Source organism: Danio rerio, chromosome 23 (genome assembly GCF_049306965.1).
Source record: "Danio rerio strain Tuebingen ecotype United States chromosome 23, GRCz12tu, whole genome shotgun sequence".
Lineage (NCBI taxonomy): Eukaryota > Metazoa > Chordata > Actinopteri > Cypriniformes > Danionidae > Danio > Danio rerio.
In genome coordinates, this window is record NC_133198.1 from 35060792 (window position 1) to 35349149 (window position 288358).

Here is a 288358-nt window from a genome sequence, read left to right on the forward strand (position 1 = left end):
TAAGTGTCATTTTCTCTGTTACGACATTTTTAATGCAAAGATAATATTGTTTATGACAACTTGACATACATCACGACCTGTTTTTTTCTGTCTTGACAATACCAAAACAACAAAACTTGTCATAAATCTGTCATAAGCATGAATGTCAGGAAGCCATTATAAATATCCTGAATTTTAAAATCGCATCATTAAAAAAAATGTTTTAATCTCAATTACAGTGTACAAGCTAAATTTGTCTTAACATTTTTTTTAATCAAATTTGATCATATTTTGACTAATTTTATTGATACAGTTTGTTCTACTAAAAAGGTGATCTAAAAAATATTTATGACACAATTATAATGGGCCCCATGACTCATGTTTATGACAGATTGATGACAAGTTTTGTTGTCTCGATAATGTCAAGTTGTCATGACAGGTTGTGATGTATTTGATTGTGAAGTTGTCGTAACAATGTCATTAAAATGCATGCATAAAATAAAAGCATGCGTAAATTGTCATACACATTCATGTCATGATCATAAAGGTTTCATGACTTGTGGTCTTGGGAACAAACCTTTACATGAAGTGTAACCAAAATTAAAAAAAAACAATAAACCAATTCAAAGGCATAAATGGTAAATACGTGTAAAGCATGAGCTATGGGCAACTGTTAAATACCATGAGTTTTTACAGCGGCAAAACATTCAACAATTAGTTCCTTACATTCAAATTACAAATAAATTTAACCTGAATGAGTCATTAATGAATAATATTCATTATAATAATATAATATAATGTAATATAATATAATATAATATAATATAGTTATTTGTTTTTTAAAATACAAAATAGTCTAACAGTATTGTTAAAGTTAAAGTGACATGAATCATTCAATTTTAGAATATGTGAAATATCTTGTTTAATCTTAATCTAATAAGTTTTACTGGTTTATCTTGGTGTAAATGTCCCACAAAGCAATTTTTGTATTCAAATAAAAAGCCTAAGACCCAATCCCAATTCTACCCCTTAATTCATCTATCAGTTGTCAATGTTGTTTGCTCTGTCAGTCCATGTTTCTGTCTGTTTGTCTTCCTGTCCATCCATCTATCCATTGTCTCTGTTGCTTCATCCGTCCGTTTGTCCATCCATCAGTTGTCTCTATTGCTCCGTCCATCCCTCCATTGGTCTGTCTATTCGTCAATTGTCTCTGGTCCTCCATCAGTTCATTAATCCGTGCGTCTGTCCATTCATCCATCCATCTATCCATTGCCTCTGTTGCTTCGTCCGTCCGTTTGTCCATCCATCAGTCGTCTCTTGCTCCATCCGTCCATCCATCCGTCTGTCAATCCGTTGGTCCAATCATCCTTCCATCAATTGTCTCTGTTTCTCCATCCATTGTCTCTGTTGTTGTCCGTCTGTCCGTTCATCCATTAGTTGTCTCTGTTGCTCCATCCATCCATCCGTCTGTCCAATCATCCTTCCATCTGTTATCTCTGTTGCTCCATCTGTGCATCTATTCATCCATCCATTCATTGTTGCTTCATCCATCCATCCATCCGTATGTCCATCCATCAGTTTTTTGTTGCTCTATCCATTCGTCCATCTGTCTCCTTTTATCCATCCATCAGTTGTCTAAGCTCCATCCTACTGTCTGTCTTGTTTCCGTCCATCAGTTATCTCTGTTGCTCCGTCCATCCAGCAGTTGTTTGTTGCCCCACCTGTCCATCCATCCCTGCCTGCCTGCTGAATAAACTGCCAACTTATCCAGCATATGTTTTACACAGTGGATGCCTTTCCAGCTTTAACCAAGTACTGGGAAACACCCATACACTATAGCCAATTTAGCTTAATCGGTTCACCTATAGCGCATGTCTTTGGACTGTGCGGGAAACCAGAGTACCCGGAGGAAACCCACGCGAACATGGGGAGAACATGCAAAATGCCAACTGACCCAGCCGAGACTCAAACCAACGACCTTCTCGCTGTGAGACGACCACCATGACACCAGCCTAAAATTAATCTAAAGATAAAAACTTGCCTACCCCAGATGACTTTGCTATTGACACCCAACTTTGGCAAGCTTTTATCAGAAACTAAAACGTGTAATAAAACGCAGCCAGTGACTTGACATGTCAATTCTCATCGCAGTCTCGTTATGCAATATTTGATGTGCTGTTAAAAATGCTTGTGCTCTGCTTGTACTGTGGCTGCGCTTAAAATGCCTTTTGCTGTCAATCACGTTTAGACTCATTGGACTGAACAAAAAGGAAGGGATGGAGGGAAAAGCAGTCTGTCACTTCCTGTTCCTCACACGCCACTGGAGTGATGGGTCGCTCTGTCCTGACTGTGATGGAAAGGTATTGCCGCTGTTGCTCCCGAATGTGAGGCTAAAGTCCCGGGCTCGTGGGACGACATGGAGAGCATTTGCATTTGTGCATGAGAAACAGAGGCACTGAGAGCCACAGAGGACAATTGAATTAAGGATGAGAGAGAACAACCGGGTCCACTGTTTGGACATCATGGTGCCTCTTATTTGTTATTTGGTGTCTGTGGGTGTGTGAATAATACCATTACTGAACCATCATTGAGTTAAAGTCAGTTTAAAGATCTTTAAATGGCATTAGGCTGTATTTTGGTTTCCTCGAATGCTTTTAGTGTTAGGAGAGGGTTTTCAGTGTAACGGTTAATTATTTATTGTAGTGCATTATTCTTTTACTTATTCAACATTAGTGATGTAATAACCTTGAAAAATTAATACACATTTTGAGTCTTTATGTAAGTGTGTGGGTGGCAAGGTGGCTCGGTGGTTAGCACAGTCACTTCAAAGCAAGAAGGTCGATGTTTCGACGACTCCTGGCAGGGCCAGTTGGCATTTTTCTGTGTTTGCTTGTTCTCTTGGGTTTCCTCCGGGTGCTCCGTTTTCTCCCACAATCCAAAAACATGCCCTATAGCTGAATTGAATAAAAGTAAATTGGCCGTAGTGTGTGAATGTTAGTGTATGGAGGTTTCTCAGTACTGGGTTGCAGCTGGAAGGGCATCCCCTGTGTACAACATATGCTGGATTAGTTGGCAGTTCATTCTGCTGTGGTGACCCATATTAAATAAAGGGACTAAGCTCATTGAAAAATGTCATGTATTCATCCTCTTGTTCCAAACCTGTTTAAATTTCTGTCCTCTGTTGAACACGAGGAAGAGTGTTTTTTTTTTTCATACTATGGGTATCAATGACTAATTTCCCCCAACATTCTTCTAAATATCTAAATATTTGACAGAAGAAAGGAATTCATACAAGTTTTACAATAGAGTTAAAAGAGAAAAGAAACACTAAGAAATATAGAGTAAGAGTAAATGGTGAGGAAGTTTTCATTTTTGGCGAGAACTATTTTGTTAACTTAGCAAGGTTTAAAAATAGTTTCTGAACCAGCATTCTTCAGATTATCATCTTTTGTGTTCGACAGAAGTAAGAAGTTCATTAAAGTTTTTACAATAAAATATTTAAAGACAAATACAAAAGAAACACTATAAAAGAAATCCTAGATTTAGAGTAAATGTGAGTTAAATTTTTTAGAGAACTATTTCTTTAACTTTACTAGCAAGTTCTAAAAAATAGTTTCTAAATCAATGTTTTCCTAATCAATAAGCAATGTTCTTTATTTATTTATTTACTTATTTATTTAATTATTTATTATTATAATATATTTATTTATATTTTAAAATTGATTTACAAAAAATCAGTAAACCCCCACACATCCAGATAAACTGAAAATAGTTCAGCTAAATGTATATATGTTTCAGATTTATGTTTTGGTCATTTTTATCTAAGACTGCATGTGTGCGTGCATTCATGTGTATGAACTAAACGTTTTTTTAAATGAAGTATGTTACAAGAAAATACTGTTTTCATTTTTTTTTTTATTTAAATTTTTTTTTTTTTTTTTTACATTTTTATTTGTAGTTGTAGTTTTTTGTAATTTTTGCTTTGTAATTAAAGGCACAGTTCACCCAAAAATTGTCATCATTTACTTATCCACCTGTTTCAATTTCTTTCTTCTGTAGAACATGAAGATCTGCTGAAGAGTGTTGGAAGGGTGTATTTTTTTCATACTATTGATATCAATGGCTACATTTCCCCCAACATTTTTCAGATTCTCTCGTTTTGTTATAAAAGAAATGGTGAGGAAGTTAAACTTTTTTTGTAGAACTAATTCTTTTACTAGCAAATTCTGAATATAGTTTCCAAAATAACATTCTCCAGATTATCTTGTTCAACAGAAGAAAGAAATTCATAAAGGTTTTACAATAAAAAAGGCAAAAGAAACACTAAGAAATACTAGAGTAAGAGTAAATGGTGAAGTTTTCATTTTGGCTGAACTGTTTCGTTAACTTTACTAGCAAGTTGTGAAAATAGCTTCCAAACCAAAACTCTTTAGATTATCTGGTTTTGTCTTCGACAGAAGAAAGAAATTCCTAAATTTTTACAGTAAAAAAAAAGAAACTGAAACACTATCAAAGAAATACTAAAGTAAATAGTGAAGTTTACCTTTTTGGGAGGACTATTTCTTTAAATTGACTAGCAAGGTCTGAAAATTGTTTCTAACATTTTCCTAATCATGCAATATTTATTTATTTATTTATTTACAAAATATCTGTAAACCACAATAAATCCAGACAAACTGAAAATATTCCAGCTAAATATATATACATGTTTGGATTTATTTTTACACCAATGCGCTCTATATGCACAGTGTTTTTCAGCCAATGATAAACTGCCGGTGAAAGCTAAATGTGAGTATTTTCAATTCCATAAGGTTCCTTTTACAGCATCAATGTTGTAATGTAGTTACAATACATCCAGTTAAATAGACTTAAGCATTAATTTAGTTTTTAAATCATAAAATGAGATAAAAGACCATCATTATGATTAGTAGGTGAGCTTAGAAACTCTATTGAAAATACTGGGGTAAAATAAACTGCCATATTTTAAAGACATAGTGGTGGGAATTGGAATTTAACAGTGCTTATTTTCCGGTCAGAGACCCACTTCATATCGTATATTTATCAATAAGTGAATATTATTGTTTTTTTTAAAAAGAAATCAGATCTTAAACGTGGCAGTTTTATAATGGAAAGGCAGTTCACTGGAAGCGCTGAGGTTGGCTGATTGAAATTAAAGGTCTGTGTGTGTATATACCACATTACATTGCTTCATCAGTATTCAATACAAATATTTTTTCTGATCATCTTGTATAGGGGTAAAAAATCCTAAAAGGGGAATTATCAGTCTTGTACTCTTAGTGCCGACAATGAAAGCAAACAAAATGTATAAACACATCAATGATGATCATAACTTCCCTCTTCCAGAGCTTGCTTCTGAATGAGGTTTGCATGTTAGTGAGGAAAACTGATGTTATGAGATGCTGTAATGAAATGCAGCAAGTTTTCCTCCCAAGTCATGCAGTTTGTCTCCAGAGAAGCTTTTTTAGGCCTTGTCCCTCGTGGCTTTTTCGGCAGACCCTTGATTTTGTTTAACAGCTGTCAACGACGAATAAAAATACTGATTACTTGTGGGAGTAAAGCTGTCAGATGCTATCTAAAAAGACGAGATTTCATACATGTAGATGGCGTAATGGTTCTGGATTCACCTCAAAGTAGTTTAGGGCACAGTTATAATTACGCTTCGTCAGTGAAAGTCTCTGAGGATTGGTGGCAAGCAGTGACTTCAGAATATTTGTCTTCTGAAAAATCACTTTAAAGTCTGAGATTATTTCTGTGTCTTACACAATTGCTCATTGCGTAACCGATTAAGGTAGCTGTGTTCTGTCTTGTCCTTCTTTTACTGTTTTGCTAGCATGTATCGTAAGACCTCACGTTTTTTTTTTCTTCCACTCTTTTCGCTCTGACATTTCCCCTGTTCCATAGCCTTTCTCTAGCTCTGTCAGTTTGTAATGCCACGTCACTTCTCAGGACCGTACCGCTGTCTGACAGCCACTACCACCGGGAGTGACCTTTTCTTCCATTCCTTTCATCCATGCCAGCACTCGCTCTCCTTCTATCTTTAAAGAAGAGCCGAAGAAATATAAAGCAATCACGGCATCAATCATTCAGTGCCTCACTGGGGAAAATTCATGAGATCCCGTGGCTGGCTGGCATTTTTTTAAGCTCAGTCATCATGGTTTTTGTGATATTTGTAAGGAGAAAAATAAGATATGCATAGACGGCAGAATCCAACTGGACATATTGCGAAAATCAATGTGAATTCGTTATATCATAGCTGTGAAGTGTTTTAAATATTTAAACAAAGTGCATGAAGAATCTGGCACATAAGAAATGCTGGGTTGCATTAACCCAAAGTTGGGTCAAATATTGACAATTTATAAAATTACATTTAAATAACATACAGTGGAGAAATTAAGTTATGAATGCATCATGTTGTTTCCTGGGAATAATACCTCTAAAGAAGCTGATGTTGACATGGTATTGAACCAGATTTTGGTAAAAAGCCAAACAGAGTAATGAATTTGCATAAGGAGAAAGTACTGAAATACTGAAATGTATTTAACACTTTATCTAAAAGACTTTTTTGGTGATGGCAGCTTAAAGATGACTCTCATATGAAGAATGAAGTCACATGCATTGAGATTTTCTTTACAGACTCCAACAGTGTAAAACTCTTGATGTTTCTGTGGGTCTCGTCTATCAAATCTGATCTTTAATTTGTATTCTCTATTGGATTCAAGTCAGGTGATTGGCTGGGCCATTCTACAGCTTGCTTTTCTTCCTCTGAAAGCAGAGTTTCCTTGGCTGTGTTTTGGATCATTATCTTGCTGAAAAGTCCACTTTGGTTTCATCTAAATCATCCTAAAAATGTAGATGTTGGACTAAAGCAGCAAATATTAATTTACAATGATGAAGGGCAGAGGATTACTGAATAACTTCTAAAGGAATTCAGATTCTGCCTGAGCTTTCACTGCCTTTCTTTCTTCATGTGTTCAATACTTTTTCCCTGTCTCATTACATTTTAATACACATAACTTAATTTGTAATCTTATTAGGTATGTTTTTTTTTTTTGCATATATGTATTTCTTTGGTTTCTATCAACATCCACTGGCATGCAGGTCGGCAATTAGCTTTCTGCAACTCTTACATGGTCACCCACGGAAGCCAAGCAGGGCTGCGCCCGGTCAGTACCTGGATGGGAGACTACATGTGTGTGGGTGTGTGTGTGTGTTAGTTGTAAAAAAAAAAAAAAAACTTACCCAGCAGTTAGTTTTGTCCAAATTAAGTTGAAATAACCCAGCATATATATCAGTTATAGATTTATTAATCCGGCATGGGGTAATTTCTTTAATTATGACTATGGACTGGTATAAGTTTCTGATGATATGATAACCTTTGACAAAAAAATAGAACATAGAGCAGTAATCACAATACTGTGATATTTTAAATATCTCGGTTAAAAAACAACTTCTTTTCCCCCCATTGAACAAATATTTAATTTTAAGAAACATTTACAATATTTTGAAACTGTAAATTGCTTAAATCATTTTCTGCTAGAGATACTGTTGCCCTAAAAACTGAGAAACATAAAATAGTCATAAACGCAGTAAATATATATTGTAGGAACATTCATTTTCTTGCCGGCTTTGTCCCTTTATTAAACTGGGGTCGCCACAGCAGAATGAACCGCCAACTTAACCAGCAAGTTTTTACGCAGCGAATGCCCTTCCAGCCACAACCCATCTCTGGGAAAACCGTAGGAACCTTTTAGCCAAAATTTTAAAACCTCAACTTTTTTAAATATTAAAACTAAATGTGCCTGATTTGACAGATAATTGTCAGCAAAACTTTTCAGTATTCATGTATTTTGCAAGAGTGAGCCATTCTGATATGACTGAAACCCTCCATACGAAGCACCTTTAATATTGCATCTTTACATCCTCACTCGCTTATTCAAGTCCCCATAAATGCTTGACATCCACTAAAGACAAATGGACAAGAATCTCTGTGGTCAATCAGTTCGACACTGCAGCTGTCACGGGTTTGAGAGTTTTTGGACCAACAGCCCAGTGCTCGCAATGACCAATTTTTTATTTATTTATTTATTTATTGTCAAAAGAAAGAAATAAACTCTGCATTAATTTTAGCTGTGGAACAGGTGGTGTGGACTGTACCAGGCTGTAAACACCTTTTGTTTCTGCTGTAAATTTGCCCATTTTAACAGTGGGCTCAATAGAAATATGCTTTATTATGGAGCCAGAACTAGCGGAATTTTGATGAATTGCAATTTCAGTTCCGTATTAGCTTCACTAGGGCTTGATTTAAACATTTCTTATCATTGTACATAGTAAAAATAAATTTCTGCTTAAGGGGGAATGTCGTTTTTCACAAATCTTTGAACAAGAATATAATGATGAATAATAAAAATACATCAATTTTTTAAATGACTTCACTGTCACTTTTGATCAATTTAATAAACCCTTAATAAATAAAAATATAATTTTCTTTTAAAAATGTCTAATCTAGGCCTTGACAGCCTTTCCTACTTATCAAGCATTGAATATATTTGGCTCATGTTTTAAATGAAATCAGAAAGCAGCATATAGCCAAGCATTACAAGCTTTAGGAAAAGCGCTGTGATCAGTTACATGTGTCCGGCTGGGGTCTTATGTTGTAGGATTGGGGTCACTGATATACCATGCAGCCTTAATCTTTAATTTGGATTATGGCTCTTTGTCCTGCATTTCATGCATTTCTGCACCATCTGTTTTAAGGCAGTGATTGTAGTAACGTCTTTGGCACGTTTTCAGCTGTCACATGCACAGCGGTGAATAGTGTTTTTATGATGTCATGCTTATAGTCTGTGTACAAATACTGAGGATAATATGTAATCCAACAGATTTTAGGGAATTATGCAACATCTCCATTGTGTTACTCTCACGTTTGGGTTTAAGAACTGCGCTGGGATTCTGTTAAAGCAAGTTAAAATAAGACTGTTTTTCTTGCACATTATACATTTGTTAATATAATTAGAGTACAGAGGGCCTTGGGTTGCATTACGTAATATCACAGTTTGCCTAAAACGTCATACTTATCCTTTTCATCCAGTGTTTGCAGTTCACTTGGTGTTTGTGTGTAAAAATGTGGTCTTAAAATGTGCCAGTGGTTTTATGTGGAAAGGCAGTTGGTGAGTCAGCACAATGTCATAATAAACAGCTGACATCTTTTCTGACATTTTAAGTGCTTGTTGATGGAAAACCATGTTGCTGCAGTTTAAAATGTTAACATCAACCATCTGTTTTTAGACAGAACCAGCTACCAACCACAGTGTCTGCTAACAGAATTTGAAGGAAAGACGTTGGGTGTTTCCTAACAAAACAACGCAGGTTCTGTTGTGGGGTGTGTTTTACCCACTATAGAAGAGATTGCACATGATTGAATGATGGACGAATTTGTCAGTATGATGAACCACGTGCAGCATGTGCAAGTTCTTTTAGTGCAAGATTAATTTAACCCCGGTGTTACAGAGAAAGATACAGGAAGTCATTTTTGCCAACAGTGATCAGATTGTAACCAAAGTCATACCAGATGAATTATGCTGAATTGTAATAGTTATTACATATGGACAAGTGTCTACTCGTTGTTTGAAACTAAAGAGTGCAGTATGAATGAAATTTTATTATTATTTTTATATAAATGTAACTTATTTTATTTACCTTTATTATGGAGAGCTCTGCTGTGACATACATTTCCTTTTGGGATTAATAAAGTCAAACAAACAAACAAACTTTACTAACAAATTAAATATACCTATGCTGTATATGCCTTGTATGTATGTATGTATGTGAAAAGTATGCATTTTACACTGCTAAGAAGTTTTAGAGTTTATCACATCTCAAGAGCACGAAACTGAACCATATTTTACATAAAGTACAGATACTAATAGTTGTATTATATTTACAGATATTTCAGTAGTCCACCAATTCTTGTAAATTATGTGAGTGATCTACACCAAACTGTTTAATTTAAAACTATAGTTCGCTTGTTTATCATCTAAACTTTCTGCTAATCATTTGTTTTTTCATTATTTTCTCTTAGAGCTTTGCATTCTTACTCTGCTGACTTTATGATGGAACATTTTCTAACGACCTGCAATATAATTAGGCTAATTAATAATTACATTTTTAAAACACTGTACTTTAACCTGAAATGTGATGACCGCTTGGTTAACCTACTGATGTACAGAGGATATTTGGTCCTCATTACCTAAAATGTTTTTTTTTTTTTTGTGACTTTTACACAGCAGCTAATGAATTTATGGTTTTTCGTTGAAAAATAAGATGGTGGTTTCTTTTTAAACTGATTTTAGTAACCAACAAAAAAATGATGAATAGGCTTTATATTGTCTGAATTTGCATTTTAAAACAATAACTATAATTTGGACACTACTTTGTTTTCTTTTTAAAATTGGTTGTAAAGTTGAACATCGACAACAAATTCCGTCAAGATGGTAGCCTAATAGGTGAAAAAACTGAACATGTAGATGTTTTTTATTTAAAGATTCTGTAGGCACATTCATTTCGACTGCAGAATCTTTGCATTTGTTTTTAATCCATTTTGCATGCATGTTTACAATCATATTAAACACATAAAAATATCTCTTATTAATCAATGAAGCAAATGCACAAATCAAATTTCTCTTAATTGCAAATATATACTATATACATGCTGTGTTTATAAATTTGGAGTGTTTTCTGCTCTTGCTGTCAAACATTGAAAAAGTCCAGAAATGCTTAATCATAACATTTGAATCAGTTTTTAATATATATTTTGCATGCAAGTTAATACAATCATATTTCTTTAACCCATTGAAAATCCATTCATTTCGATACATGCCAAACATTAATCAATTCATCCAATGTGTATAAAACAAGTGACATTGTTCTCAATTCCAACTGATCCTTCCTGGAGTAATGGATCTGGATCTTTCTCTGCCCTCGGTGTTCCTCCATGAAGACAAACATGAAAGACAAACTTTTTACATTTTACATCTGCAACATGAATGTTTTTTAGATCCAAGATGAAATATAGGCTACCTTTTATAAAAATCCATTCAGCACTGGTGTGAAACTCAAACCAGCTGGTGACTTTCATGCATGAAGAGATGAGTTTGTGTAAGGAAAGTCACTGGTGATGATCACGCAGTCTGCTCCACTCATGCAGCGATCATAATAATTTCCGCGTCTTTAGAAGGTCTCCTGTCCTCCACCAGCAAGTTTATCATGCTCTCTGACTTTATCAGTAGATTGCATCCGAGGAAGAAGATGCCGAAAATGACAGTCAGCGAGAGCACGCAGAGCACCGCTATCTGCACCAGACGCGTGATGAACTGTTCGCGCTCGTCCTGGATCGGTGAACCGAACCCGTCGCTGGTGATCACCGAGAAGTTGCAGCATCCTCGACCGGCGTCCAGAGGATGCTTCACTGTGGAGATCGTCCGGTTCAGTAGTCCGTGAGAAACATTCATGTCGAGTTTTTCCGTGGCGTGTCTAACGCGTATTGATGTTCAAAACTTCCGAAAAGTCCTGCGATTCCCAAGGTCACTTGCGCGTTTCTGTGAATTTCATATTTAAAAAATTAATAAACACGTTACGCCTTTGGTATGTGGAAGGAAGGCTCGTTTATTTGTGTGATATGATCGAGTGCCTCATCCACGTAAATCTGTTGCGGTCTAAGTGATGTCTGGAAGAGCGCACTCTGGTATTTCATTGCGCCTCCGTGCGCGTGCTGAGAGAGCCGCGGCCACGCGCACACTTTCTCTTGAACTCACTGACCACTGGTTTCAAAGGAGGGGTGTCTTACAGTACGTTCACATGTTGCCGAACTTGAATCGTGTACCTGCTTTTATGTGTATTTACCATGTCATTGTTTGCCTAAGTTGAAAGTTGGAAGGAATTTACTCTCGTCATTCATTTTATTGTCGGCTTAGTCCCTTTATTAATCCGGGGTCGCCACAGCGGAATGAACCGCCAACTTATCCAGCAAGTTTTTACGCAGCGGATGCCCTTCCGCAACCCATCTCTGGGAAATACTCTCATCATCTTGCAGTTATTTTTTTTTTCATAGTATAGGCTAAATCACTGTTTGTATCGTAAAATCGTTTACTGCATCTTCTAGTTCTTGGCCTATATAGACCATTTCAGTGTGGTCATGATGGGCATGGGCCGGTAAAAGATTCTGACGGTATGATAAACCTTGGATAAAAATATCACGGTTTCGCGGTATTGTGATTACGGCTATACAATGTTTTTTATGTCTGGGGAAAAACAAAAGCTTTGTTCCCCTTTGAACACAATATAGCCTTTATTTTATATTGAGAAACGTTTTTAATATTTTGTAACCATAAACATGTCCGGCTAAATAATTTAAATAAATTATCAACTTTTGCTGTTTTCATTAGATCCAAAAACACAAACTTCTTTACACTTTAAAATGGCATCTTTGGATATATTTTCTGCTTGAGATAAGGTTGTCGTAAATAAAAAAATCAAATACATACCTTAGGACGATATAGCAGAAGATTTTGACTTTTAAAACCTTGACTTTTTCAAACCGAGGTATACCTTTGAAAACGCTTATCGCCCCATGGTCATGTCATTGACCCATGAACATTTCCTGTTTGTTATTAAACTATTTCAATCATAACTTCATGTTAAAATGGCTATCATAAAATTATTTATCAATCTGTGGCTCTTATTGGAATCTTTAGAAATAAAAAATGTAAAACAGCAAATATGTTGGGACCACTGTTTTTGTTTACATCCCTCAAAATGGTCTATAACAGTGGTTCTCAAACTGGTGTACCACTGGTACGCAGGCTTCCTTCCAGTAGTACATGGAGGAATTGCTGAATAATTAAAGTAAAAAAATTAACACACTTTTAACGCATACGATAACACAGATGTCAGTAAATTGATTTTAATAGGCTAAACCTTTTATTTCAAATTTTTTACTGTTTGTTATGTATTCTATCATTTAAAGCAATTTTTTTTCCCATAGCCTATTTGTAATGGTTGTTGGGGGCATATCCTGTATTATTATATCCTAATGTTGACAGCTATAGTTTAATAGCTTTTCTGACACACAAAGCCTACTCTAATGCGCAGTAAGCAGATCTAATTTCTAATTTAAATATATAAATATAAATCATATATTTAAAATGCAAGTTAATGTCTAGATTTCAAAGATATAAAATAAATTATATATAACATGTACCATATATTTCAAAATTTATCAAAGTTTATATATGAATATGATGATATTTCTGAGGTCCAAGGCACATTTACAGGTTTTGATGAATAGGCTACTATGTTAATACTTTGCATTTAAGCACAGCAGCTTTCTGTTTACTTTAGGAACAGTCCCATTTTTAATTAACTTTTAAAAGCACACATTGATGTTTTAATTATTTTTAATGTTTTAGTTAATGTATAAACTATTAATAATGTTAAAAGTGGCTGACAATAATAAATATTCACAATAGGAGTTAATCTGCCACGTTTTTGAACTGTGCGTAGCTGTAGCTGCTTAATTAAGCCGAATACGTACTCTGTATTTCAATACTGGTCATTATGGGGTACTTGGAGAGACAATTTTTTACTCAGGTGGTACTTGGTGAAGTAAGTATGAGAACTACTGGTCTATAACATAACATCTAATGTTTCACGATGCAAAATAAGGTGGCGTTTTCACATCGCTTGCAAACAAATTTTAGTAACACCCAAAGTCAAATAAAAAAAATCGGCTTGTAATTGGGAAAGTCATGTAATAGCAAATCTAATTTAAACAATTTATGTAATAGCCATTTGGTCAAGATAATGTGAAAACTGAAGACATTTATGACTGTTCCTGCAGTTACCATCAAAATACTGTGATTTTATTTATTTTTTTAAATAAAAACAAGTTATTTATTTATTGTTGATTCAGGAGCTTGGTTTATGGCAACATTGAACGCTAGATGGCAGCATTACCGCATGTTCCAGTATTCTGGTTCTTTATTATTGATCTGTAATATAGGAGAATACCGAGTTATACATAAATAAAATGAAATTAACAATAAAAATTAAACACATATACAGTACTCAGCATAACTGAGTACAGACCAATTTGAAAATGAATATTTGTAACCATTTCTCAGTGAATATAGGCAGTGTATTTTGGTGCATTTAAAACAGATTTATTAAACGGATGTATATTTTAAAATAATACTAGTCAACAAACATATTTAGAAATTGAAAGATAATGCAATTAAATTCAAGCAAAATATCTAAAAAAAAAATTGCAACCTACAAAGTTTCAACTTAATTTTTACATTTTATTTTGTAATGATTACAAAATAAAATTTTTCCTCTTTTTTTTTAAATTTGTATTTAACCCTTTGATGCTCTACATGGGTCTAAAATGACCCGTCTAAGTGTATTTTTTTTCTGTATCTATTTTACAGCTTGTGCATCAAGGGGTTAATGTTTTTCTATGACATATATATTTGGCTGTACTAGTTTTTGGACTGTTACTGTAAGTTATTTTCAGGGCCAGACGGAATCTGCGGACGTTTTTTGCTATTTCTGCAGAGAATTTTGGCAAAAATCTGCGGAATTATTTTGGGAGTATCCAGCAGAGTATCATAATTAAAACCTTAATATATGAAATAAAGTAATTAATTACTGAATAAAAACTGAATAAATTAAGATTTACACATTTACTCAAGAAGATAAAAAGAATTAATGATGGGCTAAAAATCCGCAGAAATCTGCGGAATTCTGCGTGCGCAGACTCCGTGTGGGCCTAGTTATTTTGTTAGATTAGATCCAGATTTGGCTTCAGTACTGACTAATCTAATGTATATGCACAAATATAATATTGGCTTCCTATTAAAAATATGAATTTAAAGAGCACTGTAACTCAAATAATTACTTTCCTGTGTTGTTGGTTGTACCTAGGCATTTTCTGTACCAAATGTACATATTTTAGTAAACGGTTCAGATATTTAATTGGTTGCAGACCATCAGAAATTATCAGCACATAATTACATAACTCCTTTTAGTTTTTGAAAAATATCTCCTAGTTGTCAGAAAGCAGCAGTCGGATTAAGGCTGTAGCTATCTTTAGTAGGTTAAAAAAACTGTCCCACTTTATTAGGTGGCTTTAAATACTATGTACTGGCATCAAAACAAATACAATGTACTTGATACTGTATTGCAGGGAACACTTGTGGTGCAGGTGGGATACATGTTTGGGGGTATGGGTGGGTTTAAGGGTGGAAACCTTAATATATGAAAGGTGTAAGGAATGGTCAGAAGAAATTACTGAAATTAATTATTAATGTACTCACATGCAGGTATTTAATCATGAGTGCAGTGTAAAAAGGTATATTTACACAAGTACATTGTAACAAGTGATTAAGTTCAGTTTAAGTACATATTAGTTAAGACCACCTAATAGTGGAACCAAACCAACAATAATGAAAATAACACGTTTATACACAAAGAAATGTTTATGTGACTTTTGACATTACCAGTTCAATGCAAGTGCAGTCTTTTGCCTTGATGTGTCAGCTTTATTAACTATTAAACAGTTTTTAAATGCATACAACTGTGCAACATTTTTTATAGAACTTTACAGAACTTGTTATGATAATAGCATCATATGCATCTTAAGTTTTTAATATTACATCAACATACCTAATAACAACACTTTTATACTTGGAGCACAAAGTAGCAGAAACACAAATGAAAGTGCACACATCTGCATCCTTGATTAAAAAAATCTCTTCATTGCAAGCTCTGTTTATATTTGTAATGCTTTTTTCAGAATAATATACCGTTGAAGTCAGAATTATTAGCCCCCCTTTGACAATTTTTAAATGAGTTATTAAAACTTATGTTTAGAAATGGTGAAAATTAATTCAGGGGGGCTTATAATTCTGACTTCACCTATATATATATATATATATATATATATATATATATATATATATATATATATATATATATATATATATATATACACACACACACATATATACACATACACACACACACACACACACAAATATAAAGAATTCAGATTCAAAAACCTCAAAGTGCCGTTTTAATTTTATTTTGCAGGCTCAGAAATTTTACTTTTATGGCAAAGAATAGGTTATTTTTATCGTTCTTAACATGAAATAATTGAACATTAGGCAGAGAAAAATGCTCATTGTAGAAGAAAATTCTAGATGGCACTTAGGTTTTGCATCTGAACTGTTTATAAAAATATACACACACACACACTCACACACACACTGTAAATATATCCTCATGCTAGCAGTGCTGCAATATGTATCTTCACCCTTTAGCTTTCTAGAGCACATATGTAATGACTGGTTTACAATTACTCTGTGGAAAGCAATCAGGGCCAAAAGTCATAAAACTTAACCCATGAAATTTGATTGTGACAACCTGCCAAGTTAAAGGTGTCAACAAGCATAACAGCCAATGAAATTACTGCGTCTGAGACTGTATTTGCATATTGAACAGAATGTTCCTCTGCCACATCAATGTAAAAAGTGAAACATTCGACTTTGCAACTTTGCTTTAAAACAATAATGGTTCACCATTATTCATCTCCTTTCATATTACTCTCCAAGCAAATGCAGATTATCTGTTTGCTGATGCACAACACCCTGGTGACATTATATAAATGTAATAACGCAACTGTTGGTTCCGATCCTCTAAATGTCTGACAGAGCGTCTTTCCAAGAAAGCTGATATACATGTCATGGCTTTTATTCAATTCTAGTTTAATTGTATAGCTCTTTTTACTGTAATTATTGTTTCAAAGCAGCTTTCCAAAAGGAGCACATTATTGCATTATAATCAAATTAAGTTAAAGTTACAATAAAATATAAGTTTTTTATAAACTCACATACACTCACTGGCCACTTTATTGGGTACACCTTGCATAGTTACAGGCTAAACCCCCTTTTACCTTCAGAACTGCCTTAATCCTTCGTGACATAGATTCAACAGGGTACTGGAAATATTCCTCAGAGATTTTGTTCCATATTGACATGATAGCATCACACAGTTGCTGCAGATTTGTCAGCTGCACATCCATGATGCAAATCTCCTGTTCCACCACATCCCTAAGGTGCTTTAGTGGATTGACATCTGGTGACTGGAGGCCATTTGAGTACAGTGAACTCATTGTCATGTTCAAGAAATCAGTCTGAGATAAGTCATGCTTTATGACCTAACGCATTATCCTGCTGGAAGTAGCCATCAGTAGATGGGTTCATTGTGGTCATAAAGGGATGGACATGGTCAGCAACAATACTCATGTAGGCTGTGAAATTAACATGATGCTCAATTGGTACTATGGGGCCCAAAGTGTGCCGAGAAAATATTCCCCACACCATTACACCACCACCATCTTGAATCATTGATACAAGGCAGGGTAGATCCATTTATGTTGTTGAATTCTCACCCTACCAACCGAATGTCGCAGCAGAAATCAAGAGTCATCAGACCAGGCAACGTTTGTCCAATCTTCTATTGTGCAATTTTGGTGAGTCTGTGTGAATTGTAGCCTCAGTTTTCTGTTTTTAGCTGACATGAGTGACACCCGATGTGGTCTTCTGCTGCTGTAGCCCCTCCGCCTCAAGGTTGAACGTGTTGTGCATTTAGAGATGCTCCTCTGCATACCTCGGTTGTAACGAGTGGTTATTTGAGTTACTGTTGCCTTTCTATTAGCTCGAACCAGTCTGGCCATTCTCCTCTGAACTCTGGCATCAACAAGGCATTTGTGCCCACAGAACTACCTCTCACTGAATATTTTCTCTATTTCGAACCATTCTCTGTAAACCCAAGAGATGGTTGTGCAGGAAAATCTCAGTAGATCAGCAGTTTCTGAAATACTCAGACCAGCCCGTCTCAGAAACAACCATGCCACATTCATAGTCACTTAAATCACCTTTCTTCCCCATTCTGATGCTCTGTTTGAACTGCAGCAGATCATCTTGACCATGTCTACATGCCTAAATGCATTGAGTTGCTGCCATGTGATTGGCTAATTAGAAATTTGCGTTAACGAGCAGTTGAATAGGTGTACCTAATAAAGTGGCCAGTAAGTGTATTTAACCTGCAATTTTATAGCATAAAGGTGATGTCTGTGTAAATGTACAGGTTTTTTTATCAGTCTGCCAGTACAGATGCTCTCTCACTCAGTGCATAAACTGTTTGTGCTTTCTTCTTTGTAAACCGATTCAAATTGCTGATAATAAATAGACCTTTATTATAAATATGATTTGTTAATTAAAAAAAAAATCATGGCCAAAATGTAGATGATCATACTTTTTGTTTTTTCACGCATAGTCAGAATAATGTCACCATAAGCATATCAAGGTGTTTTTATACCACACTAACTGCAACACAACAGGAGCAGAGAAACTGGAATATTGCTAGTTGACAAACTCATCGCCACCATGTTAGCGTTTCCGTTTTACCATGGTGCGGATTTTCCTGAGGTCCAGGTGAAAGTGACGGTGTCGCTTACACATGCCAAGTAGTGCGATAATCCTGGAGGGGCCTGACTTTGCGAACACGCAGCCCCGTCACATCTAAGTGCTGTTATTGATTTCATGTGATGAGAGGTTATTTTTAAACTCGAGGCTAATGTTAGGGACCGGCATTCCCCACCCACTACACCCATCTGAAGGCCCAAATATAATTTCTCTGGGGAACAACGTGTACCCTTCGAGGAATCTACGCCTGTAGTGAGAGAGGGAGATGAGAATGTTATACTTGTGTTCATATGTTTGTGTTTATGTCAGAGATAAAATTACAGGAATGGAAAAAGTTGATTTATTATTATAACTATTATCCCTAATTTTAAAAAGTATAGCCACTGCAGTTTATGTCTGATATACTATATCAAGACAGAGCAGTTGGCATAGATGTTCTTCTCATTCATTTGTGTTTTGAAAAAAAGATTAACCCTTGTGCACTGCTCAAATTTACTACTCTTTTGATATTTTCGGGATGTTTTTTTTTTACAATTTATTTTGCATACATTTGTTAATTAACCTCATTTCTGATTAAAACTACTAAATTGTTTAGAAAAATGACAGCATTTTAACTCTTTAATTGCCAAGTTGACAAATGATGTCAATGATTTGGTGAAAAACACACACACACACTATGACGTATTTTTAATAAGAAAAGTAATTGTGGGCTGGATTCATGCCTTTTATCACAGTCTTGGACATGTGAACGATTAGTAACAACATTGGCTTTGATGCATTGTTAGATTTTCATTTTTTTCTCCTTAATTTACTGTTGGCTGTTTTTGCCCCATTGACCTCCATTATAACCACATTCGATGGTGCATAGATACACAGTCTTTGTTTTTGTTTACTCCATTTAGTTCTGAGAGCTGAGATGTACATTTTTTTATTTTCTCAGACTCATCAAGGTAAGTGCGTAAAGGTCACGCTCAGACACCCATACACGCACTTTAATTTTTCACTTGTACTCCATATAAGATCCACAAACTAAGCTTTTTTTTTTTTTGCACAGGCCTATCTGAAGGGTTAATGGTGCCAACTGATGATCGACAGTAAAAAATTACTAATTTAATTAAAGAGTTTTCTAAACATTTTAGTAGTTTTGATCAACAGATGTTAAATCGAGGTCCTGACTCTCCAGCCTGATCTCATGAGGAAACGTAAGTATTTTACGTATTGTAAGTTAAGTGGCTAATTCATACGAATTTAGTAGTATGAAAATATATGATTTAAAAAAGGTGTGACACCCCACCCCTAACCCCAATCATCATTGGGTGATGAGCAATTTGTACTAAATTGTACGAATTAGACCATACGAAATCATACGAATTCGCCACTAAATCACTAAATCATCTGATGTATTTAAGTTAGTGTTTGTTTTCATCCCTAACTTAATAAAAGGGTAGTAAATTTGCTCAGTTTAAAAAAAAAAATCTAAGCATTTTCTCAAAATATGTGTCAAAATAAGATTGGTGACCAAAAATCATTCTGCTAGCTGAAATACAGAAAAGGTTATTGCCAAATTAAGACACAAAATCACACGAGAGTGAATGAAAACATCCCCAACAGTAAATAAGGGTTAAAGCAAAAGTTCTACTTATGATCGTTATTATCATTATAATGATTATTATTTTTAACTTTCCAATTATGCAGTTCATGTCTAATTATACTTTATGACAAAGCAGTTGACGTAGATGTTTCACTCATTCATTTGCATGTTGTAATGGAATGAAGAAAAACGTTATTTTTTATGATAATTATTTCTAATTTTAGAAAGCATAACCGTTGTAGATCAAGTCTAGCGCTATCTTACGTCAGAACATTTGGCATAGATGTTTCACTCATTCATTTGCATGTTGTAAGAGAATAAACCTGCTCAGCCAGTTTTCTTACACAAGATCCTGTCTATTATGGTTGACAAAACATGTGTATTGTGTGAAATGCCATGTTTATACAGTACAAACAGAGATGATTTACTATTTCTCTCAAAATGTGTAAGAGTCCTGCCTTCTTGCTCTCTCACATAGTGAAGCTGCTTTTCTGACAGCTGTTTTAACAATGCAGTTGCCGGACAGGCCTTGCTGCACGTACTGTAGCATCACCTGCAGCTCACTATGACTCACTGAACATCATTTCAGTTTATTCCAAACTTTAAAGGCACAAATGTTTTTCTTTGCTTATTGCATTGATCCAATGTTAAATTGTTCTCTGATATCTAAATAAAAGGCATGTGGCTTAGGTAAGTGCAAAAATTCTCCAGAATTGGTTTTACAGAACAATTTCCAACGCTAGGAGTTGCCCCTTATATAATATGGTTAGTTTGACCCTATTTGGAAGGGTCGTAAATATTAATTTGCTGAGTGATGTGACACACAGACATTGCATAAGTGTGCATTAAACACTTTTATTCAGCAGTTTACATGTTTGCTGCCTCATTGCATACATATGTCTGTTGGCTCATTACAGATACACATTATATGGTAAATTTCACAATATACACATTAACAAAAGGTACATAACAATATGCGCGTTTAACTAAAAAAGGTACATTTAAACAACCTCATGCTTATTCAGGTTGATGCTGATTAATGTTAATCATCACATAAATCATCACAGTCTGTTTTTTACTGTGATTTTACACACAAAGCATTTACTTGAGAAACAGGTAATGACTGTGTTTGAGGGTCACACATACCTTTTCCATATACTGATCCCGTATTACTCAGCTATATATGGGTATATTGCGATTTTCATCCTATGGCACCTTTTAAAAAAGGCGTCATAGACTGAAAAGGAGCTGTCCTCAGTTTCTAAAGCAAGAATTAAGATAATTGTTATATCCTAAGTAAGAAATTTATATTATAAATAAATAAATATGAGAAAAGTATAGAATTGAAAGTGCAGGTGTTAAAGGGTCTAGGTTGATTCAAAATGTTTTTAGTTTCTGTTTTTTATATTTATGTAGTGTATTTATTGTGTATGACTATACACCCAAAGCACTTAACAATCGTGAAGGGGGGGATGGGGGGTCTTAAAATCCACCATCAGTGTGGAGCATCCACTTGGATTATGCGAATGCAGCCTTAAGACAGTAACGCCAATATGCTCACTACATACCAGCTGCTGGTGGAGTGGAGAGACTGTGATAGAGCCAATTCTATGGATGGGGATAATTGGGAGGCCTTGATCAGTAAGGGCTGATGGATGAAATTTGGCCAGGGAATTAGTACTTGTTACACCTCTACTCTTTTATGAGAAATGCCATGGGATTTTTAATTACCACAGTGACTCAGGACCTTGGTTTAGCATCTCATTCCGCTCAATGGCAGTATAGAGTATGCTTCACTTTACTGGGGCATTAGGACTGACACAGAGATTGCAGGTTGAGCACCCTTTGCTGGCCACCCTAACACCACTTACAACAGCGTCCTAATTTTCCCATATGGTCTCCCATCCAGGTACTGAGCAGGCTCAGCCCTGTTTAGCTTCAGTGAGTAACCGGTGTTTGGCTGGAGGTTATAGGGCTGTGGGATAGTAGATTATTATTTATTGTTATTAAGTTCCTTTTTCGTAATAATTTTTTCTTCTTTGACCTTTATTTAACTAACAAACAATTTAGTTTGTTATATTACGATAGTAGTAGTTATGGTAAGGGTTAGTAATAATAAGAATACTTATAAAAGAGAAAATTTAACAAAAATAAAAATTAAAACGTAAGATGTCATCGAGATCAGTATTTTGGTGTTATATTTAATGATTTGTCTCCTATATCAGGCAGAGGAATGAATTGAGCCTAGTATTAGAGCTGAATTGTTGTGAAAGAAATCAAGAATACTTGAGATAATTCTCGAGGATAAGGCTTTCTCTGTTGAATGGGAAATCTCATGTCCGGGAGCTCTTCAGTAACTCCCTTTATCATCTGTCCAGGCATTCATTCACTCAAATGGAACGATTGAGTGTTTCATTGAAACAAGCGCTGGACGGAAATAACCAGGCTTTTTCATTTCTGAGCACTTGAGTCATACAACATTCATCTATCCTTTATCTATTACCCAGTGTTTATATTCTATCTCTCTCTCTCGCCCTCTCAACACCCCTGATTTACAACTACAAGGCCATATTATCACAGATGAAACATGACACATTTTCACACTGCATGATATACCGCATGATGCCCGATCTGGATTGGTTTAGCATGTTCAGACTCAGTCGAGTTCAGTGTGTACAGTAAATGTTCCCTCCGCTTTATGCCCTCGCTATTGATCATACGCCCACTGCACCTGTTTAGTGCCTGACAACTCGTCAACAACACTTTGTCAACTCTTTCAGTCAATCTACATGGGCTCACAGTTGATAAAAATAGCCTTGCAGTGTGTCCCCCGAGTGAGAGGGCTGCGGGCAGAATCGAGAATTAATTATATTACAAACAGTAGATGCTGATGCATGTTTTAGGTTAGATTCAGGACAGGGATTTGCACTTGAAAATGCATTTTGTTAATGTTGATTTGTCAGGTTTATCATTTCACCAAAGGGGTGTAGCTCATGACTAATTTAAGTGCACTTATATACAGTATACACACCTGTTATGCGGTCATTAGGGTCCTGCATGTGTTCATTCGGTGCCTCCTTGTTCTTGCACTGTGGAACAACTCAGAACAACCTTTGGGCTCTTTTCCAAACCGAGCTCTCCATCGAAACTTGAGCCCCCAGTGTCGGTCTTGTTTTATATCCCAGCATTCTCATGTTCTCAAGGCTGCCAGAGACCAGTACAGGAAACCGGTGGACGTTTATATAATAACTTTTGGAAAAGACCCACTCTTGTTTAATTGTGTGCTTTCCCTTAACTTCTTTTGATGGTGCATCAAAAAGCCTCCGTCTTGAACAGAGAAAACCGAACATGGAAACTGTGGATATTTTTGTAGGTTGTCCCTGGCCTTGCCCACATAACTGCTGTAATCGGAGTGATAGTGACTTTATCCAATTACTACTCGTGGATGAGCTCTGGTATTTTTTATTAGAGTGCTGCCATGTCCTTCAGATGTTCCTATTAAGTTGCCAGACAATTTCATAACCCTAAATAACTCTGTCTGTAACTGCAAATGCAGCCTAGCAACGCCCTAGCAACTGTCAAAGATATCTATCTATCTATCTATCTATCTATCTATCTATCTATCTATCTATCTATCTATCTATCTATCTATCTATCTATCTATCTATCTATCTATCTATCTATCTATCTATCTATCTATCTATCTATCTATCTATCTATCTATCTATCGTTCTGTCTGTCTCTGTTATACACTTTGCAGAGAAATGGTTAAACAGTACCAAATTAGGAGGATCTTCCGTAACAATAGCAGGATAAGGTTCCATTAATAACCATGCTTTGAAAGTAACATATGATACCTTAAGATATGTATTATTTTCTATGTTTAATAGTTTATTATTATTATATTTATTAGTATTAGTCTGGTCTTACATTTTGCATGTTCAGTTACAGTAAAGTTCAAAATGTTTTTTTTTCCTGATAATAATAAATACATTGCATGTACCAGTAAGGTATGTTTTATGTGGATTAAAGTTTAGCTGAACAACTTGTAGTTTTTTTTAGCTAATCATGTTAAGGACAGTTGACAATGAACATGGAAAAACTGCAAAAAGTAAATCCGAAACGGCAAATGCATGCAATGAAGACCAAATTTTCAGTCCTGTATGATGACTTTTTTCTGTTATTATTAGTGTCTTACAGGAAAATTGTATTTTCTCTCTGCAGAGGATAGAATCAGTGGTGGAAAGACTATTAAAAATTCATACTCTCTTAAATACCATTACTTACATAAAATTGTAGAGTAAAAATGTCTGTTGAAAATATTACTTAAAGTATGAGTAGACCTTTCAAAACTACTCAGGATTAGTGAGTATTGCGCTTTTAAAAGCTGATGCGTTTACATGTAATTTGTGCGTGTGTGTGTAAACGTAACATTCTGTAGTGCATTTAGTTATTGCCCAGCAGCCAGACAATGTTATTGGACGTTAACATTAGGTTAGATTTAGGTTGTGACGTCAAGTGACCAAAATTCAATGTCTATCCAGCATCTAAGGACAACATTATTTTGATATCCAATAACGACAACAAATGACGTTAATATTTGGTTGATTTTAGGTTGTTAGAAAGTGACCAAAATTCAATGTCGAGCAAACATCTTAAGCTAACGTCATATCGACGCCAAATACTGACTTTTATTCGTCAGATAGGGCAACCAAAATGCAATGTCTGCTAGATGTCATAGTGGCAACATCCACACAACTTCAAGCTGTCACATTATTAGTTGGTAATATTTGTTTGGTTTTAGATTGGATGTTAGACATTGACGTCTGCCAGACGTTTAGTTCTGACGTCAACCCAATTTTCATTACCAAACAAAATGCAACGTCCCCACTATGTTGGGGTACAAGTTCAATCTGACATCATGTTGAGGTCTTGTGCCTGCTAGGAGTTGAAAGCCATTTTGGTGATCATTCTGTAAACATCCGTCATTTTTTCAGCAGTGACATACATCTAAACAGTCTCCTGGTCAATGCATGTAAAGATTTTGGACATCTTCTTGGACACTTTTACTGCTTCCTAACAGTTTGCTGCAATTATAAAGCACTTATGTCTTGAGGTAGTTCATTATGATACGATTTACCTTCTATGTGTGATTTTGATTGGACAGGAATCACAGGACTGATTTTTCTTATTCCCATAGACAAGAGAAAATAAAGTCTCGACTGCAGTCTGAGGAAATTAGTGGAGTTAAAGTACCAATTCTGCACTAAAATTGTACTCAAGTTAAAATGAAATTACACATTTTTAAAACTACTTAGTAAATATCAATTCCTGAGAAAACAACACTCAATTACAGCAGTTTGAGTATTTGTAATTTGTTACTTTCACCACTGGTTATAAGATCTGAAATACACAAATGAGTTTGAAGTCAGAGTGTATATTTTCCATTTATTTTGGTGCAAACAATTGATTATGAAAGCCGAAAGTATAGGAAAAATGGGCCGTATTGGGTTATAAAGCGGACGGCATGGTGGCTCAGTGGTTACCATTGTGGTTTCCTCACTGTTAGAAGGTCACCGATTTGATTCTCGGCTGAGTTTGCATGTTCTGCTCATGTTCGAGTTGGTGCTGTGAATTGGTGTCCTAAAGACTCTGTATAGGTGAATTAAGTGAACAAAATTTGCTGTAATGAATGAATAAGAAAGTGTATGGCAGTTTTCCAGAACTGGCTTGCTGCTAGAAGGGCATTCAAGGTATACAACATATGCCAGAGCAGTTTGTCGAAGAATAGTGAGTCAGTGTTAAAAAGAAGTTCACTTACAAATTTTAAAACAAAAAGATAGAGAATAAATAACCCTTAACTCTTCTTTTTTTGGCAACCAAATTTTTTAGACATTTTTCTTTAATTTTTCCATCTGCATCCATCTCAACACTTGATTCTCTTGCTCAGGGGTGTCGCAGCCCTGCAGAGTTTAATTTCAACCCAGCTTCAACACACTTAACTGTAGGTGTCAAACAAACCTGAAGGACTCAATTAGTTTGGTCAGAGGTGTTTAATTATGATTAAAGCTAAACTGTGCAGAGCCATGGCCCTCACAGCCAATTAGCATTTAGCATTGTTCCTAAACAACCAATGCAGTCATCAAAATTTACATTCATACTGTGCTGTGCCTATGAGGTGTAGATGCAGACATGTGGGTAGTACTGTATAGCTTACACTCCTTCCTCTCTTATGCACCAGGCACTTTTTTAGAAACACTTCTATATTTCTGTTTGTACACATAGCTCTTTTATAATTTGTACTCTTTCTACAGCCACATAATCTATATCGAAAGTCTTTAAAAAATTCTATTTCCTTTTGTTTTCAGTTGCAAATAATCTAAAATATAAACCCTTTTGTTGTCTATTGCATTCACATTTTAGATACTTTGTCACCTTAGAATTATAAGGTTTTATCTGCGTTCTGAATGATTTTGAGATATTGAGCTTCAAAGTTTTTGCATTCCATAGCAAACAGCATTTGTTTTTTAAATAAAAGTCTTAAAATGTAAATAACTTATGAAAAAAAACATCCCATAATGTAAATTAGTTGTCATTTAATAAGCATATGTCACTAACTCAATTTTGATAAAAATGTCAGATAGAACCTTATAATTCTAAGTTGACGGCTTTTTGTTGTTTTTTGTTATTGTTGTTTAAGGTCACGAGTGGTTGTCTAAGTATTTCACTGCATATCATACTGTGCATGACTCTGTATGTGACAAACAAGGCTTGACTTTAACACCTGCCAAATGCGGGTAGATTTCAGCTGTGGCGGGTTGGACAGACACTCCCACTAGCCACTTTGTTTGGTTGACAATAATTAAAGTTGCCAGATCTGCCTCATCCTTAAGCATTAGAATTTTAGTTTAAGACAATTTCTAAATAAGCCTGCAAATGTGCTCTCAAAAATGAGAAGCAACACAATTGATAACTGTTCACGCGAGCATAAGAAAGCAGTGTTTAAAAGATCCTGTTTCCTTGTGCAAAGCAACCAATGCCTTAAAACCCAACTGGTGCGATAATTTCTCTTTGAAATAGATTGGAAAAAATTGGTGCTTTCAAGAGATCTCCAGATAATTCGTATGCAACAGCTGTTGCCACTTTCACTTTTACCATTATTTGAACAGATTATTACTCTGCCTAATGTTAACCGTCTGCACGTGGTCATCCTTTCACTATCACAGAATGTTTTTCACCTGCTTTCTATTACTTGCAGTTATTTTTGTTAATATGGCTTAATTATCATCCTTTACAATAGCATTGTTTTATAAGGAGATTGACTCTCCATGTGTCTACAGTTACCTAGTTATCTGGGACCTTTAGCCTGGACAAACTACTGTGTATAGTTTTAGATAAATCAGAATTTTTTTAAATGTTAGTATTTTTTTTTTTTAAGAACATTTTTGTTGAATTAAAAGTGTATGTATACAGATATATTTAGCTTGTTTGACACTTTTTTTTTTTTAAATTGTGGCAAGGAAATAATTTGTTTGGTGTGGCCAGAGAAAACAAAGATAAATCCTTAGTGCTGAGCCCTAAAAAGCCATGTGCATTATTTTAAATAAAAAGTTAAGGAGGCATGTGGACGCAACACATCATTTAAATTTTGTAATTTTACCATGCCAACATCAAAATAAAATTATGACGAGTGGCTATAACATTGGAAAATACTAGCCACAGTGGCTGGTGATAAAAAAAAAGTTAATGGTGACAAATAATATTAGAATTAGAAAAATTGAATTTGTGTTGAATGTCGAATCCCTAAGCTTCTTATACTCTGGATATCACAACAAAAATATTTCTGTATATTTGAAGTCAGCCAGTGCCCCACACACACATGCCAGGACCTTATGCACTCAGTCACCCTTCTCCCCCCACTCACAACACCCCTCTGTTTGTTGTCTATCTATAGGTCTTCAGTTTAAATGAACTGATTTCATAATTCTTCTAGCAAAATGTGGCTTTCCTGTCTCATTCATCATTGTCAGATTGACAATAGGGCAGATTGAGTTACAAGGCACAATGATACGCTAAATGTATTTACCACACAGTTTTTTCTTACTCTGAGCTTATCACAAGAGCTGCTCATATAGTCATATCATTCACTGTAGACAGATTTACTGCAATTAATTATACAAGCTGTGCAAATAAGTATGCAACAAACATAAAGTGCATTCCTCTGCAGCTCTCAGAAAGCTCTTTGTTTATTGGGATATCCCTTTTCTGTAATGACTCACTGCACCGTGGGCCAGTTTCATTGCCACCGCCCAGGTATTATTTGCTATAATGTTAAATTTAGAATGGCCTGGGATATTACATAACATTTCTGCCCCCGGCCACGTATATTGAGGATCCTTTTCAATTTTAGCCACAAAAATGCATGTGTTGGTCTGGAGGACGAGGTCTCTGGCACACGCTCCGTCTGCTCACTTGTACGTTCCTTGGTGGTACCATCGGACGCATACCTTCGCAGGCACAGAATGTGTCAGAGCAAATTACAGTGGCCCAAAATTAGGCCATAGAATCTGGTGTTCTCTGCAGGGGAGGAGGGGAAATGTGACACCCTGCAGGCCTTGTGGTGTGTGGCGTGACAGTCAGCCATCAGACGGGGCTCAGGGTTTTGAAGGTACCGCACACATTTTTTCCAGGATACCTCTTAAGGACAAAACAGTTCCCAGTGTTCCAGCGCAGTCTGGCGTGATATATCATGATAGTAGCAGGATGGGTCTGCACGGGCACCTGTGACCCATAAATCCCTGAATTTTAGTGCGGGACGTGCTCCGTTGATGCAGATTCTGTATCGTAAAGACAGCCTTACAATGTTGTGATGAAATTAGCTGAAGTTAAACCTGATGACACTTATTCCACACCCTCTAATTCAGGCGATGAGAAGTGTGAAGAGAGATGGAGAAGCTGCAGACTGCCTTAATAGTTTTCATCATTACATCAGTGATATACAAGTGAAGGATCAGCAGTAGTGGACTCTGAAAGTCTAAATGCAGCAATAATCGCTGTATTCATAGTGGTTCACACTGTAAAAAGAAATCATGAAATTGACAGTAAAAACTGGCAGATTCTGTTGCTAGAATTTTAGTTAAAAATACAGAAGAGACCATTAAAGTGATTTTCAAAATGTTATGGTAAACTACCCATGTTTTATGGTGTTATACTCTACATCACTGTTTGGAAGTACTAACATTGTACCTTTTATTAAACAGACAATTTTAATCAAAAGCATTTGTGATTGAGATGAGAGTAATAAATCAATCAATCCACATCACAAGCAACCTTTCCCACAAGCAGAGACTACTATATACACTCACCGGCCACTTTATTAGGTACACCTTACTAGTACTGGCTTGGACCCCATTTTGCCTTCAGAACTGCCTTAATCCTTCATGGCATAGGTTGATACGAAAAGGTGCTCTATTGGATTGAGATCTTGTGACTGTGGAGGCCATTTGAGTACAGTGAACTCAATGTCATGTTCAAGAAAATTCTCACCCTACCATCCGAATGTCGCAGCAGAAATGAAGACTCATTAGACCAGGAAACATTTTTCCAGTATTCTATTGTTCAATTTTGTTTCCCAGAGATGGGTTGCGGCTGGAAGGGCATTAATTAGAAATAAGTGTTAATGAGCAGTTGGACAGGTGTACCTAATAAAGTGGCCGGTGAGTGTATTTTATGTAATTTAGAAGTAGCACTTAACCAAAGCACAAAAATGCTAATTATTAATAATTCGCTTTTTAAATTTGCTACTATTTAACTTCCAATGTCAAATATTCTGACATGAAGTTTATTGAACAATAGAAATAATGAAGTCAATTTGAAGATTTACATTAAATAACATGTCTTCCAAACTTCCAAAAATTCCATCTCTTCCAAATAACATCTGTTCGATCTTTTCTACAAAATTGTCATTTTGTGCATTTAAAATTTTAATTAAAAATTAAAGCTATTCAGAATTGTTTTTTTTTCAATTGGAAAACATATATTATATTATTTTATATTATATTATATTATATTATATTTATTATATTATATGTTATATATTATATTATTTTATATTTATTATATTATATTTAATTTATTATATTACATAATATTTTATATATTATATTATATTTTATATTTATTTTATTATATTATTTTATATTTATCATATAACATTTTATATATTATATTATTTTATATTTATTATATTATATTTATTATATTATATAATATTTTATATATTATATTATATTATTTTATATTTATTTTATTATATTATTTTATATTTATCATATAACATTTTATATATTATATTATTTTATATTTATTATGTTATATTTTATATATTATATTATATTTATTATATTTTATACTATATTGTATTTATTAGATTTAATATTTATTATATTATATTATGTTATTTTATATTTGTTATATTATTTTTATATATTATATTATATTACTTTATATTTATTATATAATTTTATATATTATATTATGTTATATTTTATATAATATATTATTTATATTTATTATATTATATTTTATATATTATATTATTTTATATTTATTATATTATATTTTACATATTATATTATTTTATATTTATTATATTATATTTTATATATTATATTATTTTATATTTGTTATATTATTTTTATATATTATATTATATTACTTTATATTTATTATATAATTTTATATATTATATTATGTTATATTTTATATAATATATTATTTATATTTATTATAATATATTATTTATATTTATTATATTATATTTTATATATTATATTATTTTATATTTATTATATTATATTTTACATATTATATTATTTTATATTTATTATATTATATTTTATATATTATATTATTTTATATTTATTATTATATTGTTTTCTTGACTCCTCTGAAGGTATTGTGTAAACATTAATTTTTCTTGTTATCTTATGACATTCTATGTAATTAGTTTATTCTGTGTCGGGGTCAGCAGTAGATTACAATCCTTTACTCTAAATACGAGCAATAATCATTTCACTTCTATTCTTAGCCTCGTAAAGCAATATAATGACGTATGTGATGATCTGATTGAGAACTGCCTGATAGTAAAAATGAAAACCTGCTCTAAATATAGTTTTAGAAGCACGTCAAACTGATGTGACCTCAGGTCTGAATCATGGACATGACAGATGATCGACTGTCCATATGGAGAGTGTTCAAAACCACAACTTCCTCCTGGAAGTGGAAAGCTGAAAACTCATCGCAGTGAAATAATCAGATGACATCACGATTACTCAAGTTACAGCTGTTATGAAAGCGACAGCAAACCTTATATGGAGCAAAAAGACAAACATTTTATGCAGTTTTGAGATTTGCTCTTTATTTTCCTATATTGCTGTTTAAAAAAATGGATTGACATTTAGAAGAATCTGAATTTTGACTATGATATGATGATAAATGTTAACAAATGACCTAATATGACCTAATATATTTACTCTTTCTGATATCTTGCTCCATTCTGTTCTTGCATATTTTCCTTCTGTGGTACAAAAACAAAAGTTAATTTTTTCATAATGCAATGCATGAGGACCAGAGACATCAAGCTGCACAATGACCATTAAAGTCATCTACAATGCTCAGCATATTAAGTACACCCCTTACAAATCTCTCTTTTAAATTCATTTTTAATAGGAAGCTATACAATATTATATTAGAAGTAACTTACAATAATGGTCCAAAAACTTGTACACCCAAATTAATGTTATAGAAAAATATTAAATACAAATTTAAAAAAAAAAGAGGAAAAATCAAGAGAAAAAAAATTTGTTGAAATTTTGTAGGTTGTAATTATTCTTTTGCAATATTTTTATTTGAATTTAATTGCATTATCTTTCAATTTCTACATATTTTGGTGTCTACAATATTATTTTAATAAATATATTTGTTTAATAAATCTGTTTAGTTGAAATGCACCAAAATACACTGCCTATATTCACTGAGAAATGGATACAAATAATCATCTTCAAAATGGGCTGTTCTCATTTATGCTGAACACTGATTTTTAGTCTAAAAAAATGTACTAAAGCTTTCACTGGATAGCACCTTTTTAAAATTGAACACATTTGTCAACCCATTTTAAGAGTGCCTAATAATTTGTACCTACAAAGCCAAATTTGGTGCCTTTTGAAAAGTACAGCTCCAGTGAAAATGTCTGTTTTTGATGTTTTACTAGTTTTAGTGGAACAGACTGCAATGTACACTAGTTTCTTGCTCTATGTTTAGAATGCATTGTTGGGGTAACGCAATACAAGTAATGTAATATTACTTTTCTAAAGTAACAAATTACTTTAAAAAATTCTATAATACTGTTTGTTACTTTTTAGTTTAATTGGCTTTAAAAAATTATTTGCAGAATTAAAAGTAGTCACAATGAATCAGGCAGTTAATAAGAGAATGTGTTCATTCATTTGAACGCATCAAAGAAAAAGGGATTACAGTCTCAATGCACAGTGATTTTACTTCAGACAAATTGCACAAAATTAGTAAGCACAGCTTTAAACCGTCAATAATCTGTATATATATATATATACAGCAGATAACTATCCTAATTTAATGATTCAATATCCTAAAATATTTTTGGTCTGTTTTTTTTTTTTTAAAGGAAAATGAAGGTTATACAGTGTAGATTGTGGTCAAAGCTCTATTAATAACAAAACAAAAAAGATAATAAAAGTTTCATAACAGATTACTTACTGTAAAAAGTAACTACACTCTTAGAAATAAAGGTACACAAGCTGTAACTGGGATGGTACCTTTTCAAAAGGTATAAATTTGTTCCTAAAAGGTTATATTAATACCTCAAGGGTACATATTAGTACCTAAAAAGTACATAAGTGTTCCTCTTAAAAAAATGTCGCTACTTATACTTTTGAGGTACTAATATGGACCCCTTTGAGTAAAAATGTGTACCTTTTGAAAAGTTACCACCCCAGTGACAGCTCTGTATTTCAAAGAGTGTAGATACAATTTTAGGGTGTAACTCAATATTGTAATGGATCACTTTCTAAAGTAACTCTCCCCAACACTCAGTATGTATGACCAATCTTTCATTTTCACTGGCTCCAATTCACAAAATGGGTCTGAATGAATAAATTGTTCTCAAATCAGACTTCCTGATTGGATACTATCACAGACGTCTTATGTATGGACTCCTAAACTAGTATCACAGAAAAAATATTGAACATGATCATAGAAGAAATGTAAATCTTGATGATTAAAAAAAAGAAATACTAACGTGAAGAAAATGTGGAGCAAACAAGATGATTAGTTTCAAATTTATTCCATATAGAGCTGCACAAAATGAATGAAAGATAAGCAATACCTCTCATTTTATATATATAAAAAACTGAGAATGCCCGATCTTGATTTTCAATATGCGGAAAAAAAATAGTCTGCAGAAGCTCTAAACAAACATTTACATCCTCAAAATACATACATACAAATATGATTCTTCTATAGTCTGACTGGTACCGCACACTAAGCCAGGCATCTGTAATACTCCAAGTATTTGCATGTGTACGAGGCTGTACATGTACAGTAGCTGCACTGGATCTCACACCACCTTTTATATGAACTAATCACTGTTAAAATACACGCTTATGTTTCTAGAAACATTAGCAAAGTCAACCCGAATGCATTCACATCAATCCTGTTCTCAAGTGTTTGAGTGTTTTTCTGTTTGAGCACATTTTTGAGCGTTTTTAAAGGGACTGGATGTATTAATCTTGTAATAAAACTTGAAAATGAGACCTAGGTTGTCTATTTTGTGTTGTGAATAAGACGATGACTGGTTAATTAAAAAGCCAGTGGCCTTAGATTCTGGATTCTACATATAGCCCCTTTAAGATAGATAATGCTTCGGCACTTGAATGTATTTAAGGCTTTGTCTGATCATTTAAGCATCCAAATAAATGCTGTTTCTACTCCTTGTTTTGGTCCATGGCCTTTCTTTCTTGAAGATGGATCTTTGGATGCTGTTCATCTGGAATATGCTCTCTGAACATTGGTGTAATACTGATGGGAATATCATTTCTTTCAGAAGTCACACATGTAGAGCATTTGATTTGCACCATTGACCTGAAATGTTACCGACTAAAGCCACCATTTCAGCTTGAAACACACTAAGATTTGAAAGTCCATGTCTGATAATGACATGTCTATTGAATGCATACAGTCACTTAGTAGGTTCAGTGTTGAAGACGATGCGATGAAGGTCTTCAAACACAGGCGTTAAGTAGAATGTCATCCTTCTCTGACTCCCTTTCCAAGAAAGCAGAGAAACCGTAAGCGATAAAGTCCTTTGACTAGTCAGACCCTTAAGAGCTCCCCAAACATCCCATATCCTCAGTTCATCACCCTGGTTGTCCATTTATAAAGTCACATTCAGAATGGCAACGTGTCCATGAAGATTTTATCCACAATGGGTGGAGGTGGGACCAAGTCTTCCAGTTTGAGATAGAAGATTCGCTGGAGGCCTTGGGTGCACAGTGTTCTCAGCTCTGGGAGCTTGCTCAGCAGTCGGGACAGAGAGTTGGGCCGGCCGACCTCAAGGGCACTTGTGGAGACGTGGTCTCTGAGACATGTGATCAAACGGTTTTGGAAGTCTTCGATCCGTTTGGGCTCTTTCAGGCCATGTCGATCTGTTGGTCACAGTTAAAATTAGGGATGATATTTGTTTGGGATGAAACATAATGTGGGACCCTGGACCATAAAACCATGTGCATTCTTGGAAAGTGAAACTTTCATTTATTAAGATGAGACAATATTTGGTTAAGATAGAACTATTTGAATAGCTGGAATCTGCAAGCTCAATTTTTTTTAAAAATTTGATTAAAGTTGTCCAATTTAAGTGCTTTGCATATTCATTGCGAATAGATCCCCTAGTTTTCGTGATTCCGCAATTGTTGAATCCAACGCAAAAACTACAAAAAGTCACACATTTTTGCGATCCTGGGAAATTTATAATTAAACGCAAAAAACGTTAATCTCATTAAAAAAAAACATCCAATTCCAAACCAAATAATCAAATTATATTTATTTCAGTTTGCAATTTATTGTAAACAACCTTTCTTTGACTTAATCCCTACAATTTTATATTTTGTCTTGACAATACACTAAAATCAAGAAGCTTTATTTTTATTAGTGTCATTGTGTCAGATTTCACACCTAACATAGTAGGCTTCCTAATTCGGTAAATAAAATTTATTTATGTGCATTTTTTCCCCTGAAAAATTATCTGCAAAGTCATTTTTATCTCAAAATATCACAAAATAAATCGTGAAAAACTAGGGGGTCTGATTACTAATCAAACGTTGAGGTTTTTATATATTTATGGTAAACAAATTACAAAATATCTTTATGGAAAATGACCTTTACTTAATATTTTCATGATTTTGGCATAAAGGGAAAATCAATATTGTTCTTACAATGCATCTTGCTATTGCCAAATATATACCTGTGCACCATTAGACTGAGTTTGTGGTCCAGGGTCAGATATTGTTTACAGTCTGTGATGAAGCAGTTGGTATTGCAGTAATTTACCTGTGATTATGACCAGTGTGGCAAGACAGGAAAAAGCAGATATGTCCAAATTCAAGCGATGTAAACTCTGAGAGAACTCCATAATTGAGTCAATCCAATCACCAAAGCTTCGTACGCACTGCGTCCGGTGCAAAACCACACCATTGCAGAAAATAAGTTTGTCTGTCTCAGGGTTTGACCTAAATGCATAAATAAATCTTTAGTCATCTCATAAAATACCATTATAAGGCTTAACTGAACATCATCTGAACTGACGCACCTGTAAGCTAGACGAAGTATGAAGAGCTCAACAAAAGCTGACTCCAGAAGAAGCTCTTGGTCCTCCTTACAAAAGGCACTGAATCCAGGGATGCTTCCAGCCCACTTCCTGATCACATCCATTGACCCTGTTAGCAGGTCATAAAACTGCTGTATGTCGTTGGCATCTTCCTTCTCAGGCAATCCAGATGTTGATTCCTGATACTAGACAATTACCGAAAATAAAGTACATTGATTAGCAATGTTGATATTTAGGGCAGGGGTGTCCAAACTGTTTCTTGGAAGGCCACTGTTCTGCAGATGTTTCCTCAGAAAAAAAAAGACTTGGGCTGTTATGTACTAATTGTTTAGTTTATTAAATCTGCAGGGACGTGGCCTTTCGGGAGCAGTACTGGATACCCCTGATTTAAAGTAATTAAAATGAAATCTATATATTTATTAAAGGTAAAACACTAATCAAGCTTAATTTTTCTGTTATGTTGTAGTAAAGCGTGTTTTTTCCTTACCTTTGAATAGTCCAGATTTGCACTGGCAGGGTTTGAGTCGATATGGGCAGTAACGAGAGAGGCGATGATGTTCACAGGTGAAGAGACAGACACTGAGTCCTGAACAGCTTTGGGTTTGGATGGCAGACGCCCCCTTCTTCCTTTCAGGCTGTCTGTTCTTACAACTACACAGAGGGACAATATACACACTTATTAAAAATGTCTGAGGTGTGTTATTCAATGAGTGAAGTTTATTTATAAACTAATTTCAAAAGGATTACATGCTCATGATTGATCACAGCTGGTCCCACATTAGCTTACGATTGATTGAGTTTCTTATCTCAGTATCTTTTTCTTAAAGAATCCCCCCACCCACACCTACTCCCCCTTCTTTTCTAGAGAGGCGACACGGTGGCCCAGTGATTAGCACTGTTGCCTTGCAGCAAGAATGTCTCTGGTTAAAGTCTCTACTAAACCAGTCGACATTTCTGTACGGAGTTTGTTCATTCACCCCGTGCTTGCGTGGGTTTTCCCCGGCTTCCTCCGACAGTCCAAAAAACACGCAACCTAAGTAAACTGAACATACCAAATTGACAACGTAGTCAAGCTCTTAGCAAGCCGTATATCTCTCCTTAGCCATCCCTATATCTGTCATTAGCTAGAAATAGGTTGGGGGAGTTCATCAAGATATACCTGAGCTCAAACTCCCTGTTAACGGGAGGGAGCCCAAAGCTTGAGGATCTCATAAAAAAACTCAGGGCTTTCTCCCAGGACAGCATGCCAAACAAGCTTTATCATCAATCATCAGCTAAGTGTGAACTCTTGAAAACACACATGTATTCCCACTTGTTGATTTAAACAATTTTGTCCTCACCTTCCTTCACCATCCCCACAGCTAGGCACTTTTGGAAGCGGCAGAACTGGCATCTGTTTCTCCGCCTTTTATCCACTGGACAGTCTTTGTTGGCGAGACAAACATATTTGGCGTTCTTCTGTACTGTGCGCTACAGAATTATTGAGGAAACATTGAATGTTATAAATCAAGCCTAATGGCCAAAACCAACAGCATGATCACAGCATTTCTCTTTCTTACCTTGAAAAAGCCTTTGCATCCTTCACAAGTGCGCACCCCGTAATGCTGACAAGAAGCATTGTCTCCGCACACGGCGCAGCGTCCCTCATTTCCTGTGGGGCTCCTCACTTTAGGAGACAAGTGTCCGTCCATCAGTCCCGATCCATCCCGGCTGCCCTGCTCTAAGCTGAGTGGACTGAAGGGAAGTGGAGAACCATGTTGCGGAGTATGAGAAAAGGGATCCTGATCTGGGATCTGTGACTGCATCTGTCCCAGTGGGGAAAGCTCATCAGCCGTGACGTGCCCAAATGTGAAGAAAGATGCTGCCTGGTTCAGAGGCTTCTCAGAACCCCAGCAACCCTCGTCAGGAGAGCAGGGACCAAAGGTGCTGTCCCATGCAGACATGTGCTGGTATCCCGGGGTGGAGGGAGACGGTGCAGATGCCGGACTTCCAAAGCAGTTTGACCCACCCGAAGAGGACAGCGTCTCGTCCAGGTAGCTCAAAGCAAACGTGCCCGGGTAGCAGCCATACACCTGGAGGTCATCCAGCTTGAAGGAGTCCAGCTGCCCGGAGGTGCTGCCCACACAGGTAGAAGCAGCTCCTGTGGCGATCTGGCATGAGTAGGTGTCAAACTCGCCAACGTATCCCCCAACCAGAGAAGTGATGCTGGGTAGGGAGGGCGCAGAGAGCTGTTCCCGCTGCTCGGTCACATCCATGGCCAACCTGGAGGTGAAGTCAGGATTCAGAAACTCTGAGCTGAAGAGGGAGCTCTCGTAGGACTGGACTCCATGTTGACTTTGAACACAGGTCATTTCTGTAGAACAGAACCACAACATATCTACTTTTCAATACCGTAGGAACATCTAATGCCTCGAGAGCTTAAGAGAGCTTCCTAAACTATATTACTCGATGGCCAGAAAGTCTGTATACACACAGTTCTCTGAAGTGCTTTAAGATTCCTGAGAAAACTTGGAGGGGCGTCTGGCTGGAAAGGGCAGCCATGCTTATTGTGTTACCACATTAAGAACATCAGACACGACACATGTTGCCTCACCGAGAGGGCGTGTTATGTTTGTAAGGGGACATGGGAGTGGGCGGTTTATGTATATGGAACTTTTTAAGATAGACACAAATTTCCCCAGCAAACTAAAACCAGGTGTGCCATTAGGTAAGTGATAGTAAACATAATCAGTAACGTTCTGCATTTCTATTATTACCCATCTAAATCTGTAAACTATTGCAATGAGAAAATGCACTGGCAATGAAAATATTTAGAAAATTGTACATCAGATTTAAACTCATCACTCCACAGAAAGTTCTTTAACACGATGCAATGTGAAACACAATTATGGCTCAGCAGCCTGACAGACATTCATAACCTTGTACCCAGGGCAAGGTGAGAACATGACACTCGATGACCATTTGACCCCTGAACATTTCATTGCCTACATGTTGACAAATATTTTGACAGCAAATGTATTTGCTATATAAATTTTATTGTGGTGTGTCTAAGTGGTGTAAAATATATAACAGTTTGCAAAATTACACTATTTTATATGTACGAAATCGTTGGCCAGATATTAGTTTAGCATATTGTTATTACATATAAATAAAATAGGCAGTAAAGAAGTTCTGTTTACTTATTATTATTATTATTATTATTATTATAATTAATTGAATGAAAATGTAAACAGATACTGTCTCACAAATAAGTCAACCTCATAATTATATAATTATTTCCATAAATACACAACGAAGTACCCAGTTCTCTAGTTTGTACAATGATTACATTTAAAAAAAAACTTTACATGATTAAATGTTTTTCTTCCTTTCTTATCGAATGAATTGCTACTAATATACATGAATCGTTTAACAGACTGTCCAAATATCCTGAGTACAGTCAGTACTTTAAAGCAGTATGCAGATAAGTTGTCCGGTGTTGCTCGAGCACCTGTTGCAGCTACACTCAGCGCGTGCACTGCGCACTGTAACACACACCCCCTCTGTCATTTCATACTGTTTAACACTGCTTATACACACACTTTTAAAGACTAGTTTACATTTTAAATAGCCAACTAGTTTTTACGCATCTATTGTCTTGAATAACACAAATAAAGCGCTATTCTCCTAATAACTCGCGCGCTTCATAAGAGTACACAATACTATAATAATAAAATTACACCTCGCTAGCATAAACACTTTGATTCCTAAATACGTACTCTATTTTGGATAACTACAAACTACATTTGCTGTTCGTACAGTGTTAAAAAGAAGCACAAACAAACATAAAGAGAACAGTATTAGCTTATTAACTGTCTGGCGAATTTTAAAAGCAGCTTACCTGAGAAACGTAATGTGATGGGGGACCTATAAGTGTCCGTATTCCAAGATTTGGATAACCATGTATAACGTCCCCTGCCACGACAAGACGCTTTTCTCAAATTTGTGAGAGCGAGCAGATATATAGCGACTACTTTATTGTGCCGTTACGTCAGAGGTGCATCCTCTCGAGGCGTTCCACTGGCAAATATGGCCATGCTGGGGCGGAGATCTTGGGGCGGAGGGAGCAAATCTTTCCGGCTGCCGACCAATCAGAGCACTCGCAGTCACAAAGACATGACGCACACGGGATTCCATTGACGCAAACAATCTGCACGTTTATTGTTCTAATTATAGCAGCGCTCTGCTGTGCAACTGGCCGAATTTAGATAAAAATAGTGAGGAGAAGACACAAATAACTAACAGATATGCAAACAGGAACAAGAGAAAGTGTAAAAACAGAATCATAGTCACAGTTATACATGTTTTCTGGATTCATTAAGAGGAATGAGAAAAATTAAATATTTTTTAACAACTATTGAATAAGACTGTAGATTATACATTACTAAATTCTGTACAATATCTTAAATTTTTTTTTTGTTATTTTCTTTAAAGTTCCAAGTTACAACTACACTACTAAATCAGACATTTTCCTCCCCTAGAAACCCACAAAGAGCCCACAAGGAGAGAAGGCAGGGCTACACCTGCACAATCTGAACGTGTCAAAACATGAAAGTGTTAAGCGAGAAAAAAAAAATGAAAACGGAAGTCTGCGCCATCACAGGACTACAATGCAGGGTGTGTGAAGGATCGACAGTGCCAGTAAGTGCTATGTCTCGTGCCACGCTTAGAGGTTTTCCTTTTAACTTAGAATGAAAATCGAAGATTACCCACATTTCTTTGTATTGTGTCCTCCACCATTACTGTGAAACTGCTTTAATCAAGACACAAATGATTCAAAAAGAAACTAGAAATAAATATAAAACGTTTTTTCAATAGAAAAACAAAATGCTGGGTTGTTTTAACTAACATCTGCACTTATATATTAAATGTTAGTAAGTTTACTTACACTTACACATTGGTAGCATAAACACTTTGATTCCTAAACACCTCCTTTGAACAGCAAATGTAATTTGTAGTAATCCAGTGTTAAAAGAAGCACAACCAAACATCAAGAGAACAGTATTAGCTTATTAACTCTCTAGAGAATTTTAAAAAGCAGCTTATCTGAGAAACAAAGTGTAATTATAAGTGTGACTTATAAGTGTCCGTTTTCCAAGATTTGGATGAACATGTATAACGTCCCCTGCCTTGATAAGACGCTTTTCTTAAATTCCTGATTTCACATCTGCTCTCATAAAAAAATGATGTTCACTGTTCAAACTACTCTTTTAAAATGAGCTGAAAAAACACAATTCTTGAAGTTTTTTGGGGTCAACTTTTTATGTTCAATTCACGCACATTTGAAAATATTATTAAGTCAACTTAATTCCTTCAATGTTTCCCTAACACAAATTAATTGTGTGTAACAGCATTTTTACAGTGTGTGTAAAAAATGGATAACATTCAGGGCTGGACTTAACCAATAAGCGAGGTAAGCAGCCGCTTAGGGCCCAGGGAATTAGGGGGCTCTGACCAATGCCAAGAAGCCTATTTTAATCATACAGCTCTTTTATAAATTTTCTAATTATATGTTGTAAAATCTGTCTATAACCATTAAGATTTTACTATTTACACTTCTTTTTCAAAATTGGGCACCCCCATGAATAGTGGAACATTACTTCCGTACTGCACATGCAAATAATAAAGTTTAATCACAAATATGGCTATTTAACTGTACATAGTTTGAGGACTTGTTTTTTTATTTGTTAATTTATTGTATTTAATTTTACATTAAGAAGATAAAGCTTCCAGATAAAATATATTTTAACATGCAGTTTATTTACATTAAAAAATCTACAGAGAATAATTATCTGTAGAGAAAGAAAGTGTTTTGAGTTTTAATGCTAGGGCTCCAAACCTGCAATAGCTTATAGGGCCCCCAAATCACAAAGTCCACCTCTGGTAACATTATTCTTTATTTGTTACATTAACCCAGTGGTTGGTTTGTCCATGTTTTACTGAGTTTTTGACTGGAATCAGCCCAGCACTTTTAGAGTGCATGCAAACACAATGCTCACCCATGACGTAAACCGCTCGATCTCCACTTCACCTTAACTTGTATTGGAAGAGACATATATCACTCTAAAGATGCTGGATTTGTTTCAAACTAAAATAAGAACAAACCCAAGGGTTAATTGGGTCATTTTTTTTGTTACAATTTTGAGCCCATGATTTGGTTTGGATAAACAACCCCGTAAAAACCTCATATTTTTTAGAGTGTGTGTGAATAGAGCTTTATAGATGTAAATTCTTGACATTTTGAGCATTAGTAACTCCAGAGAAATGTAAAAACATCCTGCCTCTGCTTGAAGTAGGTGTAAACAATTATACTCCTGCTGGCTATCACAGTAAACCAACATTCAAGCTTGAATTTCTGAAAGTGAGGCACTTGTGCTGCTATTTTAAAGAGCATGTCCTGATCCAGATATGTCTTGCTGTGTGCTTGCTTAGTGGGTTCTACTAGGTGATGATAGCAGTGTCCGTATCAGTTGTTTCTCACATAGTGATTTCACGTCTAAGACAGTCAGACGGACAGTTTCTGTGTCATAATCCATTTTTCTTGTGCCACATGCTGTGTTTGGCTGAAAGGTTATACTTCAAGAGATTGACCTACACTTGCAGAATAGTGCAGGTGGCCAAGTAACATGAAATGCAGGCCACTGACATGGTATCTACAGTAGCTTTGGTATTTAAAAACAAGCACAACAGGTCTTCAGAGGAATTCAGATCATGCCAACATGGCAGCAGGAACTGGATGGCAAGTGTACTTGCATACATTTTCTGTGTTTGAAGCATAGATTTTGTTGAAAATATGTGTTTGACCTTGAAACATCTTGCAAAATCTTACAAAAAGATTTCAGCCTCAATTTAAACAACTAGTTCTCAGTTCTAGGGTTTTTAGAGCATTTAAAAATGCATGCGTGTTATATTATTCATATAATTATAATATTATAATGTGATAATGTTATGTGTGTGCTATTATTCATTTAATATAACTATTTAATAATATTATAATATAATATTATGTGTGATATTATTTATATCATTTTCCAAGGACCATCGGAGAAAAAATAAGTAATTTCAACATTCATGTGAGGAGCACCAGATGGTTCATTCACGTATTTCAAAATTTGAAGTAAAATTCGTAATAATAACAATAAAATGATAAACAAAGCTTTAGAAAAAATGAAGACGTCACTGGAACATCTCCATACATTTAAAGGATGAATCAGTACTCCAAGACACTGTTCAACCCGAAACAAAATGAACCAAACATCATTACATGATGACGCCAAAATACATTCTAAAACAATTGTGCTTAATAGCAGTAAAAGGGGTTCTTTGGCTGGTAAACATATGAGGAACCACTTTAAATGCACAGCACTAATATCTTTAAAAATACTCTAAACCACTCTGCTATACTGGTGCTATAGCACTTTAAGTGGTTCTCGTGTGATCATGAGCCAAGTTAGTATTCTAAATAGTCCCTCAACTACAAATGGAGAATTGTGTGTGTATGTATTAATATTTCTTTATCAATAGCCTAAATCTTTAGTTTAGTTAGTAAATGCTATGATGCAATAATAAATAATAATATCAATCGCCTTACAGCAAGAAGGCCGCTGGTTTGCATGCCTGCAGACCCAGATGGCATTTCTGTGTGGAGTTTGCATGTTCTCCCCGTGTTGGCTTGGGTTTCCTCCAGGTGCTCCGGTTCCTCACAAAGTTAAAAGACATGCAGTATAGGTGAACTGAATAAGCTAAATTGTCTGTAGTGTATGTGTGTATGGGTGTTTCCCAGTACTGGGTTGCAGCTGGAAGGGCATCCAATGCGTAAAACATATGCTGGATAAGTTAGTGGTTCATTCCGCTGTGGTGGCCCTTGATAAATAATGGAACTAAGCCAAAGAAGAATGAATGAATAATAATAATAACACAATTTAATTACCTCCCAAGAAAAAAACAACTGTATTATGTCGCTAGTTAACACACTCAATGTATTGTTTTTCAACACATCACTTAATTTCTAAAATATCAACCTCTACTAAATGGTAGAAATGTCTGTAATGGTAAAAGTACAGGAATTAATACATATGAAAATCTGAAAATATAAAGTGTTAGACACTTAATCAAAATAAAACATTTTTGAACACCAAATCATCTTTATTTTTTGAAGTAGGCTATGCCATAAAATATTTTTTTTTTTTTTTTTTTTTTAATGAAACTAAAATCAAGTGTAGTAGGGCAACACGATTATGTTTGTAAACCAACAATGCTGTGTGTGTAAACCATTATTAAAAACAGTCGTTATTTAAAATAAATAATAAATGAGGTCAACCGTAGAGCAGGCACACTATAAAAATACCAAGTTCCACAAAATGAATTCAAGTTGTCCCAACATAAATCGATTAAGTTAATGTAACACTTTTAACAAATTTATGTGAATCTGAAAAATTGTGTTGTTTCCGCTCATTTTAACTAAGTAGTTTAAACAAGTAAAAAAACATATATTTTTGAGTGCAGTTTAGGGGTTAACAAACAATGAGTAACTTTTATTTATTTGTTTTATTTACTGCTTTGAATATAGTTAAATATGTCCTGGACATGTTCTCGGCACATTTGACCCCAAGAGATCCTTTGGTGATGTATGTGGTTCTTGACATCCGCGTTGCTTTTTTGCCAATTTCCATGTCGCTGTCTGTCTACTCAGAACTGGCTTCACATCTGCTTTCCGCCGTTATCACGAGCTGGGATCTTTTTCCTGATCAAAGCCTTTTTTCTCGTTCACGAGCCTGTTATTTCTGAGGGTAGCCGCGGAATCTCCTTCATTCTTCCGCGTGTGATGCGTGGACCGCACCGGGAGCCGCACCATTGATCTGTTGTGTCAGATTCGCTCTTCCTTTCACCCGCGCGGTAGGAGAAAATAAAGGATGCGTCTGATCTGAGACCAAAAAGAGGAAGCTCTGCCAATGGCGTCATGAGGCGCTTAATCTGACGTAGCAGGAATCCCTCCCGCGCGCGCGCTGCCATATGGGGAAGCCCAGACGAATTACAGCAGAAGAGCCTGTCGCTGAATGACGCGACAGTTTCCATTTCCGCGTCCATTTACATCGCGCCTTAAAGCGGATCACGAGCTTAATAACTTTTAAAATAAACCTTTTAGGAGCTGGCGAGAAGGTAAACGAGCGCTGAGGGACAGTTTCAGATTAATTATCTTACAGCTGCTGAGTTGTTGGCATATCGGTTGAGCTGAACCTGTCACGAGGGGCGGGTTAGGAAAAAGACGACGAGGAAGCGGTCACAAGACCATGAGAAAAACATTGTGCTGACACGCAGTTAGCGAGCAGATCGGAACAGGTGTTACGAGAAGAAAAAGATCGAAAATACTCGTTTTAAATGTGAAGTAAATAACAGATAAAACCAAGAGGACAGGAAGTACTGTAAGTGTATTACCGTGGTTTTGCCTGCAACGCAGTTTCGGTAGTTAGTCCAACATGCAAGGCCATTTTGCCTTTAGTTTTATACACAAAGCTTATTAGTTAGATAACTTTATTTATCCCAGTAGGGAAATTTTATTTGCAGCATGGCATTTATATAAATAAATCATAAAAAAACATGGTATCCCTACTCTAAATAAATAGCCAGTTTGCTGGCCATCAATTGCTACTGAGAGAGGAATTAAAAAAGCTTAATTGCTTAAGGTATAAATGATAATTTTGTCTAATTTCTAACACAACTGGATAATATCAACGACCTGATGGTAACAATGGGGTATATGCACACAGACTTTAAAATTTCAGCCAGCAAGCTTGCAGTGAACTGTCTTTCTTTACAAAATCGCCCCCTTTAAGATCTGTTTTCTTTAAAAATCTGTGGTCTTTCCTGCCTGATACATATTTGATATAAAGTGGGTCTCAGACCAGACAAGAAGCACTGCATTAAATTCCATTCCCGCTGCCATGTCTTTAAAATATGACCTGCACTTGCCTGCTAATCCTGATGCCGGTTACATGGTCTATCATCTCGTTTTACACTTGAACAACAAAATGAATGCTTAAGTTTATTTAAATGATTGTATTTTAATCACATTAAGATATCAAGGCTGTAAAAGCAACCTTATAAAATTTAAAACCTTATAATTTATTAACCTTCCAGCGGAAGTTTACCATTGGCTAAAAGACACTAGCAGCGCGCATATAGCCTATTGGAAGGTGTATGATGAAGGATGTCTCTTATCATTGACAATCACATATCACATTTTTTAGTACTCTTTCTTTGTATATACTATAAATGCTCTTTAGCTTTATTTCCAACAACTTACTGGCTGTTGTTACCACCTTCCCCTGTGACTTCTTCTGGGCCTCAGAAGCATTTTCATACCAACAGATCACACAAAATGTTGCAATACTTTCGATAAAAGCACTATAAAACATGATCAACAATGTGTTGTCAACATTAAAAGACAACAGTATTTTTAAGAAGTACAAAAAATACACTACACAAAAACTGAAATGGTTCAATGGCTGGCAAGTGACTCCACAAGCAAGGCAAAAATATAATTAGCATACTTCTTCTGTAGTATGAACAGCAAATACTGTTATATATATATATATATATATATATATATATATATATATATATATGTATATATATATATATATATATATATATATATATATATATATATATATATATATATATATATATATATATATATATATATATCTACACTGCCAACTTTGGGTCACATATGAACAAGCCCAGCTAACTAAAATGTAACTTTTTTTTTTAACAAAAATGTTAACCCATTTGTTGGGTTTGTCTATCTGGTATGTCAACGTAGCTCAAAATACCCAGACTGTTGGGTAGACAAAATAAGCCAGCATTTTAGAGCAATTGCTGTACCTTCAAAAGTGTGAATTAGCACATCCATTTCTAGGCTTTTAAAAGATTGTCAATGCATCTAAAACACCACATCAGTTGTGTACTTGTTAAACTTTTCATTGAAAAGCATATTAATAAGAAACTGGTTTAAGGTTAAGCACTTCTACAGTTCTGGCAGGACTCTCCATTGGATTTTGGAATGTTGCATTGGGGATTTGTATGCGTTGAGACATGAGAAGATTGTGAAGTGAGCTGCTGATCTGCAATCTGCATTCCAGTTTATCCCAAAGTCCATTGCCTTTGTCAAAGACAGTCAGGCTTTTTTAAGAGTGGCATATTGCATTTCAAAGAATGTTGATTGTGAATATGAATGTCGAAGGTTCTTGGTTTGCAACATTCTTCAAAATCTAATTTGTGTTCAGAAACAGAAAAGTGCATCTGGTTTAGAACAAGAGTGAATAAACAATGACAGAATTGCCAACTATCCCTTTAAATCATAGGCGTCAAACTCAATTCCTGGAGGGCACAGGAATTTTTGTTTCAACACTAATCAAATACAGCTTATCCAACTAATTGAGGTTATCCAACTAGACACTAGTAGTCTCGAATACCTTGATTAATTTGATCAGATGAATTTGATTAGGGCTGGAGCAAAACTGCAAAGCTGTGGCCATCCAGAAATGAGTTTGAGACATGTTTTAAATCAAGCTGTCAATCAAGTTCGGTGTCAGGGGACCGGGTGTCCTGCAAAGTTTAGCTATAACTGTAATCAAACATACCTGAACAAGCTAATCAAGCTCTTAAGGTGCGGTCGTATGAAGCTGCGAAAAGGGGCTGGATTAAACAAGATGATTAGACATTCAAGAATGTGAACGATTGGTCCATATTTTAAATTTCTGTCCAGAGAGGTCAGATTTTGATCCTTGATTGGTCTCACACAGTCAAGTGATGCGTTTTCGCAGAGTTCAACAAACTTGAACTTTGCAATGCAGCGAACTGCGAAACTTGTCGCACAAGCTTGCATTTGGAAATGGAATGGAAATCTATGGCAAGAAAAGTCCAGTGTGACCTTGGCTTTCCTAGGTGCACTTCAAACTTCCATGCAGTTGTGTTGAGGGTGTCGTTGGAGCTGAACTCTGCAGGACACCGGCCCTTCCAGGACTAAGTTTAACTATTTAATTTGGGAAAAGCAGCGCAGTTAATTTTAACTTTAATTAAAAGTCATTCTTGTGCAGTAAACCAGCATATGATAAAGAATTCTAGAGGATAATGAATCAATGAAGATTGGAGTAATGATGCTGAAATCACGGACATTGCAGTATTACAATTGTATTGTATAAATATTTTTAAATAATAAACTATAAGTCTTGGCACACCAAGTTTGAGTACCGGCTCGCAGACTTTTCCCAATCCCATCCCACCTCCCTCACACACTTCCTTTCTATCATAATAAAGACAGAAAATCTTTACAAACAAAAGTGTTACTTGAAATTGGAAAAAAAAGTTAAATATAACCTTTTCACTGTTTTGGATCAAAACAAATGCAGCCTTGGTGAGAGCACCAGAAGCTCATGTTATTTAACTACTCCTTATAACACATTCTGCTGTATGGAAAAAGACAACACTCACTTTTAAAAATATCTAAACATTCTAACCTCTTTGGTTTTGTCAGGTTATCCTTCTCAGATATTTTCAGTCATGTGCTTGCTCTGAATTTTTTTTGGATGTGTACATACCACTTCATTTCATGTAACATGCACTGTGGAACATCACACACTGGACTTTTAACCATATATCACATATGTGGAGCCGGTTTCAGGGTTCAGAGTCAGGCACCTGTTGTTCAATCAAAGTGATTTATGTCCAGCCGTTAACCTGCGAGACAGCGTTAGCTCCCCCTATCTGTAGCTCGCTGTACTGTATGTCAATTTGTGGCTCTCCAGACTACAACATGCCTTGACCGCAGCCTGGCTTTTGAATCAGATTGAATTCATATCATCTTCCCCTGAATAGCCAGTTTGTTGTCTCGACTGGACCGTAGCTTAGCACACTGATTATGTAATGATATGCAAATGTGCTAAGATAAGGTCTCATGACTTTGGCAGGATCTTGATCTTGACCTTGAGAGGATATCGACTGAGAGCGTGAGTCCCAAAAGGCTCTGCTGAAGCCAGACAGCTGCCTTGTACCTCCAAGCTCAAGCTATCAAGTGTAAACCACCAACTTGATCACTGTAGTTTTATTTCAGCCTTTTAATGAGGACATGTGTTGCTCTTGAAGGACTATTCATCCAAAAATAAGCTAAATAACTGACCTCTCTTCTCAGTGGCAAGTCTTGCTGGGAAGACGACATGCTTTTCAGGGCAACCTGCAAGTTAGCATCAGCCATGTTTACAGATTTCAAATCCTATTATCCACACAAGTAAAAAGCTAAGCATTGGCTATAAAAACATGGATGCAAGTCATCTCCACAAATAAGCCAAGATCTTTCCTCAATGTTTGAGGTTTTTTTAAAAGCAGGCAACAACAAAACTAAGGGTCACCAAACTTGGTCCTGGAGAGCCGGTGTCCTGTAGACTTCAGCTCCAACTCGCCTCAAAACATTAGCCTGGAGGTTTCAAGTATTTCTTGTAATGATGCGTTCAAGTCATGTGGGATAAATCTCAGTGGGCAAAACACATCTGATGCAAATTCTTTGCTCTTCATGTTTCATAAGCAGGGTTAAACCCTGCTGTGTTTTCTTGTAATTTAACAAACGTAGGTACAACGCCATCTTGTGCCACTGAATGTGACTTGTACGCACCAGTAGTCCTTGTTATGATCTGTCAACTCGTAATGCCTAGTTCACACTAAAGGATTTTAAGCCTGATTTGAGTCTGAGTTTGCCGACAGAATGGGCTGTGATTGGGGAAAATCTGTGCATACTACTGAATAATGCATCAAAGAGGCTCACTGACGCATTGGCGACACCTCGAAGATGAAAATCCAATATTCAGCATGCTAAATATTCCAGACCAGTTGGCCAACTCAATTACACGTATGGTCAGATGTAGTGACGAGTTGCAGCCAATGAGAGCAAGTTGTGAACTTTGTTCAGGAGCTCAACAGAAATGTCTGTGATTGGCCAGAATGATCATCGATGCACTCACTCCACCCTGCATTTACACAGATGCAAGAGTATGTTAAAGCCACAACTATCAGATGAACCGTAAAGATATATGAGCGATGATACCTCAGCTGATTGACGATTGTTTTAAACACTCCTTTGAACACTTTGTCAGTGATGTCATCATCACACAAGCAGCCAATTGTGTTCATCTTTCTGATGGCTGTATCCTAAACATTTTATTTACTGTGTGTTTGGGGATTGGACCATCTGCCAATATTTAAAGTCATGTAGTGTGAACTAGGAACATCGGGATGTACTGTACTCCTGATTACTACTGTAATTTTCCCCCAGATTTATCTCAGAAGAGTCTTGCTCATTTTCCTCCAAAAAAAATCCGCAATAGCAGGGGTGTCAAACTCAGTTCCCGGAGGGCTGCAACCCTGCTTCAACACACCTGCAGGTTTCAAACAAGCCTAAAGGACTCAATTAGTTTGATCAGGTGTGTTTAACTAGGATTAGAGTTAAACTGTGCAGAGCTGTGGCCCCCCAGGAATTGAGTTTGACACCTGTGCCCTATAGGATGTTATGTTGTTAATTGGGGCAATTTAGCTGTTAAACAATCCACTTTCTGTTCTTCACACTTTATTACACCTGACATGTTTGATTGAGAATCAAATCATTTTTATTATACTCTCTAACCTAATTATTCTGTGGTGTATCAGCCACGAAGGGGGGGATGCCAGAGGGGGTTCATGGTTTTGTATAAAGGGGTTAAGGCAGTGGTGGGCAAACTTTTTAGACCCGAGGGCCACATCAAGTTTTGCAAACCAAGTGAAGGGACACAATCCTTCAAAAATAACTTTTATTTATAGTGGCGATATGCATGGGACATGTAATATTGGACAGGAACATGTCACATTAACACAAAACAGATTTTTTTTAATAGTTATTATAGAGTCAATTTTACATGTCAAATTAATTTGCACTGCTGTTTATATTTACTTATCAATCATCATAAAACAATAAAATAATCCCTTATAAAATATAATAATAATAATAATAATAATACAATAATTTTTACAGTGGAGAATAGAAAAGATATTGTCTCATATTAACACTCATATTAAATCTCATATTAACACATTAAAAATAATTCTTAAAGTTTACTATTCAGTCAAATTTACAATAATCTATTTTGCGCCGCTTTTAGAATTTACAGATTAATCATCATAAAACTTGATAAAACCACAAACCTTTGATAAAAGACCTTTTTAAAGTAGATGTAAGCATGGAAACTATATTTTATGACAAAAATCAACACATTTAACCAGCATTTATTATTTAATTTGAGTCAAATTCACAACAATCTCATTTGAGCTTTTATTAATATGCTCATATCAATCATTTTAAAACTATGAGATAAAATGGAAAAAGTCTTTGTTATTTAAAGTCATGTTATCAGAGTGTGTTAATGTGAACAATGAGCCTAAAATAAAGTTATATTAACATCAACAGCAACCCTCTGGCAAAATACCGAGCTGATTCAGTCGTTGCCAAGGGACATAAAAAAAAGCGCACCAAGCTTCTTTTTTTCTTGTCAACAAAAAGGCAGTGCGGTGCACCTCATGTTTTTGGAACGTAAATGCGCGGCGGTGTGATCGGCCCCTTAGGCTGTGGTCTTTAAAAACAGCAATACTTTCTTGGCATATTAGACATACCGCTTTCTGTCCGATATTGGTGAAGAAGTATATTGTTGTCCATTCTTCCTTAAACACATGACATTGAGTCAATTTTTCTTTTCTTTTTTTGCCTGACTTATTTTCAGTCATTGACGGTCGAGTGCATTTTAATATTCGAGAGTGTGTTCTAATTCTACTGGTTGCACAGTGTGCAATACTGCCATCAAATAGCGTTCACTTGTATTACATCAACTTACTAATTCTGAAACCGAACCGTTACTCAGATGCTGCATTATAAAAACTCCCTTGCGGGCCGGATGAAAGTGTTTAGCGGGCTGTAGTTTGCCCACCTCTGGGTTAAGGTTATTGTCTAAGAGATGGGTTTTTCATTGTCACCAGTTTTTCATTTTTTCATTGTCAATTGAAAGATGCTAGTGAATCAGCAGTCAGTGTGGGAATGGGAGGATCATTCAATCAGCGAGGAACATTGGATATAAAGGTTTTATAAAGTGAATTATAGCCTATTTGCGAAGGTACCACAAGCGGTACTCACTTATTGGAGGCTCCTGGAGGGAATCTAGACCTTGAGGAGCAGGTAAGGTAAGAGCGTGCAATACCAGTGGTCGTTTTGTAAGCAACGCAATCAATGATCTGAAGTTCGATCGATAACCAATGCAGAGAGATAAAGAGAGGTGTTGATTGGGCTCATTAGAGACCAGGCGAGCTGCAGCATTCTGGATCAACTGTAGAGATTTAAGGGTGCAAGATGAGAATCCAGCTAGACTAAAAGAGTTTGGACTAAAAGTTGTGCAGGATGATCTGAAGTGTCTGATTTATTTATTTATTTTTATGTTTTAAAGCGCAAACCTGCATGATTGAGCTGTGTTAGCAATGTGCTCCTTGAGGAACATCTGATCATCCAGAATTACCCCAAGATTCCTTAGTGAATAACATGGCGTGATAGATAATTCTAGTTGGATTGAGAAGTGGTGTTGAACGTTTGGAGTTGCAGGGAAGATGAGAAATTCTGTTCTGTTTTTGCCAGATTAAGCTATCAGTGATGGTCTTTCATCCAATTTGAGATATCCTCCAGGCAGTTTGAGATGCTTGATCTTGATCCTTCATCTGGATGAAATGAAAGATAAAGCTGTGTGTCATTGTCATAACAATGATAAGAGAAATCATGCAATTGGATGATGGTTTCCAGTGATGGAGGGTATGTAGAAAGTAGAAGGGGATCCAGAACAGATCCCTGAAGTACTTCTGTGACCAGCTGATGCACTCAGGATAGCTCTTCTCTTCAGACCCACAAAACACTGTTGTTTTGTGAATGTATAATTAAAATGCATTTAAAAAGTTTTCATTTTTAGTTAGTTACTACTCTTTTCAAAAAATAAATGACTTAAAGTGGACTAGTGAGTAAAGGAGTTAACCATGAAGACTTTTGGATACAACTAGTTGACTAATTGAGCCATGTGTTAGAAAATGCCTTTTTATTTTACACAGAGGGTGCTGCTGCCTAATGACTCAAAGAGCAGCAAAGTGGAGAGAATTATCAATAGTGATCTACTAAGTAGTTTCAAGGATCATTATCTGGGCCATTCAGACATTTTACTGACCTCTCTTTTCTGTTCTCATTTACTCGCATTGATTTTAGCCATATAAACAGCTCTTTATGCAGACTGAAGTTGCAAAGTGGCATTGTCTTTTTATATTATTTTATTTGTTGTCATGAACACACTTGGCAGCACGGTGGCTCAGTTTGTTCAGGTCCAGGATGGGGCAGATAGCATTTCTGTGTGGAGTTTGCATGTTTTCCCCATGTTGGCGTGCATATTCTCCGGTTGCCCCACAGTCCAAAGACATGCACTATAGGTGAACTGAATAAACTAAATTAGCTGTAGTGTATGAGTGTGAATGTGAGAGTGTGTGGTTGTTTCCCAGTACTGGGTTGCGGCTGGAAAGGCAACTACTGTGTAAAACATATGCTGGAATAGTTGGTGGTTCATTCCACTGAGGTGACAACTCCGACTAAGCCGCATGAAAATGAATGAATGAACACATTCATTGTTTCTAGAGCAAGTGCTTTGACCGTTAATTCCCATTTGCTATTCCTAGTCATTTCCCCAATAAGCATTCAAACCGGAAGTTCTAAAACAATCACAGAAAATGGCTTACTTCCGCATTGCAGAATAAACCTGATTGGTATTGTGTCTGTAAGCCTGGAATTTATTTCATGTCAGTGTTGTCCAGTAGGTGACAGAAAATGCACCTTCATCTGCCAATGAAAAATAGCTCAAATGCTTGCAGGGTGAACGAGAGCCAAAGACGTCTGTTTTAAAGTGTCATATCACACGTGCATGCTCCAGTTTCAGTGTTTTAATGCACTTATTGAAAAATCACAATAACAGGGTTGACAATTAATTATTCTACTATTATACACCAATCAATAATTTATAAATAAATAACAATTTTTAAATAACTAATAAATTAATCTAAAGTTAATTAAATAATGTGCTGCATCTTTCCCACTTGGATTGAGAGCACACTAAAAAACTTCACATTATTGTCTGCTCCTTACACAAAATCACAATATAGGTAAAGGAGTTTAATGTAGGTATAATATCATGCACTATATTATACTAAACCACGTACAGCGTTTGTTTCAGCCCTATAATCTTGATGCCCTTTTTTGTTTATATTATTATTGTGTCTACTCATGAAAAATGTGGACTGCCATTATTGTACAGGAATCACAGAGCCTCTAGAGCGGTGCTTTCTAAAGTTCAGGCATTCCTCCAGCGGGCTTAAGTCACCATTCACCTTATCCAGTTCCACTCCTGGCGCTCCAGTAAATAGATAGAAGGCCATATATAAATATAGACTACATAAATTACAGCAGAGAGTACGTCAAGGGACCGCAAGATCCTGAGGCTCGGATCCATCAATCCCCCCGTTTCGCCTGAAGACGCAGAATGACTGACAATGCGTTACTAAGATGACATAAGAGACACACAGATGCTAGGGTTGGGGGAAAGTGACAAGTAGACAATGTTAGAGATTAACTAGGATATCAAACACTTATTAAAAAAATTAATTAATGTTCCATCAAATTCAAAATATTGGAATTTGGAGGAAAAAAAAACTTCTGAAGGTTTTGAATTAGTCTGGTTCTTTAGCACATTTTGAGCATGACTTGATTTCACATCAAGCTACCTTCATACAAGTCTGTAGTTTTATTATAGGTCTCACACGCCCTCTGCTGGTGGTGTCCTTCATTATACATAATTTTGTGTCTGAGATAAACGGCAGTTTATTTTTCAAAAAGTAATACATCAGTTATAAATATTAAAAAATACATTTCAATTTATCTCTAAAAATGTTTGGATGTGTATTTAGAAATATTTGGACTTGAAAATATAAACTTAAAGATTTCTATTTTACATATATACAGTATATGTCTCTGCATCCTGAATCATATGTTCAACTTGAAAAGGCTTTCATATGTTTTGTGTTTATTGTTGTGGCAGTTTTAAAATTCCATCACTGAATAAGAAACAAACATGTCCAATTATATTTAAAGATAATGTTATGCTCTTGCAAGAGGGTCGACAGAAACACAGGTCGCTGCAAAGTTTGACAAGGAAGAAAGGGCTTTCTCCTGTCAGTTATTCAAATTACATTACAGACCTGCTGTACTTTTCCCCACAAGACAAAGAAATGAACAAAAAAAATGTCACACAGTATACAGTCTCTCATTCTACAGCCAAAACCACATCCTTAAACAGAACCACAATATTACATAAGCATCCAAGATTGGTAAATATTCTTTTTTCCTTCACATTATGCTACTGCGTAAAATAAACATTTGCACAAAACATCTATTTACTAAATACATTTTGTCTGTCCAAATATATGTCTGTCCCTATGTTCTGCTTAACTGTTACATCAGTGTTTAAAAGGTGTAACAATAAAGCACAGATTTCAAAATAAATAAATAAAAATGATATGACTATTCTCCTATTGATTTTACTTCCACTCATGAGAAACTCTGAAAGGCATTGAAGCAGGTCATTTATTCTACTCTCATTAATCTTTACAAACTGTTTACAATACACCAATAGTTGAATAATTATTTGGCAACCAATATGGTTACCATGTGGTATCTTGTAGAAAGCTTAGCATCTTGAGCTAAAATGGTAGGAAATGTTAACTCTGTCACTGTCAATTCTGTCTGTCGTGTAAACCAGTGGATTCTAAAGTGGGGTTGTGCGACAATGACGGGGGTGATTTTAAAAAGTCTAACTTTTTAAACTTACTTTTAATTTATTAAACTATTAGAATGATTATATTTCAACTATAAACCACAGAATATAACTAGAAGTTTTTAAAGGTAAAAAACAACAACATGCAAATAAAGAGCCTTCAGCCTTTAAATGATTATTTGTTTATAGCATTGGTTGGGTTTATGTTAGATTAACAACACAGCAATAGTGTCAGCTGCAGCAGATTGATTTTATGGCACCAGCCAGGTGAAACTTTGACACTTTAATGGCAATCAAATACATAAAATAAATACAGGCCACAGCTGAATATTGAGAATGATCTCTGATTGGCGGCCTCAAAAATTAAACCAAGAATAGACTTGTGCTCAAAACATTGTCCACCAGTCTCTTTAGCTGAAGTTAATATTAAATGAAACAAATTAATAAATGACTATAAAATGATAAGGTTGTTGGACTGTTGCACTTTTTTGTGTTGTCAATATGCTCATGTTTATATACTGTAGGCCTATTGTATGAGCAACGTTTGCATATTTATGACCACCTCAGAGGAATTAGGGGGTTGCGAGTCACTTTCATTGTTATTTTAGGGGTCACAGGCTAAAAAGTTTGTGAACCCCTAGTTTAAACCAACATAACTAGTAACAGAATCAAGTGTTCCACACCACATTTGAACACGTATATTACTTTACATTTACAATGCATTGTTTACTGTGAAATATGCATTTGTTGTATGTCTAGGAAATAAAAGGAAAATGCATTACCCACAATTGTTGCAATTTGATATTTTCTTAATATATTTTTCTACTTGGTCTGTATAGTCGTGCAATCATTTGTTTGTAGAGCAAGTAGTTTGACCGTTTTCTGCCGTTTATTATTCCTAGTCATTTCTCCCATAGGCGACTGAATCGGAAGTTCTAGGACAATCGCAAAAACAGGCGCACTTCCGCATTTTAGAATAAGGTCAATAGCAGTGCTGTGATTACTGGTCAGTCATCAAGTGAAGGCCGGCTAACACCTCATGAATCCCCAAACTTGATACTAGGTCACACTGCTCTGAAATGAGAAACATGTCTTTCCAAAGCCTTTGACACTTGATTCGTGTGGACATTTAACACATGGTTTAGCAGAGTTGGTGTGAATTCATAACCATATTAGACACCGGTGTGCCCTTGACGAAACACGATAGTTTTCAAGCTCCTGGACAACCTTGTGGCAGGAACCAATCTACACCCGGAAATAGAAATAATAACTGCGACAGCCAAGCATGGCACTCGACAAAACTGTCAATTAACCCTTATGTGCTGTTGAGGATGTTTTCATCCACTCTGGGGAGATTTTGAGTCTTAATTTGGCCACAACATTCTGTATGTTTCAGCAAATGGAATGATTTTTGGTGACAAATGTGGTTTTGATGGATATTTTGGGTAAATGCTTTGAGAATTTCAACAATACAATCTGGGCTGATGGATTACTCTTTTGTTATATTTGTGGCTGTTTTTGCCCTATTGGCTTCTATTATATTGTGATATTTTTTGTATTGCAAATCTATGACATCAAATACTGCATTCTTCAATGTTGCTGGTTTTCCCTATACAATTTTTTTTCTATTGATAGTAAAAAAAAATGTTGCAGTGCGAAAAAATACCTTAGTTTCTGGACAAAAATGATATGGTTATATGAAGTATGTGTGAGTGAGAGAGAGAGACATTTGCACACTTACCTTGATATGTTTGAGAAAATAAAAAATGTGCAGCTCAGCTCTCAGAACTTAGTAAACATAGTAAGTATGTTTAAGCACACACACACTAGAATCTGCTGTTTTACCCCATAGGACTCCATATAAAAGCCAGAAACATTTTTGCACATGCCTATTTAAAGGGATTTCCCAACAGGGAAAAACACCAACAATGAAGAATGCATGATTATTCGGTGTCATGGCTTTGCAATCAAAAAATGTCATTATGATGGATTTTTTGATTGTTTTAATGGATAATGAAAAATTGATTAAATTTAAGATTTTTTAAGAACTAAAATTGTGTTTTTGAAATTGAAGACATTTTAAAGACATTATTTAACCCCTTTTTTAAGATTTAAGATAAGTCCTGTCAAGTTGATTATTACAGAAACGTTAACGATGCTGTAACCATGTGTTAAAGGGGGGTCCTGTTCAAACAGATGATTTTCATCATAGGTGCCCTTTAAAACTTTAAGACCCTGTATGACCTAAAGAAAACATCTAAATAATTTGGAGAAATTCATTCATTCATTTTCTTTTTGGCTTAGACCCTTTATTAATCTGGGGTCACCACAGCAGAATGAACCACCAACTTATCCAGCATATGTTTTCTGCAGTGGATACCCTTCAAGCTGCAACCCAACACCAGGAAACACCCTTGCATACACACACATACCCTATGGCAAATTTAGCTTATTCAATTCACCCATAGAGCATGTCTAACATGTCTAAGGACTTGTGGGGGAAACCAGAGCACCCAGAGGAAACTTAAGGAAATTATGTTTAATGTTTAATGGAAATTATGTACAAATGATTACAACAAGAAAAGGTTTTGTTGCTATTTAAAGAAACAAATAATTGTATCAATTTTCTTAATATTAATCATGTCCAAATTAATCATGGTTTCATTAACAAAAAATAAAAATAATAAAAATGAAGACACTAAAATAATAATGCTGGAAATTCAGCTTTGTCATCAGGGATAACCATTAAAAATAAAAAATATTTTAACAGTTATAATATTTCATAATATTACTGGTATTTTTAATTAAATTGATGTAAGATTGGTGTACAAACAAGAGCCAAATTGAGGGCAAACAATATAATATATACTATATAATATATATCCACCAGTGTTTTCGAGCATTAGCAGACGTCTTTTCGTTTATTTCTCCTCATGTTAAATGCTTAAAGATGTATAGAGCAGGTGTATATTTATGCACTGCTCCAAAATGATCTCTCGAGTCGAGATAAAGAGATAACTCACCCAGAGCTCACACTTCAGACCATCATGAATGCGCTCAGGACAGTTAAGCTCTGAATAATATTTATAAGTCCTCAATGTATTGTTAGGAGCAATAAGTACTATGTTAAGCTTAAAACTGCACTAAAAGTTACTGTAGAAAAAGATCCCCATATTTTAGATTGCCTGAAAGTAAATAAATGATCTAATTTGAATTTTCTTCAATTTCCTTTCCATCTACATGTGCAAGATAGTCTTTGTACACCAAGTGTGAATAGTGCTAAGAGTTAAGAGCTTGGCTCTTAGTTGGCTTCTGTTCAAGTGGCTAAATTACCCATAAACACTGGTTTGTTTAGCTGGGCTGAATTTCTGCTCAGGCCAGCAGAGGGTCAGGTGTCCCGCTGTGTGAAGCTGCGCGAGAGGAACCGGTCCTCATGTTACCCTCCTACTGGTGCTAATACTCCCTAAGCATCGCTCCTGGATCTGTGTGAGTGGAAAGATAGCAGCTGGAAACTGGACAAACACTATAAAAAAAAACATATCGAGCATGCTGTAACATGACTTGCAATGGATGCGTTCACAAACAGAAAACTGCAGAGAGAATCTTTAGATGAACTTTCCAGATGTTTTCAGCGATTTCATACATGCGCCCTGAGATCACACAACACTTTCACCATATCTTTCTACGCGAAACACTCAATTAAATGTTAAGGAAAATGTTCAGTACTCTTTCTTAAAATCCAAATGAACTGGAGGCTGCAACCGTTTTTTTTTTTAATTGTCACGTAGTTTCTAGAGAAATGGAATATTATATGAGCAAACAATGGGCGTGGCTTGTTTTTTCTGCTGCGAGCTGAATGGATGTAATAAAGTAAGCATTTCATTCAGTAAGATCAAGAAAAGGGTTTCGGGAGAGTTATTACAACCTAACAGAGACCTCCTCCTCACCATTTCTGTTTGTTGTCAAAACTAAGAGTTGGAGTAAGGGTAAGCATGTTAACCATGCCTCAAAACCTCAAAAATACTACTCTGAAAATGTAACTGAAAACAAGGAGGAAGTGCATTTTCAGATTTGAGATTACGGGGCAAACAATTTTTTTAATTTGATTTCATTTTCCTTAATGACATGCACAGGTTAAATCTTCAACACGTGTAAGCTAACAAAATCATATGGTTAGTTTTGATTTCATTTGTACTTTAAATATATAGTTCACCTAAAAATGAAGATTCGTCATCATTTTCTCACCCTTCAGTGCTCAATACCAGTTTGAGTTTTGTGTGGTATTGAACATAAAAGAAAACTGGTAGCCACTACTAGCCACTGACCTCCAAAGTAAGGAAAAACATACTATGAAAATCAGTGGTTACAGGTTTCCAACATTCTTCAAAATATCTTCTTTTGTGGTCAAACTGGTTTGGAACAAGTCAAGGCTGAATAAACTATCTGTTTAAGTTTGCATTATAATAAAATTGATGGTATTAGCCAGACTTGCCAGTCTCGAGTTGTAACTGAATTTGATCCAGTAGAGGGCAGTCTCTAAACACTAAACCACTTCCCAAGTCACAAGTTAAAAATGCTGTCTGCCATCACTTCTATGCCATTTCATGTATGGGGGATTGCTTCACATTTCACAATGTTTTAAGTTAAACATTTAAATGTGGGGAAAAAGAAAATGAAATAAATACATTCTGGTAGATTCTTCCAACTGCTTTAAATGTGTTATATCCTGATAAATATTTTTAAAATAATGTGTATTTAATTATAATAATATGACACTCAGCATAAAAAACAGAATCCTTGGACTACAGAGGTGGAGTTAGAAATATTTACAGTGTTCAATGTAGATCTGGGGAAAAGCACTTATAATCGCATAAATTACTGTCATGAGCTGGTTTTACTCTCATCATATTGAACAGAGAAATATAAAATGCTGGAAGGCCAAACGGAAAGCACCACTAAGTAGAAAAACACAAAACAAAATTCACAAAAAAGGTTATTATTGTATGTATTAGAAGTATTTGGAAGGCATAAAAGTCTAACAGAGTTTTTTCTAACAGGCATAAAAGTTTAACAGAGCAGGGAAATTTTCACAGTATGTCTGATAATATTTTTTCTTCTGGAGAAAGTCTTATTTGTTTTATTTTGGCAAGAATAAAAGCAGTTTTTATTTTTTTAAACACCATTTTAAGGTCAAAATAATTAGCCCCTATAGGCAAATCTTTTTTTTCGATAGTCTACAGAACAAACCATCATTATACAATAACTTGCCTAATTACCCAAACCTGCCTTGTTAACCCAATTAACCTAGTTAAGCCTTTAAATGTCACTTTAAACTGTATCGAAATGTCTTGAAAAACGTCTAGTCAAATATTATGTGCTGTCATCATGACAAAGATAAAATAAAACATTAGAAATGAGTTATTAAAACTATTATGTTTAGAAATGTGTTGAAAAAATCTTCTCTCCATTAAACAGAAATTGGGGAAAAAATAAACAGGAGGGCTAATAATTCTGACTTCAACTATATATATATATATATATATATATATATATTTATATATATATATATATATATATATATATATATATATATATATATATATATATATATATATATATATATATATATATATATATATATATATTTATATATAAATATATATATATATATATATATATATATATATATATATATATATATATTTATATATATATATATATATATTTATATTTATATATATATATATATATATATATATATATATTTATATATATATATATATATATATATATATATATTTATATATATATATATATATATAAATATATATATATATGTATATATATATAAATATATATATATATATATATAAATATATATATATATATATATATATATATATATATATATATATATATATATATATATATATAAATATATATATATATATATATATATATATAAATATATATATATATATATAAATATATATATATATATATATATATATATATATATATATATATATATATATATATAWATATATATATATATATATATATATATATATATATATATATATAAATAAATATAAATATAAATATATATATATATATATATATATATATATATATATATATATATATATATATATATATATATATATATATATATATATATATATATGTATATATGTATATATGCAGCTGGAAGGAAAATGAATAAATATATATATATATATATATATATATATATATATATATATATATATATATATATATATATATATATATATATATATATATATAGTATATATAGTTTTTTTTTTACATATTTTAAATCTTTACTTCTGTTAAATAAGAAAAAAGTAGTAGTGGTAAGAATTATTATTTATTAAATTGATCATGAAAGTGATGTGCATGGACAGATCATTACTAATAAACAATGGAATCTTATAAAAATGCATAATGTCTGCTTAAAAAAAAGTGTCAATTTGAATTTAATTATAACTCAGAGATGCTTTACATGTTCTTAATCAAAGGACGTTTTTTTTTTATTATTGTCCTTAAGGAATCGTTAAAGTCATGTGGGAAAAGTCAGAAATGGGAATGAAATCTCACACTGCAGTCAGAGCTGCTTTAAACATGTTTGAGAGAGTGGGCAGTTCACCAACCCAGAGAATGTGAGAGTGGGCACAATCAAAAGAGCTCTTTCTGAGTTCATGCGCACACTGAAACAATCAGCTTTGTGTGAGAGACACAAAACAGACAAGAACTTTTAGACTCAAATCATACTGAGTATTATTCAAAGGTTAAACTTGAAGATTTCTTCAAAGTTGTGACGTATTTGGGAATCAGAATCATTTAGACCTTCCAACAAAAAGCAACATTGTTGACCGGCTTTGCTAATTTCCACATTTTAATAGGGCCAATGGTTGATATATAGGTCACACTTTACAATAAAGATTCAATACTATGACCAATACTTGTACAATATGTATTAATCATAGTTCAACATTTACTCCAATGACTCATTTAAATTTAAATTCATGCTTGTTTAAAGCACTGCAAGTTAACCTGAACTAACCATGAACTATTTTCATCAAGTAATGTTAATTAACATGAACAAATACTATAATGAATGTATTGTTCATTGTTTGTAACACATTGACTTACTAATACTACCTTATTGTAAAGTGTTACCCATATATGTTACATACTTCCAGCATGAATGCACATGAAATTGCTTTTGTGATCGAACATATGATTCCTTCTGAAAGACAAAGTAATAATAAAAAAACAGACTCACATTTATGAGAGAGCCATTTTGGTGGGCCAGAATATCACCTGTAAATGTTCTGAAGACGTTTATGACTGAAACAATTATTACAAACACCAGAAATGTACTAAAATTACTCTAAACACCAGAAATTACCCCATGAACAATGGCAACAATCATTTTCCCCTGAAAGAAGTTTTATATTTACATTTGCCCTATGCTAATCTTTCACACTTCGTTTAACTTTACATTCGGGACACTGGGTGTCACTATGAACTTGAGAATGTGGAGGGTGGAGGTGCACGTTGTTTGCATTCCCAGATCTGAACAGGAAAACAGTCAGGAAGCTGTGCTGAAGCTCAAGCTCAGGCCTCCGCCAGGAAAAGGAGAGGCAGCAAGTGCTAAGAGGAACACAGCTTCAGCCAACACCTCCAGTGCTGCGTCTGATTTCACTCCAAACCCAGGACCAACGCCATCTATGACTCATTCATGCAGATTCAAGCAGTCATTTTCATTTATCCTTGTGTTTTTTTGCATCGTCCAACACTCTTATGTTGCTGCTCCAAGGTACAGCTCACAGAAGAAGCACAAGAGAAATACTGTCTCACAGTTTCCTTGATTCACGCTGTCTTGCTGATGCCAACTGGGTTTTAATAGTAGAATGAAGACCTTATTCAACCTCTTGTGTGTTTCGTAAGCGAATTATTTTCATCTATAATTAAAGTGACAAGCTCTCTGAACTCAGAAATGTTCCCTCAGGCATCAAGATTAAAAAAGAAAGAAAATGAAACATCATGTCCTGTTCGTTCTGATGTAACTAACCTACTCTGAGGTGACAAACCGCGCGATGTCTAAATCAGGCTGCATGGCTGAAGAGATCATGGAGATCTTTAAGCAAACGGAAAACTTGTGGCAACCAATCAGAAACCACAGAACTTCCTCTTGCTCCAGACAGAGAACCTGACGCCTACGTGACAATAACGTGACAGCTGCCACTTGAATCTGTCTATCCTTTCATTGTCGTCATTGTTTTTTTTTTAAATTCACCATCATGTTTAACAGTATGATTTAATATCTCTTACTTTGATTAATACTGTTATGTGACTAACACAGCAGCAGTGACATGAACGGGGATTTTAGAGACGTTTCACTTGTGTCATTACAGGGGAATATTTCTGACTTTCTTATCATTTCATTTGAGATTTTTTCCTTATATGACTTTATGCTCTTGCTCTTTATAATTATCCCGATAACTCACACCAGAGTCTAATTGCAGCGTTTATTTACTCCAAGGCCACCCAAGTCTTTATTTCAATTAATAGAACATTCAATTCAAGAGTTCACACTTACAGTAGATATTGCTTGATAATAATAGCAGGTTTGGCATGCTGTCTTGCGAGAAAACTCAGGGTGGAGGTAATTAAGCCCAGGGCTCTTCCCTGGTCAGTGAGCATGATCAGGTAATTCTCGAGAGCTCCCCCTAGTAAAAGAGGAGAAGGGGGAGATGGGGTGGATGGGGGGATTCTTCAAAAAAAAAAAAAAAGATGAGGGAGCAATGCTAGACAGGCTATTTATAGTGAGTTTGGAATAATCTGATTGGCTTACTAATGTTTACAGATGAGAGACCAGCCGCGATCAATCAGATCACATGCTCCTCTTGAAATTAGTTTGTGAAACTTATTTTTAGCTGAAACCAATGGTTCTTGGCAATTCATTAAATGCAAGTCAATATACACTCACCGGCTACTTTATTAGGCACACCTGTGCAACTGCTCGTTAACACTAATTTCTAATCAGCCAATCACATGGCAGCAGTTCAATGGATTTAATTATGTAGACATGTGATGCGTACGAAACGGGATACTTCCATACTATAGAGTATGCTAAAATCAGTATGCGAGACGAGTTGTATGTCTGAATTCATAGAATTCAAAAATCAGTATGCAAAAAGAACCCAGATGACTTACTACTTCCAGCGAGATTCTGAAGTGCGCATCCCATGCATGCGGCGCTATCCCATGATGCTCTGCGAGAGAATTCATGAATGGGAATAAAGTGACACAACTGACAAAGGTAGGTCACATGACCATGGCAAAATGGCGAATGTAGTAGGTCCGAATTCCATTCATATTTTTCACATTCATACTGTACAGAACGTACTTTTCTAATGGCCGAGTAGTACGTTTAAATTCAAATGCAGTACCTACTGAGTAGTAGGCGGTTTTGGACCCAGCCATGGTCAATTCGATCTGCTGCAGTTCAAAGTGAGCATCAGAATGGGGAAGAAATGTGATTTAAGTGGCATGGTTGTTGGTGCCAGATGGGCTGTTCTGAGTATTTTAGAAACTACTGATTTAATAGGATTTTCACGCTAAACCATCTCTAGGGTTTACAGAGAATGGTCCAAAAAGAGAAAATATCCAGTGAGCTGCCGTTTTGTGGGCACAAATGCCTTGTTGATGCCAGAGATCAGAGGAGAGCGGCCAGACTGGTTCTAGCTGATAGAAAGGCAGCAGTAACTCAAATAACCATTCAGGTATGCAGAAGAGCATGTCGAACCTTGAGGCGGATGGGCTAAAGTAGCAGAAGTGCAGAAGTGCCAATCATAGCAGATAAGAACAGGAAACTGAGGCTAAAAGTCTCACAAGTTCACCAAAATTGGACAATAGAAGATTGTAAAAACGTTGCCTGGTGTGATGAATCTCGATTTCTGCTGCGACATTTGGATGATATGGTCCGAATTTGGCATCAACAACATGAAAGCATGAATCCATCCAGCCTTGTATCAACAGTTCAGGCTGCTGGTGGTGATGGTGGTGTAATGGTGTGGGGGATATTTTCTTGACACACTTTAGGCATATTAGTACTAATTGAGCATCGTGTCAACGCCACAGCCTGAGTATTGTTACTGACCATGTCCATCCCTTTATGACCACGGTGTACCCATCTTCTGATGGCTACATCCAGCAGGATAATGCACCATGTCATAAAGCATGAATTATCTCAGACTTGTTTCTTGATCATGACAATAAATTCATTGTACTCAAATGGCCTCCACGGTCACTACATTTCAATCCAATAGAGCACCTTTGGGATGTGGTGGTTGAATGGGAGATTTGCATATTGAATGTGATCACAAAGGAAAAATCACAAAGGATTAAATCAGTTCCTAAGGCAAAACCCAGTTCTAGTAAGATGTACCTAATAAAGTGGCCAGTGAGTGTATATTGCTTCTTTGAGAGTGGAAAAAAAACACATATAGGCTAGACAAAATTTATACCCCTGGTATTAACTAATTAATAATATAATAATAATCTTGCACAGAATGATGCCTTTTACTTCATTGTACCTCAATTTACACTCAGTAGTCACACACATTTATTCAGTTTAGTAAATGTGGCCACTGTGCTGAGAGAACAGAAATTTCCCCCTAAACACTGAAAAAACAATAGATTTTTTTTAAATGGAAAATTTAAAAGTACAGTGTTTCTGATTGGCTGATTGAGACGTTTGTTTGTTAAGATTGGAAGCGACACTGATGGTTCAGTAAGAGAGAGAGCAGTGTGATTAGAGGCAGCTGGTCAAGATGACCTATTTTATCTGGAATTTACACTGGGAAACACAAGGGAACGACATACAGGATCTCCAAGTTCCACGCTTTCAGCTCTTTTCCTCTTGCTCCTGGAGCGTCAGGATGGCAAGGCCCTCTTGGAAAACCTTGATGAATCAACATCCGACCTCCTGATAAACATGCTCAGAGTTACAGAATAGACTAGCAAAGCCAAGCTGTTAAAACACACACAAACAACATTCAGTAAGTGAGACCTGGCTGGACAATATGTTCCACTTCTACTGTTTTTTGACAACGGTAGTTGTTACAACAAAGCATAAAAAGTCATATTATGCATTTAAATTGAGCAGTTACTGCAAAGACATTTCCTGGAGAGCTGATATGGAAAGCTTTTATTAATGCATGCATTCACTTCTTTCAATTACCAAGTGGAGACACTACAACTCATAAGGCACAATCAGACGTGTGCATGTGCACTGTGTCTATTCTCTGATCTCCACCTGACCATGTTTGATCTATCAGAGACAATAAACAAAATGGACAATGCAGAGTGATCAAAATAAACCCTTGATTATGTGCGATATCAACTAGTGTGTCAATTAATATGGATTAAATATGGATTTTAAGGCATTTAAATTTTTTGATGAAAGTCAAAGTTTCTATAGGTGCAATGCAACTGCCCGAGCCTTTCAGCCTTTTCTGAATTGTCCAACTCACTTACATAGACAATGTGCAAAATTTTACTCAATTAGCAGATGCTTTAATGCAAAGTGATTTACAAGGGAGGACAAAAGAAGCCTTTTAAATAATCATAGAGTACAGCATATGCTATGACAAGCCAGAGTTAATTTCTTTATTTTCAATATTAGATTTTGTACTACAAACAACAATAAAAGACTTTCCTTGCATTTTTAGTTGTTTATAAGAGCCTGTAGACTTTTTCAATTCAAAATTAATTATTTATTTATTTATTAGTTTGTTTGTTGTCTAATGACATGTCAGCATCACAAGCTGTGTTTATGGCAAACAAATTAAATGTACAATTCATTATAATGCAAATATAATTTCAGATAATTTTACACAACTATTTAGCAAAACTATACACGTTTAAAAAAATAAACAAACAATATACAAATACACACTAATATTATTAGTTTTATAAAAATCTATCAATATGATTCAAGAAAAAATGTAATGTAAAATGTTATCTTAGTATGAGTGTTGCATAAATTATCATTTAAAGCAAAACATTCTAATAATCTACATCTAATAATCTAATATTCATCTAATACACATCTAATATTCTAATTCTATTTTTTTTAATCATATCATCCCCTTCCAATAATGAACATGATGAGTAAGTCTGAGTAAGTGCCTGATTTGACGACATCTCTGGTCATATACGGACTGGTCCTTTCTACATTTAGATTGAAACCGAAGCAATTCAAAAGTTTCATGCTAAACTTATCTACTCTAGAATCTCAGACATACATTACATTCATTATAAAATTATAAAAATCAGTTGACCTGATGCCAGTGACTTGCAGATTGTATGCAAACATCCACATCAATATAATTAGATGCTTTCTTAACTGCTGTTTTCTCACCGCTATATGCATTTATTTTGTCATAAAGTGAAAAGCATGCAGTGCACATATTTACATATTCATATGTGACATGCATTTATTTATTTGCCTTTGGCTTAGTCCCTTATTTATCAGGGGTTGCCCCAGCCGAATGAACTGCCAACTGATGTTTTACACAACCCTTCCAGCCACAACCCCCTGGGAAATCAAAGTACAACTCTCAACAGCATGGATGACACTTTTTACCTTTAACTAATTAACGAAAGACAGGTTTTATAGCACATGTTTAGGTAAATACACTGATGCAGTGAATACGAATACTTTCTGCATTTGACAGTGCTAATAAGGTACATTCAGAAATATTGAAATACTATTTAAAATAGCTTGCTTTTAGCTGGAGAAATCTAGTATTGAATGTTTTGGCATAGTGCTCAGCATAACTGTGTACACCCAATTTTGACAATGAATATTTTTTATTCATTCCACAGTGAATATAGGCAGTGTATTTTGGTGCATTTAAACAAAACAGATTTATCAAACAAATATATTAATTAAAGTAATATTTTAGCCACCAAGCTTCTCTAGAAATTGAAAGATAATACAATTAAATTTTCTACAACATATAAATTTGTGTTCTAGTTTTTGGACCGTTATCATAAGACATTTTGTAAGATAAGCTCTAGATTTAGCTTCAGTACTGACTAATCTAATGTGTATGCACAAATACAATATTGTATAGCTTCCTTTGATTTCATAACTATCACTTTAATTTAAGCAGATTGTATAAAATGTGTGCATGACAATTCACAGCAAACATTTTCATCACACCGTTCATCCCTCAAAAAATGGCAACCTGTGACACCGACATTATTCATGGAACAGCAGTATTCATCACTTCTCTTTTTTATTTTGTGAAGTGACCTCTAGCTCCAGAAAAAACCCTCAAACATTTTATGCATTTGAAGAAGTAATTTCTGTGTGTTTTCTGTGACCTTCAATTACCCACTTATCATAGCTGCTCATGGCGAATGTCCTCAGCAGCTTCCTGCAACAACTTGATTTTCCCTTCCTGCCTTGCTCTTGAGACTTACTATAAAAAGCTTTATGAATCGTAAAATTCCATTTTATTTTAATCTGCAAGCAATGACACATTTTTGTTTCCACAAAACAGACCAGCTTAATATTCTTATTATTACATACAGTAACTACTGTTCAGATTGCTTTCCCGTCTCAAAAGCTGTCATGCAAATAGACCTTGAAATTACGTTGGCAAATAACAAACTAAATATCCAGGTGCACACTGATTTAACAGCACCAGACAAACATTAGTCAGAAGATGAGAGGAAAAACGGTTGTAATAGTGGGCAGCTGGCAAGCGCACCAGAACGGACGTCTAGGCTGATAACCACTAGCAGAGAAGTTCTGTCATCATAAAACCACCGAAAATGAGGAACTAAGTCTGTGGCCCAAATACAGGATGGAGTGCAATTTAGAGCATATCAGTCTTCCCAACAACGGCCTCCATATCCTGGTTTCAAAAATCTACATGCGGGCACACACACACACCACCAAGGTTATTTTAGTAAGTAAAAACTAAAACTATAGGTCAATACATTTGTTTTTAGCTGAAATAAAACAAATCACCATAAATTTAAATCTAAAACTAAACAAAACTACTAAGAGCAACTGAAATAAAATAATTAGCAAAAATAAATAGCAGTTTTCAGAGTTCATTAGCACTCATTCTGTGGGGGAAAATCTGACCTATGACTATTTAGAGAAACAGCAGTAGATGCGTTTTTACAGCCAAACACATCAGTCAAGCAAGAGATTAGGTCTTTTCAAAAAATTTGCTCTAAATTTTCTTCATTTGCCAAAAAAAAAAAAAAAAAGTTAACTAGTCATGTTTAACTGTTTATATCGTCTGATCTTTAATATGAAGATGATTTTCTGAATTCAGCTGTTGCATTTGTATGGTTTTGGATTCAATGTTTGTTCGAATAATTATTCTAATTACTAAGAAATTTGCCATAGGGTTAAAATAAGCTGTTCAAATACTACAATTTGCTCTGGTCAACACTGGACAGGTTCTGTGAACTCTTCTAAACTAGAATTACTAAAACTAAAATTAAAACTAAAAATGAAATAAATAATTTAATAAAGATAAAAACAAAACCAAGCATTTAATTAAAGAAATTAAAAAAAAACAAGCATTTAATGAAAGAAACTAAAATGAACACTGAAATGTACAGCAAGTTTAAAAATAAAATCACTTAAAAAACTTATTAAAAATGTAAAACTATTTTATGGTAAGTAATGCATCACGTTACTTTTGCATAACTTTTTATTACCTGTCTGAGGCTTGATCTCTTTCAGAAGTTTTTTTTTTTCTTTCGTTGTTTTAATAGAGGAGCTCTGCAATTAACAACACAAGATATAACCTTTATTAACCTTTAAAAGATATAATAGAGGATAATGTTATTTGAAAAACAACCAACCCCAGAGCTCTACATGCCGTATATACAGATTATTAAAAGTTTAAAGAATGTGTTTGCTGCTTTTGTACTATTCGTCTAAACACATTCTCTCATTGACTGCCTGATTCATTGTGACTACTTTAGTTTTAATTCAGTTTTTTGCTTTTAAAAGCTAATAAATAAAACTAAACAGTAACTTGTGCTACATTTTTAAAAAAAGTTACTCAAATATTATTACTTTTTTTTTTAAAGTAATGCATTACTTTACTCGTTACTTAGAAAAGTAATATTATTATGTAACTCATATTACTTGTAATGCGTTACACCCAACACTGCACACAATCCTCCTAAGAGTATTGGCTTACAGCCAGAGGGTTTAATGTGTAGTTTAATGTCTTGTTTGAAGGATGCTTTTAACTCTCCTGCTAAAGTGATAACTCCAGATCTTTCTAGATTTCTGCACGCACGCACGCACACACACACACGTACACACACACAACGAGTTATAGTCAGGCTGAGCCTTCACTATCCTAAGAGGAAAAATTAAGGCGGATGAGGTATAAGGAAATAGCAACGTTCATCAACAAACATTAACAGACCTGTTACAGCCTGAGGCACTCAAATGCATGTACAGTACAACTGAATACATCTTGTAATGTGAATGGACCCTTTTCACATTTCCGGGTTTCTCAGCAGCAGAAGTCATCATAGTTGGGTGAACTTAGACAACAGTGAATGGGAGAGCACAACTAATTATTTTTTTACAATCCTATGTGCTGAAATAAAAACGGTAAAACTCCATGATGGTGTTATCAAGACTTTCAGAAAAAGGAAAAAAATGTGTGAGACTGATAACGGCAACTAGAAGAGAAAACAACATCTTTTTTTAAAAATCTAAATATTAAAAACTTTCAAGGATTTAAGATACAAATGATCAGAAACTACATTATTATCTAATAAATCAAAACAGAAATGCTCCATTCTCATTTGGCAAAGCACATATGCTTGTTTTGAAAGCGTTCACTTGATACGAGGCCATTATTTACTCACCTGCTTCTGCAGGCAAAGTCATATTAAATCCTGTAGACAGAGGGAATATTGTCTCAACCAGGCAATAAGCTAGACGTACACCGTCAGTGTGTGTGAATGGAAAGAGTGAGCCGGTGCAGAACTTGGATAGAAGTTAGAAAAGAGTCCTCAGGCATGACAGATGCCTTCAACAACACCTTTACAGGTCAATGTGTTTATGCAGTTGATTGTGACAAACATGATTCAGGCCGACAACTCACTGCAGGATATAACCTGCAAAATGCACTTTTGGGAATTTTAAAATTCAAGCTATAATATTGATTTGAGTTTATGAGTGGGATATGAGTTTTGTCTCACATTTATACAAGCAAAATAATACAAGTGATGAGTGTAAAATCACATGAATGATGTCTTTGCCTAGAAGTTGGAACAAATGTATGTGATTTTGATTTTCAAAATAGTCAAAATAAATTAACATTATACAAGCCTAAATCAGAAAAATTTGGGGCAGTAAGGAAAACGCAAATAAAAAAAGTAGTGATTTCTAAATTTTCGTTGCAGACAATACAACAAACATCATTTAACGTGTTCCTCAAGATTATTATCGTTTAGTTTTTTTTTTCTCCAAAATAAACATATTTCAATTTAGGTTCTTGCAACACACAGTGGAAACATGTACTGTGGTCAGATGAATCAGTATTTCCAATATATTTTGGAAATAAATGGACGTGGACTCCAGACCAAAAAACAAAAGGAACATCCAGACTGTTACCAGCAACAAGTTCAAAAGCCAGGCTGTCATGGTATTCTAACTTGGTAACTTGTACATAGTATAACTACAACTAACTGTTTTAAAACAAAAACTTCTGTCACACTTTATTTTGAATGTCCGTCTGTTGAATTTGAGTTGCATTGCATCTACATTCCAACTAATTCTCATTAGATCATAAGTAAATTGTTAGGTTGGGGTTAGGGTTAGTGTAAGTTGACATGTACTTGCAAAGCTTCTTATAGTCAGTTAAATGTCTGTTGAAGGGGCATATCAACAGATATTAGGCAGACAGTCTACTAATACTCAAATGGAGCATCAAACTAATGTTACACTGAAGGCTGGAGTAATGATGCTGAATATTCAGCTATAAAATCACAGGAATAATTACAAATTTAAACTACATATAATATGAACCTTCAAATTACAAATAATATTTCACATTTTTGCACTGTATTGTTGATCAAATAAACACAGCCTTGGCAACAAGAATAAGCTTCTTTTAAAAACACCTAAAAATCTTCCTGAAGCCAAACTTTTTGCCAGTAGTTCAGTTTCAGTGAAATAAACAGATGAAACAATGACACTGTTGGGAATTATTGGGGAAGAGAATTTATGTAACATCTTATAACCTGGGGAACTTTTCAGGTGGAAAAGAAGTTTTGCTCTGATTTTTATGTCGAAGCATTATGTAAACACTGTCCTGTGAATCCCCTTCAAATGGGACTAAAAGATAACACAAAAACTTTTCTTTCTCTGGAAAGACTTCAGTCTTTTTTTCATCAGCCAGCACTGCATTGTGATGCATTTCCTGCACAATCTCTCAGCCACATCCTGCCTGCACATGTGACTCGAATATCTCTCTTTCTCTCTATATATATATTATGCGCACACACACACGCACACACACACACACACACACACACACACACACACACACACACACACACACACACACACACACACACACACACACACACACACACACACACACACACACACACACTCGTGATCATGCCAAGACACCACATACTGTACATCAACATATTCAACTTCCTTAGCAACCCGCAACAAATACACACGCTGATAAAATATCATTTTGCACTTTTCCCAGCAAAGACATTTGACTGATAGCTGCTGCGTCTCTATCATATTGATAGTTAAACCAAAAATCCAAATATGCTATTCATTTACTCACCCTCAGGCCATCTGAGACGTAGGCGAGATCTTTTCTTCAGCAGGACAATAAAGAAGATTTTCATCTGAAACTGAAGTTCTCTGTGATCCATCGAATGCAAAATGCACTTTGAAAGCTGAAAAAAACATTTGCAGGCAAAACAAAATTAATATTTGTGGGTTTTAAAGACACACAGGTCTTATCAAGCAATATGATTAGTCTTTGCATGAAAATCTAAATTATTTACAGCATTATTACCTTTAAACTGCAGCCTCAGCAATCCAGCCTGAGTGTCTTTATGACAGTCTGGAGCCTCCTGCTGTAAAATGACATTATTTGTCATATTTGGCATCCTATAACTGCATTATAAATGGCATTAGAATTACTTAATCTAAATAACTGTTTATTAGATGTACAAATGTACACAAATCTACTTATTAATTCTTCAAATACTTTAAAATATATGATATATGAGCAATATCACACGAGTAGCAGTGTGATATGGCTGTATATCGCCGCTGTTGAGAGGTGTGCGTTGGCTCGAAGCCACAGGCCGATTGCCTTAGTGTCCCACCAGTGCCAATATACAGTCATATTGCACTTATACTAGTGTGATATTGCATTTGTACAACAGTTAGACAATATAATGATGTATATAAAAAAGAAAATCAAGCACAGAGTCTAAAAACCCTTTTGTATGAGGAACTCCTTTCTTCCGCCATTCATTCACATCGCCATCTGATGGTCAGAACCGCAGAAGCCGTTACAAGTTCACCAACGTCAATTTAGAGTTAGTGTTTGAAAGATTCACTAGTGTAATGTCTAAAGTGATCACAAAACGGGTGGTTTTGCTGACATTTTAAGATTATAGGACTGAATGGCATAACTTGCCATCCATCTAGAGACATTTCACAGTATTTCTTTGTTGCAATTGGGATATCACAATAACTAACCCCAAAAACCCAAAGCAGCGCAAACACTACCAGATGTCACTTACCAGTTTAAAAATGATTTGATCAGCAGTAATTAGAAAAAATTACGAGTGTTTCTCGTCTAAGGGCTTTTTATGCAGTATCTGTCGCCCTCTTGTGGCTGAACGTCAACAGTCTTTGCTCTGCTCAATGACAGGCTAACGTCTGATTCACATGGGGCTTCAGCATCAACCTTGACAGAGGCGTCAGCCAATTAGTCCGCAATCGACTACTGTCTGAGCTAGTGTATTTGCATAAAGCAATCTGATTGGCTAATGCGTCTGTTGGCACTTGAAAAGTGAAATTCCCAACTTCTGCAGCAAGCAACGGCACTGAAGCAGTGCCGATGGATTCACAATGCAGTTCGGCAACGCCTGACGTCACCCATTTAAAGTGAATGGAAGCATTGATGTTGATGCTCCGTGTGAAATGGCTGTAATTGATTGCCAATGCGCTGTCTCTAAAAAAATTTAAATATTTAAAATAGGCACATTCCTTATGAATAAACTGCATAGATGCAGTCTAAGGGTTCTTTCACACCTACACTTTTGTTTTGGAACGTGTCTCGTTTGCCCAGTTAGAGCTGTTCGTTTGGCATATGTGAAACCAGCAATCGCGCTAGGATCCGTGCCAAATCAATCGCTCCGAGAGTGCTTGATTGAGGTGGTCTCAGCTAGATTGAAACAAACTCTGGAGTGGAGCGATTGCAGTGAGAAAGCGATGCGATCCGAGCGCGGTTATAGTGTTTAATGGATATGTAATAGGCATACGGCTATATGAAGAGAGAATTATGAGTAGGGCAGGAAGTTTCGGGAGTCTCCCGGATGCCCGCAAACGAGTGATAATCTCCCGGTAATCTTGCGTCTGCCTCGTGGTCCTCAAATACGTCGCATACCCTTCTCACCCCTCCCCACCGCATCTCTCCTCTCTCTTCAGACACATCGTGTGCACCTTGTCAAACACCACCAAACCACCACCTCCCCTGACAGCTGAGCGGGACTCTGCAATAAAAAACCCTGACACTCTGACCAATGTGAGGAGAGTTTACTCACAAGTGACTTATTTTAGCTCTTTTGGTCCGTTTAGAAACTTTGCAGTGTGAAAGCAAACCACACCAAGAGTAAAGAGCAACAATGTAACAATTTTAATGCCTGTTTCGGAACAACTGAATCGATTCACAGGTGTGAAAGCACCCTAAGAATATCAAAGAACATAGCAGAATACGCACGGCTATCAGCCAATCAGATTCGAGAGATTGTATATATAAAGACAAATATAAGAATTTATACCATCCAAAGCTATTTTTTAAAGTGTCTTCTTTAATTTTACATGGCACTGGGCGCTTCTGATGTTAGCAGTGTGATCAGTGGTTTGTAGGGATGTTGCTGCACTATTTTGCCTACACCCTCAGGACAAATAAGCCAAATCAAGAAGACCTAAAAAGAAAAATATCAACCAGAAACCCACACCACATTCACTCCCTGTCATAACAGACATTAAACTGACATTTCACTGATCAAGGGTCAGTTTTACTTGTACAGACATAAGCTTGGCTCTTCCAAGCTCAATGTAAAAAAATGAAAGGAAGAAAAACTGAAAGCAACACCAAGATCTGTTGCAGACAGTGATGAAATGACACATTTAATTCAAACTCTCAAAGTGTGATTGATGTTGCCAAGACAACAAAATAATAAATGGCAAAACATGAGTGCATTTATTCACAGTGATGAAGACAGATTTGTTCCATTCTAAATATTTTATGTTGCTTTTTTCAAACATGTCTGCCATAAAACCTTTTAAATACTATATAACCTCGTTTAAGATAAATTAAATAGGGCCTACATCTCAAGTGACGTTTAAAAGTCAATTGACTTCACGAGGGTGATAAAATGCATAGGAAAAGTTCAATACATTGTGTCCTCAAGTTATTATAACAAACTCTAATGGAAAACATGTAAGTTAGACACTGGCTGTTTTGTGTGAGGGACGCAGTCTTGACGTCAGAGCTCACATAAAAACTGGACTGTCGTGTCACATTTGCATTTCAGTTGTAATGTCTGGGGAGAAAAGTGGCTGTGCATAAAGTTATGCTAATTAACTCAAATACAAGTTGTTTTTACTGTTGATGCTGAGCTAAATTTACCCGTCATGTCTGACTCTGCTTCACATGTTAGCAAAACACACTGCTAACAACAAACCGCTATATTGTGTGAAATACATACGAGTGGTTTTTAAATGACCACTTAAAAATTGTATTTATGTGCTCTGTGACTTACATTTTCAAGCAAGATTTCCAACAGAAATACAACAGGTGAGAACCACACACACGTCTGCTCCTAGTCAATAAACGTGAAGAGGGGGAGGGGCACGTGACTGCAGGTAGTATTGCATAAAGCACGGCCAAATATATTTATATATTATGGCACCCAAAGAGCATAATCGTGATTCCAATCTCTTGTCCGCACGATATCGGCATTCAGCATATTTCCTGTTTGTTTTGGTACAGGTATGTTTTTAATTCATTTAAAAGGACAGATCACGCTGTGTAACGTTGAGTTTACCTACAAAATGGTCGTCTTACCCACCTTTCACCTATGGACCCTTTTCACAAGACTGTTTTGACCTATTATGACGTGTTTAACCGTAATCATAGCCTTAAATCCTTTAAAGTTTTAAATATTTAGATTTTTTTAAACGAGTGAACATTTAAATTCATGTATGTATGTATTATATAATCTTTGCATCAAATTACATAAAAACCAATTACCACTTGTATGAGGCGTTTGGAATGCAGTGTCTATGGGGCAGGAGAGTAAATTTGATGTTGTTCTCTCTTCTGGCTGCCTGCTGTTATTAGTCTTACACTATTTTGTTTTTCTGAAACAACATCGCTGAGTTTTTCTGTTATTATTTCAGCAAATGGGATTGTACAAAAAAAATCATTTGTAGTTACGTTGTTTAAGTGTTCTCAATATTTTTATTTTCTTTTTCAAGCATTTGGATTTTTACAATAATTCAATTCCAAAATGAATTTCGAAGCAATCTATCAATTTCTGGCATGTGCTCAATAAATGGCAAAGCAAAACTGCAAAAATACCTGCAAAGCAACAAAAAACAAAGCTTTTTTTAAAATATATATACATACACACACACACAACACAAGTTACACTGCAAAAAAATGCTTCTCTTACTTAGATTTTTTGTCTAGTTTTGAGTCCAAATATCTCACAGTTCTTAAATCAAGAAGAATTTTCTAGACAAGCAAAACATGTTGCCTTGTTTTCAGCAATAATATGCCAAAATTAAGTGATTTTTTCTTAAAACAAGCTAAATAATCTGCCAATGGGGTAAGCAAAACAATCTTGTTTTTCCTTTTGACATAAGATTATTTTGCTTACCCCATTGGCAGATTATTTTGCTTGTTTTAGGTAAAAACTTACTTAATTTTGGCACATTATTGCTGAAAACAAGACAATATGTTTTGCTTGTCTAGAAAATTCTTCTTGATTTAAGAACTGTGAGATATTTGGACTAGAAACAAGACAAAAATCTAAGTAAGAGAAGCATTTTTTGCAGTGTAAATAGAAGTTATGGTCCCTATGATCATAATATATTACCTCTGCATTAAATGATGTCAAGTTTAAAAACTTCCTTCAATGCTTTCTTTAACAAATATCAGTAATAAGGATTGAACACAGGGCTGTTGCTAGACACAAAGCTCTGCTGGAACACGGCAACCATCAACTGTACAATACCCCCAAAATAAATAAGTAAAATGTATTATTATTATTATACAGCTATTATTCTAAATAAATAAAAGAAATCAATCCAATGTAAAGACACAACTGGAGTGATATGTTAAGATCTTCTAAGAAATCTTTTGCATGAATATAAATTTCTTATGACATTCTAGAGAACACAAAATAATATTTTTAGACCTGACTCTGAAGGCCAAGAATTAAGTCTTACCTCCCTGATCCATCATCTCTTTTCTGTCTGCTTAATCCAAAATCTATCTTATAGGAGCCATTTAGTCAAAGTAAGGTCATCAGCATTTTATCCTTTGATTGATTAAGCTACATATTTAGTTTTTTTTTTTTTTTTTACAATAAATCAGTTAAAAAATAAATCACAAAAACATTCTTACAAATACTTGATGTGCTCATTAAATGACAAAGCAAAACTGCAACAATTAACTAACTGCAACAAAAAACAAACCCGAAGCAGGTGAGCAAGCTTGTGTGATATTGATTTTATACAACAGTTTAACAGTTTTGGTCCCTAGAATCATAATATATTAGCTGCATTGTCATTTAATGATGACACATTTGAAAACAGCAATGCTTTCTTCAGCAAATATCAGTAATAAGGACAAGGCTAAGACTTAATCTGTATTTTGTCTTTCTGTGCAGAATTTTGCCATTATAAATATCCAAGTTTTTATAATGATTGTAGGAACTTAAAAACCTAACATATAAAATAAAAAGGGAACTTTTAAGGTTTACAGTCAAAGGCAAATTAGAATCACTTGTTTGCTGGTAGAACCCTCATCTTATAGGACTGGGCCTTTTATATACATTTAGCCGCGCCATATTAGTGTTTCTTAACATCTAATTTTTACGATGTGGGTAGTTAGCCCAACGCTCAGCCCCCAACCTAGAGTGCCAGGACATACACACATACACTACGAACAATTCAGCTTTCCCAATGCACCTACAGCACATGTCTTTGAAAGGTGTATGTAACTAGAGCACTCTGAGAAAACCCATGTGAACATGGCTAGAACATGCAAACAGAACTGCCAACTGACCCAGCTGAGGCTCGAACCAGTGATCTATTAGCGGTCTCATACAGTATTATAATACACCCACTGAAAGACACATTCACTATTATTGCTGAAATTACAGTTTTTTTTAGATTGCTTAAGCACGATTTTCAAAATAGGGCCCGTGTTTTCAAAACAATAAACACAATTAGCACAACCACACACCCAATTAGCAAAACACTACAGATCCTTTGTATAATTAAACACTCTTGTAAAAACTATACACTTATGTTTAAAAATCACACTTTTTTACCATAAAAAACACACATTTACTATACACTGTTTGCATGAGTTACACACTGCTGTGATAAACCTAAAACACTTTTAGCACTTCTGCTTCCCTATGATTAGAGTAGGCTACCATCAACAAAGTACAAATATAAAGTAAATTCACCAAACACTACTCAAGAACAATGCTGCACACTGAAGAAACTCATTTATTCCTCAACATGTCCAACATGTTTACATGAAGATTCAAAGTACTGTAACATGTCACTTTACATATTGAACTGTAAGTTAGACATTGTCTCTTCGCCTAGCTGGATCTGGCATGAGAATTATTAACATTGCAATGTTGTCCTTAGCAAGACACCTTGGAAAGAAGTGTCTTGAATGTAGAATCTTGTATTGCTGCTACCTCCATCTGGTCACAGGCCTCCTCCATGGCTTGGATGAGGGGTACCTCAGCTTGGAGATGAAGATCATATACTTTCCACCACTATGCAGAGAAAAACTCTTCTATAGGGTTGAGGAATGGAGAGTATAGTGGAAGATATAAGATGGCAAAATGTGGATGTTGCTAAAACCAGTTGTGAACCAGAGCAGAATGGTGGAAAGACACATTGTCCCAAACAACAATGTATTGTGTATGAACGATTTGATTTTCTGCTGTTATGTTGTGCAATTGGTCCAAGAATGTAAGTATACGTGCTGTGTTGTAAGGGCCCATATGGTCATGGCAGTGGAGGACCCCATTCTTTGTAATGGCTGCACAGTGTTACTGTATATTTCCCCCACGTTGCCCTGGGACATTGACTATAGCCCTGTGGCCAATGATGTTTCTTCTACTCTGTGTTCTCATCAGGTTGAACACACCATCATCTACGCAAGCGAACTCATGCTAGATCTCCTCTCCATCCATTCGTAAAACTACCTGAAGAACAGTGTCAGGCAAAATTGTGTATTACACAGTATTACAGTACAGTAAAAGATTATGAGACAGTATGCAAGATCACACTGCTAAAGTGAATACATACCTCTGCATAATCATGCCACAGTCTTTTCACCTTTTCGAAATTGTGCTCGAAAGGCACTCCATAAATTTGCTGCATTTGAATATGTTTTTTTTTTTTATGGTGTGTGCCAGTGTTGATATTGAGACCTGGTGGTTTTCATTGAAACTGGCATTTTATAGTGCTTAAACACCTGATTGGTGTATCTACAATAAATCAAACAAGTGTTTGCACACCTGACGACTGTGTTGAACCAATTGGTTGGACAGTGCAGTAATTTGACAGTCCATGCTTTGGTATTGCAATGAAGTGACTTTATGATAGATTTTAGTGTGTAATGTATGTTAAGTGTGTTTAGTGTTTTGAAAATCACTGTGTGTAGAGTTTTGCAACGTGTTAAGTTGACAATGTGCTTATAGCTGTGCAAATATGGGCTGATGTTTTGATACTTGTGTGTAAGGTTTTGCTAATAGTGTACTACTTTTAATTTTAGTGTGTAAGCAATCCTAAAAAACTGTAATATAAAAAGGGAATAAATATACACATTTTCACAAGTACATAAATAGATTGAGGTTTAAAATTCTGTAATTTCCTTGGACACAGATTTCACGTGGGCCTATTAATAACATAAATATGCATATTAATAACCCCTAGTGCCCATCTGTACCAAGCTCTCATCTCTCCTGCGGTTCTCATCACGCTCAGCCCATTGTTTTGCCAAACCATTAAAAGGCCCATTCATTGCTTGGGCTCTCCTAATTATGCGTTCAGACTTTCTTTTTAAGGTCGTCATGACTTGAAATGACTTCAAAATCTTCCCAATTACGTCTTGAGCTGACAAGGTACCCACACACCCCTCTGTGCAACTCAAAACAACAATAGCTAATCAAGACCGAGGAGAGCGGTGCAAAAATGACACCAGCCTGCATCCAAAGAGAATGACGTAACGGCCACCGACTGTGAAGCGGGACAAAAGGGAAACGACGAAAAGACGGATAATGAAAACAGAGAGGGTGACCTGGAGGGTCATCAGGGTGAAGATTGGGGTTTGTGTCTTCTCAAAGCACCATGGGTGAATGTGTTTGCGCAGGCAGAGGCCAAGGGTTCAGCTCTGACCCAAAGGAAGAGAGAATCAGGGCTTGTGGTCAGGAATCCTAGGGTCACTCTTTAGATGCACATTCCAATTCCTAACAGCGATCCACACATTCCCTACAATGACTTCATTTGACATTAGTGAAGGTCTCAGGACTGGAGGAATGCAACAGGCTACAATACACACAGTCTCTGCCCCATAGGAAGATGTTGTTTTTGAGGTTAGGAAAGCACATCAGGGGTGTAGGCTTTTGTGAGAGCTGCCGGTATCGCAAGTGCAAAGAAAAATATTTTGGGAAGAAATCAAAGCCGGCCCGCACAATGAGAGGGCTGTGTTCTAATGGCAGGGAATTTAGCGTGAAGTGGACTTCGGGGAAAATAACCGGAGTCGATGTGAATTCAATGAACACCAGGGGGAAATTATCAACCTTTTATTTTCAATCTGAATTTTTAAAAAATATAGAAAAAACAGAAGTTATTTACACATACATGCCAACAAGGCACTTATTAAATATCCTTCAGGACCGGAGTATTTTCAAATAGAAATGAACAAGTAGCAATTTAACAAAAACAACAAACAATCCTTCATTTTGTACATCTTCAAATAACAAAACTAATTCACAAAAGCTGAAAATAAACATTAAATAAATAACTTAAACATCAACAAAATATGTACAACACATCACCTCTTGGTTTAGATGCAAAAATCAAACCATGAAGGCAAGTTAGAGAATGTTAACAAGTAGCTGACAAAGTGATTAAGACACGCTGGCTATTGTTGTTAGAGTCTATTTTTTCCCGCCATATATAGTCTTGTTAGCTGTTATATTATGGATTACTGATTTATTTTAAACAATATTCCAGCAGAAACACATCCACATTTACTTTCAGCATTTTAGACAAACCTGAATATTTCAAGTCTAAAAATGAAAGTTTATGCCTGAACAGTGTTTGTCTGCATCTTGTAATCAGACTCAAAAGCAAAGGCGATGAAATGCCAAACTTAAAGGGATGGTTAAAGGGATGGTTATGTTAGTTTACTCCCCATCAGGACATCATTATAGTTTAATTCAGTGGAATATTAAAGCAAACGCTCGGCTGAAACTGCGCTCGTTTGATCATTCAGGAAATACTTGCACTTTTGGAGTCAAAAACAAACCAACAAACCAACAAAATTAACCCCCATGATTAATGATAGACAGATATTTTGCAGCAAAGTGATTGGTTTGTGCAAGAACAAAAGATATACGTTATTACCTTTATTCCACTAAGCAAACAGTCCTCAGTGCATTTAAGATGGTCTGAAGACTCTTAAAGTGCAGGTAGCCATTGTCTAAAAGATTAAAACTCTTCTTTAATATTCCACTGAAGCCTCCTAGAAGACCCTGAGGGTGAGTAAAGTAACAAAGCATTCGTTTTCAGAAGAGCTAAATGACTAGCATTCTCTGGCTCTCAATCAGTCAGTCAACTGTTCTTTGGTTTCTCCTCCAGTTTTGGTCTGTCTTTGGATGCATTTCTCGTGTCTCACAGTTTGCTTTCCTCCTCCTCCAGAGGTCTGTTGAGTCCGGGGATGTACTTGAGCAGCCTCCGCCTGAAGCTCTTCTGTTTTGGTTTGCGCTGCAGGCTGCTGAAGCCTCCGCACTGCTGTTTTTCTCCGTTTGGCACTGCTGATGATGATGCTGATGATGATGATGATGGAGGCCTCAAGTAGCTGCGTGTGCTGGCACTGCGGGTCAGGCTGGTTTTAGCAGTGGTGAAGAGCTCGCTGGCGGGTCGAATGAGACGTGGGCGAGTGTTCTCCTGTTTAGCATGGATCTGGTCATTGCTGGTGTTGTTGAAGATGCAGGTCTGGTAGAGCGGGTCGTCTTCAGCCGTGGCGGCGCTCAGATGGCTGACGCTGCTGCTGGTGCTGTCGGTGCCCCGTAACGCTCGCAACGCTGCAGGACTCGGAGCTCCCAGACTCCCATAAACACCAGCTGATTCCAGAGACTCGTACATCGCCACATCACTCATCACGATACCTGTGAGAGGGGAAACAGAGTTATATATATGCACACACATACACTATACAGTTGAAGTCTGAATTATTAGCCCCCTTAGAATTTCCCAAATGATGTTTAACAGATTTAGCACATTTTTACAGCGTGTCTGATAATATTTTTTCTTCTGGAGAAAGTCTGATTTGTTTAGTTTTGGCTAGAATAAAAGCAGTTTTAAATTTTTTAAAGAACATTTTAAGGTCAAAATGATTATCCCCTTTAAGCTATATTTTGTTTCAATAGTCAACAGAACAACCCATCGGTATACAATGACTTGCCTAATGACCCTAACCTGCCTAGTTAACCTAATTAACCTAGTTAAGCCTTTAAATGTCACTTTAAGCTGTAAAGAAGTGTCTAGAAAATATCTAGTCAAATATTATTTACTGTCATCATGGCAAAGATAAAAGAAATCATTTTAGAAATGAATTATTAAAACTAGTTTGTTTAGAAATGTGTTGTAATAATCTCTCTGTGTGCATCATTTGTTAGTTTTATTGTACAAGATTTAAGATTTTTAGTTTAAAAATGTAATTTTTGTCATTCAGTTTTGGACAATGAAGTACAACTATTGAAAGAATTATAAACAAATTTAATTTCAAATTTAATTTAAGCACTTTCAAGGAAAAAAACAAACATTGTTTTTGTTTATTTTTAAGTACTTTCCAGGTTTTGAATACAAATGTCTGAAATTCCAAGTTCATTTAAGTCCTTTCAAGAAGTGTGTGTGGTGTAAAATGATTAGCTCCTCTGTAAAATGTAAATTTTTTACTCATTTCTTTTGTCTTTGCCATGATGACGGTACATACTACTTTAGTTGTTACTTTGCAAGATACCAGTTCTCAACTCAAAGTGCAAATTAAAGGCTTAAAGACATTAATAAGACTGGGTGATTTGGCCTAAAATTAAAATCTGAATTAAATTTTGACTATTACAATAAATGAATGATTATTTTATTTATTTATTTTTTTTGCCCTCATAGTTCACAGACAAGTTTTATACAGTAAATGTGCTCACATGATTTTTGAATGAAGGTTGTATTACTTGATTTTAAAATAATTGAAGGAAACACACTATCTACTCATTTAATGATCATCAACAATGAACAACTGAAATTAAAACCTACATTATCTAAAACTAACAGTGGTTTTTACTTATAAAAGAGTGAAAATAAATAAGTTGCACTTGTGGAAACAAAATAAATTATTTTCAATGTTTTTATATTAAAAGAAGAAAATAAGCAGCACCTCTTCTAAATAAATTAACTCTTGTATATCATGTAAATAATATTTCAAACTGTGCATTTCTTGCATATTCTAAAACAAATATTTTTATGTAAATAATTATTTTAATGTAAGGGAAAATATGCCGTCTTTAGCTCAGCTTCCAATCATCATCAATGAATTGCAAAGTAAGGCTCAAGAAAGGGTCATTCATCCTACTTGACCAGAGATCAGATGTGGCTGCCGAAATATAAATCAGCCTTAACAAAGCGGGGTCACGTGACTTCACGTGAAGAAATTGAATATTAAAAAAAAAAGAAATTACCTGGCAAAATGAGATCGATTATTGGTTCTGAAAGTTACTTTTCGATTAATCGGCAAGTCATTTTACAACAGTTGACCTTTAAAACTATTACAAAATGATTAATTATTAAAAACTGCTTTTATTCCAGCCAAACAAAAAACAAATCTTCAGAAGAAAAAATATTATTAAAAATATTGTGGAAAAACTCAACTAGGGAAATATTATAAAAAGTGTAAATAATGTATAAATGTTTAAATGTAAGTCCAGAATCTCAAAGCCGATCAGTGGATGAAAAAACAATTGTTTGACCTTATAGTATTAAATGATCATTATCATTAAGTATCATTAAAATAAATATTATAACTCTTAGTCTATTATCAGTTGACATTACTCAAGCCACTTTGAGGCTATCGGTCCTCTCTTTAAAATCAAACCGAAAAGACTAGCAAGCGTTTCTAAAAATGTTCCTCCTCATTTACCGCACTGGCCCTCTCACAACTCTGTGCTTGCATTAACTGTTGTGTATACATGCAGAAGTGCTCAAATGTCACATGTCCAACCTTTATACACTAAATCAACCACAAACAGTCGAGGACATATCTAAAGGCCTGGGGTAAGCAAGATCACTATCATGTGTGAAAACTCACCATGCACGAGCCGCTGCTCTTGTACCATCAGAGACCTGTACTCATCCCATTTCTCATGCAGGGTTTGCTGGAGAGGAAATTAAAAAAAAAGATATTAGATGCGTTATTCGGCTGCTCATCATCATCATAGAGAACAGGGAAGTGTGTGGTCAGACTTCACTCTCAGTTCTCTATCGCTACTTCTCTTGTCAAACTCAGCTCACGCTTTTTGGTTGCCCTTACATTTATTTTTATAAAAAATAAAGACAACTAACTTTTCTATTTATTTTAATAATGTTAATTAATAATAATAAACAAATAAACCTATAATTAAGCAATTATTATAATATTATAAGGACTTTTCCAGATATACACCAATATTTACTTTTTTTATAACAGAATGTAGATGTTTTTTGCCTAATAATAAAACTTGATGCATAATATTGTACTGAATAACACGCGGACATAAATCAACAGTATTTCTAATGAAATTTAGTGAAAAAATAATAATTTTAGAGAAATTGCTATGGTATTTCACTTTTTAAAATGATATTTTTTACTTTGGTTTTTAAACCTTATTATAACATTTTTTCATATTTTGAATAAATGTACTTTTTTTACATTCTTTATTTCTACATTAACATTTGGTTGTCGTTTTTATTTCCTTCCTTTCCATATATTTTATTTCATTTTGAAATAAAAGAATTTTAGGCTTTTATTTTTAATCTTTGTATTTTCCATTAAATGTTTATAATTGTTTTACAGTTTAAATGTAATAATCAAAACTTCTTTGTAATACTTTAAACAACAACAAAAATGAATTTTAATTAAATATCATTAATTAAAAATGCAATTACCATTCAAGCTAAAAATGTCATATAAATGACATCTTATAGCTGATATGGCACCACTATATTTTCTAAAAACTTTATTAAATTGGTAGATTTTTAACATTCCTGTGTCCACTTGTTGTCAACAATTAATGTTTAGTTTTATTCAAATAACTTCTTGTTTATCCACAACAAAAGCAAAACATTGTGTCAAAACATGGCACTTTTAATGGGAGAGTATAGTTTCTAGACATATCGGCCTAGGAAATAGCGACTTTTCATCTGTATCAGTACATGATGTAACTACAGGAGAGTAAAGCTTAAATAGGAAAATAGAAAAACTCTTTGATATTCTTTGAACTCATTTTTTTTATAATTATTGTTTTGGGGTTTTCACCTTTAATGGGTGGGAAAGTGTAGAGTATTGACAGGAAAGCATGGGGAGCAGAGAGTGGGAAAGGATCAGCATAGAACTGCGAGGCAGGAATTGAACTCAGGTCGCCGTGATCACCGGAGTGCATGGGTCGACGCACTAACCACTACACCACTGGTGCCGAGATGCTAACGGTCTAATCTAATTCAATGATCTATGCTAAGCTAAGCTGAAAGTGTTCCTGCCAGACCCAGAAATCAGCATAACCAATAAAAAAATTATTTAACTTTTTATTCCTTTAAGTTAAGTGAATTTACCCATTCCAAGATACAGTTTTTTTTTTTTTAAAGTAAAGTCAACATTTCACATTTAAAGCAATGTATTTACTCACATTTTTTCAGTAAAATAACTAATCACTTTTTAAAGTCTACAACTTTGTAATTTTTTACCCAGATCTTTTAACTTTCAAAAATAAAAAATACATTTAAAATTTTAATTTGACAGCCCAGGCATCGTCGTTCACTTCGCAGATTATGGTGAGGAGTGTAAAAATGTGTTTTTCTCCTTGTGTCAGCTGTACTGTATGTGGTATGTAAGGATTAAGAGGGGACAGGTGTAGCGTGAGGGGAAACAGGTGTGATCGCCCCTAGTGTTTCTGTGCCAGAGCGGGGCAGCTGTGTTAACATGCTCGCCTTACGTTACAACACTTGTAAATGCTCGATATGTGCATGTCGCTTTACACATGGTTAAAGAGACTCACCTTTAGATACTGCAGACGAGCTTCCAGTTCTGCTTTTCTTATAGAGTCGCTGTAGACGGTTTCTAGCCTAAACACAGGAACAAAAGCAACACAGTGATGCATGTCAAAAGTCATTTACTTTGTTGTGAGAGTAAAAGATTAGATGTCTGATTATGATATGACTGCATCTAGATAAAGTTAAATAAGCGAGTTTATATATACCAAAAGTATATTAAATGCAAGAAATGTGTCTACTTACTGTTTTAAATAAAAAATAAAATAAATATGGGTAAAAATATAAGTAAAATATTTATGTAAAAATGTTTGTTGTTTTATTTATACATTTAAATACATTTACATTTGTAAATAAACCTATTAACTAATAAACCTATTGGTTTTAAGGAAAAACTTTTTAAAAATAAATGAAAATGTAACTATAATAATAATAATAATAAAATGTATAAATGTAAATAAACCTATAAACTAATAAACCTATTGGTTTTAAAGAAGGTTTTTTAACTATAAAAATATTATTCTTTAATTGATAAATTAATAAATAATTATTAATAAATGAATTAGTATTTTGCAGCTGCAACTATAATAATAATGTTAATTATTTATCCAATTATTTATTTTGTGCTGAATAAGCCTCTCACTAATGTTACTAATTATGCTATTATTTATTAAATTAATGACATTTTACTTTTTGTTTTCTGTAAATCAAGGTAAAAAAGCATCATATATATATTATGTTCATCATTATACTGTATATTATGCTACGAAAAGAGCTCACAAACCTTCAGAATTTTTTTTTTGGCTTTACAAAACTTTATCTTTAAGTATTTTCACACTACAATCTACTAAAAACAGCAATTAAAGGCCCTTCAAACCACAACAAATCTGAATCGGAGCTAGGCGGTAACCCAAAACTCCCCTTCCCCCAAATGTATATGATTTCATTGGTGACGTGAATATGAAGCGGGAGCCTCTTTTTAACGGGCTCCTGTAAACATTCTCATTTACAGCAGGACCCCTGTTTAAAAGTGGAAATAATTGGGTTAAAAGCCATGGAGGGCCTTCATGTGGTTCGCATCTTCGCTTTCCACACTTTATAAATGGAGGTTCATTTTCACGGGCCTTTTATCTTTTATTGAACAGGAAATAAAAAGGGGGAAGGAAAGTGTGCTTCCAATCAAGCAATAGCAGATCTTATTCTTTAAGCTAATCAGAAAAGAAACCACTGGTACACTGGAACTATTTAGATTTCATTTCAGCTCCTTTATTGGGGAAAGTGTGACGGTATTTGGCTTCTTTAGAAAATCAGAGATGGAAGAATGTTGGATATTTACAAACCTAATGTTGTTTCCTGATGATTTAATGAGCTGGACGATTTCTTTATGGCGAAATCCGTCAACTGAAGTGTCGTTCACGCTGGCAATCGTGTCACCTATAAAAAAATTAATTAAATCACAGAGAAAAGTGTTAAACTGAGAACACGTTTGGTTGGAAAATAAATAAAATAAAACCTAAAAAAGTTGTTAGTTCTCTGGATCTGCTTTTTATAGCCACATGTCTGTCGTAAAATGTTAAATTATGTTTACTTTGATAATATAAGTGTTTTACATAACTACTGAATAATACATATTTAAAACACTTCAGACAAGAATATTATCATTTTAGACCATTTATTTACTGAAAATGACATTAAGTCAATATAAAATATTCCATACGTGTAAACCTTTTAATATTAATTTAATTAAATTAATTTATTTATTACACACATTTTATTTACTCAATAGTTAAAATATCAAAACTATTTTTATTTCATTTTATTTATTTATTTATTTACACACATTTTATTTACTCAATATTTAAAACACACACACACACACACACACACACACACACACATATATATATATATATAAATATTTTAAACATACATTTGATTTACTTAATATTACATATCTCACTATTTTTAATAGATTTGATTATTTACACATACATGTTATTTACTCAATATTTAAAATATATATATATTTTTTATTAATTGTAATAATTTTCCATACATTTACTCAATATTTAAATAAAATAATAATAATAATAATAATAATAATAAATAGTTTTCATATTTTAAAATGAGCAAATAAAATGTGTTTAAATAAATATTTTTTTATTTAAACAAACATTTTATATACTGATAATTTAACATATGAAAGCTGATTTTTTACAATTCTTATATTGATGATATATAATTTTCTGCCAAATGCACTAAATGTTAATATTTCTATGTAAAATCTTGAAGACACGTTGTCATTAATGTTTATATAAACCAAAAGCTAACAAACTTTAAGTGGCCTTTTAATTTTTTCATCCTCTATTGCCATATTTTCCAGAATATAGGTCCATCTTTTAGCACGCAAAACATGCTGCCATTATAAATCTAATTAACTTGACGCCAGCAAAAACACGTCTGTGCATTTTTTTCCCCCTTCTGGCGTGACTTCGAGCTGAAAACACTTTGTTCATTGCAACTTTTTTCTTCATTACATCAAATGATTGTTTCCCTGAAGGGTTTTTGGGACGCATCTGTTGAGGGCCTGAACGGCACACATCAATCTGTAATAAAACAATTCCTTTTCTCCTCTGAGAGTTTTGGGTTGTCTGGTGATGAGGTCATGTTCTTTTGAGCGACAGGCCAGGCAGGACAATGGCGCAAAGCATGCAGGGAATGCAGGAAGCGAAACCAACACACGCACGGCAACACCGGGTAGGAGTTCCTCTTCACTGCTGAACTGACATCAGTTTATCTGACATGCAGAACTGTCAAATCGTGGACACAGAAAAGTTCAACTGATCTCAGGACAGAGTAAGCAAGTTTTCATATGAAGAACTCCTTGTTCTCTTCAGATAATAGAAAGGAATGCAGAATCTGCATTTTAAATTTCCTTAAAGCGCTAACAAATCATTAAAGCCTGAATATGGCTTTCCAGGATAATGACACAGATGTATTTTTGAGACATTTCTTGATCTTCTTCTCAACTGGTTTTGCATAAAGTTGCCATTAAGCTTCTATAAAGATTAATACACAAGTTCCAGGTTAACATCTGGCAACCGTTGTAGGGGTTTTCTGTACATAGCAGTAAATAATAATAGATATTACAAGGAGTTTAATAAAAAAATAGCTAAATTGTATAATGTATAATTTGTTTCATAGAACAAAACAGGCATTGAGTAATTTTGATAACAGGCCTCAGTTTGCTTGTACATTTACTCTACTTTTTCAAAAAAAAATGTTAACAAGTTTTGATTTTGAAAGAAATCATTAATTAAATTGATCAAAATTGAATAAAACTATTAAAATGTTACAATTAATCTGTATTTTTAAAAACTGTCCTTTTGAACTTCCCATTCATACAAGATTCTTGAAAATATTCCACAAAACTATTAAACAGCAGTGCTTTTAATCCTGATATAACAACAAATTATTTCTAAAAAATCATTTATCACTGAAAACAGGCTTATCAGGACAGCCCTTTTTAATTTATGACATGTAAAATATTAATGTCAAAACAGGAAGAGCAAAAACAAAAAGGAAATGACATGATGCTCAGAATAAAACCTCAGATTAATGAAAGGACTGTGCAGAAGCAAGCATCCCACACATGCACACAAATAAAATAATCTGACTTTACTCTATATGGTTGTACTTCTACCCACCCCAATTCTTTTCTGTAGCAGTAATTCATAAAAATAGATATTACTAGTTCAAACAAAATAGCAAAAATGTCATTCAGAATAAACAAAAATGAACAGCAATATTTAATTTAAGACTTATGTCAAGTACAGGAAGTTTGAAAACACAAATAAATGTTCAGAAATAAACCATGTGGCGGCGTCCAAAACCATCTACTACTCAGTAGGTACTACATTTGAATGTAAATGTACTACTCAGCTGTGTACGTTCTATACAGTATGAGTAGTGTGAATGGAACTCGGACGTACTACAACTGCCAATTAGTCATAATCACGTGACCTACGTCGATTCACTTCCATTTTATGAATTCTCTCGCGGGGCATCATGGGATAGTGTAGCGCGTATTTGATGCACACTTCAGAATCTCGCCAGAGGTAATAGGTAATTAAGGTACTTTTTGGATACTGTTTTTCGAATACTATGAATTCGGACATACTACTCAGCTTGCATACTGTTTTTAGCATACTACCTAGTACTACATTTGAACTGAAATGTACTACTCTGCTGTTAGAAAAGTACGTTCTATACAGTATGAGTAATATGAATTGAACTCGGATGTACTACATCCGCAATTTTGTCATGATCATGTGACCTACGTCGCTTCACTTTCATTCATGAATTCTCTCGTGGGGCATCATGGGATAGCGCAGCATGCATCCAATGCGCACTTCAGAATCTCACCGGATGTAGTACTGTAGGTCATTCGGTTACTTCTCGCATACTGTTTTTCAACTACTATAAACTCTGACATACTACTCAGTTAGCACACTGTTTTTAGCATACTCACTAGTAGGTACTACATCTGAATGTAAATGTACTACTCGGCTTTTAAAAAAGTACGTTCTATAAAGAATGAATGTCAGAAGTATAAATGGAACTGGGATGTACTACATCCACCATTTTGTCATGATCACGTGACCTACGTTGCTTCGCGTGATTTTTTTTCCCAAACCTGTTCAGCGCAAACCACGCCCCTACGCTAAAACCCCACCCCGCAGCTGAGACACGCGCGATTTCATTGGGCAACGTTGTTACTTGTCGTCTGAGAAAGAAGTTCAGAGTGCACATCAATCAAGTTCGTCTCTAATGGATCTATCGTTGACAAAGGGTAAACACTTCTTGCTTAATAATGTTTAATATTAATAATTTATTCATGGAGATGTGAGTTGTATGTTTTTTTATAGTGTTCATTTTATTTATTTTATCTTTATTTTATCATTTTCGATCGCCCTCAGGAGAGTAAGTTACGATTGTAGTCCCAAAGACCAAGCTGCGGATCTAAAGGTAAAAAATACATAGTTTTTTTTTTTATTTAACACACAAATTACAAATTTAGTACACACAGTCTTTCAAAAATTTGGGATCAGCAAGGATTGTAATTTTGTTTATAGAAGGATGCTTCAATTAATCCAAAATACAGAATTAAATAAATGCTGAAGTTAAAATAATGTGTTTCTTATTGACTGAAAACTAATTTAATTAAACTGTTTCCAACAATGATAATAAATTAGCATTTATAATGATTTCTGAACTATGGTGTGACACTTAAGACTAGAGTGATAATGTTGATAATTCAGCTTTCACATCGCATGAATAAATGATCGATTTACATCAAAATATAAATATTACTTTAAATTTCATTAACATTTCACAATAATGCAACTTTCTGTATTTTTATTAAAGTGAATGCAGCCTTGATGAGCAAAAAAAGCTAATATTGATCTCAAACGTTTGAACAACATTAAAAGATTTATAAATAATATAAATTATTATTATTACTTTTATTGTAATAAACTTGGCTTACTGTAAAATTTTGGGATTTCTCAGTTAAAATGTTTATGGGTGAACACTCTTTCAGGTAAATTATTTCTACTTTTACAGAACTGGTTGCCTCGAGAATAAATACCACTTCTGCACCTATCGCTTAGGCCGTACAAACAGTAAATCACATTTGGGCCACACATGTTTTGAAGCAATTCTAAAAAATGCATTGAGGGATTTGGGAAGTAAAGGAATGGGTGAAAAAACTTAGTAAGTCTTGAGTTAGTTGGAGAGTGGCAGTGACAAAACCTAAAAAGGGACAATGTCAAATCAGTTCATTCTTTGTTACACTATATAAATGTAACACACTGAAAATAACTTTACAGTAAATATTGTAAACATACATAGTTCTACTGTTCAAAACATTTTAGATTCTTCACACAAATTGAGATGTTTATTAATATATTTTGATTTAGTGTGCCAGTTAGAAATCTCAGTTAACATTGAATTGGTTAATGGTTTGTAATTGTCCAGTGAGATTTTTACCCTTGTGATGGCTCCAGTATTTGTATAAACTTAGGACAGGTCATATGGATAGATGACTGGATAGACAGATTTTCATATGCACAGCCACAGTGATTCTGAAATCATATAGTCTCAGCCTCAGACATCATGCCAAGCAACTTCTGATGCATATGGCACACTTTTCTGGAAACCTTTTTAAAGATCCTCAGTTGTCCTCTGATTAGTTTAAATATACATGATTTCTGTGAGTTGACAGACCACCTAGAAACAAGTCTGTGCAGATAAAATAGCTGCAATGGTTATATTGATGACAGTCCTTATTAATAAACATATAACTTTCTGAGACATTTAGTGATTTACTGCCTGCATGTCTGTGATGATGGGCATTTATTCATTTGATTTAAATGCTAAATAATTAAAAGTATCCAATATTCACTGCATAAAAGCTTTAACTCACGATATTGACAAACTTGCTGGTATGCTTGTATATGTGTGTGTGTGTGTGTGTGTGTGTGTGTGTGTGTGTGTGTGTGTGTGTGTGTGTGTGTGTGTGTGTGTGTGTGTGTGTGTGTGTGTGTGTGTGTGTGTGTGTATATGTATTTTTTTCTAATGGCAGTGTAAATCTTCAAATATTCTGTCATTTTGGTCATTAAGATAAGAGAATGACCATTCAAAGCAGCAACTGTTTTTTTTATTTGTGGATACTCACAAAAACAACAAAACCTTGCTTTTATAGAACAAAGTAAACTTTCACTCACTTATCTCATCTGAGGTGATCTTTAGGTAAAAATGCTTCATTAAAATAATGAATGAATCTGAGAACAAATGCTACATACATGTCCTACAGATTTCCTGTATGTTTTGTTGACAGATCATTTAGAATATTGCTGCATCATTGTTGTAAACGTTTGAAATTTCTAAATGTAAAATAAAAATATCTAACATTTCTGCACACTTAAACATTTAAACATTTATATTTTTTTCTGTGGGCTCACTAAAGGTGCCAGCACAATGTTCATGTTCGATCAGGCATGGCTTGTCAACAACGGCTGTCCAAAAATATGCTGTGGGGCAAAAAGGGTTTGCACTTTGGTAAAGACTGTAGACAAAAGGGGAGGATCAAGTAGGTGAGTTAGAAATGTCAAAATTGTACTAATATTTTTTTTTAAGTTTCTTTGTGTAATTTATTTTTATTTTTCAGGAACAATGATCCCCATATTCCCACTTACTCAACCTCTGTGCGCTTGTACAATGTGCATTGAGGCACAAGGTTGTAGGGGTCACTGTAGTTGCCACCACTGCAAGAGTTAACGCTGTTGAGATGCCACCATGTCAGAGCCTGAGCTGCCAGTTGCCACCAGAGCTATTGCTGCCACATGCACCAGAGTTACTGTCAACAGAAAAGCTCACAAAGCCTCAACCACATTCAGACCCATTCCAGCAAAACTGCCAGAGCCCGTGGTGCTAGAGCTGGCAGATCTGCTGCTGCCATAGCCAACGCTTCCAGAGCCACTGATGCCACCAACTAAGCTCCAGGATTGGCCACCTCTGCAAAAGCCAACTAGCCTATCAGAGCCACTCTACCTATTTCTAAAGTGAGGACAATTTATGCTTTATAAATGCCTAATAAATGACAATTAAAGGCTCAGTGTCAAATGAACAGTACATCTTTGTAATCCTATCTAAAAAATAAAATTACTGTAAAGTTTAAACATTGCAGAATAACAGGAGTGTCAAAATACGACATAAAATTGGATAAAAAAACAACAACAATATAATAATTTAACAATATATTATGATACAACATTATAATGTTATTTAGCGAAGTTTAAACTGTACGGTAACTTTATTTTAGTTAAGATTGCAAAAATGTATTTTTCATTTGATACAGATTCATTTATGTATCTTTAAATGATAAGAAATAAATCAAGTCGTGTTTTTTCCCCTGTTTAGAAGATAACTGAGCCTTTAATAGTTATTTATAAGGGATTTATAAAGCATAAATAGTCCTCACTTTAGATTAGGTCACAAAACTGGATGAAGTTAAAATACTAAAGCATTTATTAACATACAAATTAATTATTAGTATATGCCTGAATAATAAGATATATAAATGTTAATTTGAATGGTTTATTATTTACTTATGCGTTCTAAATGATCTTTAAAAGCCACAAAGTACTCTCAAATAATTGGTTTGTAAATGATACAATACTTAAGTATTGAAAAAATTATTATTAACAAAGTATGAAAATACAATCATTAAGCACATTATAGATGTGCTTATAAATCAAGAATAGAGCATTTGTATCTGTAGTTACAAACTGCTTACTAACTTCTGTTAATGTAGAGTTAATGCTTAACAAATTATGAATTAAATTTGCTAATGCTTAATACATTATTAGCGTGTAGTTATTATAAAGTGTTACCAAAATGGGTATTGTTTATTTATTTTTTATGGGAGGGCTCTAACAATGAATATTATTGCTGTCCAACTGATTATTCTCATTTTCTGGTCATTAAAGGTAAAACAATAGGTACTGTGAGAGGAATCATATGATCAATTTTAACTTGTTTTCAGCATTAAATGAAAGCCTTATTTGAAAGGCCTGCAGAACATATGTTGGTCTCATTTGCAGTTATTAAACATTCAAACTCTGTATAGAAACAGGTATAGTTCAATGTACTTGTGCTTCAGTTGATTTTCATCTGATATGCAGATTATGTGCAGTGTTGGGTAAGTTACTCTGAAAACGTAATTCATTATTGATTATTACTAGTTATAATTTAAAAATAAATACAATTGTATTTTAAATTACTTTTTTATTCAATTTAATTTAAACTTAATTACTCAGTAAATCATTTATTACTCAATATTATAAAAGAAATATCCACAAATCCCAAAGCATAGACAATATAAATAAATAATTTAATTCTTTAAATTTGAGTCTAACAGAACCTTTTAGTTTCATTAAACATTATATATTTCAAATATTTTCAAATTTGATATCACAAATGTAACATTCTTTAATAAAAAAAAATCGGTTATTTTGCAAAATATCTGAATTTTGACAACAAATTATACACATTCCTATCCCACTTCTCTGAATTAATACAAGATATTGTAAGAATAAATCTTTCAATTTAACTATTTTATACTAGACAGCGAAAGATAAAGAGGTTATGTTTGCATGCAGGGGCTGTGTTAAATTAATAATATTTAAAAATGTTTTTTAAATAAATATTATGTTTGTGTGTTTTTTGCTGGTTTTTGTACTTGAGTAAAGTTTTCTCATTGTTAAGATGCTGTTGTGTGTGTGTTTACTTCATGTATTTTTGGCACTATATTTTTTATATATTCATTAAACACAGCTTTTTATATAAGCTGTAGTTTGTTTGTACTACGTTTTATTTCATACACGCACTTTGTTAACCTTTCGTATTTTAGGTCTTTTATTAAAAAATAGTTTGTGTTCGCTGGCATTGTGATAAAGCTGGAGCTGCTGGACCAATGAAATCGAGCCACGGACGTGAGTCACAGCAGTGGGGTGGGGTTTTCGCGTAGGGGGCGTGGTTTGCGCTGAACTGGTTTGGGAAAAAAAATCACGCCGTTGCTTCACTCCCATTCGTGAAATCTCTTGCGGGGCATCATGGGATGGTGCAGCTTGCATCAGATGTGCACTTCGGGATCTCGCCAGAGGTAATAGGTCATTTAGGTACTTTTCCCATACTGTTTTTCGATTACTATGAATTCGGACGTACTACTCAGCGTGCATACAGTTTTTAGCATACTACTTATTAGGTACTACATTTGAATTTAAATGTACTACTCGTGCTATACAGACATTCATCAGTAGTAAGATGTACTACATCCGCCATTTTGTCATGATCACGTTTTTTTGAATACCATGAATTACCATACTACTCAGCTCGCATATTATTTTTAGCTTTCTATATAGTATGGAAGTATTCAATTTCAGATGCAGTGTCAGTTTGACAATAGACTGACTTGACGATCTCCGATTGTATAGTTTGAAACTCCACATACAGTTTATGCAGTAAACAATCCAGAGTTCTACACAAGTGATTTGTGCTGGGACAACATGAAGGAATTAAGTAAACCTGTTAGTTTAAACAAATTTAGGCTGATTGAACAAAAAATAAATAAAATCAGTTATCCCACCAAAAAACTCTCTTTTAGTCTTTTTAGCTAACTTTAAATAAGTAGTTTAAACAAACGTTATTAAAGGCTACATGAGCGCTGTGCTGTTATATTTGCTCTTGCTTAAACAGTAGATCCGCCACTCAACCGTCCTATTGTTGACAGACTGACGAGCTCTTACAGTGAGAAAACACTTACAATCCCTCTGACAAAAAAATTACTCCAATTCAACACGCTCTCATTTTACTACATAACAGGATGTTGGGAGAGCTAGATGAGGGAAAGTGATCCTTGTTATTGCTTTGAATTGCACTCCCTGTGACCTTAAGGAGCTCCCTGAATATTCAAGCCCATGTGTCAAATGGCAGTTTAAAGCAGAACTCAATGAGCAAACACAAAGGGCGCCATTAGTGTGAGCACACTTACCAACTTTAAGGCCTGCGAGTAGAGCGGGACTGTCTTCGTGGACTTTGCAAACAAAGGTGCACATCTCCACGGAGTTCTCACTTTGGTGATGAAGCCCGTATGTCTGTTGACACACAATAATAAAAAAAAAAGAAAGTTCATGTTAGGGTGTCTCATGTTGGGGAGTAATACAGATATGCATTCAGAAAGTACACAGTTTCAAAGATGATTCCTTGGATTTACTTTTTTAAGATAAGTGGTTGTAAACAACTTATTTGGGCTGAATTTAAACAAACAAATTAAAGTTGAACATTACTAAATATGATTAGTTTGTTTAAAATTCAACCCAGATAAATTGGAAAAAAAGATTTCTGCAAAATCAATCAATCAAAATGAAATCACAATTGCTATGTTACAAAATGTCATGCACATCTTGTAAAGGAAGTGCGGTTGTGTGATCAGCAGAGATCAAATCTCTTCCAAAAGGTCAGAGGGCGCTCTTGTGTGAAAACTCAAAACACTCATGAAATCCCTATAACAGTTAGTGATAAGACGTTCAGATCATTTTACTGACTCGAACCTTTGAGTCTCGTTAATGGAGTCATTTTGTTCAATTCGTTCAATTTGCCAAAATAACATTAAAATGTTAAGAGATACTTTTAAACACATCTACAACTAGCCCAAACGTAGATCGCACCACAAACAAGTCAAGACTAGAATGCTACAAAGAAAGAGAAACTAACCCTTCATCGTTTACCCGGTGTATTATCTACGATTAGCTCCACTCACCTCTTCTAGCATGTCTTCAAATCTGAGTCGTTCGTTCACCTGACACCTATCAAATCTTTTTCTGGATCTAAATGCATATGATTGTCTTCTGTCTTCATGTGATGAACGAATGACTCAAACCCGATAGAGGACTTGAAAAATGAACTAATCTTCTACTCTACCTGCACAAATGTGCGAATAAACGAATCATTCACGAGAGGACTCATCATTCTCGAGTCACATAAATGATTCACAATAGCATTTGTAAAATAAACTGAAGATTTAAAGCTACTGTATGTAGGTTTTTGACTCTAAAGCATAAAAACTTGCGTAATATGTTAGAGGTTATTGAGGAAATGTGCAAAAGTTCAAATACTAGTTTATACGATAAACAAGTTTATTTAATCCCCTTTGAAAATATTGGAATGCCTCTCTTTGTTTTGGTTTGTGAAAGTCCACAAAATACATTTACTGCAATCGGGGTTGTCTTGGCGGAAAACACAGCACATTTAATTTCAGTTCTGGTGGCTGCCTCAATGTATTTGGGCAACTGAAAATGTAACCTCCGAAAGACCGTAGATGCCTCCATAATGAGACAACATATAACAGTACAAATATTACAAACGTAAACATTAGCTGATCAGCTCAGTTTAATCGCCAGACATACTTGTTCCATTAATCTGACAACCTGTGTGTGCGTCAGGTCATCGGAGGTTAAATGAAAACAGAAAACCTATCTAATATTTTGAACTTGGACTGCAATACATGGCTCAACCACTAGGACAATCTTGTACTGCAGGTTCAATTGCTTTTATTGATTCAATCCGAATAATAAATTACACGACTACAGAATCCTCACATAGAAGAATTTATATAACACTTGACTGAAGGTTTGAAGCGAGTTAAACATTATGTAAAAACGTTATATTTGTTATTTTGACATACTTTTAGATGTACAACTGTCATTATACATGCAATATGATTATGAATGCAATTTCGTGTAGCATTTTGACAAAATGCGCACAGAATCGCCTTCAATTAACCAGCAAGTCAACATAATAAAATGACGTTTAATAAAGTATATTTCAAACTAAATATGTATCAAACCTACACCGAGTTCTGACTTTGGTGTTAATGCCGGTATGTCCATAAACACATATAAAAGAAAAAGGTGTGTAGTAGTATAGTAGTAACAAAGGTGTCTTGTGAAGAGAGTAATGCTATTTATAGATATGCATTCATAAAATAATCCCAAATCAACATACTAAAATGATTTCAGAAGGAAGACTGAAAACTGGAGTAATGTTTCGGCTTTGAGTCATATGAAAATAAAAAATTTATCAAAAAAAGAAGATGCTAAAAATAAAGCCAAACAAAGAAGACTCATGCTGAGAGTAATGTTTTTTTCTCTTCAAAATACACATTCAGAATGTAAACAAAATGAGTCACACACTTGCTAGCAAAGGTGTGGCTTTTCTTTTTTCTTATTGTTCGACATAGCATTGCTAAACCCGGTTTGAAAGCGTTTATACAGAGGCTTAACACCATAATAAGCTCAATGTGTTGCATGTTGACCTGCAGGGCTTCACAAAGACTGATTAACTCAATGACAGACTCAATGGCTGAAAGGAAGCTGAACGTGAGCGGCGGCTCCAGGTGGTTTACGCACATGCAAACATCTATGATAAACAAGCCACACCGAAACTGGGCCACCTGAAAAGCATGGCTTTTTGTTGTCGTTTCGATGTTTGAACTGTATTTGGAGTTCATCAGCCTTTTCCCTTTCAATCACTCAGTATGAGTCATTTTGATGTTAAAATATTTGTTAAACTAATTTAAATGAAAACAACGGTAAAAGCAGCATAATTTCTGTATTAGGAACTCATTGAAAAAAAAAAATCTAAAACAGTATATACATATTTTTCCTCAAAATGTTGTAACCATCATCTAAAACAAGAATAATTTAACGAATATATATATATATATACATATATATATATATATATATATATATATTTTTTTTTTTTTTTTTCATAGAATTACATTTAATATATCAAGTAACACTATGTACATGACAAGCAGTTTGCAAAGGGGATACTATGCTTTTACATTATGCTATTTTTATGAAACATATATTTTAATGTGTATTTCAATGTGTAAAATATAGTTTATTACATTGTTGTAATATAATATAATATAATATAATATAATATAATATAATATAACTCAAAGCCATGTGACTGAAGCAGACAAAAAAAATAGTGCTAATCAGTGTTTCATATTGTAGCATACCTTCAGAATGATAAAGGAGGATATAGACCGTTTTCTTGGTGTCAAAACAAATTTCCCTTTTGCAACGTGCACATTTATGAGAGAAAACTGATGGTATTCGGAAATGGGATGTTTTTTTCTTTTGCTAAGAGTTTTTTTTTTACTTAATGTGAAATAACAGAGATTTCTGATTTTGATGTAAAAATCGTTGCTAATTTTCTACAGGAACGTAGACAAGCAGCATCACACTGTGCAATATTGCAAAACAACACTGTCAGGATGATGATACACAGATTTTTGAGCACAAACTCACAGAATTTAGTATGTAGTTTTGCTGCTTTTAGATCAAGAACAACAACTGCCTTCAATGTCCATTCATATACTCTAAAAAAATCTAGGCTTATATCTTTACAAATAATAAACATCTTCATTTAATGCTTTATTTTGTCCAATCAAAATATCCCATGTTTCAGTGTTTATTTGTTTTTAAGAGGATTGTGGACATTGTCCTTTTATCAAAAACAAAAACAAAAAAAAAACATACACGTGCAATTACTGCCTCCAAAAATTCCTCAATGTTGTAGCCATCATCTAAAACAAGAATAATTTAACGAATATATATATATATATATATATATATATATATATATTTTTTTTTTTAATAGAATTAAATTTAATATATCAAGTAATACTACGTACATGACAAGCAGTTTGCAAAGGGGATATTATGCTTTTACATTCTGCTATTTTTATAGAACATATATTTTAATGTGTATTTCAATGTGTAGAATATAGTTTATTACATTGTTATAATATAAAAATATATACTATAATATAATATAATATATTATAATATAATATAATATAATATAATATAATATAATATAATATAATATAATATAATATAATATAATAGCATATCATTTATTAATATAATAATTTATGGCTTTAAAAATTAAAGCAATATTTAATAGCAGATATAAAAAGTAATTTGTGCCACTAAAGTCCTGTGCAGTTTGCTATAAACAACTTAACTCTGAACTCTGTAAACTAAGGGATGTTAAATGGTTAAAACCCTTTCATATTGGTGTGAGATATTTCAACTGCAAATTGGAGCAAAATGAATACACATCTCCTCTACACAGCAAGAGAAAGAGGAAGGAACTTTGTTTGACGCCAACATGCAAAACAGCTTCAGTTTCCAGCATAACTGTAATCAGTAATTCACAAGCTGATACGCACAATCCATTTGGGAGTCGTTTGCATGTTGGTGCCCTCGGTATCGCATGGGACTTTGGTTCATTGATGTGTGCAGATTCAAATGAGTGTGTATGTGTGCGTGTCACTTCACTGTTAGTTTCCTGACATGCACAGCTCAAAATGTTTGCTGTGGTCCACAAGAGCTTTCACCACAGACACCGGCTGCGGCTGCAAGACACTCTCACGAACTGCAGTTTCACAATGAATGACAATTTCTTAAGCGCCTTCAATGCGTAGGATTGACTGATGTTGCTGCTTATTTCCTATAATAAAATCTAAAACTGTTGTTGAGGTTAACAGCTTCGTTAGCAAAAGACACTGTTAAACCTCATTCTGTCAAAAAGAAAAGATAAACTGACTAAACTCTACGTGACTCTTGACGTAGACTCTTAAACGGAATAATCCCCCCCATATTTTTTCAATTACAGACATGCCTTGTGGCATGATAGACCAATATGACTTATCTTTACCCTTTAAGGGCACCTATTTTTACCCCTTTTTCAAGATTAAATGGAAATCTTTTGTGTCTCCAGAATGTGTCTGTAAAGTTTGAGCTCAAAACACCTATCAGATTATTTACTATGTCTATCAGAATATTGGTAATTTCAGCTCTGAACACAATTTAGTTGTTTTTGTGGCCTGTGCCTTTAATGCTAGTTCTCCCCACCCACCATTCCCACGTGCCTGTCAGAGTGTGCCTCAATCTCCCTCCCTGGGCTGCATAAGATAAACAGCACAGTGACAGACATGAAGGTAGCCGATCTCACATAACGTTTGTGAGAAATACTACAGTAAGAACTTTCCCAATGATTATTTGATGTATTTGTTGTAGAGTTAATTCAAGCCTTTCTGCCACAATGAGTCTCATACAATGTTGTTACAGAGTTTGCGCACACACATCGCACATTTAACTTTGCACTGTTTTTGAAGCAGAACTCGTACATCACGTTGCAGTAGGCCTCAAAACAGAAGGGATTTGGGTGCTATTTTAGGAAATCAAGAAATTAAAAAAAGAGACTTGTTGTGTTTCTATCATTCCAATATTACTGTGGACACACTATACCTACACACAGTTCTGCCCAAACAGCTTACAAAAGATGATTTTTATCATAGGTGCCCTTTAAGTTTTATTAAACTAAAAGTATGTTTCTTTTTAAGTGTTAAGTGGACATGAACAATAAAAGCATTTTAGCATTTAAACATTTAAAGGTACACTTGATTTTTGGGAAATAGGCTGTATTATTGCAAAAAGGGAAAATGAAGTGTGTTTTCATCAAGTTGTTATGGAGCGGCTGACTGTATTGTTAACTGGTTTATTCTACAATTAAATGCATTTCCACCAATTGTTATTCGTATAAAGCCAATTTAAAGAGACAGTCTATTCACCCTCAAGGTGTTCTAAACCTGTTTGAGCTTTTTTATTATGTTGATTAAAATAACTGACATCCATATTGACCTTATTCTAAAATGCGGAGGTGTGCTTGTTTTTGCCAATGTTTTAGAACTTCCAATTCAGTTGCCTATGGGAGAAATAGGAATAATAAACGGCAGAAAACGATCGAACTACTTGCTCTACAAACAAGCGTGTTCATGACTATACAGACAAAAGCAGAAAAAAAAATCAGTTTGAACATCAAGCAGCTTAACAAGCTTGTTTTAACGTCTAAAAATGAATGAAAGTAAATGAGACTGAAAGTCTCGAGCCAAAGAGATTCAAATGGCTGCGCCTCTTACTCGAAGAATAAGGTCAATAGTGGGAAAAATAACTACTAAGGAACTCAATGGCTGCCGGATTCCAACATTGTTCTAAATATCTTGTTTTGTATTTAACATGATAAAAAAGGTTTAGAATCACTTGATGGAGAGTAAATGATGAGTCCATTTCATTTTGGGGTATACTATCCCTTTTAATGTCTGTTGTTTGCCTATACATACAGTTGAAGTAAGAATTATTAGCCCTCCTGTAAAATTAATTATTTTATATATATTTTTTCAATTTCTGTTTTTTAAAAACTAATTTGTAACAACTGATTTCTTTTATTTTTGTCATAATGACAGTACATCATATTTTACTAGAGTTTTTAAGATACAAGTATAACGAAGGCCAGCTAGCGAAGTGCTATGCAGGTAAACCTCACTCCTCTGACCTCAAAAAGTGATCTAGCGACAGACGCTAGAGGCCATGGACTTTAGCTTCCTTGTTAGAGCAACTGACTCCCATGAACATAATCGCCGGTTCAATCACAGCTCAGCACGGGTTGGGTGCAGTAGGACTAGTGGGTTACATGTGGGGGCTCGTCCAGAATGGGAGTGAGGTTTAGAGAGGTGAGTGTAACAGAGGCCAGCTAGAGAAGTGCTACGCAGGTAAAACTCACTCCTCTGATCTCAAAAGGTGCTCTGTCATCTGTATATATGTAATACAATCTTACTTTTTTAAATAACAGTATTTAATAGTATTATTTAAATTATTGACAATTTAACTTCAGACATTACATTTAAAGACTGGCTCTGATTACCCTCCATATGTAAAATAGCCTCAGTAAACTGACGTATAAAAATTGAAGCGCACTTGTGGCTTTTACAATAAAAGAAAATAGAGAATATGGCCATTAACTTCAGACAAAAAAACACACACACAAAATGTTAAACCAATGTGTGCTAAATATCAAAGCCTTTCAAAGCCATGCAACAGACTTGTGCAAAGAACATGCTGAAATGTATATTGAAACAGCAAGTAGTCATTCATTTCATTGTTTAAAAAAAGAGCAACTTTTCCATTCTCATTCTGCAACAAATTACTTATTTCCTGCATCATGGAAGAAAGTAAAGGCTTCATTTACAAACAACTCAGCAATGTGAATCATTCGCAAAGTGTTTTCAAATATTTGGAATGGTGTGCTTCCTTCCTCTTCCCACACACTCCAAACTCTTACCAGAATGTCAGACACACATGGAGTGCCTCAGGAGATGCAAAGTACAGACGTATTTACATAGCAGATACGGCCAACCGTGTCCCTGCTGCTAACACACACTAAAAACAATGTTGTCTAAAGCACGACATCCTAGAAAACAATTCATTTCTTGATATTTTGCCTCTCATGTGACAGAAAGATGATGTCATGTCCTGTACTAGAGGACAAAGCCGGAAAGGAGTGGTCCTCCCCCCTCCAACTGCAACTATTATTCCTTACTAATTATAAACTAGCTATCTGGTGATATGTCATGAGGAATGACAAACTGCTCTGAAACAGGATAAATGATTGCTATTAGTTATAATCATTTCACAATGAGGAATCAGGAATAAATAGTGGAGAAATCAAAACAGAAAAGTTCTCACGCAGATAAACTTCTGATTGTCCAAAAAATTATTAAAACTGATATGCTGTGTGCGAAGGTCTGCTTTATTTCAGTGGTTCATATAATATTGACGAACGCCTCACTGAACCAAATTTACCTTTTTATTTCAAAAGTCTTGTCATCTATCCAAGTTTTAGGAACAACAAATATTGACTCGACTGCTAGTTGATCATTTGGTATTAGAAGTGGCTTATATGAAAGATAAAGGCCTCTAGATTATGCTTATTTTACCAAAAAATAAAACACAATCATGTCTTGATTTTTAATTATTTAATTAGGACAGTAAGGCTTGACTTTATTTCTGTTAAGTGACAAGACTTTTGTCTAGGTAATGTACAGTATGGAATATAAAGTCATGGTGCAGTGGAAAAAGATTTAATATTGTGTATGACTCCCTTGAGCTTGGAGGACTACATCCATACATCTCTGCAATGACTCAAATAATTTATTAATAAATTATCTGGAATAGCAAAGAAACCGTTCATGCAGGACTCCCAGAGTTCATCAAGATTCTTTGGATTCATATTCAATGACTCCTCCTTCATCTTACCCTAGGGATGCTCAATAATGTTCTTGTCTAGTGACTGGGCTGGCCAATCCTGGAGCACCTTGACCTCCTTTGCTTTCAGGAACTTTGATATGGAGGGTCAGGGTTAGTATGAGAAGTATGAGAAGGAGCGCTATCCTGCTGAAGAATTTGCCCTCTCCTGTAGTTTGTAATGTAATGGGCAGCACAAATGTATTGACGCCTCAGGCTGTTGATGTTGCCATTAACTCTGCAGATGTAACCCCAAACCATGATTTTTCCTTCACCAAACTTGAGTGATTTCTGTGAGAATCTTGGGTCCATGCAGGTTCCAATAGGTCTTCTTCAGTAGTTGTGATGATTGGTGTGTAGTTTAGCAGATGATTCATCAGAAAGATCTAACTTCTGCCACTTTTCCAAACGATCAACTAAAAGTCAAGTTATTATCTGCTGCTCTTACAACTGGGATCGACGACAAAACTTTTATCAGTAAATAAAAAAAATTAAATAAAAAAAACTATCTATTTTTGATATAAAACAGCAAATTATGCTGATTAGTGATAAGTTTGCACCCCCTAAAAAAAAGGATAAGTTTGAAAGACTGACTTACTGTTTACTGCATAACCTATGTGTGAGCATAAGTGTCTATTAAAAAACACACACACATTCTAGTCTGACTTAACTTTTAGACCATAGATGGGTTTGCAGATACAAACAACCAATTTACAAAGAAAGAAAAGTGTCTCTTGAACACTTACAGTGCTTATCTGTGGGCTGGATCTGCCCTTTTTAGACCACACAGGAGAGTCTGCATCACAGCTTGGCACGATCATGCATTGGCACCCTAAGCATCATAAATGTGGTAGGGTCTTTTATTTTTGTTTTGTAAATTGGTTGTTTGGTAGCCTAAAAGTATTCTGCGTGTAATTTAATAGACACCTATGCTTACACATAAGTTATACAGTGAACAGTAAGTCCATCTTTTAAGCTCATCCTTTTTAGGGGGTGCAAACTTATAACTGTTCTAAAGCGGGGTCAAATTTAGACTCATAATAACTTACTATTATTATTATTATTAATAATAATAATATTTTATTAATAATACAGATCAGAGCAAACTATTAACCAGTTTGACATGCTTTATGGGGGATCATTTCTTAATTAGTGGGGTCAAACCCCCCTGTAATTCGCAGACTGATTCTACATGGATAAACCTTAACAGATCTTTACTTTTTGTTTAAAAAGAGGTCACGTAAACATGTCATCCATTATATAGTGAGACCTTACACATAACAGCTAACAATAGCTCTATTGTCATTCATAATTATTTCTGAGCATGTGTTGAACATTTAACATTTAGAACGTGTCAGCCCCGCCAGTAAAATAATTCTGCATTTTAGAGACTTAAAGTGATAGTTCAACCAGAAATGAAAATCTCTCTATATATTTTTTTACTCTATTTAATCTAGGCATTATTTATTTCAAGTGGTTCCAAACCTTTAAGAGTTTTTTTTCCTCTGTTAAATACAAAAATATATTCTGAAAAAGGCCTGTAACTATTGATTTTCATAATAGAACAAACTAATACTATTGACAGTTTTCATACATATTTTTACTACTAAAATACCAGGATTTTCCCATGACTTTTCCAAAACTTTTAGGTAAATATTCATGACCTAATGTTGCTTACAATGTCAACGTACAGCACATGAGGTAAATAATAAAACATGTATATTGAAAAAAATATATATATATGAAGAGTTTAAATGCAAAAACCTCTAAAAGCCATTTAATATTTTCTTCTAAAATTTGCATTTTTCTCCAACTCGTGTGTGTTGGCTCACTAATTTTACATTTATAATGTTGGATAAGTTATTTTCTTTGCCTTTCAAGTGAATTAACTGAACATAAATATAGGAGGCTGATAAAAAAAAAACATTTTAGAAAAACATTTCAGACGACATTTAGAGGTTTTTGCATCTGAACTTTTCATATATAAATTAGAAAATATGTGACAATCTACGTATGGTAATCAAAAAATATGTTTGTTTATTATTATATGTGTAAAATAGTTTTTAGAATGTATCTTGTTGTCTGTGTGAAAATATTTTTGGAAATGTCGGCTTGTATTTTTATAAGACTCTTATAAAAATAGTACAAATTAGCCTTTACCCTCTAACCTCTGTAGTAAGAGATCGTTTCTGGACACCACACTGAAAATGTAGCTTGAACTACAATGAATGCGAGTGAAGAAGAGGTGAAGCTGAAACTTGAAGTTGCTTTATACCCAACAAAATGTAAAATTTATTCTTAAATATCATTTCAAATATATTTAAGTACACAGATATTTGTTAAACTAATTTCATTTAAGGTTTTTTGATTTTTCAAAACTTTTCTAGGCCTAGAAAAAGCCTTGTCAAAATTCCATGACTTTTCCAGGTTTTCCAGAACCATATGAACCCTATATTGAAGTCAACAGTTACAGGTTTGCAACAATCATATTTTGCGTTCAAGAGAAGAACTAAACTCATAAAGGTTTGAAAGGGTGAGTAAATGACAGCAGTTTTTATTTTTGGGTGAACTATCCCTTTAAGAAATTCATACAAGAAAAAGTTCCCTATACTAAATAGTCTCTAAATCTCTCTTACCTGGATCTCGAAGCCAAAGGACTCCTCTTCTTTCTTCTCCAGGATCACAGTTTTTCTGGAAGGAAATTCAGAAAGGAAACAGAAGATATTCTGTAAGTACAAGCGGAAAAAGGGACCGTTGTACAGTGACGTTCTGAGTGGTTGATCTATGAACTTTACTGTTGGTCAGTGCTTACAGGAACGAAGATGATGAAAGATCAGAGAGGAAATGCATAATCAAGCCCATGATACTGCTGTTTTAGAGAATACGTCTTTATGGTGAAACAGGAAATGTGTGAAAAACTAAAATGTTTAAAAAAAGCATCAAATTGGAGGGTGTAACGTGAACAGCTCATTCTTGAGCTAGGTTTTCACAGTGCTTTCGGTTTCATACTAACACTCTTTATTACACACAGTTTTGTTTTTACAGTTCTCAATAACAACAGCCAGAAGGCATGAATGGACTTCTGTTGGGTAGAAGTAGTCGTCTAGACAAATTGAGCAATCTGGGTATTTAAACACGTCCATCGTGAATACCACGACATGATAAGAGCTCATATACATACACATCATTAGGCACTCATGAATTATGCATTTACTAAACAATAAACTGACACATACAGTGAGATGCAACCATCTGGCCGATCAGATTCCCTCCAGCCTCATTTTATTCATTCTGTCCTCTGAAAAGAGCATTGATACATCCATACGTGGAATTGTTCAACACAGAGGATTATTTTTATTCCATGACAGCTTGTAAAAGACGTGATTGACTACATACTGACGTCTTTATAACTGGAGTGAATAGAGAGTATTTTAGGGAAATAACGATGACGCATGCAATCAAACCTGTGTGGGTGGATAAAAAGCAGTGGCAGTTTTACCTTTGCGGTTCTGGAGACTGCGCGAGGGGCTTCCATTTCTGCAGCCCACCGTTCTGTTCAGCACAACAGAGAGATGAAGGGAAAAACAGAAAGACAAAGAGAGAAGAGAATGAGTGTCTTTTGTGACATTTGGAAAATGTGTCCTTGTACACATGGAATCCCCCTGATCCACAGGTCTTTTCTCAGAGTTTGAGCTGTAGCTTGTGCTCATTTCTGTAGAGTCTGTTCATTTCACATACACTGTGGCTTATGGCTTGTAATTTTTGGCTCTTACTTCAAATAATTCCCAAATGATGTTTAAGAGAACACAAAAAATTTCATAGTATTTCCTATAATATTTTTTCTTCTGGAGAAAGTCTTATTTATTTTGGCTGGAGTAAAAGCATATTTTAATTTTTAAAAAATATTTTAAGGTCAATATTTAAGCCCCCTTGAGCAATTTTTTTCTGTCGATAGTCAAGTAAACAAACCATCGTTACACAATGACTTGCCTAATTAACCTAGTTAACACTTCAAATGTCACTTTAAGCTGAATCCTAGCATCTTGAAAAATATCTAGTAAAATTTTATGTACTGTCATTATGGCAAAGATAAAAGAAATCAGTTATTAAAAAGGAGTTATTAATCGGACCCCCTAGTTTTTCAAGGGGCTGTTTTGCAGCCTGTACAGTAAGCAGATGTGGATGAAGCGCAAGAGATTTACATGTGAAGTCAATGACAAAGATGAGATTAGACATCCTGCGGCACAAATTATGCATTTGATGCACTTCTGACTGCTAAAGAAAGTGGGAGCAAACATCTAACAAATGGAGCAATGGAACAAATAGCTTTTTCAGATGCAAAATAAATAAATAAATGTAAAAAAATAAATAAATAAAAAACAAACTACAGTTTGAATTTTATGCAAAAGAAAGTTTTGGAGGTAGTGTGTCAAAACAATTTACACAACGGGAGGTCAAATTATTTTTTTAAAATGCGAAAAGTACAGCCAAAAATTTCAGATTTAATGTCCAATAACCTTAACTCTTTCCCTGCCATTAACGAGAGAAAATGCTTACCTGGCATTGACAAATTTTACGGCAATCTGTGTTTTAGGCATATTACGGCATGTCCTGAATGAAATCTGAGAGAAAGTAAGATCGTGGATAAAAATAAAAGTTATACAAAATTCCTTTGGTTTAATCCCTAAAGTTTTAGATCCATTTTAGATCTCAGTTTTAGAGAGACCAAAATAAAGAAGCTTTCTTTTTATGATTTCTGTCATTTTTATTGTCAGATTGCACACCTAACATAGTAGGCTACCTAATATGATAAATTATAAATTCATAACAAACTATAGGGTCTGATTAAAACTTTTGTTCAGAAAATTTTTAATGTGTGATTTGTTTATTTATATATATATTATTATATATTATTTTGATTTATAATAATATATATTATTTATTTATTCACACACACACACACACACACACACACACACACACACACACACACACACACACACACACACACACACACACACACACACACACACACACACACACACACACACACACACACACACACACACACACGGGTGCTAATAATTCTGACTTCAACCATATATATGCTGTTAGACAGCTTGCCTGACTCTGCAGAAATAACCTGAAATGCATGTTTTTCTGCTGTTTTCACTTAACCGTTTCAGTCTCAGTTTTCTTTTCATCTCCAGTCTGGTTATCTCTGAAAGTCTTAGAAATTATCACAAGGAGAATCTAAGATGTAGCCAGGTTGGCGAATACAAGTTTTGTCATGTGCTAACAACAACAACTGCCCTGGTGTTCTGGCTGATGGTAGATACATAGACCATACAACGGACATAAGAATTCATTTATAATGCACCCACTCTTACAGAAGGCCATTCAATCGGGCTCTACCTCAACAACTTTAACTTCCCACAAAGTGCACTTTGTAGTTGTACCAAAGCCCTCCTAATCTAGTAAAACGTTGCCTTTCTTTATTTTCGTACACTTTGAGAATTGTCGTAGGGTCCCCTCAATGCCTTCATTTATTTCAAATGTAACTAAGAGGGTCCCTTGGGGGCAGTTGGTCGGGGAGTCGAAGCGCTCCTCCGCACAATGCCCTGTTGTGGCCCGGGTTCACGCAAAATGTAGGAGTCCAGATACAGAGAGCTGTTCATAAACCTGCCCTGCCCTTACAATTCAAGAGCTTGTAGTCCAGTACTCAGCTGTGTGTAAGCTTTGTTTAAGGCTAATTTCTTCAAATTAAAATGCAACTGACATTAAAATGGCAACTGCAAAGAACTGCTGTCATTCAACCCGAATAATAAATTTTTTTGTGTAAAAAACAGCAGCAACATTGTCGTTAAGGGACAGTTTGTCTGTTTTTTAATTTCCTCAAGTGTTTGCAAACTAATGCTAATATGTTGAAGCCAAAAACTAAACAAAACAGAACTAAACCAACATAAATACAACCAAAACAAACAGACAAACTCTTTCCTCTCCATATGCACCAGACATTTTCTTATCAACACTGGCTGTTTCTCAGTACATGTTCTCCAGTTATTTTGCAGCTTCATGTAATTTCATCATCAATCAATTCCAAAACTAAAGACAAGACTGCAAGAACGGAGGATGCGTGAAAGTTCCCGGATGTGTTCTTGGTATTGAGGATGCGCCAATGCAGACTTAAGCACCGAACCTGCTCTAGAAGTCCCAGAAGTCATTGCAACTGAATAAAAGAGGTGGAAAGTGCAGCATTTTATATAGATTTATTATTTAAGTTCAGAGATACAACTTATTTATCTCAGGAGTTTTCCTAAATGAGATGGTCAAAGTAAACATTACTATGAAAATCTTTATAAAAGGCATAAACACATTAAGGGTGTTCATTTGCTGAAATTCATATTAAAATCTGCTTTATTCATTTTGTGCAAAGTATATTTGTAAGGGTTTTGTGCATGTTATATATATATTGAAAAGGGAAAAACAATGAATCAATGTATGAATGTTGTAAAGTTTTCATGTGACCGTCAGAAAGAACGTAGCATCTCATTTCTCACAGGATGCGTTCTGTGTTCTCACAGTCTCCCAAGTTCATTCTTCCGAGGTGACCTTGTAAGAGCGGTCTTTACAATAACGCAAATCCGTTCCCCAAGTTTATGGAATTGAGAAACAGCCACTATGTTTCGGGCAAACGTGCAGTTCTTAAGCCACTGTCGCTCTGCACTTTCGCCCCATAGACTTCTATTCATTCGCAAGCGAATGTGGCAGAGCGGGAACTCAAGCTCCTGCAACGAGTTTCACATGTTGCTGCGTTCGAAAGTTTGGTAAACTCTGATCTGCGAAATCACATCATGTGATTACGTGAGACCAATAAAAGGTCTAATATGGCTATACCTTTTCTAATATGGAGCAAATCACTCTCAATTTTAATCTTTAATAATCTTGTTTAATCCTGGCCCTTTTTGTAGTACAATACGAAAGAAATTCGCAAGCTCAAACTCTAGTGTGATTACAGCTTTAGTGCGCTTCACGCAGGTGAGTGGGGTTGACAAACCACCTGTAGGTGACGCTCTTTTCCTCTTAATATGCACCAGACACCTTCTTAGACGCACCCTACACTTCTTGGAAGAAATAAACTAAATTTTCATATTGTCATAGCATTTATGTACTGCAACTCTCTGATGCTTGAAGAGTTTTTTTTTTATTTCTTACTTGTAAGCAGCTATGGATAAAAGTGTGTGCTAAAATGTAAAACAATACACAAAACAGAGACATTTTCAAAATATCTTCAAGGTTTCGCAGAAGAAAGGCCATCACACAGGTCTAGAACAAGTTGACTACATAATAGCAGGCTTGTCCAATCTGAGTGAACTTTCCCTTTAAGAATATCAGCACCATAACATGCTAGATTATAGATGTTATTTTGATTGCCAGCAGACAGCTTCCGGGAGATATGGCGATCCTATCAGACCATTTGAATTTCAAAAGCCATTTCATTACATGGCAAAACAACACAATCACGCTGAACGCCGGTGGCTCGAGCTTGTTCAATTCAGCAATAAATTCGCTCCCACACCTCAAAGGTCACAGACAATTCAGAGGGGTCTTCACTGCACTGGACACTTGGTCAGGCTCAATAAAAATGGCTCGACTGGCCACACAGGAGGTGGACTGTAAAAGAGCTGGCCCAGAATGCATCAGAGACACATACGAGCTGTTTACAGTCAGTGGAGTCAGTCCTGAATGTGGGTGGTCCAAAGGCACCAGGAAACACTTTACACCATGAGTGACCATGAAACACACTCCAGTGTCTAAACCCAAGGGCCAGAACCAAGCAGACTCGCATCTGTATGGTCAAAACCCAGGAGAGCAAAGGATTTCACTAAAGCAGAGTACAGTGTAGAGGCGATCAGCAGATTAATGTCTCTCTCTGGATTTAGATGGAAGTGTGGGAGACTAGTACTCTATTTATTCATTCTTTAAGTCGTCGAAAAAAGAAAGTTGCACCAATTTCCATTTATTACTTTACTTTAGATATTAAATTTAAAACAAAGTTGATTTTCATTTAGAAAACTTAAAATATATCTATCTTCCACTAGATTAGTATTGTTTATCAATAGAGATTTGTTAAAGAATAATTTACATAGGTATTTTTAAATAGCAAAAAAAAAACAAAAAAACAATTAAAGTTGAACCAATCTCCATTTATTGGTTCACTTTAGATTTACGGCTGCACGATATTGGAAAAAACAGACATTGTGATTTTTGTTTTATTGTGATATATATTGCAATATGAATATCCTTTCACATGATGACTTGTATGTTATGATTTTCTAGAAAGTACAACAGTGTAAAGGTACAAAAATAAAATAACCATATGTAAAATAACACTTAGTCAACGTTTAAAGTGGATAAAATCTTTCAAGAAAAAGTTGTCCGAAAACAATTCAACAAAAAGGCAATTTTGAAAAACTTATTGGATCTGCCTCAAATGTTGACTACTATAGCCTTCGTTATAGAAATAATTAAATTCACTTAATCTTAATTAATGGTTTACAAATTTTATTTTCAATGGTTTAAATTCGCTTAAAATAACAGACCTTAAAAAAAAATCTTTAAGCGTTAAACTTTGTTCCAAACTATTTTCTGGTTAGTTACAATTGCAACTTGACATTGCAGATCCTGCGACTATTTTACATTTAATTATTCAATTACTGTATACCTGAACACAGTTTAATTGCTTTGAAATATTTTTCTTCATTGATTTTATCTATGCTTGTAGATTGTTTATTAAATATCATGCATATGCACTCACCCAACAGAATTATCCAAATTAAATTTGGCAAATAAAGCAACTCATCTAGTGAAATTATAATAACATAATTAATGATAAATAAAATGATCATTAATTTGAATGATTTTAATTTGAATATATGATGGAACTTATAAATTGCATAATAACAATAATAATAATAATAATAATAATTCAAAATTATATATTAATTAACTAGATTTTTTTTTAGCTTTTATTTAGCTTAAGATGTTCTATCACATATGACCTAATCACTGAAAGATAACACTTACAGTGGAATGTACAGATTGAATCTCTCTCTATGACACGATATGAGTGATCATCAGTAATGCATGAACATGAAATGATTCAGAGTCACACAGAAATGAAAAAGTGTAGTCACTCAAAGCGCCACATGACTGCCCACGCGTAAACATGCAAATGAGGCTCAACGATGGAACAGTCACAGATGCGCACTGATGGACAGGTGTGAATGAGCGCAGGTCAAGAATTTCCTTACATGCCATACAATCTATGACAACTGCTTGCTTGAGGCATTCCATTTGACTACCTAAATTAGGTCTAACGGCCTTAAGTATTCTCTTAACAGTGGTTGTTAACCCTTGGGTACTCCTGCAATGAATATTTGGGAAAGAATGAGATAATAATGAGCTTCAGGTGTGTTAATAAGGCTAGCATAAAATGTGCAATACTTCAAACTAATCAAACTTGAGTGCTGCATCTACACTGCTGCTTCTAATCATAGCAAACCCATCACAGGACTGATGTTTGTGTGCTTAATTAAGTCCAGGCAACACACACAATACATTCAAGATGTACTTGCATATGAGGGCAGATATAAAGGAGGCAAGCAAGTGCTGTGTTACTTGTCAAGTTTTAAATCCAGTAGCTGATGTTAGGATTAGTTATGAATAGTGGGGTCAAAGTTATTAAGTAAATTGATGTGTGAATAAATGTGTGCTGGACTCTAAGCTGAATTGTAATTTGACCAGACTCAGATACTGGTTGAATCATCTCTGCTATCTTTCACATAATGAGTGTAAAATGTCAGACCAGTCTTAAAATGGTTGATTGGTTTTAAAATGGTCTTATCTTGTCATCTGACAAGCCAAAAGAAAAAATAAAGTACAGGTTGACCATAGCAAAACTAGCAATGAATTTTAGGCTGAACCAAAATGCAACAAGGAATTATAAGGCTTATTAATATTTTAACTAACATATTATTAAAGAAATGGTTTAGAACCATTCTTCAAAATTGTTTGTTGGTCTTAGCTGGTCTAATTAAACTGTGAAGTGCCCAGAAATCCTTCAAAATGGTCCAAAATACTAGTCTGGCCATGGTTTATAAGATTAACACCGACTAGCAAACAATCCTAGGCTGGATTTATTCAACAAGGAGTTTTAAAAGTATACAACAACTTTAAAAACAGCTTAAACAAGTCATCTTATCTGGTTTTGTGATGGGCCTTGCTAGTTTGACAAGCTAATATGTGTCCAGAAATGATAGAAAACAAACAAATGATCATGGGCTGCAAGGCTAGCAAATAACCTCAGGCTGAACTGAAACATTTCAACTGAACATTGATCAACTGAAAGGTGCACAAATCCAACATAAAACCAAGCAGATTACAGTACAAGTTTGACCGGACTGATCTACTGGTTAAATCATCTCTGGTAGTAATACATATCTTTCATATAATGGTTGCAAATGATTAAACCAGTCCTAAATGGGTTGATTAGTTTAAAAATGGCATGGTCATCTGACAAGGTAAACAAAAGTCCAGTAATCCTCTAAAACAATTTAAAGAAACTTTACTAGCAACGAATCATAAGCTGAACTAAAAAGCAACAAGGAATTATAAGGTTCATTAATTTGATAAGATACCAAAAAGAGATGGCTTCAACTGTCAAAATTATGTTCTTCTTTTCTGGTCTTCAAACATCTTTAAAACTGTCCAAAATACTAGTCTGGCCATGGTTTGTGAGATTAACACAGACTAGCAAACAATCCTAGGCTAGATTTATTCAACAAGAAGTTTTAAAGTATACAACAACTTCAAAAAGCAGCTTAAACAAGTCAAAATTGAACTGTTGATCTTATCTGGGTTATGATGGTTCTAGCTGGTTTGACGAAGTGTCCAGAAATAATAGAAAACAAACAAGTGACCATGGGCTGCAAGGCTAACTATGACTAGCAAATAACCTCAGGCTGGAGTAAAGCATTTCAACTGAACATTGATCAACTGAAAGGTGCACAAATCCCACACAAAAACATACAAAAATACAGGTTTGACCATAGCTTGTGAGGCTAATGAAGTAAAGTTAAAATACTTAGTCTGGACTAGGTTAATTCAGCTAGGCAGTTTAAGGAAGGTAAACATCAAAACATTGAAACAGCTCAAACCAGTAATGGTATTGTCCTATTTGACTTTTAGATGGTCTTAGCTGGTCTGACAGGCTGAAAAGTGCCCCGAAATAGTTTATAATAATCAGACATACAAGAATTATTATAAAGGCAATAATATCAGAGCTGCAATTCTGGACTCCTTAGAAATTTAAGTTAGTTAAATATAATAACACAGACTAAACTACTGTAAAATGGTTTGTTGGTCTTATCTAGTTTTAAAAGAGGTCTTAGCTGGTCTGACTAGATTATAAGTGAACTGATCCAGAACAATCCAAAATACAGTTTCACTACGGGCTCCCAGGCTAAATGTATGTAGATAAATATCATAACAGAAACCTATCGTTTGACAATGTAAACAGTAAGCAGTCAAACACAGAAAACTAAATCTCAACACAAATGAAATACTAACCTTTTTGAAGTTCCTCGGTAGGGTTCCTCCTGAGTAAGCAAGGGTTTTATAATTGTAAACCTCGGTGGAGTTTGAGGGTCCACGATTCACAATCCCACAGCTGTCCGATTTAGAGGACGTGAAGTAAATATCTCCACTGTCGTGACACAACGACCCGCTGTCCGGATCGCTTGAATTCAGCTTCTTTACGCGACGGAAAGTCATATTTTTCATAGTCCGCGTGTCACTCAGTTAGACAGAACAGAAGAATGAAGAGCAAGAGATGAATGGTACTGAGTGTGGGTGAAAAGACACCTCACCCACTTGCAAGCAGCCTACACTTTTTGACTTGTGCAACAGTCTCCAGCCTCAGCAGCATCTGCGAACACACTCGCTGCGTTCAGAAAAAAAGCACATGTTGAAGGAAATACTTGAACGGTGGAGTAAACCAGCGAATGGAGAGCCGCACTACGTTAAGAGGGCGGGGCCACACAATTGGCGCAATGTAATTGGTCGTCATGTACAGACGCTATGTTTTGGTTTTAAAAACTTTAAGAACTTGTAAATTGTGTTTAAATTAAAATATAAAGTATTATTTAATATAAAGTATATTAAAATATAAAGTGTGCTTTATATTATATTGGTGAGACAGTTTTGCAAAAGGAATGGACAACGTTTTAATTATTGTGAAATTCATAATTACTACAAGATCCCAATAACTGCTAAAGAATTTGCAATAGTATTTGAAGCAAATCATAGTGGACTTGTTCAGCTCTTATCTGGTAATATGTCTTCTGAATCCAATCTTTTACATACTAATCTGTTAAGTATCAATAATGTGAAAGTTATAGACAATAAATTTAATAACTTTTACATTCAAAGTTAGGCAGGACCACATTATTGCCTAATTGCAAAACATTTTGGAGCAGATTGAGTGGGAAAAAGTTTAGAACTTACCTACACTGTAAAACCCCAAAAGTTAAGGTAACTCAAACCATTTCAGGAAACCAATTGCAACAAACCATTTCAGTTCAAAATAAACGAGAGCTTTAGATGTAGTAAATACTGCCTCACCAATAAGGTTAAAGAAGTGACATATAAACTAATTCATTAATTTTATCCAGTAATACAGGTAATTAAAACATTTTTTAGAGACGTGGAATCTGCCTGCACTTTTTGTGAATTAGAGGAGGAATCGATTAAAAACCTGTTTTTTTGAATGCACATATGTTTTGGTTTGATGTTGAGTATCTTATATTTGAACTTAGTTTTCTTGATAATTTTTTTGACATATAATAAAACTTTGGATCAATATTTGTTTATTTTTTAAATAAACAAATATTATATAGGAAGTACCATATACACAAACAAAAACAGTCCAATGATAAACCTAACAGTGATCTGTTTAAAATTGATCTTAAGCATTATATCGAAATCCTAAAAATCATTAAAAAAAATAAAAAAGCTATAAGCATTTATGCAATTTTGGAATCATTTTCTTATGCAAATTTCTTGTAATTTATATATTCCCAGTTTTTTTTTCTCTATTGATTTGTTCCTTTGATGTGAAAGTGTAACCACCGTATTCCTCATTTTTTGTATGCTATATTGTTCTTCTTGTGCAATAAAAAAAATTAAATAAAATAATGTTTGAGAAGTATTACTGACATTTAAGGCAATTAGTAGACACTGACTACAAGTTTGACTTCAGTAAAAAAAGTAATGTAGTTTTAAGGGTTTTGACTGGTGTGTTTTCATCAGATTTTATATCATATTGACTCGATTCAGAGACTGTTCTTTAGAATCAGGTTATCATGTTAAAATCAGTATCTAAACGCCCAACCTATTCTTGGAAAATATAGCTATAGCCAGTTATTTAGTACCTAAATATAGTTTCCATTAAACTTAGATGTTACTTCATTTTGTATTTATTTGTGAGTTTTACACATTTAATGCAAATTATTATTATTATTATTATTTTATACCGTAACCCAGATTTAGCATTAGAGTTCACAAACAAGCTTTATTGGCATAGATGCTGGTATTTAAGCATATTTTTCCCCCAAATAAGTATATTATTTGGAATCATAAATGTATTCAATAGAAAAATAAAACTTTCTCCTTCCAAAATTGGTATGAAAATGATATTGTATTAGTTAGACAACTTCTAAATTTAAATGGTAACTTATTATCTTACAGTAAATTTTTAGATCAATTTGTCTTTCCGATTACTCTAAAGGAGTATGCTATTGTATCTGATGCCATACCTCAACAACTTCTTCATTTTATATGGAAATGAGTCTTTAGAAGGAAAATATGTTAAAGAAAACCTTGATATCATTAAACAATTATACTAATAAATATGTTAGAAATATTATAATAGGTGATACAGTTATATTTAAAAACTTTAAATAGACCAATGTATTTATGAAAATAATTTGGAAAAAAAAAAAGCTTTTCATTCGTGTGAATTTTTTTTTACATTGAATATATCCAGTTAAAGAGGGTTTAGAGAGATATACTGTCATTTGGATATTGATTATTCCTGTGATTTGTGATCCATGGGAAAAGAATATACAAAAAATTTGTTTTGTGATTGTATGTAGCCAAGATTTTTTTTGAGTGAATATGGAAAATGCTCTTAGAAGGAAAACCAATATTACATGTTAATTACACAATTTTTATATTTGCATTTATTATGTCAATATATGTAACAAATTGAACTTCCTTGTACAGCTTTTTTTATTTTGGGAAAGTTTCATATACATAAAAAAAGGTCTGTATCAAAGCCAAATTTTTTTCACTTTCTTAAAGAGACTAAGGACTACAAGTTTGAAGACAATTGTTAATAAAAAAAAAAAAAACAGATCAAGGACAACTTATAATATTCTTCAGGAATATAAGATTTTTAATTGTTGAATGTCTTGTATGTACACTCTGGCATGTGTATTTTGGTATAGACCATTTTGAGGGATGTAAACAAAAACAATGCTTATTGTTTATTTAATTTCTATAGCTTCTGAGAATTTAAAAAGAGCCACATATTGAAAAGTGATAAATTACGATCGCTGTTTTAAAATTACGCTATGATTAAATTGCCTTTTCTTACAGTTATGAAATAGTTTAATAACAAGCAGGAAATGTTCATGGGCCAATGACATCACCACACTGATATGGTCTATATTACTGTATTTTTCACAATAAACTTATTCTCAGTATTTTTAATTTGTAATATTCCTGCTGTTGTAAGATAGTTTAAATAAAAATGATGACACTATTGTTATACTATTATTATTGACCCAAATAATTATTAGCCTAATCAATATTTGTTGTAATACTGAAATGCATTATTGATGATTGACGAGAGCTAGAGTATATCATATCAAAATTACAAAATGCTACCGAATAAATTATGTAACAATTATCTTGTTTCAGTTAAGCATTTTATGGCACAATCTGTATAAAATAACCCAAGTTAAGCACACGTGGCATTTGATATGAAACAACAAAACAGCAGGATAGTCGGCAGACTGGTGTAAAATCATTCAAACTAATGGCGCCCTCTAGTGCTTGTATGTGGTAAACACCTTAAGAGCGACCATGAAACTTGCACCAAAACAGTGTGAATCATCAAACACTGAAATGTTTATTCAGACAAATTCACAAAATTAAGTGATCCTTTACATTTTTAGGAGCACTTTAAAATGAAAAGTCTACCAGAGTGCCATAAATGCGCAATCTAATTCTAAACCCTTTAAGATTTGGTCTACACAACAGAATGACTAAAGGACGATTACTTTGTAATTGTATGAAATGCGGCAAAAATCACATTTACACAACTGACTCAATACATTCTTGATACATTGAAAATAACCTAATGATAGTGCTAATTTAGTTTTAAGTTACTGTCTAATTTGTACACCTACTATTTTAGGTGTTTACATTTGAGCGGGCTGTGTATATTAGATGCCTCCTTAGGCTTAATTGTCTAAAGCTATTCACTGTTCTGGCAAAAAGCACACTTGCACTTTGTTTAGCCTGGATTAATCGTAACATTCATGATTATTTATGGCAGCAGCAGCAGCAGAAAATGTAGGCTGAAAACTACAGAAAAAACTAAAAGCCTAATGCAGAATTATTACAGATCTGCTTCTTGTTTTGAAATCCACTATACAGCAAAATAACTCTGCATCAAACCTCGATTCATACACTTGAAGCTTATTTTATGTACACCTACATAACCTTAAAACAAGCTATTTATTTGGAATGACCTGTGCACATGATATGTGTATCACAGCTAAAAAAAAATGCACGCAAAAAATGCATGACCTACAGTTTGAGCACACTAGTTTCTTAAAAAGAAAGCATATTGGATATCAGCGAAGAGTTTGTACCTCATGTAAGAATCATCTCCTAAAAACACACAAGGATTTCGGTAAGAGCTAAAACCTTATTAAGCATCTTCTTTTGCAAAATGTACATAAACTGTCATTGCCTTCAGTCCTTTTAATGCACACAGAGTTTTGAAGCGAACTGGATCATCCTCATGCGTAGGTAAATCTATTTGAAAAAGCCAGATTTGGCTTGAGGGCCCATCAGCATACTGGCTTGGTTCTTATGTGTGATGTGAATCTGAAAAACAGAAATACATAAAACAACACATTAAGTTAAATAATAATAGTAAATAAGCTGAAATTGAAGTTAAAAGGTCTGCTTTTATTAGCAGAAGTACTAGGGAAATAAACTGACGCTGTAAATTACATTAGTACAGTAGGAAAACTGTAGTAAATAACATCTTCTAAAGCAGTCATTTTAGGTAAAGTATTCTGACTCCTTTTGGAACAACGTTGGTTTTTTATGCCTAACTTGCTGTGAGTTATCTACAAATTTAGTATTGATCACAGATATTTTAAGAAGGGACGCAAGAAGAATTGGAGAGAATTAATAAATTATGGATAATTTGGTGATGGATGTGTAACAATATAATATAATTGTTAGCAATTTAAAGCACCGTACACATTCAGTTATTTATTTATTTTTCTTAGGCTTAGTCCTTGATTTATCAGGGGTCACCACAGCGAAATGACTATTCCAGCACATGTTTTACGCAGCGAATGCCCTTCCACAACATACTCTAAGAACCAGATTTTTGAAATCTGATTACATAATCCAGATTATATGTAATCAGTTACTACACACTTAGTTATTATATACACACTTAGTTATTATATATATATGTATAAACAACACATATGATGCTTACACACCATTTATACAGGATCTTAGCATATTATATTACAAAATGGACCATTGAAATCAATGAATAGAACATTTTGCATAGCAGAAACAAAATGTAAACACTTTCAAATGAATAGAAAACAAAAAAAGATTGTAAAAGAAATCTATTTTTTAATTTTTTAAAATATAATATGTCTCTGGTTGTTGTTGTTTTTTTGACCATGTTGTATTTAAATTTGGAGAGAATAAGGAATAAATGTAGGTGTACTGTGAATGTATTATACTATATAAAGTAAATGCTCAGTGGTATGATGTAATATGATATATGATATATGATATAATATAATATAATATAATATAATATAATATAATATAATATAATATAATATAATATAATATAATATAATATAATATATATGATATATGATATGTTATGATATAATATTATGATATGATATATGATTTATGATATGATATGGTATGATATATATGTGAATTGATGTGGAGCTATAAAAAAGAGGTTTTGGAAAAACTGATTCAGTTGAAGTAATGAATTAAATGACTGACTCATAATGCACACAATACAATTGCTTACTATCACATATTTCAACCCTATAGAAAGGGCCAACAAATAAAGCTTAATTTATGAATCTGAACAAAAAAACAACAACATATGAATCAAAATCTTCACTCTATGGTTTAAAAAAGCAGTATTGTGTACATAATGGACACTTACAGTACAAGGTGGCTGCATCCACGGCTCTCCATCAATCTGCATGGGCAAAGGCTTCTTTGTCCTATACATAAACATTTTTTTTCAATTTTACATTTATACAATTATAATGTATTAACATTATATTACATAGAATTCTGACAAAACAAACAGGCCATCGCCCTTTTTTAATGACAAAAGAATGAGTGGGTTGCAAATGGAATATTCTAACCTTCTGAATAAAATGCGAACAGCTATGCAAATGCACACAGGCATGTCCGAGCATGTCATTTTCACCCATTTGTTTGCAAGCGATCGTCTCACCTGATGGTAATCTGAGATGTTTTGGCAAGTCTGACTGCACTCTTTAAGCCGGTGTAAATCTGTCCCATCTCCATGGCTCCTTCCAGTCCCACCACTTCCAATCGTTTATCACTCATATCTGTTCAGAGACAGTTGGTTAAGTGTTTTTGGATAACTTTTATATTAAAACTTTGTCTCCACATGGAAAGAAACCTACCTTGTGGGCTCACTTTTAAGATTTCAGGATCTACTATGACCTCGGGCAACTTTTGGTCCATTCGGTCACTTTTTTTTGCCTCACCCCAGAGGTTGGAGCCGCCGTGCATGCTGGGAATGTTGAGGATGGCGATGCCCTCCAGAGAAAGACTACTCAGATCCAGCTGAGTCCCACAACACTGCATTAGGCCAGAGAGAGTTGCAGAGGTCAGTCCTGTTGTGCTTTTCAATTATTTCAGGCTGAACAAAGCGCTTATTTTTAAGTAATGAACTTCATTTTGTGAATGAATGTCCCTGATCTGGTAGATTGAAATGGGCTCGGTTTGAGCTCTAATACCAGAAGCAGGTTAATAGTAACAGGTGTTATCACTCTAATGCCCTCACTGCGCTCTTGCTTTTTAGTTGATGCTTTTTTGATGGGCTTTCAGCACAAGGAAAGAGGGAGTTAAAGGTGGCTGCGGTGATCAATAACCTCTTTGAACTCTCATGGAAGCGTGATCCTTTTTTCTTACCTCAATGGTGAGACACTCTTTGAGTTTTTTGCAAGATGCTGAGATCGTCTCGGACGTGGCAAATTCAAAATACCATAGTTTGTTCTTCATCCTGAAAGAAATATAAGCATTCGTTAATAGGAAGCCACTCTCATGGCTGCATTTCTTTGATAAAATAAAATTTATTAAATACTTTGAAAGATTTTGATAATTAAAAATATCTAAGTGTAGTTTATTCCTGTAATGGCAAACCTGCTTTATTTAGGCATCTTTACTCCCACATCACACCATTCTTCAGAAATCATTATAATTTATAAGATTGATATGATATTGCTGATAATATATGCTGCTCAAATAATGCTTTTTATTATTATCAACGTTGAAAACATGAGTGCTGCATGATGGTTTAGTAGAAACGTAAAATCAGGATTCTACTATTTAAAAGCTTAACTTAATTAGGTAAGTCTTTGGACATTGACTATATTTCCATGGACATCAGTAATCCATTTATTTGCCTTTATCTGAACAAGACAATAATATGATAAGGTGTTTACATGAGTTTTGGTTTTTAAATAGTCCTTTCACGATCCTGTTTTACATGTGATAGCACATAATTCGATTAACATAATTGTGTCACTACGCTATCCACATTTCCTCTGGAGTTTCATGTAATTTCAGGTGTTTAATTTTTAATTTGTCGACTTTAACTACAGTTTGGCACTTTCATTTTCATTCAGGAACATTTCATGTATGCCCCCTGTGACAAACAAGATATTGTATGCGAGACATATGAACTGCTGGAAGTGTGTTGTTTTAATGGAATTTGATACCGCACGCCGTATGGGGAAAAACTTTGCATTTCATAATGCAGGTATCTGTGGTCATTCACTGACTCGGTAGGTGCAGAGAATAGTTTCAAACGGCAGTGTGTGTATGGACTATCCTGTCGCAAAAGGCGGCGAAAATCTTTCAGAACAGTAATATTTTGATTAATGTGTTTACATGTCTGCACATTAATAATGCGTCTAAAATCAGCATACTCCACATGTTCGATTTCTGTTTAGTTTAATTAAACTTTAGTCACATTAGGGTAATCAAAAATGGCTGTTTACGTGGACAGCAATTATCCGAATTTAATCATGCCAAACTGCATGTGGATAGTGTGGTAACACAATGATGTTAATCGAATTTTGTGTTTAAACATGTAAAACAGAATCATGAAAGGAACATTCAAAAAGCAACTCATGTCAACACTTAATCATATTATTGTCTTGTTCAGATTTAGGGTGCTTTCACACCTACACTTTTGTTTCGGAACGTTTGCCCAGTTAGCGCGGTTCGTTTGGCATATGTGAACAGGGCAATCGCGCTCTGTTCCGCGCCAAAGTAATCGCTCCGAGATCGCTTGAATGAGGTGGTCTCGGCTCGATTGAAACAAACCCTGGAGCGGTTCGATTGCAGTGAGAAAGCGATCCGATCCGAGTGCGGTTATATCACTGTGTTTTATGGATATGTAATAGGCTTACGGCCATATGAAGAGAGAATTATGAGTATGGCGGGAAGTTTTGCGAGTCTCCGGATGCCCGCAAACGAGTGATGATCTCCAGGTAATCTCGCGTCTCCCTCCCGGTTCTCAAAAAGGCATGGTCGCGCACCCTTCTCACCCCTCCCCACCGCATTTCTCCTTAGACACGTCGCACGCGCACACCCTGTCAATCACCACCACCTCTCCTGACAGCTCAGTGGGACGCTGCAAAATAAACCCTGACACTCTGACCAATGTGAGGAGAGTTTACTCGCACGTGACTTGTTTTAGCTCTATTGGTCCGATTAGAAACTTTGCAGTGTGAAAGCGAACCGCTCCAAGAGCAAAGAGCAACAATGTAACAACAATTGTAATCTCTGTTTCGGAACAACTGAATCGATTCACAGGTGTGAAAGCACCCTTAGAGAAATATTGTGATTACTGATGTCCATGTAGACGTAGTCAATAATCGCCTGTTCTGTGGCAAATCAAAAGAAATATTTTTTAAGCCAATACAGATCTTAAAATAATAATTGCTTTTATTCCACTTAAACTAATAGAATTGAGACTTTCACCAGAAGAATAAAAATATTATAAGAAATATTGTGAAAATGTCCTTATTTATTAAGCATCACTTGGGAGATATATTGAAATATTTATATATCATAGAACGGCTGATAATATTGCCTTCAACTGAATTAAATCAATCGATAAATAAATGTGTATACGTGTTTGACAAATTGACCTTTTAAAACCTTGAAAATATATATATTTTTCTAATTTCCATACATTCATATTCAGAACTAATTTAAAGTATTTATAAACAAATTGGAAAATAGTTTCAAATTTAATGTGGGATTTTTAAGCAAGAATATTGTAAAGCAATACATATTGATAAGTAGATCAATCCGTCTGTAATCTAAAACTGTTTTTCAGCCACGTTCCAGGAGGACCACCAGCACTGCATGTTTTGGATGTCTCTGTCACACTATAACAGATCTTTCAGGCTGTTTCTCAATATGCGTTCTTCAGCGATCTTTTGTCCTCTCGTAACATCATCATCAACTGCCAAAGTTCAGTTCCAAAACTCAAGACCGCAAGAAGGGAGGATGTGTGAAAGTTCTTGGATGTGTTCTTGATATCGAGGATGTATCAATGCAAACTTGAGCGCAAAACTCGCTTGAGAAGTCCCAAATATCATTGCAGCTAAATAAAGGAGGTGGGAAGTGCAGCATTTTAGATTTATTATTAAAGTTCAGAGATATAACTTAATTGTGTCAGGAATTTCCCTAAATGAGCCTGTAAATATAAACATTACCATAAAATCTTTATAAAGGCAAAAACTGTCATGTCTGCTGTAGTGCCATCTTGTGGTTTTCTGGACACTAGTTATGTTTTGGTTTGTTCCTGCTTTTTAGTTCACATGATCACTAATTGTTTCCAGCTGTCTGTCATTGTCTAATTGTTGTTGTCTTTATAAGCCTTGTTATGTTGTGTTTAGTTTGCCTTTGGATTTTTGCTGTTTGCTCGTGCACCCTGTTCACCCGATTCTGATTTGTTTTGTCCGGCTCTTATCTGTACCTAGTCTGCTCACTGACTCATCCTTTTGGTTTGTTTGTTTGTTCACTTTGTTTCATGTTATGATCATATTTTTGAATTCCTATTCTAACTTTGTTTGATTCACTTTTGTTTATTGGGTTGTACTTTTGTCTCTGTTCGATTTTTGGTAACCTGGCAAGAACAGTCTTCACGAGATCACGAGTCTGTTCTCTGTGTTCTTGGAATTGAGAAACAGCCTTTGTCTCTGCTAGTGAGCTGATGATCTGAATTAGGTGTGTTTGATCAAGGAGACAAGAAAAATACACAGAGCTGGTGTTCCTCCGGGAATGTGGCTGAGAAACACTGATCTAAAACATTACCTACCTGCTGTTAAACTTTTGTGGATGTTTCTCCCTCATTGTGTGAAAGCGATGAGCAATGGAGGCATCCTGTTCAAGACACATTCAGTACAGTGAGAATCGTAAACCCACTCTAACATACAGCTTAAATAAATACCCCATTATATTAAAACAGATTGTAAAGATTTAAGTACTCTACGAGTCTCACCACTCCGATGGAGAAATAGTTGTTGATGATTTCGTAGGGCACAGGGTCTCCTCTCTCCTGACTGTCCTCCAGAGTCACCTGTATGCTCCAGCGGTCCATCGGCCCCTCCTCACTGACCTCGATGTCCTTCAGGATCCGGCCCAGATCCATTCCATCATAACCTTTAACATCAGAACCATCAGATACACTACATACAGACTACATTAGGGCTGCCCAGTATATTGTTTCAGCATTGACATTGTAATGTGCGCATCTGTAAAAATCACATCACAGGAATCTCAAGTCATAATTGACCAGAGCAGCTATTCAGAACACAATGTGCTTTGTGGATGCACTGCAGTGCAAAGTTTAATCACTATAGCGAAAATGTATAACCTGAATGTTTTTAGGGCCTTAGACTGAAAAGCATTTAGGCACAATAAATCACAAAGTTTCCAGCTTTAATAAAGATTAATTGTTGAATGTTCAAAGTGCTGTAGTATTGAACATTTCATGTTTTTTCCAGGGAATAATATTTCTAAAGGAGCTGATCACAAGGAATGGAACCAGATTTTGGTAAAAACCCAATCAACACAAACATAAAAATAAAGCAAACTAATGAAATGATATAAGGAGAAAGTACTGAACTACTGAAACATATTTAATACTTTATATAAAGGCTTTTTTGGTGATGGCAGCTTAAAGACGACCCTCATTTGGAGAATGAAGTCACATTCATTGCTCAAATGTCATTTTTTCAAATTTTCATTTTTCAACAGAGTGCAAAAATCTTGATGGTTCTGTGGGTCTTGTCTATCAAATCTGATCTTTAATTTGTATTTTCTACTAGATTCAAGTCAGGTGATTGGCTGGGCCATTCTACAGCTTTATTTTCTTTCTATGAAAGCATTTGAAAGTTTCCTTGGCTGTTTTGTGGATCATTGTCTTGCTGAAATATCCACCCTGGTTTTATCTTCATCGTCCTGCTAACGTAGATGTTGGACTGAAGCAGCAAATATTAATTTATAATGAGAAAGGGGATTGCTGAATAACTACTGAGAGATTTCAGCTGCTGTCTGGGCTTTCACTGCTTTTCTACACCTCCCTTTCTTCATGTGTTCAATACTTTTTCCCTGCATCATTTCATTTTAATATGCATAACTTCATTTGTAAACATGTTAAGATTTGTTTTCTTTGCACATATGGATTTCTTTGGTTGTTACGGCACCTTTAGAAATGTTTTCTCAAAAAAAGGTGACAAGTTTAATACTTATATTCCCCTCTGTAATTTCAAGAAACCACTTCACCACTTCAAACTTGCTTATCATAAATATGTTACCGATTGAGGGTTTTTACTTGATCTAAGTTGTTTATAATGTAATATAATATATTTTTTATTGTCTTACACTACATTTTTTGTAGTGCTTTGGCTGTAAGAAAAGCACATCCTAAATAAAATGTGTTAGTATCATTAATAAGTGTTTTTGTTTATACGATGAATTATTATTATATTATTTTTATTTGATTATTTAATTTCTGTACCTGAACACTGTTAGACTCCAGAGAAAACCATAAAGTACTGTTTGTTTCATTTGGGTTTTATTTCTATTGTATTTATCAATGCTTATCAATGGTTTATTATATTTTATCCAGATGCACTTCCCTACAAAAACATCTCAATTGATCTAAAATGAGGAACAGATTCTTGATATAGAGCCATTACAGAGCCGTGGCTTTAGCACATTTTGTTTATTATGAGTAAAAATGCAACTACATGCCAACTAATTCTCATTAGAGTATTAGTAGACTGTAGGGTTGTATTTAAGGTTAGGATTAGTGTAAATTGACAAGTACTTGCAAAGTCAGGAGAATGTGTTTAATGTCTGTGGATTAAGGTCTGCAGATATTAAGCAAACAGTTTGACAAATAATAGTCTAATAAGAATTGGTTGATATGTAACTATAGCCGACTAACCCTGCAAAAGAGACCATTAAAAACACAGTGAAACTAAAACTAAATCAAAATTTCCAATACCGTGCAGCTCTCAACTACATGCAAATATTTGTTCAATCTTCAGGTACAGGTAGAAGCCTTTGTCCTCACCTCCTCCCCATCGAAGACAGCGTGCAAGATCATTTCCTGTTCCCAGAGGAAGCACAGCCACCGGAGGGCGCACCGGCAGATTGGCTTTATCTTTGAGGAATTGAAAAGAGCAGTTGGTTGAAAGTGAAATCAGAGCAAAGCTTGCTCACATGGATTTGCTGTGAATGTGTGTCGGTTTCCAACCTATAGCATCAAGAATCCACCCCACTGTGCCATCGCCTCCGCAAACTAATATTCTGTAATTCGGCACGTCTCTGAAGAAACTCAACCTGGTTTGAAAACAGAGTATTAAATCGATTATGACCACCTTCAAGTGTCTTAGCACTCATAATTTACTGATTACCAAAAATATTCATAAATTTGTCTTTATAATGCATAATGTTTAGTGAGCGAATGAAACTTTATACACGCATTATCCTCAAAATACACACGATTTATTTAGATTTTCTGCAATTCTTTTTTTTAAGCAGTGTAACCACTAAAACAATACTCTTTTCATGTTCAGGTCATTTTGGATCTGGGTATGTATGGCACACCAATTTATTTAGCTTATCTGACACACAATATGCAAGTAAACTGAAGAACTTTTTCCATCGTTTGAGCCAATACAGGCTTATACAGTTAAAGGCAAAATTATTAGCATTTTATTTAATTATTATTAGGTCAATTGAAATGATGTTCAAAAGAAAAAAGATTTTAATAACTATTAAATAATCTATAATAATATATCTCCTAAAAGACAGAAAATATTATTTTACAAACTGCATTGCAAATAAATCATATGAACATTTCATATTAGTCAATAATATTTCAGAATTTTATTTAAAATTTGAATAAATATACATTTACACACATTTACACAAGTAAATAAACAGACTGATGTGCTAAAAATCTGCGGATTTCTGTGCGCACAGATTCCATGTGGACCTACAAATAACTGATTTCTAATAACTCATTTCTTGCGTCTTCACCATGATGACATGACATGACATTGGTACAGATATTTTAAAATAAAGTGCAATTTGAAAGCTTAACTAGATTAATTAGTTTAACTAGGCAAGTTGGGTTATTAGGCAAGTCGTTGGACAACATTGCTTTGTTCTAAAGCAAACTGAAAAATATCATTAAAAAATATTATAAACTGCTTTTATTTCAGCCATTGAATAAAATATGGAAGAGTGGAAGAGTTTATTCCAACTAAAAGTCTTCTTTTAACAGAATGAAAATATACAATTTAAAATTAATGTTAAACATCAGTTAAGAAATATTTAGAAAATTAAAAAAAAATTCATATAAAAAGCAGGAAGGCTAATAATTTTGTATATGCTGTATATAAAAATTGTAGTAAAAATCCTTACCCTGGTCCTGGTCCACCATTGGAAAGGTTATAAACCTGCCGAGGATTCAATAAGTACTGAAATTTCCGAAGGACCCTGTAAAACACAAATTTACTGACTTCATTTGTTTAGTTTACTTATGTAATTTAGTAGTTATGTAGATGTTATGTCTTAGAGCATATTTGATCATATTCTATTGTAAATATCTGTAGTTTTTACAATTTATTTTAGTAATTTTAGCACTTAATATTTTTTATAGACAAAATGATTGTTGCACTGACTGGAGAGCACTTTTTAAAATTACTTGTACTTGTGACAATGACAATAAATCTATTCTTCTAAAAAACACACATAATATATTAGATGGATATACGTGTTCTCACCTTTCTCCCTGTTTACCTCCACTTTTAGGATTGACAAACACCAAAAGAGGACGAGTGTCTGGAATGGGGCTGATCTGTTTGGAGAAGAGAAGACTGTGCTTTAGTTTCACTCTCATCATTCCGTGTGTGGATGCAGTTGTAGAGATATATCAGAGTCCTACCCGCAGCACCTGCCCATCAGGTGTGGTGTTGAGCTCACTGTCATCATCTGGAAATGAGCCGCCGTTCTTTATGCAGTTCGGCCTTTCCTAGATGAGGGAACACAAAACAGTAGGTACAATGGACGATCAAATCACAGTTTATCTGCATTTGATCTGCTTCTGTAGTTTATACATTATTTTTAACTATTTAAGCTGAGTTTTCTTTTACCAACTTGCTGATTTAAAGCTGTATTTTCTTTTTTTAACTAACTAGTCATGTTGTTGTTTGTATTTAGCTTTTTAACAGCCTTTTTGGCTTTTTTTTTAGAGTTTTGCAGGCTAGTATAGCGTTTTTCAGTGGTTATTTATACTAAAGGCTGGCTAAAATGTTATCAATTATAAATATAAATAGTTTTTTCAAATATTTCCTGAGTTATTTATAACAGAGCAAGGACATTTCTCATAGTATTTCCTTCCTATTATATTTTTCTTCAGGAGAAGGTCTTACTTTTTTAGTCTGTGTGAAATAAAACATTTTGTGAAATGATTTGCCAAGTTAAGCCTTTAAACCTAACTTTAAGCTGAATACAGCATCTTGCAAAATAATTAGAAAGAAATATATTGTACTATCGTGAATCTGAATATAATGATTATCAGGCACTGTCATCATGGAAAAAAAACTAAATAAATTAGTTATTGAAAGTATTATATGTAAAAATGCACTTGACTTGGCAAATATTTAAAAAAAAAAAAAATCCATGCTTGTATATGTGCTGTACATTATTATTACTACATATTAGTACTGAAATTTTAAAGCAATACAATTAAGTTTTATTTTAAAGTTTTGTGTAATTTATAGCTGTTTTTTTTATAATCACAACAACCCATATTTAGTCACGTCAACTTGCTGTTCCTTTTTACTTTTCAACATATAAAAAACAAAATAAAATAATAAAACAACATATTGCTCATTTATAGTATCATGAAGCTGTCAACTTTGTCAACACAGTGCATAACAGGACATTTATAGATATATTTGGAAATAAAAGTTTTCTATCTGATAGCAATGAAAGTACCATAAACTCTCTAGATTAATGTGTGCGTGTTTGGCGTATATTGCGTTCTGCAAAATACATATACATCCACCCATCTATCCATATGTGTGTACTTTGCTGTATACTGCATTTTGCTGTTTGCATTACCTTGACGACAGGATAAATTGCCCAAGGTGGTAAGATATGAACCTTGAAAGGGCCACAATCACATGTAAATGGCTCCTGGGTTGCACATGCATCATGTCTCTAAAACATCAGAAAAGAAAAAAAGGAAAAAAATCCAGTTATCAAAAAAAAAAAAAGTAAAAAAAATGGAGGTTTGATTACATTTGATATTGAGAGTGATATTTTATCAAAATTGACTCATAAGCTCATTTAATTTTTTAACCAACAGTTGCGGAGTACACTGTAATCTGTTATTTTATAACAGTTTTTAGTAAGTGCGCAGCAGTCCCAGTCCTAATCTCACCATGGTGTGACACCACACACAGCGCTTCCCGGTAAGACCGTGCAAACTCTTGATCTTCTTCTGACACCCGTCACACTTCCCAGAATCACAGTTTCCACTCACCCAGTCATGGACTGCGATCTGTTTGCAAAAACAAATGAGATGCGCATATGCTGTTTACATTTCCAGTATCCATTTGATGGCAGTTCCATAAACTAAAACTTATATAATAAGATATACAATAGATGACCTTAGTGAAACACACACAATACAAAACCTGCAATCATCTCACAACAAAATAAAGATTTTTGGGAATACAGTGCTCGGCATAATTGAGTACAGCCCAATTTGAAAATGAATATTTGTATCCATTTCTCAGTGAATATAGTCAGTGTATTTTGGTGCAATAAAACAAAACAGATTATTAAACAAATGTATTTATTAAAATACAATTTTAGTCACCAAACATATTTAGAAATTGAAAGATAATACTATTAAATTCAAGCTAAGCATTGCAAAATAAAATTACAACCTACAAAATTTCAACTATTTTTGTTTTGCTTCTCTTGATTTTTCCTCTTTTTAAAATTTGTATTTAATATTTTTCATAAGATATATATTTGGTTGTACTAGTTTTTGAACTGTTAACGTAAATAATTTTGTTAGATAAGCTCCAGATTTGGCTTCAGTACTGACTAATCTAATGTGTATGCACAAATACAATATTGTATAGCTTCCTATTAAAATATGAATTTAAAAGAGGGATTTGTGAGGGGTGTACTTATATATGCTGAGCACTGTAGATGTAGTTATATTTTGCAATGTTTATATGTGTAATGTTCATTCATCTGATTTCCTTTTTTATTCTGATTCCATAGCTGTTAGTTTTATTCCTACAAAGGTGTTTACTTTATATGCAAAGCTATAAATACAGTTACATGGTGTTAGTGTTTTATTTGATTTTTATTTATTTTTTGATATGTAATTTAAGATTTTAAGTGAAATGACGTGCTTACCCCCGTCTCCTTCTTTGACATCACATACGTGCGAGTGCATGGAGCTGGATTTTTATTGGCACATCGGCCATGGACTGTGTATCTGCAGCCTGTGTATGATAGCAAACGGTTGTGATATCAAAATCAGCAGAAGTTCCCAAAATAGACTGACAACCTTGTTGCATAAACTAGAAGGATATCTTGAAAAGGTATGTATTTTAATCACTAAAATTAACCTTTTTAAACTGACAGATTGCAGAAATTACATTTGGCCAAACAATCTGTTAACCTTTGCTGTGAATTACCCAGAATTCCACTCACAGGTGCAGCAGAGACCCTGTTTGCGCAGCCCGAGCAGCATATTCTGACAGACGTTGCAGTACACGGGCTTGTTGAAATGCTTCATCCTCCATAGGTGCTGGCCGTCTTTCTGGGTCATCTTGGGAAAGTAGAGAATGACTGTGACAGAGGACTGATTATGTACTTGATAAACTAAATGTGCAAAATGTAACACTGCATCATCGTGTTTCTGTGAGCTAATGATTCATGTTCTTTTACTCTGTAGCCTCATGATGAAAACTTGAATAATTATTCTCTTAAAGGCACAATATAGTTGACCCCAACCCAAATATTTTGTAATAAACAGTTGTCATATACGGGATCATGATGATGACCCAAAATACAAACAAAACACAATACAATAAAATTAATATCACTTGTATACATATAAATATACAGGGTGGGCCATTGATATGGATACAGCTTAATAAAATGGGAATGGTTGGTGATTTTAATGTCCTGTTTGTGGCACATTAGTATATGTGAGGGAGCAAACTTTTTAAGATGGGTGGTGACCATGGTGGCCATTTTGAAGTTGGTCATCTTGGATCCAACTTTTGTTTTTTTTATTAGGAAGACGGTCATTTGACACATCAGACTTATTGGCAATTTCACAACAAAAACAATGGTGTGTAAGTTTATTCTTTCATGAGTTATTTACAAGTTTCTGACCACTTATAAAATGTGTTCAATGTGCTGCCCATTGTGTTGGATTGTCAATGCAACCCTCTTCTCCCACTGTTAAAACATTAATAGCAAGACCACTTGTGAAATGCCAGCACAGGCTTCCATTATCCGTAGTTTCAGGTGCTGCACATCTTGTATCTTCACACCATAGACCATTGCTTTCAGATGAAACTAAATATAAAAGTCTAAGGGGGGTCAGATCGGGAGACCTTGGGGGCCATTCATCCACTTTTCAGGAAACTGTTCATCTAGGAATGCTTGGACCTGACACCCATAATGTGGTGGTGCACCATCTTGCTGGAAAAACTCAGTCAACGTGCCAGCTTCAGTGCATAAAGAGGGAAAAACATCATCATGTAGCAATTTCGAATATCCAGTGGTCTCTAGGTTTCCATTGATGAAGAATTTTCCCACTAACTTTGTTGTCTATGGTGTGAAGATACAAGACGTGCAGCACCTGAAACTACAGATACCATGGTGGAATGAACAGCCAACTATTCCAGCATATGTTTTTACGCAGCAAATGCCCTTCCAGCCACAACCCAGTACTGGGAAACATTCAATTTAATTAAATTCGATTCAGCTTTATTTGTATAGCGCTTTTACAATGTGGATTGTGTCAAAGCAGCTTCACATAAATGGTCATAGTAACTGGAACAGTGTAGTTCAGTTTTTTTTGTGTAAAAACATCCATACACACACACTCATACACTATGGCCTATTTAGTTTATTACACAGCTTGTCTTTGGACTGTGGGGGAAACCCATGCAAACATGTGGAGATGCTGCAAACTCCACATAGAAATGCCAACTAGCCCAGCCCTATTTGCTGTGAGCTGACAGTGCTAACCACTGAGCCACCGTGCTGCTATAAAAATTTACATGTTACGTATATGACTTTTTCATGCTTTGAAGATAGGACAGTAGAGATAGTAAATTTTATATTTTAAAGAATATTTACACAGTATAATCCTCAAAGTACATATTACTTTAGTCTGTACGACCAAAAATCTATTTTGTGTTTTTTCTCATGTATCTGTATCTTTTGTTCAGCATCTGCGTGCACATTTATCTGCATCTGCTGTTATCATCCATCTGCTGTTATCCTTAATCAAATTTGGTTCGGTTTTACAGTCCTTTTCAGACTGCAACTTAAATCTTTATTTTGTTTACATCTACATGTTGAATATATCATTTACTGCAGAGGCATTGCAGATAATCAGTCTGCTTTGGTCTGACATTAACGTGATTTTTCCAGAAACTATTAATTATTTTCACAGATTCAAGTCACAAACTCTCACTAGATGGGAAGTTAATTGTAAATCACAATGTCTACAATATAATATGACTTAAAAAAACTTGAGATCACAATTATGGTGTTTTGTTCAAACTTTTTGGGTGGCACGGTGGCTCAATGGTTTGAGTCCCGGCTGTACCAGTTGGCATTTTTGTGTGGAGATTGCATGTTGTCCCTGTATTGGCATGTGTTTCTTCTGGGTGCACTTGTTTCCCCACAGTTCAAAGGCATGCGGTATAGATGAACTGAATAAACTGTGAATTTGAGAGTGTATAGGTGTTTCCCAGTGTTGGGTTGCAGCTGGAAGGTCATCCGCTGCGTGAAACATATGCTGAATAAGTTGGTGGTTCATTCCGCTGTGGCGGCCCCTGATGAATTAAGGAATTAAGCCGAAGGAAAATTAATGATTGAATGAATCATTTATCAGCTGTTACGTGGAAAACGTGTTTCATAAGCAACTAAAATAACAGAATACAGGTTTGGAAAAACATGAGGGTGGATAAATAATGACATAAGTTTCATTCTTGGCAAAAAAACCTTCAGTAAATGAGATAAAATATAGTGAGAAAAGGACATTACCATAATGCTAATCGGTGGAAAGTCACTCTCGGTGACTCACGTAACGGTTGTCTTGTTTGTTTTGCATCGCATCCCTTATTTTACACCTACTTGCTATTCTTCATGAATTCAGTGGCCGGCTGGGGGTGGTTAGGGTGGGCTGAGCACATTGACTCATGCAGTCACATCAGAGAAGTATTAATAATTCATAATATCATTGCTTTGGATGACTCAGGCGGGAACTTCAGGCGGCCGAACAACAGGTCAGAAACTGCAGCCCACGCAGCCATACTGAAACTGGGCCTGATGGCTCCGCAAAGCCCTCGTGGGTCGCTTTGGGCAGGTGAAAATAGCACATGGGGAAGTCCCTGGCTTTGATACACGCTTCATCATGACCATGATACAAGACAGTTGGGAATATGATTTAACACTAGAACTGTCAGAATTATAACACCACTAAAAATGGCCATAGCAGTCAGTCACTGTAACCATTTATGCTAAAAAGCGAATGCTATTTCTGTCAGGTCATATTTACATTTGATGCTTCTTTTGAAGTTTCACAAGTAAGCTTTGAATGTCTGTTATTAAATTTTTTTTAAAAAGTGTACAATTTAATTAGATAACCACAATGATGGAGAGCAACATTTTTCCACCGCTAAAGACTAAATACCAACTAATATACAGCAGACTAAAGTCGACTACTTTTGTATACAAAACATATTGTGAATTTTGGAACGTATTGCCCGATTAACTACCTACACATCTATCTTTTTTTGGAAACACTTTACAATAAGGTTATATTAGTTAATGTTAGTTTATTTATTTACTAAGATGAACGGTACATTTATAGCAGTATTACTTAATCTTTGTAAATGTTAGTTAATTGAAATAAAGTCATTCATTGTTATTTAAGTTATCATGCATGAGCTTGGATATAAATGAATGCATTAGTAAATGCTTTACAAGTTTTGCTCATTCTTAGTTCATGTTAGTAAATACTTGAACTAACATCAAGTAATGCAACCTTACTGTAAAGTGTGACCTCTTTTCATACCTGCCAACACTCCCGTTTTTCAGACCCCTCTCCTGCCACCCTCCTGTTTTGTTATTTCTCCCAGAAAACTCACCTAATTTCCCCAAGTATCTTTTTGGTACAGTCTGTAACACCCCACGATCGTTAACTTTGATATAGTATCTGATCACTGCGGCCCATAGTAGGCTGCAGTTACTAACACCATGGTAGTCTACAGTTACTACACTGTAACCCCCCCACCCCCTCCCTCCCTCTTTTAATAAATCCCAAAACTCCCATTTTTACCGGGAGTCTCCCGTATTTCAGACCCATCTCCCATTCTGTTATTATGCCCGGAAAACTCCCGTAAATCACCCGGTCCTCAACTTTTGGGTACTGATATTTGGTATAGTAGAAAGAGTACTTTGGTACTCTTCGGTATAGTATCCGATCGTTGTGGCTCATGGTAGGTTACAGTTACTAACATCATGGTAGCCTACAGTTACTACACTGTTAGCCCCTCACCCCATTTCATACTTGCCAACACTCCCATTTTTTTCCCGGGAGTAATTCAGACCCATCTCCCGCCACCCTCCCATTTTGTTATTTCTCTCTGAAATCTCACGTAATTTCCCCAGTCCTCATCTTTTTGGTACAGTCTGTAACACCCCACGATCGTCAACTTTGATATGATTACCGCCGCCCATGGTAGGCTACAGTTACTAATACCATGGTAGCCTACAGTTACTACACTGGTACCATCCCCACCTCCTTTTTTTAAGACCTGCCAATACTCATTTTTTTCCCGAGAGTCTCCATTATTTCAGACCCACCTCCCACCATCCTTGCATTTTGCTATTTCTCCAGGAAAACTCTCATAATTCCCCAAGTCCCCATCTTATTGGTATAGTCTGTAACACTCCGCGATCGTCAACTTTGGTATATTATCCGATCGTCGCAACCCTTGGTGGGCTACAGTTACTAACACAATGGTAGCCTTCAATAAATTTAGGACTTTTGGACTTAACAATACTCTGGAAATACACTTATGCTGCTATAATTGGAATTAAAATCCATGAATAAATGGATCTGTTATGTTAGGACAGGTAATAATAAACATTAAATTGCTAATGAATGTAAAAATGTGCTAAAAAGTTTCACCGTCAACCACACAGCCTGCTATAGTGGCCAATTCCAGTTACCAATTCTCTTAAATGTAGATCAATATTCTGTTATTCTCTTTGTAAAATAAAAAGACCAGCATTATATTAACTAATAAAACTGTCACCAATATGCACATCAATGCCTCTTTATAGAGATGTATGAAACAGTAGCCTAAGCTAGAATAAGACACTTTTTATAATGCACATGGTCAATTGGAAATACTCAGACATTTTCTGTATTTTGTCATTGTAAAATATCATTGTTTATGAGTTCTATGAGTTTTAGTTCAACAAGTTATTACATTATAAAGTTCTAAAATGATCAAATCGACTGCCTTGGTATAGCTCCAGTGTTAAAGTAATATATGCAACAGTGCAAACTACATACTACAGACTGACCAATATCATCTTGTAACGGTAAACAGCATGTTGACTTTGCCATTGTGGTTGAACTGTGAAGCAGGCTTATTAGTGCTAAATGCTCATTTCTAGGTGTGAACTAGAGACTCTAGCTTTGCATTTGAGGGTTGAATTTTGTTTTTCATTATATTTAGATGTAAGTAGGCATGGAAAAAGCCTGCTGTTAACATTGTGGCCTGCCTCCAGGTCATGCACTGGCACAGTAAGAACAGACCGAAGAGTTTTAGTAGTTACACAGCTTATGTTCCCCTTCTTGAGGAGTGTGAAGCCAGAAACTGCTCTAGCATTACTTGTTGGATGCTTGCATTTCAAAGCTGCCAGGTGGCTTGTGTGGAAAGATGCATGTCAGGGATATTCTGAATGCATGCCTTCTTAAAATGCATATAGGTATTTTAATAAGATGTTATTTAAAGTAGGTCTTACATAGACTTTATATATTTAAAGTAGACCGTATATATACAGTTGAAGGCAGAATTATTAGCCCCCTGAATTATTAGACTCCCTGTTTGTTTTTTCCCCCAATTTCTGTTTAATGGAGAGAAGATTTTTTTTAACACATTTCTAAACATAATAGTCTCAATAACTCGTTTCTAATAACTGATTTATTTTATATTTGCCATGATGACAGTAAATAATATTTTACTAGATATTTTTCAAGACACTTCTCTACAGCTTAAAGTGACATTTAAAAGCCTTAGGTTAATTAGGTTAACCAGGCAGGTTAGGGTTATTAAGCAAGTTATTGTATAATGATGGTTTGTCTCTCCAAGTACCACCAAAATGAGCAGTATTGAAATACAGTAGTGTAGTAGGCCCAGTAAAGCAGCTACAACTCTGCACAGTTAAAAAAGTGGCAGAAATTTAGGCTATATGTCATTTGACACATCATTTTTGATAAATTTTAAAATGTGTGTAGCATATACATGACATATTTTATTCCTCCGCGTACCACTAAAAAAAGCCTGCGTACCACTAGTGGTACACGTACCACAGTTTGAGAACCACTGCTGTAGACTATTGAAAACAATATAGCTTAAGGGGGCTAATAATTCTGACCTTAAAATGTTTTTTTTTTTTTTAATGTAAAACTGTTTTTATTCTAGCTCAAATAAAACAAAGAAGACTTTCTCCAGAAAAAAATATTATCAGACATACTGTGAAAATTTTCCTTGATCTGTTAAACATCATTTGGAAAACATTTAAAAAAGTTAAAAAAATTAATGGGGGGCTAATAATTCTGATTTCAGCTGTATATATACTACCAGTTTTTTTTAAGAAAATGATTATGTTCATCAAGGCGGCATTTATTAAATGTAAAAAATAAATAAATAAGTGCTTATTGTATGTAGTTTCAAATGAAATAATTTCTCAAGTTATTGTTGCTTTTTTTTACTATACCAATAATAATAATAATAATAATAATAATAATAATAATAATAATAATAATAATAATAATAATAATAATAATAATAAAATTGATTTCTAAAGGAATAGGTGAGGTAGTGGCGCAGTAGGTAGTGCTGTTGCCTCACAGCAAGAAGGTTGCTGGGTAGCTGGTTCGAATCTTGGCTCAGTTGGCGTTTCTGTGTGAAGTTTGCATGTTCTCCCTGCCTTCGCGTGGCTTTCCTCCGGGTGCTCCGGTTTCCCCCACAGTCCAAAGACATGCGGTACAGGTGAATTGGGTAGGCTAAATTGTCCGTAGTGTATGAGTGTGTGTGTGAACGTGTGTGTGGATGTTTCCCAGAGTTGGGTTGCGGCCGGAAGGGCATCCGCTGAGTAAAAACTTGCTGGATAAGTTGGCGGTTCATTCCGCTGTGGTGAACCCAGATTAATAAAGGGACTAAGCTGACAAGAAAATGAATGAATAAATGATTTCTGAAGGATCATGTGACTGGATTCAATTAAATTCAATTCATCTTTATGTCTATAGCGCTTTTACAATGTAGATCGTGTCAAAGCAGCTTAACATAGATGATTATATTCAATTAAAACAGTGTCAGTGCAATTTTCAAAGTTGAAGTTCAGTTTAGTTCAGTTCAGTGTGGTTTAATTTTCACTGCTGAAAGTCCAAACAAACTGAAAATTGTAAGCTGAAATTTCATCTTTACAATCACTGGAATAAATGATTAATTTAAATGATAAACTACATTTGAAGATTTATTTTATAGTGCAGTAACATTTCACAATTTTACAAATTGTGCTGTATTTTTGATCAAATAAATGCAGTCTTGGTGAGCATGATAAGCTTAATTTAAAACATTTAAAAAATCGCACTGACCCCAAACTTTTGTCTGATAATGTGTATATATAAATTATTTAATGTGTATATAAATTATTTAATGAGCTAAACATGATTTCTTGTTAGCGTGATCAAGTCTGTTGATAAGTTAATAAATTTCCAAAAGGATTTTCTGAGACTCACTAATGTTTCACTCATTTTATACTTGATAAATTATGAATCATTATTACAGTTTGTATGAACCTTTTCTAAATATTGATAATATTTCTAATGTAATTTATTTAAGGGAATTTCAGCAGTCTTTACTCCACACAAATAATCTAGAAGAAATTTTTCTAATATGATGATGAAATAAAAAATAAAAATATATAAATAAATAAAACATTAAAGATTTAAATGTAAAAAAAACCTTTTAACCGTAGTGTTCACTGCTACATATTCAAGTGTGTATTTGTTGTTGTTGTCATGTGTTCTTGAAGCTCCTGTTTTCTTTTGTAATGTATTCTAAAAATGTATAAATAAAAAAAACATACAAAAGAGATATTAATATGTGACCTTTGACCACAAAACCATTTATAAGTGTCAGTTTTGTTTAAAACTCAGGTTTATATGTGATATACTGAGATATATCAATTTGAAAATCAAAATACTGAGGGAAAAAACTAAATAAACTTTGCCTTTAAAGTTACCTATATGAAGTGCAACGTTTTGATATATTTTCAGTAGAAAATGTACAAAATATTCTCATGGAACATAATCTTCACACTTCTTAGCATGAATGAAAAAACAGTAATTTTGACTTGTCAAAAACATACCACTGCAACATAATACTGGTTTTGTGTTGTATAAAACAGAATTTTTCCATTTTCACAAAAATTACATTTACTGGACATTAAATACTGCAATATTTTGATAAATTATTTTTATTTAAAAATATTGCTTTTTTAATATATTTTAAAATGTAATCCACTGCATTTCCATCAGCAATTATTGAAGGTTAAGTTTCACAAGATTCATAAAAAATGTCTTTAATATGATGATAAAATCAAAGTTTAAAAAATACATAGAGAAACATTTATAATTTAAATAAAAATAATTGAAAGAAAACTGAATATAAAAACAAAAAATACTGTTAATTATGCTAATGAGTATTTTTGTGCATATCAGTGTGTGTGTGTGTGTGTGTGTGTGTGTGTGTGTGTGTGTGTGTGTGTGTGTGTGTGTGTGTGTGTGTGTGTGTGTATGAATATGTGTTAGAAGTGTCACCGTTGCTTGCACCACTGCAAAGTCAGCAGGCTTTTGAAATGCTAAAGTGAGACAAAGTGACACAACCGAACCTCACATAATACATCTACTAAAATGCATGTTTTTTTCCCTCTGTGTTAACCCCTCCTTCTGAGCAATGTAATCTGAGATATAGTTTAAAAATAGCACCAGGGCTCGCTGACTGAAGCTCGTCTAATTCTGCGTGTTCCTACCTTCAACCCTAGTAAAACCAGTAGCGGGACGTTCTTCAGTCCCCCATCCACCCATTCCTCTGATGACACTGTTCCACTGCTGTCTGCGTCAATGGCTGTCATCATATCCTTCAATACCTGAGAACAAACACAACATGCAATGAGAATGCATTCATATTTGTCTGTCTGCATTTCTCTTGTAACCTGTACATGATGTAACCTCAGGGAACCTCATGTGAATAGCAAAATTACACAATCATCTTGTCATTTTCTCCCTTCCTCATTTTGTTCCATGACATGTTGATTCATGCCACATAATGGAGGAATTTCTCAGGGTGTGGTTACGACTGAAAAAGTCTTGTCACGTCACTTCTTCAAGAGAAATTGTTACACACGCATAAAGAAAATGCAACTCACAGGCCTCAGTTCAGACACATCCCAGCCAAGGTAATCCGCTGCATGCATCATCTGGGCAATAATACGATCCACTTCCTATTTTGCAGAAAAATAACTGGTTATAGATATTATACAAATAATGTCATTTGAGCAGGATGATTCATTAAATAATGAGGAATAGGAAGTAGATTATGTGTCAAAGTATAGGAAAGACCACCCACCGAACTGTCCAGGAAACCATTGCCATCTCTGTCGTAGAGTTTGAAGGCAACTGTGAAAGAAAAAAATATGGAGATATAATGTCAAAATGTTGATAATAATTATTAAAAAAAGAAGAGGTAAACATTGAGATTTACAATCAAGTTTGTCCCTGGGCTGCCCCTCTTCCAGGAGAGAGAAATAACAGGACACATCCTTCAGAAAGACTTCCCCTATGAGAAAAACAAAGCAAAGCTGGTCACTGCAATTTAATAATATTAATAATAATAATAATAATAATAATTATTATTATTATTATCATCATCATTAATATTATTAATGTTGTTATTATTGTTGTAATTATTTTTTACTTTTATTTTTACATCCTCTGAATGTAACTCTGAGATTACATTGTTGTTACATTTTTTTAATTACTGAGACATTAGTCAAGCATTTTGGCAACACCTTAGTTTGGGAAGAAATTCTCATTCTTAACTAGTTACAAGTTTGCAAAGTGGCTGTTTATTAGTACTTATCAAGCACTAATGAATGCTATATTTTGCATGTCCATGTTCTACATCCCTTATCATATAAATGAAATTGCCATGACTACCTTAATAACTATTAATAAGAAGTAAATTAGAAGCTAAATGAGGTAAAACTCATAGTAATGTGTTCCCTGTTAGGGTTGGGTCGATAGACGATGTCATCGTCCATTGCCGGTGGCCGATACACATCACAATGCTGAGACAGCATTGGGATCCTCCGCCCCTTTCGCAGCAGCAGCAACCCGCTCGCGAAAAATACAAACGGCCTCATGTGCACTATTACATCTTAGTTGCAAAATGGTATTTTAGAACAAAAACGATCTATGCCCAAACCAGCGTTTCATCTAGCATTTCTGAAAAGCCCTCCTTCCACACTATACCACTGAAAACGCACATCACGGGACCACACACACAAACACACTCTGTCATGCGCTGCAGCGTAAGCGTTCGTCTGAGCTACAGCAGTCAGCGGGTGCTTTGAGCACTAAACCCCGGAGAGCAGTGCACGTTGGACAGTTTATCACGGATGTACTGCTGGATCGCGTCTCATTATAGTTGTTAAATGTGAAATTTAAATAATCTTGTCTCTGTCTAATGACTCTTCGATCTTTAAATTTATCAGGTAATGTGTCACAGCATCAGTACACTGCTTCAATCTTTCACTTTCATGCTTGTACTTAGTAATTTTAGCGAAAACCTCAGAAACTGTTGGTTGGTTGATTGCTGTCTGGCCTATTCATCCCATAGTTCTGCGGAAAAAATTATTGACAGGTGGTATTTTGTGTGTAACTTATCTTAATTTATGATTTGGTTATGGGTAACACAAATACCATGCGGGTCATGTAGCACAAAATATTTAATTTGTTATAAATTAATAAATTGTTCATAAATAATTAATTCACTGCTGCCTACGACAACGATGCCATCGTCTATTAAGATGTTTCACATTAGACATTGTACGCTGCCAAATTGGTCGACATCACCCAACCCTATTCCCTATACTACAGTGTTACCAAATTAGTTGATAGCATGTGTCAGAGATCTACCAAAAGCCACGCCCTCACCTGAGCACCAGCACCCAGAATGCCCAGCACCTGTTCACCCCATGATTGCACACAGGTTAAGAGACACTCTCAGTCAGTTTCTAGCTTCCGGTTTATTGTCCACATTCATGAACTTACCTGACTTTCTCCTGGCTACTCCTTGTTTCTGTTTCCTGTTCCCCATCGTTGTTTCCTTGTCTGTTGTTTCCAGTGTGTACAGTATACTACAATCCTCATCTTCATCCTCAATCCAACCTCAAGATAAGCAAAGACTCACAATAGCTGAACTCATTCTGCACGTCATGGTCAATAAATATATATGGATCCTTCACCCCTGCATCCCTGGACCTCTTCGTAGAACTGGTTAATGCTCTCCAAGCATCCCTTATCTAAGTTCCAGCTACCACCATCACTACATTTGCCTTCGCAAGTCCCATGGCACTTCCTGCTTCCTATTCTAGAGCCAGCAGTTTGGTTACCTTCCTAACCTGTATCCTTATGCATACTACTTGAAGAATCCATCTCCGGTGGAGCAAAATTATGATATTGGGATTCTCGATTATGAAGTTAGCATTGGATGAGTGGTAGCATTAGCTGAAAGAAGCGGAAAACCCCATAAATCTCCAAAATTTGAGAGGAGCTAAACACCTGAACCCTCGTCAAGCCAGCTGGACATTATTCTTCACTAGATTCACCTCATTACTTACTGTCCTGGTTCTAAGAATGACAAAGCTGATTGTCTTTCCAGAATATTCCCTCCCAATGAATCCATATCGGATATCCATGCTGCCAACAGTCATGAAGCTGCTCTACCGGGATTCACAGAAGCGAAGACTTACTTTCCATCAGCATGTCAAAAACGGACAGTTTTTCAAAGCCCAGGCTCTGAACACCCAGGCTGCAGACAAACCCAGTTTCACAATTAGTTTTCCTGTATGACGATAAGATGACAAGGTATTTCCGCAGTTGCTTAGCCTGTGCCTTGACCAAGACGCAACAACATTTGCCTGTGGGTAAGCTCAGTCCATTACCCATCCCACAGCAGCCTTGGTCCCACATTGCTAAAGTCTTTGTCACAGACCTAACCAATTCAAATTTAAAGTGGTTCATTTCTCAAAGACCTGCAAACTGATCCTACTAAAAGGCTTATCTTCAGCAAAGGAAAAAGCTGAACATCTTATCACAAATGTGTTCCACAACTTTGGACTCCCAGAAGAGATTATGTAGTACTGGGGCCTTCACAGTTCACATCCCATGTATAGAAAGCTTTCGTCAAACTCCTCAAGATCACACTTGACCTGCCTTCCGATTATCACCTGCAGACAAATTGCAAGACTGAGTAAAAGATCCATGAACTTAAATAGTACTTCCAGTAATACTTCCACTGGGATCAGGATAGCTGAAACGGGTCCTCTTGGGCCAGATATGCACAGAACTCTCTCTGCCAAGATACCAGCAGCTTAACACCCTTCTAGTGAATACTTGGGTACCAGCCACTGCTGTTCCATTGGACAGAGGAGCAATCCAATATTCCTGATGTGGACTACTGGTTCCGAAAGAGCAAGTGTGTTACTTAGCCCATGTCCATATATAACAAGCCATGACAAGAACAATTAGGTTCGCAGATCCCAGGCAATTGTTTAGTGCCTCATAACAACCTGAAGACAAGGTCTGGTTATTCACCCAGGAACTGTGCCTCCATCTTCCCTGTAAGAAGCCGAGTCCCGCTTTATAGGTTCATTCATCATACAAAGGCAGATCAACAAAGTCTCCTATCAGCTCCAACTCCCCCCTAGATACAGAATTCATCCCACTTTTCACGTCTCGCTTTTTAAACCCCTCCCTCCATTTGCCACAGAAGACCCCAGAGTTGAGACGATTCCCCCTCCTCCAGATATGCTGGCCCACACACCGTGTAGTCTTTGAAGGTATTCCTGCAATGCAATTTTTAATTTGCAATGCCATGGCTCCAGTTTGGAAAAAATATTGACTGGCATGTTTTTGGCCTCAAGGAGAACTTAAAGACTCTCTGTGACGATATTCTTTACCTGGCACTCCAAGAAGAATTCCACCACAATTATCGAAATCGTCCAGGCTCTAGAGGTTGTGGTAATCACCGGCATCAAAAAAGGGTGTCAGGAGCCACCACTGGAGGTGGGGTAATGTCAGAGATTCACTTGCATTGAATCTGGAATGTTTTATGACCAATAAAAATGTATATATATATTTTTTATTTAGCATTCAATTTATAAAAACAGCAAAAACAATTATGTTACAAAAATACTTTTATTTCAAACAAATTGTTGATTTGAACTTTCATGATCCTGAAGAAAAATTAAGCTTTCCAATTGTTTTCAACATTAATAATAATAAAAATGCATGTATACATGCAATTTTATATATTTAATAAGTCTTGTGTAAATACACTATGAAAAGCAGCTACGCTAATTATTTCTTAGTTTTCCATTTCCATCTGGGGCCAATCCCGAGGCCTCTAGAGATTGTGCAGCACCATTGATGTCGTCCAAGACCTGTGAAGAGATGATGTCAACCATCGAGAACCTCAAGGACAACACGTACAAAGAGTTTATGCCAACCATAGAAGACTTCTAGAGGTCTCCATATTCCTGGACCAGGCCGTATCCTAAACTGATCTCGGCATTGATTGCGTGGGCTAGCCTGAACACCCACCGGTGATCTATTCACACCTGCAGCTTCTCCACAATGGACGTCCAGTGTTCTCCAGTTTCCGGCGCCTTGACTGTAGCTCTGCACTAAAAGTTTGGCCAGAGGAGAAATGGTCGTGCCCAACTAAGCCTGGTTTCTCTCAAGGTTTTTTCCTTCACCTTCATCAATTGGTGACGTTTGTTCCTTGCCACTGTTGCCACTGGCTTGCTTAGTTTGTGACTTGTGGAGCTGCACATCAGCGAATTTGCTCTTCAGTGTTTAAACTTTCAGCGGTGAAAATGAAATTACACTGAACTGAACTAAACTTCAACTCTAAAAATTTAACTAACACAGTTTCAATTTACTATAACTTCTACGTTAAGCTGCTTTGACAAAATCTACATTGCAAAAGCACTAAATAAAGATAAATGATTAAATGAATGCATGTTTATATGTATATATGCAAATTCACATATAAAAGTGCATATATGACCTACTGTTTTCATCTGATTTCGCTGACTCTGAGTTCTGGAAGGATCTGAACAGACGCTGACATAGATCTGATGGGAAGTCCTCCACCTCCAAATATGTCTTCAGGAAGAGGCGGAAACCTTCTTCATCAATGCACTATATGAATATGTGAAGAAGACAAATAATTTGATCAGTATAAGATGAGTGTGCTTTTAAAAACTTTCAAGCATTCAAAGAACACTCATCAACAAACAACTGAGGCTGCGCGTGTTCTCCAAAGTATTTTTAGCCTGCTAAAAATGCATGGCTGTGAATGCTTAAAATATAGTGTTATTGTTTTAGTCGATGTTGATACAAAAAAACTGTAGCAATGTTACTAATTACTGTATGTCATAGAATCAAAGCGCTCCTTGTTCAGACTGACATTTTTACTGTATTTCAGAAAAACAATATGGGTCCACATTAAACAGCATAAAAAGCATGATCCGTGAGCATTCACACTCACTGTGCATGTGCATATTTTGCTCGCATCTGTACTTGCAGTCTACTGGTCGAGTAATTGTCAAAGAAGCTATATGTTAACCTCCACCCACCAACAATGCAGCATCTTATTGGTCAGTGTTTTATTTACCCAGCCTAGCCTCCATTGTGATTAGTTGGCTGGACAAAAAGTGACAGTGATAAGAGCTTTATTTATCCCGGTGTTGAAGATTCTGTAATTCCCAGCAACCAGAAATTAAAAGCAGACATGCAATGCTCAGAGGGAAATAAAAACACAGTCACGATGCTGCCGGTTTTAAAAGATGTGGTGCTCCTATTGTAAACATTTGGGAAAAACAAGCCTTTGATGGACACACAGCCTTAGTAAATGAATATATCATTAAGCTTTTTAATAAGATCTATTTCGGTGATGATTCAGAAAGTACACATTATTGAAAACTAATAAAGTCATAAAAACGGTCTGGAACCATCTCAAGGGGATGTAATTAAGATCCAATTAGATTCTGCACTACAAACCTAATCCTCGTTTTACTAACTGTGCCTGCTGTTCCTGGCCTAGTTCATAACATAGTTAAAAAGAAAGAAAGAGAGAGAGAGAGAGAGAGAGAGAGAGAGAGAAAGAGAGAGAGAAACATCAAGTTGTATTCAAACTTCAAGGCCTCAGGATACTGCTCTTCTATCTGGGGTAAAATGAGGAAAACTGAAATATAGCCTATGTTCCACTCCTCCCTTTCTGACATACATAGGAGATTAAAGTCATTGTTTATTGTTAGTCACCCAACATTGGCTGATTTTAAAGCTCAAAATGAAGTAAAAACAATATTCCATGAAATAAAACGTAGAGACCACTGTGTTTATACGATTTCAGACCAACCTGTTCCCATTTAACACCTCATATCCTCTTGTTACACTATTGTTATTGTGATCTGAACCATTAAATGCAGGGTCAGGGCATGCAATTTATCCTGATTTTACCACAGACATGACTGATAACTTCAAGGGACAGTTCATTCAAAAATGAAAAATCAGTTTTTCAGTCGTAATTTGCTTCTGTTGTAAATTGCTTAGCCTTCACTTGTTCAAAACCTGTTTGGGTTTTTTTCTGTTAGACAAATGCAGATATCTTGAAAATTGTTGAAAACATGCAACCACTGACTTTAACATAGGATGTTTTAAGAATTATACTAAAACAAAATCTTTATAAAAAATGTAAAAACTATTTTAGATGACAGAAAACATGTTGGCTATAGGGGTGTGCATTATTGATAGTTTTGGGAGGACTTTTTTCAATAACAATTTTGAGCTTATACATTGGCTGGTTTAGGTTTTTCATGAATATAAAAACATGACTTAAGCTACAATTACACAAAAAACAAAACAATTTACTAAATCATTATTTCGATTAATTTAAAACCAGAGCAAGATTATGTGTTCATGAACAGATTATTGAATCACTGACAATATTAAAATAAAAATAGACAATAATGTTTTTAAACGTATGTAACTAACTCAATATTAGCTTGTTTATTGAACTGTTGTGAGAAATCTAAATCAATTTGTTATTGCGTTTTCATGCTGATATTCAGAAAAATGGCATTTTTGCTTCTGTTGAATTATTTATATAACTATTTCATTGCAAATTCTGGGTCAAAATGCCCTGACCAAAAAAGTAAAACTGAAAAATGCTTGATAAAATTATTCATCAAATTAAATAACGTCATTTTGTAACACTTTTTTAATCGAGCACAATAATTTAAAGGGCACCTATAATGAAAATCAACTTCTGTAAGCTGTTTGGACAGAACTGTGTGTATGTATAGTGTTTCCACTGTCATATTAGAATTATATAAACCCAACAAGTCTCTTTTTTAAAATTTCCTGACGTTAAAATAGGAACGTAAAATTCCAGTGATTTTAAGGCCCGCAACAACGTGACGTGTGGTTTTCCTCGCCCACCGAATTGATTCACAGAACTTATTTTGCCAAAGAAACTGGGATTAAAATATCTGTTGCAACTCTCTGTGAATTTTATAACTTTAAAATGTTTTAAAAACAGTAAAAAAAACTGTAAAATCAATATCTAACTCTTAACCGCTATAATCACCACAGATTACAATTAATTTACTTGGTATTTTTGACTGAGCTGTATTTCAGCTTCATTCATGTCTGTCTCCATCACTGACTGCTGTTTATCGTTATGCAGAACGCATAAGACGCATACACGCACATGGAAACGGTGGGCGGGTAGAAGCATAATAAATTATCAGATGGGTATTCACAGACACATCCTGGAGACACCAAAGGCTTATCTTACATCTTGTAATGGGTAAAATAGGTGCACTTTAAATTATACTGATAAAAAACACAAGCCTATAAAATAAACAGATTTTATTAACAGTAAAATCTTATTGACTGAACAAGTCAAAAGGTGTCATTTTAGCATTGTTGCGATGACTGCACAGTAACACTATTGGAATTTTCGGCTAATAATTATTGGCAGCTGAAAATTCGGTCCATTCGGTGCAAATATAAAGCACTCTTTAAGTCTGATAGGCTTTAACACAGTCAATGCTTTTAGACTCTAAAAACTTTTTTTGCTAGGTGAGTTACATATTAAATAATTAAAACAACAATTTCATAAAATAAATGTTCAATTTTCGCACACCCCTAATCTACAGTTGAAGCAAGGATTTTTCCACAGTACTTCCTATACTATTTTTTTATTCTGGAGAAAGTCTTATTTGTTTAATTTCTGCTAGGATAAAAGTAGTTTTAATAAAAAAAATTAAAAAAAAAACACTGTCACACAAATATCTTATCTAACTACCCTAACTTGCCTAATTAACCTAGTTAAGCATTCAAATGTCACTTTAAGCTTACTAGCATCTTGAAAATATCTATGTAAAAATTATTTACTGTTATCAAGTCAAAGATAAAAGAAATCAGTTATTAGAAATGAGTTATTAAAAGTATTCTGTTGAGAAATGTGTTGAAAAAAAATCTCTTCGTTAAACAGAAATTGTGGAAAAAATATAGAAGGGGGTAATAATTCACACCACCTGTAGATGACAGTGTTCAAGTTTTGATTAGGTTGCCAATTTAATGGCCTTAATCTCATATAATAAAAAGTGGGTATTTATATGGTTCGATGTGCTCCTAGTTGCAGGGGAGGATTTAGTGATTTTGGAACCCTAAACAATTACAGCCATAGGGTCTAAGCCCTGAAATGCACACTTTCTACTTCTATTTAATATTTATTTATATTGCTGTTTTTTTATTTTATTTATATCTTCTTTTTAACATTTTGAATTATTGCAATTTATACATTTTAAATGATTAGCTTTCTTAAAAGGAATTTACAACTAAAATAATAAATATTTGTTTTATAAATGTGACTGCTGGACTGCTCCATAATGGATATTTTATTTTTTTTATATTATAATTATTACATAACATTACATTATTATAATAGCATCATATTTGATTGTATATCAAATAATATTTAATTATGTTAAAATTGTATTTGTTTAACGCTCACCATACAAAATATGGTAGAAACCGATGTTATATACAGTTGAAGTCAGAATTATTAGCCCCCCTGAATTATTAGCTCCCCTGTATATTTTTTCTACCAATTTCTGTTTAATAAAGAGACAATTTTTTCAACACATTTCTAAACAAAACCGTTTAATAACTCATTTCTAATAACTGATTTTCTAATAAACTAGATGTTTTTTCCAAGACACTTCTATACAGCTTAAAGTGACATTTAAAGGCTTAACTAGGTTAATTAGGTTAACTAGGCAGGTAAGGGTTATTAGGTATTTTAATAATTAGGTAGTTATTGTATAATGATGATTTGTTCTGTAGACTACCGAAAAAATATAAAGCTATATATATATATATATATATATATATATATATATATATATATATATATATATATATATATATATATATATATATATATATATATATATATATATATATATAAAGGAGCTAATAATTTTGTCCCTAAAATCTTTCTAAAAAATTTAAAAACTGCTTTTATTTCTAGCCGAAATAAAACAAATAAGACTTTCTCCAGAAGGAAAAATATTATCAGACATAATATGAACATTTTCTTGCTCTGATAAACATCATTTGAGAAATAATTAAAAAAAAAAAAAAATCAAAGGGGGTTTAATAATTCTGACTTCAACTGTATAGTTTATAGGTATAATGTATACTTTCAGATTTCCTTACCTCGCTTATTGGTTATATCTGCCCCTGCCTAGTTGATAAAAAGTACACTTGGGAAGACTTGGCCCAACAGAATACCCTACATGCATAGCAATATCACTGAAAACACTGACCAGAAAAAAGCAATTGTGACCGCCTACGACACCTTTAAATCACAGCTGCATTTACTGCGTGGGAAACGCCACTAAAATCAGCAATGAAGTGCACACAGCACTCACTGACTAAGCAGGTACGCGTTTCACGAATATTCCGGGGGATGAGCTCCGATATGCTTAACCAGACGTGAAGTGATTCACATTACAGAGATGGATGGGTCTGTTCATGGGTAATTGGACTAAGATGCTGTAAAAGCAGAGTGCTGAAAGTCTGCCCTCGGTTCACTCACCTCTCCGTGTCTGTACTTGGCTAACCTGCCATCTGCATTGAATTCCTTTAACACGTCTTTTACTTTTAGACTGCAGTCTGTAAAGAGGCAGACAGGAAGAGTGGGAGGCACAGAGAAAGACAGAAAGAGAGAGAGAGAAAAAAGACAACATGACATTTTGGCACAAAAAAACCCACAGACATGACACCTTTTAGTGAACTGTATCGGCATAAACACTGCATGAACAGTGAACTTTGAAGAAGCTCAGTATAAAAGTACCTACAGCACTTTACAGTAGGAACACCATTTAATGGTGCACAATTGAAGGAACCAAGGGTCAAGGTTTGCATAGCCCTGTTAAATCCTGCTGGACAGATGCTGAAACGACACTGTAAAAAAAGTTGTCTCAATGTAAAATTGTAAGGCAACTTGCTGCAGAGCTTTTTTGGGTTGACTCAAATTGAATCGAGTCACGTCCAGTACTTAGTTTGAAAGTTGAGTTAACTCAAAAAAGCTCTGAAGCAAGTTGCCTTACAATTTTACATTGAGTTAACTTTTTTAATACAGTGTACAGGACACAATTGCACTCCATTGATGGGCCTTCAAATTAAGCTATGGAGATGATATATAATTTGATAAAAACATTTGAATAACATTTAAGCATATTATGGATGTAACATTTTCCTAACCTATCCAACAACATTATCATTTTGAATTCATGGTTTGTTATGGTTTTGTTTGGTACAACGGTGGGAAAAACTAAACATAAAACTCATGTTTCTTCTTCTTCTTCCTCTTCTTCTTCTTCTTCTTCATTTTCTTCTTTTTAATATCAAACAATTGAGCAATACCAAAGTTATGGATGTGACATTTGCAATAAAAACTTAAAACATAAATTCACATAGAAAACATATCTTAACATTATTATTGAAACATTCGTTTATTTTTTCCAAAATAACTAAATAGTTGTGATTGAGTTATGGGATCATAAAAATATCAATCTTTAATATTTTTCATATTTTAAATGAGGAAAATAAACGTTATGGATGTGACCAAAAAAGTTTGCAAGTTTACAGAATACAACATAGAACACAGCATACAACTTAGAAATTCTGTGAATTAAACAGCACAACCCAAAAGAAATAATACTAATCAAAAGGAAAAGAGTTGTCTCTCTATAGAACAAAAATGATTGATTTACTTTATATTATAGCATTTATGAGGGAAAAGCTTGGTTATGGATGTGACATCTCTCTGATATGGACTGTGACTTTGGTAAATCAAATATAATAGTTTAAAAACCCTGACAAAGATATTTTTGAGTAATTTTAAAGTGCTTTAAAATAAAAGCCTACACAAATAAAAAACCTAGAAATGTCTTCTTTATATTGGTGAAAACATATTTTTTATGGCAAAGTTGACATTTGCATGTAATTGCCTAACTGGCCGGCAGCTAGCTCTCTGCAACTCTCACATGGTTGCCCACTAAAACTAAGCAGGGCTGTGCCTGGTCAGTACCTGGATGGGAGACACATAGGAAAGCTAGGTTGCTGCTGAAAGTGGTGTTAGTGAGACAAGCAGGGGGCGCTCAATGTGTGTGGGTTCTAATGCCCCAGTATATTGATGGGGACTCAATACTGCTCAGTGAGACATTAAACCGAGGTCCTGACACTCTGTGGTCATTAAGAATCCCAGGATGTCTTTCAAAAAAAAAAAAAAGAAAAAAAAAAGAAAAAAGAAAAGAGTAGGGGGTTAACTCCGCCAACCCAGCCACATTTGCCTACTGGCTTCTGTCCATCATGGCCTCCTAACCATACCATAATTAGCTCTTCTCCACCAATCTGCTGGTGTGTGGTCTGGCGCAATATGGCTGCTGTCACATCATTCAGGTGGATGCTGCACACTGGTGATGGATGAGGAGATTCCCCCCAAAAGTGAGTGTCCAGAAAAGCGTTTGAGTGTTTTTGAGTGTCCAGAACAATGTTATATAAATGTAAGGAATTATTATTATTATTAATTGTCTTCAATTTATTTAAATGCATTCTAATTACATTTACAAATTATTAGAGATAAAAAATTTCTCAAGTAATGCTGTAGACTGTAACAATGAACCCTAAACCTAAGTTTAACCCATGCAGTTAAACAGTTTTACTTATCCAGTTCTTTCTTGGAAAAGCACACTGAAACTTCCTGATGTAAATGATATTCAACCACTAAACATTTCAAATTAAGTTCACATTTAATTTAGTTCTGTAAGTGCACTTATTAGTTAAAAAAATGCTTCCTCGTAGAGTAGAAAAACAGGTGTATCATATACAAAAATCTTCATTGTTGCGGTCATGGCCTAATCATGCAACATTAAAGACACAATGGTGCAATTACCATATTGGTTTTACTGGTTTGTTTGTTCTGTAATTCTTTCAACTAGCACATTGATTTTAAACATCAGGATAATGTTTGATTAACTCTTCCCACATACTCATAAATGGATTATATGTGTCTTAATGAACAAAGCAGCATGCAATAACATTTAACATTTAGGTCCATGTGAGCAAGAATATTATAACTGATTCATAAACCATTTCTCTTGTATATTACTTAATGCTTGCACCTTACATTCTTCTGTTAGTGGCAGGAGTTAAAACAGATGAGGATGAACAATTGGTTTAATGAGACACGCCGATGATGACCATGACATTTATTATACTTTCAACTAAACTAAAAGATGCCAAACTTTTTTGTTGTTGATTATTTAAAATCAATCAAATAAACTGCAATAACAAAACAATCACACTAGACTATTTTAATCGAACCATTAGGTTAAACCTTAAAGTGGTTTTCACTTTGTAAAGGCTGAAGTACTGTTAATAATGTTAAATCAGTTATTTTAGAATTGTTACTGTTTCTTTACAGTAGACTGCAACATTTATTCAGCAAAAGTGATATAAAAAAGACTACATAAGAATGTCGAATAATCCAGGATTATTTTTATTCGTGAAAATGTCATCATTAACTGGGGGTGAAAACATCACATTTAGGGTTGCCAGATCCAAGATTTTTTAAGCAAAACGAATACTAAAAACCCACTCAAAACGACTGAAATGTATTTTTTCTCTTTGTCCAATCAGAGTTAATTGTTGGTCTCCCACAAGTATAATATTTATTAAGTTTTCCATATTTTCTTTGATATTTTTTAAATACATGTACTTGAAGATATAGAACAGCTGTCTTTGTGCTGCCAGGTACAGTTAAAGTTTAAATTATTAGCCCCTTTAAGCTATGTTTTCTACTATCTACAGAACAAACCATCGTTATAGAATAACTTGCCTAATTACCCTAACCTGCCTAGTTAACTTAATTAACCAAGTTAAGCCTTTAAATGTCACTTAAGACCTAAATAAGTATAAAAAATCATGAATCACTAAATATAAAAAACTGTCAATTTACAGATTTCTTTACAGTGTAGAAGCAAAAAGCAGTGTGCATAATTAAAAAACACTATTGAGAAATAACATTGAATTAATCTAAAAATATCATCACATTATCATATACATTTTCAGTGTATATTCAATCTGATTTTATTCCAATCAAAGTCAATTTTGCTAAACAGTTATTTTTATAAATAAAATATTTCATAAATAAGTACATTTTTGCTAATTTTCTTTCGCAATCACATACTTTTGTGACTATATTAATGTCAGGATAATATAAATCAGTAACTTGTGCTTGCATAAAATTAGATCTCTAAAAAAGATGTTGGTAACACTTTATTTTAAGTCACGCTACTAACACACCATAAACTAAGACTATTAGCTCAATAAACTAGTAATTAGTGGCTTATTAATCGTACTGTAATATGGTTAGGTTAAGGTTTGAGGTTAAGGATGTGGAATAAGATCATACTATAAGGCATAGCATGAATTGCGACAAAATGAAATATTACCAAGATGTAAATCTCATTGAGACTTCTTAAACAAAAGGTGAATACATTTTAAAAATACTTCCACTTAAATTGAGAAAATGTTATTAGGTTTTTTAATAGCACCTAAAATAAAATATTTTCAAACTTAAAATCCAAAAGCTGGTGAATGCTTGAGAAAATCTTTGGGAAAATGTTATATTATTCACACAATACTGGTATTGAATGTTTCATGTAGCTTTAAAGCCATGACCCTTTCCTTAAGACAACAATCCTATAAAATGTATTCACACTGATAAACCTAGTTGAGAACAAATGTAATTCAAAGAAATTTAAATGCAATATTTTGATTTAATTGTAGTGCTTATATTTATGTTTCTGGAAACCCTCCTCAAGAGACTTTCCGATCTTTGATATGTAACCCTTAACAGAACTTTGTATAGCAGGATCTGATCAGACCAACATACTTATGAATGTAAATAAGATTGTATCCAGTGACCCTGATAAAACACATATAAATTTTTTTAATTAAAATTAAAATCGCAGATGTACACGCAAAGAAAATCTGTGAATTTAAGCACATTTTCTTTCCCAATCTCCTCATTTTTGTGAGGATATCAATTTCTGCATAATGCAAATCAGTCACTAGCATGCATGTGAAGCTATAAGTAAACTGGATGCACACGACTGGTGTGTTTTTCGACCCTGAGAATAAAGTGTCATTTGGCACTTAAGGACTGCGAGTGAGTCATGATTTGTAATGAGGCTGAGCGTTTAGTGCGAGTGGGAGGGATGTGTGGGCATCACAGACTCACAGTCAATGTACTGCTGGAGCTGGATGAAGTCCACCGGCCTTAGCTCTCTGTCATCTGAGTCGCCCGGGTCTGACATCACACCAGAGCCTCCGAATATCACTGAAAAAGTCGAGGAGAAAGAGAAACAGAGATGAATTTCAAATGCATCTTTACTTCTTATGCATTTAAGACAGGTTTGGTTGTGTGTGTGCGTGTGTATGTGTGTGTGTGCAGTTGCAGCAAGAGGAAATCCCATGATACACAATTTCCTTTAAGAGATTGATGATCAAAGAAAAAAATGAGGGTTATACACAATTGCGTATTCAGGCACATTGCTCTCATACTTGAAACATATACCGTCCAGCTTATACCAAAGCCATGACGTAATCTAAACACGAGGACAAAATGAAAGCTTTTTTGTGTTAATAATGTAACATTATGTAATGTACATTGATTTTAATGATATTAAAGGGATAGTTTTCCCAAAAATGTTCATTCACTCACTATTTACTTACTCTTAAGTGTTATCAAGCCTTTCTGATTTTCTTTTTTCCTGTTGAACACTAAAGAAGATATAAAAAAAAGCTGAAAAGCTGTAACCATTTATTTTATTTATTTTGAATATTTATTTCTTGAGTTTTTGCAGTTACAATTTAATATTAATAATAATATTAATAATAATAATAATAATTCTGTACATTTATATAGCACTTTTCTGGACACTTAAAGCGCACACCAGACAACAGTGGGCAAATTTGGCCAGGATGCTGGGGTTAAACCCCTACTCTTTTTCGAAGGACATCCTGGGTTTTTTTAATGACAACAGAGGACCTCAGTCTCATCCGAATGACAGCACTCATAGGTTGTTTCTAAATATGCGTTCTTCAGCGGTCTCGTGTCCTGTGTTCTTGTGTAACATCATCATCAACTACCAAAGTTCATTTAAAATACCCACAAGAACAGAGTATGCGTGAAACTTCCCGGATGTGTTCTTGATATCGAGGATGCACCGATGCAGACAACTCACACTAGTAGTCTCAGAAGTCATTGCGACTGACGTTGGGAAGCGCAGCATTTTATATAGGTTTATTATTAAAGTTCATAAATATTTACCTCAGACCTTTCCTTAAGTGAAAAGGTGAAAGTAAACATCACCATGAAAATCTTAATAAAGGAATAAACACATTAAGGGTGTTTTTTTTAAAGGGTTTATTTGCTGAAATTCATATTAAAAACTGTTTTATTTATATTGTGCAAGGTATATTTGTAAAGTCTTTATGCATAGCTTATATTGTGAAAAGGGGAAAAAATAAATCGTTGTATGAATGCTGTAATGTTTTATTAATTTCCATTAAAAACGCATAAAAATCATGTGACCATCAGAAAGAATGCAGCATCTCATTTCTCACAGGTCTCCGGAGTTCGTTATTCTAAAGGACACCTGGCAAGACTTGTCTCCATAAGAACGTTCTCTGCGTTCTTGGAATTGAGAAACAGCCATAGAGTCCCCTTCACTATACTGAGGCGTTAGGACCCACAGAGACTGCAGGTTGAGTGCCCCCTACTGGTCTCACATTCAGCAGCAACCTAGCTTTCCCATGTGGTCTCAAATCCATGTACTGACCAGGCACAGCCCTGCTTAGCTTCAGTGGGCGACCATGTGAGAGTTGCAGAGAGCTATTTAAAGCGGTACATTAATCCACTCCTACCACAACCATGGCATTGAAAGAGGAGAAAAACAAAACACAACAAAACAAAGAGAAAAAACTATATACCTACACAAATACACATATAAAAAAGTAATAAAAGAAAAAAGTAAACTAATAATAATAATAATAATAATACTTTAATAGTATATTGTTCCAGACTTTCTGAGTTGACAGTGAGGAAACAAAGTATCCCATATTTGTGGAGTCTATATGTTATCATTAAACATGAAAGGCTTGGCAACATCTAAAAAAAAAGGGAATATACAATGGTACATCTTAAAAAAAAATTTAAATAAAAATAATACATAAATAATCTTAAAACACATACCTTCCAGATATATCAAAGTTACCAGGGAATACACTATTTACTTTCATAGTAGGAAAAACAAATACTATGGAAGTCAATGGTTACAGGTTTAGAGCCTAGATAATATTTCTTCAAAATATCTTCTTTTGTGTTCAACAGAAGAAAGAAACTAAATAGTTTTAAACAATAAAAGGTGAGTTAATGATGACAGAACTTTTATTTTTGGGTGAACTGTTCCTTTAAATGTGTTCATGAATCTGAGGAAGCAATTTAGTAAAAACTATCCGTTTTTGATGTTTTTAAGTCCAGTAATATTTATACTTTCTGGTTTTTAAAAAAATGTCCACAACACTTACGAATTCAAAATCTGAATATGATGAAAAAGGCTGAATGCAAGAGTTTGAAATTACATATATTTACATACATTGAAAACAAAAATATATTCATTGGAATTACTACATTTTTTTAAGGTAAGTGTTTGCAATTTAGGGCTGGGCTAAAAAACAATATTATATTAAATTGTAATAAAATGTATGTCATAACAATGATAAGCAATGCACTTTTTACTCTATAATGATCTAAGAGTCAGTCACAGCAGATATGTGCATCAATGGGAATCTAGAGGAGCATTGATATTAGTTATGTTAGTGACAAATTCAGCCCATACTAATTGTTTGCAACCACTTACCTTAAAAAAAGTATTAACTCCAACGAATATTTTTTTTCACCATACTACTTTTGTATACTTATGCCGTTTGCAGTCATTATGTTTATTTTTCAGTGTTTTAGTTTCTCTGGTAATTGAATCCACCATATTTGCTAATGCCATGCTCTACTATTTGAACTATAGGGAATGCTTTTCCATTTAACGAGTATAAAATACAAGTTGAACACAAAAAAAATGAACAAAAGATGTATACAGTTGAAGTCAGAATTATTAGCGCCCCTTTGATTTTTTTTTCTTATTAAATATTTCCCAAATTATGTTTAACAGAGCAAGGAAATGTTCACAGTATGTCTGATAATGATTTTTCTTCTGGAGAAAGCTTTACTTGTTTTATTTCATCTAGAATAAAAGCAGGTTTTTATTTTTAAAAACCCTTTAAAGTCAAAATTATTAGCCCCTTTAAGCAATATTTTTTCTACAGAACAGTCTACAGAACAAACCATTATTTAAATGTCCCTTTAAGCTGTATAGAAGTGTCTTGAAAAATATCTAGTAAAATATTATTTACTTTCATCATGGCAAAGATAAAATAAATCAGTTATTAGAAATGAGTTATTAAAACTATTATGTTTAGAAATGTGTTGACAAAATCTTCTCTCTGGTAAACAGAAAAAAAAAATAATCAGGGGGCCTAATAATTCAGGGTGTTTCATAATTCTGACTTCAAATGTATTTCTGTTTTAGATCAATGCTGTTCTTTTAACTTTCTATTCATTAAGACTCTTGAAAAGCATGCTTTAAAAATCGATGATAATAATACATGTTTCTTAATCAGAATATGAATCAGAAGGATCAGAGTCTAAAAGCTGGCGTAATGATGATGAAAATTTTGCTATGACATTAAATAAGTTATATTTTTATATAAACCCAAACAAACTACTGACTATCAAGCTATCTGTTTAGATCAGGGGTTGTCCAAACTTGGTCCTGGAGGGCCAGTGTCTTGCAAAGTTTTAGTCCAACCCCAATTAAACACACCTGAACTAGCTAATCAAGCACTTTCTAGGTATACTAGAAACTTCCAGGCAGGTGTGTTGAAGGAAGTTGGAGCTAAACTATGCAGGACACTGGCCCTCCAGGACCTAAATTGGGCACCCCTGGTTTAGATAAACAAACTACTGCTTTTCTATTTTTTACTTCAGATAAAAACAAAAAAAATTAAAAAAATACTGTAAAAACTACTGTTCTTACTGTATTTTGATCAAATAAATGCAGACTGGATAAATTTCGATTGTAAGACCTCTCCCAGTTTCTTTGTATCTATAAGGTATGAGTTTGTGTAAATAGGCGACACAGTGGCTCAATGGTTAGCACTGTCGCCTCACAGCAAGAAGGTTGCTGGTTCAAGTCCCGGCTGGGCCAGTTGGCATTTCTGTGAGTTTGCATGTTCTCCCCGTGTTGGTGTGGATTTACTCCGGGTGCTCCGGTTTCCCCCACGATCCAAAGACATGCACTATAGGTGTGGGTAAACTAAATTGGCCGTAGTGTATGTGTGTAAATGGGTGTGTTTGAATGTTTCCTGATGCATCCGATGTGTAAAACATGCTGTATGAGTTGATGATTCACTCTGCTCTGGCAACACCTGATGAATAAAGGAACTAAGCAGAAAAAATATGAATGGCTGAATGAATGAGTTGTTAATTAGAGTTGTCAAATTGTTAATGTCCGTTTTATCCTATAAAGTTATCATGTCATTTCTTTCAAAATGTAAAGTGTCATTAGTAGATGGAGCATATATAGAAGCAAATAAGTAACATTGGCAATTACATAAATGCATTAATCATATAAAGCTTGTTTTTAGACTTTGTTATGCATTCCAGCCTGGCTATGCAAATCAGAACATGTCAAATCAATCGCTCATTTGCATACTGAAGTCACTGCTTCATGCTCAAGAAACCAAAACTATGTGAACACAAAACAAACACACTGCTCAAAGGCCACGTTTAGTAAAAAGACTGCTTCAGATTAAAACATTCAGTATAACGCTGACAAAAAGAGAAAACAAGGAGAATCATACACCCCTGAACAACAAAACATGTTCAATGTCAGATTACTCGATTTAAAAAATGTGTATTTAATCAAATATCTGAGGCTAAAAGAGACATACAATATCTCTTTGTGTTTGTGTGTGTGTGTGTGTGTGTGTGTGTGTGTGTGTTTCTGGGTCTCATCTGTAATGGAAAATGGATCAGCATTCTCATTAAGGAAAAGGGCCATCCAGGGAGATTAGCATGCTAGTGCCAAGCTAAAGTTTTTCTTCTTTTCTATGCACATTCATTAAGATGTCTTCAAACTTTTTAACACAAGCCAAACAGCTTTAATGGAGATTAAATGGGCGACCCATTTACAGTAAGCGTTATGTCCAGAGATCTATTCCGTTTTGCAACCATCAATTTTTAACAGTGCATGGAAGGCTGTCAATATACAGTATATATATATATATATATATATATATATATATATATATATATATATATATAGTTATTTTATTTTGATTACAGCAAATATGTATTATTTTGTGAATGACAACTTATGCTTTTATACTCTTTATTAAGAGTATTTTTGAAAAAAAAAAAAAAAAAAAAAACCTACTCCTTACAACTTAACTTTTAAGTACATTTTTATGTTTTATTGTTTTGTATCTAATGCACAGTAAATATGGTAAAGAAACACGTAAACATGCATGGCTGATAATAAGGCCCAAAGGAAGTTTGTTCTCAGAAAATAAGCATTTAATTTCAGCTTGTTATAACTAAACATCTGCCTTCAAAAGCATTTATCATAAAATTGGAGGAAACATTGCAAAATTGGAATTATTATGTTTTGGTCAATCGACTGATTTTTCACTTTCTATAATTTATTAAGCAGAAAGCTAATGATTAAAAATGAATCACTTGACTTTTGAAATGCTTCCTCCGATCGATCAATCAATCAATGATGAGAGTTTGATTAGACGTACTGTTATATTTTGGTTGGAAACAAACCTAAAGTACTGTAGATAGGAGAGTTGAACAGGCAACACAAAACGGTTTGTTGTTTTATCTCTTTTAATTATTTGTATGTATACATCATCAAAATATGCAGTTTAATTAAGTTCGATTTAGAAAATGATTCAAAATGATAAAACTATAATGTCCTTTCTCATTTTTATTTTTGTTTGGTTATTTTTATTTAATAAATGCATAGGTACAATTAATACTGTACTTTTAAAAATAAATCACGATCAATCACATCATAAAAGTGAAAAAATAAAAGTTTGTTTTGATATAATATATGTGCAGCTTTGAGGCCTGTGACTGTGTGAGGGTTGTAAAAGCTCTCAGCCATAAGAAATTGTACAGTTTGTAACTTTGAAAAATTAATAACTATTATATAAATACAGTTGAAATCAGAATTATTTGCCCCTCTTTGATTTTTTTTCTTTTTCAAATACTTCCCAAATTATGTTTAACAGAGCAAGCAAATTTTCAAGCAAATAAATGATAATATTTTACTTGGTTTACTTGTTTTATTTCGGCTAGAATAAAAGCAGTTTTTAATTTTTTCAAAACTATTTTAAGGTCAAAATTATTAGCCCCTTTAAGCTATATATTTTTTTATATAGTCTACCGATAGTCTACCGAACAAACCATTATTATACAATAACTTGCTTAATTACCTTATCCTGCCTAGTTAACCTAACTAACCTAGTTAAGCCTATAAATGTCACTATAAGCTGTATAGAAGTGTCTTGAAAAATATCTAGTCAAATATTATTTACTGTCATCATGGCAAAGATTAAAATAAATCAGTTATTTAAACAATTATGTTTAGAAATATGTTGAAAAATCTCTCCATTAAACAGAAATTGGGGGGGAGGGAATAAACAGGGGGGCTAATAATTCTGATTTCAACTATATATATATATAGGCCTATATCATATGTGACACACACACATACATACTCAAATTTATATAACTTGTATCATACATATATATTATCTAAACAGATAAATATTTTCTCAAAATGGGTGTCATGGTGGCACAGTGAATAGCACAATCGCCTCACAGCAAGAGGTTGCTGGTTCGCATTTCTGTGTGGAGTTTACATGTTCTCCCCGTGTTTGCGTAAGTTTCCTCCGAATGCTCCAGTTTCCTCAACAAGTCCAAACACATGCGCTATAGGTGAATTAGATGTGCTAAATTGTCCATAGTGTATGTGTGTGAATGTGTATGGGTGTGTATGAATTTTTTCCAGAGATGGGTTGTGGCTGGAAGGGCATCCGCTGCATAAAACATATGCTGGATAAGTTGGCGGTTCATTCTGTTGTGGCCACATTAGATTAAAAAAAGGACTAAGCCGAAAAGAAAACGAATTTATGAATTTTTTCAAAATATATGGGTGCATGTGTGTGTACACATAATAAATATGTCAAAACAAACTTTTATTTTGGATGCATTTAAATCGCCGTCAATTTTTACCAAGCACTACTTTTTACTTTCACTTAAGAATACACTTAATCAGATAACTCTACTTTTAATTTAGTACGGTTTTCACTATTTAGCGCTATTTAACATCATGATCCCATACATCATTTTATTTTACAAAAATGTCAAATTCTACTTTTTTGGGCTGTTTCTGACAGTGTTTTATGGATATTCTCCAAATCCCCTCTGTAAAAATTGACTCGAATATGTAAAAGATCTAAAAAAAGTGTCCAGATTTCTGTTCTATAGAAATGTATGCAAATTAGTGCATGTCATGACATAATGTCTTACTTGCATATCGAAACATCACATTTTAGAAAATCTGTCTGCAATTCTAAGAGTCAACATGGTATCTGATAAAAAAAAAATTTTAATCCCCATTTATCTATAGGTGCTTGTCTGAGAGCACACACACAAAACTGGCCACACATTTAAAGCCAATAAACAAACATATGCAAAGCTTGTACCTTGACTTGATGTTTGCTAGCATCAAAACAACAGAATGAGTCTACAATTCATTTTAAAGGCATGTTTATGTTCTTCCTATAGTGAAAGATCTGAGAAACTGATAGGGCAGAAAATGCAGAGAGAATGAAGCTGAACACCCACTCCTCACATGTGATGTGAGCCAACAAAGGGTCACACCGTTCTCACTTAATTCCCTCAAAAGGTTAGTGTCGTTGCCTAGGAACTTTGTTTGTGTGGCCTATATGTGGGTGTATGTGTGTGTGTGTTTGTGTCTGCATGTGTTTGTGTGTGATAGGGGGAGAGAGAGAGAAAGTTGGAAAAACAGAAGCAATACTTTTTCAGTGGACACCGGAAGGTAGCCAGTGCATGACTGACTGTTTTACATACACGCTGCAGTCTTATCAATCACTTCTGAAAGATAAAAGGAAACATTTTAAATGTTATATTCATGGTGGTCTAAATATTTACCTTTCTGTGGTAAAAACAACACAAAACAAAAAATAAAATAAAATAAACAAAAGATGTTGTAAGATTTAAGGGCTCTATTTTAATGATCCAAGCAAAAAGTCTAAAGCTCATGGTGCAAAAGAAGGGCGTCTGAATTCACTTTTACTATTTTAAAGATGGAAAAATATGCTCTGGGGTGACACAGTGGCGCAGTAGGTAGTGCTGTCACCTCACAGCAAGAATGTCGCTGGTTCGAGCCTGTGATGACGTATGTGATGCATACGTCTCCAAAATCTGACAGGTGGACAAATCTAAACTTATTTTAATAAAACAAATATAAATATGCATATAATAAATAATACAGCTAATAATAATAACATAAAACCGTGCTCCCTTTTCACATGTCTAGCAGTGGTTTCCATTACTTACGAGTGGATATTTCAAACTCATTCAATTCATTTTACAAAGAAAATGTGGTTCTTCACTTTTGGAATAATCTTCCGCTGTCATTAATGATTGAGTTAGTCAGGATGGATGTACTCCCAGTAGTTTATAAAAAGGAAACACAATTGAACATTTTAAATCAAAACACATAATGATAAATGGCAAATACTGAAAAAAAAACTGATAACAACTTTAAAGTCGTAGCAATGTTTTTTTTTTTACAGATGTTCATAAGATCTTGACCATATATTGATAATATAGAACCTTTTTGCTTGAACTATACATGCTTTTTCTTTTTTTGCATTATTTAAATGACTATTATGTACATAATGCAGAAGAGTGCAAAAAATGACTTTTGCCTAAATACACTTTTAATGATCTGCTTATTAACTCTAATAATTAGGCAGTTTTTGAGTTTAGCTATGGAAAATTTGTAAAAAAGATCTAAAATATGGTCATGCACAATAAGACTTTTGTGTATTAATAAACCGATGAAATGCATGATTTTAGGAAATATGTAATTAACTAATAATGAGAACTTGTCCCGAATATATTAATAAAAGAAATCTCATTCTCATAATATAGCTCAAATATTTCTAATAAGAAATGAATTTAGTAAAATCTGTATCAATTAAAAGTTAAGTAAAATGTAATGCCTAAAAAAATTTAATAATGGATTTTTATAATACAGGATTAATAATAGATTCAAAAAATGGATTTTATTACAGACAATACAGGAGAAATCAGTATGAATCGAATTCAGTACACATATTATAACCCTTAAGATTACTAAGAAATAGATTTTAGAAACTGAAAATAAATGTTTATATTGCAAACATACATACATACATACATACATGCATACATGCATACATGCATACATGCATACATGCATACATGCATACATGCATACATACATACATACATACATACATACATACATACATACATACATACATTGGGGGAAGTACTGAACGTCACAATTTTTCTCAGAAAACATATTTTTAAAGGTACCATTGAATTGAAATTTTCCCCAGATGTGATAACAAATAAAGAAATGCATATGGAAACAAAATTAACCTAATTATATAATTAAACTAATTAGTTTACAAATTAAGTTATGCAATAAAAAGTATTGAACATATGAAGAAAGAGAGGTGTAGAAAGGCAGTGAAAGCCCAGACAGCAGCTGAAATCTTGCAGTAGTTATTCAGCAACCCTCAGCCTTCCATAAATATAAATTATTATTAGCTGCTTCAGTCTAACATCTACATTAGCAGGATGATGAAGATAAAACCAGAGTGGACATTTCAGCAAGACAATGATCCAAAACACAGGCAAGCAAACTCTCAAACACTTTCAGAGAAAGAAAATCAAGCTGTAGAATGGCCCAGCCAACCACCTGACTTGAATCCAATAGAAAATACAAAAATTAAGATCAGATTTGATAGACAAGAACCATCAAGATTTCTCCATTCTGTTGAAGTCTGTGAAAAACTCACACCTGAGTAATGCATGTGACTTCATTCTCCATATGAGAGTTTTCTTTAAGCTGTCATATGTATATTTTTGTTATAAACATCTGGTGAAAATTTAAAGACAACAGCACCTTTAGAAAAATGTTTTCTGAGAAGAATGGTGGCTTGTTCAATACTTATTTCCCCCCACTGTACATACATACATACCTGAATACAGTACATGTCATGAAAATAATGTCACCACGAGAAAAAGAAATGATTGGGCCTAAATCAAGGGTTTGTTTTCTTTGTATTTTGAGTAGTAAAACAGCAAGCTTTACATAAGCATTACAGTCATGCTGAATATTTCTCGACAGTCACGCCTGACACCAGCTTTAGCAGTTATTTATTTTTGAATCTGCTGATGGCTGAAGGTCTTGGATTCGCTCTTTTTCTCTCTCTCAGTCCTCCTGAATTACTAATTGTTTGGGTTGAGCACAGAAGCGTGGTAATTCGATTCTGGGCTTCCTCGTCACTTATTTGCATGCATAGCTCTCTTTTATGGAGGGAGACAAATCTCTGCTTCACCAAACACTTAATAGTGCAATAAAACACAAGGCAAGGGGCTCTTTGGAAGCACAGTTTTGAGACCATAACATCACTCGTCCTGGAATGTAAATTAGAAACAACTGCCAGTCATTAATGAAGATTTACATTTAGTGTCCATTTGGATTGACTGATTATTCCATTATGGAGGTTTCTCCTGATAATAATCTTAAATATTTACTGTCTGCAAGATCTTTGTCCCAGATGACCAATATACATGTAACATTTATATAAATGCTTTATTTAATCAAATAATTTGAGCGGAAATCAACATTTCCATTTATATCTTTATTGTCTAATTGATTAGTTAATAATACAGTCTGCTGCTCACAGTTCATTCACTCATTCATTTTCTTTTCGGCTTAGTCCCTTTATTAATCAGGAGTCATCACAGCAGAATGAACCACCAACTTATCCAGCATATATATTATGCAGCAGATGGCCTTCCACCTTCAACCCATCACTGGGAAACGCCCATACAGTCCCATCCACACACAAACACTATGGACAATTTAGCTTACCCAAATCACCTTTACCACATGTCTTTGGATTATAGGGAAAACCGGAGCACACGGAGGAAACCCACACAAACATGAGGAGAACATGCAATCTCCACACAGAAATGCCAACTGACCCAACTGAGGCTCGAACCACTGACCTTCTTGCTGTGAGGCGACAGTGCTACTCACTGCGCCGCCAGCTCACAAAGATCATATCTCTGAAGTAGCATTTTTCTGTTCTCTCTACATCTGTAATATTACACTTGGCAGCCTCTGCTAGTGCATGACAGTCATGTGTCTGCATAGATCTTTATCCTTATGCCATGTCAGACCATGCAGGTAAACATGTCAGTATTGTTACAGAAATGTCAGCTTTAAGGAAGTAGTGGGTGTTTGTAGTAGCTAGTTTAGTGCTGCTGAGACAATCCTTTGTATTATGTGATGTTTTTCTGAAACATCTAAAAAATGTGTTTATCTTTTTCATGTGTTAATCTTTAAATGCTGTAAAATGTGTATTTTATCCACCTTCAGAAAGAAAAAGAAAGAAAGAAAGAAGGTAAAGAAAGTAAGTAGGTAAAAAAGAAAGAAAGAGACTAGTCGCGTTATATTATTTCTATTAAAATCTAGGCCAAACCAACCTTATTATTTTCTATATTTTATTTATTGTATTTTTAAAAGTCCTATCAGCAAAGAGATAACATGAAATACATAGCAATAAAAACAAGAAAACTGTAGAACTCTTAAATCAAACTTACACTTTTCTACCCCCTTCTATGCACCATTCCCCCCCCCCCCCCCCCCCCCCATATAATAAGCCATCGGAAAAAAATAATAAATTAATTAATAAAAAGAAAATAATAATAAATAAATATAAGGGTAAATACAGAAGATTAAAATGTAAAACAAACACTTAAAGTCTCTCTTTCTCCCTTTCGAAATTCTAGTCAGCAGTTCCTGAAATGTTAAAGTTCTCAATGACTGACAGTATGGGACATGTTTTGTTAAAGGAGTTCAGTGATCTTTTAAAACAATGTCTCAGTTTCTCAAGATAGATGCAATATAGAACCTCTTTAATCCAGTGTTCTGATGATGGAGGGGAAACATGTTTCCATTTGAGGAGAATTGCGCGCCTGCCAAACCAACCTTATAAACGACTTAGTTTCCCTCTGTTGAGAAAAATATTTGAAACATAATATCAAGCCTAAACTGAATTATTTCAAATATTTTTTATACAAGACAACAAACTAAAACACAAATCTGCGAAACAATAAAACTCCAATTCTGTATTGTGTATGCCACTTCATAAATGTGTTTGGCATGATTTGTTGCTATTTTCAGACTAGCGCAAAAACTTCCAGCTACCTCCATGCCTTCTTCATGTCGAGGGGGCTTTTTTCAGTTTATTCAAGACAAATTGTGTTTTTATTATAATGTTATTATTGTAAGCAGTATTATTTATTATATGAATATTTATAATTACTTTAATAAAAAAAAGTTTAGAATTGTTGGGTTTTGGAGACTTATGCATCATCATATGGGGCATATAAGGATAGGACGTGTGTTTGGATATAACAGTTTTTTGACCATACTTCTTTATTATTGTTCATTTATTCCTTTGCTGGAAATTAGAACTGAATTTAAAAATAGTTTTGTAACAACTCTTTGTGCTTAACAAAATAAATTAAATGTGTAGGCTAATGGATGTCTTTAGTGGAGTGAGTTTCCTTACTCCATGAAAGTAAAGGAGTAAAGAGGCAAAGTAAAGTAAAGAAGGCGAATGGAGGAGGCTAGTTCTTTATCCTTGCACTGCAGATGGACTGTTTAGCTGTTTTCTCGCTAGTAAAGCGTTCAGTTTTTCCATTTAACAAAGTTCACCTAGTAAATAGCAAATGTGCCATGGGGCGATGCAACTGACTCTCAAAGGGAATGTGAGATGAGACGCTGATTCGTTTAATGGTTTAAAACACACCCATAACTCACCAAGAGAATAAGCACAACCCTGTTAGATCATGCGCTGGGGCGCAAAGTGTGTTTTTACGTCCTTAAAATAGCAAAAGTAGATTTGGACACGCCCTTAATGCTTTTGCATTACAGAATAATGGAAATATTCTGTAAATGTACCTTTTATTTTTGCAACCATTTTTCATGACAGTGTGACTAAATTTTATGGCACAGTTGTCACTTCAGGTTAATCTGAGGTGAGAATTGCATCATAAAATAATTTGTTATTTAGTACAAATCAAACCAGTTCACATTTTGTACGAGTTTTGATTGCTTATAAATTATATAAATTGTTTATTTTGTATATAAAGTACAGTCAGATGATTAAAAAATAACATTCCAAAAATGACATAACACTTTTTAAAAAAGTGAGTACGTTTACATGGACACCAATAATCTGATTTAAAAGAATTTAGACAATACTCTAATAAAGAGTCTACCATCTAAACAGCCATTAAACTATTACCGCTGTGTAGGAATTTCATCACATTTTGCGATATCAAATTCCATGAAAACAACATCTTTCCAGCAGTTCATACTCGCATCCAATATCTCGTTTGTCACGGGGGGCATGCATGAAATGATCCTGAATGAAAGTTTAAATGAAAAACACAGAAATACACAAAACTCCGAAGGAAATGTGGATAGCGTGGTGACACAATGATATTACAATGATATGCTCTAACACAGGGGTCTCAAACTCGCGGCCCGCGGGCCATTTGCGGCCCTCAGTGCAATATTTTGTGGCCCGCGCCGACCGCTGTACACTGACAGAATCAGCGGAGCGGGGAGAGAGAGCGCTTCCAGCTCCGCTGATTCTATCCGTACACAGCGTTCACTGGCATTCCCCGCCCGCCGTGTAAACAAAGGAGCGGGGATGCCGGTGACGTCACCACGCACCCCGCCCCTTTGTTACACGCTGTGACGGGCGGGAAGAACCAAGGTAAGCTGTTCCCGCCCCTGCCTGCCACTCAGCTACATCCTGCATCTTACAGGGCTCGAAATTGCGACCATTTTGGTCGCATATGAGCCCGAAAATTAATCTATGCGACCTCATAATATATTTAGGCGCATTAGTGCGACTGCTGATAATGGTTGTAGTGCGACCTATTTTGATTTTTTGTAAAAACATGCTGAATCGCTCTTCCCTGCCGCTATATTGGTTCATATTAGCTGTCAATCACTCAAGGTATTCCGCTGTCAGATGACAGGGAAGGAGCTTTTATGACCACAGGAAATGCAAACGGCTGAAGAGTGAAAACTTAAAGCACACAGGTTTGCAAACCTCACCTAAAATTGAGGTGCAGATGAAAGCGATCATGACACGTCACGTGGTGAATAATGATCCACCAGCTGAGATCAATCGAGTATGCGCTTCATGGAGAAGGCGCCCGAATCTCCATGCGTCGCATTCACTGCGTGTTCAGCGCAAATGTCCACTAAAAGTCAAATCTAATACTGTACATATCATTGCCAAAGAAGCTCGCCTTTACTAAATTTACACTGAAACTGCGTCTCATAACAAACAGCGGTATTCCGCCGGTGGTCATCGCAAGAATCCTGCGCTGCCTGCTCATAAATTGGGTCGGCTGACTCGCCAGCTTTTCCACTAACACAGAAAAATGAAGATCATCTCAGACTGAACCTTTAAATTGACACAAACTGAAACCAAATCTTTTAAAGTGATAGAAGTTAGACTTTACTTTCTTTCTTTTGTCTATTCTTTTTTGAGGTGTATATTATTTTTATTATTTTTATTTATTTACTGATGACTGCTTTGCAGCTTTCATCATTGAATTGAATGATTTATTATAATCTTTTGTTTGTTTTGTAGCAGAAATATTATTTATTAAATTGACATGCATATAAAAACAGCAGTACAAAATAAATATTTCTTACTGCAATGCTTCATTTTTGTTTGATGCAAACTATACAATTATTTTTCATAGAGTAACAGACTTTTTATAGCAGATAACCTACATTCATGCACATTCAAGGCAGTATCATAATGAGAAATGTAATTCATTTTTACTATTATTGTCATTTTCATCATCATTAATATTCTATAATTATTAGACATTCATTTTGGAATTATTGCACACAAATATCAATGTCTTCGCAGCATTAGTTAGATAGTTTTTTCTGGTTTTTGTCAGTCCTATTGATGTTGTTTTAAAATACAATAAATCCCTTAAAAAGCAATTTGCAGCGGTGCTCAATCATTTTTGGTGGATGCTCCTAAATTTTTTCTGGTGCTCCTAAATTTATTTTGGTGCTCCTAAATATTTGAAGTTGGGAGCACCGGTGCTACCAAGTAAAAAAGTTAATTTCGAGCCCTGTCTTATATATATTATAGGTAGATACAGACTGGTACAGACTGATGTGACTGGAGTGGGGTGGGGGTGTTTTATTTATACATATATACGCCTTTTTTTTAGGTGAGGGAATGGAAGTTTTGAGTGAGTTCCCCCACTTTTTTCCCTAGGACTAGGTCTTTTTGGTAGCACATATTTGTGTGAGAAGTTATTCTCCACCTTGAACTTCAATAAGTCAAAGTACAGGTCTAGACTTAATAATGATCATCTTCAAGCCATATGGGTCTCAACTGCTTCCGCTCTAAAGCCAAATGTGGTTCAGATTTGTGAGAAGAAGCGCTGTCAAGTCTCTGGCAGCAAGGCGTAGGCAAAAGATGCCATGTTCAGAAGAACTGTTCATAATCTTCACTCAATGTTCTATTAATGTTCAGGACACTTCATGTTCAGAAGAAATAATTAAAACTGTTAATAATGGCATTTGAGGACTTTTTTTTGTGAAATCCCTTATGCGGCCCAGCCTCACCCAGACTTTGCCTCCTGCGGCCCCCAGGTAAATTGAGTTTGAGACCCCTGCTCTAACATGTAAAATGGAATCATGAAAGGAGCATTTAAAAAGCAACTCATGTTAACACCTTAATCATATTATTGTCTTATTCAGATTAGGGCAAATAATTTGATTACTGATGTCCATGTAAACATCATACAGTAAGATTTATAATTAGAAGCACATCATAACACAAGACATTAAGATGCCAGTTACTTAAATGCACAAAAAATACACTGTAAAAAGGAAAGTAAAAGAATGTAAATGATTGTTACATAAGGCTGACAAATGACAGCTTTAATCGCCCGTGCCCTTCACTATCTCGCCTATTAAACTACCTTTCCAACCCACTTTACCAGAAAAGCTGGACTTGGAACACAACACAGACTATATAGTGACAGAGGTGGCGTGGGTGGTTCTCACGCAAGATCAAAATACTGTGGTCACAAACCTGTTCTAGTGATCTAATATTAGCCATTCAAGTATTATTTGCCTTTGAATTCTATATTTAGGGACAATACGGTTAAAGCTTTGTGCTGTTTGTTTAAGCTGATCTACAAGAGCTCATATATTCATGTGTGCACACTGAGGAAGGCTTTGTGCCGAAACGTCTGTCTTTTAATCACCCGGAAAATGTAAGAAAAATAAAAAATAAAAACAGTACGAAGCAATTGAGTGCAAATCATTACCTTTTTTTTTTATAATAGCATGGATAAGATTAACGCACCAAACCAAATAAGTAACTAAAAAAACCACAAGCGCGCAGGGCAAACTTCAGTATAAGACTATAAAAATAAAATTTCATGTGCTTGAAATATGAAGATTGTTTCTACAGCAAATTTGCAAGGAATCAAATAAAATTACAGTCGTCATTAATCTCATCATTATGTTATTAGATTAATTGAACACCTGAATTACCTACATTTGATTGAATTGCCCCAATTAAATTACCTATATTTAACAAACTAAACAAATAGATAGATAAATAATATTGATGCTAGTTATTCTTATTGTTCTTATTATAATATATTTGCTTGACATTTTTAATGAAAATCTTATTTACATTTATATCAAATATAATTTGCAATACCTTAATAAATAATAAATACTGCCTATATGACAGAAATAATGGTAACACTTTGAAATAAAATTAACAAATGATTTAGAAGTACTTGTTTTTTTATTGTTCATCTATTATTAAAAAAACAAACAACAGTTATGCTGTTAATATCTGTTAAATAACAAAAAACTGTTACCCAAAAAATAACAGAAGAACAATACAAACACTGTCTCTGCATATTATTAACGCAGCAGCACTTGAACTAACTGGAATCACTGCCGGTTGTGACATAAAAATTATTACTGTCATTTTTCTTGGGTTACCCGTCTGGTTCTGAGGGGAAATGTTTGTTTTGCTGGTCATTATGAGCTGCTCTTTATTAGATTAAATCAAATCAAATCAAGCCATTTCAGCTTTTCCAGGGAAACACATGTGCATCTGGCCAGAGGAGAGAGTTTCCCCGTCACTGACAGGATGAGCAAGGAGGAGGAGGACTCACGGCTTCCCCTGCTGCTCTGCTCCACCCACCCACACACACTGCAAACACACACTCTGACTGCTCCACACCTGCTGATCTGAGACTGATTGACTGTTCTCCAACAAAGGAGAAGATTTTAGTATGTAAATGGGCAGTATATGATGTATTAAGGCATTTTGCAAACACTAACAATATGTTAAAGCAAACAGGCAGAAAAAATGGCAAAGCACATCTAACTGCAAATTTATAATTATTATTATTAAGTATTATTATTATTTATAACAATAGTAGACTATTGAAAATAAGTAGTTACAATTAATAATGCATTAAAAATAATAAATATAATCATTGAACTAATGTAGTTATTAATTTACGCATTTCAGAATAATAATTGTCTTATGGGTAAATACTACTACTACTAATAATAATAATAGGAAAAATACTGTTTATATACATTTCGTAATTTTATATAAGTGTAAATTGTATTATTAAGACTACTTAACATTTTATTTAGTACTTTAAAGTATTTTACAAAGAACTTTTATTATGAACAAACTCTTTTTTTATTATTTAATTTATTCATTCATTTTCCTTCGGCTTATTCCCTTTATTCATCAGGAGTCGCCACAGCCAAATTAACCACCAACTTATCCAACTTAACAAATTCTAAAATTATCAATTCTTTTTACAAACTACAGAAGATGTTTGGCACATGTTGTATTTTCATGTTATAAGAGACGTAAACTCACAACACTTAAAGATGAAGTTACTGAGGATAATTTACTGCAAACCAAATCGAGAAACAAAAAACAAATCTACTTGTTGTTCATTCATTCATTTTGTTTTTCAGCTTAGTTCCTTTATTAATCAGGGGTCGCCACAGCGGAATGAACCGCCATCTTATCCAGCATATGTTTTACACAGCGGATGCCCTTCCAGCTGCAAGCCATCACTGGGAAACATCCATACACACTCATTCACATACACACATTCATACTTCGAACCAGCAACCTTCTTGCTGTGAGGCGACAGTGCTAACCACTGAGCCACCATGTCTCCCTGTATTTGTTGTTGTTGTTGTTGTTAAAAGTGGCATTATTAGAATTAATTAAAGTTACCAGTCAATAGGTGTGTAAGAGAGTTTAAGACACTCAGTCACAAATGAATCAGAAGATTGAAACACAACCAATCAGTGAATCATTCACTGTTATTACTGCATTCACAAATCACTCCCTGACTGAATCATGATGTTTTGGTCAATTAAGGTGTTGTGTGCATTTGTCCACCTCAGGCTGCAAAACAACAACTGGAAATAAGTAAATAATTAGTTCCTTTGCACATGAGCGCATCAAGAACATTTTTGTTTAAAAAACAATTCGGCTTTAACACTGCAGGCAAAAGCTTTTTGTCAAATGGAGAGAAAATATTCAGAATACACTTTAAAGTTTTTCTGTGACTGTAAATTTTAATTACGAGGCATTTATTAAAGGCCACTTTGTCTAAATGAGCTAAAAAACTCCACTTTAGCAGCACTTGCATATAGCAGAACTCTAGACTATTTTTTTGCCCTGGTTGCACTTGTGCGCCTTACTTTTTTTTTTTAGATGCATCAGCACAAAATTAGGTGCATCCAAATTTTCAACCACATAGCATTGTATACAACTTTATATTCATATTAAGTATAAACAAGCCTAGAATATGAAGATGATTTTTACATCAACAATAACATTTTGTGGTAGTGCATTTGTTTGATAAAAATCTTTGTGATTGTTACAATCAACATGCAAAAAAACCCATCAAAAACCATGTAAACCACACAATCTTTTGTATTTTCATGTAAAATTAGTTATTATACTCGACCAATGCCTAAATTCATTTTCACACACTGCGCCACCACATCACCATGCCTAAATGCAAAAATCACTAAATAATTTGCATATTCATAAATTACATTAATTAAACTATATTACACTAATAAGGCTATATAATCATTTATTCATATATTTTCTTGTCGGCTTATTCCCTTTATTAATCCGGGGTCGCCACAGTGGAATAAACCACCAACTTATCCAGCACGTTTTTACGCAGCGGTATTCCCTTTCAGCTGCAACCCATCTCTGCGAAACATCCACACACACATTCACACTCATACACTAAGGACAATTTAGCCTTGCCAATTCACCTGTACCGCATGTCTTTGGACTGTGGGGGAAACCAACGCGAACGCAGGGAGAACCAGCGTGACCCAGCTGAGGCTCGAACCAGTGACCTTTTTGCTGTAAGGCAACAGCACTACCTACTGCGCCACTGCGTCACCCGGCTTATATATTCTTATTTTCTAAATAAAACGAAAGGGATTTAGCAGTACCGTGCCATTGACAAGCCAACCATAGAGAAACAAAGCAACTACAGAAACCGCAGAAATCACAGTGATCACTTTTTTGCGAAGTTACACCTTTCTTTTTTGCACTTAATTATTGTGCGTCTAATGTTAAATAAGTCAATAATGAAAGAGTGTATCCTGTGTGTGTGTTTTTCTTTTCACCAACTGTTTGTGTCCATTTTTTTTTTTTTTTACTGATGCCACTCTCTTCCAAAATCGAAAGTTAAATATTTTGGCTTTCAGTTTAATGAAAAGCCAATTTAGATGAGCAGTAAAGTAGATCAAATTTTCAGTAAAGTAATTATGACGTGCGGCCACACATCAAATCCAAGGTCTTATCTCATCTCACTCTCGCTGTCATCCAGACATCGATACGTAGATGCTACTCAAGAGTCAAGTCGCGAAACTGAGGCTGGTACCAGCTGACAGTTACAATAGCTGAAGCCTTTGCGAAATCTGTCAAAATACAGCACTGAAATTAACAGCTACAAATGTCTTTCAGCCAAAAAGTCTGTCGTAGAATATTTGTAAAAATGCAATCAGAGTCAATGTTATAGAAGTTAAACAAAATTGTAAAATTGAAACCAAAAAAACTATAAATTGTATTTTACCTTTGATAAAAAATATATATGGAAAAAAAATCAAAAGGTGGCTAGTTTGTAATTTGTTTTAATGTTAATAAAAAAAACATGCTTAGCCTATTTTAAGCTTAACGGCTATACGCTGCCAATAGGCAAGCCATTCAATAAATATTATTTCACTGTGCACTGGGTTATATATTTTACAATAAAAACTAAATGTAGTAGCATGTCTCACTGTCATTTAAAAAATGTAATTTATAACACACCAGAGCAGTAGGCCTATAGCCTAGGTGTAAATTTTATACAGGGGTGTTGGTCAACAGCCTACTACATGCTATTGAACTCCGACATCTCTGAGGGAGATTGTTACATTAACTTGGGAGATTTAAAAATAAAAAGACATTTTAAAAAAGGAACAACACGCAACTCGGCAACAAATAAAACTGGTGCCGTGGGGTTCAGTACTTGTCATCTTGCCACTAGATACCAAGGAGATGGAGCTGTGTAGTGTGTAGCGCCCAATGCGTGATGATGAGAGAGAGAGCGTAAGAGCGCAAAGCCAGTATCAACAGAACCAAAAATAAACCATATTGTTATAAATATTCAATTAACGATACTTATCAAAATATTCATACTTTTAAACCAAAAATGTATTTAATTTTTCCCCTCGAATAGCTTCAGTGCGACCTCAGATTGTTTTAGTAGCAACATTTAGAAATTAGTTTGCACACTAGAGCCCTATATAGAAAACTATACAGAATATCTCCATCACTAATATATCAAATTAGCATACTTGCTATATTTAGCTATGTTTCCATCCAAAAATGCGAATTAACTTTATGCGCAAAACTGGATTATCGCATAAAAGATGTGCGAATAAAGCAACGTTTCCATCCAACGAGTCAAAGAGAACAAAATCACCATTTCCTGATTATCTGGCACCAAATATCAAGATTAAAAACTGAATTTGCTGCAGTAGGAGAAGCTGTATCAATCTTTTCTTTATCTAATAAATCACTTGTACCTCAGAAAGAACGACCAAAACAACATTTCAGATGTTTTAAAGTGTGCTCAGCCTGCTTGTTTGTCCATTCACACACATTTTTATCATCACATGATCTCTTTTAACAAAATCACATGACCTTTTTTAATGCGCATGCTGGAGTTTGTGCAGTAAAAGTGTTTCCATCGCAGTTCATGCGCATCTTTTCTTATCGAATAAAAAGTTTATCCTACTCAGTTTATCCTACTCAGTTTCATAAGTTTTTATGCACATTTTCAAAATTGCCGTTCCATCAACCCTTTTTTTATGTGCATAAAAATAGGTGGATGGAACATAGTTAGTGACTCATAAAATGAATCCTGAATCTGCTTCATCTGTGTCTGCATGAGAAGCCAATGGGAGCGGTGGGTGGGAAGAACCAGCTCATTTGCAAGAAAATCACAGGCTATAAAAAAAAGCTAGTGTCCTAAGAGTCTAAAATGGACATATTCAAGAGGCTGTACTAAATAATCTAATCGGTATTTTAACCTGAAGCTTTACAGATATTTCTGGAGACACCAAAGTCTTACATCTTGTAAAAGGGGTCAAATAGGAGCCCTTTAAAAACAAAAGCAAAATAATTAACTTTCACTCCAAGACTAAAATTTAAAATGACTCCACTCTGTTTCTGATCAACTGTAATGATGTAATGATCAACTATGATCCTGACTCTACATTGCAGATCCTCGCAGACTTGCACATTGCAATATTGACGCTGAAAGATATATTCTGCAGTTTGCAATGTGTAAGTACACTGATAACTAGTTAATAGTTGTCCTGTTCACCTGCAGTATCTTGCCTTAAACAGTTTGCAAAAACAAATAGCAGGCAAAGTTCAAGATGTGCCATAAAGCACAGGCCTGGAACTGTAAAGCAGCACGAGTCACACCTTATGTGAGAACAGCTGCTGCTCTCGCCTTCTTTTCTTCTATACTACAAGTTGCGTTTCAATGGAAAAAAGTGTCAGTGAGGTTGTCTCAAAAGCAAAGAGGCCTCAGCGGTACGCAGGAAACCCTTTCAGCACTGACTATAACCCGCAGGCACGTCTGAGCTTGCAGAGCAGTGGTGCAGGGCGTCCTCTTCCAGAAATGCCTGCTGCAAACACACACAGACACACACGCTCGAGGAGACACATGTTAGAAACACACTTACACCCACACTACAGCCACTACAGCAGAGCAGACACGCAGGAACTGTTGCGCTCGCTCGACTCCTTCCTACACAGAGCAATATCAAGAGTCAGAGCCATGGGCGAAGTGATTTAGATTTCATTAGCGTGCACAAGAGAGGGCAGGAGAAATCACAGACCGTCGACAGCTGAAACTGACTCCACTGAAACATTACGGGACGCATAAGTGATGATACACATGTAATTATGTCATCTTTGCAGGCTGAACTGCGCCCAAAACACTTCGGAATCAAAAAGCAAGCACTGGAAAACCATTATCTCCAAAAAGAGTTTCAAAGTGCAACGAACACACTCAGAGCTTCAGATCAAAATCTATTGCAATTGCAATAAAATAGGGATACATTATTTTTCAATGTATTTATATATTAATTCATGTTATGTTATTGTAATGATACACTTTTAAATGATCATACAATATAATAAATATCAATATATATTAGAATAATTTTAAAATAGAAAATATCACAATTTATACAACAGTTCTGTCTGGTTCTCGAATCTGATTAGCTGATATCCGTGAAATACTCTGCAATATCAAAACCCGTACTGCCTCTTCACCCTTGTGTATTACTCCGCCCACACAGAGTGATAGCAGATCAACAAACCCACTACAGTTTGACAAATATTGCAGCTGTTGGACAACATAATGTACTTTAGAGGCTTTATTAGTTGAGAATGTAGTTGTTTAGATTGCAACTATGCAGTTTATTTACAAGGACAGTGCTTGTTTTAAAATAATTATAATTTCTGAGATAAAGCACATCGGCATCCATCAGCCTGTCATCGAGCCGAGCAAAGACAGTTGACATTGTCCATCCACAAGATGGCGACAGAGACTGCATAAGAAGTCCTTAGAGGAGAAAAGATTTGCATATTTTCAAACAACAGTTGATTAAATCATTATTAAACTGGTGAGTGACGTTCTAAGTCGATCTCTCTCTTTTGTATGCTGTAGTGCTGTATTCATATCTTATAATTGTAGTGTATTGAGTAGATGGGACTCGCATATCAGGAATGTATGTATTTTGCATTAGCCACTCTTTGTATAACAGTAAGTTACTTTCTGGTTGGCCATCTGTTTGTTTTTAATGAGTCTCCTGTTTCTGTGACTGCAGACTAGTTCAGTAAAAGGAAAGAAAGAAGAAGCATTTTTTCCTTATCGCAAACACAACAGTAATCTGATAGTGATGGCGTTGCTTAGGCTTCTTCGGAGTTAATTAGTGTGATATCCTGATTGCAACAGAGAAATACAGGGAAATCTCTGTAGACTGATGGCAATTCATGCCGTTCAGACGTATACTCTTAAAATGTCCGAAAAAAAAAAAATCACCTGTTTTGTGATCACTTTATATATAAATGATGTATTTATTTATTAATCTACACAGTAAAATGCCAATGTTTATATTTATTTATAGTTACATATTAAAGTCATAATAGCTTCACTTTTAAATATTCCAATTGTGTGACAACAGTTTAAAATCTAGTTTGGTAAGCTGTGATATATCTCATCTTTATGAAAACAATAAAAATATGCACAAATTAGTTTTTTGCACAATTGCCCTGAAGTCTGATTCATGATAATATAACCTTATTTTTGAAAATGAATTCATGAAACAGCTTCGAACTTACAAACAAATCAGAAGTTTGAACCAGACTCACTAAGTGAATTATTCAGAGCTGTTACTTCTCAAACGACTTTTAAGCTGAATCATTCAATTATTAATTTTCCTTCAGCTTAGTCCATTATTTGATCAGGGGTCGCCCCGGTGGAATGAACCGGCAATTATTCCAGCATATGTTTTAGGCAGCGGATGCGCTTCCAGCCACAACCCAGTACTGGGAAACACCCATACACTCTCACATTGACACACTACGCACTATAGTCAATTCGGTTTACCAAGTTCACCTGTACTGCATGTCTTTGGACTGTGGGGGGAGCCAGAGCACCCGGAGGAAACCCACGCAAACACGGGGAGAACATGCAAACTCCACACAGAAATGCCAACTGGCCCATCCGGGACTCGAACTAGCAACCTACTTGCTGTGAGGTAACAGTGCTAACCACCGATCTACCTTGCCGGCCCCAGTCTGAATCATGAATCACTTTTTTTTGTAAAGTAAACTGTCCATCATTCAGAACCAAAAACCATTGCTGTAATCTTAACCCTCCATAAATACACTAGTGAGAACCGTGATATCTTTTTGGCTCCTAATGTTTCATTTTCTTCTGTCTGCAGGCCTGATACTCTTGGGAATCTGCACCATTTTGGTTTCCAACTATACAAGCCAGAGAACATGGTGCTGTTTACTGCCCACAGAGTGGAAATGGGAAAACACAAGCACTTTACAGCAGCAGTTTCCAGTATCTGTTCACCCACTTTTTAGAGATTAATAAGTACTTAGCACTCGCTCTGTTAAAAGTGAGGAAATTTGTCTTTAAATGGATATTGACCCACATTCCATTGACAAAGCTAGACGTTCATCTGTCCCTGTTGTGTAAATGCAGTCAGATGATAATTGAGGTTTGGGGGAAAAAACAGTCCAGTTCCTAAGTTCAGTTTGGCTCATGAGTTATAAAAAAACAGAAGATTACTGGGAAAAGAGTAAACCAATCCTGTGATTTTTTAGCCAAGCCCATAGGGCTAGAGATCCCTCAGAGAACGAGTTACCATTATCACGTATAAGCCTAGAGCTCTGGAGAGAATGAAAGACTAAATTAGGACTTTTAATTTCTTTAGGGACGTCCACAGATTTAGTGAAGAGTTTCAAATGAGTCAGATATACAAAATTGAAAAACTAAAATACACGCAAGCTGCGCTGATAAGGATACATTCTGGTCAGTGTATAGCAGGAGCAAGAGTGGAAAAACAAGAATGATTGACTATGCAAGCAATTTGACAATAAGGTGTAAATGCACTGGAGCAGAACGTTTGCTTCAACCGTTGTGACTTACTGCACAATATAAAATGTACTGGAAGAGTTGAAAACATGATGATGAAATGAGACTTAATGGCATAAATTACTGGAAACTTTTAATAATAAGAAAGTTTATTTAAGAAAACTTTGCATTATTGAAGCAGTCTATGCAATGCTAGAATATTGACATTCATCAACCTATTGATAAGTCACAGGAAAAATCCAGATAATGCAACGTTTATTTAACCAGATTAGACAAACCTGTCAAATAATAATCGTGACATATTATAAGAAGCACACCAAATTCTTTTTCAACCATGGTAAGGTGAAGAAAAAAGCGTTTTACAGCAAGCTCTGGTGGTTTTGATGGTCTGTTTTAAATGGGTTTGTGGGACCTTTCAGTTTGGGAGACCACCTTAACCAATTTAAACACCTTAAGCTGTTTTTTTTCAGCATGGTGTGCTTTGAAGCACTCTGGGAAACCATGTAATTGTATGTTTTAACATACTGATCTAAGCCTTTTGCTTCTGTTTCAGTGACTTAAAATTTTTCAACCAGTTCATATAACAGTATGACTCAGGGTCCACAATCTATAGAATTCAGGTAAGCTTGGTTTTATATTCGCATATATATTATATTCCATTCATTCAATGACAGCTTCATACATTGTTTACCATGGTACTATGAATATTCAGACTGAAATTACATGACTTTACAACAACATTAGAACTATTTTATTGACTGTGAACAATGGTGTACTTTGATGGTTGTTGGCTGCTAATATGATTTCAACATCTAGAATTTGCAATGAAAACTTTTCTAAAAATTATATTATTAAGGAGAAAGTCAGAATGTGCGAATATATAACCAACTTTACCATAATATCTTTAGAAACATTCAGAAAAAAACTCCCATACCAAGATGACAACTTAGAAATTAAGAAGAAAACCACCAAATGCAATTGACATGCAATTGAATACAGCGACTGAATATACAACAATACAGAACAGTGCAGCGTAGACCGACTCCCGAAAAAATGACTCTTTTGAGTCGCTTGTTTTTAAAGCTTCATAAACATACAGCGAGATGTGTCATGAGAGAATGAATCTTATAAGCCTGTTCTTTTAGTGACTCAAAACACTTAAAAACAAGAGATTACCTGAATAAATACGAATCATGAACCTATTAATTTCGTCATCATTTACACCTCGGAAAACTTTTACTGTATTATGTTTGCAACTCACTGCTGTTTGCATGACAAGATACACGTGATAAGCTCACTATAAAATAAAACAATAAAATATATTAGACTACTTCCATATAAAAAGTGAAAGGTGTAACTTTTAAAATGCTGTATGTGTATATAATATTCAGTATCAATTACTTAAACTGCAATCGAGCTTCTTATACAAATGTGTGTCAAAAGTCATTTTATAAATGTTATATATTAGACTATGTTCTATTACAGCCTGAAATTGTCTCATAATCTTTAATAACTCTAGTGAGCAGCTGATTTAACTATATGTCTTCGTCAAACTACTAATAGGTTCTAAATGTAACCTTTAAGAAACCGAACTCGTCAGGAAGATTCCAATTTAGAACACATTCCTTACGATTGCATTCGTCAGCTAGCGTTAGTCAACATTCTAGACATCGATAAAAACGTTCGAACGCGAACATGAACGCGCCATTTGGACAGACGTGAGTTTTAAGTCTTGTAAAATTATGCTTTATAATTACATGTAGCACAGTTTATAATCACTGTTACAGCTTTAAATGTTGACAACTATCTAAAAACTCGCTTGTCCGACCACAATAATAAACAAACATTGCCGTTACCTTGATGTCTTGAGGTCTGCAGGACAGTGATTCTATCTTGTGTGTAAAACAAGACCTCCACGAGCAAAACCCGATTCAGATGCACTCAAAATCTGCTTCAGCGCTTAAAAAAATTCAGTAAATGAGTGGCGAAGGAGCCAGAAGCTGCTTCGTCTGTGAGAAAGCGTTTAGCTGTGTTTGTCCGGTGGAGAACTGACAGTGAAGTGAACACGCCTAACTGTGAATGACACTCCCATACAGTCACAGCACCGCCCGCGCTCAACCAAGCACTTTGATGTCAGACAGACATATTTCAAATCCAAGTATCAGTTTTGTAGTGGAGCTGGAATGGATGGATAGATAAAATGATGAACAAATGGATGGATATACAGAAAGATAGAAAGTATTTGTGAAAGATTAATCAACTGAAACTTGTTATATTTGCTCACACACTAGCAGTCAACAGGGTGGTGTGACATTTACGCTAATAATAGTGTCATTATTATTAAAATGTTATCGCTTTTGGTTGTGAGATTTGTCATATCTGCACTTTTAAACTGTCTAGTTTCTAGTCTCTAACTGTTGGCTTTTGTGATTGCTTATGAGATTTTAATAGGAATTAAATCCAAATACCAGCTTTGCAATTGTGCCCAAATGGACGGATAGATAGAATGATAAACAGATGATGGACAAATGGACAGACATGGTCACCTGTGCGAATTGTTGCCTCAGTTTCCTGTTCTTAGCTGACAGGAGTGGCACCCGGTGTGGTGTTTTGCTGCTGTAGTGCATCTGCCTCAATGTCGGACATGTTGTGCGTTCAGGGATGCTCTTCTGCATACCTCAGTTGTAACGTGTGCTAATCTGAGTTACTGTTGTCTTTCTATCAGCTCGAACCAGTCTGGCGATTCTCCTCTGACCTCTGGCATCAACAAGGCATTTGCCCCACAGAACTGCAGCTCACTTGATACTTTCTCTTTTTCGGACCATTCTCTGTAAACCCTAGAGATGGTTGTGCTTGAAAATCCCAGTAGATCAGCAGTTTCTGAAATACTCAGACCAGCCAGTCTGGTACCAACAACCATACCACATTCAAAGTCACTTAAATACCCCTTCTTCCCCATTCTGATGCTCGGTTTGAACTGCAGCAGATCGTCTTGACCATGTCTACATGCCTAAATGCATTGAGTTGTGGCAATGTGATTGGTGAATGGCTGATTAGAAATTTGTTAATGAGCAGCTGTACCTAATAAAGTGGCCGGTGAGTGTAGAGATAGATAGATAGATAGATAGATAGATAGATAGATAGATAGATAGATAGATAGATAGATAGATAGATAGATAGATAGATAGATAGATAGATAGATAGAGGGTTGGCATTATTTGTGAAAGATTAATCAACTGGAACCTGTTATATTTGGTCACACAGTCAACAGTCGTGTGACATTTGCACTATTAAAAGTGTAATTTCATAAAAATGCTAAGCTTTCAGTTGTGGGATTTGTCATCAGTGATGTATTCACATCTGTACTGTACTTTTAAACTGTTTAGTCGCTTTAATAGTTACACAACATAATTAAATGGATAATGTACAATTAAATGGACGGTTCACCTAAAAAAAACATTTTACTCACTACAGTTGCTCTCCCTCAAGTGGTTGCAAATATTCAGTTTCTTCTGTTGACCACAAAAGAAGATCTTGGAAACCCTTAAGTATTGACATCCACAGTAGTTTCAAAGAAGAAACAGGTTTGTCACAGGATTTTATTTGTTTTGATCTTTTTTGGGTGAACTTTAAGCTTCAATATATTTGATTGCCAAATGCTTGATTAACCGATACAGGAATTTCTGGTACCAGATTGTAAAAGCTCCAATCAAATCCTTGTTTTCTGGAAGGGATTAAAGACCATTTCATTTATTAGGGAGACATGAAACAAAAAAAAAACTGTTAAACTGGTCAGGCATTTGCAATTGCTTTACTAGATTTTAATATGAATGAAATCCAAATATCAGTTTTGCAATGGTGCTGAAATGGATGGATAGATAGAATAATGCATGAAGAGATGAATGAATTGATTAGTAGACAAACAGACATATTGAAAGAAAATGATAGACAGAAATGGACTAAGGTAGACTTGCTGCTTGTTCAAACTACTTATTTAATACAAGTTGAATTAACACAATTTTCGAGGCTTTTTTGAGGACAACTCAAATGTTTAATGTTCAATCCACTAACAATTAGGTTAACTTGATTAATTTGTGTTGGGAAAACAAAGGAATTGTGGAACAGTGTACCCTCACATAAATGGCGTTTGTTTGTCGTTTGTTTAAAATGAGCTGAAACAACACAATTCTTAAAGTTTGTTGTGACAACTTAATTGTTTTATGCTCAATCTAATTAAATTAGTAAAAAAATACTAACTTAATTTTCCTTATGTTGTCCAAACTCAAATCGATTATGTGGAACCCTGCATTTTTTAGTGTACATGCATATAGTATATGTATGTAAACATAAATAGATGGACGTCATCAAAAGAGAGATCAGCGAGTGTTGTCAGCATGGAGCGGGATCTGGAAAACAATGCGACATTCCGTTCCTCACCGCCACTATAATGGGCTGGATTAAAATGACTTGCTGCATTAGTGGCCACGGCCTGCTCAAAGAAAATACCAACAACAGGAGGATTATTCCAGTGGGCACAACTGATGTGCGTGTGTGTTTGCGCGTGCACCGTTCAAGCTCAAAACACTGAACACACTGAGATCAGCAGATAAAAAGTGTCCACACGTTCACTAAATAATAAGTGCATCAGTTCAGTTAGCTGAAAACAGCACTGGCGGTTTAAACTGTGGCTGATTTGAGAAGCAAAACTGCGCATTAGTGACATTGTGTGGTAGAAGAGAGGAAAAACAGCAACAAGAGGATAAGAGCTTTCTGTGCAGTCATATTTATAAAAATTGATTTATGTTTATTTCTATAGCGCTTTTATAATATTGATTGTGTCAAAGCAGCTTAACATGGAAGTTCTAGTGAATTGAAACTGTGCCAGTTCAGTTCAGTTGAGTTCAGTGTGGCTTAATTTTCACTGCTGAAAGTTCAAACACTGAAGAGCAAATCTATCGAAGTGCAGCTCCACAAGTCCCAAACCAAGCAAGCCTGTAGCTTTACCAATTGACGAAAGTGAAGAAGAAAAATAAAAAAAACTAAGAGAAACCAGGCTCAGTTGGGCATGACCATTTCTCTTCTGGCTAAACTTTTAGTGCAGAGCTGCAGTCTAAGCGCTGGAGGCTGAAGAACACTGGACGTCTATTGTGGAGAAGCTGCAGGTGTGAGTAGATCACTGGTGGGTGTTCAGGCTGGCCCACAGGATCAATGCGGAGACTCGTCTGTCACTGGGGTCTTTCAGGAATCAGTCTCACGCTCTCCACTCCTCCATGACCTGTCACCTAAACTCTGAAACAGCCTTCCTAGCACAATTCGGAAGGCAGACACACTCGGTCAGTTTAAAACTAGATTAAAGACACCACTCTTTTCATTAGCATATACACAAAACACAAAAGCTTTAGAAATTAAAATCCTCTAAAGGATTGTAAGTCAGCATTTTTTTAGGGTAACCGGAGCTGGGAACGCTTCCCTAAAGACATCATTTAAACCGCATCTGCAATTTTGTTAGTCTGTTTTTATTATTCCCGAGGTCTCCATAATCCTGGACCAGGCCGTATCCTGAGCAGCTGCTCTGGTGGTCATGGAGGAGTGGAGAGCATTAAAGTGATCCCTGTAAGACCCTAGCGACAGCCGAGACTTCGCATTAAGCCTGAAGGGCCAGTCTGGACACCAGCTGATGACCTCTCTTATTGCAGCTTCTCCACGATAGACGTCTAGCGTTCTCCAGCCTACGGTGCATAGACTGCAGCTCTGCACAAGATGTTTGACCATAGGCGAAATGGTCGTGCCCAACTGAGCCTGGTTTCTCTTAAGGTTTTTTAATCCTTTACTTTCGTCAATTGGTGAAGTTTGTTTCTCGCTACTGTCGGCACTGGCTTGCTTGGTTTGGGACTTGTGGTGCTTCGCATCAATTGATTTGCTCTTCAGTGGTTGGACTTTCAACTGTGAAAATTAAACCACACTGAACTGAATTAAACTGAACTTAAACTTTAAAAACTGGAGAGCACTGTAGAAACGGAGATGAATTGAATTGAATGACCGCCACAGCATCTGCTCAGGATACGGCCTGGTCCAAGATTATGGATACCTCTAGAAGTCCTCTATGGTTGGTATCATCTCAAAACAAGAGGACTATCAGGTTAACAATGATAATGATGACAAAGACATAGGCGTCATATTGCAAAATCAATGATATTTATTCATATTCTGTCAGTAACCCACAGCACGAAAGCAAGAATAAAAGACAACGAAAACAAACAAACAAATAGAAGAATGCCACATCCACGGACAACGCTGCAGCGGGAAACATGAGCTCTTTGAACATTTCATCCCTGACATCAGATGATAAATCCTGAGAGTCAAGAAAGTCCTGCGTGTCCAATAAGAGATGATGCAGCGAGCATGAACAACAAAAAAAGCGAACCATTATTTCATGAATGGCATTTCCTAGCAGAAAGTGATCCCATCTGTCAAGAACCGAGAAGTGAAAAACTACCATGCCTCGTCTTTGTGAGATGATGTGCGGAGAAGCCATGTGACACATTATAGAGCGATCATGCAGTCGAGTGTCGAATGAAGTGTGATAAGGCAAAGTTCACAGACATCTCTCCTTAGTTCACATAGACCTGGCTGAATATTGCAGAGTAAAACATTCTGGGTCCTTAGTTTTTCAGCTCTTATTGAGCAACATTTGCAGAAAAAGCTACTGTAAACAACGCACTGAGCATTCAGGTCTATGTAACACAGAAGCAAAACACACACGCACGCACAAAAGCTCTGAAGATACATTTCAAATTTTCGGTGTTCGCGAACATCATCAACAACGTAACGAAAAAGCAAGCACGATGTGCATACAACACAATAAAACACTTTGGTTGCAGAGACAACTGTCATACAACACAAATCAAACCGATTCTGAAATCAACTATGTACAACGAAAGAACGTGAAATAGGCAAAATAAAAACTCTTAAACCGCTTATTCAGGAATCAATTGCACAATATACACAAACATACAACCGTCCCATCTCTCTGTAATTAGTCGTTTTGAAAACTTGTGTCACGTGATGGATGTTAACCACAGCAAACAGGTCCAGATATGGTTGAGACATCATGTTTTTAACATTGAATATTTTATATATTCGATTAATTTATGGTTTTGATAAATCTCGAAAATAACCTTTGAGTTCACCCTAAAACTAAATATTATGGTTCAATTGACAGCAAGTAGAAAATAATACAAAATAATAATAATAAAAACATTATTTCTGGAGAAATATTACATTGAAATTGGAGAGTTTCTAATTGCACACAGTCGATTAGAAACTTTTCAGACCATTTAAAAAAAAAAGTCACTATTATTTCTGATCGATAATAGTGTGATAGCTTGTAATGTTAGTAGAAAAGTAAAAAAATATTTTCAAAAAATTGATTTTGGAGGGGAACAAAAGCAAAGGAAAATAATTTTGTAGTTGCACATAGTGGAATAAAAGGGATCTTAAAAAATATGAGGATTCTAATCAATATTAGTGTGATAGTCAGTGATGCCAGAATAAAAAAGTAAAATGTTCTGGAGGAAAGAAATGGAATAAATGGTTCCGACCAGTAATAAAAATAAAAGCCAGTGATCCCAGCAGACTACAATAAAATAAAACAAATAAATAAAAACATTTATTTATAGAAATAAACTTGATTTGAAACAAAGAAAACAATAGTTAACCGATTTCCATCAAAGATATTCTCCACACGCAAAAAATGCTTTTCTTACTTTTTTTGTCTTCTTTCTAGTCTAAATATCTAAAAATTCTTAAATCAAAAAGCATTTCTAGGCAAGCAAAACAATGTCTTGTTTTCAGAAATAATGTGTTAAAATTAGGTGAGTTTTTCCTTAAAATAAGCAAAATAATCTGCCAACGGAGTGGGCAAAATTCATATGTCAAAAGGAAAAACAAGATTATTTTTCTTACACCATTGGCAGATTATTTTGCTTGTTTTAAGAAAAAAATTACTTAATATTGACACATTATTTCTTAAAACAAGACGTTATATTTTGCTTGATTTAAGAATTTTTAGACATTTGGACTAGAAACAAGACAAAAAGTAAGAGATTATAATTTAAGTAAGAAATTTTTTTTTGCAGTGTTATTTCTTTCTTTCAAACATCTTCACCAAACGAGATTCAAGACATTATCTTATTTTTCCAATCACCACACAGTGCAAACACCGAGCAGACATTTTATCTAGCATACTTTAATCATAGCTCTCTTTAAAAAAAGAAACGAAAAAAAAAAAAAAAAACGAGATTCATGGTAGCTAAAACACCCTACTCTAAACAGCAAACCGAGATGAAGACAGCAAAAAGGTCCACTACTCTATTAGAACAAGAACAGATAGTATATTTGTCTATATTTCTTTATCATCTGTATTTACAAGAATCTTAACTGCTCTTTTATGCCGTCCAAAGCTGCGAGTAACGTCTACTTACTCTCAAGAGGGAAATAAACATTAAAGGGGAAATTAGAGATCACTTCAAATCCTTCTGATCGCTAAAGTTAAAACGTGTACCATCGTCCCTGATAATGCTTCAAGTTGTTTTTTAGGGTCCACTTTTTGAAAAATGTCCTTTTAAGGCAAAGAGAATGGGAATGCTGGAAGTCCTCAAATAAGCAGAGAGCGTGTCTTTCTTTCTTAAGATTTGAGGTAACGACTGTCGAAGAGGTTTTGATATTTTTAGTGGAATAAATTGATCTTTTTTTTAAGAAGGGGGGATTCGTTCAGTTTCTGTAAACCCCTTGTCATTATTGGCACCCACCTATGTACAGACTATAAGATCTCCTCCACGCCATGAGCGAAGATCATAACCAAACCTGGCTCCAGAATCATATCTTCCCCCATGTGCTGGTTCTCGCAGGCCATGACCACCACCGCTTGTTTCCCCGGGATGCGTTTGGCTACATAGTTTTCATAGTAACGGCGGTTCATCTGCCGCGTCTCCAGCGTGGCCAAACCTTGAGGCCAGTTCCGCTCATGGGCGTTTTCGATGAGGTCGTTGACGATGGACAGCGGACATCCACTGTCGATTAGCGAGCGCTTGATGACAGCCTGCAGGACGGCGTCAGGTGTGGAGATCATTCCTCCCCAGCGGGTCACGCGTGCGGGCTGCAGAGAATTCACCCACCTGTGGATAAAACAGTAAAGTCAGATTGACTCATGAACCCCCAGTGCTGGGAAATACCCATAAACAATCTCTTGTTCACAAACAAACACTACTGTCAATTTAGCTTAGCCAATTAACCTAAACCTCATGTCTTTGGTTTGGACCATGGGGTTCAGTCTATTTATTTGCTTATATAAATATATAGTTGAAGTCAGAATTATTAGCCACATGTTTAGAAGTGTCCTGAAAAATGTCTAAAATAATATTTACTGTCATCATGGCAAAGATAAAATAAACTGGTTATTATAAATGAGTTATTAAAACTATTATGTTTAGAAATGTGTTTAGAAAATCTTCTCTCCATTACACAGAAATTGGGGGAAAAAATAAACATAATGGCTAATAATTCAAGGGGGCTAATAATTCTGACTTCAACTGTATATTTGTTCTGTTTTATATTAATTTCAGTAATTTTATTGACTAATATTTAAATGCCTCCCCCTGCATCCCATGCCTTTGTATGCTTATTACACCCGGTGTGGGTAGGCGGGTCTGTGACCAGCACTCTCTAGTAGCAGGACCAGATGGCGGTAGCCTATATCATACTATCTTCACATCCCCTGTTGTGTTGTTATGTCTATGTGTTTACTTGCTTGTTTCTGGGACTTTTCCCCCCCTGAACTCACACTGCCCTACTTCAAAGACAGTCAAGGGCGCAAGGGATTTTTTCCCCTTTTTCCTCCCTTTTCCCCAATGTATCTTATTTCCTATTTCCTATGCTACCTCTTGTCTGTCCTGTTTTCTTCTGAAATGTGTGATGTTTGTGTATGCTCGGAGAGGTCCAATTTCACTGCATGTAAAAGTGTATGTGACAAATAAAGGCTTTCTTTACTATAATCATCATCATCATCATGTTTGTATGATTTATTTACAACACCGTTTGTAAAGTAATATTTTCTGCCTGTTAGTACAGTGTTTCTCAACCATGTTCCTGGAGGACCACCAACACTGCATGTTTTGGATGTCTCCTTTGTCCATCACACCCATTACAGGTCTTTCAAGTCTCAGCTATTGAGCTGATGATCTGAATCAGCTCTGTTTAGTTAGGGATAGATGGAATATGTGCAGAGCTGGTGGTCCTCCAAGAACGTGGTTGAGAAACACTGCTTTAGTAGAACAAACAAATTGATTGATTGATTCATTTTCCTTCAGCTTACTCCACGCACCTGAACCAGGTAATCAAGCTCTTACTAGATGTACTAGAAACTTCCTGGCAGGTGTGTTGAAGCAAGTTGGAAATAAACTCTCCAGGACCGAGTTTGGACACCCCTGGCTTAGTCCTTTATTTATTAGGGGTCGCCACAATGGAATGAACCGCCAACTTATCCAGCATATATTTTACACCTCGGATGCCCTTCCGGCTGCTAACCCAGTACTGGGAAACACCCACACACTCTCACATGCACACTCACATACTACGGACAATTTAGCTTAACCAATTCACCTATAGCGCACGTCTTTGGACTGTGCGGGAAAGCGGAGCATTGAGTCTATTTATTTACTTTTTTAAATGTGTAAATATATATTTAGTTAAATTTTTATAATAATTTCAGTAATTTTATCAAATGATATTCAAATGTGTGTATGATTTATGTACAATACAGTTAAAGTAACATTTTCTGTCTTTAGGGCAGTGTTTCTCAACCACGTTCCTGGATGACCACCAACACCGCATGTTTTGGATGTCTCCTTTGTCTGGCAAACCCATTACAGGTCTTTCAAGTCTCAGCTATTGAGCTGATGATCTGAATCAGCTCTGTTTAGTTAGGGATAGATGGAATATGTGCAGAGCTGGTGGTCCTCCAGGAACATGGTTGAGACAGTGTTTTAGTCGATATATGAGAGACAAACAAATGGATCTGCATAGATTTGCATGGTAAACAAACAAAATGTTTTAATTTATTAGTTATTATACTCAGAATTATTATGCACAAATCCACAATTTTTTTTTACAAAATTCTGCACAGAAATATCAATTCATGTCGTCAGATTCTGTTTGGCCCTGCTTATAAGTCAAATACTTAAACGTCTTGAAGTCTTACAAAGCAAATTGATTGTTCTGTGCAACTAACTGAATGTTGTTTATCACTTTATTACCTGTTATTCAAAAACTAGACAAACAATTCTGACCAAGTACACTAAAGTGTGCTTTATTCGCTGGGGCTTCATCAAAAGATACCAACTGCGTCAGTTCATGTGTGATTTCACAGGAGTGAATAGAATAGATCAATATGCAGGGTAGTACTTGAACTCAATTGACCATACAGTGATCTGACTCTTTTATTGAAAGATCAAAGATGATAGGTAGAAATACTGATTTGTGATTATGTGTATGTGTGGCAGGGGTTAATTTGTGATATGCAACATAAAAATATAATTATTAAATGATTAAATACGGAGTTAACAGTTTTGAAAATAATTCTCTTCTATCTGCTCTTATATTTATATTTGCTCCATCTCTTACTCTCACATTGACAAACTTTATAAAAGGTTCAACAATCTGTTGAAATCTGCTGAGTTTTCTGCGGGCGGATATTCCATGTGAGCCTACTCATAAGTTATTTATGTGCTCATTATGTACATAGTAAACTGATGTTTTTATCTACAGCAGAATACAACCAACTTATAAATACTAATACGATTCATTAAGGGGCAATATTTGAACAGTAAAATCGATTTCCAGGAAAATGTTTTCCTTTCATATAAGCATTTTTTTATTACCTCATGTCAAACGCAATCAGTCAGAATATTATAAACTGTTACAAAAAATATTTAAAACTACATGCAACTTAAATTTTAATTGAACTAATTTCAAGATAAGGCTGCAATATTACAACACACTAATTATTATTGTTGACTATTGCCCTTAACATTTTAATAATGATTATTAAAGTCAATTAAAAGTTAACAAAACATCTGGAAAAACAGCATACCATGGGCAAGACATTCTAGAAACAAACAAAACATCCAAACCTAGTCTAGTAAATTTAGTCCATCCATGTCATGCAAAAACTCCTGTTATGATCACTGAAGCTGCTAAATTAATTGGTTAAACTGTTTCAGAACATTTTTTTTCATAATGACAAGTCACTAGAAAGGTGACTTATGAAAAAAACAAAAACATGGACAGGTTGAACAAGCTTACGTTTTTCACATTTCACTGTAATTGCAGGAATTGTTTAGTTGCATTATGCTTTTTTTAATAAGCTTAAATGGCCTTTCTTATTTCTAAATACAGAACAGAAGACTTACTCAAGGATCTCATTGTACTCTATGCTCTCCTCCAGGTTCTGTAAATTTGGGTTAGCGCTGCGTATTGCTCGCATGTACGCTTTCAGGAGCTGGATGTCACGTTTCTGAAAAACAGACATGCATTTTTAAAAAAGGGTTCCCACTCTTTCATGAACAGCAGATTCAAGGACTTTTTAAAGCACAATCATTTTCAAATGAAGCACCTTTTTAGCTCCCCCAGCATATGTAGCACCATGAAAGTCCTTTCTGTACTTAACATTTCACTTACACTTTATATTTACATTAAAAATTCAATGAGTAATGACGATGTTTTGAATGTGTCATTTTCAAAAATGTTGACCATTTTAAACAGTCATGTTCAAAGAACTGGTCACACTTTACAAAAAAAGGTTTCATTAGTTAATGTATTTACTAACATGAACTAAGTGTGAACAATACTTGTACAGCATTTATTAATCATAGATCAACATTTACTAGTGCATTATTGAGATCTAAAGTTATGCTTGTTAACATTAGTTAATGCACCATGAGTTAACAAGTACCAACAATGAACAACTATATTTTATTTAGCCAATGTTATTTATCATGAACAAATACTATATTAAATGCATAGGTCATTGTTTGTTCATGCCAGTAAATGCATCAACTAACATTAACAACTTTATTGTAAAGTGATACCAAAGAACTGCTAATATTCAAATGTGGTTTCTGAAATATTGATAAAATGTGCATGACTTATTTTTAGTACAAGACTTAAATTTAAGATTTTTAAATGAAGAATTGATCCATTTTTAGCTACGTTTTTAACAGAAGCACAATACTACTACTGAAATAACACCTTAAACATTAAATTCAAGCACTTTCAAGGACTTATGTTTGTTTAATGGCCCATTTCCCCTGATTGTTATAGTACAGTTCGGTACGCTTTTATGGCCGTTTCCCCTGTTAAAATGTTACAAAAAGTGAACCGTCCCGTACCGCTTTTTGGGTACGCTTTTGAAAGTGTACCTAGCACAACAAAAGGGTACCAAAAGGCAGAGCTAGATGCGCAGCTGAACGCTATTGGTTTACAGAGAAGCATCACTAGCGCGTACACAAGCCAGGACAATAAAAACAAAGAAAGCCGCATTTTTTTAATACACAGCTGAGACATTACATCGCAATAATATTTACATATAATAACGAGCCATGGTTGACCAGAGTTCTAACAAACTTGGTCATCATCTTGATGAACAGCCACAAAGCAAAGAACAAAATCTGCCGGGTCCTGTTTTTGTTTTACGAGGCCGCCTAAAAGCATGTGACGTTTCCCTGTCTCCAGAGACCTCGCGTGCACTTACCGCATGTCTATATTTGAAATAATTAACTTCTTTAGCTGATAATAATATCGTGTGCTTGATTATCAAAGTGCTTCTTACATCCGATCCTTTCAGAAATAGACAAACGCAAGAGTGAAGCGTGAAAAAACAAAGGAGCAAATGATTCTTTAAGTAACCTAAACCATGAACAAACTGCCATGTTTAACTATTATCATCAACTTTTGGACTATTATGAACTCAGAACGACTAAGATAGCTTACATGTGCTGGTAAAGATTAAAGATGCAGATGAGAGGTTTGGGCTGACTGTGAGCTGTAAGTTGCGCGTTTTTGAACCCAAATATGGACTTAATGTATGCTGTGTGTAGTTTTTCTGTAATTGGTAACATATAGGAGACTGTAAGGGACTGTATGTGTTCATATATGTTGCATTTATTTATTTTATGTCACTGATCAGCAGTTATAATCAAATCATGTTCATAGAAAGGTTAGTAATGAACATTTATACACAAGTATTCTTGAGTATAAAGCATCTATTTTGTGAGAAGTGCTTCTCATATGATATGTGAACAACCCGTACAGCTTTTCATTGACATTTCCACAAGTTAGAATGATGTCGACTGAAACTTTCTGTCATACACCATGCCCACCAAATTGGTACCCTTTTGTCAGTGGAAACACAAGCCTAATAAAGGTGACCCGTACTGTCCAAAAGTTGATGATAATAGTTAAACATGGCAGTTTGTTCATGGTTTAGGTTACTTAAAGAATCATTTGCTCCTTTGTTTTTTCACGCTTCACTCTTGCGTTTGTCTATTTCTGAAAGGATCGGATGTAAGAAGCACTTTGATAATCAAGCACACGATATTATTATCAGCTAAAGAAGTTAATTATTTCAAATATAGACGTGCGGTAAGTGCACGCGAGGTCTACTGTACCACTCATTGAAAACGGGCCATACTTTCCAAGCCTTGAATCCATATGTTTGAAATTCAGGTACTTTCAAGACATGTGGGAACTCTGGTGTTTGCTGAACAGAAGTGAGGATCCAAAATAAATGCCATGACATTGACACCTAGGCAGCTTCATGATAAGGTATAAAATACACAGGTCAGACCTGTTCTGCAAGTTGGTGCTTGTGTTCCGCTGCAGTTTTCTCCAGATCTGCAATTTTGGTCTGCTGTTGCTGCACCACACTGCGAAGGTGCTTAATACAGTTATGATTGGGCATCTCATCTTTGGGCATTTCTAGCCTGCAGACCAATAACAGACAAAAAAGTAGGTGTGATTAGAATGTCAAACAAACCCTAAAGACAATTATCTGCCATTGACACATTAAAAAAACTGTGAAACACAGAGCTGAAAGCCTCCACACTGGTGCAGCACATTTTTTCCTAGAAACAATTAAAATGCAACACATTCTACTCCTAAAGATTGCTGTGGGTTAGTAAGTGAGAAAACAAAGATAAAGATAGTGGTTTATGACCTACCCGCAGCCTTCCTCACACGTGACAGGCCGTTTGGGGTTGTGCTCGCAGTCTTTGAGGTGCGACTGCAGCTGGTCGAGGCGAAGGGTGGCCGTGCAGCCGAAGCCGGCGTTATCACATGAGATCTGCAGCTTAGAGAGCATGTTGCGCATGATGCGGGGGACGGGGCGAAGGTGTGCGAGAGTCACCACGGTGCGGTCCACAGGGCAGATCTGCTGCTGCGCAAACCACTGCGTGATGCAGGCGTTACAGAAGGCATGCTCACAGTGCGGGGCCTGAGACAACACACAACACACAGATTGATCAGGATGTAACTTGAACTCGGTGTGCATTGACTTTTGCAGCCAACTGATGTGCCTTTTTCGGACACTTTAGCTGTGTAAATGTATTCATATTACATATACAGTTGCAGTCAGAATTGTTAGCCCCTCTGTATATTTTTTCCACCAATTTCTGATTAACAGAAAGATTTTTTTCAACACATTTAATAACTCATTTCTAATAACTGATTTCTTTTATCTTTGCCATGATGACAGTAAATAATATTTACTAGCTATTTTTTCAAGACACTAGTATTCAGCTTAAAGTGCAAGTGCAATTCAAAGGCTTTACTAGGTTAATTGGATTATTTAGGCAAAACCTTGTACAACAATGGCTTGTTCTGTAGACAATCAAAAAAAATAAATACACACACACACACACACACACACACACACACACACGGCGCAAAAGGGGCTATTTTAAACTTTAAAATGGCTTAAAAAACTGCTTTCTTTAAACATAATTTGGGAAATATTTGACAAAGAAAAAAAATTATAGGAGGGCTAATCATTTTGATTTCAATTGTATATACAAGCATTACTATTATTATTCATACTAATAATAGCAAGAACAATAATAAAATAATAATAGAAAAAAGTAACAACCATGTTTTTTTTGTACACTAAATTACAAAAAAAATTATAATATATATAAATTATATATATGCACACACGCACTTACATGTGTAAATCAATGATAATTGGTAAAAATAAAGTTTTCATTTAATGTTAATACAATGTTTAAATATTTAAGTTAACATACAAAACATTGCTATTGTATTTTAGAAATATGAATTAAAAAAAATGCTTAACAGAGCTAATAATATTGACATTAAATGGGTTTTTAAAAAATTTAACAGTTTTTATTGAAGCTGAAATAAAAGAAACTTTCTTCAGAAGAAAAAATATAGGAAATACTGTGAACAATTTCTTGAAAAATTTACAGGAGGGGTAATAATTTTGACTTCAACTGTATGTATGTATTATTATAATTCTAATTATTATTATTACTAATAATAGCAAAAACAATTATAAAAATAATAGAAGAAAAAAAACTACCATGTTTTTTTACACTTAATTACAGAAGACAACTATTAAACTTCATTCAGAGTAACAATAGTTCATATAAACCAACAATTGTCATGTATCCCTGACAAGATATGCATGACATTCGCAGCTTTTGCAAAAGTGCGATTCATTTTGATTTATATGATTCAATTTTTATTGTCATAATGTTTAAACATTGTTACGACATATAAAATTTATAACCTATATAAAAAAAACACACCACACGTGCGAGTTAAAACATAGGTATGGTGTCTTATAAATATGAATTTAGAAATATATATTTTTGTTATTTTGACCAATTGACATTTTGCCTTCTACATGACAAAAAAATTCCTAAATTCCTAAATGAAGAAAACAAAAGTCTTTAGCAGTTACTCAAAAACATAACAATAAACTGTAAATCCAGAGAAGCAGAATTTTCTAATAGGGTATACTCACAGATTGTGTTTCTTTCTATACCGATACTGTTTCTTCCCATTCCCATACCGTTTCTTCCCAAAGCTCTTTCTGATACTGATAAACTTCCGGTGAACAGTTAATGTGACTCTTTTCCATTTTAAAAGGTTCCTTTTACAGCATTGATGTTGTAATGTTATTAAAAAACAATCAGCTCAATAGACCTCAGTGTTCAAGCTGTCAGGAAAATATACTGTGATAAAATAAATGTTCAATTCTTAAAGACATGGCGGAGAAAAAATGTAATTTAATGCAGTTCTTCTTGTACATTCTGAGACCACTTTATATTGTATATCAATCAAGCAGTAAAGATTGATTTTTAAAGAAAACAGACCTTAAACATGCCAATTTTGTAACTGCATACAGTTCACTGCAAGTACTTATAAATTAAAAGTCCTTCCACATACTTCTGCATATACCCTATTGTCTCTTTTTAAGAAATTCATACAAATAGTTATATAAAAATACAATGTGTGTGAACAAGTATTTATCTGGTATAGCCTAGATTTGGCCACTTGCCCCATCACCGGCAGTTTTTACAGAAAAACAACTCCCTTGTGAAACTCATTTGCTCAATGGTCTCAGAGAAATGATACGCGAGAACCACAAACCCATAATGTCACGACAGAGGTCGAGCCTCTGACACTATTCTCAAGGTGTTCTAGGATGTTGAATGAAAACAAATGCAGACCTGCACTGGCTCCTCCAGCACCCCGCTGCAGATGGGACATAACAGATCCTCGTCCACCTCTCCTTGGAACCTGGTGACGTCGTACCCCATGGCACATTACCAGAACCCTTTGATATCTGAAATGAAACAAGCAAGAGGAGTGTGTCATGAGAACGATACGCTCAGCTGCCCGCCAGATCCCCTGCCGCAGAAATGCATGAGAAGAACTGGATGTACAACAAAACGAAATTGAAAACTTCTAGCCTTTGTGGGCTATTTTTCAGCCAACACCAAAAATAGCACGAGAACTGCAAGAAAGTGTGGGCCTTAAAAACATTGAAACCAAAGCAGCATCTTTTTTTATTTAATAGAAATTTAAAGATTTAAGACAAGACCCTGCAGGCAAAACAGATTTATTCCTGCACCTGTCATTCATCTCACTTTACCAATTTGTGTTTGTAGATTTCAATTACAATATATATTTTAAAAGGTGGTTTTCACAAAATGAGTTTTTATTTCTCCTGCACTGAGACGTAAATCTACACGTCAGTAGTATTTACATAATCCAATCTGTATTATTCTTACCTATATTCTGAAGATTCCTACAGAGATATGTTCATACATCATGTGCCAACTATATACATATATACTGTATAGCGCTGGGCAATAAAAACAGTATCAGTATTTATTGACAGAACAACATTGTCAACAACGATAAAAAAGATTTTTAAAAATTGGTATGAAGTGTAGGTTAGAAACGCTAATAGTTTTATTAAAATGGGGCTGCTGAGTACTTGCCTTGGAAAGAACGCCAGTAAGCTTAGGGTGCAAGTTTCTCATTTCTAATTAATGCCGCGAGCACACCACGATTCGTGTAAGTAGAACTAACAAATCTGCTTCACACTTTATATGGAATATACACATTTCAGTAATAATGGTAGACTAATTACCTCAGACAAACAGAGGTCATCCAAACACTGCAGTGCTTTTTACTTTTCTCCATAATTTTGTATCGGAGTGGCAGCAATGATCTGTCTGTTTGTCATCCTCTAAGAAAACGGCTGATGGTCGCCTAGTTACATAAAGACTAGGCAGTAGAGCGCAAGCGCAGAGCACAAAGCCCATTGAAAATGGTGAGGGAAACCACACGCTCACAGTTTTTTTCATATGTGAGTTTTGGGTTGTCTGCCACATCAGGTCAGAATAACAACATATGCAAAAATGAGTGCCGTATAACAGCAGTGAGGAGATTGTAAATAAAAAAAGAATGTAAGGATGTCTCCAGATTGGCTTTTTGGTTTCTTTTCTTGTGCGTCCCAGCCACCAGCACCCCACCTGAGAGATTTTTTTAGCATAGTGCAGGGGTCACCAATCCTGGTTCTGGAGGGTCGGTGTCCCTGCAGGATTTAGCTCCAACTTGCCTCAACACACCTGCCTGGATGTTTCAAGTATTCCAAGTAAGACCTTGATTAGCTTGTTCAGGTGTGTTTGATTAGGGTTGGAGCTAAAATCTGCAGGACACCGGCCCTCCAGGAACAAGTTTGGTGACCACTGGCATAGTGGATAATGTAGTCATCCAGCTTTTTTTATAATAATCCCACTGTTTTTAATGTTGTAATATATATTTGAATAATGATGGTTAGTTTGTTTACTTGAAAGCTCAGATTTGATTATCATGATTAGTTTTGTGTACAGAGTTTAAGATTTGTTCTTTGCAATTACTTTACCATTGCACACACTTCATAACATTTTCTTCAAGTTTAGGAGTCTCTTTAACACTTATGTGTATTTTATTATGAAGAGATTATATATGTTTGTTTAAATATTTTAGTTTTTGCCTATTAAAACTAGTTACCTTGGCAATGTTGGTAAATTAATATAAAGTGGTTAAAGTTATATAAAGTTAAATCCTAAGACTCTTAAATAGATTGTTAACAAATTTTCAATAATTATCGATACAGAATAATATTAAACATGATATCGTAATAATGTTTTTGCTGCATTTCCCAGCCCTATTACACACAATCAGGGCCGGAGTGGGACTCCTTTTCAGCCCTAGAGTTTCAAGCCTCAGACCGGCCCACCTCTTAACAATAAAAAAAATATATATATCATACTCAGACCAAACCCGGGTCGGCGGCGTCGTACTCTAACGTGCTATCCACTGGACCACAAGAGCTGTACGTTGTAGAGTGACTCATCTGAGTTTTATCATCATTAACCTGCAGGCTGGTCATATATAAAAAAGAGCAGAGCTGCGCTAAAATAATGAATAAGAAGACTGTGGTCAAGTAAATAAATAAATTAATTTAAAAAGTGTGACTGCTGAGAGCAACAGATTCTGGAGCTAGGGACACCGGCCCTCGCGGCCAAAAAACGGACCGGCCCACCGGGAATTCTCCCGGTCCTCCCGATTAGCCAATCCGGGCCTGCACACGATACTTTTTTCCAACAAAAAATGTGAAAATGCATGTTTTAATGGCTGTTTTCTGAATTGCAATGATAAAAAGACAAAACCAAGCCAAAATCATTCTTAAAACACTGAATCTAATGTAAAAAAAAAATGTAAATGCTTTTAAACCAGACTTTATTAAATGTTCAAAATTTTGCAGAATATTTAAGCAAAATAGTGTATATTTATTAAAATAATGCCTAATTTGCATCCTTAAAAATGCTGAACAGTTGCAATTTGTATGGTGATGATCAGTAGTTATCTTGCTTTAAATGAAAGATGAAAAACAATCTCCTGGGTTAAACATAAAATAAATGTGTGACTAACATGAGAATAAATGTTTAACAGTGTCAGTAACTACTCTAGCCTATATAAAGGGAATCTGATAATGACAAATGTCTCATTTTACCAGTGAAAAAACTGGTCTAAAAATGTTGTCAATGACAAAAGACAAGGATCTGTCTCAAACAGAATAATTTAATTATAGAATTATGAACAGCTCTGATGTAATATCTTTACTGTGAACGCCCACTATTCCAAGTCTATACAAAAGGTATAAATACAAAAGCCAGAATCGTGTAGCCCTACTGTACAATATGGATGTATTCCAAAACCATACTCTAATTACTTCCAGAATTACAGCTGATAACACAGAAAGACACTAAATAGTCATTACTTCATCAACTAGCTAATTAAAATAATCCTTTTACAGTATTTTACTTTGAGAAGGATACTAATGATGCAAAATGGCCAAAACACGACTGGAGACAAGCCAATAACACTTTCTGATGAAGGTTTCAGGATAAATATCACAGAACCCCTTTAGTAGCACTAAAAGTAAACTGATAGAGGTTTAATGAGCATGGCATTTTGAGCTGAACATGGAAGCACTCAAAGTCCTGCTACAATACAGATGTAACACGATCGTACTTCCTGTACAAAGGTGACCTTCTTTTTGTTCTTTGAAGAGACGCTGGGTCTGTGCAGCTCTTTCAAATGAAAAAAAAATGCAATGGCTGCGTGTTTGTATGTGTGCTGGTATGAGATTACTAATGTGCCGTTAAGAAATATGGGTCCACTGTGGAGTGTGGCGGCACACTTAGTAATGCTGCATAATGGGAAACCATTTTGAGAGGCCTAGAGATTGCATCAAGATAAAGGATGGAAATTTCATCTCTTTTCTGACTTTATTTTATTCTGTAAAACAGCAAAATGGAAGGTAACGATTAATCAGTAAGACATAGCAGTGTTCCAATCTGATGTAACACAGTAAAAACAAAACGGTTTAAAATTGCACCCTAAAATTGTACTTTATGTCTGTTTTTAAAGTACCTCTACTACACTAGTAAGTATACTACTAGTGGTGTAACGAATCACAAATCTCACGGTTCGGATCACATTATGGTTTTTTTTTAGTCACAGATGGACCATTTTTCAGATCAGTCAAAAAGAGGAGGAAGAGAAATGTCATTTGCTTTTTATTTATTACAAAAACAGTACTGCAAGAAACTTAGCTTCATAAAACAAAATGAAGAAATAATCAGCTAAATAAAAGTCAATTGTGAAACATTTAGTATAGTATTTTATGTGAAAAATTCACTGTTACTACTACTGTTGCTGACAGCACTAAATGTAGAAATCGAACATTATAATTTGTACAACCATTAGAGTTGCACGATTCTAGCTAAAATGAGAATCGGGTTATTATTATTTTTTGCTTAAAATAAAGATCACGATTTTCTCACGATTCTGTAGATGTAAAATAAAGGTTAATATGAGTCAGCAATTATTATTGTTTTTTTCTCAAACATATGGTAAAACAAAAATAATAATATTATGTGTAGGTCTACTGGTCTCTATAAATAATTCTATTCTACTTATAATAATTCTTATGTTTAATTATGTTTGAGATATATGCTTGCAATCTGTCATTGACAACAATATCATTTCATTCACTGGTATACAACGTTATATAGGCTAGAGTAGTTATACTGGCACTGTATACATTTGTTAACTGTGTGTTCGCTTTAAAAGAAAAAAACATATCAAACGCTTGTCGCAATTATAACTCTAAAATCCAATATGATTATTTAAATGATGTGCACACTTTCGGTTTCATTTTCCCTGCCGTGTGCTGTTCATACTTCTTGCACGTATCTCAAACGATCACTCTGTGCCACAAACTGAATATTATGAACAACTTTATTACCTGTTACTCACAGCATTTGCATGTTCTGTTCACTAAAGTAGACACGCGCACGTCTATTATTAAGTAGAGCCCGCGCCCGCCCTGTTTGTAATAACAGCTCACAGTCAGCAGTTCACGTAACGTGTGATTTCCCGGCCGTGAATACAGTATAGTATACAGACTAGTATTGCGCACTTCTGTTTATGGGGTTGCAAGTTGGCAGGACAATGACAACATGGCGAAAACACTCCTGAGCATTGCTTTTTGCTTTTTCAGACGCAAAGACACGTTCTTTGTGAATGGCACCACAGTTGTTGCACTGCAATAAACTGTGAAATTAAATCTGTTAATTTAAAATTATGTAATTTCTTAGTGCTTAACATTCCAAAATGGATAATTATAGGGCTGGGCGATAAATCGATTTTATCAATTAACTCAAGTGTGAAGTTTACATCGATTTGTTTGAATGAAAATTGTTTTTCACTCTAACACGCGACACCCACACCAGGGTTAATAATATCCTAATTATATAATTATGATATGCTTATGCTAATTATATAGTTTAATAATCTTCAATCGTTTTTAGTGGGGGGAAAATCAGTTTAAATAATAAATACATTTTTTGGTGTTTTTTATTTTTTATTTTTTTAAGACCATATCGCCCAGCCCTAGATATTTAATATAGATTACTTTAAATAGACATTTATAAACTTTCTGATTATAAAAACTTGGGTTATCTGGACCTTCAATAATAACAGAAACCTTTCAAGATTCATTAAAATGTTAATTTCAAAAATTCGGTTTCAAATATTACCTAATGTCTAATAGGCCTTTAATGACTATAGGACATTATTACATATTATCACAACATAAACATCTTTTTTTTTCTTTTTTTTTTCTTTTTTGATGCAAGGGAAAAACTTTTCCATTTTTGGTTACATCGTTGTCATGTAAATTTAGCCTAAGGTAAGGAAATGAATTGTGGTTGAATTGCCCATTTAAAGAAAACTGAAATTATCATTACAAAATGTACACATATTCCCTAAAATAATTACAATTTACAAAGATTGCAGTGCTATCTTTTTCACTTAGGTGTGTTCACATTACCAATTGGATAAATCAAATACTATTCAAGCATATAAAACATACAAGTAAGCTATTCTTAACCAGAATAATTTCAATAGTAGATTAATTGTTATGCTGTAGATCAAAAACGCTTTATACCGATCTATACATGTGGAACAACATCTGTGTCAAAACAAACCAAAGAGAACAAAAGCTATTGTGTACAAAACTGACTTCAATGTAATATTCATGATCAGAGCGAGTAGGTTTTGCACAGTGGTATTAATGGAGTACAAGTCAATTTTCTGTCAATAAATCAGGTTAAACATTCATACCTTACTAAAGCACAGCCCTCATGACCCCCGTACAATGAGACGTCCTCATGTGTCAGGTGGACACGACGATCTTCCTACAGTGCAAGACCGACCATCCCCCTTAAGTAAGAGAGCAAAAACAACACACTCATTACAATGCAATCAATACACTGCTATTTATTTTAAAGCAATTTAATTAAGATCAAAAATGTCTGTTTGAAACATTTCCTTGCAGCTTTAGAGCACTTTGGCATATTTACTGTCAGCCAAGAGGTTTTGTACAGTGCGGACGTCAACATTTAAGCTTATGGAGAAGCTTTTTCCTTCCACTTTGTCTCTTAAGTGGAAATCCAAACCCATTAATGCCTCGATGCACTGCAATCGAATTAAGAGCAGCTCATTTAAGAGGCTGATGACGTAAAAGCACAACAAGCAAATACACAATTAATGGCAGGGTTGGATGGTGTGATGAAATGTGTTTATTTTGCAACGCATATGGGTGGCCATATGTAGGCGGTGCTATGAAATAAGAATTGATGACTCAAAAGAGACTCATCCAATCAGAAATTAGAACTGCAAGTCAAAGAAACTCCACAGACTCTGTGTGTTCTGAACTGAACTGTAAAACGAAAATTATACATTTAATCTTGTACTGATTCGTTTAGAATTTACACTATTGTTTTTATGGATGAACCTAAAGCTAAAAAATAACGTTTTCACAAATTACATACTTTGACACATTTTTATAACGCCCCATTTACACGATGCTTCAGCGTCAACGCTAGACAGAGGGCGCGTCTGCAGTTGGGTCTGACGTGATCGTCATAGCAGCATCACCCAATGAAATTAGTCAGCAATAGAGTGGAGGAACTATGACGTCAATTTGTATGCAAAAACCCGGAAGCGAGTTAGCATTTTAGCACTTCCGGTTCCCTCGTCCCAAAGTCAATGGGTTTTTTGAATGGGGTTTCAGTAAAATCGCTTAAATAAGGTCCGTGGCTAACACCAACTCAAGATACTTTCACGTTTTGTTTTACGACATAAAACACATCAGTTACAGCACACTCTTCAACTTTTAAATCGCCTATGCTTCTTTAAAAAGACGGTTGCTATCAAGTTGCTAAATGGGACTACAGGCGGCGTCGGGGACAATATACGTCATCGAGCTGATCAGGTCTGGAGCGCAGCTCGCTTGTGTTGGGCGTTTGGATTTGTCTGTGATTTAGGTATTTTCATGAATAGTATTTTATAGTTTGTTGTATTATTCTAATTGAGAATTCAGATTGTGTGTAGATAATTCCTTCACTTATAAAGGCTGTCGAGACAGACTAATTTGTTGATCCTTTATTTTAATTAAACTATATTATGAAGATACTGCTCAGTGCAGCCTGTTTCTTTCCTGCTATCAGTAATGCAAACGTGTGAATAAATGTGTAAAAAATACATGCATGTTAACTGTCATTTTAACGTCATCAAGTGATTTCTCGTCTTTTTTTCTTCATCTGAACACATTTAACTGCAGTATTTACACTCCATAAAATGTTCAGCAGATGTGACTGTATGAGCTGCTTTTTGCTGTACTTCGTGACGTAAAAGGAATATTGAATGTGTCCATCATGATGGAACTTGCAGGCATTTAATTGACTTGTTTCTCCTCACGCCTCATTTCTGTCGTCTGTTTAAGGTAACCGGGATGTGTGCACGCGAGCGATACACTTATTTAAATACGTCTCATAATAATACTATATAGGCACATTTATACACATTTTAAAAACTTTTAGAACAACCAAAAAGCAAAACAGATGTATTTCCCACGTAAAAACGATTCAAAAGGCACAAAGGTCTATGTGTGTTTGCGTATTTATTAGTTTATAATATATAGCGTGGATTATAATATAATAAACAGAGAGATTAACTCTTTATCATGGACATTATTTCTAAAAATAAGCTTGATAAGTCGTCTGTAGCAGGGTGGGGCTGACGTCACTGACGAGCGCCCCGAGGGCGCTGTAGTCCGTTTATAGCTTAATGTTAGCTTTTCAAGTCTTGCGTTTCCATTTAAGATCCAAAAGTGCTCAAAATTGTATTTTCGTGTAGCAATTATCCGGCTGAACAAAACGTGTAAGTGTAATGAACCGTGTTTGAACACAGAGCTTATTATTCGCAGTCTTCGAAAACCCTATGGGAAAATCCTATAGGGATTTTCACGAAGGAACCAGTTTTATGCTAGCAGCCGATTAGCCTACAAAGTGACGTCATAGTTCCTCCACTCTATAGGCCACTGTCTGAGCTGGTGTATTTGCATACAGAGATCTGATTGGCTGACGCTTCCATCGGCACTTGAAAAGTTGAGCAAGTCCAAACTTCTGCAGCGAGCAACGCCTCTAAACCAACGTATCCATGATGCAATTCGGCAACGCCTGACGTCACCCATTCAAAGTGAGTGATAAGCATTGAAGCTGATGCCTCGTGTGAATAGGGCATTACAGATACATGCAAAACAATGCCATGTATGGGCTGAATGCTTTAATGTGAGTAAATGTGATGGTATTTTTATTAGTTGAGAACTCACGAAGAGCTTAGAAATCTGTAAGGGGCCGATCACACACATCAATCATTGGTTTTGCAAACTTTTAACTACTTTGTCTAAAATATTAAAATGTTCAAACTATTTAATTAAACGCAGAATCTACGTATGGTTTTGTCATCTACAGTAAAAATAGTTTAATATAGACTACTCTTTTGTTTTTGATCATACAGTTAAGCAGGTATATTGGATTTTCGCATCTCATTAAAAACTAATGCGTCAAGTCTGACGTTTTCAGTTCAGAACACACTTTAGCACAGTCTCAAACCCTAAATCTCATACACAAGGACTAAAAAAGCTTTTATGTTGTCATGTAGCACAAGTACTTAAACATGTTAACAAGAGTGAGAAACCGCAATATCTGCCATGTAACCAAAAACTAATATAAAACTCTTGCATACATCACGTGCATAAATCACACCATGGACATCACATTAAAATGCCTACTGGTTTAAAAAGGCCTAAATTAAAAGAAGATGGCCAAATGAGAACGTTTCTGTCATAAACTGTAGTAAAACAACTTGTCAAAAAGAATTATAAAAAATGTTAACCCTGTGAACAGATTAAGGGATGGAGAAAAGAGTGCTCTTTTATATTAGCTGTCAGTCAGTGCACGCTCTTTTTTTTTCTGGTCATTGCGCCTTTGCCGTTTGCTGTGTAAATGCAGACGAGATCGGATACGAGTCACTTTTAAAAGATGATGTACGCCGGACATCCAAAATAATCGGACAGTTACAAAATCAGAATTGATTATCAAGATCTGCAGTGTAAATGCAGCTTTGTGTGCTGTTTATGGTTTATTTAGATGTGTTTGGTCTGTGCTGCATACATATTTCAGTCGAACCACACCACATTTGTTTGAAGCAGACTCCAATTTCTTCAGTAAAAATCTAAATTCTGTAATTAATTCCTTACTCTCATGTCTTTTCAAACCCCTAAGACCTTAATTTACCTTAGACATATATAAGATATTTTATTAAGATATTTCCTCCAGTGACAGCAATGGTCTTGAGATGTTTTAACTCCGAAATCATTGTCAAAATGTTCCATGTGACTTCAGTGGTGCAACTGTAATCATACGAAGCTCCAAAAACACTTTTGTACCCCAAAAAGCAACACTGTAAATACAAAAGCAGAAAACACACCCTGATCTGATACAGAAGGCACTGGTGAACATAGTTGTTTTTACAGTTTTGGTGGTGTTCTTGGAGCTTCATTTGATCACAGTTGAACCACTGAAGTCACAGCGAATGTTGACAATGCTTTTGATTATTTTTCTTTGAATGTCTCATGAACATTGCTGTATACTGAGGATAAGAGAGCTAAAATATATTAATTTTTGTTCCATAGATGAACAAACGTCTCAGGGGAGTGGAATGAGGGTGAGTAATTAACAACAGAATTTTTTATTTTTGGGTGAGCTAACCATTTAATCAAATGAGCTGCAAAGTAATTGCATTACTTAGTTAAGTATTTTAATCAAACCTGCCAAATGTGAAAACGCCATAAAAAGAGCCATAAAAAAGCACCAAATCATCATACAGGCTTCTGTCTGCACAGCACATCCCTAGAAACTGCTCAGCAACACCCTTGTATCCAATCATTACACTCTAGCATTATGGCAATGAGTTTTTCACTCAGTGTTTTTAGACACTATCACTTTTTCACAGCCTACAGAAACAAAGCAGATGTGGTCAACAAGGATTAGACATATTTGATGGATCCGTGTTAAAAGCACTTTAATCCAGAAGCACTGCATTTTCCTTTGGATTCTGATAAGACATAAAACAGCAAAACCCAGAAAGCACACAGATCAATTCTCATTGTTTCCGAAAAGACAAAACCAAAAAAAAAAATTGGCTGTGTTTTGTAGTCGTAGCATCTCTGCCAGTTCATAACAGTTCTGAGGGGTGGTGTTGTGTCCCGGTAGGCTGGTGGTGACCTAATTTTAGCTTGTCTAAGCAGACGGAGGGGGAGAGCGTGGTTGGCTCAGAACGTTCTCCCCTCAACCCCCATTTCTGCAATGGCGTTCCTTGCTTTTATTCAATAAACATCTAGCCGAATGGCCTGCATGCATGATCGTGAAAAAAACATGTTTACCTGTAAATAATTGTCTGATACTTTGATGACAGATCTGAGTCTGACAAACCCCCGAAACCCAAAGCATTTAAGAGTCACAGTCATCCCTATAGGGCACAACAAGTATTTAAAAATGCAATTATTCATATATATTTTAAATTATATTTTAAAACATCATTATTCTTAATCTTATTTCTTAATCATCTGCTATAATTATTTTTTCTTTTTTATTTCTTTTAACAAGAAACAAACTTGATCTGCCTGTAATATATAGTGCATCGAAAAAAATATAGAATAACTTATTATTTATTACCTCTTATTATCGGTTCCCTAAATTTGCCAATTACTGTTATGTGTTTGAATTAAGATGTTAGTTTGACTTTTACTTTGCAACATACTAGCAACTAGTGACATGCATTTTATGAATTTGACAAGTAATTGCCTACAATGACATTAGATCAATATAAAATATATAAAAATAAAAACATTAAATATTTTAGATATTAACCCATTGTAATTTCCTCCAAATAAATATTCTAAATAATACTATAATTTGACATTTTTATACAGTTTACCAGTAGTTCATTCAATAAAAAAAATTAAATAATAAACTGTTTGATTAAAACATGTATCTATTTGTTACCAAATATATTTTTTCCAAATCTGTGTGCGTGTGTGTGTGTGTGTATATATGTTAGGGCTGCACAATATATCGTTTCAGCCTCCCTATTGCAATGTGATCATTTGCAATAGTCACATCGTCATGAGTATATGCAATGTTGATTTTGTATTATAATTTACCTTTTGTATGTGTTTTAGATGCCTGTGATCATATAATGATATTAAAAGCATTCAGGTAGAGGGTGCTACATTTGTAGTGCATTCAGGTACTACAATTCATTTTATTGAATAGTTTGTATTTTTATCATTCAGTTACTGTACTTAAAGACTCTAGAAATGATTAAAAAAAACTCTAATTTAATTTAATCTTTTTTTTATTGTATTTATAGATTGCTGTGCATGAAAATATTCACAACACATGCAAATACAGAAATGCACTGCGTATAGCACAGACCACAACAAAATTGTGTGGGGGGACCCCAAACATTCTACAGATTATTTATTAGATTAAGGGATGCAATAATTAACCGATTCCACTATTAACTACGCTTTAATTCGTCACGGTTAATTAATCGTAAAGGGTTCTCAATACCGCGTCTCTGCACAGAACAAATCTGCAGCAACTAAACAAAGTTATGCCAATTGTGTGCTAGTTTAAAGTTCCAAGCTTGTACAATAGGCCAATACCCATATTATATTCAGTGTAAAATGATTACCGGTTTAAATGCCAAAAACTTTTTTCAAGTCCAAAGAGAAATGGACTATTGTTTGCTTTTATTATTAATATGTGCTGTATTATTTGGTTACTGAGCAGCAATAAATACAACTTTAAAATATAAGGAGTTGTCATGTGATTTCCTAAACTAGTGCTGTTTTGAAATTACAAATGCATAATAATCGTGATAACCGTGAAACCATGATTATTTCTCAGACTATAATCGTATAACCAAAATCTATAACCATGGCATAACCAAATAGAATTTATGGAGATGCAAATAGTAAACATTAGCTCATCAATCTCTGACTAAACGCGTGGATGAAAATACTCACAACACATACAAATACAGAAATGCACTGCAAATAGGACAGAAAGCAATGAAAACATGTTTATAGGTTGTCTATCAGATTTTATAGAGATACAAATAGTAAACGTTAATTCATCAATCTCTGACTAAACGCGTGGATGAAAATAATCACAACACATGCAAATACAGAAATGCACGGCAAATAGCAGAGACAGTACACAACAACAATGTGTATGGGGACCTCAAACATTTCATAGATTGTTAGATTTTTGGAGATGCACTCCCACTGCAGAATCGCCCCAACAAACTAACTAACATTATATATTCTTTACAAATTGAGATATCAAGTCATCTAGTGAAATTGTAATCATAGCGCAATTATATATATATATATATATATATATATATATATATATATATATATATATATATATATATATAGCACTTATATAGCTTTCCAATAGTCTTTATGCAGTCCTAATATATGTATCCAATTCCAGCTGTAAACACGATCCTGTTTCGACTTACAAAGGATAACAAAGGTACTGAGGGGTTAATGTTAAATGGACAGACGAAGCCATTTAAACCAGAGATGCATATTGATCATTAATATCCGTCTGAACATTACAGTCATGCATGAATATTATACGTCACGGTGGAGTCAGACAGACGGGCTAACTGTACTTCTGCCAACATTCATACACATATATACAGTAATGAGCCAGACAGCTGCAAACATCTGTACAACTATTAAAGCTCCTGGCGATAAAGATGATCGTCTACGCGTCAGTCAACCTGAAACACACTTTTGCTGATGTGTGTGAGCGACTGAATGAGACGCTTAGCATTAGCCAACTCGCTAACACTGATACACAAAAACAACCCGCATCACAATTACAACCACATGACTTGCTTAGTATGTTTATGTATTTTTCACATACTAATAAACGGATGTCTCCGAGTGTATTTTGTTCAGTATAGAATGACATTTAAAGCGTATGCGCTGCTGCTAAGGAGCTAACAGTGAGCGTAGCTAACTAGCATGAAATCCAACTAGCTGACGCATGCCGAAAGAGCAGCTTTTATCAAAACATTAAACACACGTCCTTAAATGTCACACTACAAATTCTAGCCATTTTTAAAACCTCATATAAATGTTATTCATACACTACCCGGTTAATTAACGCCTTGTCGCGTTCATGTTTCGTGACTATTTGCTTTCAGTTTGTGCTACTATCTGGTATTTTACAAACCAACACACAAAAAGCGCTTTAAAAATTTCTCCGCAGGGCTGTAATACCTGTTCCCGTAGATCGCAGGATTCCCCCGAAGCTTAATGTGATATCTGGATTTGGATGCTGTGGTGTTTGCAGGGATCTGACTGAGAGATGGCTGATTTCTCTTCCTGAGCCGAGCGGATGAAGTCAGACTGAATCTGCTGCTGCGCCTACAGGACAGACTGTGTGTGGAGGAGCAATTATGTCAGATTTAGGCTACACATTACATCTATACTAATCCCAAATCATATATTACTGTTACTCAAGAGTTATGAGTTAATATGAGTCTGTCTGTCTGTCTGTCTGTCTGTCTGTCTGTCTGTCTGTCTGTCTGCCTATCTATCTATCTATCTATCTATCTATCTATCTATCTATCTATCTATCTATCTATCTATCTATCTATCTATCTATCTATCCATCTATCCATCTATCCATCTATCCATCTATCTATCTATCTATCTATCTATCTATCTATCTATCTATCTATCTGTCTATCTGTCTGTCTGTCTGTCTGTCTGTCTCAGGTCTGTTGTCAGCCTGGTGAAAGGGTGGGTATTTTTTCTCAATAGTGGATCTTTTTGCAATTATATGCCTTATTTTCTATTTAATTATTAAATTTAAACAGCATTTTAGAGACAATTTAAGCACTATTCTGAATTAGCATGTCGAATGGTCATCATAACCACACTTTTTAACTATTTTGGCCAAAATAGTATTCAAATCAATTTAAATATGGTCCACATTTGGTGCTTCAAGTCTTTTTATTGGTCTTTTTTGCTTCATGATTAAGGTCCAAGAAGGTTTTCACCTTTTAAAAACACTACAATAGCAAAAGAAATGCTCTCTTAAGTCAGATTGCATGTTTCCTTCCAAAGCTAAATGTTGGAATCATGAAAAATATTTGTTAGCACTGGCCAAAACTGATTAAGTCACACCAAAGTGACAGCCAACCAAGGATTCTGCTTGGTCTTAAAGCCTTTTTTGATGGGTTATTTTCACCACGATGGAATTTCACCAAAGTAGGACAAATGAGCTCATGTATGGGACAAATGCTGGACCTTTGTCAGTGAGGTGTGGGTCTATAGGCTGATAAAATGTCATATGAAACATACAGTATATTCCAGAATATTGAAAACATTGCAGTTTCTTTATTACATTGTTCAATTATTGGAATTGCAAATATGTACAGATATGGGGTAGATGAGGTAGATGATTCATCTATTGAATTGCATCCCAATCATCACAAATACTGTAGAATACCTATTGAAACCCGCATAGACACAATATTCTCATAGAAATCAGTCAAGTTTGGTGTAGGAAAAAAATTATGGTTTGGGGTTACATTTAGTATGGGGGTGTGTGAGAGATCTGCAGTGGTTGGCAACATCAACAGCCTGAGGTAAGTTCCAGAAAGCAAAGGTCAAGATGCTCCAGGATTGGCCAGCCCAGTCAACAGAGTGAACATTGTTGAGCATGTTTGGGGGGTATGTATATATGTATATATATATATATATATATATATATATATATATATATATATATATATATATATATATATATATATATATATGTGAAATACAAATACAAATATGAACTTGTCATATATGTCCTTAGCATATATCCATGTATCAGATTTCATCATGGGTCTGCATTTGAGTATTCAATATTTGACAGGATGGGAGTGAGAATGTGCTGCTTTAACATCACATAGTCATGAGGTAAATCAAACTGATCAATGCCTTTCCGTCCCGTGATTCCAGATAGGCTGAAAAAAGCTCCCCGCTGGTCAATCATTAACCTCGGCTTCATTAAAACAATGCGCCATCTCTCATGCTTAAACACTAGGATACTACGAGGAAACTGGAGATCATGTAACAGGCTTAAGAGACCGCAGAAAATCATGGGTGGACAGACAGTCTGGTAAAGAGTTTTTCAGTCAGAGCATTATTGTTTAACTGTATGTTTAGTAGATTTTGCATGGTATTGTTTTGCAATGCGCTTCCTGCAAGCTTTGGATTTGGGTGTCTTATAATGCTAAATGTAACCTTTAAACTTGCATTTTTAAACAAATACCCACAGGAAAAGTGTATTTCTTAAATGTGATGTTTTCTATACAATTTTCTAAGAAATATGATGCAATATACCGCGTTTTGATGGCAGACTCTGGTGCCTGGTGTTATCTGAGAACAGTTTGAGATCTTTTCTAAACTGTCAAAAAGAAATATGTGACTCTGGACTACAAAATTCTCATGTTGCACGTATATATTTTTTATCAATAACCAAAAATACACTGTATGTGTCAAAATTATTGTTTTTTGTTTATGCCAAAAGTCACTGTCAATGAAGTTATTTTGTAAATTTGTACTGTAAATATATCAAAACTAAACTAAATTTAGTAATTGGCATTGATAAGCACTTCATTAGACTCATTAAAAGACAAATTCCCCAATATTTAGATTTTTTTAAACCCTCAGATTCCAGATAGTTTTATTTCAGCCAAATATTGTCCTGTTCTAAAAAGGTATACATCACTATGAATGTTATTTGTTATTTATGTAGCATTAAGATGATATAAATCTCAAAAAAGTTGACATTCATGACTGCTTTTGTGGTCCAGGGTCACAAGAGAGGTGTCTTCATTAAATCCCACCACCCACTTGTGACATTTACATATTATAATAATTAAAAAAAATCCTGTTTACTGATCGCATGCCACATGCTAAAATGAATATATTTGGTAACACTTTATTTTGATTGTCCAATTGAGTATTAGTACAGCGCCTGCTTAATATCTGTTGACACTGCTTCTGACAATAAGAAACTTTGTCATAACCCCAACCTAACAGTATACTTATAATCTAATGAGAATTAGTATGTAGATGCAATGTAACTTAAATTCAACAAACAGACCATCAAAATAAAGTGTTACCATATTTCCTGTTATTTTTTTCCCTTAAGGATGACTCTGAGCTTCAAGCTTCTGCTCTACTACTGTATGATATCTTTGTTAATGCCAGCCATCTTCATACTGGCTACACGTGCCCAGGTCGACAAGTTCAGAAAGTTTAATGAGAGTACACAAACCAAATCTTCACAGGAACTCTTTGAGGAAGCATTTGAAGAGCAGGTATGATTATTTCAGAAACCTAAACTTAAAGTAATCAATGTTTGTTTGTTTGAGAAACCACGGCAGCCATTTTCTTTTCACGTCTGGTAAAGTGGATTATCTACATTCCTTGAGGGATATTACAAAGAGATCAAGTGGTTTTTGGCTTGGGGTTGACGCTGAGCTCGAAAATCCTATCAACTATTCTGATTCAATCAATCAAATTGAGCTAAGTTAGAGCTGCAGTTTCAGTGTCTGTGTTGGGTGGGATTTATAGTTGCAGACTGTTTATGACACCAATTCAATATGATAAAACTGTCACATGGACATTAAATGTTAGGAAAATAGTAATTCTCATTTTTCTTCTCTCAAGGGCTACTACTTGCAACGTCTGTTCCTTCAGTATGGAGACAATGGGACTTTGACATATGAGGGTCTACAGAAGCTGCTTGGTAGTTTGGGTTTGGGAGAAGTCAGTGTCCTGGAGATTCGACATGGTGAAGCAAAACATCCTTCTCAATCGATATCCCATTCCCACTCACATGAAGACCATCACCCTTCTCAAGGGACTACAAACTCACCTCCACTCAGAGAAAGGTACATTAACTAAAGCAATATTTTAATGTAGGCTGGAGCCTATAAAGTTAACTTTTTGAATATCCCAAATAGCAACATTATATATGGTAATATATGCAAATTAGATAAATGACATGCAAGTTCATATTTGGATTTTACATGTATAAAACATATATACAACATATTTCTCAGTACTGGGTTGAGGCTGAAAGGGCATCCGCTGCGTAAAACATATGCCGGATAAGTTGCCAGTTCATTCCCCTGTGGCGACCACATATTAATAAAGGGACTAAGCCGAAAGAAAAATGAATGAATGAATGAATGAATGAATGAATGAATGAATATACAACATACAGTATTTCCCAGTACTGGGTTGTGGCCTGAAGGGCATCCGCTGTGTAAAACATCTGCGGGAATAGTTGGAGGTTCATTCCTTTGTGGCAACCCCATATCAATGAGGGATTAAACTGAAAAGAAAATGAATGAATGAATGAATATACAACATATTTCCCAGTACTGGGTTTGTGGCTGGAAGGGCATCCGCTGCGTAAAACATATGCTGGATAAGTTGGCGGTTCATTCCCCTGTGGCAACCACATATTAATAAAGGGACTAAGCCGAAAAGAAAATGAATGAATGAATGAATGAATATACATCAGATTTCCCATTACTGGGTTGTTGCCTGAAGGGCATCCGCTGTGTAAAACATATGCTGGAATAGTTGGTGGTTCATTCTGCTTTGGTGACTAAACCAAAGGAAAATAAATAAGTGAATATACAACATATTAAAATATATGAACATTTTATATTCTTCAATATATATCTTTATACTATACAGATTTTTTTCAACCACTGGTATTAAAAATATATACACAGTTTTTCTTCTTTATAAACATTCATTAGATTAGAATATTAAGGAGATCATGTTTCCATGAGGACGTTTGTAAACTTTCTTCTGTAAATATAACAAAACCTAATAATATGTAATATAAATAGTAATATGCATTTCCAAGCACTTAATTTAGACAGTTTTGAAGATGATTTTCTCAATATTTTAACTTTTATGAAGCATCATGTTCCAGATATTCAAATAGTTGCATCTTGACCTAATATTATCCTATCTTAACACACCATTCATTATCAGAAAGCTTATTAAATCAGCTCTCAGATGCTGCTTAATAGTTAATTTTCAAAACTAAACCTGTCATAAATGTAATTTGCATATATTTACATGTATCATATTTCTACTTGGGTATGTAAGCAGTTGTTATTCCCATCAACATAGCATAATTATGATGATTTTTATGCCATTTAATCATTCAGTCTGGATGCTAAATCAGCGCTCAGTGGCTCTCCGGCAGAATTGGGTCGCTCAGACTATTTTCTACACCCCGCTCTAAGAAACAAACAGGAGGAAAGTGTGTCACTGCTATCTGACCATCCGACAGAGAAACACCTTCATGGCAATGTGAGTATCTACTTCCAGCTGAAGTGTTACAAATGGACAAAGTCTACTATTGAATCCTCTTTACTATCATTTGACCAAAGGTCTGTTGATATCCTGAGGTGCGCAGACAGTAAAATTCAATGCATTTGCCTTTCCTGTTCGGTATGAGGAACAATGAGAGTTTATGGCGAGATCATCATGTGAGAGGACAGGAGTCAGATAAATAGAATTGTTCAGGCTGGTTAGTGTTGGTTTAACACTGGTCTCATTTTTTATGGGGCCATATAGCTGTGATGTTGGCAATCTCAGCAGGCGATGCTGGTATTGTGCCAAATCCTTCTGGTTAAACTAGTCAAGACGCCACCAGGATACAAGTATATCATACTGCATGCTAACATCCAAAACATATGTGCAATGTGTAAATTCACATTCGGCCATAAAAAATAATAATAATAATGCTGGAAAAATAATGATGGATTGTAATAATGATGGAAACAATTACGATGGTCACAATTATGACACCAAAAGTTATAAATTTGACAACATATGAAATAATGACATCTATTCATTCACTCCTTCGGCTTACTCCCTTATTAATCTTGGAGGGCAGCGGAATGAACTGCTAACTAATCCAGAATATGTTTTATGCAGTGGATGCCATTCCAGCCACAACCCAGTACTAGGAAACACGTATACACTCTTACATTTAACACATACACTCATACACTACAGACAATTTAGCTCATCCAATTTACCTATAGTGAATGTCTTTGTACTGTGGGGGAAACCGGAGCACCCGGAGGAAAGCCACTCGAACACGTGGAGAACATGCAAACTCCACACAGAAATGCCAACTGATCCAGCCGGGGCTCGAACCAGCGACCTTCCTGCTGTAAGGCAACAGTGCTAACCACTGAGCCACCGTGACGCAAAACAATGACATAAAATACAAAATAATGAATTACAATGTTTCAATTCCAAAAAACATTCATAAATATTACATGAAATGTAACTGAAATTATGACTAAAAGGGCCAAAAGTAATGATGGAGTTATGACATATTAACTTATATGTGACCCTGGACCACATTGACCAATTTTAAGTGTCAATTTTTGGATATTAAGGTTTATACATCATCTAAGGGCTTCACGGTGGCATAGTGGGTAGATCGATCGCCTCATAGCAAGAAGGTCACTGGTTCGAGCCTTGGCTGGGTCAGTTGGCATATATGTGTGGAGTTTGCAAGTTCTCCCCGTGTTCGCGTGGGTGTCCTCCGGGTGCTCCGGTTTCCCCCACAGTTCAAAGACATGCACTATAGGTGAATTGGGTAGGCTAAATTGTCTGTAGTGTATGAATGAGAGTGTATAGATGTTTTCCAGTGATGGGTTGCAGCTGGAAGGGCATCGGCTGCATCAAACGTATGCTGGATAAGTTGGCGGTTCATTCTGCTGTGGCGACCCCAGATTAATAAAGGGACTAAGCCAAAAAGAAAGCGTACACATGTACTGAAACTCCCCTTTTCATGCAGACCTTTTACTCTTTCGTCACTCGCAATTCCCACCGAAACTGAATTCACCCACTTTACTGACTTTTTTTCAAACGAAAGGTGTGAAAACACCTTGCTGAGACTGGGGTTTTGTGGCCCTTTTAAGCAGAGTGATATGCAGCATCCCTAAAACACTGATATCAGGAGAGGGGTCTGGCTGCAGACCTGGTGCAGTGCAATCTGGGCTGCATCCAATGCTTTTTAACGGGCTCACCTAACCCCACCCCTAACCCTATTCATCACAGTGACGTCACTAGCTCCATTTGAGTGCATTGTGTCTGACATTGCACCTCTGAGTGATGCAATCTCAGCTTGCATCATAAAGGCTGCATCCAGATACTATTGGATATCAGAAAAATAAACATTGGCAGCTATCCAAAAATATCTCCCAGCTAAATCCCACAATTTGTCCAATCAAAATCAAGTATTCCAGAATTTAAGCCTTGTAATATTGAATCTGAACTTAATCTTACATTTCTTATTGCGTCATGGCAGTGTCTGAATGTGACCCAGCTCCTCTGGAACTTCGGGCTTGGCCAGGCGTCCCACATCACTCCTGCCCACTTCACCTTCCTGTGCCCTGCCCTCCTGTACCAGATCGAGAGCGGAGTGTGTCTGCGGCACACAGAAGATCATTCACAGGCCAGCAAAACCAGCGAGGGCTTCCTCATAGGTGTGTGTGTGTGTGTGTGTGTATATAAACAGTTTTATCAGAATCAATTGATCATAGCACAGGTTAAAACAAGGTCACTATGTCTCAGCTCTAGGATGGGCATCATTGGCGCTCCTGGTCATCAGCCTGCCCTCTCTGGTTGCTCTGGGAATGGCACCGCTGCTTCAGCCTTCTGTACTTCAAGTGTTTCTCTGCCCGATGGCTGGCATGGCGGTGGGCACGCTCTGTGGAGATGCCCTTCTGCACCTCATGCCTCATGTAAGTCACAAAATACAAATGCATTCAGTTAGGTAGATCATTGAATTCTGCAAAGATGCTTTTAAAGAAACACTTCACTGTTTTGAAAATAGAGTTAACAGCTAGGTTTCATTATTTTTTTGTTTATTAACAAAGCATACAGGCCGAATTAACAATTTCATGACATACATCATCATTTCAACTACCCCCACCCTCCCTTGTGGTCTCTTTAAACTATAATATACAATGAATAGAAGTTAACAGAAAATCAAAAGTACATTATCAAGAATGGGAGATCAGTAGAATACCATTACACAAAATAAGGCAATCATTCTGGGACCGTATCATTGCTTTGTAAAATAAACATGGAGACTTTGCCACCAACTGTAGTCTAGATCTTTAATGTACATATTTGTACAACATCATAATGTCCCAAGTTGTGCCAACCACTTGTACGTGTCCAAGTTACGTGGAAGAAGTTAAACCAGACAGCCAAACCAGGCAGCTTTTTAAGATTCAATGTAGAATAATCACACAGAAATAAAATGGAAGGAGTCATCGACACAGAATATTCAATAATTTTAGATAGGATAACACACACCTCATTTTCTACTTTTCCACATTCCCAGTTTCAACATTTTTTAATCCATTTAAATGATCTCCAGGTCTGGTGAGAGTGCTTTTAGCTTAGCTTAGCATGAATACATTCATTCATTTTCTTGTTGGCTTAGTCCCTTTATTAATCCGGGGTCGCCACAACGGAATGAACCGCCAACTTTTCCAGCAAGTTTTTTACGCAGCGGATGCCCTTCCAGCCGCAACTCATCTCTGGGAAACATCCACACTCATACACTACGGACAATTTAGCCTACCCAATTCACCTGTACCGCATGTCTTTGGACTGTGGGGGAAACCGGAGCACCCGGAGGGAGGCAGGGAGAACATGCAAACTCCACACAGAAATGCCAACTGAGCCGAGGTTCGAACCAGTGACTCAGTGACCTTCTTGCTGTGAGGCGACAGCACTACCTACTGCGCCACTGCCTCGCCCTTAGCATAAATAATTGAATCGAATTAGACCATTAGCGTTAGACCATTAGTTACATTAAGAGAAATTGAAAGTTGCTATTTTATAGATCGATATAGCTGGGAACTATACTCTCATTTTCGAAGTAATAATAAAAGTACTTTGCTGTCGTACTGTGGCTGTAGCAGGTGCTATTATGCAGCACCTGAAAATAGTCCCGAACTAGGTAACTTTTAACATAACCATCTGCTTGCACAGAAAGCATGTCCAGGTCACGCTGCATATATTATATTGTGCCTCATTGGTCATTTTTGATTGCTATGCTAACCGTCTAATCTGTTTTAATGATTTATGCTAAACTAAGATAAAAGTCCACCCGCCAGACACATACATTGGCTGAATGAATTCAAAAATGGTTTACTCAAAAATAATTGAACTCTAGGGGAGTTTTATAGTTTTCGAATTTTAAAATGAGCCTATTTCTAAAATATAGTGGAGTATCCCTTTAATGATTTTAAAATGCTAAATAAATTATTTAGTGTATATTTTTATATTAAATAAAATAAAAAGGGGCAGTAGGTAGTGCTGTTGCCTCACAGCAAGAAGGTCGCTGGTTCGATCCTCGGCTCAGGTGGAGTTTCTGTGTGGAGTTTGCATGTTCTCCCTTAATTTTTGTGGGTTTGCTTCGGATGCTCCGGTTTTCCCCACAGTCCAAAGACATGTGGTACAGGTGAATTGGGTAGGCTAAATTGTCCGTAGTGTATGAGTGTGTGTGAATGAGTGTTTGTGGATGTTTCCTTGAGATGGGTTGTGGCTGGAAGGGCATCCACTGCGTAAAAACCTGCTTGATAAGTTGGCGATTCATACCACTGTGGCGACCCCATATTACTAAAGGAACTAAGCCGACAAGAAAATGAATGAATGAATAAATACTAATAACATGGCAGAGGGCCGGTTCATTATTTTTTTTTTCCAATTCCTTTTTATTATATTTTAAGTAACATGTACATAAACATTTCCATGTGTCAATTCCAACACAAACCAACAAACCAACAATTGAACAAACAAACCAAAAACAAAACAAAAGGCTTCTCAGTATTTTACATCAAAATACAACATCACCTCTATTACTAATCTTCTAGTAAAACATTTCTAAATCCACCACCTTTTAAAAACAGTGTAAAAGGTCCCCAAACTCTATCAAAAATTATATATCTATTTCTTATCATACAAGTTATTTTTTCCATTTTCATATTTGTCACCATCTCTTTCAGCCAACAACCTATAGTTGGTGCACATATACTTTTCCAATTTAAAGAAATAAGCCGTTTCGCTTGTAGAATACATATATTCAAAAACATTTGCTCCATCTTTTTTAACTTGATCTCCTTGGGATATAAATTAAATAAAAAAATTAAAGGAGACATTGGTATAGAAACCTCAAGAATATTTTCTATAATTTCTTTCATACATTTCCAAAAGTTCTGTATTCCTTTACATTCCCATATACAGTGATACAACGTTCCTTTTTGGTTCCTACATCTCAAGCAAGTATCTGGAATATTTTCATTATATTTATGCAATAAAACTGGAGTTATATTAATCCTCATCAACCATTTATATTGTAACAGTTTTAGACGAGTGTTCATTGTTAGTGATTGAGCTTCCTCGCACATCTTCATCCAATCCTCTGTAGAAATATCCTCCTCAAGATCTAATCTCCAAGCTTCCAATTTACAATTTGAAGATTCCTTTGATGCTGACACCAGCATCTTGTATAATGCCGAAATTAAACCTTCACTAAAACAGTCTTTAGTTATTACGTTTTCCAAAATAGAGAATGATGGCATATCTAGAGAATTATTTTGTAATTTAAAGATAAAATCTCGTATTTGTAAATATTTAAAGAAATGTTTTGCAGGAAAATTATATTTACTCACAATTTCCTCGAATGACATTAGAATATTGTTAACATACAAGTCTGCTATCTTTCTAATTCTTTTCTCTGCCCATATCTTGAATCCTGCATCTAACGCACCTGGTTTAAATTTTTTATTGCCCCAAATTGGACTGAAATAAGATAAGGGATAGCTGGCACTTAAATATTTTTTTATGTCAAACCATACGGAAATCATATTTATAACTATGGGATTGGAAACATTTTTTTTTAGATCTTTAAATTCTGCTGAATATAAATACAAGTTTAAAGGTAGACCAGACTTAATGCCAATTGATTCCATCTCCACCCACGATGGGCAGTCTTGAGATAAAAAATAAAACATTATTGTTCTAAGTTGCACAGCATAATAATACCAATGCAAATTAGGACATTGTAGACCTCCTCTATTGTATGGCAAATACAGGAGAGTTGGAATAATAGACGAGTCTGGAACGTCTATTATTCCAAATGAATTTAGTGAACATTTTTTTAAGTCTTTGAAATAAATTTTTAGGGGGAGGCAAAGGGATATTTTGGAATAAATATAGATATTTGGGTAAAATATTCATTTTTAAAACGTTTATTCGACCAATTAAAGATATAGATAAGGGCATCCATCTTTCTATTGATCTACTAACAATTTCAAAAAGTGGATCATAATTTTCTGGCACAACATCCTCTAGTTTTGGTACAATTTTTATACCCAAGTATGTAAAACAATCGACAATATTAAAGGTTGCAGCACACTTATTAGGTTGTTGTCTGTCACTCTCATTTAAATATAGAATAGAACTTTTCGAATTATTAATTTTGTAACCAGATATTTTTCCAAATGTACTGATGAGATCTAGTAGAGCAGGTATTGATGTATCAAGCTGCTTTAGAAACAGAATGACGTCATCAGCAAACAATGCAACTTTATGTTCTTTCATTCCTATCTTAATTCCTGTTAATTCCACATGGTTTTTTATTGCTATTGCAAAAGGTTCAATGGAGATGGCAAAAAGCAAAGGAGAAAGAGGAGAACCCTGTCTACATCCTCTTGATACACTAAATGGTTTTGAAACTATATTGTTTGTCAACACTTCTGCCGTAGAACAATTATACAATAGTCTAACCCACCTACAGTATTTTTCACCAAACCCAAATCTATCCATCACATCAAACAAATAAGACCATTCAACCCGATCGAAGGCCTTTTCAGCGTCCAATGATAATAGAGCAGTATCTTGTTCACCCCTTAGTTCATGAAGTATATTTAGGACTCTTCGAACATTGTGAAATCCTTTCCTACGCTTTATAAAACCATTTTGATCTTCTCCTATTAAATTTGGTAATGTACCTTCTAACCTCTTAGCTAAAATTTTACTTAATATTTTTGTGTCTGAATTCAATAAACTAATTGGGCGCATATTTTCACATTTTGTGTTTGTTTTCCCTGGTTTCGGTAATAATGTAATTAAAGCTCCTCTCATTGATGTAGGCAAAAGCTCTTGATGATATGCCTCTATTATCATTTCCATAAAAGGAGTTAGCAACTTTTCTTTAAACATCTTATAAATGTCTATAGGGAGCCCATCTGGGCCTGCAGCTTTTCCTGATTTCATAGAGTCAATAGCTTCTCTTATTTCTTGTAATGTGAAGTCTTCATCTAATTTTTTCTTTTCTTTAATTGATATCTGAGGTATATTTAGACTATCTAAAAATTGCGCTTGGATATCTACATTTAGTGAGCACTCTGAGCTATACAGCTTTTCATAATAAATTCTAAATGTTTCATTGATCTCCTCTGGGTCAACTATATTTCCAGTTAAACTCTCAATGGTTGTGATTGTACGTTCTGTTTGTTGTTGTCGAATTTGCCAAGCTAATAACCGTCCTGATTTATCTCCATATTCATAGACCTTTTGTTTCAACCTTAATACTTTTGATGCTGCCCTACTTGCTGACACTTCATTATATCGCGACCTGAGTATTAAAAGTTTCTCTTTTGCTTCTGCGGTATCTATGGTTTAATAAAAAGTTTTATTTTCTAGTTTTGGCCGGTTCATTATTAGTAAATATAATGGAGTTATACCTTAAGTGAGTATTTTTTATTTAATTAATTAATTAGCACTGTATCTGTGGGAGTGTTTGTAAGAAGGAAGGACTGGGACAATGAAAATACAATTTTGTGGGAAAATCTGATTTTTTTTTTTTTTTTTTTGTCGTATTGCCTGAGGAAAAATAGTTTTGGTTGTTCAAATAGAGTATGGGGCCTTGATCTCTGCTCTTATGTGGTAAATATAACTGTACAGTTTAAGACTATGACTTTTATTGACATTTTTTTTTATTTGAAACAATATATTGTATAAGAAAAATAAATAAATGTATTGAATAAAGAGGTAATATTAAATGAAATAAATAATATATAATTTTATAAAAAAAAAAAAAAAAAAAAAAAAAAAAATATATATATATATATATATATATATATATATATATATATATATATATATATATATATATGTTTTAATTGAGGTGCTATAGATGTGAGTTGTTTGTGATTTCAGGCCATCTTCAGTCAACACACTGATCACCAGAATGCTGTTTTCAAAGGTCTCAGTGTTCTGGGAGGACTTTACCTTCTCTTCATCTTTGAGAGTCTTCTGGGACTTAAGCAGCATTTCAAGGTGAGCTTCAGCCAGTGCAAAACATGATGTTTTTGCTCAATTATTAAGACCTGACGACTTAAATGAAACCTTCAGTTTGACAAAAGAGCTGAAGAGAAATATTTATGTTTGTGCATATATTTTTTCCCTTTTTAAACCAGAATTTAAAGAGAAGAAAGCATGACGCAGAGTGTGGAAGAGAGCTTGACGCACTACAGGGTTTGTTAATTTTCAGACATAAAATAAGCAAACATGCACACATAGATATGAATTAAAATGCAAATTGTAAAGTCACCTGGACTCTATCATAGGAACCTCATCAGCCAATCAGAATGAGAGTTCAGGGCACGGTCATTCCCATGGACAGGCTGAACCAGGGCAAACTGGTATCAGAAGCATGGCATGGATGGTGGTGATGGGTGATGGCATACATAACCTGACAGATGGACTTGCCATTGGTATACAAACATCTGTGAAAATTATTCAAATTAAATATCATCATTTAAGATAAGAAACTAATGGCAAAGACTATAGAATGTCTTACTTTGTTTACATTAATAGAAAGTTTATATAGGAGCAAAGGTATATTGAAAATACATTACTGTTGTTGTCCTCTAGGTGTCGCGTTTTCCCAGAGTTTGACTGGCGGCTTCAGCACCGCGATCGCCGTGTTCTGCCACGAGCTTCCTCATGAACTAGGTTTGAGTCGTTTACACATTAGTTTGAATGATCATTATGAATCATCAGTGGTTTAAATATACGTGTTTATTTTGCAGGTGATTTGGCGGTGTTGTTGTCTGCGGGCTGGCCTGTGCGCAGGCTGCTGGTGTTCAGCGGGCTCTCTGCTCTGCTGGGTTTTGTGGGTGTTTTGGCCGGATCTGCGCTGGGGAACCACTGGGCTTCACACTCACCCTGGATCCTCACACTCACCGCCGGTGTCTTCCTCTATGTAGCTCTTGCTGACATGGTAATCATCTTAACTGTTCAAAACAAAGTTAAATGTAGTTGATAGTTGAAAAAGTCTACTTCCAAATTTCATTTTAAGTTTGTTTAGTTTTATCTTTGTCTATATATATTAGCAACATTAGCAGTTGGAGTAAAACTGATTCATAGAAATAGGTCAGCCAAAAAACCAAACAAGCTCACACAGACACACAAAAATTCTGTCATCACTTACTTGCCCTATACTTTCAAACCTTTATGATTTGTTTGTATTCTGTTGAACAAAAGAAGGTATTTTGAAGAAATGTTGGACTGGTGTAGGGGAGAGCGGGGCACAAAATAACACTTTTTGGTTTTGGCCAAATAATGAACAGAGTAATGGGATTGGACAAACCATATTTTTTTTACCAACATCACACAAGCCTCTCCTACAAATGAGCACTGGTTGTATGATCGCCAGAAATATAGTTTCTGTGCAGTATTGCCAAAAGTGCCAGGAATAAAAATTTTACTATTTACCCCACCTGCGGGGCAAGTTGCAACAGATAGAGGGTTAGTTGTAACATTTAACACAGTTATTTAATTTCTGTTTGCTTTAAATAGTAGCTATATTTCCTCACTACTCAGCTCAACTTATTTTTATTCTACATAGCACAGCATGTTTATTTACTTAATAAACATTTTGATTTATTTGCATTATTAGCAATAAAATTAATTATTTTATTTAAAAAATATGTTTCTATAAAAAACTTTTTTAATGTAAATTAACCTAGATTTGGAAAGAGGATTAAATAAATGGCATCACATATGTCAATGAAGAAGGTCACATACATTGTCAAAAAGAAACAAAATGAAGATATCTGGAGACCTTTTAATAACTTCCTGAAGTACAATGTAAATGTTGACAGTCTGCTATAACAAGAACAAGCTTAGAGGGAGTAACGTGAGTATCATGGTCTAAACATAGATCCAGGAAACACTCTTTACCTGATTTAAACATCCTTTTTTTGTTCTCATTTGATTATTTATTTATTTATTTATTTATTTATTTATTTTTTATCTATTTTTTTTAAGGGAATGGGTTGATGGGAGGGAGAATAGGGTGTAAAAAATTTGCTGTGTCTTCATAATTATTATTCTGTAACTGTAATCTGTTGTGATATGTAAATTGATAAAAAGTAATAAACATTGTACAAAAAAAAAAAACATTTTAAATAAAAAGTTCTCAACATTACAATCAAAATTCAAAAATTATTTTGTTTGTTCTTCAAAACTGGTTAGCAGTCACTGTTTTACATCTTTCAAAATAGTTCCATCTTTTAGCCTAGAAGACGGTGATCACAACAATATAAGATTAACAATAAAAATACTTTTATGCTACAAAAATGGTTTCTCGTCTGTTTCTCATGCAAATTTCGCTGAACTTTTAACTTTTCAATAATTGGCAGGAAGACGTCTGCCAACATTGTGGTGAAACCTCAGAAACATGCCATGGTTAACCCTGAGCAAATACTTTAAAACTCTGTTACATTTTACCCCGCGTTACGTTGTGCCCCACGCTCCCCTAACCATCGACTTTTTTAGTATTTATTGAATTTCAGTGTTTACAGGCTTCCAACAATCTTCAAGTTATTTTTTGGGTTTACAGATTACACTTGACGGGCAGTAAATAGTTCTAATTAGATTTTTTTTACTTTTAGGTGAACTATGCCTTTTAAAACATATAAATAAAGAAACAGAGAAAAAAACTGTAAAAGGCAATTAGTTGACTTTAAATTAAAGACTTAATTTTTATAATTATATAAATTGTATTTACTTTATTAAAGTCAACTAATCCCTTTTTACAGTGTCAGACTATTTTAGCACATCTGTTTTCAAATAATTACTGTAATTATTACAGTACTACATATTTGGTGCGTTATTAAGTCTATAAAATCTCCAGTTATAGCCTGTATTGAATTTAGAAGACACATGAGTCCAGAAGAGCAGATTTATTTTACTGTATGTCATTTTGCAAGATGCAGAAAATTTGAAAAAATAAAAATAAATAAAAATAAATAACGGTGTATTGGATAAAAGGGATTTGTTTATTTCTTAATTTTTTTAAATGAGTAAAATTAGCATAATTATACAAATTAAGTCAGCATAACAGTTACAATGGATTTACTTACATTATTTTTGTAAAGTCAACTTGTTGCTTTTAAGGCAACTGGTTTACTCATTTTAAGTAACTAATCACTTTTTACTGTCGACTCTATGTGCATAATAAGTCAACTTAACAGAAGTTAAAATGAAAATACTTACATTTTTAAAGTAAAATCAACTTGTCATTTTTAAAGCAATGGGTTTACTCAATCAGTTTTTTAGGTAATCACTTACATTGAAATAAAATGTCAAACTAGCTATTTGAAAAAGCTAAAACATGTGATTGTGATTCTGTATTAGGACAACTTAATTTTTTATGTTTAGACCACTTAGATTTGTAAAAACCAGTAGGTTAAATTAATCGTTTTGTGTTGGAACAATGTGAAAATATCTGCTTTCACAGGAAGCATATTAAATTTTTTAATAGTAAAATGTACTCAAATATTTTCTTTATGTATTATTTTTTAGAATAGTTTAAATCATAGATCTCAAACTCATTTCCCGGATGGCCACAGCTCTGCAGTTTTGCTCCAACCCTCATCAAACACAGCTGATCTAGTAGTGTCTAGTCTTTAACACCTTGATTAGTTTTATCAGCTGTGTTTGATATGATTGGAGCAAAGCTGTGCAGAGCAGCGGCCCTCCAGGAACTGAGTTTGAGACCTATGGTTTAGATGCTATTGTAGTTTTAGGTTTAAATTATTAGATTATAATTTTAGTGATTTTATTGTTTTATTTCGTCAGTCTTATTACTAATTTGTTTGGTTTAAAATTGGTTTATTTAGTTTTTTATTATTATTTTAGGACACTGTTAAATTAAAACGGTGAAATATTTACTTTGAGACTAGCTGAAAGAAAATACGTTTAAATTTTGCCGTTGAACATTGCTGAACTAATAACCTTAACTTTTCCTAGTTTGATTATAATGCAACAATGTGCACCTTTTGTAATGCTGCTTAGAAGCTAATATCATTGTAAAATTTTGAATTGATTATTTAATTAACAAAAAATACAAATAAAATGGTTTAAAACCATCTAGAACCTGTAAATAACAGGGTTATTAAGCATAACTACAAGATCAAAAAATAGTTTCCTTGTACTTTTGTTAATGCTCAAGAATTCGCTGCATCTTCTTCTTATTAATTATTGAGTGTGCATTACTTTGAGCAGATGCCGGAGATGCTGCACGGAGCCTGTGGATCAGTGAGTCCGCTGAAGCGCTTCCTCCTGCAGGCTCTCGGCCTGCTGACAGGGGGCGCCATCATGCTGTGCATCGCGCTCTTCGAGGATCACATCGCTGTCAGTCTGGGAGAAAACAGTCTGGGAGAAAACTAACAACATGATGAAGATCATCTAAATCAAAGACACAAGCATTTTCGAGTACCTCATCCATTATATCAACTACTGTGTAGATGTGGATATTCTGAAGAAAGTTCCCCGGATGATGGATTTGCTATTGTAACTGCAACAAAGATTTATAGGTAGTCATTATTTTTGAACATCCACTTCCTAACGTGTTTATAAAGAAAAAAAACTAGCCTATAAGGTGAATGCTGTGTTTTCAGTTTGTCTTTCATTTATCATATAAATGTTTCTCAACATAAACATTAGTTTATTTATGATGTTGAAGACGGTTGTTAAATGATAACGTCGTCACTGTTTACATTTGTACTATTAATATATAATGCCCTTCCCTTGTTTGTTTGTAGACTAGGCCTATAACTTCATAGCCTTTTTAGAATTTTATATTGTTAAATAAAATCACAATTACCTCCAGGTATTAAAATGTAAAAACACAGAGAAACTGTTTTAAAGAACTTTGCACAGTAAATAAAAACCTCTATATTTTCCTTGCATTGTTTGCACTCTGTTTGATTTTATAAGCATAGACAGCAAATAACACGTCAAAATGACAAATGATTTATTTTAATATATCAAAAGTTAAACAATGTTGTATCTGAAGCTTCTAGCAGACAAATGGGTAAAGACTTGTGAATCTACTTGTGATTTTTTTATTTATTTTTAATTGTTTTATAAAATTTTTATTAAGTTTTTTAGGAGGACAGTATCTCCAGCAGAAAAGATATGGAAATTGTGTTATTGCCATTTTAAATTGTAAAGAAATCTGTGTTTTTTAAACCAACAAAAACAGCAGAAGTCAATGATTAGAGTTATTGAGCCTGACTTGTTTCCAAAATACTTTGTGTTTCTCAAAATAAAATAAATGTTCGAAGGGGAAAAAAGTTTTGGTTTTTTACCCAGACATTGAAAAAGAATATTTTAGAGCAGTAATTACAATACTGGGAAACTGATATTTTTATCCAAGGTTATCATACTGTCGGAATCTTTCACCGGCCCATGCCTAAAATGCACAGGACGCTATTCACATATAAATGTCAGGCAAAATTGTGTTTGTAGAATAAAAAAATGTGTATGTTTTTTATTTGCAAGTCTAATTTTACTTACTTATGGATATAATTCACGTTTGTGGAACTCTAAGATTGATGTGTGGATCTTATTGTATTTATTTAAATATGCATATTTGTGAATATGCTTGGTATTTGTCAATCGCTTTACATAAATTTGTGGATGGTATTATATTTGTTTGGAATTACGAAACAATTCTTTCTCCATAAGCTCAGGACCAAATTGCGACCTCCGGTGGACAGTCGCAGATTTTCTATTGTTTAGCTGTAAGAAATAGAAGCCGTTTCTAAAATATCTAGATGTTGGTTAGAACAAAAACTCCTTTTAGTATGGAAAATATTCCTAATTTTATTTACTAAACTTAAATCAGCTTTTAGGCTCGATCATCAGACTCGCTCTGTTTGGTCCTCATTCCGGCAACCAGCACTTGCCTTTGTTTTGATCCAGGAATGCAATACCTGTAGTTCAACCACTGGGTGTCAAACGTACATACTGCACCTTTAATCAGATTTCAACCTTCATTTTTAAGTTATACTTGATGTTTTAAGTTTGTACATTAATCTGAACCTCAGATGAAAATGGTCTTAACATCACAACTACTTTAATTTACATTTAGCACAGGATGCCATCATGTTTGGCAACAATTAGAAAAAGCAAAAAAGACTCAACAACAACAACTAGTATATGTAGCAATAGCGTTTTATTTCAACATTACCAATTCTAAGCCACGATACTGAATGACAAGACCTACTGGCTGCAGCAGTTCATGAACCTGACTAACAAAAACAAATGGGACTTTTTATATAGTTTTTTGTAGCTTTTTTTTTTTGTTTTTAAAGTCAGAGAGACCAATTTGTTTTTAATAAGCTCAAATTAAAATGATTATGTTCTTCCTTACTTAAATACATGTACAGAGTTTCACATCTGTTAGTAACAAGTAACCATTCACAAGCTCATACTATGAATTAACAAGGCAAAGTGCTTTCAGGATTGCATTGTCACATAAGGAAATGAATGGCTTGAGGTCTTTTCGTGGGGTTGAAAGGGTGAGGGTTCTCCTTCCTCAGGTCTAGGAGGGGGAGGAGGTCACGGGAGGACCGTCCTGACAGATTCAGGCAGAATCCACCGAATTCGTCCCCAGGTCCAAAATGGTTATGTACAGAGGTACAAAGTTGGCAGGGTGGTGGATAGCTAACGCAGATTAGCCAGTGACCGGCGTAGTGTATTCGGAAGGGCGTAAGGCTAGGGAACTCAACAGACCCCATATATACACACACGTTTTAGTACAGAATGAAGGTGCATAAACTCAAAACCAAACCGACCCCCTTTCAAGCCCCCACCACCAGTAGAAAATTGAGTTGTTGCTTCAGTACCAAAGTCATACAACCATCCACGCACTCTACTGAACTCGACCAGATGCACGTACATACCATGAAGAGCTGTAAACTTGAGTTCAGAGCGCTCACAGTGAACATTTAGAAGTGAACGTGAAAGAGACAAAGGGAAAAAGGGAGCACAAATGTAAATGCCAGCTAGTATAGGCTGATATTTTGTCCCTGTTTTGTCAACAACAACAACAACAAAAAAACGACCAAAAGAAGCGATAGAGGCAAGACACGTATGACATCATTTGAAATCTAATCGGAGAAAGTTGGAGAAATGGAAAACAACACGCACACACACACGCACAAAAAAATATCATAATACAGTCTGGCTTCACATTCCAGTGGTACTCTGTTGTGTATACACTCACAAATATCATGTTACACACAGACCGACACACAGTCAAGTATGCGAACTGCTGTCTTATATCACCGATTGTTGGTTATAAGTTATATATATATATATCTGTTCCATATACATATAGATTTCCATATGTCAACAACTGGTGGAGATTTCAATGCATCAAGCTGTAACACAGAGGTAGGATAATGCTACTTAAAATGCCTCACGTTTTTCGTAATTTTAAACCATTGTGTGGGGTATGAAACAGGCTAAAAAAAGTGGTGTTTCTAGCGCAAGCAAGTGCTGATCTTATTGGTTGATGTATGGGATCGGTGTGATGTGGTAGACCCTGCAATGGTCCCAGGCTTCTGCTGGTGATGGTATATCTCCTACACTTCAACTTAAAGACAGGATAAGAATATTTGCAGATATGTCGATGAGGTATACAGGGTTGATATGACCCCTGCTTGTCGCAATCAGACGCACAACACACAAACACACACACTGGGTGCTTTCCTACACGATTGTGGCCATTTCCATCGTCGAAACGAGCAACGCTCAAGTAAATAGTGCAGATTTGTGGCTTTTTTTTTTGTTTTAAGAAAACAAAGTAAAAAGAAACCAGGGTCACATTTCCTTCATCGTGATGAGTCAAATACTTGGCATGCTTGGAAGCAGTGACCGTAACCCTGTTTTATCAGAAACTAATGCAACCGTTGAGTTCTGCGTTTCGCCAATGGAAACAGCCACTGTGTAGTATTTATTTATCCGCTTCTTTTTTTGTAACAGCAATCTTTTGGAAAGTCTTAAAGACGGCGGGTCCTAGTGAAACTGGATTCAAACGAGGAACGCAGGAGGTCCGTTCGATTAAAGCCAGTCGCTTCGAAATGGCCAAATCCTGCACGCATCCAATTCACATTCAGTTTGACTGAAATAAGGCTCTCTCAGCACTGAAATCTCTTTATGTTGGTTTCAGTTACAAGAAGAGGGTGTTAACCTAAGGTGCCACAGATTAAATAGCCAGGCCAAAATCAGCCAGAGCCAACAAATCTTTAGAAATATACAATTGTCTCTTGATACTTGTATTGCTTGTTCTTGAGTGAAATCAAGTGGCCATCTCTAACAGAGACAAACATTGGTCCTATGTTGTGAATTACTTTATTCGGTGTGCTCCCTGTGATATCAACTATGAAATCATTGATTGCTTGAGGCCAAAATCATGGACCTTAAAAGATTACGATGACTTCTGGTATTGGCTGCCAACTTTTGTACAATGAAATTCTAAAGGAATGTTTCATTATGTTTTACAAAACACATTAAACAACGATTACTGGGATCTTGATGACGAATAATTCCAAAAAGAAAAAAAGAAATCGGAAACGATCTTTGGTACCGCATAACATATGGCCCAAAGTTCAAATGCTGTGTGGGGAGAAATAAAACCCTGCATATATATTTAACTGACGACATTCAAGATACCGTTTCCAAATCATCTACTCTCGCATCTCTAATCTGAAAATCACTTGAAATCTATGCGATTGCTTTTGGTATCAAATCAATTGATTCGAGGTAAATGAACAGGCCCCTGCCCCCCCCACACACACATACATACACAAATGCTTAACATGCCACGAAAGCAGACACTGACTTTAAAGTGGCGCTGAAGAAGGTACACAGAAAACGGCACTCTCTGACCTATCGAACAAACAGAAATGCCATCTTTCCAGTGAGCAAAGTATCGATAAGGCTTTGACGCCTATCACAGTTTCCACCAAGTCCATTGTACATTCTACAAGAAAGTGCCACTTATGGAGGCAAAGCAGGAAGGAGTTCAAATTTGTACAATCCGAAAAGAAAGTGAAATTACATACCCTGCTTCAAATAAAATGACGACGACAACAACAACATCAGAAAAAAAAAAATGGATGACGTAAGAGGGCATTTTCCTCCATTAAGGATACTATGGCGCACAAAAAAAAGTTTATTGCACTTCAGTCCATTTCAGGTGGATACTTTGACGTCAATACAACATACAGAAAAGGAGTCATGCCAACATTCTACAAGACACTGGGTTACAACTAATCTCCAATGCATTACCACACGAAAACAACACGGCACACGTCTACTTCACTTAAGAGTTCACACTTTGTAAAAACTAAACACGTTTTTATTCCATACAGGTCACTAGCTAGAACCGATCAAATGATTTTTTTTTTTTGAAGGTTATGTTATTCATCAGCGGTGTTGCGACAAATTTCGATCGCGGCTCGAAACGACAAACCACGTGGATGGTGGCTATTTCGGAAAACGTACAACAGTTGTTCATTCATAAGGCTCACTAAAGGTGTTAATGGAAGACCATACCCTGTGGCATGTACTTGATAACAAAAGGCACAATCCCACATATACTCGTCACAAAGTGTAGTACTTTAAAGAGATGATGAAGAGATGCTTACAGACTCCAAAGAAATAGCAGCATGCCACGCAAAGCAGTCATTATTTTCTCTCAACCCAAGCCAACAAGCGAGTAAGGTCGGTGTTAAGATTTACAGATGAACTTCTGAAGGTCCGTGATCGATCGGTCGGTCAATGGGCCATCTCTGATGGCACTATGCAACTCCGTGAGATAAAAAGAAAGAAAACTCCTGCATAGTTTTTACATTTTTTTTTTTATATGAAAATGTATTTTAAAGGGATCCCTACGTGCCCTGTCAGATCAGCCATTCAGTCAGGCTCCAGTGGTCATCTAACTAGCCTTATGAAAACAAGCTGCTGGCGAGAACAACAAAAAGCAGCTTTTTTTTTTCTTTGTGATTAGATCATTCGCTTACAGATTTACAATTTGAACTATTAGCGCTTACCGAGTAAAAACATGAAGTAACACTAAGCCAAGGTGAAGGACATCATCTAAGTTCAAGAGCACCCCTTTGAAAACATCAACGTTTTCCATTTCAAGGCCTCGAACGTGACCTTGGGATTCCAGTTGCATGGCAAACTAAAAGCCCACCCAAATGTCATGTACCAGTATATGGAGCATGATAGATTTTAAGGACAGCGAGTTGATGAGGTAAGACTGCCAAGTCGAGGCAATTCAGACCACACTTTTTGAAGAATTACACACAGCACATCTTGTGCTCTTACTTGCTAGAATGATTTGCATTATTAACATCACATACAATATTACTCACTAAATGTCAACAGACAGAAAAATGGGGATAAAATATACTGTCTATAAAAGAATTAATCATTGGATGATTAAATTTACTTTTTTTCTCTCCAATGCATTCCCAAATCTTTTTCAAGTGTTTCAAAACTGACTTTAAATTACTTGTTTAGGTAATAATCAGTTCAGACACTTCATTTAAAACTTCAAAATCCAACATTATCTAGCAATTTTCCCTCAAAGATTTTCTTGTGTTATTGTTCTTTCAAATTTGATACTCTCCAAATATTTGACACACACGTATTAAACAAAAAGACACTCAATTTTATCTATGCTCTAGTGCAAAAACTTCTACTAAATTCCATGAAAAATGATTATTTTGAGGCCGGAAGCCATAATGGTACATCTTTCAGCAAAACAACCTATAGAACAGTGTGCTTCTTATGAATCTCACCCAAATGAGATCCCAGGTTAACGACAAAATCTCTCAAGTGCTGCGACTGCTGAACTATACCGTTTCCTCTTAAGGCAAAAAAGTTGGGAGATAGGTTAAATGAAACGGGTGTTTTGAGTATTGCCTTAAATGGATGTGTCTTCAAGTAGTAGGGACGCCGAGGTCCGCTGAGGTAAATCAGACATTCTATCAGCCATTAATACCTTTGCGAAAAAAAACAAAAAACTATATAATCGATACAACAAAAAAAAATGCAAGGATGGACACACAATAAGGACACTGAGTTAGCTACAATTAATCTGCTTTCCAACAAAATGGTTACAATTATTAGACGACTCTAGTTTCCGACTGCCTGCAAGTAACTGCAACCATTATAGCTTGGTCAACAGGCAATGAAAGCTGGCCCTTCATAGCAAAGTTGCGTAAAAAACAAAACAAATAAAGAGCTCTTTAAAACTGCACAATTTGTTGATCCAGAATAAAAGGAGAAAAGCTAGGTAAATGCATCATTTTGGTTCAAATTTGCCCTTCGTTTTTAATAATGAAATTAAGGCGTTTCATAATTCCACAGCGTAGAAATAAATCACAAAATATCAATGGTACGATCGAGTACACTGGAATATTTACAAAATATTAAATTAGAAAGAGCCGTTGACAAGATGACTCAATCCGGCTGTTCAATTGATGAGGGCAAATGCTAAGTTACAGCTTAGCCATGAAAGCTTTCACTTCAACAGTTGGAGATGAACTCCACCTAGGGCTAACCAGCCCTTCATTATAGCTTAGTTATGAATAAACTGGCAATTTGAGACAGTCTGATTGTGAACGTACTGGCATTATACAATAATCAACACACTAAATGAGGATCTCCAAAAATATTTGTAATGGGCACGATAGCTTATGTTAGCTTGCACTTTTTGTCTTTTTTTATTTTTTGGTAATGGTCTTGACGCACACTCAAAAACTGAACCCAAGGAATCACTCACTCACATTTTACAAACGTATCAAAATGAGAAAGGAAAATGAAGTTATGGCACTAAATGATCTATTTTGGGGAGGAAACTCCCCTTATCAGTTATTAACTACCCTAAAGAAAGAAGTCTTGCCACTTTGTGACCAGTTCCCTTATTGTTGACACACAGAACACCAAAGTCTATTAGAAGTTCTGAAAGGGTTCAGTTCCAAAGTTGTCAAGTGAATTATTTAATTGCTATCTACTGCATACAAGATTTTCACCAACATCGAAGCAAGCTGCTACCATCACGGCGTACATTCGACGATGAAACAATTAAACAATTTTAGTGCAATGCCAATAAGACGATTAGAAATTTGAGGAATTAAAACAAGTTTGCTTTAGTTTGTTTTGGCTGGATAAGAATTATCGCTAATAAATAGAAAAAAAGAGCTCCAAGATACAATCGAAAGCAGCAGTTTTCTTGCACCAAATGAAATGTATTACTAAATCACAGGCTCCATGGGCACTTGTTTTACGACTCAACTACATGTGGTATGACTGGCTAGACTAAAATTGATAAATAACCATTTTTTGTATTATAACTACAAGCAGTATAACTGGCAGTGCAAATAACTTCAAGCTCATCATCAACTTGCACTTCATTATCGTACCCTGTGCTGTCTGCACGCACACATTACCTCTCCTACACCAAACCGCAGCAAAAGTCATTGTACTTGATAAGATAAATAAGCTTGAATTATACTCCCACATCTTGCCCATTTCTCAGGCAAAACACTGCGATATAATGCCACTAATCTAATTTGCAGACATGCATGTTTGTACTCTTGCAACTAAAGGTCAGATATTAGCCCATTTACAGCTTGTGACAGATGCAAAAGCGCATTTTTTATTTTATTCATTTTTTTTGTTCTTAAACAAGCAAGTGCTTTAAATCAGGCCTGCGTGGAGCGGAGAAACTCGTTAAAGCAGCCAAAACTTGTCATTATCATGACGAAGAGGTCTTAAATCAGTATAAATACGCTCTCCACACAGCCTTTAAACATCTAACGTTACCATTTTGTTTGTCTATGCATCTTCATTCACCAATAAAACATCAGTTACAATACTTCGAAGCTACTCTACATCACTAAACGCCTGATATAACGTAATGAAAATAACTGAGAACCACACATTTCATGCCTGAAGTACGCATCAGTTTGTGGATGCCTTGAATTTAAGGGGGCATAGATTTATACAGCTGTCTAATTCGGGGGGACAATGTAATTAAAAAAAATATTGGCAAAATTAAAAGCCCTTTCAACTGATTGTCTCATTACTGACTGAGCATATATTGCCTGTTTGTCGTGTACAAACAAAAAAAAGGGATGTTTCAAACACTCATTCACATGTTCTTATTTTGTGTTTAGGTGCAAAAACCTAATGGAAGCACAATCTTAACTTTAATTAATCTACCTTTGGCAATAAGGAAGCATTTTGTAAAGAGCAAGGGTGAATATTATTATTTTTTGGATATCTATTAGTTCCTAATAAAATGGTATTTAGAAATCGTTCAACTTTGGTCATACGCATGACTGCTCCCCAACACCATAAACAAACATAAAAGAACACCCAATCAGCTTCAACACTTCAAGTCAACCTATACACTCCCCCAGAGTCTAAAACAACCCAAGCGGGTTCTGATATAAGAATCACGATCATCAGAAATTAGTTCATAACGGATTATAGTGAAATACTCAACCTAAGTTTCCCTGGTCAAAGCACCATTTTGACGACTCCGAGGGAGCGCATATTCTGTTGTTGAACTGATCGGACCCTAGGTAGACAAAAATAAATTCAGTAGGCACTGTGAAAGCAACTCCATGCTAAATATTAGAAACTTCAACTAACAAAGCAGGAGATTTAAATGAAGATATAAGATGATCCAAAAAAATCAAACAAATTAAAGCGAAAGTCCCAAGGAGCAAGTACTGTGTATGACGATTGCATCAGTGATGACGTTTGTGCTTTCTATACTTCCTTAGTGTATTATCATCATAATGTTTTAAAACACCCCCCAAATAATGACACTTTTACTTCTCTTTCTTCTGCCCACCTACAAACAGTGATCTGGACTACCTAATACCTTCATTGTAAACCTAATTTCAATTTATCCACCTCAAAGCTCATCCGAACGCGATCCCTTTTCTCTCTCTAACAGTAAACAAACATTATATATGTATATTATATATATATATATCAGACCTCTTGAATCCAGGAGGTCATTGGTCTTTTGGCTTAAGGTAGTATGGTTTCCCTTCTGTCAAAATGATCCTGTTAGGTTGTTTGTTTAGTTTTTTTTCCTGATCTGTGCTAAATCAGATTGCACCTCACATAAAAACCTCGAAATGCATGAATCAAGTATGGGATGAAAAACTTGGACTGCTGCGCAAAAGTGAATGTCACACATACACAAACACGCGCGCGCACACATTCGCACACACTTTCACTCAACCACACACACACAAACAAGACCACTATCAAATACATGGTCCCGCAAATTCATGCAAATCTAGTGTAACCCGTTTAAATTGTTCCTCAGGGCAGGCTGTAAATTCCTATGCAAGGCCACAGCGTCACGCAAATAGGAGGCATGATATGAAAACCCATCCATTATCACTGTTACCATGAAGACACACAGCTGCATAATTCTAACATGAGTCCATTCAAGCGCAATGGAGAAAGAAAGAACAGGACTTACTCGCCAGTGATGGATACTGGTTCGAATAGATGGCTTAGATTCAGATTTTTAGACTTATTAGACTTCTATTGAATGGACAGTATCTAAGATGAGGGGGGGGGAACGGGAAAGTAGGGGAAAATAAATAAAAAATAAATAGCTAAACTAGTCCTCTCGTGTTCGCTCTCTACGGAGACGTTAAGAAAAGCTTCGATACTGGCACAGGAGGGATGTGTGGCTGTAATTGCATATAGGTTTATCTAGGTGTGTAGAGAGGACCAAACCAAGCGACCACGCAATTTTTTTTTAGCGAGTAAGGACGCCTCACTCGGTCAAGCAGCCATCCAAGCCGATGGTAGCACCATGGCGATCTTTGCCGTAACCATGGCGAAGGCCTCCATTGGGCAGAGGGGGGCAGGCGGCGGTGATGCCACAGTGCTTGAGCAGGTTGAGGCTGGGCGAAGAGGGCGAGGATGAGGAGGCTGTGGAGGAGGAAGGCTTCATGGTTGACAGAATGAGAGCTAGGCAGTCAGCAACAGCTTTATTGGATGCACAGGCCAGGGCTGGCGTATGACCTGTGACATTAGAGGAAAAAAAAACACAGAGATAGGATTTGTGAAGCAGGTATTATCAATTGGGGCTTTTGCAGGTAGTAGTTACAAGAACTCCGTTATAGGAACTAGCCACCAGGGAAATTTTCTCCCAAACCATTTTCTTTGTTGCATGCTCACAATCATTACAGGGGTGGTCCACTACAACAGTGGTTCCCAACCTTTTTCTTAGGGGCCCCCCCATGAACATATACAAACATTGGAGCCCCCCCACCATTTAAATACACACGCCCATATGTACTATATATATATATATATATATATATATATATATATATATATATATATATATATATATATATATATATATATATATACACACTGTATGTGTGTGTTTGTGTAATTAATATATAATATGTTTAGAAAATATAAATTAATCAGTTTTAACTTGTCTTGGCCATCAATAAAACCAAAATTTAGGTAGGCTGTCATACTGTCTAATCTTTTTCTTTGCCTCTAAAGAATCACAGCATTTTCGTTTCTCTGCCGATTTTGTTTTGATTTTGCCTTTACGACACGTTGACAAGCACATTGCTTGAGTGAGCTAAATTTAAATAATTATTTAAAGTTATTCATTTTAATTATTTTTACTATTATGTTGTAATTTTAAGCATGTGTTTTGATATATATATATATATATATATATATATATATATATATATATATTTTATATATTTATATAGGATGTAAACAAAGATGTAAACAATATGAAATGCTGTTTGGCAACGTTAACAATTTAGCTACAAATTCATATTTATCTGTCAAACTGCTGTAAACGGCCACAATCTTCAGCAGCGCGTTCAGTCTCTCTCTATGTGGCCGCTTGCCGCGTCCCTGCACAAACCGATACAGCTAAAAGCTGTGCTTGTAGGGATGTGACGTGGTGATGTGGAGCTCATCTGTGAATCATTGTACATTACAGAGGAACTAGGAAATATGACAGTCGTTTTTATGTTAGCTGAGTAGCTTTATATAATCAAAGACATATGAAGAAATAACCAGGTTTTCTACAATTAAAGCATGAGCACACATAGCTTTGCATCTTATAAACACAACCAAGCCTTACACACTGTGGACCACCCCTTTAAAAACTCCAAATTTCTGCAGTAAACTAAATCAACAACTGAAGGATGAAGGAAGCTGTATTGTCATTGTGTGTTGTGTGATGGAGACTGAAAGCATTTTCTTTGATTGTTCTGCATATATTCTTCATTTTGAGAGGGGAACTAAAATACTATTTACATAAATGAAGTTGGAAAAGCAGAGCAGTGGTATAAAAAAACAGCAAAGAAGACTTTTGCCTATAGTGTGCCGTTGTTGTTTGTGTTTACACAAAAACATTTTCTACTAGAAATCGTACCAGTGTTCTTTCACTGAAATTTGGAATTTCTTTGACATTTGAATAGACCTCTTTATAACGTTTATGCATTTGGTTATTTATAAATTTTTTAAATGTTATTATATACAGTTTCTGAACATATAGGATACATGTGACAAATTATTATAAATTATTATTATCAATTCATTCATTCAGTCTCTTTTTGGCTTAATCCCTTTATTAATCTTGGGTCGCCACAGAGGAATGAACCGCCAAATCATCCAGCATATGTTTTACACAGCGGATGCTCTTCCAGCCACAACCCATCACTGGGAAACATCCATACAGTCTCATTCACACACAGACACTACAGCCAATTTAGTTAACCCAATTCACCTATAGCGCATGTCTTTGGACTTGTGGGTTAAACCAGAGCACCCGGAGGAAACATACTCAAACATGAGGAGAGAAAGCAAAGTACACACAGAAATGCCAAGTGACCCAACCAAGGCTCGAACCAGCGACCTTCTTGCTGGGCCGATGCCCTGCAGATTTTAGCTCCAACTTGCCTCAACACACCTGCAAGAATGTTTCTAGAAAGCCTAGTAAGAGCTTGATTAGCCAGCCCAGGTGCGTCAGATTGGGGTTGGAACTAAACTTTGCAGGACACCGGCCCTCCAGGACCGAATTTGGACATGCCTGCTTTAAGTGGAGTACATATCCACAGTAAACATCACAAAATTAGTTTTGTTTTGACCCCTGGATTTTAGTTCTTGTTGTCATTCCTGCCATAAACTGACACAAACTTTGCCTAGAAAAATTGCAAAAGCAGAAAAGCCTGTCCTACCTTCTTCATCCACTGCCAGCACGGTGGCACCACGATTCAGCAAAGCCTGAACCACAGTGGCCAAACCATTCCTGGCTGCAATGTGAAGGGGCCTGAAAACAGAAAAAAATTTAAGTTTAAATGCTTTCAAATGGTTTGTCCAGTTTAATCAAAGTAGGAAATGGCTACACACAACCCACAGTTGCTAATAGTTGTATTAGCAAACTGAGAAAGAGAAACTCACATCTGAAGCATACTGTTGGTTGCATTAATGAGGATAGGGTTGTGGATCTCCTTCAAGATCAGCATGGCACACATTTCATGAGCCTTCAAATGAAAACAACCATAGTCAGCAATACGGACAACGTCTAAGAAATTGAATGAAGAGACATTGATGTTTGAGTTTAAATAAAGTGCTGTGTTTGTACCTTGCTGCAGGCCAGGTGCAGGGCAGTGTTCTTATTCACATCCAGGAGGGACAGATCAGCTTTGGCTCTGTGCAGCAGCAGGGCTGTAAAAACGGAAACAACACAAAAATCTACTCAAAAAAACTGCTAAGGATTCAGATATTTATAATGTCTGATTTGTTCATTTGTTTATTTATTGTCACATCAGCAACTGGCTATTTCATGGCAAGATTAATATTGGTTTAAACATTTCATAATAACAACTTCATAAAACAAAAGACGATACATAAAAAACCTCAAACATTTTTACATTGAAAAAAAAAACGTGATTTTTCAATCTGATATATGATAAATAACCCTTGTGTACTGTTCAAATTTACTAGGGCTATGTGCCATTAATCGAAATCTAATTCGCAGTCATGATTTGAAATGTGCAAATGTCCAAATGTGTGACTGCCCTCAGTGTTTGACAGTCTTACTAGCCAATTGAGTTAGCTCACTTTCGTTCTGCCCAATAAAAATTGTGCAACCGAACTATGTGGAATGCCCATAATAAAACAGGAAGTGGCAGACAAGTAAGATGATGGCGTCTGCCACTTCAGAAGCATTAATAGAAGAATTCATATAAAAGAAAAACAGAATGTCTGTAATATTGAAATATTTTGGTTTCAAAGTCACAGACACCGAACAAAAAACGTAAAAGCATTGTTGCCAAAGGATGATGAAATAAAAAAAGCCACACAGGCAGCTATACGAGTGTTTTGCAGAAAAATCAACTGAAAGTATTGCCAGTGACACTAAGGGCCTACTCACACTATGCTATCCGAATCGTGCTCTGAATCGGGCTCAAGCACGGTTCACTTGGCCTGCCCTGGCCCGGTTGGAAGAGGTGTGCCAGAGTGCAGTTCACTCGGCTTTGACTCTGTATGCTTGTAGTATGAGTGCAAAGCGCACCTGAGCCCAAAACTGAAAACGAGGCATGACTTTTACAGGATTATTTCATATGGATTTATTTATCATTCTTCTAATCAAGTACAATATCAACATTGTTTGCAGCTGTTGCACCAAATAAAAGAAAGCATCACGAAGGCACCAGGAGATAACTAACGCCATAACTCATGACTGTTTGCTCTAGAGAAAAAGTAGTGTTTAATTTCTGAATGTTTATAAACAAATTTGAATAAAAGTTGGAGTTAGTTAATATCTTTTCAGTTCCTTTTTTGACTAACACTCACTGCATTTTAGCAGTAAGAAGCTACGATACACAATATTGATCTGTTGGAAAAAATAATAAAAAATGAAGACTGCCAACTTACGACTCAAAATCCCCCCAAAGTGTATGAAAACATCCCCAACAGCACACAAGGGTTAACTAACATTATAAAAACACGCATTAAAGCGCTTTTAGTATAGACATCTAATAGTCTTTCAAGATCACATTGTAATAAAATATAATTTTGATGTCTAAGAGATTCAGTCTTTTTCGTGGCACATGATGCAACTCTTACCCACGGCACCACTTTGGCCATAGTCGGCAGCCACCATCAGTGCAGAACGGCCTGAGTGGTCCACGGCATCGATGTCTGCTCCTTGCCGCAGAACCAGCTGCAGCCCAGCCACGTCTTCCGCAACTGCGGCCGCGTGTAGTGGGGTCCTAGAGGAAAGACGTTCATTCACTTTCATAGGTGATCATTTATCTAATGCTTTTTCAATCTGTACACATGTGACAGCAGCTACTATACAAACAACTATATTACAATAACTGCTTGAACCAACCTTCCTTTGGCATCCCTGATGTTTACCAGCGAATTACAAACACTGGATTCCAACAGCAGCTCTGCAGAACCACTATGGCCATTAATGCTGCAATGGGATGGCAAGATAGTGATTAGAAAACCCATGCTTTAAGTTTAACCTTAATGCTCAGAGCATATCATAACTTCACATTTAGGTTTACTACACAAAAAAAGACAAAGATGATGTGGCTTATTTGTAACTGACAAAAGAAATAAAATAACAAAACTCAAAAAGTATATTTCTACAAAACTATTTTCCTAGAGGTTGTATGTCCGGTTGTTGTCTCACCATTTATTTGAACAAAAATTTGATAAGAACAGAATTATGTCGTGTTCACACCAGACATGGCATGTGCACATAAATAGACGCGTGAACATTGAGTTTACTCGCACGTCAAATTTACTTCACAATAGATGCAGATTCGTGTCAAGGGCAGGGCTTCTGTTTGCCCGATGATTTTAGCTTTATTGCTAAATGGCTAACATGGATTTTATTTAGAGAATCGCTGCGTTTATGTGCTTTAGGAAGGCAAAAACAGCATAGATTTGTTCTGCGTTGTATCTGAGTGCACTAGATCCTTTCAGAGGTGCACCCAGCTCTGCAAGTTCTGCAACTCCTGCAGAAATCGGAATGATGCTGATGCTTTCAGCGATGCTTTAGCCCAGCCCATTTTGTCGAGCTGTTGTTCAGTGTCGGCATTAATATTTCCCCTCGGGACACCAACAACAGGCACTACATCATAATCACACCCCTACGAGAGCAAGCTCCTGATTGGTTAATGCAGCACGGATGTCCGCTGAAGTTCAGATTTTCCAACTCGAGCAATTTGCGCGATTCGCAAGTTAAACGCATCAAATACACAAAACTCTCAACTCACAGATCTAGTTGTGTCTTTGCATGGAATTTACATGAAGCATCAAGCGAAAGTGATTTGCATCCACATCTGGTGTGAACGCATCATTACTGTGACATACTTTTGTAACTTAAAACAACTGGTTTCTGTTTTAATTTAAAATATTCAATTTTCAAGTTATACTTTATTCTATTGCTGTCGAAGCAGAATTCTTAAAAGCTAGTCTATCATCACATGGTCCTTCACAAATATGGTGGTTTGCCAATCAAGACTCAATTGTTACATTTTTGTGTCAAATCTCTTTAAAGGACAGAAAGACAAAAAGAACTTGGTGTTAGCTTGAAATTAATTAGAAACTTTTGTTGTTACAAAAGAAAAAAAAACAGTCACATTCTTATTGAATTAAAGTATTTATTTTTATATATGTAAAGTCTTACTGATGCTAAACCTTTAAACGAGTGTACACTTGAGCAGTACAGTCACCAAATACCATTTATTTTGTTAGATTCATGGGAGAATCAGTGACTCTCAGTTTGTTCAAAACAAAGAAAATAATATGAAGTTTAAAAAAAATAATAATAATATTATAAAAAATAAGTTGAATACTCACAGAGCACAGTGCAGTGGGGTGAAGGGGTTTCCCTCCTGGATACTACATGGTTTAAGTTCAAGTAAAACTTCCAAACAGTCTTCATGACCTGTTTCACAAAACATTGCACATCATTCATTTAACACTCTCTCAGTATTAACACAAGTACTCAGTATTAAAGCAGGACTGAACAATATATCGTTTGAGCATCGATATCACAATGTGTGTATCTGCAAGTCACATTGCAGTTTATTATTTATTAAAGATTAAAAAATAAAGATAATATTAAATATATATTTTGTTATTATTTATTCAATGATTACAATGTCATTTTTCATTTAATTGTTCAATTTCTGTACTTGAATACTGTTAAGACGCCCCTGAAAACCACAAAGCCTTGTTTTTAGTTATTTGCATATCATTTATTATAATTTCTGCAGATCCACTGCATAGAAAAAAAGACTTCATCTCAGTCAATCTAAATAATTGAAATCTTTCCAAATAGAGTTATTTAAATAAACCTGTTGAAATGTTATTTATAACGCAATAAATATCGTAGCAAAACAAAATATCGCAATGTCAGATTTTTCCAATATCGTGTAGCCCTAATATGAAGGTGCTGCAGAGGCTGAAAGGGTGGGGCATGGTACCGTGATAGGCTGCCCAGTGAGCGGGTGTGTAGCCATGGCGGTCAGTGAGTGGGTCTTGGGGTTGGGAGTGATCAGCAGCAGAAAGAAGGTTGGAGAGGATGTCGGCATGACCGCAAGAGGCAGCCAGATGGAGCGCGCTTCGCCCCTGGAAATCTCTGCTAAGGACTGAGACGTTGTGGGACAGCAGGGCGGTTAAACAGTCCTCTCGACCCATCACCGCCTGGTGAGACACAGCTGGTTAGTAACACTTCACAAGATTAGACTAATAATGCTCAAATGACTGACAGTTTTAGGGTCTCACCCCTCTGTGTAAGGCTGTTCTTCCTCTCCTGTCTTTCATGTCAGGACAAGCTCCTCTCTCCAGCAGCAGATGCACACAGTCAGTGTGTCCCCCCAGCACTGCCAGCATTAGTGGAGTTCTGACGGGAGAAAAAGGGGAAACAGATATCAACAATGAGCTAAAAATGCATTTTTAAAAGCATTTTAAAATTTTTTTTTTTTTTTTTGAAAAATTTCAAAAATTTTGAAATTTAAAAAATTATAAAGATATCTAGTTTAAAAAAAAAATGGTGCTCTTAATTGTTTAATCAGAATGGCTTGCACTGCCAATGACTTTTGATACCTGCCAATTGTCATGCAAATAAATTAAATTTGACTTGTTTTTTTCTGCAAACACATGTAAAAATATTCAGTAAAGTACATATAGTATTTAACTAAAAGATTTATAAATCTTTTGATTCAAATTTTTATTTCCAAACTTGATTTTTGTAACAAAGACAACCCAAATGTAGTATGATTTCATTCATTTCTCATCATTATTATTTTTATGATATTATGGGGGAAAATAATTGTATTTAGTTGCTAAGTGGGATAATAAAATCCTTATATCATATAAACATCCTTTTTGTTGAGTCTGTACTTCTCAACATCAAAAGGCAGCCGGTGCATAAATACACAACCTTTGTTTTTGTTTACTTCATGTAGTTCTGAGAGCTGATGAGCAGATTTTGATTTTCTCAGACACATCAAGGTAAGTGCGCAAAGGTCACTCTGACACACATTTAGACACTTTACAGGGCTTGCAAAATTCGGTAGCTCGGATTGTTTTGGGTTGGGCTACAAACATCTATCTATATACTGCCCAGTGGGAGGAAAAATATATTTCAATGACTACATTCTCTCATAAAAAGTGGATAATTATGGATGTGCTGTGCTGCTGATACGGCAGCATTAAATGCACTTGTTGATAACAAAGAAGAAAAGCCACAATATTATCAACTACATCCCAAATTAAGCAGTGTTTCTGTCAGTTTAATCGCTTGTTCTGTAATGAAATGCACGACACTGAAGCACACAAATGATACAGATACAGAAATAGCCTGAGATAAGTTTTAAATGTAATGCGTCTCCATGAAAAGCACGTGTTGGAGCGCATGCAGAACAGACACACGTACTTAAGAAAGATAGAATACACGTTATAAGTTAATAAGGATAAGTTAATGCTATCTGTCTACTTTACACAGATATTCAACAGAATCAGTAAACGATTGGCAGTCAGCTTATGAAAAAAAAAAAGTTTGTTTATTTTTTTGACATGCACTTAAAGGAATAGTTAAGAGGCACAAAAATGAAAATAAACCCACTATTTACTCCCTTCACTTGTTTTAAACCTGTTTGAGTTTTTATTCTTTCTGTTAAACACGGGTATTAAACAAGGTGTTAAATAAAGATATTTTGAAGAAAACATTTTGTTTAAAAGAGAAAGAAACATTGAAATGAGTTGACTACTCTGTAACATATTGGAATGTCTTTATAGATGCAAAACATAACCTGAAACAATGTTTCCTTATCTTCATTTTTTTGGTTGATTTAAAAAAAATTTTTTAAATAAAACTTTAAAAAGCTAAATAATACAATTTTGGTTATTTAAAAGAATAATATAGCCTATAGCTTATACCTTTTCTATTTAGTTACTGTATGTTTTTGTTTATGTATTTTGTCTTTGGGCTACTTAAGTTTATATTCGGGCTACCAAAACTAAAGAGTTTTGCAAGCTTTAATTTGCTGTTGTACTCCATATAAATGTTGTTGTGCTGCTTTTTTTGCACAGGCCTATCTAAAGAGTAAATCGTGATGATCAGTGATGATCAGTAAAACAGTAAAAAATTATAAATTTGCTATCTTTCGAACAGGAAAAACCACCAACAATAAAAAAGCATCATTATATGGTGTCATGGTTTTGCAATCAAAACATGTGGTTATAATTAAAGTCAATGAGGCAAAAACAGCTACAACAATAAATTAGGGAGAAAAAAAATGAAAATCTTGTGCAATGTTGTTACTAATCATTCACATGTTTAAGTCTGTGACAAAAGATTTAAAAAAATCTAGTCCACGATTATTTTTTATATTGAAAATATGTCATTGTGTTTTTTCATTAAATCAGTGACATCATTTATGAATTTGACAATTAAAGAGTAAAATCTTGTAATTCTAAAAACATTTAGTAGTTTTGATCAGGTTGATTAACAGACTTATGCAGAGAAAAATAAGAAAAAATATATATGTATCTGATGCTTTTTTACAGCAGTTTAATTCAGTGGATGTTTTCATCCCTAACATGGTAGTACATTTAAACAGTGCACATTGGTTAAAACTGAATTGCATGTATTTATAAAATGTTACTTGCATGTGAACAAATAAAACATTAGAAATAATCAAATCGCACTGTAAAAAAGCCATAAGCTGATACGTACTGCCCCTCCGCATCTGTAACATTAACCAGGTCGGCTCCCCCTTCACTACACAGCAGCATCCGCAGACATTCAGAGTGGCCGTTGGCAGCTGTCAACAAGAAGCACAGTGACGCATCAAACATTTATCCATATATAAAGACACACTTCACAAGCCCATTCACGCATACACACTCACTGTACCTGCAACATGAAGAGGGCCCCATTTGCTGCGGTGCTCTGCGAGGAGGCAGGAAGCTGATTGGCTGAGCAGGAGCTCAACACAGCGGCTGTGTCCTCTTTGGGAAGCCAAATACAGCACAGATCGGCCCACCGGGTCACACACATCCACACACGCTCCAGACTCTATTAACACTGTCACACACTCCCAGTGACCCGACTCCACCTGACAGAAAAAAAGAGAGCATTACAGTTATTATTAGCAGCTCTGAACTCCTGCTGATTTATGCTGTGAATAAGTAGATGTTGAAGAGAGGTCATATTAATCAAACCTTCTCTCTCAATGAAGCGTTTGTATTTTTAGCAGTGGTATAAAAAATCTGAAGGCGGTCTGTGATTGAGACAGATTGCACTGAGAGTCGGCCCACAGTGGTTTTGCTTTCAGTAATAGTCGCATACTGATTACAACAATAGTTTATTCAGATAACATGCAATAATGCAAATCTAAAGCCTCTGTCAGTAAACTTGATGACATAACCTTTCTGAATGGTTCACTTTCACCATCATGTGCACTTATTTAAGTGTGAAAAGTGACATGCCGGCTTTGCTTCAGTCTCAGGCTAAGACACTTGTGAACTGTATGTGTCTATGAGCAATGTCTCTTGAGTAACAGTGCGATGTGGCTGTATATAGTGACAATATACAGCTGTTTATACAACAGGTCAATGGCGTAATCATGTATATAAAAATAAGAACATCAAAAACAGATCGCCTAAAAACCCTTTTGTAAAAGGAACTACTTTCCTCCGCCATTGCTTCACATATGCAGCTGACGTCAGAACAGCAGAAACCATTACTATTTCACCAACGTCACTTTAGAACTAGTGGTTGCTTGATTCTCTAGTATAAGGTTTAAAGCGATGACAAAACAGGTGATTTTGCTAAGATTTTAAGATTATAAGGCTGAACGGCATGAAATGCCATCAGCCTACTGAGATTTCCCAGTATTTCTGTTGCAATCAGGAGATCCCAATATTTCTATGGTAAAAATACTGCATTACAACGTACAAAGGACAGTGATCAACTTAGAAAGTCATTTACCTGTTTAATAATAACTTGATCAGCTGTAGTTAGAATTATGCGGTTTTTCTCTTATATCTTTTTATGCGTCTTTGTTGTCATCTTATAGATGAACATCGTCCACCGCCTTTACTCAAAGACATGCTAATGGCCGCTGACACTCTTTCAGAAATTATAAATACTTCAAATTAGGCAATATGCTTAAACATGAACTGCATAGTTGCAATCTAAACAACTACATTCTCAAAAAAAAAAAAAAAAAAGACTCAAAAGTACATTGTTGTCCAACAGCAGCAATATTTTTCAAACTATAGAGTGTCCTCTGGTTGTTGCTGTATGTGGGCGGAGTGGTACACAAGAGTGCAGAGGCTGGACAAGTGCAGTTATTTGCAGAATATCGAAGTGCAATCAGCAATTCAGATTTAAGAACCAGACAGAACTGTTGTACAATCATTTTAGTTAGGCTTAAACTGCTTCTCATTAAATAATATTATTCCAAGCACAGCTCATGTCTAAATAGGAACAATTTAGATTTTTATTAAACACAGCCTCAATTATTGACTCTTACAGAGAGCAACTATAATGGGTAACTAAATTGAAAAGTTATTATTTTTTTAGTTATTATTGGATCAGTCTGCGGTGCTATAAATTAAATATTTTGTGTGCATTTATGTCTGCGACCTAAAAAAAATGCAGGTCATACAAATACGAGACAGCGCAGATTTGAATGTTGACTTTCTACGGTCTCAGTCTCCGTGCAATGTGTAATTGCTGCCGAGGCCACTTCTTAGGTTTTATGAATTATGGATTTATGAAGCTCTGTTTTTCAGGCTGCTGCTATTTAGACATGAATTCTAACTCTTGAAAATATTTTTAATGGATCAAAGACATTTATGCATTTTAATTTAATTGGATGCCATTTTAATCTTTTTCATAACAGTAAAATAATTGACAAGCACTGTTTATACGCTAGAAAAATTGACTGAAATGACAATCTCTGAAGTGTTTTGTTCATATTTTAGTCTTATTGTATTTTTCCAATATTACTTTGCTCATATCAAGCACAGATGTTGTGTTTTCAGCTCTCTCTGCTGGTACTTTGTGAGCTGTTGAACATGTAGAGTGACAGTCTCATATCATCTGTTCTGTTCATAAACGAATGCTTAATCGATTAAATGCTGCAAAATGTGCTTTTCTTACTTTGATTTGTCTTGTTTTAAGGAAAAAAAATAATTTTAGCTTATTTCTTAAAACGAGACAATTTTTTGCATGTCTAGAAAATGCTTCTTGATTTAAGATTTTGATATTTAGACTAGAAACAGACAAAAAAATTAAGAATTGTGTTTTTTGTAGTGTATAGACTACTCATCCTGTAAGCACATAAATAATAATGAAAATGTGAATGACAACAAATGTTATAAATTGTCCTGTTACTTTAAAACAAACAAAAAATAGATTTAAGCAATAATAGATTGATCATTTTTACAATCAGCTTCATCTTAGTAACGACAATGAGAAAATCAGCTCTGAAATTCCAGCTGCCTATAAGGACACCTGTTGGACTCTACAGGCTTATACACACATACACAACTACAGATAAACATTCACTACCGATCCCCTCATCCAAACGCCTTCGTGTGCTTTCACCCAAGGGAGGAGTGGGCGGGTATGCAACCAGCGCCTTCATGGCTGCAGGACCAGATGGCTGCCCGCCCTAATCGGACTGTATCCATATCCACTGTTATCATCCCCTGTGTCAATGTTGTGTCTTGTCTGTGTGCTTTTGTGCTAGATTGGGCTGTTTTTTCTCCCTGTTCTCACCCTGTCCTAATTTAAGAGTAAGGTTAAAGGGAATTTTTATTTTTTATACCTGACTCTCCTGATGTATCTTAATTCCCTTTCTAAATGCTACCTCCTGTGACATGTCTTCCCCTGAAAATTGTGATGTTTGTGTTTCACTATATAACTATAGTTTCACTATACAAAAGAGTATGTAACAAATAAAGGCCTGATTTGATTTTAAGATGTTTTGGACATACCGCCAAGTGTAGTGGGCTGATGGACCCATTGCTCTCTTTGTCTCCTAGTGTGTTGAAGCACATCTCCAAAAGCTGCAGAATCAAGAGCAAAAAGTGATGAGTGTTAAGTGCTTTGTAATAACCATTTATTCATATTTTTAAATCACAGGGGACATTGCTCAATCTCACCAGCTCCAGGTTTTGCTTGTTTCCGTGGGCTGCAGCGTAATGCACAGCACTGTACCCTTTAGTGTTGCACAAACATGGATCAGCACCATTGTCCAACAAGTGCTCCACACACCTACAAGTATTCAAACACAAAGATTCAAAGCATGAAATAACCTATAATAACAATACTAATAAAGTTGTTCTTATGCTAACAAAGGCTATGCTTAACTGAGTTGAATTAAAGACAAAAACCGGAAAGACTTTTTACAATTCTTTGATGAACAGAAAGAACAAAACTTCTATTTGAAACTGAATACAAGCATTTAAAGTATTGGGAAAAAAGAGTTTACTGATCCCAAAAATTGTGTATAAATGTTGTAATGTTAGTGTAAATGTCATCATCAAAATTCTGCCATCATTTACTCTCCATCATGTCATTTCAAATCCACAAGTTAATCTAAAAATATTTTAATTTGTGCTTTACAGAAGACAAACTAAACTTTATGCATGTCTGGAAATATTTTGGTAGTGTTATGGACTTACAGAAATGATTCCTTCTCCCCGTCCTCTTGGTTCTGATGAGTGCTGGCATGGGGTCGGTCCGTTCTGAGAAACATACCAGAGATCAGTAATGCTGATACCCCATTATATTTAATAGATGCAAGAAGATATGATGAGATACAATGTAAGCAGATTTCACCTGCAGAATGCAGTTGATGCAGCAGAGTAGTGTAAAGGTGTACAGCCGGAACGATCCCGCTCATTGACCTCCGCCCCTGCTCCAACCAGAACCACCACACACTGATACCTGCCGTTAGCAGCCGCATAGTGCAAAGGAGTCCTGATGGAGAGACATTTAAACAATCAGCATACAAGTGATTTTTAAAAATATCATGACAATATATATATATATATATATATATATATATATATATATATATATATATATATATATATATATATATATGTACATATATATATATATAATAAAAATAAGAATTTATGCATTACATTAGAAACACCTTGAGATTTGACTACCAAATGTTTATTTATAAAAGGTTTATTTATATACGCAACTTTGAGGCAAGGGTCATCCAATGAAAAAAAAAAAAGTCTACCTTCAAAACAAAAACTTTCATAAATAATTTCAGTCTTAAGAGTTTTCAATGACGAACAGAATTCATTTTAGCTTTCCTTTAGGGTAAAGGTCATTTGCTAATCATTGTTTATAGGTGATAAAAATCTAAATTTTATCTGTTCATCATAAAAAGTGGTCATATATCTACAGAACACAAGTTAAACCACTCTCTGCATATGGATTCATTTATTGCAATTGTAATTATCTGAATTGTTGTGTGTTTATAGTACAGACTTAAGAAAAAAAAAAATCCTCAGAAGTTCACAGGGGCTAGAACGACATGAGGTTGAGCAAATAATGGCAGAATTTTCTTTTGTTAGGTGAATTAACTAATCGAAAAAACCTTATTTAATTTTGTCTAAACGAAAGCTTTCATTTTGAATGCATTTTGTCCCCTGAAGGCAAGTCTTTTCACTCTACGGACATTTTTAAAACATCTCTCATGCAGTATTCTCAGGCATTCTGTTTGAATGAGGAAACATCAAATTCTCCAAAAGCATTACATTTCATATTTGGAATCACCAATAAAATTTCTTATGTTGTTTCTAAACATTCAAACCATACAAAATCTGTAGACACTGACATAAAAATACACGTCTGGTCCAAGCCCCTCCCTTGGGGCCGGTCTACATTAGCTATGTTTTCATCCACCTATTTGTATGCACATTTTGGATATGCGTGTATATATATATATATATATATATATATATATATATATATATATATATATATATATATATAAAAATTTAAAAAACGCAAGATGCGCATTAAAAAATTTGCATAACTGGAGTAGGACAAACTTTCTATTAGATAAGAAAAGATGCATATAACCTGCGATGGAAACACATTTACCGAACAAATTCCAGTATGTGCATTAAAAAAGGTAAGAAAAGGTAAGAGATCATGTGATGATAATCTGTGTGAATGGACAAATAAGCAAGCTGAGCAAACTGTAAAACATCTGAAATGTTGTTGTAGTCATTCTAAAATGCCTCAACCATTTCAGTATTAATGTTATTATATTATTAATGACCTCCAGATCAAGAGCGTCTGTGCTCTGTACATTCACTGCATGCCTGGATTGTCTTCTGAGGCGCAAGACATTAATTAAATAAAGAAAAGATTCACACAGCTTCTCCTTATGCAGCGTATTCCGTTTTTACGGTTGATATTAGGCACCAGATAATCAGAAAGTGACGATTTTGTTTGTTGGACTCGTTGGATGGAAACGCTGCTTTTTTCGCACGTCTTTTGTGCGATAACCCAGTTTTGCGCATAAAAGTTAATTCACATCTTTGGATGAAAACATTGCTAATGAGGAGCTCATGATGATAATGAAGAATGATCTTCCTCTACTCACAGCCTTATTTCCCTCCCAAAAATCTCAATTTCTTTTTTTGGTTTGTGAAAGAAGAGTTAAATTTTCTTTCAGGGAGTGTTTTTTATTAATTGTATCAATCAATTAAAATGAGAATTTCTCCTTGCTCTTTTCTTTTTCACACCTAGGAAATATATAAAAAAAAAATCAAGTTTAATGCTTCGATAACTTCATGTGTATTTCGCGTGCATTCACAGCTAGTAATGCAGGTATGAGCGTCATCTGTTATTAGTGACTGACTGTAATGTAATATAAAGATGTAATTTATCATTTAATTTTCATAGAACAGTTATATATAGATGCATTAGTTGCAGAATTTTAAAGCAGTTTTAAATGCTTATTATTGGATATTACGTCATTCAATGGGACTAAGCATAATATTACGCAGTACAACCTACTAACTACGTTTGGCCTTAAGAACATGTGGTGCAACCTAAGTGAGAACAAATTTAGTTACAAACTATCTAGTAGTTACTAAGCCCCTAGTGAGGACTTTACGTTCCAGTTTAGGAAAGAACTTACAAACAGCTGGTGCAACCCTACCCTGGAAAATTAAGTTCACAGCAATCAATGATTGGCCATTTAGGCCTACTAGAAGGCGAGGCTTTATTCACCAGACTGACTATTACACTTTTTCTCCCATTTAAAACTATATGAGTTACATATCTAGTGTATTTGACAGTTTTTGATTGTAGTTTTAGCTGAAAAAAATGGTAAGTGCTTGGTACATGGCTTAAGCAATGATTTCAACATGCAGATTCATACATGTTTATAGGAAATTATAGCAATTTTTTCTATAATTCTTTTTTATGCAAAGAGGTACACAAATGACAAGAAGTTACATAAAAATGGAAAACAGAACATAAAAAGAAAAAAAAAAAAAAAAAGTTTCATTTGAACAAAAGCAAGGAGATTTGTACCTTCCAAACTTGTCCTTCTTATTCATGTCAGCTCCACTGCTTAAGAGCAGGTTGAGACATTCAATATTTCTGAAAAGAAGAAAATTGAAGAGGCATAAATAAATCTTTTAAACGTTCTTTTCAATCACTTTTTTAGATGCAGGCTGTCAAGTCGCATCAGCATAATGACCTTGGTTGGCATTTGGGCACATAAAACATTGTTATTGGGGACACCTGACATAAAGTGGGCCAGTGAATTTTTAAATAGCCCATTCTAAGTAGAGCTGCAGTCTCACCCTCCAGAGGCAGCAGCGTGTAGACAGGTCCTCCCAAAGTTGTCTGGGGTATTGATGTCAAATCCGGCCGAGAGCACGTGTTCCTTACTCATTGACAACACAATGCTGTAGAGCTGACCTGCAAATACACACACACTCATTTTAGCTGGAAGCAAATCAGTCATGAGTGAAGCTGTTCATGGGAACTACCCATCAGTTTAATCAGACACTAAATGGTAAATATGAAGCGCTGTGTAAATACAATTGTACATATAAATTACACAAATTAGCATATAAAATAGAAAAGAATTCTGTGTACCTGAGGAAAGTAGCTTACGACAACAGTCAGAGGACCCGTAAAGCACAGCTAAGTGTAGAGGGAACATCCCATGAATCCCTTGTCTATAGGAAGAGCACAAATAAATAAATTATTTATACATGTAGTGGAAGCAGATTACATGCAAACTTGCAAAAGACAAGATCTACTTTCTTTGTAAATGCAAATTTCTGAACGTGTATGCAAAGACAGGCAAGTTAAAGCACTTTTAAATATATTATCAGCAGGAGTAAGAGGAAAGAGATAAATGTAAAACAAATACAGTGAAATATATGCCAAGAGGTCTGTATTAAACAAAATTTTAATAATACTTATAAATGTATTTTTCATTACTATCATTTGAGTACCACACACTCACCAACCAAGTATTGATATAAAACCCTAAATAAACATAAATTTGTACTAAAATAATAATAATTAAAAAAAAAGAGTACAAATAAATCAAACTTGAAATGAACACTGATAATAAAAAAATAATAGTAACATAATAAATGTAAACACTGATTTATCCCCACTGATAAAATTTAGCATAAATGCTTAACTAAGAAAATCATGAATTTTAAAACATGCAAAAGAAAAATTAGAAATATTAGGAGCGTTCACGCCAGGTAGTTCTAGGATCTACATAAAACATACCCTACCCTAAAGTATAATCTAAACCAGTTTCTCAATAAGCAGATCATATAGAAACAATTGTTGCTAGATCCTGCTGTTCCAACATGCCAAAAAAAAAAAAATAATAAAATAAAATAAAAAATTCATTTTTATGGATTCATTTCTATGAATAGTTCTAGGAAAAATTAAAAAGTTCCACCACTGAAAAAGCCCCTTCTGGAATATGACTTTAACCTCTCACTACGAAATTTTTTTTTAATAATAAATATACAATTAAAAATCAACAAACAAATAAATAAAACACATAGATTAAATAAGATTTTTAGTGCTAATAAATGATAAAAATTCTAACATTTTTCCTGGTGTCTCTTTGCTAAAAAAATGTCCTTAAGAGAGTTCATTTCATAAAAAAAAGTCTTCCGGAATCATTACAAGCAGGACAGCCCAGTAGAATATATTTAACTGCAAGAGGAATTGTGCTGTACAAACATCGAGTAGGGTCTTTACCTTTGAGTAAAAAAACATGGGTTATTCTTGTATGTCCAATATGACATCTGGTAAAATCACTTAATCAAATCAAGTCTTAAAATGTCTTAAGTCTGTTTGAGCTTTTATTTCATTCAATTTATTTTTTTTAATGCATCACACTCCCCCTGCCACTTGTTTAAAATGTAAACATTGATAAAAGGAAAAAGATTTTATAAGACAAAATCTCTGAAGGAGGAGTTTGGCATTTGTTTATCACTTGTTTCAAAGCTTACAAATAGAAAAAAGCAAAACAAATCATATTCTACAAATGCATGTTTTTTTTACCTGGCTGTATCAGCACCATTTGTCATTAAGGTGCTAATAAGCAGCTCATGGCCGTACTTAGCAGCAACATGAAGAGGAGTATTGCCATATCTGTCCACACAGTCTATCTCCCCACCTGAAAAGGCGACAGCAGGAGTCAGAGATAGTTACAGCTCATAAAAACAAATGAAAATCAATTAGAAAAAGAAAAAACTAACCATTCTGAATGAGGATCTGAGAGCGAGTGAAACGTCCATGAATGGCTGCCATGTGCAAAGGGCTTTTCCCTTCTTTACTCTGCAGAAAAGACAAACGAAACATGCAATCAAATATACTTATAGCTGATTATTCATAAGTATATTCATCACTGATTATTAATATTACTGAAACAAGAAAAAATAAAAATAAAAATGTTGTCTTTGGCAAACCAGACCTGCATGTTGACATCAGCACCGTTGTTGACCAGCAGCTCCAGGCAGAGAGCCCCGTTGGTGGACACGGCAGCGAGGTGCAGGGGGGTGTAGCCACGGTGGTTGGGCTGGTTGACATTGGCCCCACGGTTGACCAGCTCGTTGGCTACGGCCTCCTGTCCCGTGTAACAGGCCACATGGAGAGCAGTGTTTCCAAAGGCATTAGGCTCATCAATCTGAGGAACAGACATAAATATATATTGTAAAGAAAACATGCTGTAAACCAATGATCTTACTTCTCCGGGGAAAAAAGCCCCAAAGTACTGATGACATCCTGCACTCCAGTTTTTCAAGAATCTATGAAGAAACATTTTCTACTATGGAAGTCGACGGGCGCCAGCAACCCACATTTTTCAAAATATCTTTTTGTAACTCAAATAGGTTTTGAACAACCAAAGGGTGAGTAAATCACTAAGTGAGTGAGTAATTTTCATTTTTGTTTACTATCCCTTTAATCTTTGGCAAGTAAACAATAGGTTTTACTTGTCCACTTGACAAGCGGAAAAGCTTAATGTCAAGGCCTGGCGCTGACCTCGGCTCCATTGCGTAACAGGTATTTGACCACATCGACGTGGCCACTGGCAGCAGCAGCGTGGAGAGGGGTGTATCCTCGCTTATCCTTACAGCTCTTATCCGAGCCCTGAGACACCAGCAGCTTAACCACCTCCAGATGTCCTAGGAGAAACAAACAGGTTCACATTACTACAACTTCCAGCAATTACCACAAAGTAGCTAAATAGGACAAAACAATCTAATGCAAGGGAAGCTGCTATTTAGCTACAGAAAACATAGAAAGCACGTACCAAGGTAAGCTGCCCAATGAATGGGCTGCCTGTCCTTCTTGTCACTGGCACTCAGATTGGCTCCCTTGTTCAGCAGCAATTTAACCATCTAGTTGGCAGCAAAAGCACACAAAGTCACATTGTATGGCTTTATCAGGACCATCTGGACATTAAAGGCAACCATAAGAAACTAATAACCAAACAAGTGAAGCCACAATTTTAACCTTTAAATTCAAACGCACTAGGAAAGTCAAAGGTCATTTTTGCAGTATTAAAAAGTAAATAAAAGCACTCAAAACTATATACTGATGACGGATTGTTAAAAATGAATAAATAAATGGAAATATTTATATAACTGTTATATGTAACAGTTTTCATATTGTTTCCACAAAATATTTAAAGAGTTTGTATAAATTGACCATTATATTTAAATTGCATAAAGAGTATATTTAATAACTATAACAATTTACATACATACAAATAATTAAAACCAAGTATTTTCTTTAATAAGATTATGAACACAACATGCGACTTTCAAAGAGTTAATATAATAAATATTTAGTCATGTTTAGTTAGGCTTGGGCGGTGTCCAAATTTTGAGACCGTCAAACCGCCTCCATATTTTACCCCGGTATCCGGTATTACCGGCGTAATAAAAAAAATTATGACGTAAGGCTCAGACAGCGTCACCAAACTGTTGGCTTGAGCCTAAACCATTCAGAAACTGAATACATTCTATGCGACCTTAGGCAGAGAGAGAGAGAGAGAGACTTTCTCTGTCTTACACAAACACACACACATCTCTCCCGCGATTTATTCAGAAATTTACTCCCACACCTTAAGAAATCTGGCCGGCTCCCGCGGGAATGCAGAGAGCTGTAATCGGGCCATAAAAATTATACCCGATAGGTCCCGAGTCCGACACGTACATTTTGATTGACAGCTTTATAAAGCCCGAGCCCTCACAGCTCTAATGCGTTTTTTCAAGAATGAGTCATTTATATGTTTTAACAGCATTTATTCGTAACAAACGTAGACTATATCCCACTTGAAAGTTGGAACAAAGAAATAAAATAAGTCCTCTGTAACATCGTAAAATCTCAGCACTCTATAGGTCTACATGCACTTAGCCTTTAAATTGGCCAACACACCAATGAAAAGAAATCTTGCTTAACAAATCAAATAAACTCTAAATGATGACGGGTATTTTGGCAGTAACTAAATTGAAGCTGAATATTAAAAGAATAATGCCACCATTAGTCTGTATACTCTGTCTACATTATGATTATATGGTTTAATTAATATTTATTTATAATTTAAAATCCTTTACTCACCAAGATTAGGCTACGTGTGTTTGTGGAGGAACATTATTAAATCCACTGGCTTTAGCGCAGTCTTGCGCTCATGTGCGTCCAGCAGCACTGAACACCGTTTTACTGCTACTGCTACAGGCCGAGATGCAGAGTTCTGATCTGGCTGATTTTGCAAGTTTTAGGTAGGTATTGAAACTGACACCGTTGCTATTTTTAGATCCCGCGGTATACCATAATACCGTAATATCGCCCAAGCCTATGTTTAGTATTAGTCAATTTAGTCAAATATTTAGTCAAACAAATTCGCAGTAAAGGCAGTATTTACTGTGAAGTCATTAAATAGCATTACTGTTAATAACATTATGGCGCTAATATTTTGCTATAAAATAATATGTGTCGATACATGTATTCAGATGAGCAAATAAGAAGAATGTGCCTGCAGCTAAATTATAAAATATTTCAATTATTGTAACTGTGCATATGTAAATCTCAAATATTTTAATCTCAAATGGTTGCTGCTCTTTAAGCTTGAAAGAATTTATTTTGCTGTGGCTGATGCATCTAAAAGGTTTGAAAAAATCTGGAGCACGGCAATTATGATTCATAGACAATTTCACTCTCACGCCAGTTTCGCATCGCAAGCGTATGTTTTCGGCGTCCATGTTAACAGATTAGAGCTTTCATACTGCATGCAGAAACAGCGGGTCAGCACAGAGTTTGAGCAGCACTGAAGCAGCAGTGCTGCAATAGTTTCAGCAGTGGGTCTGTTTTTGCCACACTGCTCACGCTCAATTAAAGTGATAGTGCATTGATCATTTCCAAAAGAACACATTGAATGACCGTAAAGGCAATCAGCAGCTTTGCAATCTGTGCAAAGCTGCTGATCTGGCAAATGCCCGTGCGCTGCTTCCTCTCTCCATACGTGCTGCTCACGCTTGCGGTGTGAAACAGGCATCACTTTTCCAGTCCATTTTCAATGTTTTGAGTTTGACCAAGTAAAACTATTTAAATAAGTAAATTAATTAAACAAGACACAAAATAATAATAATAAAAAACACCCAGTCCATCCAATCATATTGTGTAAATAATATACACCATATTTTTTACTCTATACATGAGGCATGATTGGATGGACTGGTGTTTTTTTAATTATTATTTTACGTCTTGTTCAATTAATTTATTTAAGTACTTTTTTTTTGTACTTGTTATTTGTATAAAAAGTATTATAGATTGTATAAATGTTTTTTGTTCTGTTTTGTGCTTATAAAAACAAAATATTAAAAAAAAAATGTATAAACTCAATCTGAAATAAATAGACAAATGAAAATATTCAATTAATATTTTTAATTATATTCAACTTTTATTACATTTATGATACGTTTTAAACATAAAAAAGCTAATTGTTTTGATTGTGCCCGAATTCACAATTATGTTGACGAATAGTCTAGACATTAATAATTGTGACCAGTCTAAAAAACTAATTTACAAGTACAAAAAGGAATTTATTAAAGAAACTACAACTGAAAACAGCTATTGTCAACTACATTTCCAAAGAAATTTGAAAATCTACATGAAAATATCCACAAAGAGACATGTCAACATGAAAGTATAGGTATTGACTCTAATAGCATTTTGCACTTTCGAGTGTGCAGAGTGCAGAAATAAAGATGTTGAGGGCTGAAGTGGCCCACCCTGCCTTTTAAATCACCCGAGTGCATTAGATGACTAATTCCACCCTACCTCCTGGTATCCACTCTGAGCAGCATGATGCAGTGGTGCTCTGCCCGTGCGGTCGGCCATATTCAGGCTGCTCACATGGGGCAGCAAGGTCTCGACGCAACGCGTGGCTCGGTTAGCTGCTGCAATGTGCAGTGGTGTCTGCCAGTACTTATCCCGTGCCGTTACGTCAGCTCCCTTCCTCAGCAGCAGCCCCACGGCCCTCTGGGTAAAAGAAAAACACAATGCATGAATCATATTAAAATGCTAAACAATGGCATGAGTAAGCCGTTACTCGGATTGAGTCTCCACTCAGGCGTATAAATCACATGGGCTGCTCACCTCGTTTCTGGAAGCAGCTGCTCTGTGCAATGGTGTTAGCCACACGTGGTCCTTTGCATTGACATTCGCACCTTTTGAGTGAGGTTACATAAAGGAGAAAAAAATTATTATGTGCAAATAATAAGTCTTTCTACACTGTAAATGCATACATTGATGAAGGGCATTGTTAGGCTTGTCAAGCAGCAGACATGTGACAATGCTCAAAATAAAGGAAAGCCTCTTATGCCTTCATAAGACAGTTATATTAGTATTTTTTTAACAGATTTAGACTTTTAAGTATAAACAATGAGATTCTAATCAATAATGTTTCTGTTCTCTAATGTTAATTTACTACAGAAATATTGTCTTTTGAGGTTGCTTCACAAAGATTTTGATTGGCAAGTCTGACATTCAACACATTAAGCCAAACCTTCTGCCCCATATGCAGAATGCAGATCTACAGAGTATACTAAAGGCTCAATTTTGCCTCACAATATACAGATGCGATATATTTCAGTGTCCCCAGAATGTGCAGTTACGGCTCAAATTATGCTACAGATCATTTATTTATTATGTCATGCTGCAAAAAAGGCCAAAAAAATTTTGTGCATCTCTTTAAATGCAAATGAGGTATTCCAGAAGAGGGTGGGGCCTTTACAGGCTCTCTCTCAGATATTTCCAGGACAAGATATTGTTTTGGTTATCATGTCTACTGCACTCATGTGACATTGCTGTTCATCATCATGATTAAAGTTTATTATCTGCAAACGTTTCAAAGCCTTGTTAGTATAAACAAATGTGAAGAGACCTGTTAGGGACCATTAGCATGGAAAACTCAATTGTCCACTCATTTCAAACCACTTGTGGTGTCCGTCTTTGCCAAGCAACCATTATTTGTGCTCTAAGGAAATTTTTGCAATGGATATTCCCCACAAACAAACCACATCAAACAAAGCTTCTGCCATCATGTGCCAATGATTCTGCATTAGTCTGAGGTATTTAGGCACAGTTTACATTAACATGTTTTTATTTATTTAATTATTTATTTTAAGTTTTATTACAGTTATGCATGGTGTCCACTACTTTGGAATCTTCGACTCACAAAAAAAGAGCATTCTGAAAAGGCTAAAGACCTAGTTTTCATTTGGAAATGCTGATGTTCTCTTTCATCGATGGATCTAAATGCAGACTATTGAAAACGAAGCATTACTGTTCAGAATCACTTAATTGGTCTTCTGGGTAGGGTTGCACCAGCTGTTCGTAAGTTCTTTCTAAAACTGGAACGTAAAGTCCTCACTTAGGGCTTAGTAACTACTAGCTAGTTAGTAACTAAATGCACCACTTGGTCTTAGGGCAAATGGTAGTAAGTCGTAAACTCTACGTAAAGTCATGCGTAGTTGCATCAAATGCCGTAATATGCAATAAAAGCATTCAAATCGTTAAACTGCTTTAACATTCTGCAACTAATGCGTTTGTATATGACTCTTCTATGAAAACTAAATTACAAATTAAGTTTTTATAGTAAATTAATTACAGTGAGTCACTAAAAAAATATGACGCACACACCTGCATCGTGAGCTAATGTGAATGCACGTGGAATACACAAAGTTATCAAAACATACTTGCTTTTTTTATCTCCTACATATGAAAGAGAAAAGAGCAGAAAGAAAAAGTCAGTCATGAATAAATTCTCGTTTTAATCACATCTAACACATTGAGAGAAAATTAAACTCTTACTTTACAAACCGAAACCATTGCAAGATTTAGGAGGATATGAAGGCTGTAAGTAGAGGAAGATCATTCTTCATTGTCATTGTGAGCTCCTCAATGTAAACTAATCTTGCGGTCATATCGTTTCTACCGTTACACATGGGGGATGCTGCCGTAAATCTTTAGTTAGAACGTAGCGTTGTTTAAACTAAGTCCAGTGGTGCAACACAAAAATATTAAGTAATGTGTAAATTGTAACTTAGTGTTCCTTTAAGTCATGTTTTAACTTACGCACTGCTGGTGCAACCGGCTCCTGGACTTTTGCATATCACTCCTTGATTTGTCAAGCAACTCTCATATGAATATTGCACATGTGGCAGACTGCAGGTACAAAATAAGAGCATGCCCAGTGACCCTGAACGTTCACACATCATGCGTTTTAGGCTGTGTAGTGTGAATGGAGTTTGTTTTGCTGCAAAACATTTAAAACGCTAGTCTGCACGAGAAGCGCCTTCATTTTAAACAGAAAGTTAGTTTACAATCACAACTGAAAAGTTTATACAGGCATACAAAGAGTCAAGCTGATTTTTTTTTTGGTTTGCCAGTGCGATTGAGCATTTAGAAAAGTTGACATGTTCTAATCACACTGTAGGTCAGTGTTTCTCAACCACGTTTTTTTTGAGAAACACCAACACTGCATGTTTTGGATGTCTCCTCTTGTCTGTCACACCCATTACAGGTCTTTCAGTCTCTGCTAATGAGCCGATGATATGAATCAGGTGTATTTGGGTAAAAAGACATGGAAAATGTACAAAGCTGGTGGTTCTCCAGGAACTTGGTTGAGAAACACTGTTGTAGGTAAACCTGGATAATGAGCACGTCACACTACATGAAGTTCAGGAGGAGCCTAATTATTCAAAAGTGTCTGTCATAATCACGTGTATACAAGTAGCAGCCATTGCACTGTTCCAATTGAATTTTTGTCCTGCACTCCTTCCACCTCTCCATCTCCTCCTTTTTATGTCATTTAAGATTTATGTAATCTCCTATTTCAAAATACCTTGATAGGAAGGTTCGAACTCAGAGCTGAAGTCAAGCTACGAGCTTTATCCAGGGATGACATTTATACTATTATAGACTAGTTGTTTACACAAACTTCAAACGAAACGTAAAAGTGAATTTTGCATAACAGTTTGTATTTAGTTGTTGAATGCAGGGATTGGTAAAATTAATTATAGTCTATTTGATGTTTTCCTAATTAGTTTTTAAGGCAAACCTGCTCAAATCTTATGTTTTGTTTTAAAGTCACGTAAAGTAACACGTTTATATCATTAACACTATATTGTTTTCATTTGTTTTTTTTTTATGTGCATCACCACAATTTAATGGTCTGCCAGCTTTAGGTTTCTCAATAGATTTTAGATTCATAGCAAGCATTTGCATGTGTTTTCACCCAATACAAATATAGGAATACACCATGTGTTATAAATTGGGGAATTTTGGTTTAAGTTAGCGCTCTATTTAAATGGCACTTTTTCAGAACTATGTATACTCAGACTCGATCTGCTTCCATTCAATCAACAACTGATGAAGGGAGCAAAATCTGTCATTCCTAGACAAAGTACTTACAGTTTATTTTCTCAATAACCCTCCAAAGTTTTTTTTTTCTTTATTGTTTTTTTTTAATAAATCAACCAAAGATTCTTGTTCTGAATATTCCTGACGAACTTTATGGTATTTAAACAGTTGTTAACAGCATGAGATTTTAGATTGTATCTTGCATATTTTCAATCATGTGGTTCTGGCGACACACGAAATTCAGATGGAGGGCAGGAAGTTAAAAGTTGAAAGGGAGACATAAAGGAAAGTCCATATTTTTGCAATTCATACCTTATCTCAAAGGAGATATAAACAAAAGATAACTATATATGTTGGGCTTTAGATATCTATGCTATAATTTTACACCATCACAATGCACCACAGTTTACACCAATGTTAAAGCATTTATTACAGTTTACCATGCTGCAGTATTTGGTAGCATTCATTAACAAAGAGTTGTACGCATTATACACTTTTCTATGTGGTTCAAAAACATGCTTATTATAAAAAACTGTAGTTTTCCCCCATGCAAAAATCTTCCAGACATCACAAAATAACAGATGAAAGCATACAAAAAGCATGGAAACATAGTCTACATTATTAATTATTTATTTTGGCGAGGGGGAAAAAGTGCTTCACAATCATAATTGTCTAGTTTTGTCGCAAAATGTATTGCGTTTCTTTTTTGTTCTGAACAGAAACATTTTGATGTTCTGATAGCGATTCCTATGCAGAAGAATCACTTCCTGCCCTCTATCTGAATTTCGGCATCGTGAAAACAAACTATACGATAAAAGAATTTGTTGGCATTTTTTGATGCCATTACTTTTTTATTATTAAACAAGGCACATAAATATAAAGATAGGTAGGGGCAAAAACAAATTAATACAGCATCAAGCTTTTATTGTTATATGCATGAAATCCAAGTGCCACTCTTCCCCCCTAAACAAGCAGCACTGCAGACTACATACCTAAATTTCAACCTTTAATTTAATAATCACAACTTGACAAGAGACAGTTTACACAGTTAATCACATTTAAATCAGTTAATTATTATCTTTTCATCAATTCTCAAACCCTTGCTTTGGAAAACCTAGTTAAAGACTGCATTTGGCCAAATGGGTGTGACACACAACTACATGTCACATTTTGTAAACCAAAGCAATGCTTGAATGTTACACTGACCTGCATTTGAGACCAGCCCTACCTGTTTTATAAACAAAAACATAACTGCATGTAATGTTAGTGGCTGTTGAACCTCATACCTGCACTGATGAGAAGATCCATTATATGAACATCCCCCAGCCAGGCAGCAGCATGAAGAGGTGTGCGGCGCTCTTGGTCCTGACACACACAAAATATTGAGGAAAACAGATTTTTTTTTAGGCTTTCTTTCCACACCGACAGTTTTAAAGGCCCACACACCCCATATGTACAGTCATCTGTCCGTTCGTACTGATTGCTATGCAAATGACACATTATTCATGCACACACTATCACAAGCCATCCACCAACATACCAGTGCATTGACTTCATCTTTCTTGTGCAAAAATAACTTCACTTCATCTGCATTTCGGTTAAATATGGCCTGGACCAGAGGCGGCTGGAGGAGGAAAAAAGGTGGATGTTATAATACTGTTATGAAACATGACAACAAATCCAAAGTTTTAGATAGAGCAACATCTTTTAAACTGTAAGTGTCCATTTTGAAGTGCATAACTGTGTGATCACAAGCAAACATGATGATTATTAAGGATTGTCATTGACTAGCTGCAAATACAACACACACTGCTAACGCATCTACGTTGATAAAATAAATACGCGTTCAGTGTTATTATACAAAGCCAGTTCTCAAGAAAAACGCAATGATATTCGAAACATATTAATATATGTTTGCGTTTTATAAAGATAAACACACAATAGATGTTTTCCAATGCGGCTGGCTGACACCCAGCTCATTAGGTTAGCAAGCTGGCTAACGTCTGGGCGTGATAAAAAGCCTGTTTTTGCATTTAAACTCCTTTTTGATATCCCTACCATCAATAAACAGTATACAATTATTTTTTCCACATCAAATGCATTACAAGAAGCATGTATTGGTGCGAGGAATTGTGTGGAAGATTGGATAATCCACCGTCAGGCAGCTAGCTAACATGTCAGGCTCTGCACAGAAGCGCAAAGAGCGAACACTAAACTGCTTGATTTACGCCATTCGTGGGATTTTACCATGGCTCACCTGGTCTGAAATATTGAGTACCCCCATCTCCCTGCGTCAGTCGGGCCGAAAGTCCCTCATCAGTAAGGAATCGAGGCTGGGAAACCAAGACGACAATCTTGTGTTGCGATTATGGACGTGATGAGTGAATCTTTAGCTGGTGAGGCAGTTGAAAATAGCGACACCAGCGTGATGGCCGCCCGCTGAAACGACTTTCAAAATAAATGCCCGACAACTAAACCTTGCTGTGGAAAATATACTTTGCAAATGTCAATGTGCACCAAATACACCCCCTCCCTCACACACACAAATAAAAAATAACTTTTTTTTCTGTTTAAATAAACTTTAAATGTAATATGTTAAGTCATATTATCATAGAGAAGTACAGATAAAGCTGTTTTTACAGACAACAACATAAAATCAGCTGCTGTTAACACCGCAGAATTAGTTATTATTGTTATATATTTATTTTTCAAAATCTAGATTATAGAATATTAATATACCCCTAGATAAATAGTTGCAAAGCATTTTTCACAATACACACACAACTATATTTACACTTCTTTTTATTTCCTACATCTAAAGCAATCGCTGCAATAAAATGAATTATTTGAATTACTGTTATGATTTCCAATCTTTAGAAAATAGAATGACACAATATTTATTTATTTAAATCAATAAATATAAATTTACTACAGAAATATTGTCATTTGAGATTGCTTCACAATGATACATTTTGATTGGCAAATCTGACCTTTAACACATTAAGCTAAACCTTCTGCCCCATATGCAGAATGCAGATCTACCGGATATACTAAGACACAATAAAGGAGACCAATTTTGCTTCATAATAAATAGGCGTAATGCATTTCTGTGTCCACAGAATGTGCAGCTACAGCTCAAATTAAGCTACAGATCATTTATTTTTTTATGTCATGCTGCAAAAAAAAAAATGACCCAAAAAATGTGCATCTCTTTAAATGCAAATGAGCTATTTCCAGAAGAAAGTGGGTCCTTTACAGTCTTTCTCAGATATTCTCAAGACAAGACATTGTTTTGGTTTTATCATGTCTACTGCACTTATGTGACATTTTAGTTCATCATCATGATGAAAGTTTATTATCCTCATCCGTTTTAAAGCCTTGTTGGTCTGTCTCGCTTTGTCCACTCATTTCAAAGCATTTGTGGTATCAGCCTTTGCTAAGCAACCATCATCTGTGCTCTCCATGGAAAATTTTTATTTATTTATAATTTTTTAACATGAAAAGATTAAAAGATAATTGGGCCTGACTCAGCATGAATGCTGTTTTTCAGCAGATTCCTGCTCCGCAGAACATAAAAACACACAGACACCCATTAACATGTCAAATTATATGAAAAATACATAAAATAATATAATAATTTGGTAGCATTAAGGTCTGAGGTGTTTGTGTCTACTCCCACGATTCAAATATTATAATAAAACTAGGATTAAAACTGATTTACCTAGCTTTTGTACCTCGTTTTCAGGTCAGAACTTAAAAATTAAATCTTCTGTGTCAGTTTACCGTTTTACTAAAGAATCATGTAGAAAGCAAGGATGTGAACATTTTGTTATCTAAAAGACTTGACATTTCTGTAAGATGTTCGACATTTAACTATTAACATTAACAGCTAGTTCGTGTGTGATGGTTCTTTTATTCAAATCATTAAAATAAAAATAAAGATAACATATTTAGAAGTCTTTAGAATAACTTAATAAAAGTTTTATGAGCATGCTACAATACCGTATTGACGATGACTTCAAAAAATGCAAATTTCTACTTTTGCTTTCATTTTTAGGAAATGGCTATGCAACAGTTATTTCTTTGTTTGACTTTTATTTTGGAATTGCACAGAAAACAACAACCTTCCGGTCGCCCTGTTGGAAATGTTGATAGGGTTGCCATTTTCGCCCAATATAAAAACACCAAATACAGTTTTTAGCAAACGCAGAACGCACAATGAGTTTATTTGCGAATGCTAAACATCAGAGGAAAAACCACTAGAGTTCTAAAATGGCAGACTCGGTAATGATGGGGAGCGGATCTTTAAACTCCGGAAGCGTACGTTAAATATCTCCTTTCATTAACGCTAACGTTACTCTTTCCTTCACCCTGCTGGCTCAGCCAAACAATACTAACTTTAGTTTTTTGATCAAAATTAGACTTAAAGGCACTTGTGTAATATATTTTAAAGCAGACACCGTATCGTATGTAAACACGTCTGTATATATATATATATATATATATATATATATATATATATATATATATATATATATATATATATATATATATATATCAATTATATAGTGAGCTGTTGCAGATCAGTGTCGTCAAACAGTGTTTTATATAACTGGTAAACGTCTTGTTAAAGCCGAAAATCACAAACTTTACTGTACTGCAACTGTACAAACTCAATTTTCTCCCAGCAGGAGTTTTCTATGAAACAATGCTAATGTCACTCATAATGACAAGTTATTGTGCATGGAGAATTGGGTTAGCATAATATATTAACAGTAAACTAGATTATTGACAGGAATGGGCAGTTTTACATACCATAATTTAATACCACACTCTTAATGCAATCCACAGTGGAATAGTAATCTTAACCAGATTCTCAGATGCAAAAATGAATGCAATAGATGCATTTTTGCCTCAGTAATTATAAGCACAGCCTTACAAAATCCCTAACTTTTTGTTAAGGATCCATCCATAAAAAATAAAAAAACATTAACAAAGATTGAGGTAAAGGTGGCTTTATATTCACACATTCAGACTTTGTCCTTAATAATATAAGTTCAGAAACATGTTGTTTGCAAATTCTAAATAGGGAAATCCTATTAGCAGCAGTGATAATGTTGTTTTGAAGTCATTACCTAGCTAAAATTTTACCCAATACTGTTATGTTATCGTTGGCCATGGAATTAATTTAAACAGGATTGGTAAAATACGATGTCTTCTATTTGCTGGACAAATGGTAGATTTAGTAGGTAAAGCTTTTAATCTGATTCAGTTTGACTCAATTGAGTTGAATCAAGTAATTCAGATCTTCAAGATTTGGTTCCTTTAAATGACCTAATAAATCCCTGACCAATGTTTTAATATAGGTTGATCCCTTACACTTAATAATCAAAGTAGCATGGAAAACAATATAGCGACTCACAAGTTGTCACTTTATGAATGTGCCATATAAAACCAACTTAACTAAGCAGAAATTAACTTAAAATCACATACGATTCCACAATGTGAGTTATAGTAATTTCCAGTAAAGTAAATCTACCTCAAAACGTTTTGATTTTCATAAAAACTTAATTACATGACTAACTTTTCCATTATTTTTTCAAAGTTTTATATTCATGAGTCATAACTAGGGCCAGACGGAATCTGCAGATGTTTTTTGCTATTTCTGCTGAGATTTTTGGTAAAAATCTGCGGATTTCTGCAGAATTATTTTGGGAGTATCCAGCGGAGTATCAAAACTAAAACCTTAATATATGAAACAAAAAGTAATAAATTACTGAATAAAAACTGAATAAATTTAGATTTACACATTTACTCAAGTAAATAAACAGAATTAATGATGGGCTAAAAATCTGCAGAAATTCTGCGGAAAATCTGCGCGCGCAGATTTCGTGTGGGCCTAGTCATTACCACTAAATACAATTCCTCTTTCTTCAACACTAATCTTAGAATAAACTTTGAAACCTTTTAAAAACTCAGAAGCTTACAGTATAGGAACCATACTAATTGTAAAACATTTCAAATAAATGCAGTTCATTTAGCCCTAACTTAATCTCTTTTATTGCATTTTCAAAGAAATGCCTTGCTGTATTAAATGCAGATATGTTTTAAAACTTCCTGATCTGTAAAACCTTCTTATCATCTTTTATTTTATTATTTCCAGCGCTCGGGGAGCAGTAAGACCTGCACCAGTCCCACAGAGAACTATCAGCTGGCTCGGAGACGCACGCTGCAAGTGGTGGTCAGTGCTCTGCTGACCGAGTGTGGCTTTGATAGCGCTGAGAAAGCTGTTGTGGAGACACTCACTGAGATGATGCAGAGCTGTGAGTCCTTCATTTACTTTAAGCAGCTCATCTTGACAAAATTTAAAAGCTTATGCATACCAATATCACAAATCATCGCGTTTTACTTTTTACGTTTGTGTGTATTTGTATGTAATTTATGGTTCTATGTTCTAATTTAACCACAGTTTGGGAACCAAAATTGAGCTATAGTTGAATAAAAGCTCACAAAACAATACAATTACTTTACACTTTTCTGTACATTAGAATGTGTCTATTTAAAAATATATTAATCTGAGCAAATAAATTATCACTGAAATGTCAATAAGACTAATATTGTATACACTAAAAAAGTTTTTTTTTTTTGTCAGGCATACAGTATTTAGAAAAGTGTAGCTCCCAAAAATTTTAATTATTGTCATTTTAAATCTTTTTACTTGTTCACTATTTATTTAGATTACTAGTTTACTTATTTGTCTGCTAAGTTATAGTTTATTAATAGGTCATAAATGGATAAATACATGTTTTTGTGTGTCTAGTATGACCATTTATTCTTAAATATATTTTAATAAGTAGAGCTCATGTTTGCTCCGGTTTCCCCCCACAGTCCAACGACATGTGCTGTAGGTGAATTGGGTACTTTTTGATTTTTAAGAGTCTTGTTGTCTTTTGATAGATATAACAGAAGTTGGACGTTGCGCAAAGGCAAACTGTGAGCACACAGCCAGAAGCACCCCTACTCTGTCTGATGTGGTCATTACTCTCGTCGAAATGGGTTGGTTTACTTTCAATGTTAGGACAAATTAAAGATTCAACTTCTTTTTTAATATATATATATATATATACATGGTTTAGTCATGCTAATGAGATTTAGGCTAATCCTGGATTTACTTTTCCACAATCGCAGGTTTTAATGTGGATACTCTTCCAGTGTACGCCAAAAGATCTCAAAGAATGGTTATAACAGCACGTAGGTCTCTATTATATCTAAATATTTATATTTTTCTGCTGTAACTGTTCCTGTTTTAATTGGTAACACTTATGCATTTCACAGCTCCGATAACAAACGCTCCGGTGGTACCAAAATCTCTGACGGCTGGACAGAAACGCACTCACCCGGCACACATCCCCAGCCACTTCCCTGATTTCCCAGATCCTCATACATACATCAGAACACCAGTGAGTCTTGCTTGTGTCACTCACCTGATTCGGTTGTTGTGTATTGTTTAGCTCAACAATTGATAACATTATAGTTATAGCTCTACAGAATATATGAAGAGTTCAAATGAAAAACCCCTTAAGTGCCATCTGAACTTTTTTCGAAGCCTCCTTTGTTTATGTTGCGTTATTTCACTTTAAAGACCATGAAAATGACTTATTCTTTGCCATAAAAGTGATATTAGTAAACCTACTCACCGAAGCTTGTTAAAAATGCTAATTTTAGAAGAAAACTTTTGATGCCATTTAGAGGTTTTTGCATCTGAACTCTTCATATGCATCTACTGATATATAAAACTGCTCTTTCACTACTGTTAGAATAACTTCTAGTAGGACGAGAGAGTCTATATCATTGCAAAACATTTTATAAAGATCACTTTTCTATAATAATAAAATATTATATCAATAAAAAGACAATCAGCAGCAATAAATAATACATTCATTTATTTATTCATTTTCAACTGCTTTTCCACGGCCGAGTCACGGGGGCAGCAGTCTTAGGAGAAAACCCCAGACCCCAGCTCCTCAGACATAATCCCTTCAGTGTGTCCTGGGTCTTTCCCGAGGCCTCCTCTCAGTGGGACATGCCTGGAACACCTCCCTAGGTAGGCGTCCAGGAGGCATCTGAAACAGATGCTCGAGCCACCTCAGCTGACTTCTCTTGATGTGAAGGAGCAGCGGCTCTACTCGTGAGCTCCTCCCAGGTGACAGAGCTCCTCACCCTATCTATAAAGGTGCGCCCTGCCACCCTGCGAAGAAAACTCATTTCAGCTGCTTGTATCCGAGATCTCGTCCTTTCGGTCATGACCCAAAGCTCATGACCATAGATGAGAGGAGGAACGTAGATTGACCGGTAAATCGAGAACTTTGCCTTTCGGCTCAGCTTCTTCTTTACCACAACGGACTGGTACATTGACCGCATTACTGCTGCCGCTGCACCAATCCGCCAGTCAATCTCACGTTCCATCCTTCCCTCACTCGTGATCAAAAGCCCAAGATACTTGAACTCCTCCACCTGGGGTAAAGACTTTCCTCCAACCTGGAGATAGCAAACCACCTTTTCCCGGTGAAGCACCATGACCTCAGACCTGGAGGTGCTGATTCTCATCCCAGTCATGTTACACTCGGCAGCAAACCGCCCCAGTGCATGCTGTAGGTCACAGTTCGATGAAGCCAACAGAACAACATTGTTGTCCCTGAACCAGCCCCCCTTCTGCCCAAGGCTGTGCTTTGAAATTCTGTTCATAAAAATTATGAACAGAATTGGTGACAAAGGGCAGCCCTGCCATAGTCCAACATGCAATGGAAACAAGTCTGACTTATTGCCTGCAATGCGAACCAGACTCCTACTCCTGTTCATACAGCGATGAGACAGCACTTAACACAGCACCTCTAACCCCATACTCTCTGAGCAGAGCACCCTCCACAGAATGCCATGAGGGACACGGTTGAATGCCTTCTCAAGTCCACAAAACATATGTGGACTGGATGGGCATACTTCTATGAACCCTCGAGCAACCTGGTGAGGGTATAGAGCTTGGCCAGTGTACCCCGTAGCTTGGACGAAAACTGCATTGTTACTTTTAAAACCTAGGTTCAACCATTGGCCGGATCCTCCTCTCCAGTACTGTGGCATAGACTTTGCCAAGGAGGCTGAGGAGTGTGATCCCCCTATAGTTGGAGCACACCCTCCGGTCACCCTTCTTAAAAATGGGAACCACCACCCCAATTGCCCAATAAATGATACAAAAGAAAAAAATCTAAAACAGCTCACTTTTGATTAAAACATTGTACCAGTTATGAAGGATTCACATTTACAATAATGTTCCTTTAAAGTCTCTCTAGATAAAAAATCATTGATTGATAAGTGACCTCAAAATTTAGGAAATTGTTGTCATTGGATGTCTTACGTTTTTGTTTTAGACCTTTCGAGAGCCTGTATCAGACTATCAGGTGGTGAGAGAAAAGGCAGCGTCTCAGAGAAGAGATGTTGAACGAGCTCTCACACGCTTCATGGCCAAGACCGGAGAGACGCAGAGCCTATTTAAGGATGACATCAGTGCTTTCCCTTGTGAGTTTAATCATAGAATTTGAGTGTACTGCACTATTGCCTGTTTATTGAATGTGTATTCATATTGAATTTGTATGTGTGTAATCAGTGATCGCTGCAAAACCAAGCCCCATCCCATATCTGAGTGCCCTGCTGCCCTCTGAACTGGAGCTACAGTCACTGGAGGAAACGGATTCGTCTGAGCAGGATGACCAGATGGACAATGATAACAACACCAGTCACATCATGCAGGCAAGATTTAAACAATCTTTCCTTGTCAACATTTTCCATGTTTGTGAATGTAACTAAAATACAGTCAAAACATTAATATCGTGATTCATTTATCGCGATTTATTTATTTAATTATAGTTATTAATTATTGTAAGAGGTGTTTTTTTGTGTTAATATATTGGAAAATATAAATTTTTCATGCAATGGCAAAGCTAAACTTTCAAGAGCCCCTACATAATCATTCAGAAATCATGCTAATGTGCTCGGTTTTTGAAAATTATTCATGTTTCACAAATAAAATAAACAATTTACACTAAATAAAATGATTTTCTTGCTTAGATTTAGATTTCTTGATTAGATATTTTTGTCTAAATATCTACAAATTCCTAAATCAAGAAGCATTTTCTAGACAAGCAAAACATATAGTCTTGTTTCCAGAAATAATAGGCCAAAATTAAGTGTTTTTCCTTAAAACAAGCAAAATAATCCTGTTTTTCATTTTTACGTAAGATTATTTTATTTAATTTTAGGATAAATAAGAAAATAAGAGTACGCATAAATAAGAAAAGCGTTTTTTGCAGTGTATGATTTTAATATTTCTGTGGAAACTTATATTTTTAAATATATTTGAGGAGTGAATGGCTAAAATACCATTTTAGGTTTTGTTTGTAATATTAATATTTACTTGAATCAATTTTATGATTTCTATTTATTTATTTACATTATTTACCTAATTTCTGAAGGATCACGTGACACTGACAACTGCTACAAAATATTAGGTGCATTCAACTTGAACCATAGCTGCAGCTGGCAATCAACAAGATTGGGAGGCTGTCAGGTCAGACACCTCGGGGCTGGTATTTAGCTGCATGATGACAAATCAAATCACATGGCGAGATCAATGATTTATTTATATATTAATCCAATCACATTAATCCCAAAAGATTGGACAAAAGAAGTGAAATGCACTTTCAGTGGAAATTTGACAGAAAAAGCAAGATATATCAATGTTACTTTTAAATGTCTTGACAGGATATTATTATTATATTATTTTGTATTATTTTAGAACTATATTATAGAATAATTATTTATCCCAATTTGTTAAGAAAAACGTTATGTTGGAGGCACAATCAATGATGACTATTATATTACAAGTCTGTAAAACTTATTTGAGTTAATATTTGGTTATTTACTAAAAAACATAATTTAAATCGGAGATGAAGCTGTATACAGTAAAAGGTCTGTATGAAAATCGTCAAAAATAAACTTATGCAACGAATCTAGCTTTTATAAACAAATTATTTAACAAAAAAGATGATTAGGCCTACTGCAGTAAAATATTTGAAGTCTTTTAATAAGCATGATATGTACAAAATGAATATAGCATAAAAAGTTAATTGTTTGTTTGGAAGTTTGTGAGACGGAAGTTGTCCAATAACAAACCTGAAACACATGTGGTTGTTGTCATGCGAGGAATCCAACCAATTGTATAACATCGGTGTCGTCATCGCAGTTCCTGCAGTCGCTCTTTAGATGCTGCACTGGCTGAATCAGTCGTCTGATCTCAGAGAGCTGTCACGGTACTTTGAAGCCACATGTGGTAGTTACGTGGCGTTGGTGCAGCTTCAAGCCGAACAAAATGTATAATCGGCATGCACCCCTTTAAGACAGGTTTTGGTCAATCTCCACAGCACTGCATGAAGTTGAACGCACCTATTCTCTAAATTCAGGAATAAATTGAAATGGTCATTTGATTTTTTATACGTCATAATATTATTGTTTGTACTCAATTTCTTGTCAATCAAAAGCACTCTTAGTGAGCATAAGTGACTTCTTTAGTATAAACTAATTTTTATTATGTGTTAGTTATTGATTAGTTATTATTATTAACTAATGTGTATTCTTTATGTGTATTTTTCTATTTTTTGTTGTGGAAATGTATGAGATTGTGTGATCCGGAAGTGAATAAACAGAGCAACATGCTGTGATGAATACTGTCTGATGAAGAGCCGGTGTGCTGAAACGTTACACGCTTTGTGTTAGCCTTTTTAATTTAACAAATTGGTGTTTTTTGGAGCTTTGGTTTTGCCGCCTCTTAAATATATTCTTCTTTAGCATTAAAAATATATAGGAATATAACAGGAAAGTTAATTGCTATAATTTGTCAGTGAATATAAAATAAATCAAGATATATATATATATTTTTTTTTCATGAAAAAACATTGATAGTAAAATCAGGTAATAGTCTGTGTTTGTATGTCTATATACTGTACAAATTCATAATTTAACATATTTCATTTCAATTTGTAGGACGACTCCGGTGCAGATAAGGAGAATGAAGTGCTGCCACCTGGTGGTGTTGTGCCTTCAGGCAAGGCCAATGAGGAAAACATGATTGACAACCCATATCTACGACCAGTCAAAAAGCCCAAAGTGAGAAGGAAAAAATGAATTTTGCTCTACTGACTTGGCCACATCTACATCAGTTGTTTCTGAATAAGACTTCTCAGCACTTGCTTTTCACATTGTGCTCCTTGAAGTTAGTACCATATGACAAACTAGAGTCTTCAACGACTGCAATTCAAAAACACGCAGCGATCTATCAGGTTACTGACATCTGATTCTTATTTAATGAAAAACTGTTCTGTACACGTCAATAATATTAGATGGATTTCACATCACTTACGGTTGATGTTTTTTTTTTTTTTTTTGATAAGAATTCCCTTGAAATACCTTGAAGTTTTCAACCCATCTGAAATGTGACGTTTCTTTGGATTTGTGTTTGTTATTCATTTGTGAATGGGGTAATAAATGTCTTTCATTGTTTATTTTTAGCCATTGTTTCAAAAGGACATGTTAAAAAATTAAAAATCAGAATATAGATATATGTGTCCTGTTACTTTGATAATTACTAAAAATATTAATTGATTACACGTTATGTACCTGAAACATCTAATATGTTAAAATATGCTTTCAAAATAGTTCATGGTCATATTCTAAAATGGAAACACAAATCAAGTGGGTAAAACTTGTCTTTTAAAGCTTTAATGTTTGTACACACTTAATTCTTCTAGTAGTATTTTAGTATCATCAGTAAAACAAGTGTAGATATGCCACCCTGTTCCTCTGTTTCCTAAACTCTTTGTCATGGAAAAGCTGCATGAACACAAAATTTATAAAGATCAATATGAAAGGAATTCATACCCACTAACCTTAGTGGTTGCATTTATCATTAAAAAACAAAAGTCGACCCTATCTGTACCTCTGTCCGCAGTGCTCTTCTCTCCAGCATCGGCACTTTTGTCCAGTCTGGAGAGCCGAATTTCATAGGCCATGACACCTTCTTGCTTTGGATAGCATCATGAGCGTATGCCCCTGGACTAAACAAAAAAAAAAAGGCAAATACAGGAGTTTACAAAGATTATAGTGTTGTCTATTAGTAACTGCAACAAGATGTCATCTAGCAGAACTACAGTGAATGCGGTGGATTTGTGTTTGGATATGTACTGGTAGGAGAATGTTGTGCTTTTTATTTTGAAAAGACTTAAATCCCTTTTGGGAGTGTAGCTAGAGAAGAGGAATTTTGTTTTTGGTTGCACAAACACATTTATCAACACAAGTTTTAAATTGCAAAATCAATCTGGATGTCAGCTACTTCTGAAAGTGGTCAAAAGTGAACAAGCTCAAAACATGTAGACCTGCATTTAACGTCAAAAATAAAGTCAACACCATGCGAAAACAGGAGCTTGAGCGTTCAAGAATGTAAAAGTCATTCTGAAATTCACAAAGTTTCAATTCAAAGGGCGGCATGGTTGCCTCACAGCAACAAGGTCACTGGTTTGAGTCCTGGTTGGATCACTGGGTCTTTCTGTGGTGAGTTTGCATGTTCTCCTTGTGTCAAAAAAAGAAAAGGTATAAATGTATTTAGCTATCTGTATAGATAGATTATATTAAATATTAACATACCCCATTGTTAATATTTGTGCCTAATCACTTCTCCCAAAGTACTGGAAAACTCATGATTTTTTTATTATTAAGGAGAATGCTGAGTTGAGGAGCGTTAATAGATTCAGAATTACTGAGAATAAAGACACTTTTGATAGTCAAATATAATTTTACCCAGGGCTGATTTCTGCATCTTTAGGTCTGAATCTTAAAGTGGTACTATTGAAGGGAGCTTTTCCAGGAGGACACACTTTAGGTAGAGTCCAGTCCAGCTGGTATTTCTGTGGTGAAGGGGTGACTGCCTTTAAAAAAACAAACAACAAAGCAACAGATTTTTAATTGTTCAATTAAAAACAAAAGAAATGGTTGTGTCTATACATGTATATACAATACATACCATGGTCAACTGGTCTATAAAGGCAAAAATCAGATTGTGAAGTGTATTTTTATTTTAAGGAATATTTATATTATTTCAATAAAAACAGCATAGAGGGGTGCATATGTATGCAGATCAAAACAAGTTTTTCAACACGACACAACATTGGAGCCTTTAATTATTAAAAACCTTTGTGATTTAAATTATATATATAAAAAATATTTTACGAGAGTATAATGAATGTTGGTTTGTATTTTTATGTTTATTAACTCAATAATGCAGTTTGGCAACACTGCTGAAAAAAGTAATAGAAACATCACAGAACTTTTAATGGTTTTCACTACAAATATCAAATGAAAAACAAAAACATGAAGCGTTAACAAAAGAATTTCACCTACAAATCAGAGAAGGGCACAGATATAACATTTCCAAGCAAAATATGATTGCCTTCTATTAAAATGCTATCAATATTCGACATGATTCTGCTTTTATTTATTCATTCATTCATTTTCCTTCAGCTTAGTCCCTTTATTTATCAGGGGTTGCTACAGTGGAATGAACCGCCAACTCATCCAGCATATGTTTTACACTGCGTATGCCCTTCCAGCTGCAACCCAGTACTGGAAACATCCATTCACACTTATTCACACACATTCACTACGGCCGGTTTAGTTTTATTCAGTTTACCTGTAACTATAGCTTATGTCTTTGGACTGTAGGGGAAACCGGAGCACCCAGAGGAAACCCACACGAACACCGGGAGAACATGCAAACTCCACACAGAAATGCCAACTGACCCAGCCGGGACTCGAACCTTGCTGTGAGGCGACAGTGCTAACCACTGTGCCACCATGTCGTCACTATTTCTGCTATTATAAATGATTCAAATCTTAATTCAAGTGATGAAAACTCTATAAACCTAGGTGTGTGCATGGTTTCCCCTCAATGTCTTACTGCCAATTATCCATTGCAAATTCTATTAAAAGTTTTTATATTTTATTGTGTTAGCTGACCGTCTTGTAGTGTAAATATATGCTTTTATGGTGACAAAAATAATGTAGTGTAAAAAAGCCATATGTTTAATTGTGGCAAAAGTTATAAACGATACCTTTAAAGCCGGCAGGAATCGTGATGCAGTGCGGGCTGCAAACACATATCCCCTCTTACTCTCAGGTTTGTGTTGGAGTTCATACAGAAGTGTGCCAACCTGCGAAGTTAAAATTACACGCTCATTAACATTATTACTGATACTAATTATTTTAGTTTTTTTTTCTTTTGGCCTCATGTTTTTTTAAAAATGATTATCCATTAATTCTCACCGTGTGGTTGTCGTAACATCCGGGTCCTCCTTCAGCTGAACCAAACTGTGAGAGCATTTCATTTCCCATTCGGTCAGGCGCAAAGTGCGTCGGAAACATGAGACGGTTCTGGCAGCTGCCGAAAGCGACTCTTGAAACTTGAGTTGAGAAGAATTAATGAAGAAAATCATATTTAATGGAAGATTGTGTGTTTTTTGCTAGTAACGTAATGGTGAAATAAATTACCTGAGCCCCGTGTCGCCATAGCTTCCGGATGTTTACTGGTAAACATGGCAACCAGGTGTAAATGAATGCTGATGATTTTTAGTATATAGTTTTTTTGTGAAAAACCATGGAAAATAATTAAACGATGATGCTTCATATGGGGGCTTCACAAGAGCTTCACAAGAGCTTATAAAATGTAACAATGCTATTTAGTATTTGTTATATTTATTTATTTAGTATTTAGCCTATATATATATATATATATATATATATATATATATATATATATATATATATATATATATATATATATATATATATATATATATATATATTGTACCACACATTAATTACAAATCAGCTGATCTAACGTTAGACAGGCAAAAATCGGTTTGGCGGTTTTAGACTTAACTAACGTTACGTTAAGCATTTGAGTGTGTTTTCTCTTTTTAGAAATATTTAGCTTTTATTAGGCTACTTAAAAAACAAAGTGGCGCGGAAGAGTGCATAAAGTTCAAGAGGGTTTCTATAATGTTTGTAAAAAGAATTACAAACAAATCATGAATTGAAATTCAAATGTTCTGGTTAATAAAAGCAAATAATTAGAAAAAAGTTTAATATTACATTTTTTGAGCTTTTTTATGGTATTAAACAGTAATTATCTAAAGCAGTGATTCTCAAATTATTTTCAAGTACTACCTTCAAAATTGTCTCTCCAAGTACCACCATAATGACCAGTATTGAAATACAGTAGCGTAGTAGGCCCAGTGAAGCAGTTACAGCTCTGCACAGTTCAAAAACAAGGCAGATTAATTCCTATTATTAAGAATATTATTGTCAGCCACTTTAAACATTATAAATAGTTTTAACATTAACACTGTACTGTGCTTACAGACAAAAACAAACAAACAAACAAAGAAACAACAAAATAAAATGTCAACATTTACATTGAAATGTGCTTTTAAACTACTGTTCTTAAAAAAACTCCAGTGCTTAAATGTAATATGTATGTTGCACCTTATATATAGGCTATATGTCATCATATTCATAATTATTTTGCTAAATTTTGAAATATATGTTACATGTACACATATGACATATTTGATTCCTCCGCATACCACTAAGAGAGTCCATGTACCACTAGTGGTACCACAGTTTGAACCACTGATCTACAGTATCAAAATCAAAACATTAAGATAAATAATTAGATGTGGTCAAAACTAAAGAGAGAAGTAAAAGAAAAACATCCAAGATTTCCGGGGTCATAAAACAGATTTATCATAGTTGATAATAGTATCATGAGTTTCAACTACACTATTATGTTCATTTCTTATCTTGATTTATATCATTTTCAATTGGTTTATATGTATTGCATTATCCTTGAAGCTTGATTAAAAGTGACACCTAGCATGTTAAGGATGAGCTGGAGTGAATTAACAGCTCTCTCTTCCACCCTATTGTGTGTGTGCACGTGCGTAACCACTGGCTACTTGAGAGTACTCACTTCAC

The 288358-nt window shown here is 35.1% G+C and overlaps 10 protein-coding genes across 19 annotated transcripts in view; 3 read left to right on the forward strand and 7 right to left on the reverse strand.

Annotated features, from left to right (window-relative positions):
- Nucleotides 1-10556: 10556 nt before the first annotated feature.
- On the reverse strand, nucleotides 10557-11727 carry rprm3 (reprimo, TP53 dependent G2 arrest mediator homolog 3). The gene has a single exon (NM_001002426.2). It carries the CDS (start codon nucleotides 11505-11507, stop codon nucleotides 11196-11198), a length of 312 nt encoding a protein of 103 aa, NP_001002426.1. The 5' UTR covers nucleotides 11508-11727; the 3' UTR covers nucleotides 10557-11195.
- A 21767-nt stretch (nucleotides 11728-33494) lies between these two features.
- On the reverse strand, nucleotides 33495-77250 carry nr4a1 (nuclear receptor subfamily 4, group A, member 1). Of its 3 annotated transcripts, XM_073938251.1 has the most exons (9): nucleotides 77143-77250; nucleotides 74154-74214; nucleotides 73917-74031; nucleotides 37609-38402; nucleotides 37390-37519; nucleotides 36537-36700; nucleotides 36032-36234; nucleotides 35773-35951; nucleotides 33495-34871 (listed from the first exon to the last, which is right to left on the reverse strand). In XM_073938251.1, exons 3-9 carry the CDS (start codon nucleotides 74005-74007, stop codon nucleotides 34615-34617), a joined length of 1818 nt encoding a protein of 605 aa, XP_073794352.1. In that variant the 5' UTR covers nucleotides 74008-74031; nucleotides 74154-74214; nucleotides 77143-77250; the 3' UTR covers nucleotides 33495-34614. The 3 variants fall into 3 exon arrangements, with proteins under 3 accessions (XP_073794352.1, XP_073794353.1, NP_001002173.1); XM_073938252.1 differs by lacking the exon at nucleotides 74154-74214; NM_001002173.1 differs by lacking the exons at nucleotides 73917-74031; nucleotides 74154-74214; nucleotides 77143-77250 and adding an exon at nucleotides 39930-40005.
- Nucleotides 77251-82433: 5183 nt separating this feature from the next.
- Nucleotides 82434-118845, reverse strand: tamalin (trafficking regulator and scaffold protein tamalin). Its single transcript, NM_001039924.1, has 8 exons — nucleotides 118582-118845; nucleotides 110450-110502; nucleotides 109587-109641; nucleotides 98778-98880; nucleotides 89503-89596; nucleotides 88171-88237; nucleotides 86229-86295; nucleotides 82434-84036 (listed from the first exon to the last, which is right to left on the reverse strand). Exons 1-8 carry the CDS (start codon nucleotides 118792-118794, stop codon nucleotides 83540-83542), a joined length of 1149 nt encoding a protein of 382 aa, NP_001035013.1. The 5' UTR covers nucleotides 118795-118845; the 3' UTR covers nucleotides 82434-83539.
- A 3338-nt stretch (nucleotides 118846-122183) lies between these two features.
- On the reverse strand, nucleotides 122184-187560 carry dgkaa (diacylglycerol kinase, alpha a). Of its 3 annotated transcripts, none has more exons than XM_005162328.6 (25): nucleotides 187385-187559; nucleotides 159927-160025; nucleotides 155214-155290; nucleotides 150112-150241; nucleotides 147086-147202; nucleotides 145515-145589; nucleotides 145380-145429; nucleotides 145180-145254; nucleotides 144784-144900; nucleotides 135913-136030; nucleotides 135613-135701; nucleotides 134618-134737; nucleotides 134296-134394; nucleotides 133115-133201; nucleotides 132954-133027; nucleotides 132592-132666; nucleotides 131417-131502; nucleotides 131234-131323; nucleotides 129152-129312; nucleotides 128969-129033; nucleotides 125542-125632; nucleotides 125031-125208; nucleotides 124835-124952; nucleotides 124535-124595; nucleotides 122186-123192 (listed from the first exon to the last, which is right to left on the reverse strand). In XM_005162328.6, the coding sequence occupies exons 2-25, from the start codon at nucleotides 160000-160002 to the stop codon at nucleotides 123121-123123; spliced, it is 2301 nt and encodes a 766-aa protein (XP_005162385.1). In that variant the 5' UTR covers nucleotides 160003-160025; nucleotides 187385-187559; the 3' UTR covers nucleotides 122186-123120. The 3 variants fall into 3 exon arrangements, with proteins under 3 accessions (NP_001038780.1, XP_005162385.1, XP_073794812.1); XM_073938711.1 differs by having other exon boundaries at nucleotides 147086-148964; nucleotides 149656-150241; NM_001045315.1 differs by lacking the exon at nucleotides 147086-147202 and having other exon boundaries at nucleotides 122184-123192; nucleotides 187385-187560.
- Nucleotides 187561-191701: 4141 nt separating this feature from the next.
- Nucleotides 191702-217096, reverse strand: rnf41 (ring finger protein 41). The gene is given in 7 exon segments (NM_213516.1): nucleotides 191702-194704; nucleotides 197996-198099; nucleotides 200431-200566; nucleotides 200804-201075; nucleotides 203336-203451; nucleotides 209355-209453; nucleotides 216946-217096. Coding segments are annotated over 5 exon segments (957 nt in total). The 5' UTR covers nucleotides 203426-203451; nucleotides 209355-209453; nucleotides 216946-217096; the 3' UTR covers nucleotides 191702-194349.
- On the forward strand, nucleotides 216935-235454 carry slc39a5 (solute carrier family 39 member 5). Of its 2 annotated transcripts, XM_073939240.1 has the most exons (14): nucleotides 216935-217126; nucleotides 217447-217470; nucleotides 218687-218842; nucleotides 219881-220049; nucleotides 220402-220625; nucleotides 221928-222072; nucleotides 224093-224270; nucleotides 224359-224528; nucleotides 230026-230145; nucleotides 230286-230343; nucleotides 230436-230582; nucleotides 230743-230823; nucleotides 230901-231091; nucleotides 234382-235454. In XM_073939240.1, coding segments are annotated over exons 1-14 (1830 nt in total). In that variant the 5' UTR covers nucleotides 216935-217124; the 3' UTR covers nucleotides 234547-235454. The 2 variants fall into 2 exon arrangements, with proteins under 2 accessions (XP_073795341.1, XP_021329409.3); XM_021473734.3 differs by lacking the exons at nucleotides 216935-217126; nucleotides 217447-217470 and having other exon boundaries at nucleotides 218759-218842.
- A 9517-nt stretch (nucleotides 235455-244971) lies between these two features.
- Nucleotides 244972-273596, reverse strand: ankrd52a (ankyrin repeat domain 52a). The gene is given in 28 exon segments (NM_001018154.1): nucleotides 244972-245247; nucleotides 247449-247540; nucleotides 247672-247754; nucleotides 247856-247938; nucleotides 249343-249488; nucleotides 249611-249697; nucleotides 251095-251182; nucleotides 251724-251943; nucleotides 252025-252142; nucleotides 254480-254567; nucleotides 254660-254861; nucleotides 257755-257826; nucleotides 257923-258034; nucleotides 258445-258507; nucleotides 258602-258742; nucleotides 261338-261406; nucleotides 261613-261730; nucleotides 261911-261993; nucleotides 263357-263471; nucleotides 263554-263632; nucleotides 263769-263981; nucleotides 264338-264480; nucleotides 264609-264696; nucleotides 267641-267841; nucleotides 267959-268029; nucleotides 272512-272590; nucleotides 272766-272849; nucleotides 273483-273596. Coding segments are annotated over 28 exon segments (3216 nt in total). The 5' UTR covers nucleotides 273510-273596; the 3' UTR covers nucleotides 244972-244996.
- A 1750-nt stretch (nucleotides 273597-275346) lies between these two features.
- taf8 (TAF8 RNA polymerase II, TATA box binding protein (TBP)-associated factor) lies at nucleotides 275347-284119 on the forward strand. Of its 3 annotated transcripts, none has more exons than XR_012398267.1 (8): nucleotides 275347-275545; nucleotides 277389-277548; nucleotides 278183-278281; nucleotides 278414-278476; nucleotides 278561-279329; nucleotides 280648-280795; nucleotides 280884-281026; nucleotides 283316-283888. XR_012398267.1 is itself a non-coding variant. In XM_005162303.5 (8 exons), the coding sequence occupies exons 1-8, from the start codon at nucleotides 275498-275500 to the stop codon at nucleotides 283454-283456; spliced, it is 927 nt and encodes a 308-aa protein (XP_005162360.1). In that variant the 5' UTR covers nucleotides 275347-275497; the 3' UTR covers nucleotides 283457-284119.
- si:ch211-66i15.4 lies at nucleotides 279153-287081 on the reverse strand. Of its 3 annotated transcripts, XR_012398354.1 has the most exons (7): nucleotides 286871-286907; nucleotides 286646-286782; nucleotides 286435-286533; nucleotides 285125-285252; nucleotides 284268-284385; nucleotides 282449-282725; nucleotides 279153-279473 (listed from the first exon to the last, which is right to left on the reverse strand). XR_012398354.1 is itself a non-coding variant. In XM_073938523.1 (6 exons), the coding sequence occupies exons 1-6, from the start codon at nucleotides 286887-286889 to the stop codon at nucleotides 282684-282686; spliced, it is 543 nt and encodes a 180-aa protein (XP_073794624.1). In that variant the 5' UTR covers nucleotides 286890-286907; the 3' UTR covers nucleotides 282335-282683. The 3 variants fall into 3 exon arrangements, 2 of the variants coding, with proteins under 2 accessions (XP_073794624.1, NP_001373423.1); XM_073938523.1 differs by lacking the exon at nucleotides 279153-279473 and having other exon boundaries at nucleotides 282335-282725; NM_001386494.1 differs by lacking the exons at nucleotides 279153-279473; nucleotides 282449-282725 and adding an exon at nucleotides 284029-284161 and having other exon boundaries at nucleotides 286871-287081.
- Nucleotides 287082-287270: 189 nt separating this feature from the next.
- Nucleotides 287271-288358, forward strand: part of si:ch211-66i15.5 — a 32098-nt gene continuing 31010 nt past the window's right edge. Inside the window, exon 1 of the mRNA XM_073939899.1 lies at nucleotides 287271-288358. This exon is cut by the window's right edge and continues 635 nt beyond it. The gene's annotated coding sequence lies outside the window, so the exon portion shown is untranslated.

Bases quoted from the DNA above. Each gene is read 5' to 3' on its own strand.
- slc39a5 (XM_073939240.1), top strand. The intron at 218,843-219,880 runs GTAAAGAGTTTT...TTTTCCCTTAAG, and splicing joins ATGGGTGGACAGACAGTCTG to GATGACTCTGAGCTTCAAGC. The intron at 231,092-234,381 runs GTAATCATCTTA...TACTTTGAGCAG, and splicing joins ATGTAGCTCTTGCTGACATG to ATGCCGGAGATGCTGCACGG.
- si:ch211-66i15.4 (NM_001386494.1), bottom strand. The intron at 285,253-286,434 runs GTATCGTTTATA...GTTTTTTTAAAG, and splicing joins GATTCCTGCCGGCTTTAAAG to GCAGTCACCCCTTCACCACA. The intron at 284,386-285,124 runs GTAAAATTATAT...TTTTTTGTTTAG, and splicing joins GATGCAGAAATCAGCCCTGG to TCCAGGGGCATACGCTCATG.
- tamalin (NM_001039924.1), bottom strand. From the start codon at position 118,794: ATGAAAAATATGACTTTCCGTCGCGTAAAGAAGCTGAATTCAAGCGAT. The intron at 89,597-98,777 runs GTAAGTGTGCTC...ATTTTTTTATAG, and splicing joins ACTCGCAGGCCTTAAAGTTG to GTGACACGATTGCCAGCGTG. The intron at 86,296-88,170 runs GTGAGTCTCTTT...TTTCCTCTCCAG, and splicing joins CTCGTCTGCAGTATCTAAAG to CAAACCCTGCATGAGAAATG.
- dgkaa (XM_005162328.6), bottom strand. From the start codon at position 160,002: ATGTCAGACCCGGGCGACTCAGATGACAGAGAGCTAAGGCCGGTGGAC. The intron at 150,242-155,213 runs GTGAGTGAACCG...ATATTCATATAG, and splicing joins CCAAGTACAGACACGGAGAG to TGCATTGATGAAGAAGGTTT. The intron at 133,202-134,295 runs GTAATGCAAACA...TCCCTCATCTAG, and splicing joins CAATTTATCCTGTCGTCAAG to GAAAGGCCGAACTGCATAAA.
- rprm3 (NM_001002426.2), bottom strand. From the start codon at position 11,507: ATGAATGTTTCTCACGGACTACTGAACCGGACGATCTCCACAGTGAAG.
- taf8 (XM_005162303.5), top strand. From the start codon at position 275,498: ATGGCAGACTCGGTAATGATGGGGAGCGGATCTTTAAACTCCGGAAGC. The intron at 275,546-277,388 runs GTACGTTAAATA...TATTATTTCCAG, and splicing joins GATCTTTAAACTCCGGAAGC to CGCTCGGGGAGCAGTAAGAC. The intron at 281,027-283,315 runs GCAAGATTTAAA...TTCAATTTGTAG, and splicing joins ACACCAGTCACATCATGCAG to GACGACTCCGGTGCAGATAA.
- nr4a1 (XM_073938252.1), bottom strand. From the start codon at position 74,007: ATGGATCACAGAGAACTTCAGTTTCAGATGAAAATCTTCTTTATTGTC. The intron at 36,701-37,389 runs GTGAGGACAAAA...CCCTCTGTGTAG, and splicing joins TGTGGGGATGGTGAAGGAAG to TTGTAAGAACAGACAGCCTG. The intron at 35,952-36,031 runs GTGCGTCAGTTC...TTATGCATTTAG, and splicing joins ATACTTCGTCTAGCTTACAG to GTCAAACCCTGAGACAGACA.